This window comes from Muscardinus avellanarius, assembly GCF_963383645.1.
Source record: "Muscardinus avellanarius genome assembly, chromosome: 19".
Taxonomy (NCBI): Eukaryota; Metazoa; Chordata; class Mammalia; order Rodentia; family Gliridae; genus Muscardinus; species Muscardinus avellanarius.
The window spans coordinates 41,336,801-41,625,158 of record NC_137805.1 but is presented as its reverse complement, the minus strand read 5'-3'; the positions used below and the strand labels follow the sequence as shown (position 1 = coordinate 41,625,158).

The 288,358-nt window shown below is 47.7% G+C and overlaps 1 protein-coding gene across 1 annotated transcript; it reads left to right on the top strand.

Annotated features, from left to right (window-relative positions):
- Positions 1 to 81,224: 81,224 nt before the first annotated feature.
- Positions 81,225 to 267,453, top strand: CTNNBL1 (catenin beta like 1; the record flags this gene model as incomplete). Its single annotated transcript, XM_080716304.1, has 16 exons — positions 81,225 to 81,254; positions 122,045 to 122,233; positions 126,414 to 126,520; positions 138,786 to 138,949; positions 152,558 to 152,643; positions 161,055 to 161,148; positions 163,950 to 164,041; positions 178,515 to 178,587; positions 178,817 to 178,875; positions 180,969 to 181,117; positions 204,470 to 204,651; positions 237,910 to 238,007; positions 240,835 to 240,915; positions 257,466 to 257,603; positions 257,820 to 257,892; positions 267,365 to 267,453. 16 exons carry the CDS (start codon positions 81,225 to 81,227, stop codon positions 267,451 to 267,453), a joined length of 1,704 nt encoding a protein of 567 aa, XP_080572430.1.
- Between the last annotated feature and the right edge of the window lie 20,905 nt (positions 267,454 to 288,358).

Below are 288,358 nucleotides of genomic sequence, written 5' to 3'. Positions count from 1 at the left end.
CTTTACTGTTTCCAGTCTTCTTACCACACTGTGCTGTTCATGCCTCTGGGCCTTTGCACCTGCTGTTGCAGCCATTTGCAAGGCCGGCCACTGTATTTCTCTGCTTTGTGAATTTCTGTGTATGGGGTATGTTTGGCCTTAACTAACACTCATTGAGCTCTTACTGTATGCCAGGAACCGTACCGAGTCCTATTTATATATGTGCGTATTCTGGCATAATCTTTCAAGCAACACTGTGAAACAGGTATTATCATCTCTACCTAAAGTATGAATAAAGCCAGGTCAGGTGGCACACACCTATAATCTCAGTATTTGGGAGGCTGAGACAGGAGTATCATAGATTTGAGGCCGGCCTCAGCAACTTAGTGCAGACCCTGGCAATTTAGTGAAGCCCTGTTTCAAAAAAAAAAATAAAAATAGGGTTGAGTGTGTAGCTCAAAGGTGGAATGCCCCTGGATTCCACCTTTGAGAAACACACACACACACACATACACACACACACACACACACATTTATGTATATGAATAAAAAGAGACTTGGAGAAGTAAAAGAACAGATCCAAGGTTATACAGCCAGGATGTGATAAAAACCAGGACACAGGTCCAGGCAGGTGGACTCCCGGCCAGCATGAAATGTATAACACATTCGAACGTAGGTCTCTCTGTTTCCAGAACCCAGCCACCTCTTTGTGCCTCTTCTGTTTGCAAAACCATGTGTACAGGCATGGAACATATTTATTTAACCCACTCGACATCCTGTTGAGTGCCAGGCGCTGTGCCCGGTTCTTGAATAGTCCTCTCCGTGGTCCTCACACCAGCCCTAGGAGGTCACCACTCTTACTGACACCATACTGTAGATAAGGGCCACTGGAAACTCAGAGAGGTGAACTGATTGGCCCACAGTCCTGCAGACAATAGGTGGTGAAGTTGGGACATACACCCAGCTGGTCAGATGTCCAGGCCCAAACCGGACCTCTTGGCCACACCAACCCTCAAATTGCCAGAAGCTTCAAAGTCCGGTTCAGACATCCCGTCCAGCATGGCCGAATCCCCAGGGATCCGTGGCTCAGGCATCCAAGTCCCTGCCCTGGGGGCCTCAGAGCTGACAACCCAGAATAGTCAGGAGTGGGCAGAAGCCAGGAGCTGGAAGACACTGTGCCCGCCCCCTCCAGCTTCCAGCTGCCCCCAACCCGCCCCACTCCTTGGGCCTCAGGCTCTGAATCCAAACAAACACAGAGCCAAATGACTTTTACTCTGTCCCTTCCAACTGAGTGATTTTGGAGGAGAATAAATACTGGAGCCACTGGCATGAATAGAAATTAATATAGAACCGTGCTAACTGCACAGGGATGTTTTTTAAAAGGGAAAAATTCTCAATTTAAAATCTCAACACAAATAGACTCTCATAAGGTCAAATGAAAGATAAATGCCTCGGGAAAGCAAAAATGTCGTCATTTGGACTGCAGCCTCTCTCTCTCTTCTCTCTCTCTCTCTCTCTCTCTCTCTCTCTCTCTCCCTCAGCAGTATTTTTCTCTGCCCCCAGTCTCCATTCTTTTCTTCTATTTGGACCCATCAATCTCTTGCTTTCAATTTAGTGGCAAAATTTCAAACCTCAATCAGTTTGCATGACCTTGGACAAGTCATTTCCCAGCTTTGTGCTTCTGTTTTTTCATCTCCGTGCTAGGAAATACAATTACTCTTTCTAGAGGGATATGACTCTTTGCAATATACTCCTTCATGAAGGAAAAAGATCGTTTGAACCCATGCCGGGCAGCCTCATCTGCTCTCTGGGTTCAGGCCTAGAGCGTGGGCCAAGATTAGGAGTCGCACCTTCGGATCTGGTACCCAGCCATGTCAATGAATGAGCAAGGCCGTGGTCTCTGGCCGTGGCCTCTCAACTATTTGGATGAGTCAAGCCATAGTTGCCCTAATAAGCATTTGAAACAGAGGAGAAGCTGAGGTTTGTAAGGACGGTGTGGAGGAGGCACTTCAAAGGTGGCCCCAAAAGCCATATTGAGGGGAACCAAAGAACAACAAATTCAGATGAAAGCCAGAAGCCGGGCGTGGTGGCGCGTGCCCATGATCCCAGTACTTGGGTGGCCGAGACAGGAGGGTCACAGGTTGGCAGCCCACCTCAGCCGCTTAGTGAGGCCCTCTGCAACTTAGTGAGACCCTGCTTCAAAATTAAAAAATAAATAATGTAGAGCTGGAGGTGTAGCTCAGATAGAAACACCCCTGGGTTCAATACCCAGCACTGCTAAAACAAACAAACAAACAAACAAACAAACAAACAAATGTCACAGGGATCATGACTGGTAGGAAGCAGGGAGCTCTGACCGCCAAAGGGAAACAAAAACCCCAGGAAGAGCCTACTGGAACGGGAGGCACTAGTGCCCTTTGGGGAGGAACCGCACCTTTCTTGGTCACCGTTGTCTCCCCAGGGCACAGCAGGGGTCTGGCTCCATACATATTAGTTCAAAGACTAACTTAGGGAGTGAATGTGTCTTTTCCTGGAGCCCTAAGATGAGGCCAGAGCCCGTTTCCCCAGAGCACAGAGCCGTCCTGCAGCGTGGACTCAGCAGTCACTGGCTGAGTAGGGAGCCTGTTTCCCAGCTGCAGGCATTGCTGCTCCTGCCCAGGCATCTCCTGAAGACCAGGTGGAGGTGGCAGGGGAGGGGCTTCTCCAGAGCTGAGCAAGGGTGCTCTGTACTGAGCAGCCCAGGCTCTCTGCCTGGTCAGCTGGAAGCATTGCTGCCTGGAGGGCTGGACTGAAAAACCACTGAAGCCCAGTGTCACCTTCCAGGAAAAGAAATGGAACAATGGAAAGCCTGGAGCTAATACCTTTTCAGACCAGTAAAGCCCTTGACTAGGAACCAAGAGACTGTTGCCTGCCTGCCACCTTCCTCCCACCCCCATCTTCTCCTTTCCTTTCCTCTCCTCTTCCATCCCCTATCCCCCTCCCCCTCCCCCTCCCCCTTCTTCTTCCCAGAGCTGTCTCATTCATGCTAGGCAAGAGCTCTACCACTGAGCTACATCCCCAGTCACAAGAGTCCTGATTTCTAAAGAACATTAGGAAATAGGCCCAAAGTCTTCTCCCTTCCCTTCCCTGCTTTTCCCTTCCCTCCCCCCTTATCTTTCTCTGTCTCTGTCTCTGTCTCTGTCTCTGTCTCTCTGTTTTATGGTGCTGGGGATTGAACCCAGGGGCATTCTACCTCTGAGCTACACTCCCAATCACTATATTATTTTGAAGTAGGGTCTTGCTCAGTTTCTGAGGCTGGCCTCAAACCTGCGTTTCTTCTATCTCTGCCTCACAAGTACTGGGATTGCAGTCACGTATCACCATGCCCAGCTCAACCCTTAGAGTCTTTTCATCAACAAGAACTATTCCGAGGAGGCAGCCTTGCAGATGGAGACCAGGATGCAGGGTTCTTTTAGGGTGTGCTCTTAGGGTCAACACCTGTGCATGAGAGGGGACGCAAGTGGGGCTTAGCAGATGCAGAAGCAAAGCTGTAACAGCCTCAACAGAAGCTCCAGCCACCCCTCTGGATGGCCCTGAAGCCGGGATGGCATTTCAGAGTTGTCCAGTACTACGGTGGGCTCCACACTGCCCAGTCAATCAGGTATGGGATGCAGGCTGCCCCAGAAGAGGAGTTACCTGGAGTGAAACCTCTCCTAGAGGACGGACAGCCGATGGCTTCCTACCAGGGCCACTCCCAGGAGCGAGGAGAGTGATGAGGGCGATCTGGGGTGCCGCCGGCATCCGCTAAAGCGCATTTCTCCCATTAGCACTAATCCCGACTGCACTCCTACAGACCAGCTGTTATTGTCCAGTTCTGCAAATGAGAAAAACAAATCTGAAAACTGTATCAACTTGCCCCAAGCCACGCGACTAACAAATACTAGCTGTGGAGCTGATTCAAACCCAGGTCTTCCCCGCTCTTACTTCCTTCCTTTAACAAGATCTTGCTGCCTTCAGGTCCTTCCCTGTTCTAGAGGTTTCACCTGTTCACCCTGAGGATTTTGAAAAAGAGCCTCCTCTCCATCAAGCCCAGGCTGTCCATTAAAATAGAAGGTTAAAATATATTCTAGAAGAGTTATAGTTTGGGTCTGGACTGTCCCCAAGGCCCACGTGTTGAAGGTGTGGTCCCAGCTGGTGGTTCTGTCGAGGGGCGTGGAAACTTTAGGAGGTGACCTAGTGGGAGGAGCGGGTCCTTGGGGGCGTGGCCTTGGAGAGGCCTAGTGGGAGGAGCGGGTCCTTGGGGGCGTGGCCTTGGAGAGGCCTAGTGGGAGGAGCGGGTCCTTGGGGCGTGGCCTTGGAGAGGCCTCGTGGGAGGAGCGAGTCCTTGGGGGCGTGGCCTTGGAGAGGCCTAGTGGGAGGAGCGGGTCATGGGGGCGTGGCCTTGGAGAGGCCTCGTGGGAGGAGCGGGTCATTGGGGGCGTGGCCTTGGAGAGACCTAGTGGGAGGAGCGGGTCCTTGGGGGCGTGGCCTTGGAGAGGCCTAGTGGGAGGAGCGGGTCCTTGGGGGCGTGGCCTTGGAGAGGCCTCGTGGGAGGAGCGGGTCATTGGGGGCGTGGCCTTGGAGAGACCTAGTGGGAGGAGCGGGTCCTTGGGGGCGTGGCCTTGGAGAGACCTAGTGGGAGGAGCGGGTCATTGGGGCGTGGCCTTGGAGAGGCCTAGTGGGAGGAGCGGGTCATGGGGGCGTGGCCTTGGAGAGACCTAGTGGGAGGAGCGGGTCATTGGGGCGTGGCCTTGGAGAGGCCTAGTGGGGCGGGTCATTGGTCATTGGGGGCGTGGTCTTGAGAGGATATTGGGACCTTGTCCGCCCTTCCTGCCCTCCACCCTGCCTCTACCACATGCTCCCCACCACAATGTCCTGCCTTACCACAGGCCCAAGGTGACAGGGCCAAGTTGTCATTGCTTGGAAACGCTAATACTATGAGACAAAACAAATATTTCCTTCTGTCTTTATCACAAATATCACAGTGTTGGAAAACTAACACTGGGATTCTTAATCAGGGGCCTGTGAATCCCATGAAATTGTAGGCTAATTATTTTTGTTTGTTTATTTGGTTTCTGGTACTTGGGGATTGAACCTAGGGGCATTCTATCTCTGAGGTATACCCCTAGCCAAATTTTACTTTTTATTTTGAAACAGAGTCTCACTGAGTTACTGAGGCTGGCCTCAAACCTGCACTCATCCTGTCTCAGCCCCCCAAGTACTGATATTGCAGACATGTGCCACCATGCCTGGCTATTTTTTGGTTTTGAAATAGGGTCTTGCTAGGTTGCTGAGAGTCACTCTAAGTTGCTGAGACTAGCTTTGAACCTGTGATCCTTCTGTCTCAGTACCCCAAGTACTAGGATTACAGCATGTACAACTACACCTAGCTAGGGCTAATTATGTATGAACAGTGTGTGTGTGTGTGTGTGTGTGTGTGTGTGTGTGTGTGTGTGTGTTATTGGGAACTGAGCCCATGGGACTCTACCTCTGAGTTACACCCTCAGCCCTATTTTATTTTTATTTTATGGTACTGGAACTTCTACCTCTGGGCTACACTCCTAGACCTATTTTATATTTTTATTTGTTCTTAGCTTATTTTTTTTAAAGGGGTTCTTTTTTTGTCTTTTTTGGAACCAGGGATCGAACCCAGAGCGCCACACCTGCAAAGCAGGCACTTTGCCACTGAGCTACATCCTGGCCCCTATATTTTTATTTGGAAACAGGGTCTCACTAAGTTTCTGAGTGTCTCGATAAGTAGCTGAGGCTGGCTTCGAACCTGCATGATCCTCCTGTCTCAGCCTCCCCAGTACTGGGATTACAAGCGTGCGCCACCACGCCCGGCTTTTATGTTTTTTATTTTGAAACAGGGTCTTGCTAGACTGATGAAATGCTCACGACTTGCCGAGGCAGCCCTTGAACCTGCGATCCTCCTGTCTCAGCTTCTCAAGTACTGGGTTGACACGCGTGCCCCACCACATCTGGCTTGATGTTGGGTTTTTAATATTTTAAAAAATATAAAAATTTGGGTGAACTTTTCTTTTGGTAGTACTGGAGTTCCTGGAAACCCTTTTACCTCCGGGCTACACTCCCAGACCTATTTTTATATTTTTATTTGGAAACAGGGTCTCTTTAGCCAGCGAGGCTGGCTTAGAACCTGCGCGATCCTCCTGTCTCCGCCTCCCAAGCACGGGGATTACAAGCGTGTGCCACCACGCCGGCTTGGGTGGACTTTTTATATTATAAAAGGCATAAGACCTCCTAAAGATACCGAGACACACCAGTCAGGTGGCCCGAGGTCCTCTTCAGCACACACTTGCTGTGATCCTGTACCCCTGAGAGCTAAAAGACCACGCGTAGTGACAAGTCCGTTCAGCACCACGGACAGCGCCATGGCCTGCTGCCTTCAGCGGCAAAGTCCCAAATTTATATTGACCTAAAGAATGGATGATGGAACACCCCTGGCTGCCCAGAATCAGTGGGACAGGAAGTCAGATTCAGCGATAGGTACAGATGGCTTTCCCTCCCTCCTCTTTTTTTTTTTTTTATGAAAGAGTCCCAAATGTTGCAATTGTCCTCACAGTGACATTCCCCCCATCCGGGGGGCCTCCAATCCTTCTCCCCCCAACAGTGACGAAGAGGGTATCGAGCCGGGCAGTGGAGTACCCTGGTGACAGATTAGCACTGCCAGCCACAGACACAAAACCATTTGGTGTGGGGAAATGATAGATGCTAACACTCGTTTTAAACACAGGCAACTGAATTCCTGCAGACAGGCGCCACCGCTGGAATTTAGAGCACAGCTGCTAGGTTCAGATAAGGTGCGGAATCAGCCCGGCATACCGCGATGTTACTTAATAATGAAAATGTGGTGATTGATGCTGCTGTCTCGAGGATATAACCTCCCCATTTGGAGGTTTTCGGCTCCCAAATCATCCATTCCATCGTTTTTTTCTTTCTTTCTTTTTTTAGAAAGGCGATGTGAGGGGGTGTGTGTGGGTAAAGCGTTGTGGAGGGGGGAGGCTGGCAGGAAGAAGCTCATGATCCTAAAGAATTTTTTTTTGGGGGGGAAAAGTCCAAAGAGCTTAGTTTGAAAGAATTCAATTCTACTATACTCACCTGGGACAGTTAAGTTCAATATGAAAAACTGGGATACAGTTACTCCCAGTGTTTTTATGGTCAAGGGTTTCTTTACTCCCCCCTCCATTTCTATGATGTCACAAAGAGCCAATCAAAGTGTTTGATACAGAACTTCAACTCCCACCTCTGAGCTCCAGGAGACAGGACCATTTGTCTACTGTGTCCTTCACAGCGCCCCCTGGAGACGGTCTTGAGTTCAGTCTGTTCAAAACAACCTAGGTTAGAATAAAACAAACCTGCCCTTTTTCCTCACTTTGGCAAATGACTCGAGGCTGACACCTACGATGATCACAGAGGCTTCTCATTTATCACGTCCATCCCAAACCTAGTCTGTGTGTGTGTGTGTGTGTGTGTGTGTGTGTGTGTCTGTGTGTGTTGGTACTAAGGATTGAACCCAGGGGTGTTCTAACTCCAAGCTACACCCCTAGACATTTTTATTTTTTATTTTAAAACAAGGTCTCACTAAGTTGCTGAAGTCCTAAGTTGCTGAGGCCGGCCTCAAACCTACAGTCCTCCTGTCTCAGCCTCTAAAGTACTGGGATCACAGATGTGCACCGCCATGCCTGACTCAACCTGCTGCTTTTTTTTTTTTTATGTCCCACGTTGCTCTCTCTTGAATTTCCTTATTTTTTTCTTTATCCTCACTGCCTTAAGATACAACCTCAAGCCGCGTGTGGTGGCGCACACTTGTAATCCCAGCATTTGGGAGGCTGAGACCAGAGGATCATGGTTCGAGGAAAATCTCAGCTACTTAGGCCCTTTGCAACTCAGTGAGACCTGGTCTCAAAATAAAGAATAAAAAATAGGGCTGGGGGTGTAGTTCAGATGTAGAATGCCCCTGGGTTCCATCCCCAGTACAAAAAATATATATATAATCTTCATTCTTTTCCCCCTAAATAGCCTCCTGGACTCCAATATTTCTCTCCAATACATTTTCCATCCTAGCCACCAGAGTAATATTTCTGAACAGAAATGTACCATATCACTCCTCTACTTAAAACCCAACAATGGCATCCACCTTCCTGTAGTACAAACTCCAGTTTCCTCACCTAAGCCCCCAAGGCCACTTAGGATCTGGTCCCAGGCCATCCCTCAGTGTTGCTCTCATGAGTCTCTGCAACCACTTGAGATGCAAGCTTATCCCCAGCCCTGCCCATGCTTCTGCAGTGTGCTTCCTCTGCCTGCCATGCCCCCACCTGGATCATCTGGAAGCCTTTAACTTTCCAAGACTCAAGACTTCAAGACCCGAATGCCAACCAGGCGTGGTAATGCACACCTGTAATCCAGTACTGGGTAAGCTAAAATAGGAGGATTGCTGGTTTGAGGCCAGCCTCAGGAGCTTAGTGAGGCCCTCAGCAGAGTAGTGGGACCCTGTTTCAAAATTATATATGGCTAGGGGTATAGCTCAGAGATAGAACACCCCTAGAGTCCATCCCCAGTACCATGGAAGAAAGAAAGAAAGGAAGGAAGAAAGAAAGAAAGGAAGAAACAAAGAGAAATAAATAAATAAAGAAAGAAAGAAAGAAAGAAAGAAAGAAAGAAACAAAGAGAAATAAAGAAAGAAAGAAAGAAAGAAAGAAAGAAAGAAACAAAGAGAAATAAATAAAGAAAGAAAGAAACAAAGAGAAATAAAGAAAGAAAGAAAGAAAGAAAGGAAGAAAGAGAAATAAAGAAAGAAAGAAAGAAAGAAAGAAAGAAAGAAAGGAAGAAAGGAAGGAAGGAAGACGTTCCCTCCTTTGAGAGGACCTCCTCACCATCCCTCCCCAGCCCTGATGATGCCAGTTTCTCTTTCTTGTGTCTGATTCCAATGACAGTCACTCTTAATTACTTGACAGGTTGTCAGCACCACCTCCCTCGCCAGTACTGGGTTCAGGTTGCTAGTAGTGGCTCCATCACTAATTGCTGCATGACCTAGAGCAGGTTTCATTTTTCTTCTGAGCCTTGGTTTCTTCTTCTGGATAATCAACGCAAAGCAACTGGGCATTGTGGTGTACGCCTGTAAGCTCAGTACTTGAGAGGCTGAGACAGGAGGATCGCAGGTTCAAGACCAACTTCAGCAACTTAGACTCTCAGCAACCTAGCAGGACCCTGTTTCAATTTTTAAAAAGTGCTGGGGGTGTAACTCAGAGGTAGATGCTCCTGGGTTCAATCCGTACTAGTACTACTACTACTACTACTACTACTACTACTACTACTACACGCACACACACACACACACACACACACGCACACACACACACGCGCACACACACACACAATTTGAAGCATCCAGAATAGGCTCGAGAACACAGTGGGAACTTAACTCCCCAGCAGGGGAAGATCAGAAACCCAGAGTCCACGGAAGACTTGGGAAGTGTCTGTCTTAGATCAGGGTCCTAAAACAGAGCCCAAGAGGATTCTGGGGACATGGATGAATGTTTTTAAGAAAGGCCAGCGAAGGAGAGGGAGCAGGAGACAGAAAGGGAAGGCCACGAGTCAGGATGTTGTCCCTGCTGGAATCTGTTTTCAGCTTGATCCACAGCGGGCTCGGAAGCATCCACCGCACCACAGAATCGTGTCTCCCTTGAGACCAGGATTCTCAAGGGAGGACCGGGATGACCACCTGCCCATCGTCAGCCACCACTTTCTGCCGGCTGCTTCGGGTGGGGAAGGAGGATGTCTTCTCTCAGAGCAGGTGGCCCTGGTGACAGAAATTCTGACAGAGCAGGAGTGACTGCGGAGGGTGTATCTCACCCTCCCACAGCAGGGAATAGGCGCACCTACCTGGGGAAGGGGGCCTGGATATGGTGTCGGTGGGACCCAAGGATGTGGGAGCATCCCTGCTATAAAGGAAGGCTGTTCTGCCCGGAATAATGGCAGCCTCCAGACTTTGTGGCTCACTCGAGTTCCATGCATGTGTTATTCACCCCAAAATGATTTATTGAGCATCTCATATGTTCCAGGAACTTTGTAGGTCCTGGAGATTCACTGAAGAGGTAAAAGTACTTCATAGTATAGGGCGATGACAGGTGTTCACCAAGGTGCTGTCTTCAGAGACAGAGGTCTTGCTGGGCGTGGTGGTGCACACCTGTAATCCCAGGACTTGGCAGGCTGAGACAAGAGGATTGTAGGTTCAAGGCCAACCTCAGCAACTTAGGGAGGCCTTCAGCAACTTAGTGAGATCCTCCCTATTTAAAAAATAAAATATAAAAATGTCTGGGAGTGTAGCTTGGAAGTAGAGTGCTCCTGGGTTCAATTCCCAGTAACACACACTGCGCACGCACACACACACACACACACACACACACACACACACACACACACATTTCTGAAAAATAGGTAGGATTCTTTAGGGTGTATAACCAAGGGCCCCAGGGTAGCTGGGTGGTGAAGGAGGGCTTCCAGGAGGAAGACTTTTGAATACAGTATCTTAAGGATGGTTAGCAGTTGTAGTTAGATAGGAGACGGGGGGTGTGTATGATTCTGTTCCTACTTCTTTCTTGAAGTCTTACTAAAATGGTAGAGAGTTCCACTGCCTTTAAGCTACTGTCAGTCAATTACTGACAGTATGAATGAGATTCTGAGTATGAAGATTTTAATGTTTTTGTGTGTGGTACTGAGGATGTAACCCAGGGGTCTTCTATCTCTAGGCTACACTTCCAGACCTATTTTATATTTTGTTTGGAAACAGGGTCTCACTAAGTTGCTGAGAGCCTCACTAAGTTGCTGAGGCTGGCTTCGAACCTACCCAATCCTCCTGTCTCAGTCCCCCAAGAACTGGGATTACAAGCGCGCGCCACCACTCCTGGCAATTTTAATTATTCTTCTGAGAGTCAAGTTTGTTGAGGGGAAGAAATGGGAAGTTGGGCAGAAATGGAAGGCAAGGGCTTGGCGACAGACCTGCTCACTGTGCACCTGGCAGCTGCGGCCCCCTCCCTCTCACGGCCTTGGGACCTGGCAGGAAGAAGCTCGCCTTGGAACCACCTCTGTCCAGAGTCTGCCTTTCTTAAAGCCAGAGGAGGCAGTGCCCATGCAACACCATATGAACTCGTCCTCTCTGCCCACCCAAGGGCCCGGTCATGGCCTGAATTCCCATCAGTGGCATCTCAGTCTAGGCTGGGAGTCCTAGGAGCACCATTCTCCTCTGACCTCCAGCATTCCCCTTCCCTTCTCTAAACACAAGTTTGGGGAGTAGAGTCACCTCCTCCAAGGCCCTGCAGCCTGAGCTCTTTATGTAGACCTCTGTGGACTTCACTGTCCCCCAGGAACCTGTTCCCCAGGCTCGGCCCCTCCTCAGTCCTGCGCATGGCAGAGGCTAGGGCTTACCAGTCCGGAGGGAGAAGGGCACTGGAAGAGGCCCTCGGCCCCTTGTGCCCCTTAAATACTGCCAGAGTGACTCCTGCTCCCCAGATTGCTGGCTGCTGCTGTCAGACACGCGTCAAGGTCAGGGGTGTGCCTCAGCCCCAGACACAGCAATAATGGCTTCTAATGGACTGTAAACAGGTGAGGCTTGCTGCGGAGACGCTGCTGGAACAATAAAAGCTCCTTCTCCTTAACCCTCTCCTGGATCTTGACTGCCATGACTACACGGTCTCCAAATAGGGCCTGCCAATCACTCCCTCTCCCCAGCTCTCATCTGCCCTTTATTTTTTTCAGTACTAGGGAATAAATCCAGGGGCCACTGATTAAACTACTGAGCTGCACCCCCAGCCCTTTTCAATTTATTTATTTATTTATTTATTTATTTATTTATGGCACTAGGGAATGAACCCAGCAGCATTCTACCTCCAAGCTACACCCTATTTTATTTTTTTTGAAGATTTAAAGAAGTTTATTAAAAGATAGAAATACAGAAAATAGAAATACAGCCCCATACCAGACTGGCATGGATGGGTGACTCGAAATGAATACACCCTATTTTATTTTTATTTTGAAACAGCATTTTGCTAGATTGACGAGAGTCTCACTACTTGCTGAAGCTGTCCTCGAACCTGCGATCCTCCTATCTCAGCCTCCCAAGTACGGGAATTACAGGCTTGCATCTCTACACCCGCCCAGCTACATTTTTTAATTTTATTATTTATTATTTTTTATTTTTTTTGGTGGTACTGAGGATGGAACCCAAGGGCCTTCTACCTCCAGGCTACACTCCCAGACCTATTTTATATTTTATTTGGAAACAGGGTCTCTTAAGCCAGATGAGGCTGGCTTCGAACCTGCGTGATCCTCCTGTCTCTGCCTCCAAAGCGCGGGGATTACAAGCGTGCGCCACCACGCCCGGCTGCATTTTTTATTTTGAGACAGAGTCTTGTTAAGTAGTCCAGGCTGGCCTCAAACTATTGATCTTCCTGCCTCAGCCTCCAGAACAGCTGAGATTACAGGTGCGAGCTACCACACCTGGCTGTTATCCACTTTTTTTTTTTTTTTTTTTTTCTGTACTGAGGATGGAACCATTCTACCTCCAAGCTATACCTCCAGCCTGATTTTTTATTCTATTTTGAAACAGGGTCTCACTGAGTTGCAAAGGGCCTCACTAAGTAGTAACTGAGAACCGCAATCCTCCTGTCTCAGCCTCCCAAATGCTGGGATTACAAGGGTGTGCCACCACGCCTAGCTTATTATCTACTCTTAATGACTTGTCAAGAGGAAAGTTACAGCTGGGCGTGGTGGCGCGCACCTATAATCCCAGTACTTGGGAGGCTGCAACAGAAGGATCTGAGGTTTGAAGCCAGCCTCAGCAACTTATGAGGCCCTGTTTTGAAATAAAAGATAAAATAGGGCTGGGGGTATGGGTAGAATGACCCTGGCTCAATCCCCGGTAACACACACACACACACACACACACACACTGGGATGCTGGATGTGGGAGGTGAGGGAGAAGGAGGGGTCTGGGATAATCACATGTGTCAACCTTGATTGTTACCTGCCAAAGTAAGAAGAGGTGCATAAGATGCCGAGTCTGGCTTCCAGCCTGCACACAGGTACTGGGATTACAGGCTCACGCCGCCACACCCAGCTGCAAATGGGATTTTATGTATGTATGCATATATGTATGTATGTATGTATATATGTATGTATTTTTGTGGGTTTGGGGATGGAACCCAGGGGCATTCTACCTCCGAGCTACTCCCCCTGCCCTATTTTTTAGCCTTTTGGTTTTTTTGGTGGTACTGGGGTTCCTGGCAGCCCTTCTGCCCTTCTACCTCAGGGCTACACTCCCAGACCTATTTTATACTTTTTGAATTTGGAAACAGGGTCTCTTCAGCCAGCGTGGCTGGCTTCAAACCTGCACGATCCTCCTGTCTCTGCCTCCCAAGCGCGGGGATTACAAGCATGCACCACCACGCCTGGCAGGTCTTTATTTTTTTTAAACAGGGTCTCACTAAGTTGCAGAGGGCCTCACTAAGTAGCTGAGGCTGTCCGTGTACTGCGATCCTCTGGTCTCAGCCTCCCAGATGCTGGGATTACAAGCGTGTGCCACCACGCCTGGCTCCAGGAAATAGGATTTTAAAATGGGAGTATGTGGGTTGAAAGAAAATAGGTGAGCCGGGCGTGGTGGTGCATGCTTGTAATCCCAGCATCTGGGAGGCTGAGATCAGGGGATCGCAGTTTGGGACCCATCCCCAGACCCGAAAAAAAAGAAAATAGGCGCATGATATGCTTGGCACAGGTTTCAATAAAGGTCCACCCTGTCTCCCACCCTCTGGGAGGTCCTGGGCTTCTAGGGGAGGTGATCTTAGCACTGGGGCTGCTGGAGGAAAAGCAGGGCTGGGTCCCCAAATCCACGCTCCTCTGGGACCCCTCGGAGACACTGATCTCCAGGTCATCATGTGCCAGCCAGACAAGCAGAAGGCGCCCCTCCCCCAGCCCGGCTGTGGACCGGCCCCATAAATAAAGCCAATGAGGAGCAGCAATTCCGCCTGCAGCGCCGCTGTCTCCGCCACTCGACTGCTTTTAGTGCCACCGGCGGCCTGGCCAAGGCAGGGGGCTGGGGCCATTAGATGCCCGGCAGGAGGCCGAGGGGCAGGGGTGAGCAGGGAGGGGGCTGGGCCCTCCCCCTGCCATGCCCACCCGCCTTCCCTGCCTCCTGCTGCCCTCGCCCAGGAGCACAGGCACTTCTCAGGATGGCCTTCCTCAGGGGAGCACGGACTCTGCGGCGGACCCCAGCCAGCCCTCCCCCCTCCATTTCTCTTTTCACCACCAGACGCTCTGTTGCTTCCTCCGCTTAATTTCTTCTGCTTGTCCTCAGCAGAGTGTCCCCTTACAAGGCGCCGAGGCAGAGATCTAGGCCTGTTGCACTCTCTGCTATATTTTCAGCTCAGGGCCCAGCACATACTAGGTACTTCGTAAAGGGCTGACCGGACTCTGCTGTCTCATACTTAATTCGAAGCACAGCGGAGCTGCGGAAGAGCCTCATCCCACCGCTGAGAACTCTGGGAAGCCTCCAGACGGAGCCTGGACACATGGGACCTCTCTCCTTAGTGCTCAGAGGACATCTGCTCTGTTTCCAACTCTGCTCTAGGCTATCTGGTCAAGAGAGAGAGAGAGAGAGAGAGAGAGAGAGAGAGAGAGAGAGAGAGCGCTATCATACAAAAAAGACTTCATAGCCAGGTGTGGTGGTGCACGCTCGTAATCCCAGCGCTTGGGAGGCTGAGACAGGAGGATCGCACAAGTTCGAAGCCAGCCTCAGCTACTTAGTGAGGCTTTCAGCAACTTAGTGAGATCCTGTTTTCAAATAAAATATAAAATATGGGTCTGGGAGTATAGCCTGGAGGTAGAAAGCCTCTGGGTTCCACCCCCAGTACCACCAAAAAAAAAAAAAAAAAAAGGACTTCATAGTTTATGTAAGGACTGCCCACCTCATCCTCTCACTGACTTCATAGTTTATGTAAGGACTGCCCACCTCATCCTCTCACTGATGCCTGTCCTGGAGAGTGATGAGCCCCACTGTGTACATCAAGAAACTGGGCTGCAGAGAATTAAAGGCTTCCCCTGGGGTCACACAGCATTCAAACCAGGACTATTCACATCCGGGCCCAAAGTGTCCCCCCTCAGCCTCACCGCCTGCCCAGGTCTGTGAGTTTCCCAGGGCAAGCCCATGTTCTGTGAGTCAGCTCTCCACAGCACCCCAAAAGTGTGTGTGAGCAGGCAGAGGGGCCCTCGGGATCCCAGCACCCACCTCAATGCCCACTATGCCACATACCCTATTCCTTCCCTCTGATCTTTAGGACAGATGCTGTGAGCTGGAATTCATTCTCTCCATTTTACAGATGTGGGATGCAGGCTCAAAGATGTGCCAGCTCCAAGGGGCAGAGCTGCTATTCAGGCCCACAGCTGTCTGCTGCTCTGGCCAAGCTCTTCCCGGTGTGGGCTGGCAGCCACGCCAGCTGGGAGGCATGCGAGTGGGGGAACCAGTGCAGGCAGGGACAGGCCGTGCACACAGGCCTCGTGTGGGAAGGTCTCTGGCTGGGGCCTGGCCTGATCGTGTCCTTGAATCGTGGCCCAATAAACTTTCTCATTGGCCTCCCTTTGCTGCTAGGAGCACCGGAGGGGTCTGTGGACAGCCAACAGGTGCCTGCGGTCACACTTCCAGGCCCCGCCGAAGGACTCGGAGTAAGGCTCAGAGGCCAAGTACCATCAGGAGCCAGTCTCTGTCCAGCAGCCGCAGATCCAGCCAGTTTCTCCGAGTCCTGGATCCAACCCAACTATGTTGCTAAATGGGCCCATGACCTCCTCAAAGGGCCAGGGCACAAAACACCCAGTGCCCGGCTCGAGCAGTGAGTTCAAATCCCACCCTCACCACCCGGTTCCCGAGGACTTCGGGAAAAGCTGGTTTACCCCTCTGAGTCCTCATTTCCGGCTCAGCTGTTACATGGAGCTAATCCTCACTAAGGTGGTCTCGGGTCTATGTGAGAGACTGGGATACCGAGGCCTGGCCAGATACTGAGAATTGAAGGGCTAGATCCAGGAAGTCTGGATCTGGTTCTGAGAAGCTCTGTCTCCCGTCCAAAACTAACTACAGAGACAACTGCAGTCAGGGCCTGTGGCTTCATTTCAGCTTCACCATTTGTGAGTTTCGTGGCGCAGGGGAGTCAGCGTCTCCCTCTGAGGCTCAGTTTTCTCACCCACAAATTGTGCATCACTACAAAGCCCCGGGAATCTGAGCGGTTATGAGGAGAATGTGCCCAGTGCCTGGTAGGTGTGCAGAAAAGCAGCCCTGGCAACGGCTTCCTCATCTGCAAGACCTGGAGGCTCTCTTAATGGAGGGGAACAGGCCAGCCTCTGCTCCGAGGGTCTGGTGTCCTTAAGCCACGCTTGGCAGGCTCCCAGCTTCATCCTACCCAGGCCAGCAACCTGCTTGAGGAGTGGTCAGCTTGGGGGGGTCTGCAGAAGGGGACCCACGAGAGGGGTGGTCTGCAGCGAGAGGATGCCAGAGGTGCTGATTGTCAGATACCATGGTGCTGAGCACGGGGCTGGGCTCCAAGCGCAGCCAGCTGAACAGGGCATGGGTGCCTGGTGGGGAGCTCGGCAGCACTCAGGCTCAGAGGAAAGCAATAATCAGCCAGATTAAGTGGAGAATTTGAAGGTCAGTGACTTGAATGTCAATGCAATAGGCTGGATGTTTCCTGTCCCCTTCCCCTCCCCAAACCCATATGTTGAAACTCCAATCCCAACATGATGACATTAGAAGGATTGGCCTTTGGGGGTAATAATGAAGGGGAGCCATGGGATCATGCCCTTATAACAAGAGGCCACAGAGCTAAGTTACTCTCTTCCAGCCACATGAGGACGCAGCAGCTCAGTTGGCAGTCTGCAACCTGGAAGCGGGCCCTTGCTTCCAACCTCCAGACCTACGCAAAATAAACCTTGCTGTCTCTAAGCCATCCAGCCTGTGGTGCGTTCTTATAATGGCTTGAACAAAAGTCAGTACCCTGGTTGTGACCACAGCTTGTACTATAGTTTTGCAAGATACCATTGAGGGAAACTGGGTGAAGGGTACATGTGATCCCAAACCCCAGCACTGCCTCTTTCTCATCTTATGACTTTGGGCACATCACTCTACCCCTTTGACTATTTTCTTATATGTATAGTAATGAGAAAGTGCAAGCCATTCGGAACCAAAAAATAATGAGAGTGTGTCATATCCAAGCTGGTGGCGTGCAGACAAAATAGTAATCAGAGGGAAATTCGTAGTCTTTACTACTTTAATACATTTGCTAAAAAGCAAGGTTGAAGCTGGGTGTGGTGACACACCCCTGTAATTCTAATAACTGGGAGGCTGAGACAAGAGGATCACAAATTAATTCAAGGCCAGCCTTGACACCTTAAGAAAATCCCATTTCAGCCGGGTGTGGTGGCACATGCTTGTAATCCCTGTCGGACCAGCCCGACAGCGGCGGGGTTGGAGAGATGATGAGTACCGAAGGCCCCGAACAACAGCACACGGAGCCAGGAGACATGTCAAGCAGGATCTCATTTATTTTTCTTCAGGCAACCCAATTTAAAGCAAAAAACCCGCAAGGGGGATTTCCAACAGGAAACTATTCTAAACCTATCAAGCTAAAGATCACTCTTACAGCCAATAATTATTCAATGCACAAAGGGTTTATGAGCACGGAATCATTAGTTGAGCCAATAAGGCTCAACATTACCAAATTGTGCTAGCGGGGGCAAGGAGAGTAGTTACGCCCTCTGTATCCGCTCGGTGCTATTTGTTGCAGGTTCATTCATCGGAATTTCCGGGTTGTGCAGACCCGCGCTCGCTACATGTAGCTCATTGATTAGAAGTTCTGTCAGGCGGTTATGCAGACGCCAACACGCTTGGCACTACGTGTCATCAGCGGTTGAGCAGACCCCAACAAATCCAGCATTCGGGAGGCTGAGACTGGAGGATCATGGTTTGCGGACAGCCTCAGGTACTCAGTGAGGCCCTCCGCAACTTAGTGAGACCCTGTTTCAAAATAAAGAATAAAAAATAGGGCAGGGGGTATAGCTTAGAGGTCAAATGCCCCTGAGTTCCATCCCCAGACCTGTAAAAAAAAAAAAAAAAAAAGAAGAAGAAGATCCTGTTTCAAACTAAAGAATAAAATAGGGTTGGGAGTATAGCTCTGGGGTAGCATGTCCCTGGTTTCACTACCCAAGATCACACACACACACACACACACACACACACACACGGCAAGATTAATTACAAATAAATTAAAAGTTTAATTCAAGGTAACAGAAATAAAGCAAAAGAAAATAGAAGGAAGGGCTATTATTATTATTATTATTATTACTATTATTATTATTATTATTATTTTGGTAGTACTGGGGATGGAATCCAGGGGCATTCTACCTCCAAACTATACCCCCAGACCTATTTTATTCTTTTGTGTGTGTGCGTGTGTGTGTGTGTGTGTGTGTGTGTGTGTGTGTGTGTGTGTGGTACTGGGGTTCTTGGAAGCCCTTCTACCTCCGGGCTACACTCCCAGACCTATTTTTACATTTTTATTTGGAAACAGGGTCTCCTAAGCCAGCGCGCGCGGCTGGCTTCGAACCTGCGCAATCCTCCTGTCTCTGCCTCCCAAGCGCAGGGATTACAAGCGTGCGCCACCACGCCCGGCCTCTATTTTATTCTTTTATTTGGGAACAGGAACTCACTAAGTTGCAGAGGTTGGCCGCGAACCTGCAACCCTCCTGCCTCAACCTCTCAAGTACTGGGATTACAAACATGTGCCCCCCCTCCCCGGCTTCAGGAAGGAATTTTAAAACATTTTAAAAGCAGAACGTGATGACCCAGCAGATGCAATGAGCTAATCCCTGCCATGCAAAATTGTGGCAAGAATGAAATTAGATCATCCAAGGTGGGCGTGGTGGCGCATGCTTGTAATCCCAGCACTCGGGAGGCTGAGACAGGAGGATCGTGGTCCATGGACAGCCTCAGCTACTTAGTGAGGTCTTTTGCAACTCAGTGAGACCCTGTTTCAAAACAAAGACTAGAAAATAGGCCTGGAGGTATAGCTCGGAGGTAGAATGCCTGTGGGCTCCATACCCAGTACCCCCCCAAAAAAAACCCCAAAAACGCAACTCTGAGGTGGGAACTACTATCATCTCCTCTTTCTAGCTGAGGGAGCTGAGGCTTAGAGATGGTCATTAACTTGCCCCAGATCCTTCAGCAAGTAAGCAAAGGTGTCCAGATTGAACCAGCTTTCCCGGGACACAAAGGCCAAGGCAGAGCAAACATGCTTTATGGGGAGGCGCACTCTTTGGGCAGCACAGACCGGGAGGAGGTAGAGATGGAGACAAAACAGATACAGAGTGAACGCGCTGTCATCCCAGTGCTTGGGAGGCTGAGATGGGAGGTTCATAGTTTCAAAACTAGTCTCAGCAATTTAGTGAGACCCGGTTTCAAAATACAAAATAAAAAGGCCTGGGGTTGTGGCTTGGAGGTAGAATGCCCCTGGGTTCAATCCTCAATACCAAAACAACAATAACAACAACAACAACAAAACTCCAAAATATATAAAGTGGGCTGCTTCCGAGCTGCCCAGGTGCTGGCTCCCGTGGAGTGGCGCCCGCAAGTTGTGTGGAATCTCCGCGGCTCCTTCCCGTTTCATGACTGTCGGTGTTCCCAGTCTTCTCCAAGGGCTGCTGGTGCGGCCCTGAGGGAGCCCGAGCCATGTCCTACCATGCCCTCTCTTGAATGCAGAGTGGCGCGTGAAGCCCGGCCTCCCCTGCTGGACTGGCCCTGGGGTTAGCAGCTGCAGCTGGTCAGGCTTGCTGGAGGCTGCCCTGAGAGGCTGGTCCTCACCCAGGGGAGACTGAGGCGTTTGGGCTAGAAGACGAGGCAAGATGGGCGGGCGCTTTGCATTGAGCGGGAGGTGGGCCGGGACAAACCCAGGGATCGGGGGCCGGTGCACCAGGTCTCTCAGATTCTGGAACTTGAGCTCAAGAGGAGAGAGTTGAGGTCCAGAGGCCCTAGTGGCAGATGGAGATACGGGGCTTTAACTTCAGGGCAGTAAGGAGCCAGGGGAGGATCTCAGCACCTGGCAGAATGGCCAGCGCTGACAGCGACCCAGGAAAGCTGGGTCCCATGGCAGGAGGGGCCGAGAGGCCTCAGATGAGCAGGAAGCGTGGGTCACTCTACCCCCACCCCGTGTCCAGCGCGGACAGCCAGGGCCCCAGACGGCTGCGGCGCACATCCTTCAGTGTGACATTGGAGCATTGCTGGGGGAGTGGAGGGTGACGGAGCGCCATCCCGGGCGGTAATGGCCCCAGCGCCGGGAGGAAAACGACATAAATAATATCCCATTAGAGGCGCCGAGCTGCTCTGCTGAGCGCCTTGTTTTGCGGGCAACATTATGGGCTTCATAAACAGACTCGTTCATTTTCCAGTCCTTGCTCTGGCAGAGTGGGGGTGGGGGGAAGGTGACCGGGGGCGCCGAGCAGCAAGGGACAGGGACGCGGGACCCCCCCTCCCTGCCCCAGCTGCTGAGGCCCTGCCGGCCCTCGGGTCCCAGATCCGTCCCACGGCCCGATTGTCATCGTAGCGCCTTCTTGTCACCCCGAATGCTCCCCCAGAGCAGCTGTTAGAAACCACGCCGCTCTGTCTGTGGTCTGGAGGCCCCTTTGCTCTGGCTATGTATCCCGGCATTCCTGGTGACAGACAGGTCAGGGTCAAACCCGGCAAGGACAAGCCTGGCGCCCCTGGGTGCCTCCCCGCCTCCCCAGCCTTGGTTCCCGCTTGTGAAGGGCAGGGCTGCTTGCACCGTGACAGATGTCTCGGAAGCGCATCTGGAACAGAGTTATTTCCATAAACAGTTGCTCTTCTTGTCCTCCCTGCTTTGCACATAGACATTCAGGCTCTTCCCCAAGGGGACAGTGGCTTTCTGCCTCCATCCCTCCTGGGGTGCAGGCTCGGGCGTGGTGCGCTGCAGGTGGTGAAGGCGCTTTGAGGAAGGGGGCGCGGAGCTCCGGCTCAGGATGTGGGGCCTCGGGCCTTGCCCCACCTGAACGCTGGTGAGCTGCGTGAGCACGGGCAAGTCCCTTTCCCTCTCTGGGCCTCTCTTCCTCCAAGGGCATAACGAAAGTTTAAGCAAAAGGTTAGATAAAAGGACACGGGGTCCCTGGCAGCTCCCACCTCCAGATCCCGGGCCAGGGCCCATCCCACCATCTGCCAGAAGGTCTCTAGCTCAGGCCAGGATCCCGCTCTGCTGTGTGGCCTTAGGCGAGGACTGCACGTCTCTGTGCAAAGTAGAGGTACTAATGCCTCTCATAGGGCAAGTGTAATGACTTAGTGAAGTTGTTGGGTCCGTGGTGGTTACTGAGCACTCATTATGGGATAGGAGCTATTCACTGCTGGGGATACTCACAGACAGGACGATCCCTCCACTCCCACCACTGAGCTCATGTTTTAGTGGGAGAGAGAGACATCCCTGGTACAGATGCTGTATCATGACCAACTGTGATGTTAAGAAGAAAAAGGAAGACGGACCCGCAGGGATCTGACTCAGTGCTCCCGACAATGGAGGGCTTCCTGGGGGAGGTGGCTTTTGGGATGGAGATCTTGTTCCAGTAAGAAAGGCACCCAGCGGCTGGCAGCTGCAATGAGCGTGTTGCGCGTGGTTCCTGTGGCTCGGGGGTTCGGGAGGGCTCTGCTGAGCGGTTCTGACTTGGAGTGTCTCGAGGTTCGGTTGGATGGTGGCTGAGGCCGGGGTGGCCAGGGCTGCAGGGCTTCTCTCCCCTCTCGCCCTCCCTGCAGAGCAGGGGGTCCTCAGGACATGGTGGCCAGGGCTCCAGCATTCCTGACCTCACCCCAGAAGCGCTCCAGGGTCACTGGCAGGCCTCCTAGGGCCATAGCCCAGGGGAGGGACACACAAGCCCGCCTCTCCCTGGGGGGAGAGTCATGGCCACATATTATAAATAACACATAGAATGAGAGTGTCTTGACCATCTTTGCAAACTGCAACCTGCCATAGATCTGAAGGGTGGTAGGAGTTAACCAGGAGCAGAAAGAGGGAAGAGGGCCAGGCAGAGGGAGAGCTGGTGCCAAGGCCCTGGGGTGGGCGGCGTACCCACCTCAGTACCCAGGAAGCACGCAGGGCCACAGGAGAGACAGACAAGCAAGTAAACAGCCCACTCTTGGGTGCCGTGCCATCGGGCACTGGGGCATTATTTGAAGCTGGCAAGCCCTTCCCAAGGAGGGCAGCCCTGAGCTGAGGTCCATGGTGAGCGAGCCGGCCAGCCGAGCACAGGACTGGGGCGCCAGTCCCACGCGGGAGCCGAGCAGCGGCAGGGCGGCTGGAACCTGGTGAGCGAGCGAGGGTGGGGGACTTGATGGGGTGGCCTTGGCGCGGCTCTGACAGGGCTTCCGTTTGATTTCTAAGTGTGACCAGAAGCCATTGGAGTGTTTAAGCAGAGGAGAGGCAGGACCTGGCTCTGTAGCAGAGGGCCCTCTGGCTGTGGGAGCACTGAATTGTGGGTATGACGCCTGCCCGGCTCTGCTCCTGGGTATCACAGGGGTGCTGAGTGACCCCGGGCTGGCCACTTCACCTGCCTGAGCTGCACACTGTGGGGAATGGAGCAGGGAGGAGCATGCAGGGAGCCCAGGAGGAGGCTGTGGCATCATCTAGGCAAGAGGACGGGCACCTGGACCAGGGTGGTCACAGCAGAGCCGATGCTGAGAAGTGGGTGGGACCACGACAGCCTGGAGACAGGATTGACACGACCGAGGGACTGGTTGCGGAGCATGAGAAGGAGGAGGAAAAAGTTATCCCCACATTTCTGGCAGAGCTGAATCTCATTTTATAGCTCAGAGCAGGTAAACAACTAGCCTGTGGTCACACAGCACATCCACAGTACCACCAGGAACAGAAGCAAGGCATCAAGGCCTGAGTTCAGTAGCACCCTGCGGGCCGACCCTGGGCTGGGAATCCTGCTGACCCTGGGCCTAGGCCTCCCCTGTGCCTTCTGGCCCTCGCCCTCCCTTGCCCCCTCCCCTCTTTCCTCCCAGGGTGCTGGCAGCTCAGGCGAATGCAAGCCCAGCAGGTGCGCTTCGCCAAGCTGTCGGCGTGATGAACAGCTTCCCTTGGCTGAGCAGATAACGGTACACACACAGGTCAGGGGGGGCCCATGTAGCCCATCCATCAGGCCAGGAGCGGGCGGAGGGCTGGCACGCCCTTGTGCCTGTTATCTGCCACGAATGTGTTTTTCCCCCGAAGGTTAACAGGAAGAGTGACGGCCAAGAGCTTGACATGAGCCAGGCCCGTGTTCACTGAAGCCAGCCGGGGCCCTCCCTCCCTCTCTCCCTGGCTCCCTCAGCCTCCAGAGACACCTCCAGAGACATCCCCAGGCGGAGCCCACCGCCCTATGTGAGATGCTTCCAGCTGGACTCACAAGCCCTGAGTGTCAAGCCTTAAAATCCTTAACTCCTTGAGGTAGGACTGCACGTTGGCTCAAGGCGTGGACTCTGGATCTACCAGCTGCTTGGGTTCAAAGCTCAGTTCTGCCACCTTTTCACTGTGTGATCTAAAACAAATAACATCTCTGTGTAATTAATTTGTGCTTCATATGAAGATGGTAGTACTTTCTACTCCGGGAGGTTGTGGGACTGAAAGAGCTAATCTGTTTAAAGTGCTTAGAATGGCACCTGGTAAGCTGGGCGTGGTGGCACACGCTTGCAATCCCAGTACTCGGGAGGCTGAGACAGGAGGATCCAGGTTCGCAGACAGCCTCAGCAGTTTAGTGAGACCCTCTGCAACTTAGTGAGAACCTGTTTCAAAATAAAGAATAAAAAATAGGGCTGGGAGTATAGCTCGGAGATTGAATTCCCTGAGTTCAATCCCCAGCACCACACATACACAAAAAGAATGGTGCCTGGTACCTGGCATGTTGTTCAGATTAGCAGAAATAAAGAGTTCTCGAAGAGCCGGACGTGGTGGCGCACGCTTGTAATCCCAGCATTCGGGAGGCTGAGACGGGAGGATCGCAGTTCGTGGACAGCCTCAGCTACTTAGTGAGGCCCTCTGCAACTCCGTGAGACCCTATTTCAAAATAAAGAAAAAAAAATAGAGCTGGGGTGTAGCTCAGAGGTAGAATGCCCCTGGGTTTCATCTCCAGTACCACAAAATAAATAAATAAATAAAATAAAAGAATAAAAAGAGTTCTTGAAGGCTCTGTAAGTGCATTGTACTCCAAAAGCTTAAAGGCCCAATGGTTCAACAGTCCCGACTCCTAGGCTCTTCTGTTGCTGTTACCTGGGGGGAGGGGGGCGACAGCACCGTGACCTAGTTTGTCTGCCTCAAATCCCTGCTACCCATGTGACCTACAGCAAGTTACTTTACCTCCACAAGACTCAGTTAACTCAGCATAGGGTGGGGATGGCCCCGGGACTACCTCTCAGAGGACGGTTAGTAGGGCTAAACAAGCAGATTCATTTATGATACTTGGCAAGCGTTTACAGGTGGTGCCTGTCCTCAAGGAGGTCTCATTCTAGCAGAACAGAAGCTAATGCATTGATTGGACTGAGGCAGGATAGGAAAAATCAAATATTCAGTAGAAAGGAGACAAAGTGGAAAGGAAAGGGAAAATATAGTTTTAAAATCTAGAAACTTGAACCAGGCATGGTGGCGCACGCTTGTAATTCCAGCGCTTGGGAGGCTGAGACAGGAGGATCGCGCAGGTTCGAAGCCAGCCTCAGCTACTTAGTGAGGCTCTCAGCAACTTAGTGAGACCCTGTTTCCAAATAAAGTATAAAATAGGTCTGGGAGTATAGTCCGGAGGTAGAAAAGCCCCTGGGTTTCACCCCCAGTACCACAAAAATAAGTAAATAAATAAAAATAAAATCTAGAAACTTCATAATCCTTAACTTCACTTTACAGAGTCTGCTCTTCCGTAGGCAAAAGCCTTTAGTAGGCCGCACTTTTCTGGCCTGTCCTTTCCCTGGGTCCTCAATAGGCCTGGCTTACACTTTTAATCATAATGGCCGAGCTTCACACCTGAACTTCCTGGGATGCTTGGCAAATAAAAAGTCCCAGAGGAAGTCTCACCCTTTGTCAAGCCCAGGCATCACCCAGCACCCACCAATGAAATGGTGAGACCCTAATGATTCAAAGAAAGGAGACCAGCCATCTTGTGTCACCCCATCTCTGCCAAGCAGCCCTAGCAGCCCCTCTCAGGTCCTCTATAAAAGAAGGATTGTACAGACCTCACGGGCCTGTCACCCTCTCGAGAGGCCCGTGTTCCCCCACTGTTCCTAAATAAAACCTCCGTCTTTGTCTCTGACTGGCGTGTGCTGAAATTCCTTTCCTTCATGGAAGCCAAGGACCACAAGGTCCTGAAGTCAGTTTCCCTTCCCCAAATCTGAGAACTCCTCAGGACTTTCCGCATGAATTATCTTGTTTTACTGTGACAGGACCATAAACTAATGGAATAGTGAAGGTAATGTGCTTAATACAGTGCCTGGCTTATAATATACACAATTAATGTTACCCTTAAAGGCTCCGAGAAGTCATGCAATAGATATCTCTTAACCCAGGACTTTCCAAACATATTTGGCTAAGAAATCTACCCTTTTCCCTTCCTGTTATCTACCCCCATGCTGCAGCACTCACTGGTCCATCGAAGTGACCTTAGCGATATGCTAGGTTGGTTCATGTGGTCTGTATATATTCACACACACAGGCACACAAAGATGCCAAGGTCAGCTGCTTCTGATGGATAGTAAAATATAAGTAGAAAACCAAGAATACCTCATATCCTATTGCTGAAGACCTTTGAGATGTGGAGAAACACTTGTTACCGCAGCATAACCTTGCTTAAGCTGACAGATACAAACCTTATTTTTTGTACTTTATTGGTGCATTATAGTCTCACATCATAATGTAGTTCATAATGGTAGCGACATGCGTGCACACAGCTCTTGGTGGGTTTTCCTCCGGCTCCCTTCCTCATCCCTCCTTCCTCATACAGAGTATTGAGATGGACATTGGTGTTCTGACCTATGGACAGAAAGTCCTTCACTCACCCTTATTCTTCTTCCCTCCCCTTCCTCTCGACCACCGCCCTGGCTCGCTCCACTGAAGTTTCCCTCCATTATCTGAAGCCCCCCTGGTATTCCATTACTCTCTAGTGTCTGCACGTGACCCTCACTTTCTGTAATTGGCTAATTTCACTAGGCATAATGTTCTCCAGGCCTATACATTTTCCTGCAAATGAGATTATTTTGTTCTTCTTGATTGCTGAGTAGAATTTCATTGTGTGTATACACCATACTTTTGTAATCCCGTCTTCTGTTGATGGATAGATACCTAGTTAGTTCTATAATCTGGCGACTGTGAATTGTCTGCTATAAACATGGACATGCATGATTTACTATGATTTTCTGATTTCAATCCCTTTGGAAAGTTACCCAGCGGTAGTCTCCCTGGATCATATGGTGGAATCTGTTCTCAATCTTCTGAGGAATCTCTGCGCTGATCTCCACGGCGGATGCACTCATTTGCAATCCCACCAACAGTGCAGAAGAGTCGCTATTTCCCTACATCCTCACCGGCGTTTACTGTTGTTTGACTTCTTCATGACTGCCCTTCTAACTGGAGTTAGATGGACTCTCTGTATAGTTTTGATTTGCATCTCTATGATTGCTAACGATGTTGAACATTTTTTCTTAAAATGAAAATGCTTATATGTCTACAAATACACAGACCACCATTTGTGAAAGCCTTGTCCTGGAGGTGGGCACTGGAGCCATGTTGGTGAGTTCTCTCTAGGCTCTACAGGAGTCGTTTGTCCATTTGCTGAGTAAACATTTATGGCAGCTTCTATGCTGCAGGCCTGGTACTGGGGACACATTTTCTCCAGCCTGCCACGGTCATTCTAAAGCAATGTGTAGGCTTAGACATAGCTTGCCTATTGTGGAAGCCCAAGGAGAAGCTGTCTAAGACCATCTGAGAAGGCTTCCAGAAAGAGGGAGTGCCTAAGCTCAGTCTGCAGAGTGAATGGAAGTCAGCCAGGCAAGGGGACTCTGGAGGCACAGGTATTCCAGGAACCAGTCTGGCCTTGGCTCTGACTTCTGGTGGCCAGAACTGACCTTATGCTGAAGAAGAGGGAAGGTGTGAATGAAGATGCTCCGGCCCCCAGGGGTAACTTCTCCACAGGGCTGGGAGTCAGGGAGGCCTGGGAGCCCCCTCACCCACTAAGCAGCTTGTGACCTGGGATAACCCACTGAGCCTTCCCGAGCCTCAGCTTTCTCCCCAGCTTGGTAAGTCAGGCTGATGCCAAGCGCGAGGGAGATGATTTGTAATGGGGGCTCTGTAAACTGGCAAGTGCTGTGTATACTGTAAAGCCCTCTGTATCTGCAACACATTATTAGCTGCATGTCTTAGCTCAGGGCCCAGCTCACAATAGGCGCAGAAAGCATTATAGGCCAAATTAGTCGGCCACCTTTTGAGCTCTGCTCCTTTGGCGCTGGAAAGCACGTGGGTCTTCCTGATGTCCCTTATTAACATGCCAACACCCCAAGAGGTGTTAATCCGTATTAGCTAATACCTTAGTTAGTGCTGGCACTTTCATTAGCAGTTAGCACCTTTAGTTAGCAGCTAACTCCTTAACGGAATCATCTGGCATTCAACTGAGAAAAGAACCTTCAGGAATGGGGCCCCGGGGGTGGGGAAGAGGGGGCTCCTGGTACTCTTCGGGCATGAGAAGGGAGCTCTGAGAGGAGGGAAGAGTGTCCAGGACAGAGCTCTCTGGCAGCTGTTTTGTGGAAGGAAAGTTCCACTGGTTCTCTGCTGGAATGAACCCCTGAATCGTCTCTGCCACCTTCCCTAAGTGAGAAGCAAGCTACATAACCATCACATGCCTCAGTTTCCTCCGTTAAACAGGGCCTTTCAGCCATGCCTTTTGGAATCCAAGGCTAACACCACGATTCTCAAGTGTCTATGCTTTTGTAGGTGGTCCATAAACTTTTATTTTCATTTTAACATTTGTATCTGTCAGCTTAAGTAATGTTGTGGTAACAAATGACCCTGGTAACAAGGCCCTCCAAATGCTCTTCCACAAATCTCAGTGGTATTCAACAATAAGGTTCATGTTTGCTCACGCTACCTGCCAACCACAAGCCCGCTTGGATTCTGCTCTATCATTCCGAGAAGGAAGCCAAAGGCAGAGCCCCTGCCTTGGACACGCCGGTCGCATGGCAACAGAAAATGAGGCTCTAAGCTTCTGTCCAGAATTGGCACCAACAGTGTTGCTTCGCATTTTATCAGCCAGAGCAAGTTACAAGGCCGTGAGCTGGGAAGTACAACTCTGCAGAGACACCTGACATGGAGGGCAAAAATGTGTGTGTGTGTGTGTGTGTGTGTGTGTGTGTGTGTGTGTGTTGTATGTGTGTGTGTTGAACCGAGGGGCATTCTACCTCTGAGCTATACCCTGAGCCCTTTTAAAATTTTTTTGGTCTGTTTGTTTAGAAACAGAGTCTTGCCGAGTGGCTGAGAGTCAGGCTACATCGCTGAGGCTGCTTTTGTACCTGTAATTCTCCTGTATCTGCACTCCTCCTGCAAGAACTGGGATTACAGGCGTGAACCACCACACCTAACTGCAACGAGTATTTCTGAATGGTAATACAATCCAGCACCATGTTTGCTTTAACCTGTTTTAGAAAAACATACAACTACGCATATGTAAGCACATGTAGAGGGAGGGAATCATAAGGAACAAAATGCATACAGTGGGTGGTGGGAAGGGGGCATGCATGTTTTTGCAGTTTTTCTGTGAAGTTTGAAATCATGTTAGTTTTGTGTGTGTGTTACATGTAAGCTTGATGTCATGCATCAGATTGCTTTGAGTGAGGCAAATGTAGAGAGAATACTAAGTGGATACTAGTTGTATCCACTTAGTATTCAAAAACGTGGCCACCCAAAGCCAGGCATGGTGTCACACCTGTAATCCCCGTACTTGGGAGGCTGAGACAGGAGGATCACAGGTTCGAGGACAGCCTCACCAAGTAGTGAGACTCTCATCAACCCAGTGAGACCCTGTTTCTAAATAGAAATAAAATAGGGCTGGGGGTATAGTTTGGAGGTAGAATGCCCCATAACACACACACACACACACACACACACACACACACACACACACTGTGTAGGACATTTGGAAAAGCAGGACTGGATGCTGGTGCCAAGAACACGGTGTGTGACATTGTTCACACTTCATCGTGGGCCCTCTGGGTGGCACCGTCCTTCCCACACATCACACATTCATTCCACACTGGCTATTGAGCACCTACTGTATGCCACACCCCTGCAGGGCACTGAGGACACCCAACAGACTCAGTCTTTTTTTTTTTTTTTTTTTTTTTTTTTGCAGTACTGGAGATGGAACCCAGGGGCATTCTTCCTCCAAGCTACACCCTCAGCCTTATTTTCATTCTTTATTTTTAAACTGGGTCTCACTGAGTTGCAAAGGGCCTCACTAAGTAGCCGAGGCTGTCCTCAAACCGTGATCCTCCGACACCACACACAGACAGTCTCCTAAGCAGCTCACAGACCCGTGGAGGTATCGGAGTAGAAAGTCACACCGTGAGTGACCGGGAGTCCAGCCATCAGCCAGAGTCGGGGTCTGCCTAGGGCGGGACTGGCCGCCTCGTGCGTCTTGCGGGCAGCTGGCGGGGGCCGCCTTGCATCCTGGCCGCTGGGTTTTCTGACCGTCCGCATGTGCTGGGATGACGAGTCTGTGTGTGCGCGTGGGGGCAGGCAGCAGATGGCAAAGCGGCAGAGCCTCCGTGCGCCTCTTCCTGGGAAGCTTATCTGGGCCCAAGATTTGTTGTCATGAGGGTTGGGAAGTCGAGTCCTCTTATATTAAAAACAACCAAAGCCGGGCGTGGTGACGCACGCTTGTAATCCCAGCATTTGGGAGGCTGAGGCCGGAGGATCCAGGTTCACTGCCAGCCTCAGCTACTTAGTGAGGCCCTCTGCAACTCAGTGAGACCCTGTTTCAAAATAAAGGATAAAGCCGGGCATGGTGGCGCACGCTTGTAATCCCCGTGCTTGGGAGGCAGAGACAGGAGGATCGCACAGGTTCGAAGTCACGCGAGTTGGCTTAGGAGACCCTGTTTCCAAATAAAAATGTAAAAATAGGTCTGGGAGTGTAGCCCGGAGATAGAAGGGCTTCCAGGAACCCCAGTACCACAAAAATAAATAAATAAGTAAATAAATAAAGGATAAAAAATTGGGCAGGAGGCGTAGATTGGAGGTCAAATGCCTCTGGGTTCCATCCCCAGACCCACACACACACAAAAAAAAACTAATAAAAATAAATAAAAATAATAAAAAAAAATAAAAACAACCGAAGGATGGGGAAGGAGCACTGAGTACTTTTTAGGATGATAAAAAAAAGTTTATTTGCTTGGTCACAGTAATGATAACAAAATTCATTGAAATGCACACTGAAAATGAGTGCATTTTATCTATGTAAATTACACCTCCATAAAGCCGATTTCCAAAAATAAAGTAAAATATAAACAAAGCAATAGGAAAATTACGTGTTTATTTTGGAGATGCTCAGAGAGGTTGAGTAACATCCTCAAGGTCACACAGGGACAGAGGGAAGAACAGGGAGTGAGACCCAGCACGTCTGACTCAGAATCAGTACCATTAACTAGGACTAATACATGCACCTCAAGCCGGGCATGGTGGCGCACACCTGCAATCTCAGTTCTTGGGAGGCTTTGAGAGGAGGATCACAGGTTCGAGGTCAGCCTCAGCAACTTAGCAAGACCCTCAGCCACTTAGTGAGACCCTGTTTCAAAAATACAAAAATAGCCCGGCGTGGTGGCGCACGCTTGTAATCCCAGTGCTTGAGAGGCTGAGACAAGAGGATCGCACAGGTTTAAAGCCAGCCTCAGCTACTGAGTGAGGCTCTCAGCAACTTAGTGAGACCCTGTTTCCAAATAAAGTATAAAATAGGTCTGGGAGTATAGCCCGGAGGTAGAAAGCCCCTGGGTTCCACCCCCAGTACCATACACAACACACACACAAAAATAATAATATTACAAAAATAGCCGGGCATGGTGGCGCACGCTTGTAATCCCCACGCTTGGGAGGCCTCAGGAGGATCACACAGGTTCGAAGCCAGCCTCAGCTACTTAGTGAGGCTCTCAGCAACTTAGTGACACCCTGTTTCCAAATAAAAAATATAAAATAGGTCTGGGAGTGTAGCTCGGAGGTAGAAAGTCTCTGGGTACCACCAAAAAAAATAAAATAAAATAAAACAGGGTTGGGAGTATAGCTAAGAGGTAGAATGTTTTTAGTCCAATTCCCAGTACACACACACACACACACACACACACACACACAACCTATGCACTTTATCCTTTTTTTTTTTTTTTTTTTTTTGGTGGTCCTGGGGTTCCTGGAAGCCCTTCTACCTCCGGGCTACACTCCCAGACCTATTTTTACATTTTTATTTGGAAACAGGGTCTCCTAAGCCAGCGCGTGAGGCTGGCTTCGAACCTGCGCGATCCTCCTGTTACAAGCGTACGCCACCACGCCCGGCTGCACTTTATCCATTTTGAAAAGTAACGTTATCCATCCACTGAGAATCTATCCCAGATGGAGGTCAGAATGGGAAGGAGCTAAGGGCCGTGGGGCTCTGCCTCCTCCCTGCCCCTCCCCAGCAGCACAGATGCCCCCGTCCTGGCCTCCGTTGGCCTCTGGCCGCTGGAGGTCTCTTGTGCGGTGAAGCCTCCCTTGGCCTGCACCTGTGGTTTCTGGGCTCTGCCCACTTGTTGTACCCCAGGCAACCCTTCTCCTTATTCAACCCCCCGCTGCTTATTTTCTGTCTGTGGGGCCAGGAGGGGGGCCTTTGATCTGAGGGCCCAACTGATTCCCTATCTACGGATGGAGCGGGAGGGCGCAGAGACACAGCCCTGCCGCCCAGGCTCCGCGTGAGCTCCAGCCTGGAGCCCCAGCTCCACCGAATTCCAGACCCGGCCCTTGCCCAGGACGGCAGGGGAGGCCAAGTCTGGGCACAGGGCAGGGGAGGAGGGGGCGGGGAGACCCTTCCAGGCCTGCCCTCACCCTAGCCATCCCAGGCCCCAAGGGGCACAGCTGGTGCCTCTTGTCCAGGGACTGCTGGCCACGTTTTTCTTAATCTAAATTGAAAACTGCTCAAGTAGAAAAATCATTTCACAGCTTCATCTCAGGAAGGAAAAGAAGACGGGGGAGGGCGGAGGCAGGTGTAGCGGAGGGGCAGGCAGGTGGCTTGAGGCCAGTCCCTCCCGTCCCCCAGCCTAGCCCCAGGAGCCGGGCTAGCACCACAGGACCAAGAGCCCAGTGACAGGGACCCACTGCCAGCAGGGCTCCTGTCCTGCAGGGGCTTCTCCTGCCTCCCCCTCCCTCCTCCCTCCCTCCCTCCCTTCTTTCTGTCTTTCCATCTTTCTCTTCTTCTTCTTCTTCTTCTTCTTCTTCTTCTTCTTCTTCTTCTTCTTCTTCTTCTTCTTCTTCTCCTCCTCCTCCTCCTCCTCCTCCTCCTCCTCCTCCTCCTCCTCCTCCTCCGTGTGTGTGTTACTGGGGATTGAACCCCGGGGCATCCTACATCTAAGCTCCACGACCACTCTTTATATTTTTCCTTTTGAAACAGGGTCTCACTAGGTTGCTGAGGCTGTCCTCAAACCTGCGACCCTCCTGTCTCAGCCTCCTGAGTTCTGGGATTGCAGGGAAGCGTCACCATGCCCAGCTCACCTCCTCCTTTCATTCCTTCTTTTCTCTGGCAAATACCTGTGACGCATGGAGGCACTGCTCCAAAGCCGGGGATGTAAGCAGGGTCCTGCCCGCCTGGCAGGCATTTTGCTGGGGGAGGACGGGTCATCAGACAGAGGAGAACAAGCCGATTCGGCCCCTAGCCAACTGTGTGATGGACAAATCAACTCTCCTTTCTGGGCCTCCATTTTCTCATTCGCATCAGAAGGTCATTGTGAGGGTGAAGTGGATTTATTTGCATATATGCTTAGAACAGTGCCTAGCACAGGTGTTTAACTGTATCCATAAACAGAGAGCCAGCATGTGCAGAGGCCCTCAGGTAGAAGCCGCGTGCTGAGGGTGGAGGAAAGCCCACGAGTTTGCTTCCTCAGAGGTTGGCGTGACTGGGCACGGGCTGCCAAGGCCTCCAGCATGCAGCCAGAAGGACGAGCTCCTGGGCCTGCCAGGCAGTCACAGCACAGCTGCGCCAGCTCATGATCTAGTCCCCCAGCGAGTAGATGGGGTTCTCCCCACTTGACAGATGAGCGAACTGAGGCCAGAGAGCTCCAGTGACTCTTCCTGGCTCACACAGCTGGCGCTGAGCCCGGGTTTGCAAAGCCCAGAGCCCAAGGCGGCGCCCTTCCGCCCTGGTTCTGAGACAGGATTGAAGCCGCGTCTAGGTGGGCCCCTCGTGGTGCTCACCCTCCGCGTCGGGCTCTGGGCGACATATGTCACACAGGAAGCAACGTCTAAGGTGCGGTCCAGGTAAGGAAGCAATGTAATATTTTGCCTAAACTGAGACTCTTTGGACGATGAAAGGGGCAGTATTTATATTCACGCCAGAACGGCAGGTATAAGTGGGGCCTAGGGTCACCCAAGCTTGGGGGCAGGTAGACCTGGCTGGCTTGGTGCGCTGAGTCACTTCTTTGGACCTCAGTTTCCCCACACAGGGCAGTAGAATGCCTACCTGGAGCCGTGAGGACTGACTGAGGCAGCGGGGTGGCGGGCACACGGCACGGCGTGGCCCAGAGGCGGCGGCCAGCAGCTGCCCACGTGACTATTGAATAGGCCGTCGTCGGTGAATTCTCTCTCCCTGCCTCTCTCCATCTTCCTCTTTCTCCATCTTCTTGATTCTCAGATTTTCCCTCCATCCCCGTAGCCCTCTCAGGATTCAGGTGTAGTCTGATTTGCCGTGTGTCCGTGGGCAAATCTCTTCCCATCTCTGGGCCTGCTCGCCCATCAGACCAGAATGCACTGCTGAGGCTGCCAGGCCCAGCTCCCCTCCCGCCCTCCCCTGGCTGGCTTCCTGCCCCGCCATCCATCCCCAGACTCATTTTACAGGTCAGTTCCCTTTAATTAGCGGAGATCTGAGCCTTTTCCCTCATAAAATGGAAACTGCGGGTTCATCAAAATCTCATTAACCTCCGTTCTCCCCTGGCCCTGCAGGGGTCAGGCCTGTCAGGGCTGGGGCGGCGCCTCCCAATGGGCCTGGGTCCTGGCCGGTCTGCAGTGGGGCACAGCCACGATGCTGTGGCTGGTTCCAGACGACTGTCTGGCCGCAGCGCCCAGCCCTGCCGGTCCTGATCCCCAGGGTCAGGGGAGAGGAGGCCCTTCAGCACTTTAATTTGAAAACCTGCCGGGGGACCAAGGGACACGGGGAGCAGAGGGGGATGGCTGGCTTCGAATGAATTAATATTTCACGTGTAGCTGGCAGTTTTCTCTGCTTTCATGTGGGCTGGCTCTTTCTTCTTTCATTATTTTCTTACTTGGAGGAGCCGCATGCTCCACCGCCGTCCTCTCTGTCACTGCCCTATTTTCAGCGTGGACCTTGTGGAGTTTCTCCCTTGGCTGCTGGCCCTGCCTAGGACAGCCAGCCCTGGAGCAGCGTGGGAGCGGGCTTCCCCTCGGGCCCTGGGGTCCCCACACAGCACCTCCTAACTGCAGGGCCTTGGGCGGGGTGTTCGGGGTCTCTTAGCCTCGCTGTCTTCAGGTGTTCAGTGTGTGTCTACAACTTTGAAAACCACAGTGATGCTGGCGTGGTGGTGTGTACCTGTAATCCCAGTACTCAGGAGGCTGAGACAGGAGATTGCAGGTTCAAGGCCAGTCTCAGCAACTTAGTGAGACTTTTGACAACTTAGCAAGACCCTGTTTCAAGATTAAAAAATTAAGCCAGGCGTGGTAGCACACGCTTGTAATCCCAGCCTTCCAGAGGCTGAGACTGGAGGATCGCGGTTCACGAACAGCCTCAGCTACTTAGTGACGCCCTTTGCAACTCAGTGAGATCCTGTTTCAAAAATAAAGAATACAAAATAGGGCAGAGGGTGTAGCTCGGAGGTTGAATGCCTCTGGGTTCCATCCCCAGACCTGCAAAAAAAAAAAAAAAAAAAAAAAGCCCCAAACCCGAAACAACTCACACGTCCAGCGATGGGTGAATAGATCACCTGCGTCCACACAGTGGCTCTTACTTCACAACACAAAGAATCAAGCAGCTGATAGCCACAGAGACGTGACTGAAGCTCAGAAGCACCCCGTTGAGTGAAAGAAGCAGACCGCAAGGCTCACACAGGACGACTCCACTTCCTGACAGTCCCGGAAGCAGATCAGTGGCGGGAGCCTGGGCTAGCAGGCGGCACCCTGCGGAGCGTGGGAAGTGTGGTCTATCGCAGTTGTGTGGCCCGGCACACCGGGATCTGTGTGTTTTACAGCTCACCTCGCTGCACACTTTGTAAGAGTGAATGTGATTAGACCCCAATAAGCCCTATTGATTGATTGATTGATGGCCCTGTGGATTAAACCCAGAGGCGTCCTAGCCCTGAGCTAAACTCCCAGCCCGATTTTATTTTTTATTTGGAAACAGGGTCTCACTAAGTTGCAGAGGACCTCGCTAAGTTGTTGAGACTGGCTTCGAACCTTTGATCCTCCTGTCTCAGCCTCCCAGTACTGGGATTACAAACATGTGCCACCATGCCTAGCTTGCTTGCTTATTTATTTATTTATTTATTTATTTATTTATTTATTTATTTATTTTTAGTATTGGGGATTGAGCCCAGGGGTGCTCTACCTCCAGGCGACACCCCTAGCCCTTTTTATTATCTTTTTTTTTTTTTTTAAACAGGCCTCTCTAAGTTGCTGAGGCTAGCCTCAAACCTGTGATCCTCCTGTCTCAGCCTGCCAAGTACTGGGATTACAAGCGTGCACCACCATGCCCGGCTTATTTATTTATTTATTTACTTTTGGTATTGGGGATTGAGCCCAAGGGTGCTCTAGCTCCGAGCTATACCCCTAGATCTTTTTATTATCTTTTTTTTAAAAAAACAAGGCCTCTTTTTTTTTTTTTTTTTTTTGGTGGTACTGGGGTTCCTGGAAGCCCTTCTACCTCCGGGCTACACTCCCAGACCTATTTTTACATTTTTATTTGGAAACAGGGTCTCCTAAGCCAGCGCGCGCTGCTGGCTTCGAACCTGCGCGATCCTCCTGTCTCTGCTCCCAAGCGTGGGGATTACAAGCGTGCACCACCACGCCCGGCTTATTTATTTATTTATTTACTTTTGGTATTGGGGATTGAGCCCAGGGGTGCTCTATCCCCGAGCTATACCCCTAGATCTTTTTATTATCTTTTTTTTTTTTTTTTTTTTTTAAAAACAGGGCCTCTAAATTGCTGAGGCTAGCCTCAAACCTGTGATTCGCCTCCTGTCTCAGCCTGCCAAGTACTGGGATAACAGGCATGCGCTACCACGCCTAACTTCAATAAGCTTTATTTTAAAAAATATTACCAAGCCGGGCGTGGTGGCACACGCTTGTAATCCCCGCGCTTGGGAGGCGGAGACAGGAGAATCGCGCAGGTTCGAAGCCAGCCGTGCTGGCGTAAGAGACCCTGTTTCAAAAATATTAAATAGGTCTGGGAGTGTAGCCCGGAGGAAGGAGGGCTTCCAGGAACCCCAGTACCACCAAAAAAAATAAAAAAATAAAAAAAAAAAAATTACCAAATGAATGTGTTAGCTGATTTTAATTTTGCTACTTTACTGAGGTATGGTATACTGAGTATACAGATCGTGTATCTGCCGTATAGTACACAGCTTTGTGTGCCCCTCTGGGGACACAGCTGGAGATCTCCGCTCCTCTCCGAGACCATAGCCTGCCAGGCTCCCCAGATCCACTGACACTGCTCCCCAGGCTCCCCAGATCCACTGACACCGCTCACCACGCTCCGCAGATCCACTGACACCGCTCTCCACGCTCCGCAAATCCACTGACACCGCTCACCACGCTCCGCAGATCCACTCACATCGCTCACCACGCTCCGCAGATCCACTCACATCGCTCACCACAAGTTGCAGAGATTTTGAGTCTCATGTAAATAATCTTCCTGAGTGTGATTTTTTTCTGGGTTTGGCTGTTTGCTAGTTATCAAAGTCTTCTTTTTTTTTTTTTTTCTTTTTTGTGGTACTGGGGGTGGAACCCAGGGGCTTTCTACCTCCAGGCTATACTCCCAGACCTATTTTATACTTTATTTGGAAACAGGGTCTCACAAAGTTGCTGAGAGCCTCTCACTCAGTAGCTGAAGCTGGCTTTGAACCTGCGCAATCCTCCTGTCTCAGTCTCCCAAACACTGAGATTACAAGTGTGCGCCACCACCCCGGCTTCAAAGTCCTCTTTTAAGAAATCAAGTCTGGAGCTGGGCGTGGTGGCACACGTTTGTAATCCCCGCGCTTGGGAGGCTGAGACAGGAGGATCGCTCAAGTTCGAAGCTAGCCTCAGCTACTTAGTGAGGCTTTCAGCAACTTAGTGAGACTCTGTTTCCAAATAAAATATAAAAATAGGGCTGGGAGTATAGCCTGGAAGTAGAAAGCCCTTGGGTTCCACCCCCAGTACCACAAAAAAAAAAAAAAAAAAAAGAAAAGAAAAGAAAAGAAAGAAAGAAAGAAAAAGAAATAGAGTCTGAATTGGCTGTTTTCTTGACTGGAGCTCCCTGGTGTCTCAACAGGATGCTCCCAGCAGGACCCAAGCTCTCACTTGCCCTCGGGCTGTGGATCTGCCCCTCTGTCCACAGGCCCTCCCAGCCAGCCATCTGCCCACCACCCTCCCTTCCGCCCCTCCAGCGCCCCAGCTCCTTCCAGCTGCTCGCTCTTCCCCCCCTGCAGTGCTCTTCCCTGAGTCCAGCTGCTCCCCGCCCTCGGGTCTCTTTCCCTGCCCACTTCTACTCTTTATCATTTGCAGATCCACGCCACTCTATAGTCTTCATCCTGGTTCCTGATCGCTCAGGTTGGAAAGTGATGGTCTTTCCCGTTTGGCCTGAGAATGTCTGCAGGGGCTGGGACTAACCCGCTGCGGTCCTAGCAGCCCAGGCTAGCGCTCGACACCGTGCACTAAGCTCGGCTGGCCCCCTCAATCCATGACAACAGCTTCCAGAGGAGCCACCCGCTTCCCACGCACCTCCTTCCCTCCTCCTCAGAGGCAGGCGACATCAGCCCTCCCCGGCCAAAGCACGCAGACAAGGTGATCAGGTGCCCGGCTCGCATCCGGCCACGGCAGAGCAGGGACCTGTCGCCTCCTTCTTGCCCCTTTGCCACCCCCACCACAGGGCAGCAGAGACTGCCTTGGCTCTCAGCCATGCATCTACTGTTATTACTAAGTTAGAGGCAACAGAAAGTCTTAAGTGTATAGATGAACTATTTTGGGGGGGAAGCCCAGAGGCATCCTACCTCCAGGCTACACCCCCAGTCCTATTTTTTATTCTTTATTTTTTGAAACAGGGTCTCACTAAAGTCACAGAGGGCCTCACTTAAAGTAGCTGAGGCTGGCTGCGAACCTGCAGTTCTCCTGTCTCAGCCTCCCAGGTGCTGGGATTATGACATGGTGCGCCACCACACCCAGCTTAGATGAACTTTTACTTAGGTGTACCCTCAGAGCACCCTCACCCACAGCAAGGGGGAGATCATTTTCAGCATTTTGAAGGCCCCTCTTTTTGTGTGTGGTCCTAGGGATTGAAGCCAGAGGTGCTCCACCACTGAGATACATCCCCAGACCTATTCATTTTTATTTTTAGACAGGGTCTCCCTAAGTTGTCCAGGCTGACCTCAAACTTGCAATCCTCCTTTCTCAGCCTCTCAAATTGTTGGGCTTCTAGATATGCACCGCAGCGCCTGGCTAGAAGCCCTTCCTAACGGGCCCTCCCAGTCAATACATCCTCTTCCCGGGTAACAATTATCTTTATTTCTAACACCATAGTTTTTTCCTTCCTTCCTTCCTTCCTTCCTTCCTTCCTTCCTTCCTTCCTTCCTTCCTTCCTTTCCTTCCTTCCTTCCTTCCTTCCTTCCTTCCTTCTTTCCTTCCTTCCTTCCTTTCTTCTTTCTTTCTTTCTCTTTCTTTTTGTGGTACTCGGGGGTAGAACCCAGAAGCTTTCTACCTCTGGGCTACACTCCCAGCCTATTTTATATTTTATTTGGAAACAGAGTCTCACTAAGTTGCTGAGAGCCTCACTCAGTAGCTGAGGCTGGCTTCGAACCTGCACGATCCTCCTGTCTCAGCCTCCCAAGCGCAGGGATGACGAGCGTGCGCCACCACGTCCAGCTGTAACACCATAGTTTCTAATCACCTGGTTTTGAACTTCACATAAATGGGCTCGTTCAGCTCGACCTCTGTGTCTGACTTCTCTCACTCCACACACTCTGGAGCACTGTCAGGCCGCGCGTAGCAGTAGCTCCTGGGATCTTTATTGGCACACAGCATTCCCTGGTACAGAGATGTCACATTCTGTTTATACCCACTGTGTGGCTGAGCGTTTGAGTTGTTTCTGCGTCTCAACATTGCGAGTAACACTCCTAAGAATGTCCTTTTGGTAGACACAGACCCAACCTTTCCCTCCCTCTGAGCTATACCCTGAGTCCTTTTTTATTTTGAGATAGGATTTTCCTAAGTTACTGAGGGTCTCACTAAGTTTCTGAGGCTGGCCTTGAGCCTGCAATCCTCCTGCCTAGCTTCCCAAGAACTGGGAAAACAGGCATGAGCCATTAGGCCTGGCTTGCAGGCACTTATTTTTCATGGGCCGACATGGTGAGGTCACCAGGTAGACATGTGGTTAGCTTCCTAAGATACTGCCAAATAATTTTTCAGAATGCTGGTACTTTGAGCTGAGCATGGTGGCACATACTTATAATCCCAGTACTTGGGAGGCTGAGACAGGGGAATTGCAGATTTAAGACCAGCCTCAGCAATCTAGCAAGACTCTCATCTACCTAGCAAGACCCTATTTCAAAATAAATAAAAATATAAATATAAATAAAGGAAGGGCTGGGGTATAGCGCGGGGATAGAATGCCTCTGGGTTCAATCTTCAGTGCCATGCCACACACAAAAAAACTGCTGGTACTTGGTGAGTTTTAGGGACCTGGCAGGCAGAAGGCTCGATGCTAACTCCCTCGCGGCCCCCAACCTTGCTAAGACTGGATAAGCCACTGTGGCCACTTCTTAGACAGGCTCTGGGCCCCGGAACCCCCCTGCTCCATTAGCGATGGCAGCAGGGAGAGGGGCTGAGCCAGCGGTGGCCACGCTGACCTTTTATGGGAAGCCGGGCTGGCTGGCGAGCCCAGCAAAGGTTAGGCCGCCCTGCGTTTTCCCCTCCAGTGAGCTCAGCTCTTAGGGGCAATTAGCCAGCAGCCAGGCAGGGAGTTCAGAATACTAACCAGATCTGGCCTGTCCTGGGAGCAGTGCTCACACTCCACGGGGCTGGTGTTCCTTGCCTTGCAGATGGGCACCTGAGCGGAGGTGCAGGGAAGGGAGCAATCCTTGTCCTGTATCCCCAGATGCTCTCTGATGGGGAAGTGGCAGCAGCACCTGGTGTCACTCTGCAGTTGTTTGCCTCCAGAGACAGGACGCTCACCACCATTCCTTGCTGCTGCTGGCTCCTCCAGGCAGCTCTGCCCTGCGTAGAGTACTTCTTCCTTGTTGGAGGCTAAATCGAAAATAAGCTACAAGGAAGGAAGGGTGATGGTTACGTATTGTTCACTGTGTGAACTATAGAACAGGTGCACTGCTACTGTCGTGCGCTGGAATAAGACTTATTAGCATCGTGCTCCCCGATCTGATACCCTGACGAGGGCACAATTCTCCTGGGCTAGTCTTGCCCAAAATACATAACCTAGATCTTACTATGAGAAGATATCAGACAAATTCAAATTAATGGAAGTCTACAAGATAAGTGAGCAGCACTTTCCAAAAGTGTCAAAGTGAATAAAGGCAGCGCTGAGGAACAACCAGAGGTAGGAGGAGCCTGAGGAGACTTGACCATGAGGTGCGGTGTGGGGTCTGGGTTGGCTCCGAACATTGGCAGAGAAGAAAGCAAAACTCGAGTTAGGTCTAAAGACTACTTAACAATATTGCACCAGTGTGAATCGCCTGGCTTCAGTAATTATTCTATGATCATGTAACATGTTGTTTTTAGGGGAAGCTGGGCGAAGAATATTTGGGAAGTCTCTGGGTTTTTTTTTTTTTTTTTTTTTTTTTTTTTTGTGTGTGTGTGTGTGTGTGTGTGTTTGCTTTTGGTAGCTTTTCTGTAAATTTAAAACGTTTCCAAAATAAAAAGTTTAAAAAAAGATGGTGGTATAGATCAGGGACTCTTAACCTTTGCTGTGCCATACACCCTTTTGGTGAGGCTCATAGAACCTTTCTCAGAAAAATGGTTTTAAACACATTAAAATAAGATTCCTATGAAGATCTGTTATCCTTTTTTTTTTTTTTTTTGTACTAGGGATTAAACCCAGGAGCATTCTAACTCCGAGCTATACCTCCAGCCCTTTTTAATATTTTTATTGTGAAACAAGGTCTTACTAAGTTACCTCCCTAAGCTGGCCACATCCTGCAACCCTCCTATCTTAGCCTCCCAAGCACTAGGGTTACAGATGTGCACCATCATGCCCGGTTTTGATCCATTATCTTAAAATGCACTTATTAAATTATTCTTTTTATTTTTTAATTATTTTTCATTGTAGCACTGGGGATGGAACCCAAGGGGCCTTCTACTTACTTCTATATACCCCCAGGTCTATTTTTTTTTTAAATTTGGAAACAGGTTCTCACTAAGTTGCTGAGGGCCTCACTAAGTAGCTGAGGCTGGCTTGGAACCTGTGATCCTCCTGTCTCAGCCTCCCAAGTACTAGAATTACGAATGTGTGCCACACACCTGGCTCACTTGTCAAAGTATTCTAAGGGCCAGGGGTGTAGCTCAGTGGTAGTGTCTGTTCAGCATGCATGAGGCTCTAGGTTCAATCCCCAGCACACAGACTTTAAAATTTTCTGAGATAGTCGTCTGCTCACTTGTTTATTAGCATATTCACTAACAAAATCTAGCAGCAGGTGCAAGAACCAGTGTAATTTCCAATCAGCAATGAGTGTAAATAGTATTTCAAGAAATTGGTGACAACCGTAATTTGATATGAAAATACCTAGGATCACTAAGGTAGCAGAGTCACAAATACTGTGGATTCCTACTCAGGCTTACTGCCGACATTCCTATCAAAGGAAACGAGACATTTCAGTTAGAGGTTAGTGAAAATAAGAATTTAATTCTTTTCCCATCCAAGTTCATAGACCCCCCTGAATTCTATTTGCAGTCTGGCAGAATCTATTACATCCCTGATATAAATGTGTATTTATTGAACTGGAAAGACGCTCATAATATATTAGTAGTAGGGGGTGAGAAAGCAGGTGATAAAGCAATATGTACTTAGAATCCTATTTTTGTAAATTAAAAATGTCTGTATGTGTCAGTGCTTTATGTATTCACTCAACAAGCATCCCATGATCTTCTACCTTGTGTAGGATTCTGGGAACCAATAATAATAATAAAAAAAAACAGACAGACATGGCGGCTAGGAACATACAAAACTTGCAACAAAATGCTGAGTGATTCTTGGCTTTTTGTTTTTCTTGCTTATCTATAGTGCCTAGTTTTTCTAAGTAAACATGTATTTTGGCTAAATTTTTTTTAAAATTTGGGCCAGGCGTGGTGGCACATGCTTGTAATTTCAGTACTTGGGAGGTTGAGAGGAGGATCGCAGGTTCTCAGCCAGTCTCAGCTACTTAGTAAGATTCTTTTTCAAAATAAAAAATAAAAGAGCCGGGTGTGGTGGCGCACGCTTGTAATTCCAGCATTGGTGAGGCTGAGACAGGAGGATTGCCGTTCGCCAACAGCCTCAGCTACTTAGGCCCTCAGCAATTCAGTGAAAATAAAAATTTAAAGAATAAAAAATAGGCTGGGGGTGTAGCTCCGAGGTAGAATGCCCCTGGGTTCCATCCCCAGTACTGCAAAAAAAAAAAAAATTAAAAATATAAACAAAGGGCGTGGTGGCACACGCTTGTAATCCCCACGCTTGGGAGGCGGAGACAGGAGGATCGCGTTGGTTCGAAGCCAGCTGTGCTGGCTTAGGAGACCCTGTTTCCAAATAAAAAGTATAAAATAGGTCTGGGAGTATAGCCTGGAGGTAGAAGGGCTTCCAGGAACCCCAGTACCACTATATATATATATATATATATATATATATATATATATATATATATATATACACACACACACATATATATACACACACACACACATACACACACACACACACACACACACACACACAAAGAAAAAGACTCATCTTCACACTAAGCTGAATGGTGTCTGCAGGCAACACCCACCTCTCTGTCCTGAGATGGGTTCCTGGTGTCCCATCCCCCGCCCCACTTCAGGACCCATGATGGGCATTGGGAACAGGCAATGCTTCCTGGGGGGGCTTTCTTTGCCCAGGCTGAACGCTCTTCTCCGACATCTTTTGCAAATCTTTTCTCCAGTACAGCAACCTTTCTTTGGACCCTCCTGGTTTTTCCATGTTCCCTGTACAGTGTGTTGTTGAGCGCTCAGCTCCAGAGTCTGCCTTGCTTAGATTGTAAGGAGACTAGCACTCTATCCTTCCGGACACCACAGTAATGCTTCTGCAGCCAAAGGCATCAACTATTTTTAAAAACAGGTCCACTTACATACTACGTGTGTAAATTTTCTACTTCAGCAACAGATATCACAACGTAGTGGCTGAATTATTTTTCCAACTCCACAGATGGAAATGTGACACGGACCTCGCCTGGCTGAGGTCAAGGTGTTGGCAGGGCTGTGTTCCTTTCTGAAGGCGACAGGGAATCCGTTTCCTTGCCTTTTTGAGCTTCTAGAGCCTTCCCTGTCCTCTTTGGCTCAGGGCTCCCTTCCTCTGTCTCCGAAACCAGAAATGCTAGGCCGAGCCTTTCCCAGGATTTGGTTGCTCTGGTTCACTCCTCAGATTCTGTCTTTTACTTTCAAGTCCCTTCCCAATACATTGGGCCCACCCAGATCACCCAGGAAATCCTCCTTGGTGAGAAACCAGCCGACAGTCTTGACCTGGCCACGTGCCCTCGCAAGGAGCCACTGTGAGGGAGTCTCCAGGATCAGCTATGTAAGGCCCTTGAGCTGCTGGGTATCTGTCATTTAGTCCAGGGAGCTCTTGGTGGTGACCTCTCAGACTCCAAGACAGTTAGTGCTTTTGCTGGGCTGGTGGCTTTGGACCTGATTTGTTGGTTTGGGCTTTTGACTTTATTGTTTTGTCAGTACTTTTGTTTGTTTGGGTTTGTTATTTTGCTCTACTTTTGTTTGTTGGTTTGTCATTTGGGGTTTTTTGTTTTGTTTTATTTTATTTTATTTTATTTTTTAATTTTTTGATGGTACTGGGGTTCCTGGAAGCCCTTCTACCTCCGGGCTACACTCCCAGACCTATTTTTACATTTTCATTTTTGGAAACAGGGTCTCCTAAGCCAGCGCGCGCGGCTGGGCTTCGAACCTGCGCGATCCTCCTGTCTCCGCCTCCCAAGCACGGGGATTACAAGCGTGCGCCACCACGCCCAGCTTGTTTTATTTTTTTAGCTAACATTATTAGTTGCTATTGTGGTTTTCAATGGACAGTGCTAGGAGAGAGAGTAGAAAGGTCAGGCCAGGCCTCACCAGCTCTCCCTGTGAGGATAGCCTGATAGACAAGTATGTGGTCCTGAGGGACATTGGCAAGGGTGGTTTTTCCCAGGCCAAATTGGCCTACCATATCCTCACCAGGGCTGAGGTGGCTGTGAAGGTCTCACCTCTGTTTAGGGGCAACCCCTTGGTTTGATCCAAGATTGCTAGCATCTGGATGTTGTCTAGCTGTTTGAGGTCATGGGCACAAGCGACTTCGTCTACCTAGTGATGGAACACATGAGCGGGGACGGCGGGGGGCAGGGAGTGGAGAAGGGGCTGCATACCTGCTGACCCGAGGCCTTGTGAGCCTCGGGGCAGGGTGCACCTTCTGTGCCGAGGTTTGGTGTGTTGTGTCACCTCTGTCCCCAGGAGATCAAGTCCACTTTCCCTCTGCCGCCCAAGAGCCGAGCCAGTGAGCCCAACCTTTGCATCCTGTCTTCCAGTTTGTGTCCTCTAAGGAAGACACAGAGTTGAGGCAGAAGGGCAGGAGAGACAGCCTACCTGCCACTCCCCTGAGCTGCCTGCCAGAGGATCCCTACTCCCAGCACAGCTCCCAGCATGGCCCTGACGCTCCCCAGTCCAGATCCCTGCAACCCCATCGTGAGCCTGCCTCCAGTGCCCCTCATGACAGGAGGGGCTGGAAGTGGGTCACCAGGACTGTTACCCGCATCATCTGCACATGTTGCTGCAGTGTGCCGGCCCCTGGAACTAACAGAGTTGCTCCAGAGACACTAGACAGATGAGGTGGATGAAAGCAATCCCTGGATCCTGTCTTAGGCCAGAGTGCACGCAGGTGCAGGATGATGCGCTCCAGGTGCCAACTGCTGCGGGCTTCACACAGATTCCAGTACAGAGGCCTCTGCCTGGGAGAAACCAGACACTATCTTCCCAAAGAAACTCACTCTCTTTTTCCCCAAGATGATTCTTAATAAATTATGACTATTACAATAAAATAAATTGTAACGATAAAAAGAAAATAAAACCAGCTGATGAACTTGGTGTGGTGATGCATGCTTGTAATCCCAGTACTTGGGAGGCTGAGACGGGAGGATGGCAGGTCTGTGGCCAGTCTCAGCAACTTGTGAGGCCCTCCGCAACTTAGTGAGATTCTGGGGATGTAGCTCGGAGGTAGAGTGCAGTACTGGGTTCGATCCCTACTACCACAAAGCAACGAAAACCCCAGCTGAGTAGCTTAAGTTCATCTGCAAACTTAATTCTTTGCCACAGAACCTAGCACAGTCACGGGTTCTGGGAATTAGGACATAGACATCTTCCAGGAGCCATTAGTCCACCTACCAACCCACACAATTCGTCCAAGGAAAGTGCGCGGTTCAGTGGTTTCCGTATATTCACTCTGTTGTTGGTCATCATCACCACAATCAGCTTTAAGACGTTTCTGTTAATCCCAGAAGATCTTTGTACACATTGGCAACCCCTCCCATTTCCTCCCCGCACCCCCACACACTTCACCCTCTCTTGGCCCTAGGCGACCGCTAGACTACTTTCTACCTTTATGGATTTACCTATCCTAGACATTTCTTAAGAGTGGAATCTTACAATATGCAATTCTTTGTGGCTAGCTTCTTTTGCTTAGCTCACTGCTGTACCATGTATCTGTACTTTCTTTTCATTAGCTGGGCATGGTGGTGCACGCATGTAATCCCTGCGCTTGGGAGGTGGAGACAGGAGGATCGCACAGTTCGAAGCCAGCCTCAGCTACTTAGTGAGGCTCTCAGCAACTTAGTGAGACCCTGTTTCTAATAAAATATAAAATAGGTCTGAGAGTATAGCCTGGAGGTAGAAAGCCTCTGGGTTCCGCCCCCTGTGCCACCAAAAAAAAAAAAAAAAAAAAGACACATGGATTGTTTCTACTTTTTGACTATCATAAATAATAGGGATAAACACGTATACATTTTCTGTGAACATGTTTCCATTTCTAAACTTAGACATATTCTTAGGATTGGAATTGCTTGGTCATATGAAAACTTCAACATTTTGAGGAAACACCACAGTATTCCCCAAAGTGGCCACTCCATTTTGCACTCCCACCAGCAGCGCGTGAGGGTTCCAATTTCTCCGTACCATCATCAAACTTGTTATTTTCTTTCTTTCTTAATAGTATTACTATCCTAGTGAGCACGAAGTAGTATCTTGTGGTTTTAATTTGCATTTTCCCGATAGCTACTGTAGTTGAGCATCTTTTCATGTGCTTTTAGCCATTGTATGTCTTCTCTAGAGAAAAGTTTACTCAGATCTTTTGCCCATGTTACAAATTGAATTTGTTTTTTTTAATTATTATTGAGTTGTAAGAGTTATTTATATAATCCAGATGCAAGACCCTTACCAGATGTATGACTTGCAAATAAGAGAAATTGGAGGATTATGGGTTTGAGGCCAGCCGCAGCAACTTAGTGAGACTGTGTTTCAAAATAAAAAATAAAATAAGGCTAGGGTGTGGCTCAGAAGTAGAATGCCCTTGGTTTCAACTCCCAGTACCACATACACACACAAATGACTTCCTTCTATGATTTCTTATAAAGATTCTATGGTTTTATCTTTACATTTAGGGCTATGATTTATTTTCAGTTAATTTTTTGCAAATGATATGAGGTAGGGTTCCATTTTATTATTTTGGATGTGTGCATCCAATTATTCTAGCACCATGTGTGGAAAAGACAAGTTTTCTTCATTGGAACTTTTACTGAAAATTGACCAACCATAAATGTGCTTATTTCTGAGCTCTTGATTCTGTTCCATAGATCTATCAAGTAATATATCGTCTTGATTACTGTAGCTTTGTAACAAGTTTTGAAGTCAGGAAATATGACTTTTCTAATTTTGTTCTTTTTTAAGGTTGTTTGGCTATTTGGAATACTTTGTGGTCTTTCTTGTATGAACTTTAGAAACAGCTTGTCATTTTTTTTCTTTTTCTTTTTTTTTTTTTTTTGGTGGTACTGGGGTTCCTGGAAGCCCTTCTACCTCCGGGCTACACTCCCAGACCTATTTTATATTTTTATTTGGAAACAGGGTCTCTTAAAGCCAGCGCAGCTGGCTTCGAACCTGCACGATCCTCCTGTCTCCGCCTCCCAAGCACTGGGATTACAAGCGTGCGCCACCACGCCCGGCTGTCATTTCTTATTTAAGTATAAAAATAGGTCTGGGAGCGTAGCCCGAAAGTAGAAGGGCTTCCAGGAACCCCAGTACCACAAAAATAAATAAATAAATAAATAGATAAATAAATAAATAAATAAATAAATAAATAAATATCCAATTGGAGCCGGGCGTGGTGGCGCACGCTTGTAATCCCCGTGCTTAGGAGGCTGAGACAGGAGGATCGCACAGGTTCGAAGCCAGCCTGAGCTACTTAGTGAGGCTCTCAGCAACTTAGTGAGACCCTGTTTCCAAATAAAATATAAAATAGGTCTGGGAGTATAGCCCAGAGGTAGAAAGCCTCTGGGTTCCACCCCCAGTACCACAAAAAAAAAAAAAAAATCCATTTGGACTTTTTATCGGATTTGCAGTGAATCTGTAGATCATTTGGGAAAATAAAAATACTGTCATCTTAAAAATACTGTCTTTTGACCCATTAACACAGAACTAGCTGAGGCTGGCTGCAAACCTGTGATTCTCCTGTCTTAGCCTCCCAAGTACTGGGATTAAAAGTGTGTGCCACCACATCTGGCAAAATGGAATTGTTTTCTTAACTTTAGTTTTGTATTATTCATTGAGGAAATATAGAAATAGTGATCTTGAAGCCTATAACCTTGCTGGACTTACCTATTCCTAAGGGTTTTTTTTTTTACAAAATCATTTACTCTGCAAATAGACATGGTTTTACCTTTTCTTTTCCAATCCAGATGTCCTTTATTTATTTCTCTTGACTAATAGATGTGGCTAAGACCTCTAGTACAATCTTGAATAGAAGTGATGAAAGTGGACATCCTTGTCTTGTTCCTGATTTTAGGAGGAAAATACACCTTGTAAATGACCTTTGTTAGAGAAGGAAATTCCCTTCTAGTCCTAGTTTTTTTTTTTTAATCATGAAATATTGTTGAATTTTGACAAATGCTTTTCCTGCATCTACTGAGGTGATCATGTGGTTTTGTTCTTTATTCTGTTGATATAGTGTATTACATTAATTGATCTTTAGATATCAAACCAACCTTGCATTCCTAGGATGAATCTTACTTGGTCATAGTGAATGCTTTTTATATGTTGCTAGGTTTGTTTGCTAGTGTTTTGTTGAAGATTATTATTCCATCTGTATTCATAAAAGAAATTGGTCTGTATTTTTCTATCCTTGCAATTTTATTAACAATCATTTTTCAAAAAGGCACAACACACTGCTGACAGCAATTTCATTTGTTGCCTGCAATTCCTTCCTGCATCAGCCAACATGGTGGGAGGCCTAGACTGAACCAGAACTAATGTTGACGTGTCACTGGGTACGATCTTGAATTTGTAACTATGATATTGTAAACTCTTCAGAGTCATGGAGTCTTAACGGCTGGAATGAGCACCCAGTCCATGCTTTTTCCCCGGGATGATGTCCGAAAAGATCTTCACTGTCCAACTAGTAAATAAAATAGAATAGTGTTTTTAAAACAGTGTGTATATTAACATGTGTATAAACTACCAGGGCATCTTGTTAAAATGCAGATGTGAACTCAGGAGCTCTAGGAAGGATCCCAAGAGTCTGAATTTCTCACCAACTCTTGGGCACTGCTGCTGATCAATGAACTGCACTTTGAGTAACAAAGAATTAAAATATTGCTTCTCAAGCTTTGGCCAGATAAGAGGCGACCTCACATTTTTTCCCATATTCTTTCATCTGTAAAATTAAAAAGTTTTTTATTTTAATTGACTGGCAATTAAATACCTTTTTGGGGTAAAATTTAGACTCATTCTGGGCAATTATATGCATCAAATAACAAGTTTTATATGGGATATATTTCCTAACATACATTAAACTATCTATTCTGATATTTTAAAGTTTATCAGTATACCACCAGAGAGAATCTCATGTGCCACTGGCCCCTGCATTCCCCTGGGTAAGTGCAGCACTGTGACGTCCCAGGGCCTGAGGATATGGTTCTTGCCCTTTAAACACCTTCCCACTTTAATTGGACACTTTAACTTGAGTCTCATGATTTTGCCTCATTTTTCTCTGCTGCAATTTGGCCAGCGATTCCTGTCTTTCCCTCCATTATCCACTCTGATTAACTCAGCTGCACCTGTCAGCCTTTATTCTTGCGAACGGGTGGAGCGAGGCATACTGAAAAAGTCGTTAAAATGCATGAATTAGGTCATATTTACTCTTTCCTGTCCAGAGTATAGAGGGCTAAGTCCTTGGGCCTCACATCTGGGCTTCTTTCGGCAGGGCTGGGGCTAATGGCCCTGGGTGAGGATGCCCATGAAAACCAGCAGAATCAATCTGCAGCTTTGGGGGGGGGCATCAACAGAAGCACGGCTTGCCAGGGTCTCTAATCACCTGTGCACCTTCTCTGGGGTGCCTGGCACCTTTGAATTCAGGAAGCAGGGGGCAGGTGCTCAGCAAATTTTACCTGTGTTCTTTAGAAGACGTCTTTATGAAGATGGTTTCGAGAACTTTTGATTCCTTGTATTTCTGTTTGTCTATTTCAGGTCCTTGCAGGACACGTCACTCATCTTTCCTCACTTCCTTATATTCCTCTGTAAAATGGGGATAATAAAAACTGCCCCCGTGTGCTGGAAGATGCACTTGTGTGCTAGGAGATGCAGTTGCTGGTGTCCAATGGGCTGGTTTTGTTATTTAATACATGTGTGACCTTGACGTGCCTCAGTTTCCTCCCTGAAAAATAGAGATAACTCCACCACTTTACAGGAACAACCCCAGGGGCTGGCATAGATTCTGCACTCTGGTGGCAATTCTGATCGTCATGGTCCTCGTCATCATTATAGAAAGTATTAGCAAATCTGGAATATTTTGGTGCTTAGCATTGGTTTCCTCTTTCTCCTTCCTATTCTTCCTCCCTCTCTTCCTTCCAATCCTTTCTTTCCTGTCTCCCCATCTTTTATTCTCCTTCTCGCCTTCCTAGATGCATCTGACTGCAGCAGCAAGGAGTGGCAGAAGCCTATGTTGGAAAGCTGGCTTGTGGTCAGCTCCTGGAGGGACTGGAATGCCAGGGAAAGGAGGGCAGGAGTGAGCCATTGAAGGTTATGGAGCAGAAATGAGGCCTGATGAAAGGGGCTTTGGGGGCAAACCTGGCTGCAGAACTTGGAAAGGAGCGGGAAGGACAGAACCTAGAACCGAGAGGCGAGGCACGTGGGGATCCCGGAGGTCGAGTGAGGAGGGCGGGAGTGGAGGCTGTACCTCTGCCCAAAGCTTGTCTGGGAGAAGCAGTTCCCTCTTCAGCTCACAGCCCAGGTGAAGTGCCCCACCTCCCTGTGTGACCTCAGACGACAGCTTAACCTCTCTGGGACGGCAGTAAGACCACCCCGGGCCAGGGTGCCACCTCCCGGCTTCCCCGCAGACTCTGCTGGGTGCTCCAGGCTTCCATCATCTTCCAGGCTGCTCCCTGCTCAGAGATTAATTTGTTTACTCCCTCGCCTGGAGATGAACCGAGAGAACTAATCGTCCATCAGCCTCTGTTCTCCCCACCTCGCGCCGCCCCGCCCTCCATGTCCATTTGCTGGCAAAATATGTCCTTGCCGCCACCAAGGCTGCCTGGAAAATGCTAATTTTATCCTCGAATTAAAATTTGTTCCCTTATCCTCGTTTTAATAAAAGCAAAGCGCCCAGAAATGTTGCCACCGCGCAGAAGAGAAAGATTCAACATAATTTTTTAAACCGCCCTCAATCACGCTGCCTTCAAAACGTTGGGTCTGTCCTCTCACCCTGACCCCCTCCCCATCTCCTGCCCCCCCTGAGACAGCATTTACATTTCTTAATAACCCCTCATTAATATTCATGAGAAGGGGTGGGTAATAATGGCTGAGCACACTGCACTAATTCAATTTCCACCCGCCTCGGCGTGTTTACTTAATCACCAAGGGACTCGGGGTTACTCAGTACAATTATTTATTCGGAATGAGATCTGGAGGCATCTGGATGGGAAACAGGGAAGTGAGAGCAAAGTGGAAATGGAATTCCTTTGTCCTGTCCTCCAGGCCGCTGCCGGACCATCTGCCAAGGCTCCAGGCTCCCGCTGCCTGCAGGGCCAGCTCAGTGCCAGCAGGCTTGCGCTGGCGCCCGGTGTGTTCCAAGTACTCTGGCCCCGGCAGGAATCTCTCGCCAATAATGGCCTTCCAGGTGTCACCAGGTCCAGGAGTGGCAGGTGGGCCCAAGCTGCCAAGAGTATGGCCGGCCAGAGGTGGGACCCCAGAAGGATGCTGGGGTGCCTGGCCTGGCGATGCCTGCTCACCACTGACCCTGAGTTGAACTGTCACTGCTCTGGGTCCCTCATCCCTGAGATCACGTTGGTTGTCCTGTTACCTATTACACCTCCTGGCTTGGTCACACACAGGACCATGCACACTGTAGGTGTCATACAGTCACCCACTATGAGGTTTTCAAGGTGTCTTTCTCCCAGTAGACTGCCAGCTCCAAGGGGGGGCTCACAGGAATGATGGTCCTAGGCATCCCTGTGTCCCCAGCATCTAGCAATGCCCAGCACAGAGGGCTGCTCGAGTATTTGGTGACTTATGGATTAGCTGAGTCTTTTTTTTTTTTTTTTTTTTTTGTAGTACTGAGGATGGAACCCAGGGTCATTCTACCTCTGAGCTACACACCCAGACCTATTTTTTTTTATTCTTTAGTTTGAAACAGGGTCTCACTGAGTTGCAAAGAAAGGGCCTCACTAAGCAGTTGAGGCTGTCCGCGAACCGTGATCCTCCTGTCTCCGCCTCCCAAATGCTGGGATTACAAGTGTGTGTCACTACACCCGGCTCTGGCTGAGTCTTGAACCTCTCAGTTTTCTTATCTGCAAATTAAAGAAACAATACCGGCCTTGCAGGGTTACTGTCAGGGTGCAGTGTTTTCAGGGTGAAGAGAGCGGCCAGCCTTTCCCTGTACAGTGCCAGGTGCGGGGCTCAGCCCCTGACATGTGATAAACACTCAGTTAACACACAATGTTGTTGTTGCTGTTGTTGTTTCTGATTGTGGCAGAATGCAGAAGGGTCAACTATGGCAGACTAGGCAAACCCAGAGGACCTGGGCTGGGGCTTTACTGGATCTACACACCTTGTGAGGCGGAACCTCGATCCTGGATCTACTTCTTCCGTACAAACTGGATGACCTGAGCAAGTTGCTTGGCTTCTCTGAGCCTCAGTTTCCTCCTCTGTAAAATGGGAATAATAATGGTGGTCCCTTATTGTGGTTTTTGGGGAGGTTTGGCGAGGTCCTTTAGGCAAGTGAGCAAAGCTGATTGATTAATTTAATAAGAATGCAATGTGGTGGATACTAGTGCAGGCAGAGGTATGGTATGGATGTATTTATCCATTCACTCATTCTCTCACTCACTCATTCAGCACGTATTTATTAGTGCCTGCCAGGTGCCCAGCCAGCACCAGGCTCACAGAGGAGCAGGGAGGAGGCCAGGCAGCTCTCTCTGCCAGGAGCTCTGGCTGGCAGGGAAGCTGGGGCAGGAAGGTTAGCACCAGCATGTTAGCAAATGCCAAGGGGGCAAGAATTTTTTTAGAATGATGGCTTCCAGCTCTGTGGGTTAATAAAGGGAGACTGGAGGGATGACATTTGCAGCAGGAGGAAAAATTTGGACCAGAGCAAAGGAGAGAAACATCCTAAGCAGAGGAACCAACAGGAATACAGACCTGGCAGAACTGTCTACTACTTACAGCCAAAGCACCCTCCACCCATACACCTTTGTACAGCATAGTCTTCTGTTATCTGTGCCTTTGCTTCCTTGGTTTCAGTGATCTGTGTTCAACCATCTGAAAATATCAAATGGAAAATTCCAGAAACAAACCGTTCATAAATTTTAAATATGCATCATTCTGAGCAGGGTGATGAAATCTCAAGCTATCCCTGTAACGTTGAAATTGAGTTGGGGGTCGCGAAGGAGCCAAACACCAGCCAAGTGATTAAAGACCTCTTTAATCAACTGGCACCTTCGGGTGAGGTCTGCGTGGGGGAAGGGACCGATGACCGACCGCGCAGCAGAGTCACGTGGTCCAGAGTCACCCGGTCAGAGAGAAGTACGGATATTTATAGCGGGGGTCTCGAAGTGGAGCTAGCGCCAGTCCTCTTGTGATGTCTGGAGTCTGCCCCTCATGTCTGGAATCTTGCAATATCTGGGGTCTTGCGATGATATCTGGAGTCTCGCGATGTCTCTGCCTCTGGCTTCCAGGGTTCTGCCTCTGGTCCCCGCTGCCGGGTGGGGGAGAGGAGGGACCCGACCTATCATTCCCATTCTGTCCCACCTGGACAAGAGCCATGCCCATGACCAGCAAATCCATGCTGTATGTACTACCTGCCCATTAGTCATGTAGTAGTGACTTGGTTATAAGATAGATGGTAGCGATACTTTGTGCTTGTATCCAAGTAATCCTATTTTACTTTATAAGCAGTGCAAGCATAGTAGTGCTGGCAGTTTCATTGCAGTAATGTCATAATTATTCTATTTTCTTATTAGTAATTGTTATTAATCTTTTATTGTGCCTAATATACAAATTAAACACTATCATAGGAATACATATCTAGGGAATAAAGGCACACATAAAGTTCACTTCAGTCTGTGGTTTCAGGCATCTCCTGGGGGTGTTGCAACCTTTTCCCTTGTTTTAGGTAGCTTTTTTTTTTCTTTATTGCTGACCAAAATACCTGAAACAAATGACTTAGGGGGACAGGTCTACTTGGGCTCACGGTTTCAGAGATACAGTCCACAGCTGGCCAACTCCAAGGTGAACATCATGGCCTCACAGCATGTGGCACAGGAGAGCAGCTTATCTCATGGCAGCAGGAAGGAGAGAGAGAGAGAGAGAGAGAGAGAGAGAGAGAGAGAGAGAGAGAGAGAGAGAGAGAAAGAGAGAGAGAAAGAGAGAGAGAAAGAGAGAGAGAAAGAGAGAGAGAAAGAGAGAAAGGAAGCAGCCAGGAATAGATATAGTCCCCAAGCCCAGCCCCCATTACCACCTCCTCCTCCAGCCACACCCTACTTGCCTACATTGCCACCAATAAATCCACTCAAATTATTAATCCATTGATGGGTTTGTCCACTGATGAGATAGAACTATAATTCAATGATTTCACCTCTAAACACTTTTGCATTAACAATGCATGAACTTTTCCTGGGGCATTTGTTTTTAAATTTTAACATCTCCCAAGGATAAGGGGGGGGGGACTACTGTATGCTACCTCTGCTATTTGGACTGCCCTTCTCTACCTCCATACTCAGCAAACTCCTATTCACCCTTCAAATCCAAGCTCCAATTGATCTCCCATTTTCTTTTCTTCTTTCTTTCTTTTGTTTTCTCTTTTTCTTTTCTTTTTCTTTTTGTGTGTGTGTGGTACTGGAGATTGAATCCTGGGGTATTCTACTTCCAAGAAACACTCCAGCTCTATTTTATTTTGAAACAGGGTCTCAGTAGGTTGATGAGAGCCTCACTACTTGCTGATACTGTCCTTGAATTTGTGATCCTCCTTTCTCAACCTCCCAAGTACTATAATTATAGGTTTGGGACACCATGCCCAGCTGACCGCCCATTATTTTTGGACTTTTCCCAGCAAAGCCACAACTGTTTGCTGTGTTCTTCACATGATGCTCCTACCCCTTCCTACCACTGCTCCTGCAGGATCACCACCTCAGCCATCTTTCTCTAGTTCTCAACCTTCCACCCCTCTGCTCTGTACAGCAGGGGGCTGGTGGGAGGAACGAAGAAAGCTGGGTGATTGCTCCCTAGCCTTGGGCAGCACCCCCGGCAGTGGCTGTGACCCTTGTGTGTCTCCAGCCTTCCAGTAGCTTCCTGGGATTCCAGGTGTCACCAGATGACCCTCTCCTGGGCTGGCAACGCGGCCTCCTCCCTCTGTGCCTCTGTTCTCGGGTGGCGGCAGCCTTTTGCTGTTCCCAGTCTGGGTGCTTCACCCTCCAGGTGGCCTCTCAGGTCTTCATTCTTCATCCCTTCCGTCCCTGGTGTTCCTCTTCTGTAAACACTCAAGTGCTTTCAGGTTAGACAGGTTTTTGGATATAGAACAGCTTTTATAAAAATTTATTATCTTTCATCTTGCTTAACCAATAGTCTTCCTGACCCAGCTAGGTATGGGCTCGCCTATTATTTCTGGTACAAGCCTTTTGATATGATTTTGAGGATTTACTACCACTCTTCCTGCTTGACCAAAAGACTTCTTTCTGTCCTGGTGCAGGTGTGGGCCTGCCCCTGTCTCCAGTGCAAGACTTTGTTAAGACCAAGATGTGTTACTTGGTTTCCAAAGTCAGGGGCCACATGGTATCTGCCCTCTTTGAGGGAGGCCTGTATCATCCTCCAGTGTCCTTGGGGAATTTTAGCCTATCTGATAGAAGTTACTCAATATGTAAACTGTCTTTAAAATATGAAGGCCCTGGGCTACAACTCTTTTATGTACTTGCTAATCTCTTTTGGTGCAGGAAACTCTGCCTTCCCCTCCCTGCCTGAGTGCCTGCACAGCGCCCAGGCCCTGACTACTTTTTACATTTTGAAATTAATACCAAAGCAATTTTCCAATACCAGCACATTCCCCATCACTAGTAAGACCCTGTTTCCAAATAAGAAATAAAATCAGGCAGGAGGTGTAGCATGGAGGTAGAATGCCTCTGGGTTTAATCCCCAGGACAAAATATATATATATATATATATATATATATATATATATATATATATATATATATATATATTGGGGCCGGGGTGTAGCTCAGTGGTAGAATCCCCCTCAATTCAATCCCAGTACACACACAACCAAAACCAAACAAAACCAAAAACAAACATCAATAATAATATCAATCCAGGTGTTCATGCCTGTGATCTCAGTACTTGGGAGACAGGAGGATTGCAGGTTGAGGACTGACTTAGTAACTCCAAAAAAAAAAAAAAAAGAAAAAAAGTACGAGAGGTAAATTATCAATGCCACTCTCAATGTCATATATGGAAAAGGGGAGGAAGTGTGGAGGGAACCAGGGGAAAGCTCACCAAGTGCTGTGTGCATTAATGACCCCATCACCGTGAACCACATTATGATGTGATACTACAACGTACAAATAAAAGTATATATATTTTTTAAAGTGCTGAGGGTATAGCTCGGAGGTAGAATGCCCTGGTTTCAATCCCCAGTACTACAAAACAGTAATAATATATATCAGTGAGTGATTTGTGAACAGGAAAGGCTTTATCTGTAGTGGCATGTGAAGTTGTTTGCATACTGAAAAGTTTGGCATCCACTCCGGGCCCTTCTGTTTCAGCCCAGCTCGTGTTTCTGCTGAGGCGGCTGCAAGGTGGGGAGACAGAGAAGAAAGAGAAGACAATGGATCGGAGGCAACGTTTCAGCTCCAGAACAAAAGGCGAGGAGGAGCTCTGGAGACAGCAGATGATTTAATCATCGCAGACTCATTTAGAGACGCCCCTTCCTTCCCTTCCTGCCTCCAAAGCACCTGGACCCTCCAGTACCCAGCCAAGTTCTTTCATTAAAATTTCTTGGAACTAGGGCTGGGTTGGAAGAGAGTCAAGACCTGCCAGCTTGTCTGCCAGACGAGGAAGCGCAAGGGTGGCAGGAGAGGGCAGGTGGATCAAGGATTCCCAGGGGCGACAGGGTGAAAGGGAACCGCAGAGATGCTCCATGTAACCTGGGCTACCTTGGGCTGGGCTCCCTCCAAAGCAGAGCCTGAAACAAAGACCTAGGTAGAAGGAATTTACTGGGGAGGCGTTCACAGTAAGCAAGGTGAGAGATCCAGGAAAGCAAGACAGGGTTGGCGCCAGCTGCTGCTGTGGGAATTGGGGCTTAATTCTAGGGGTAGCCTCTGAATAGTACTCAGAATGAATCTCAGTTTGCCCAAAGGATAGGCGGCTGGGGCATCAACCCAGCACTCCTGTTCTCCCCAAGGCTGACCACAGGCGGCGCTGGTGTGGCGCATTAACTCCCTGCACCTCTGGGCTTCCAAGTCAGCTTCAAGGTGGGATGCCACACCGTCCCCCACCCCCGCGCGCAGCGTCTCCCGCAGTAGAGAGAGCCCCGGATATTCTCCAGCTGAGCCCCCAGCTCCGTGGCCATTCCTTCCTTATTTCCTTCACTCCATGAGCATTTCCCAAGCACGTACCAGGTGCTAAGAACAGTTCTGGGTGCTGGGGAGAGTGTGTGAACAAGATGGACCTGACCCCTGTTTACATGCAAATTTAGAAGGCAGATAATGAACAGGCGCACATGCGAATAACACGGCGCTTTCGGAGATGCCAAGGGTTCCAAAAGGAAGAAACAGGGAAAGCTGGGTGTGGTGACACATGCCTGTGGTCCTAGTACTTGGGAGGCTGAGACAGGAGGATTTCAGGTTCAAGATCAGCCTCAGCAATATAAGGAGATCCTGTTTAAAAACCAAAAATAAAAAGGGCTGGGGGTGTAGCTCGGAGGTAGAATGCCCCTGGCATTCATACCCAGTATGAATGAGAAAGAGGGACAGGGGTGGGAGGTGGGAGAGAGAAAGAGAAACAGAGAGGAGAGGGAGAGAGGGAGAGAGGAAGAGAGAAAATAAATGAGAGAGAACAGAGAGGAAGGAGAGAGAGGCTACTTTAGGCAGGCCATCAGGGAGCTCACTCTGAGGCAGACCCCTGTTGGTGAAAGGTCTCCTGTCTCCTACCACCCATGGCTCTGACCTGATGGTTAAAAATTTGAGGTTTAAGTCACTGGTATAATATAAAGCTTTTTTTTTTTTTTTTTGAGAACCACTGTTAGTTCACTGACTCTTTATTTTACCAAATAGAAGCATTAAAAAAAAAATCCAACCAACAAGCCGGGCGTGGTGGCGCACGCCTGTAATCCCCGCGCTTGGGAGGCGGAGACAGGACGACTGAGCAGCTTCGAAGCCAGCCACACTGGTTTAAGAGACCCTGTTTCCAAATTTTTAAAAATATATTAAAATATATATAGGTCTGGAAGTGTAACCCGGAGATAGAAGGGTTTCCAGGAATCCCAGTACCATTAAAAAAAAATCCACCCAGCAATAACGACCACTTACTATGACCATGGTTTCAATAATGAAGGACACTTTGAATTCCTCCAAGTAGGAAGCGCATGATCTACAGTGAGATGAGTGTGACTTTATCAAACTCTCCCTTATTTTCATCATTCTGGCCCTGACTTTTGAGAACTTCTTTCCAACGCCAGGTCTAACTTGGGGCTGGACACACTGCTGGGCCCTCTGTTTTCTTGGCTGGGGCACTTGGGCAGCAGGAAACAGTGTGAATCTTGCATGGACGTGTCCCTGCCCCTTGGTTTTTCCCTGTGTAAAGCTGGGGTGCGCATGCTTGAATTCATCTCTAAGGACTAGGAAGTCGGGGGAACTTAGCAATTCACTCAACAGACATGAAAGCTCATAGAATTCCCTCCCTCCCACTTCCCCCGCCTAATGAACTCTTCTCTCAAAACCCGGTTCAAAGCCCGGAGTGGTGGCGCATGCTTGTAATCCTAGTACTTGGGAGGCTGAGACAGGAGGATCATCACAGGTTTGCGGCCAGCCTCAGCTTCTTAGTGAGGCCCTCCATAACTTAGTGAGATCTGTTTCAAAATAAAGAATAAAATATAGGACTGGGGGAGGGGTATACCTCAGAGTTAGAATGCCCCTGGATTCAATCCCTATTCCCGCAAAAATAAAATAAAATAAATCCATTTCAAATATCCTCATCCTGGGTGTTTCTACAATCAGACAGCTACCCTCTCTGCTTCCACAGTCAGGAGTCCTGGCCTGTGTTGTGCAGACAGCCCCATAGACTGTGATCCGTGGCTCTTTCTGGGTGGGGAGATGGGTCTGGTACCTTTTGGGTCTGGTTACTTTCTGGGTAACCTTTTTATTTTCCCAGAAGCCCTCACCGTGAATATGGACAATGCAGAAATACAAAGAGCAGATTTTTTTTTTTTTTTTTTTTTTTGGTGGTACTGGGCTGGTGGTAGAACCCAGGGGCTTTCTACCTCTGGGCTATACTCCCAGACCTATTTTATATTTTATTTGGAAACAGGGTCTCACTAAGTTGCTGAGAGCCTCGCTAAGTAGCTGAGGTTGGCTTCAAATCTGTGCAATCCTCCTGTCTCAGCCTCCAAAGCACGGGGATTGCAAACATGAGCCACCACACCCAGCAAGAGCAGAGATTTTTGAGCAGAAGAGAAAAGGAGGTGATGGCTAGTGACTGTCTCCAGCGCACCTGTCAGGTGCTTTGTGAGTTATTTCCCCCGAAACCCTAACTTACTTTAATAAAGACGGTCCTTCCTGCAGTAACCAGGGTCCCTGGCCCCATCCCTGTGCACACGCCGCCCTTTCCCTCAGGGACCTGTGCTCATGCAGTGTCTCCCTTCAGAAACACGCTCCCGTAAAGAGACTGGTTTCCTCTTGTGTCTTCATACTGGCGCACCCAAGACCTGGCAGCCTGGGATTTGCCCACTCTGCCCAGATGAAGGTGATCCAGGCACACAGGCTGCCCAGTGGGGCCCCACCCTGGGTTTAGGGAGACAGAGAAGCTCAAGGGGAGAGCTGGCATGGCTCCTTCTGGCCTGAAAACATCAGGATCTTTCAAAACAGAGACTCCCTTGTTCCCAGACTCAAGAGTTGTCTGTAAAGCCAGGCGTGATGGTGCACGTTTGTAATCCCAGCATTTGGGAGGCTGAGACCGGAGGATCGCGGTTCGCAGACAGCCTCAGCTACTTAGTGAGGCCCTCTGCAACTCAGTGAGATCTGGTTTCAAAATAAAGAATAAAGCCGGGCGTGGTGGTGCACGCTTGTAATCCCAGCATTCGGGAGGCTGAGACTGGAGGATCGCGGTTCGTGGACAGCATCAACTACTTAGTGAGGCCCTCTGCAACTTAGTGAGACCCTGTCTCAAAATAAAGAATAAAAAATAGGGCAGGGGGTGTAGCTTGGAGGTTGAATGCCCCTGGGTTCCATCCCCAGACCTGCAAAAAAAAAAAAAAAAAAAAAAGAGTTGTGTGTAGCCAGGCACAGTGGCACACACTTGTCATCCCAGGTGCACAGGAGGCTGAGGCAGGAGGATGGAAAAGTTTGAGGCCAGCCTGGGCAACTCAGAAAGACCTGTCTCAGAATAAAACTAAAAAGACTGGAGGTGCAGCTTAGTGGTAGAGCACTTGGTAGCATGCATGAGGCCCTAGGTTCAATCCCCAAATTCCCAGTGCCAATTTCATTTTATTTATTTGTGTGTGTGTGTGTATGTGTGTGTGTGTGTGTGTGATTGAACCCAGATGCATTCTACCTTTGAGCTATACCCCCAGCCCAATTTTTTATTTCTTATTTTGAAACAGGGTCTCACTAGGTTAATGAGCATCTCACTACTTACTGAGGCTGACCTTGAAACTGCAATCCTCCTGTTTCAGCCTCCCAAGTACTGGGATCACAGGTGTATGCTACAACACCTGGCTCAGTGCACTTTAAATGTGTGTGTGTGTGTGTGTGTGTGTGTGTGTGTGTGTGTATAAAGAGTTGTCTGTAGTTGAGTAACTATGGCTGGCCTTAGAAAGCTGATTCTCCTCTTCCAAGAATCTAGAACCCGGAGCTTCTCCAGACAAGCAAGATGGCTTGTGCTATAGGACTTGAACTATCACCTCTCCGGGGGCCACCTCCCCTGGCCTTGGGACCCCAGCTTGTCCCTGTCTCTAGATCTGCTGCCATGCCTGACGTCTAAGTCATAACTGACCCAGTCCTTGGCAGGCAGGGGCTGCAGGCGCCCCTGGAGAGACCCTCTCCCCTCCCGGGAGGGAGCTGCTCTTGGCAGCCTGCGGCCCCCTTCCCAGCAGCTTCCCTTGCCCACCCCCTCGTTTTCCTTTTCTCATTTTCCTGACTGAGTAGCCAATTTTCATTCAGCAAACTTTTACCCGAGGCCTTCTGCATGCCAGTTGCTGGGCTAGGCATTTGACATCTATCACAGCTTGGTGGCTCATAAGCAGAGTTTGGGTGCTAGGGGTGTGTGTGTGTGTGTGTGTGTGTGTGTGTGTGTGTGTGTGTGTGTGTTTTGCTGAGTATTGCATCCAGGAGCATTCTACCTCCAAGCTATACTCCCAGCCCTTTTTGTTTTTAACAGAGTCTCACTAGGTTGCTGAGAGTCCGGCTACATTACTAAAGCTAGCCTTCAACCCGCGATCCTCTTGTCTCAGTCTCCCAAGTGCCGAGATTACAGGTGTGCACCACCACTCCTAGCAGAGTGCTAGATATTTACGAGGGATGCACACTGGTGAAGGGGAAGAGAAAGCAGGATTGGAGGAGAGAAAAGTCCACGGTGATGCAGGCCCCGCAAAGCCTCAGCTCCCACAGGAACTCAGGCACAGGCACTGCTGGCAGAGTTCTTGTCCATCTGGCTGAACCTGCCAGACCTTTAAACTCTGTTTGCTCAGGTGCCAGATGCTGGCAGCCCTGGGAAGGTTGTGACCTCAGGCCAGGTGGCCCTCCACAGCTGAGGCGAACCTGAAAGGGTGGACAGCTGGAGGCCGTCTGCTGACCGTACTCCACACACCCAGCAGCAAGGCCTTCCTTGAAGGCGTGGTCTGGGAGCCCGGCATGGCACACCTGTGATCCCAGTACTTGGGAGGTGGAGGCAGGGGGGATCACAGGTTTGAGGCCAGCAGCACCCAACAATTTGGCCTGATCCTGTTTTGAAATAAAAAATAAAATAGGGCTGGGGTGTAGCTCAGACATAGAATACCCAAGTTTAATCCCCAGTACCACACACAAAAAAGAGGACTAGGGGTATAGATCAGAGGTAGACTGTCCTTGTAACAGGCCTAGTATTAAAAAAGGAGGGGGCATTCTGGTCAGCCTTTCTCTGTGACTATGATAACCAGGATCGGGTTGAACTCTCAGCACCTCCATAGGCATAGAAATGGACAAGTCTATTTTACAGATGAGTACACAGGTTAAGCAGCCCAAAGCGGTTTCCAGGAAGTAAGTTAGAATTAAAGCCAGAATTTGAACCCAGGAATGTCTGTGGCCAAAGTTTTATGGTCTTTATACCATTCCATAGTGCCCTTCGCTCTGGGAACCAATTTTTGTCCATTTCCTTTCAGTAACTAGATGCAAAGTATTAAGTATACTTTCCCTGATCTTCACTCTCATGATGTGTCCTTAGCATTGTGTCTCCTTTCCACCCTGTCTTCCTTTACGAGTTCCCCCATTTTCAGTTCAAGTAGGGCTCCACTTCCGGCTCCAGGATGAAGCACAGGACCCAGGCTGAGCCAATCAGTGTCTCATATTTCCCTAGGCTGAGCCAATCAGTGTCTCATATTTCCCTAGGCTGAGCCAATCAGTCAGTGTTTCATATTTCCATAGCCCTGCCATTGACTCAGACCTGGCACATGACTCAAAAGCACCCAATCGGAGTGAATTCCAGGTCATTTGTAGGGAACTGCCAGGACAGTCTTGCTCTTCTTGGCTGTGTGCTTGAACCTACAGCTTGAAAGATTAGAAATGTAGCTCTAAGTATGTTTCAGTGATTCATTGCTGCATAACAAACCACCCTGGAACTTAGAGGCTTTAAATTACAATAATTTGTTATTTCTCACAATTCTGTAGCAACAGAATGTGTGTGTTGGGGGGAATATGTTGGGGCAGTGAGTGTGGTCTCCTCTTGGTGTAGGCAGTAGAAGGTACATATTTTGCAGAGAGCTTAAAGATGAGAGCAGTAGCCAAGTGGAATGACCCAGGCCTGTAATCCCAATACTTGAGAGGTGGAGACTGGAGGATTATAGGTTCAAGGCTAGCGCAGCAACTTAGTGGGGCCCTCTCCAACTTTGTGAGACCCTGTTTCAAAATAAAATAAGATGAAATAAAACTGGGAGTGTAGCTCAGAAACAGAATGCCCCTAGGTTTAATCCTTAGTAGCACAAACACACAGAAAAAATGATAGTAATGCAAATAAAAGTCTATCTACTTTTTATCATTAACTGGGTGCTGGCAACTCTAAACTGCACTAGTGATAGAACGCCCTAGCCCACAAGGGCAGGCCGTCGTCAGGGCCTGGAACTCCTGGCGACTGTTAGCCAGGGTGTCTTAGTTCTGCTTTTGCAACTCATCTTCCAGGTCTCCTACCCAAGGTCTTTCTCTTCGGCAAGAGCGTCAGCGTGCATCAGAGCCCAAGGGAAGCACTCCAAGACATCAGCGCAAATACACGCAAGCTCATGAAGCCTCTTCCTGCTTGCACATGCTAGTATCCCAGCGGGCCAAGCAGGTGACCCGGCTGAGCCCGGCGTTCAGTGCAGACAGCAGCTCACAGGGGCATGAAGGCTGGGATGCGGGCCTTAGGGCCACCAACGTAGCCACCTGCCGCGTGCTGCTGGCTTACCAGGAGTGGGAGAGAGGGACCTAGAGCGGGTCCAGTCTTGATGTTCCAGCCACTCTGCCCCCTGAATCTGCCTGCCCCTCGGAATGTGATCTTATGTGGAAATAGGGTCTTTGAAGCTATAATTAAGTGGAGAATCTCGAGGCTAAATCATCCTGAAATTTGGGGTGGGCTCTTAGATCCAATGAGATGTTCTTGTGAGAGAAAGAAAAGGGAGATGAGGCTGAGACCCAGCAAGGAGGCCCGTGGGGATGCCGGCAGCAGGGCGGAGGCGGGAGACATGTGCCTATAGCTGAGGAGTACTGAGCACCAATACTGAGTCGCTGGAGGCCAGGGAGCAGGCATGGACTGTGTTCCTTAGCACCTCCGGGGGGAGCCTACCTGCCGATCCCTCAAGTTTAAACCTTTGATCCCTGGAACTGTAAGAGCACACATTTCTGTTGCTTTAGGTCATTCAGTGTGCAGTAATTTATTACAACACCCCAGGACACACATCCAGAACCTCTGTACATTTGCCTGGTCCTCTTCCCTTCCCAAATCTCTATGCCCTGTGCCCTCCGGGGCTTGCAAGTAGACGCACCTGCAGAGAAGAAAGGAGACCACTGAAGGACCCGTTCTCACGGCCCCTCACCAGGCTCCTCCTTGCCCTGCCGGTCTCAGCTCAAGTGCTACCTCCCCCAAGAGCCCTCCCCACCCCATGTTCCTGCCCTTCCCTGAGCTCCCACGGTCCCCCAAACCTCCTCTGCCAATGGCGCTGGCACTGCCTGCTGACACCGCTTGTTCTGCACTCCCACGTGCACGGGCTCCTCAAGGGCAAGGGCTGTGCGGGGCTCCCCTCTGAGTCTGCAGAGCACCTGCCAGGTTGAGGCACAGCAGGGACATTCACTGATGTTTGCTGAGTGAGTACATGAGCTATTCCCTCTCGGTCGCACAGTGCCTCTGGGCCCCTGCCCCACGGGGGAGAAGCCCTTCGTAGGGCACACGTGGGACAGGGCAGGATCGCCAATGGCGGTGGCGGTGTGGGGGTAACGGGACGCCCACCCTCCAGCCCAGCCTCACCTTAGCACTGCCCCGCTGCCCGCGTCGCCAAGGCCCTGTCAGAGGCGTGACAAACAGCTCGGCTGATGGCTTATAATGTCACGGATGATGGAAACAGGGAGGCGACGGCTGAAAGAATGGGTTGGGGACGCTTGTCATAACTTTATTTGTGGGAGGTGAGTTCCTGTCGGCAAGTGATGGATGGCGGCGGGGCAGCCACAATGCAGACCCTGCCACCGCGTCGCGCCCCTCTCTCGAAGCCAAATGACTTTGGGATGAAAAATGACTTTCTTGGGGGAGCCAGGGAGAAGGGAATGACCGGGGGAGGGGCCTATGCTTGGCACCTTGGAATGACTTCTGCTTTCTTCTTGCTGAGTTGAATTTTGCCCAGTCCAGCTTGCTGATTTCCATTCTACCATCTCCCTCTTGTCCCTTCTCTGCAAGGAGATTATTAGTAATAATCTCAGATACATTATTCCTCCTGATTCTCAAAACTGCCTTAAAATCTGGATATGGTGCCGCACGCCTGTGATCCTGGTGCTTGGGTGGCTAAGACAGGAAGATTGCAGGCTCGAGGTTAGCCTCCACAATTTAGCAAGACCCTCAACAAGAGCCTGTTTCAAAATAATAAATAGATAGATAGATATATATATATATATATATATATATATATATATATATGTCTGGAGATGTAGCTCAGAGGTATAATGCCCCTGGATTGAATCCCCAGTACAAAAAAAAATCAAATTAGATAGGACTGGGGATAGTTCAGAGATAGAATGCCCCTGGGTTTAATCCCCAGTAGTCCCCCTACACACACACACACACACACACACACACACACACACACACATACAAACAAGCAAGTTTCACCAAAGGAGAAGGACATGGCAGGCAGAAGACGCTGTCTACCCCCGGCTTGAGCCTTACCCACCACGAAGACAACAGGCAATAAAGCTGAGCCTTCACCCTCCCTCCCTGCTCTGTTTGACTCCCTGGCTTTCCACCATCATGGCTGGCTGCCCATCCTTTCTCCATCCCTTCCTTTCTCCCCCCCTCCCTCCTCCTCCTCCTCCCTCCTTCTCCTCCCTCCTCCTCCTCCTCCTCCTCCTCCTTCTTCTTCCTCTCTCTCTCTCTCTCTCTCTCTCTCTCTCTCTGCTATACTCTCAACTCTATTTTATTTTATTTTTTATTTTGAAACATGTCTCACTAGGTTGCAGAGTCTGGCTGCATTGCCGAGGCTGTCCTCAGCCCTGCCATACTCCTGCCTCAGCTTCCTGAGTACTGGGCTCACAGTGTGCGGCCTCGTGCCCAGCATGGCTTGCCCTGAGAGGCCTTGGGTCAGCTGAACTCTCTAGGTCTTGCTATCAAGGATGCCCCTGCCGTGTGGGGTCCACTTTTGTCTTGCCATGTCTGCCTCCCTCCCTGCCCACCTTCTGGGGACCACGCCTCCTTCCTCCACCCCTCTGATTGCATGAGGTTCCATCTCTCTGGCCATGGTGGACACCTGCTCAAAGCTAGACTGGTTAGAAATCATTGATTTTTTTTTTTTTTTGGTACTGCAGAGTAAACCCAGGGCATTCTACCTTTGAGCTACACTGCCAGCTGTATGTATGTATGTATGTATGTATGTATGTATGTATGTATTTTTGTGGTACTGGGGATTGAATCCAGGGGCATTTTACTTCTGAGCTACACTCCCAGCCCTAATTTTTTATTCTTTATTTTGAAACAGGGTCTCACTGAGTTGCAAAGGGCCTCACTAAAGCTGCGACACCATGCCCAGCTTTATTTTTTTATTTTTTCCACGGGTCTGGGGATGGAACCCAGAGGCATTTGACCTCCGAGCTACACTCCCTGCCCATTTTTTTATTCTTTATTTTGAAACAGGGTCTCACTGAGTTGCGGAAGGCCTCACTAAGTAGCTGAGGCTGTCCGTGAACCACGATCCTCCCGTCTCAGCCTACCAAATGCTGGGATTATATGCGTGTGCCACCAGGCCTGGCTCCAGCTTTATCTTTATTTGTTGAGGTTGGTAACAAACATGCCATCCTCCTATCTCAGCTCCCAAGTACTGGAATTGAAGTCATGAGCCACTGTGCCCAGCTCGTCATTTGGAGTTTTAAACTTAGGGGCAGAGTCGATGTCTTTAAAGACACAAATGTGAGATGTCCATCTGGCAGCTGGGTAGTTGTGCTGTGCTACGTGGAAGGAGCCAGGGTGCAACTTGAGAGAAGGAGAGAAGTGGAGACAAATGATGGGGCTGGTCCTGCAGCCTCCGGCTGGTGGTGCCTGAGTCCTCGTGGCCACCGGGTACCACTGCCCCACCTCAGAGGGAGCACCCGGTCTTCTCAGATACCAGGAGCCAACAGTCTCCTTTTTGCCTTAATTCAAGTTAACTGGCACTTTCCCACACCCCTGTCTGCCCAGGGTCTGGCTCACCCTCCACAGCTGTGGTCTTTGCTCTGAGGTGGCTTTGGGAAGCCATGCCACCAGGGCCACTTTCATCCTTGGCCAGGTCACTGAGCAAGTCCCTGTGCCTTGGCCTGGCCTCTGAGCTTCCCACTCTGCCCAGTCTCTGAGTAACCTCACTCATGTCCACCGGAGCCTCAACAACCCAAATGCACTGATAACTTCCAAACCCCTAGTTCCGTCAGGGCCCATAGGAGCTTCCACCATTGAAACATGGTGGAGACATGCTGGTGGCCTTAACAGTGGGCATCAGATGGGCATGGTGGTGGCACATGCCTGTAATCCCAGTACTTGGGAGACTGAGGCAGGCAGATCGCGGGTTTGAGACCAGACTCAGCAACTTAGTGAGACTTTCAGCAACCTAGAAAGACCCTGTTTCTAAACAAAAAATTAAAAGGGTGTAGCTCAGAGGTAGAATGCTCCTGAGTTCAATCCCCAGTACAAAAAAACAAAAAACAAAACAAAACAAAAAAACCCCCAAACTTTTGAAAACCACTCTTTGGGTGGAGGGTGGAGGATACCTTGCAAGCCTCCCTGAGATCTCCCTTGGTCACCTTTTCTAAGGGCACTAATTAGGTTCATGAGGGCGGAGCCCTGATGACCTAGTGCCTTCCTGCCACCTGAAGGCAGATCCGCGGAGCCAGGACCAAGGCTCAGAGCTCAGGGCTGGGTTTCTAGTAGCCAGGTCCTTGCTCTGCTCCCTGGTGCTGGCTCAGTCAACTGTGGCAAAGAGTTGACTTTGCTTCCCGCTCCTTTCCCCTCCCTCTCTCCCTCCCTCCCCCCTTTCTCTCCTGGACAGTATTTCCCTGGGGCTCCCGTTACCAATTTGCAGAGCAAAAGCACGCGCAGGCAGTTCAGGGGTGGCGCGAGCTCAGCGGCTCTGGTATTGTTTTTAATTCAATATTTTGTCCCTGTGCGCCAGCCTCCTTTATTGGATGAGAACACTGTTATTGGATCCTGCCCTGCAGGAGAAAATGCAAGCTTCCCTGGGACGACGGCAGCTGGGTTGCTCTAGAGTCTGATGAGTCAAGGCAGGGTGAGCAGATAGCAGCGAGTTCCAGAAAGTCTGGTGGTTACAAGCTGTTCCCTGACATGCACAAAGATATTAACATATGTATTCTTGACCTTTCCCCTTGCCCTCCTTCTAAGGGGGACAGAAGCTCAGGAGGCAGCCTTCACGTCTCCTCTCCCTTCCTCTGCATACCCGCTGCAACACTTGGTCCTGTGATTTTATCTCCACTCCCTGCTTGTGCTACAAAGGTCCAGAGCATCTCCTATTTGGACAGCTGGTCTACCCCGACCTCCTCTGCTACCCTCAAATTAATTGCTCTTACTGTAGATCCCCATGTCGGGGATCTCCTAAAAGCTTGAGCTAAGGATCAGGTGTCTGGAGTTTAGTTGGTGGAAGATCCCAGGAAACCCCTGGAAATAGAGAGTGGGAAGGTGAGGTGGGGAAGGAAAGGGGGGCCGGTGGAGTGATTATGGAGTAGGTTACACTGTTAAACCTGTGGCTGGATCCCACTGGAGACTTCGGGTCAGTGAGCAGCACTGGCTGGGTGTTTATCTACTAAGTGATGTCAGGCTATGGGCCGTTATTGAGTGTGTGTGTTGGAGTGCAAATCCTTTGGCACATCTGACTTGCTCCATAGGCAAGTGAGGTGTGTTCTAGTTGTAAAGAAACTCGGGCAAAGAAAGCCAGTTGCTGGCCATTGGATGTCTGCCAGGTGTATGTTGAAAGGTAGAGCTGAGGGGATCTGGGGGAGGGTCACTGACAGCTCATCTTCTGTCAGACACGTTCTTTGATTTAAAAGCTCTGCTGAGTCTATGTAATCATGTGATTAGACTCAATCCCAGGGCCCAGGACACTGCCTGGTATGTTGCAAGGACTCAATGAACACTTTGTTGAATGAATGAGTGAATGAATAAATGAATGAACGAGGATTTGGGGGGGGCTTTCTTCTGCCATTTGAAATACTGGGTGCAGAGATAAATTCAAGAGAAACCAAGAACCTGAACTGATTCTTTTCAGGAAGGACGCAGGGGAGGGAGTGAACTGGAGTGAAAATCAAGAGGGAGGGGTGAGAGGAGAGAGGTCTGTGTTGGTGGTGCGCAGACTAGACAACAGGACCTGCAGACTGAGGGAGGTCGTTAGGACATTTTTATTCTTGTTATTCATTAATCCACCTTTGCTTTTTTTAACTTTTCAAAGATTATTTATTTATTTATTTATTTTGGTGTGATACTGGGGATTGAACCCAGGGGTGTTCTACCACTAAGCTACATCCCTAGCCCTTTTTTATTTTTTATATTTATTTGTTTATTTGGTACTGGGGATTGACTCCAGAGGCATTCTACCTCTGAGCTACACCCCCCAGCCTATTTTATGTTTTTAGTACTGAGGATTGATCTCAGGAGCATTCTACCTTTGAGCTATACTTCTAGCCCTATTGTTTTTTTTTTTTTTTTTGAAACAGGATCTCACTAAGTTGTGGAGGGCTTGAGGCTGGCTTCAAACTTGAGATCCTCCCAAGTACTGGGATTACAGGTGTGTGCCACTATGCCTGGCTATTTTTTTTTTAATTTTAAAATAGGGTCTTGCTATTTTAAGTAACTTGCTAAGTTACTGTACACTGACTGACCCCCAGCCTGCAATCTTCCTGCCTCAGCCTACCAAGTACTGGGCTGATAGGCGTAGGCCACTGCACCAGGCTTTTCCTCATAGAAAACACTAAGTGAGCTGGTTGAGTTGGAAGGGACAAGTCATTAGTGGACAAGTTTTTGTTTTCATACTTGCCAGTTAGCAGCTTAAAAGCAGCCATGGCCTCCCCAGAGCAAGCCAAGCAGGACTCTGTGTATTAGCTTCCTTTCTATCTCTGTTTTACACCCTTGCCTTGCTCTTCTTCTTTTTTCTCATACATTGTTTAATTTATGCTACTTAGCGATGTTTTATGTATCTTTGTAAGCCACCTGAAATCCTTTCCGGAGTAAGCTTGTGGTATAAATAAAAAATATATAACATAAATCAAAATATAAATATAAAAATGTAATGAGCTCTATAAAAATCCATTCCTAAATGCCAGCAGTGGCTGTTTATCATGGAGAAAAATAGGGTGATTAGGGGGGTGGTGGGGGTGGCGTGTATCCAAAGGGGACAGATGTATGTAATTTTATGAAGCCCAAGGTATGGACATTACAGCTAACTTTAAAAAATGCCATGAAGAGCAGGATGCAGTGGCACACACCTGTAATCCCAGTATTTGGGAGGCTGAAATAGGAGGATCACAGGTTTGAGACCAGCCTCGGCAATTTAGCAAGACTCTCAGCAACTTCTCGAGACCCAGTTTCAATAAAAGAAGCAAAAAGGGCTGGGATTGCAGAATACCTCTGTGTTTAATATCAAATACAAAACAAACAAATAAACAAAAACAAAACCCATGAAGATAAAAAATTATTACTTTTATAGATTTTAAAATATTTTATAAGCCAGCCGTGGGGGGCGCATGCTTGTAATCCCAGCATTCGAGAAGCGGAGACAGGAGGATCGTGGTTTGCGGACAGCCTCAGCTACTTAGTGAGGTCCTTTGCAACTCAGTGAGACCCTGTTTCAAAAAAAAGGGGCTGGGGGTGTAGGAGGTACAATGCCCCTGGGTTCCATCCTCAGTACCAAAAAAAAAAACAACCCCAAAATTACATATTATTTTATTACTTGTATAATAGTGGTTCAGGATAGAAATGGAGAAAGTACAAATAATTAAAAAGAAAATAATGAAAGCCACCTCTCTCTCGTTACTGAGAGAGCATCACCACTAATGCGCAGGTGCAAAACCCTGCATCTTCTCTGGGTGTGGCTGTGGCAGGGGCACGGCTTTCCTTCCAAGTGACTGGGGGCAGCAGGGACCAGGGAAGAGCCAGAGCAGGAGCTCCTGGAGAGGACCAAGCAGGGGCGTAAATGACACACCCACACCCAGAAATGACTCAGTCCTTCCTGCGAGCTGGCTGAGATATGGACACAAGTGGAAGCTCTGGGTCAGAGGCTAACCAGTGTCAGCAAAGCATTTTGTACACTCAGGATGCCAGGCCTGTCCATTCATATGGGTATGGACCTGGACATGGTGGTGATCACCTGTAATCCCAGTACCTGGGAGGTTGAGAAAAGAAGATTGCAGGTTCAAAGCCAACCTCTGCAACTTAGCAAGACCCTGTGTCAAAATAAAAAATAATATAGGGCCGGGGCTGTAGCTCAGAGGTAGAATGCTCCTGGGTTTAATCCCCAGTAACACACACACATACATACACACATACATACACACACACATACACACACACACACGCACACCATCTATACACACATACAGGCACATCCCTGGGCTCATTCCCTAGGAACAACAAATAAATAAATACTTGGGTATGTATATGACTTATTCTCATAAAAAATTGCAATTTCCTGCCAAGTGTGGTGGTATACACTTGTAATCCCAGTACTTGGGAGGCTGAGACAGGAGGATTACAGGTTTGAGGCTGGTCTCAACTACTTAGGCCCTCTGCAAGTGAGGCAGTTTCAAAATAAAGAATAACAAATAGGGCTGGGGTTGTAGTTCAGAGGTAGAATGCCCCTGGGTTCAATCTCCAGTACTACAACAACAACAACAACAACAACAATAATAATAACAACAACAACAATAATAATAATTGCAATTTCCCTGCAAAGGATTTTCTGAGAAGGTTGAAGATTCTCTGAAAATAATTTTCTAAGAATGTGATTCATTTTTCCTGAATTATATTAATAGGTTCACAGGCTGCTATCAGGTGTGAAACCTGAAAAACATCTTTTGTGGGCCAATGGGCTTGGAAAACATGGATAAAACAAAGTCAAGCAGTTCTCTTAAAAGACTGCTCAGTGTTTTCAAAAATATACTCGTGCACATCCCGGTCCTCTCTGAGAAGGTGCAGGTTTAGCAGCTGGTCTTTCTGATCTGGGTGCAGAAGTGTTTTCTGCCTTCGTCGTTGCTGGCGTTAATTTCACTGCTATTTGCTGGGAATGATTCAGAACATCTAATGAGTGTTAATCAGGCACATGGTTCATCAGTTGGTCACGATGGTTACTAAAGGTGGGACGGTCAATCTCAGGTACCTAACCTGCTTGCCTTTTGCATAACTATGGCTACACAACAAGTTACCTAAAAATTTAGGCGGTTAAGACAACGAAAAGTGTGTATTATTTTGCCATCACTGTGGACCAGGAATTCAGCGATGGCTTTGAAGGCTGGTTCTGGCTCCATGTGTCATGAGACTGCAGCCAGCTGAAGGCTTGGCCACTCGGAGGCTCCATTCCCGAGGTGGCACCAGTCAGTCTCACTTTCTGGAGTTCAAGCCCGGTGTAGTCCCCTTCCACAGAGAACAGATCTGGCCTGTGCAATCTATGGAACATTGTGGATGGCGAATTGTAAGACTAGATCACAAAAGACACTGTGGCAAGCTGGCCGTGGTGGTGCGCGCCTGTAATCCCAGTGCTTGGGAGGCTGAGACAGGAGGATGACAGCTTCATGGCCAGCCGCAGCAACTATGCCAGGCCCCCAGCAACTTAGTGAGACTCTGCTTCACCTAAAACAAAATGAATAAATACATAAAGCACGCGTGTAATCCCAGTACTTGGGAGGCTGAGACAGGAGTGTTCGGGTATTGGAAAATTGCTTCGGTATTAATTTCCAAAATGTAAAAAGCAGTCAAAGCCTGGGCGCTGCCCAGGCACTCAGGCAGGGAGGGGCGGCAGCTGCCACACTGCCGAGCTCCCCCCTCTCTCTGTGGTTTGTCCTGATGATGCTTACCCATCGTAAAGCCTTTAGCCCTAAAAATATGTAGAGGTCATTGCAAACCTTAAGATTACAGTGACTCTGCTTGGTGCATTTCAGAGCCGTAAAGATAGCAAAAGCTTTATGCCTTACTCTTAGAAATTACACACAGCTACACTGGCTCAAATTAGTCCCTCTGTTTCCCTCCTCTTCTTTGGGACTCACAAATGTAAACTGTGCAAACTCCACGTGCTGCTTCAAAGCACCCAGGTGATGGGCAACCAACACAGCCCGGTGCTATAGAGGTAAAAGCAAGGTAGATTATCGACCCCTACACTTAGCCAGTGCACTGCCTGGAGACAAAGAGGCACTACCTGCCTAAGAAATAAGTTACTATCCTGTTGCCTTGGTAACGCTGATAAGAACATACCAATACAAAATCTGTATTTAAAGGCCGAAGATGAAGAGCGGGGCAGAGTTCCATTTTCGGGCTCTCCAATGTGGCTGCCAGGCACGCTGGCTTTTCTTCTCTTCCCTTTCTATTTTCTACTGATTTTGTAGGGAAGACTTATTGAAGCTGCAATAAGCTATGAGTTTTAATTTCTCAATTCAACAAATCTTAGTTGAATTGAGGAAAAGAGCCCTCAATGCTTTTACAACTATAATAAGGACGATGGCAACATAAATTGTAATGATAGTTGTAAGTATAGTTATATTTACAACAATTATTATTTACAGCTATAATAAGATTTGAGGAGAGCCTCAGTAAGTAGTGAGATTCTCATCAACCTAGTGGGACCCTGTTTCAAAATAAAAACGGCATGTGGGTGTGGTGATGCACACTTGTAATCCCAGTACTTGGGAGGCTGAGACGGGAGGACCGCAGGTTCACGGCCAGCCTCAGCCACTTAGGAAGGCGCTTTGCAACTTAGTGAGACCCTGTTTCAAAATAAAGAATAAAAAAAACAGGACTGGGAATATACCTTGGAGATAGAATGCCCTTGGGTTCCATCCCCATTTTAGGAAAAAAAAAAAAATGAGGTAGAATGCCCCCTGGGTTCAATCCTCAAACCAAACCAAAGCAAAACAAAAACCAAACAGACAGACAGACAGACATAGTGAGAGAGTATCTTGGAGGTAGAATGCCCCTGGGTTCAAACCCCAGTCCAGCCGGGCGTGGTGGCGCACGCTTATAATCCCCGTGCTTGGGAGGCTGAGACAGGAGGATCACACAGGTTCGAACCCAGCCTCAGCAACTTAGTGAGACCCTTTTTCCAAATAAAGTAGAAAATAGGTCTGGGAGTATAACCCAGAGGTAGAAAAGCCCCTGGATTTCACTCCCAGTACCACAAAACAACAACAACAAAACCCACAAAAAACCCAGTCCAAAACAACAACAATAACAACAACAACAACAACAACAACAAAACACAAAAAGACATCTGTCTTCCCCTCTGCTCTCTGGGGTCACCTGGGGGAAGCCAGTTACACTGCAGAAACCTCAGTCAGCATCACCTTGCAAGACAAGTGACTGAGCCATCTTGGAAATGACTGACATCTTGATTAGGAGCTCACGGGAGGCTCTGAGCCAGAACCACCCTGCTAAGCTGCTTCTAAGTTTTTGATTCACAGAAACTGTGAGAAAATACATGTTTATCATTATTTAAGTCACTAAGCTTCAGGGCAGCTTATGACACTGTAACAGATACCTAATGCATATCTTGGGTGCTAATACTGGCTAATAAATAACTGCTGACGCTCACAGGCTGAGAACCTGCTTACTTCCTGTTTTAGTACTTTTTTGTTGCTGTAACAGAATACTTGAGGCTGGTTAATATACAAAGAAAAAAAATTTGTGAGTAGTCCTGGGGGTTGAGTCCAGGGGCATTCTACCTCTGGGCTACACTCCCAACCTGACTTTTATTTTGTGTTTTTGAAACAGGGTCTTACTAAGTTGCTGATGCTGGCTTCCAACCTGTGATCCTCTTATCTCAGCCTCTCAAGAACTGGAATTACAAGCATGTGCCACCATGTTTGGCTTAAAATAAATCTATTGCTTATAGTTCTGGAGGTTGTGAAGTGCAAGATCAAGGAATCATATCTGGTGAGGGCTTGCTTCCCAACGTGGTTCCAAGTAGCAGACGATGAGGAGGCTGGAAGAAACAGCCTAATTAGCTTTTATAACAGACCCACTCATAAGTGACGACCCCTTTCCCTTGCCTTGGTAACCCATCAATCCCTAGCTGGATTTATCCATTCGTGAGCACAGAGCCTCCTTGATCCGATCATCACCCAAAGGTCCCACCTCCAGACACATTAGCATACCGCTGAGGATTACGTTTCCAGCACTTGAACTCTGGTGGAGAAACTGTAGCACTTCCCACGCCCAAGTGTTATTGACCAGTGTCCTTTCACTGACCCTAAGTGGTGATGGCACAAACAGTTCTCCTGCCCCTCATCACTGGAGAATCTGCAGGGCTTGACTTGGGCGCGTCACTGTTGCAGGGTGAGCTTCTCAGAATGAGGCATTTGTAGCCAGGCGAGGTGGCGCACGCTTGCAATCTCAGCATTCAGGAGGCTGAGACACGAGGATGCGGGTTCACGGCCAGCCTCAGCTATTTAGTGAGGCCCTTTGCAAGTCAGTGAGACCCTGTTTCAAAATAAAGAATAAAAAATAGGGCTGGGGGTATAGCTCAGGTAGAATGTCCCTGGTTCTATCTCGAGTACCACCAAAAAAAAAAAAAAAAAAAAAAGAATGAGGCATTCGTGAAACTTGTTACCTTCTCATGAGTCATTGCCAATGCTGGTTTCATGGACTTTCCAGCCCAACATACTTGACCAATGAAGCCTTTCTGTTCTTTGTGCAATGGGTACCGCTGGTCCCTTACAACCCCCCCTTTCTCTTTCTCTCTCTCTCTCTCTCTCTCTCTCTCTCTCTCTCTCTCTCTCTCTCTCTCTCCCTCCCTCCCTCTCTCTCTCTCTAGTATTAGAGGTTTGAACCAGGGGAATTCTACCTCCAAGCTAAACCCATCCCTATTTTATGTTTTTTATTTTGAGACAAGTTCTCACTAAGTTGCTGAGGGCCTCACTAACTTTCTGAGGCTCATCTAGAATCTGTGATCCTCCTGTTTCAGTCTCCCAAGTACTGGGATTACAAGCATGCACCACCATGCTGGGCTAAATGTTTGTATCTTTAAAGAAACTGGATGTAGTGGCTCTCCCTTGTAATCCCAGTACTTGGGAGGCTAAGAGAGGAAGATTGCAGGTTCGTAGCCAGCCTCAGCTACTTAGTGAGGTCCTCTGCAACTTCATGAGACTCTGTTTCAAAATAAAGAATAAAAAATAGGACTGAGCCAGGCATGGAGGAGCATGCTTGTAATCCCTGCATTTGGGAAGCTGAGACAGGAGGATCATGGTTCATGGACAGCTTCAGCTACTTAGTGAGGCCCTTTGTAACTCAGTGAGACCCTGTTTTAAAATAAAGAATAAGAACTAGGGCTGGAAGTGTAGCTCGGAGGCAGAATGCCCCTGGGTTCCATCCCCAGTACTGCAAAAATAAAAAATAAAAAATAAATAGGCTGAGGGTGTAAAGGTAGAATGCTCCTGGGTTCAATCCCCAGTACTGGAAGAAAAAAATATATAAAGGCTGAGGATCCTTTTAACAACGTAATCACAATTTCATTATCACACTTCAACCCTGCCCCCCATAATTCCTTATTGAGTGTCCATTAATTAGTTCTTACTTGGTTCACAGTATATCGAAGAACATAAATTCTCCTGTGTCTAATACAGTGCCTGCTGGGAGAGACAATTACTCCTTAGTATTCAAGAATGTCCTGCACCTGGGTCATACGTTTTTGTGTTGTTTGAAAGGGCAACTGAGCCCAGATCCCTACTGTGGAATACACAGCCAGGCAAACTTGAGTTGGAGCCTTGCCAGTTGCTAGCTATGACTATGGGCAAGTCACTAAACTATCAATGTCTCAGTCTTTATAACTATTTAAAAATTAATACTGGGGTGGAGAACAATGCATCTTGACAGGCAGCAGGAACTCTCCAGACTCCTCCTCCCGAATCCCAGAAATTGCATTTTGATCCCCAGAAACGATCTCCTCCTTTCCACTGTCCCTCCGCGATGCTCCCTTTACCTAAAGGGAGGAGTCGGGATGCCTTCATCATTGTCATATATCTCAAATCAGTTCAACATTGCAACCTAGGAGCTCAATGTTGGTGTCAAACTTTCCTTGTAAGTGTTTTTCGAGAATATTTCCTCAAAGGCCCTTCTAATAAATAATTTACTGGGGTGGCAAAAGATGGAAGCGACTGTTGATAACATGGACCACCTGATGCTTGAAGTTTAGGGGACACGGGCAGCCCACAGTTGCTTAAAAACTTTCTAGAAAGGACCATTCTTCCACACTGGATTTTTTTTTTAAAGGTACAGCCCAGCGGGTCGGCTGGGTGTGCTCTTATCTCAGCGCCTTCGTGGAGGCCACTCTGAAGTCATCTTCCCAGGGCTTTTTTTGGGGGGGGGTGTCTGGGGGTGGAACCCAGGGGCATTCGACCTCTGAGCTACACCCCCTGGCCTATTTTCTATTCTTTATTTTGAAACCAGGTCTCACTGCATTGCAGAGGTCCTCACTAAGTAGCTGAGGCTGTGCCCGAACCACGATCCTCTGGTCTCCGCGTTCCGAATGCTGGGATCACTAGCGTACGCCATCACGCCCGGCTTCTTCCCATGTTTTTTGATTGGTACATGGTGGGTAGCTCTGAATTTCCATGCTCTTATCTTTAAAGTTGGAATGGTCAGGGAGCAAGATGGCTGCGAGGACCGCGGCCTTCCCAAGAACGCCCGGGCCCACAGCCGGTGCTAGTCATATCCTTCACCATCGCAGGCCTCTCTATTATCTGCCCTCAATCAGCCCCTACACCAATAAGCCATCAAGATCAACGAAGCCACACCCTACAACTACCCGGTGCCTGTCCCAGACATGGGAACATGCCACCGTGCCCAGCCACCCCCAGCACTGCCAGGGCCCCTGTGAACACTTCCATCGACAGGAGGAAGCACCTCCCCCTAATAAAAATGTGAAAATAAAAAAAACTGGAATGGTCACATTGATAGGATTTAGGGTGTGGATTTGAGGGGATGTGACAGTATTAGAGGCAGGAATGAAGAGTCAATCAGTGGATTGACAGGCTCACTTAATAAATCAACACACATTTAGCGAACACCTGCTAAGTGCCTGGTATTGTGTCAGGTTCTCAGGTCATAATGGTGAGCAGTATAGCCAGGCATCTCCAGCTTTCTGGAGTTGAGAATCTTGAAGGGAAAGCAGACTGCAAATGAGTAAAAGGCAAATAAATACAGAGACACAAATCATCTGTGTTTTTGAGAAATGGCAGGGAGTGCTGATGGAGAATCTTGTGTGTAGGGGGTCCTGGGAATCGGACCCAGGGACATCCTACCCCTGAGCCACACCCCCAGCCTTGTTTTAATTAATTAATTAATTAATTAATTTGTGTGTGGTGCTGGCAATTGAATCCAGGGGCATTCTACCTCCGAGCTACACCCATAAACCATTCCATTTCTTCTTTTTTTTTTTTTTCTTTTGAAACCGGGTCTCACAGCTTTTGTTAATATAAAAGCCAGCCTTCTTATCATGGTCCACAAAACCCATTGTGAAATTTTGCCTGCTAGCAGGTATTGCTCTAGGCTTTGGGGATGCAATGGTGAACTTGACAGGTAAAACCCCTGCTCTCAAGAAGCCTGTAATCCACTTAACCAGGTTAATAATAAAGTAGAAGTCAACCATCAAGCACAAGACATAGAGGCAGTGGAGGAGGTGCTGGGAGTAAGCATAATGAGGAGAGCAGTTGCTTATTTGCAGGAGGGGACTTGGCACTTCCAGGAATAAAAGTTGTTTCTGTATGACTGGAGAAAATTGAAATGGGATGGGGTCGGTGATTATAAGTATCAATGTGAAGGGCAGAAGACTTTCAGGGAGAGATTTCACTCCTCTGAAAGATGGAGCTCTATTTCTATCCCAGAAGATCAGATGCACTTTCTGAATCTCTCTCTCTCTCTTTTTTTAAAATTTATTTTTATTTTTTTGGTGGTACTGGGGGTAGAACCCAAGGACCTTATACCTCCAGGCTACACTCCCAGACCTATTTTTTATATATTTGGAAACAGGGTCTCTTAAACGAGCAGAGGCTGGCTTCGAACCTGCGCAATCCTCCTGTCTCAGCCTCCCAAGTGTGGGGATTATAAGCGTGCGCCACCACGCCAGGCTTTCTCTGAATCTCTTTGATTGATGCACGACTTTCTTCCCCAACTTTTGACATCACTTAGGTAGACAAAACCTCATCCAGTTGTTGCTGGGCCTCGCACAGACGACTAGACAGAAGCTCAGAGAGGGAAATAGGATCACCAACAGTTTCTCTGCCAGCAACTCTAGTCCATGGCAGGTGACAAGTCCCTTTCTGAGCCAGTGCCATCCAATGGAAATATAATGGGAAGCGAAAATGACGTCCAGATATGTAACTTAAAATTTCTACCAAGCACATTTAAAAAACAAAAACAAACTGTGTCAATAAAATGTTAAATTTACTCCCAGCCCTATTTTATTATTTATTTGAGAACAGGGTGGCATTCAATTTCCCAGAGCCTTGGCTGAGTGGCTGAGGCTGGCTTCAAACCTGTGATCCTCCCATCTCAGCCTCCAAAGTATTGGGATAACAGGCATGTGTTACCATGCCCTGCACATTTTATATTTCTTTTGATCCAAAATATCAAAATATTTCAACATGTAATCAGTATAAGACTTAGAAATCCAGTGTGCATTTTATTTGCACTTCTGACACATTTCAATTTGGCCTAGCCATGTTTCAAGCGCTCGGTAGTCACCTACAGCTACGGAGTCTCCTACTGCGCAGTGCAGATCTGAACCTCAGTTTCCTCATCCGCGAAATGAGGATAAAATGGCCAAAACCGCTGTGGAAGGGTTTTAAGAGAAGACAAAGCCAGGCATGTTGGCCACGCTTATAAACCCAGTATTTGGGAAGCTGAGACAGGAGGATGGCTGATTCGAGGGTAGGCTCAACAACTTATTGAGGTCCCGTAAATAAATAAAAAACAAAACACAAAAAAAAATAAATAAAATAGGGCTAAGGGTGGAGCTCCGGGTAGAAGGCTCCTGGGTTTGATCTCTATTGTCACACCCACAAAAAGAGCGGAGGTCAAGCTCCCCGAACTCCGCCCTGCCTGTAGGGGGCGCGCAATAAACTCTAGTTCCTTTCGGTCCTTTCTCTCTCACCTCATCTCGTTCCTCCAAGTCTCCGCCCCTTTCAGCCCCAGGCGGAAGCGGCGCGGGTACAAATGCAGCGCGCTTTACGGCAGCGCGGCCTTTTACCTCAGTGTGGCCGGCTCTCCGGTCTCGCGCACTTTCCTCCCATTGGCTCCGAGGCCCCGCTCGCGGCGCTTTACGGCAGTGTGGCCGGAGCTGCTGCTGAGCGCCCCACGGCTCGGGAGTGAGTGGAGGGAACCAGGGAACCAGGTGTTGACGGGCCGGGAACCATGGATGTGGGCGAACTTCTGAGCTACCAGGTAGGTGGGGCCGCGAGGGCCGGGGGTCTGCCCTTCGCCCGGCTAGGGCTGGCAGGGCCGGAGTGCCTTCATCTCACCTCCTCTCGGGCCCCGGCCCCTCATCCTCCCGCCTGCCACCCCGCTTCGCCTCTCATTTCACTTCCGACTCATTCTTTGGCCAGGCTTGAGCCCCTTCCCCTCCTCGCGCCCCCCACCCGGCCTGGTTCCGTCAGCTCCTCCGAAGCCCCGTGCCGCCCCGTGTGCCCCGCCATCAGCTCTGCTCTCTTCTCCGCCCGGCCACTGAGCGTGAGGTCGTTGGCGGCAGAGCGCTGGACTTGGTTGGATTTGAGCCCTGGCTTTTCTGACCGTGTGTGTGACTTTGGACAAGCCATTTCTCTTTCCTTGAGTCTCAGCTTTCTATCTGTAAGGTGGATGCAGTCATGAGTACCTAGCAGGATTGAGGGCTTTACCGACTAAAGGATGCGAAAGCTGATTTTGTTTATGTATTTGGTGATACTGCGGATTGAATCCAGGGGCCTCTACCTCAGAACTACTTTAGGTTTGAAACAAGATCTTGCAAAGTTACTGTGCTCTGGCCTCGACCTGGCAATCCTCTTGTTTCAGCCTCCCAAGTAGTGGGGTTGCAGGTATCTACCATTGAGCCTGGCTGAAGGCTGATTTTATTTTATTATTTTTTATTTTTAAAAATTTTTTATTGGTGCATTATATTCATACATCATATTGGGGTAAAAAACTTGTGTGTACATACATGTACACATCACCGATTTAACCCCTACCCTATTCCCACCCCATTCCCTCCCCATCCCTCCTTCCCTTGCTTGGCTTAGTGGTTGACTTCGATATGTTTTAAGTACATTGTGTGTTTTAGAGAATTTCTGAAGGCTGGTTTTAAAGTGTAAAGTGCTGTGTCGTTGTTAACTTCTGTTGTTAAGAGGTGTTTGGGAAAACAGCGTGGGACGGGTCCCGTGGAATCTTCTTGACCTCAGGGTACTTGTGGGGGGAGAAGTGGTCCCAAGGACAGAAAGGACCTGGCAAAAGTCACTCAATCCTCTAAGAGTTAGGATTCAAGCTCAGGTGCCCTGGCTCCCAACCCAAAGTTGCTGGGGCTGGCTTTGAACCTCTTTGGACTTGCTACAGAGGCTCATTGTAAGAGTCAGTAGAGCTGCATTGGGTGATCTGGTAGTCACACATGGCATTTTAACCTGTGAGTAGTCTGACCAGAAGCACTGTAAACGAAAAATCACGCTGGATTTTAAAGACAGAATGAAAACAATAGAAGTATTTATTTAGGCACTGGGGATTGAACCCAGGGCAATTCTACCTCTTAGTTACACTCCCAGCCCTTTTATTTATCAGAAACAGGGTCTGGCTAAGTTGCTGAGAGGCTTGCTGAATTACTGAGGCTGGCCTTGAACGTGTGGTTCTCCTGTCTCAGCCTCCCAAGTACTGAGGTTACAGGATGTGCCACCACTCCTGGCGGTGGTACTGGGGAGTGAACTCGGGCATTCTACCTCTGAGCTCCAGCCTGATTTTTTATTCTTTATTTTGAAACAGGGTCTCACTAAGTTGCAGAGGGCCTTACAAATTGCTGAGACTGCCCGCAAACTAGCGCTCCTCCTGTCTCAGCCTCCCAAGTACTAGGATTACAAGCATGTGCCACCATGCCTAGCTAAAAAATGTAATTTTTATATTGACTTTATGATCATATTGATTAAATCAGCTATATTGTTGATTAATCCTATTAATTCAGTGATTATATTTTGGGTGAAATAAAATACATTTAAAACCAATTTTGGCTATTTCTGTTGACTGTTTAAAATGTGGCTATTTGCTGGGCACGGTGGTGCACACTTGTAATCCCCGCGCTTGGGAGGCAGAGACAGGAGGATCGCGCAGGTTCGAAGCCAGCCGCACTGGCTTAGGAGACCCTGTTTCCAAATAAAAATATAAAATAGGTCTGGGAGTGTAGCCCAGAGGTAGAAGGGTTTCCAGGAACCCCAATACCACCAAAAAAAAAAAAAAAAAATGTGGCTTCTAAGCTAGGCACAGTAGCATACATTGTAATCCCAGTACTTGGGAGGCTGAGACAGGAGGATCACAGGTTCACAGTCAGTCTCAGCAACCTTTTGAGGCCTTCTATAGCCAGGCCCTGTTTCAAAATATAAAATAAAAAGGAATGGGGGTCTAGCTCTGAGTGTCTGAGTTCAGTTCTCATAAGAAAAAAAATGCATCTTCTAGAAAATTTTTATTTTTATTTTTTTGTGGTACTGGGAATTGGAACAGGAGGCATTCTACCTCTGAGCTATACCCCTAGCCCTCTGTGTGTGTGTGTGTGTGTGTGTGTGTGTGTGTGTGTATATTATTATTATTATTATTATTTTTTTTTTTTTAAACAGAGTCTAAGTTGTGGAGGGCCTCGTGAGGTTGCTGAGGCTGGCTGCTAACCTGTGATCTGTCTCAGCCTCTCAAGTACTGGGATTTACAGGTGTGTGCCATTGTGCCCAGCTTGGCTTCTAGAAACTTTTAAATTAAAAAAAAAATTTTTTGTGTGTGTGGTACTGGGGATGGAACCCAGGGGGCATCCTACCTCTAAGCTACACCCCCAGCCTTATTTTTTTCTTTATTTTGAAATAGGGTCTTACTGAGTTGCAAAGGGCCCCACTAAGTAGCTGAAGCTGTCCTTGGACTGCGATCCTCCTGTCTCAGCCTTCCAGATGCTGGGATTATAAGCGTGTGCCACCACACCTAACTTAGAAATTAAAAAAAAAAATTTTTGTCCTTTTTTTTTTTGAACCGGGGATCAAACCCAGAGCGCTGTACCTGCAAAGCAGGCGCTTTGCCACTGAGCTACATCCCAGCCCTGAAATTTTTAAATTTTAACATAAATTTCATATATAGTTGACTTTATATTTTTAATGGACAGCTTTATAGTCAAGAATAGATTCTTAAGAGCCATGAGTCTGGAGTCGTAGGTTACTTAGAATCTTTGTTTTGCTACTAACTAGCTGCTGTAACATTGAGCAAAACACCATCCCCATGCCTTGGTTCCTTCATCTTTAAATGGGGGCAGAAATGGTACCTACCTTAGAGCTGTTGAAAAGCACAAAGTGGTTAGACCAATGTTTATGAAAGAGCAAACATTGAATAAATACTAGCAGTTATTTTTGTGATACTCCAGTAGCCAATATATAAAAACCTGGCCCTGGAGACTCCAGATTTCTTGGGAAAGAACGTGTGAGCAGTGGGGAGATAGAAGGCCAAGGTGTGTGTGTGTGTGTGTGTGTGTGTGTGTGTGTGTGTGTGTGTGTTATTGAGGATTGAACCCAGGAGCATTTTCCCTCTGAGCTACACCCCAAGCCCTTTTTATTTTTATTTTGAAACAGTGTCTTGCTAAGTTGCCATCCTTCTGTCTTAGTCTCTCAAGTACTGGGGTTACAGGCTTGTACCACCATGCGTGGCTCCCAAGATATTTTTCTTTTTCTTTTTCTTTTCTGGATTGAACCCAGGCATGTTCTACTGCTGAACTGTACCCCCAGCTCTTTTATGTTTTGAGTCAGGGTCATACTTCATTGCGGAGGGTGGCTTTGAACTTGTGATCTTCCTATCTCATCCTCTCAAGTACTGATATTATAGGCACATATCTCCAAGCTTGGCTTGATAGTTTTCTTTTTTAGATAGTGTAACTGATGGCAATACAAGAAAAGAAGTAGGAGGGTTGTTGATGAGTGAGTGTGCGCTTGCTTGGGAGTTGTGGAATGGCTAATGCTAGAAGAGTTCATTCATTCATACACAGGCATTTATTACTGTATGCAAAATATTGTGACCACTGGGTATACAACATCAAATATAACAGGCAAGTGAGCAAACAAGAAATTCAAGTTTCCGTAAGTGCTATGAAGGACACTCAGCAGAGTCTTCCATAAATCTGCTCTTTGGTATGGTGGCCATGAGGCACATGTGACTGTTGAACACAGGAAATGTGGCTAATCTGAATTGAGGTTTTATATATCTGTGAAATAAACATGGATTTCAAAAATGATATATTATGAAAAAATGTCTATTCTTATATTGATTAATGTAACTCTTTAAAAAAAAAACTTTTTTGTTGTGGCGCTGGAGATTGAATCCAGCAGTGCTCTCCCTCTGAGCTACACCCCTAGCCCTGTTTTATTTTTTATTTTGCAACTGTGTCTAAGTTGCTGAGGCTGGCCACGAACCATTGATCCTCCTGTCTCAGCCTCCCAAATGCTGGGATTACAAGTGTGTGCCACCATGCCCAGCTGAGTTTGGATTTGATTTTGAGAGGTGATTCAGATTTCTTCATCAACCCATATGTTTTACATGTAAACACATAGGAAACACATAGAAAGTGAACCACATTCTGGTAAAGAGACTTAGCTGAGGTTGTAGGCGAAGTCCATGGCCCATTTGAAACCAGAACCCTGGTCTCCTTATTCCAGCTCTGTTCATTCCCATATACACTATTCAGGAAGTTTCCTATTTAGTAAGATCCATGTCCACTTTGAATCCTAAAGAATGGGGACATCTGGAATGTAGTCCACAATCAGTCAAATGCACCTATCCCCATGTGTGGAAAGTCAGGAGGACCAGATGAGTTTATGACTTTGAAAAGAATAGCTTTCTGTGGACACGAAATGCAAATTGCTTACCTGTCTCAGCCTTTACCTGCATTGTCTCTAAATCCTAATGAGAACCCTGTGAGGAGGGGACTGTTTTTAATCCCTGTTGTACAGAGGAGGAAACGTGGGTACTAAAACGTGCCTACCTAGAGGTACCTAGTACCTAGCCAGCTGGTGCAAGCCAGGACCCTCCAACTACACTGCACTGCCGGTCTGCTGTGCCAGATGCTGAGTGAAAAGTGCTTTCAGATGAATCCTCACGTGTCATTCTCAGCATGGCCTGGGAGGCAGGTGACACACCTTCTTTGTAGAAGAGGAAACTCAAGCTAGAGAGGACAAGTATCCTGCACAAAGTCAAACAGCCAGTGAGGAGCAGAGCCGGACGCCAGCCAGCTGACCACCCAAGGGAGTTTCCATTTCGCTTTCAGATTTTAACATACTTTAAAAATGGAAGGAGAGGACCCCCGGGCCCCAACCCTGGGCGGGTGGGCAGGCGCTGGCGGGGCGCCCCTAGGCGACCCCCCCCCACCCGGAAGGACCCTGGGCCCCGACCCTAGGTGGGTGAGCAGGCGCCGGCGGGGCGCCCCTAGGCGACCCCCCCTCCACCCGGAAGGACCCCGGGCCCCGACCCTGGGTGGGTGGGCAGGCGCTGGCGGGGGCCCCCTAGGCGACCCCTCTCTCCACCCGGAAGGACCCCGTGGTTCGGGGCCCCCGGCCCCAACCCTGGGCGGGAGGGCAGGCGCTGGCGGGGCGACCCTAGGTGACCCCCCTCTCCACCCGGAAGGACCCTGCAAAAAAGGAAAAGAAAAAGAAAAAAGGAAAATATCGGAGAGGGGTCAAGGAGGTGGTGGATGCCAGGATACTGGAGATGCAGAAAAAAACTTATCCAAATGAACTGGAATTATTGGAAAAATTCCCCGCTAAGGAGGACTGCTTCTTCTCTACATTGTTAAGAATCTTGGACATCACCTGTAAGGAGAGAGACTTTAGTGGAGACCAAGGAGAAAGGCGGTGCTGAAAGCGGTCTCCGCGTTGGCGGTAGAGAATTGTATTCAGGAGAAGCAGAAATCGGAGCCTACCAACCTTATTTATTTATTTATTTATTTATTTTTTGGAGAAATTACACCAAAGGTTGAATGCTACCATTGCGCATGCGTAGGAAGATTGGACAACATTCAGAGTGAAAAGAGAGCTTGGGAAAGATTTGAAATGGTGGAGGCAGTGGCAATGGCAGTGGCCAGTACTCAGGGGAGGCAGAGATCTGATATATTACACCTGGAACTTTTTTTTTTTTTTTTAATTGGTGCACTGTATTCATACATCATAGTGGGATACATACTTTTGTAGACATACATGAACACATCGCCCAGTCAGCCCCCACCCGATCCCCACCCCATTCTCTCCCCATCCCTCCTTCCCATGCTTGGCTTAGTGGTTGACATCTAGTATTATAGCAGTTTATCCAAAATTAAAAATGATAATCTCACATAACAGTTTCATTTGTCTGATACCAAGCTTTTGATGACTTAAAGATAACATTTCAATATTTCTTTTTACTTTTTTTCTTACCAGAGAATATTTTTTTCTATTTTTTTAGGTGAAACTATCATATATTTATGTATTTATTTTTCAGAAAAAAAATCTATCCTAATATGGAATATGGACTCTAGATACCCAAAATGATCTTGAAAAAGAACAAAGCTAGAAGATATATATTTTCTGATTTCAAACCATATAAAGCTACAATAATTGAAACAGTGTAGTACTATTCTAAAGGCAGATATATAAACCATTGGAGTTAAATAAAAGCCTAGAGCTAAATTCTTCCCTATATTGTCAAGTTATTTTTGACAAGGTTTCCACGAACATTTGGTGGTGGAAATAATAATCTTTTAACTAAATATTGTTGAAACATAATAATTACATGGAAAAGAATAAAGTTGGACCCTTACCTAATCCCATATACAAATATTAACTCTAAATAGATAAAAGACCTAAATATAAATCTTAAGACTATAAACTTTTAGGAGAAAATCTGGGTCATAAAACCTCACAACATTGAAATTGGCAGTGATTTCTTGGATATGATTTCAATGGCACAGGCAACAGAAGAGTATACAAACTCCCTAAAAAATAAAAAACATATTGTATATCCAAAGACAATGTAAACAGTTAAAAGTTACTAATAGAATGGGATAAAATATTTCCAATTGCTATATCTGAAGGTATATTAATATTCCAACTAGAAATCCTAAAAATTAACAACAATAAAGGCAAACAATACCATTTAGAGATAGGTAAAGGACTAACATAAATAATGAATCTCCACAGATAACCAATCTTAATTGTCTTTTGGATGGAAACTCTTGTTTCTCTGGTTCTGGTGTGTGTTACCTATTTCTTCTTTGTAGTTAATCTCTTTGAGTATTTTCTCTAGTGCTGGTTTTGAAGACATAAATTCCTTCAGTTTCTGTTTGTCATGGAAGCTTCTTATTTCTCCATCTAATTTGATAGAAAGTTTTGCTGGGTAGGAAATTTTTGGCTGGAAGTTGTTTTCTTTCAGAGTTTGGAATATGTTACTCCAAGCCCTTCTGGCTCTCATGAGTTGGTTTGGGAAGTCTGGAGTGATTCTAATCGGTTTGCCTCTGAATGTCACTTGGCCCTTTGTTTTGTTGCCTTTAAGATTCTCTGCTTGGCTTTCACATTGGTCATTTTGACAATTATGTGGCGTGGGGATCCTCTTCTCCGATCCTGTCTAAAGGGAGTTCTATACGTTTCCTGGACCTGTGTATCGACCTCTTGCTCTATGTTTGGAAAATTTTCTGCTATTACTTCCTTGAAGAGATTGTTGATCCCTTTGGTTTCCCTTTCTTTTCCCTCCTCTATTCCAATTATTCTTAGGTTAGCTCTCTTAAAATGGGCCCATATTTCTTCAATGTCAGATTCCTGCTGTCGGATATTTTTTCCTAGATTAGAAACTATGCGTTCATTTTTGGAATGATCATCTTCTAAGAGCGAGATTGTGTTCTCCATGTGGTCTAATCGGTTGTTTGTGCTTTGAATTGAGGCCTTTACTTCATTAATTGCATCCTTTATCTCTTTTTGGCTCTCTCTGAGTTCTTTTCGAAGCACCTCTATTATTTCTACAGTTATTTTCCTGATTTGATCTTCTAGAAATCTCTGATTTTCTGTTTTATCGGGTTCTGATGTTGTGGGGTTGTGTGCATTCATTGCTCCAGTATTATTCCTCTTTCCCATGATTTCGGATGTTTGTGCCTTCTCTGGGTTCTTCCCTTGGGTTACTATGACTTCGCTTAAGGTGCTCTGGATCTCGAGTCTGTAGTATCTCAGACCCCACTACTCCTTTACTGGGTTGTATCACAGAGTCTCCGACCCAGAGAGTCGATAGAGGCTGCTTTAGACTGTGGGGGGTGCCAGGTTGCACGTTCTCCTATGGTGTGATATCTCTGCCACCACCCCTCCCCCACTGGGTCAAGTCCCAGGGAGTACAGTACTGGGATTTCTCCTCTGTGGCCTGCAATTTGACTCACTGTTCTTGAGTACACAGATGTAGCTGTACTGGATTTGGTGAATTCTCTGCTGCTGCCGCCGGTGGCAATATGGCGCCGCTGCTACGCCCTCGGCCGTGAGGCTGGCGTATTTCTTCTTGGTTTTGATTTCCACTCTGAATCCCTGCAGCTTGTGCTGAGCTCAGCCACTGGGAGCTTTAGATTTTACCTGCGGCGAGAAATCCCGCCTGGCTGTTCCGCAGCGGCTCACCTCGGCTTGCTGTAGCCATCCGGTGAATTTGCCGCTGCCGCCGGCAGTATGGCGCTGCTGCCACGTCCCTGGGCGTGAGGCCGGTTATCTCCTCTGTGGCTCTGAGCTCTGTTCTCAGTCCGCTTTCTCTCTGGAGCCTGGTGATTTTTTTGTTTCTCTGGTGATGGTGTTTTCTGGCTATGAAAGGCGCTGATTTTGTGGTAATGGAGATTGGTTGTTAGCGGGGCTCTTAAGCCCCCCTTTTCTCGGTCGACATCTTTCCTGAAGTCCACCTGGAACTTTTGAAGTAATGACCCCAGAGGCAGAATGCTACCTCCACCACGCACCCTCGAGAACGTGGGACAAATAGTTGGGTGAAGAGGGTGCTCGGATTAGAACCTGCCGAGAGGTGAGGCTGGCGATGGACACAGCAAAGCTGGGATCGGAGCCTGCCATGGGGCAAGGCTGGTGCTGGGGCCTCCGAGGCTAGGGTCAGAGCCTGCCGAGGGGTTAGGCCGGTGCTGGGGCCAGCAAGGCCGGGATCGGAGCCTGCCGTGAGGCAAGGCCTGTGCTGGGGCCTCTGAGGCTGGGGTCGGAGCCTGCCGAGGTGTCAGGCCGGTGCCGGGGCCAGCGTGGCCGGGATTGGAGCCTGCCGAGGGGCTAGGCTGGTGCCGGGGCCAGCGAGGCCGGGATCGGAGCCTGCCGTGAGGCAAGGCCAATGCTGGGGCCTCTGAGGCTGGGATCGGAGCCTGCCGAGGGGTTAGGCCGGTGCTGGGGCCAACGAGGCTGGGATCGGAGCCTGCCGTGAGGCAAGGCCGGTGCTGGGGCCTCTGAGGCTGGGATCGGAGCCTGCCGAGGTGTCAGGCCGGTGCCGGGGCCAGCGTGGCCGGGATTGGAGCCTGCCGTGAGGCAAGGCCGTTATTGAGGCCTCCGAGGCCGGGATTGGAGCCTGCTGAGGGGTTAGGCCGGTGCTGGGGCCAGCGTGGCCAGGATCGGAGCCTGCCGTGAGGAAGGCCAATGCTGGGGCCTCCGAGCCCTGGATCGGAGCCTGCAGAGGGGTTAGGCCTATGCCAGGGCCATCGGCTAACATCGGAGCCTGCCGTGAGGCAAGGCCAGTGCTGGGGCTGGGATCGGAGCCAGCTGAGGGGTTAGGCCAGTGCCGGGGCCATTGGCCAGCATCGGAGCCTTCTGTGAGGCAAGGTCGCTACTGAGGCCTCCGAGGCCTGGATCGGAGCCTGCCGGGCCGATGCCGGGGCCATCGGCTAACATCGGAGCCTGCCGTGAGGCAAGGCCAGTGCTGGGGCCTCCGAGGCTGGGGTTGGAGCCAGCTGAGGGGTTAGGCCAGTGTCGGGGCCAGCGAGGCCAGAACCGGGGCCTCCCATGAGGCAAGGCTGCTGCTTGAGCCAGCGAGGTCCTATCAGTCCACCGGGTAGCCAGGCCACAACTGGGGCCGTCAAGAGTGGGATCGGTATTTGCAACGCGGCATGCACAGAGAAATATCGCAGAAAATAAAAACCAGATGCTTCCTCTAATCAGCAATAACTAGGAGGAAACAGGCAACAGGAAGTGGTTGAGCTATAGAAAGGGCCCTATAGTGAGGCAATTAAGGTGACCAATCAATCAGAGAGTATGGAATAGGGGAGGATGGACCCTCTTTAAAAAGCAGGAGGTACATAAACATATGTATCAAAGTTAATCACCAAATAAGCATGGGATCAAGGGAGGGGGAGGGAATGGGATGGGGGCTGGATGAGAGCTAATTGGATGATGTATGCTTGTATATCCTCTCAAGTCTTATATTCCAATGTGATGTATGATTACAATGCACCAATAAAAATAAATAAAAAAATCATATAGGAACAAGATGAATGTGGACAATATGAAGTCAAACTGTTTTGTATTAGGCCATGCATAATGACATTTATAAAAAATGCAAATAGAGCAAATATTTTGACTTGAAAATATACTTATTTTCCAAAAAAAAAAAAATGGAAGGATAAGCTGGGTGTGGTGGTACACTAGAATCCCAGCACTTGGGAGGCTGAGATGGGAGGACCCGGTTTCGTGGCCAGCCTCAGCTACTTAGTAAGGCCCTCTGCAACTTAGTGAGACCCTGTTTCAACATAAAGAAAAAAAAGGTGGTGGGGAGCTTGAGGTATAGCTCGGAGGTAGACTGCTGCTGGGTTCAATCCCTAGTTCTGCAAGTTCTGCAAAAAAATAAAAATAAAAAAAGTATAGTAACATAATGCCTAAGCTGGGTTTGGTGGTGCACACCTATAATCCCAGTACTTCTGAGGCTGAGATGGGAGGATCGCAGGTTCGAGGACAGTCTCAGAAATTAGTGACATTCTCGTTGACCTAGAGAAACCCTGTTTCAAAAGAAAAATAAAATGGGGTTTGGGGTATAGCTTGGAGGTAGAATGCCCCTGCATTCAATCACAGTACCAAAAAAAAAAAAAAGAGTATAAATCTTAAATGCTGTTGATTGTAGTTATCATTTGCAAAGTAGACACAGTCTGGCTATCAGAGTTCGCTTTTTGGAAACATAAGAGAATGGAATTGTCTGCCTTGAACATCCCTTCCCTTAGAGTTTGACTTAATAAGTCTCCTTGGAACCTTAGATTTTTGCATTTCTAACTAGATCCCAAAAGATGCTAAAAAAAAGTTGCTGATCCAGGGACTATATTTTGAGATCCCCTGGTTTAGAATGATCTCCATTAAAGTTTTCCCCAGCTGATATATCATTTCCCTCTTGTGGGCATCCATCTGCAGAGTTTTAGGTAATACTTTCCCCCTGCCATTCAAGATATTGAGAGCAAATCACTTAATCTTTCTGGGCCTCAGTTTCCTTATGTGCTTAATGAGGAGCTTAAGTAAGATGTTCTCTGAGGTCCCTTCTAGCTGTAAAACTCTGTGGTACTAATTATTTAGGCCAAGGGCTCCAGAGACTTCAAGGGATAGAAAAGCTTGATGTAGTAGGAGGCATTGGGGCTGAAAATCTTGGAGATTTGGGTTTTAATCCCAGCTTTAGCACTGTCTGGGTGACTCAGGGCAAGTCACTTCCCTTCTCTACGTCATTTTTCTTACCGCTTGTAAACCGAGGAGTTTGGGCTCCATGACTGTGCTTCTTTCCATTCCTAAAAATTCAGGGACTAAGGCGAGCAAGGAAAAATATCATATAGTGTCAAATACTTATTAAAACTAGTGTGTGTGTGTGTGTGTGTGTGTGTGTGTGTGTGTTTACTAAATTTCACTTTTGGGGCAACTTGGTGGGAGGATTCCAATTTTCTGCTGAGATTGGCTCTTCTAGTAAGAAGCACCCAGCGCCTCAGTATCTGCCTTCTATCCTTGACATATGTTAACTATTCATTTGAGAAGACAGGAGAATTACAATGTGGACAGGAGGTGGTGGAAAAAGTCTTTAAGAGGAAACTAGTTATGTTCCCAATATGGAAATGTACTTTTTTGATGCCTTCAGGCTCAGACATCTCATCAAGAAGTGTGCCCAGCAGTTGCCTGGCTGAGAAGTTTCTGCTGCCTAGGCGTGTATCTGAACTCCAGGGCACGCTCATTAATACTAATTCCACAGATGTCTGGAAAAAGTTCTTACCTCCAAAGTTTTGCAATAAAGAATTCACATTTAGTGCAGCTTGGCTCCGTGGGAAAGGCTTGCTTCGTGACAGGAGAGGTATTCTCTCGGAGGCAGATTGGGGTCAGGGACCCTCAGTTTTGCGATATTGCAGACACCCACCGCTCTTGTCACCTGTCAGTAATATCATAGCATTTCTGTGGATTGAGCAGGCTTATATGAGTCTCTAATCTTGTTCCTCTTCCCCTCTTATTTCTTTCTTTGGAAATAAAAGTTTTAATGGTAATAAACTGACAGGAATAGTATTAAAATATTGGAGAAGAGGGAAAACACTACCCTAATCCAATAAATATTTTATATTTTCACTGTGTGTGTGTGTGTGTGTGTGTGTGTGTGTGTGTGTGAGACAGACAGAGACAGAGATGGACAGGGGATTGAACCCAAGAGCATTCTTTCTCTGAGCTATACCCCCAGCCCTTTTTCATTTTTTTATTTGGAAACCGGGTCTCATAAAGTTGTTGAGGCTAACTTCAAACCTGCAATCCTCCTGTCTCAGCCTTCCAGGTACTGGGATTATAGGCATGTGCCACCACACCTGGTTTTCCACAATTTTTATGTATTTACATGGATGTAACCATTGTACTGTTTTGTGTTCCGTTTTTAATTTAACATTGTCAGAAATATTTTCTGTGTTTCTATGTAGCTCTACTTTTTAACATTTATGTACTTTTTGCTTGAGTGATAGACCATTTCCCCTTAAATTATTTCTCTGTAATTGGATATTTAGGTGGTTTCCAGGTTGTTGTTCTTGGAGATAATATTGTGGTGACCTTCTTTGTTCATGTGGCATTTTTCCTTCCATCTGTCATGAGTAATTACCCAGTACTAAGCATTGCATGTACTGAAATTATTAAGACATGATCCTCAGCCTTAAAGAATAATTTGAGGAGTGAGACAGGCATTTACACAACTCAGTGTATGAATGAAAGTATTATGGGAGCACGATGGAGGGAATGATTGGCTGTGGCTGGTGAGGGATGTATCCATGGCTTCGATTGGATCATTGTAGAAAGGGGAGATGACACTGGAGTATCCGTCTTGATGAGTGACTAGGAATCCTGGGGATGACAAAGGAGGTTGGGCATCTCTTTCTTGGCCAGGATTAGCAAGAACAGAAGCTGGGTGGTGGTGGGCTTGGGGGCCGGGGGTGACAGGGTCTTCTCCGCCGCTCATGTATTAAGCAATATGTAGTGCTCCTGTGGAATCAATTCTTTATCAGTTTCAGTGCTACCAGCAATGTGTGTTCCAATTTTACTGCAATCTTGATAGTACTGCGATCATAATTTATTTTTTCCCATTAATCTAGCGGGTATGTAAAACGTTAGTTCAAGGTTACTGTAACAGGCATTTTTTCCTTGTATGTGTTTATCATTTGTATTTCTTGTTATCTGCCTTTTCTTTTAAGGTAGTAGTTGTAGTTTGTAATTGAGTTTTCTGTTGTCTTTGCTGTTGTCGCTGTGTGCAGAGGCACATTGCCGAAAGCCTGAACTTGTGTCCTCAAGTGTATCTTGTTCTGGGTGGCCTCATCTTACCTTTTAACCCTAAGAACGTTATTCTACTCATGATGTCATCTATAGCATCGTGAAATAAGCTCTTTGCATGGCAGTTCAGTGCTTGTTGAAGTTACCTTTGTTAATAGTGTGCCTATAAGTAACAGATAAAGAGCCATTCTAATGAGACTTCTATTTCAGGGTGTTTGGAATTTCATCTTTTGAGTGATTTTTTTCTCTTCTGTTAATTTCTTCTTTTTGCAACTGTCTTATCTTTTATCTTCTGGCTAGTTCTCTTCACTCACAGAACACATATGTTTGTGTGCTTCCTTGCACACATTCTGTAAGCCGAGAGGAAGGGACCAACGCCTAGCAGCCTGCTTCATCCATATCTAATAAGTGATCGTCTAATGGCTGAGTGAATGAACCCGTACTCACCTTCAGTTTGCAGGGCTGTCCCCTTCGGGGAAAGCTTTGCCCTCCTACCCTTTTGCTTGCACACACGTATGCTCTTGCTTCATGCAGACTTCAAACATGTTCCTTCAGCTTCCAAATTGTTTTTTTTTTCTTCCCTGTCATATCTTTTTACTCTTGCTACAAATAAAACATTCTTTGATTCTTAAGGCTTTTTATTTTGTATTAATTTCAAACTTAGAGAAAATGTATAAAATGGTAAAATTCTCATTTTCTTCTTCCAACTTCCTTTATTTTTTTTTTCTCTCTCTCTCTCTCTCTCTCTCTCTCTCTCTCTCTCTCTCTCTCTCTCTCTCTGTGTCTCTATCTCTGTCTCTGTCTCTCTCTCTCTTTTTGTTTGTTTTCCAGCTTCCCTTAAAGTCAACATCTTAGTCAGGCGTGGTGGTGCACGCCTGTAATCCCCGCGCTTGGGAGGCTGAGACAGGAGGATTGCACAGGTTCGAAACCAGCCTTAGCTACTGAGTGAGGCTCTCAGCGACTTAGAGAGACTCTGTTTCCAAATAAAATATAAAATAAGTCTAGGAGTATAGCCCGGAGGTAGACGGCCCCTGGGTTCCACCCCCAGTACCACCAAAAAAAAAAAAAAAAAAAGTAAACATCTTATGTAGTCATAGTATAATGATCAAAACCAGGAAACTAACATCTATACAATACCAGGAACCAAACCACAGAGGTCAGTCAGATGTCACCAGCCTGTTCACTGACGTTCCGTGTCCTCCCCCAGTGTCCTCTGTAGGGTCCTGCGTTGCAGTCAGTTGGCGTAGTTCCTTAGTCTTCCCTGGTCTTTTGTTTCTCAGGTATATTGGCAGTTATTTTATAGAATGTGCAAAGCCTGCATTACTGAAGGTGGCCAGTGCCTTCTTTTGCCAAAGATTTCCTTGGGCTTCATTATCCTTGACTCCAACCCTGTTCTTCACCTTTTTGGAGTTCACCCATTCTTTTCCTTTTAGCACTTTATGTAGACAACTCTTAGTCCATCAGCCCTGATTTACATTTCATGGATCTCCTGAACATTCTGGCCAGATGTTCTGATATCACATAGTTCTCTGCTTCCTCTCCTACCCTCCAGGGCCAGCTCTACATTTTAAATCAGGTGTCACTGGTGAGCGGACTGAGGGACGCCTTGGTGCTCTTCCTCAAAGATGAAAGGGCTTAAGGATGAGAGACAGGGTTCTCTTATGGATTGTACAAGCTCATGAGCAGAAGGCCAGGCCCTCTCTCAGGAATGAAGAAGGTATTAGGATGTGAAAATGGTCAACTCACAGTCTGGGTAGGAGGGGATTGTGCCGCAGCTCTTGCCCTCCTTGTGCCATCTAATGGGAGCGTCCTGGGATTTGAAACCCGAGTATGGAACGGCAGTGCTGTTGCACGGGCGGGTGGGTGGGCGGCAGTGGCTGGGCCCCAGAGTACGAGCAGCCCTGCTGGTGGGTGGGAGAGCTTCACAGGGCAGGGCTGTGTCTCCATCTCAGCCGCTCCTGCCTTCGTGTAGACTCTTCGGCTTTGTCAGAAAGGGTAGCCTGTTAGGTGGGCTTGCTTTTCATTATGTGAACGTCATATTGGCGTGTGGGTGTGGCTTATCTCCTCTCTAGGCTAGAGACTTCAGGCTTCCCATTCCATCTTCCTTGGGTCAGGGCTCCTTAAGCACCCTTCCTGGCTTTGGAGGTGAACCTGAGGAAGACAGCCATCTCTTTCTGGGATTGCTCATTAGGTGTCATTGTTTAAAAAAAAAATGGGGAGTTGAATTTATAAAGTTTAACCCAATAGAGAAGGTTTCCTATATAAACACGGCTACTTTGGAGAATGTAGATGGTTCAAAATAGCTTGTCAGCACTGTTGGAGAAAAAATTCAAATCCTATGTCCTCTGGGTACACTGTTAGGTGTTTTTTCATGTTCAGTGTAGCAGATGAACAGGCTCTGGGTCAAAGGGTATGTGTTTGAACCCCAGCCCTGCTGCTTGCTGGCTGTGTGACCTTGGGTCATTTAATTAACCTCTCAAGGCCTGGTTTCATCTTTTTCTTTTTCTTTTCTTTTTTTCCTGCAATACTGGGGATGGAGCCCAGGGGCATTCTATCTCTGAGCTGAGAGCTACATACCCAGCCCTATTTTTTATTCTTTATTTCGAAACAAGGTCTCACTAAGTTGCAGAAGGCCTCACTAAGTAGCTGAGGTTGTCCGCAAACCGTGATCCTCCTGTCTCAGCCTCCCAAGTACTGGGATTACAATCATGCACCAGCATGTTGGGCTCATCATTTTCTTCATTTTCTTTTTTTAGTTGGTACTGGGGCTTGAACCCAGGGATATTCTACCTGTGGGCTACACCCAAGAACTTTTTATTTTTTTATTTATTTTGGTACTTGGGCTTGAGCCCAGGGATACTCTACCTCTGAGCTACACTCCCAGCCCTTTTTACTTTGGAATAGGCTTTGCTAAGTTGCTGGGGATCTCACAAAGTTGTGGAGGCTGGTCTCAAACCTGTCATCCTCCAGTTTCAGCCTTTCAAGTGCCAGGATTACAGGCGTGTTTTAGCTTTAAAATGGAGACTATATGTCCAGCGTAGTGGTGCATGCTTGTAATCCCAGTACTTGGGGGGGCTGGGACAGGAGGATTGTACAGGTTCGAAGCCAGCCTCAGCTACTGAGTGAGGCTCTCAGCAACTTAGTGAGACCCTGTTTCCAAATAAAGTATTAAATAGGTCTGGGAGTATAGCCCGGAGTTAGAAAAGCCCCTGGGTTCCACCCCCAGTACCCCTACACACACACACACACACACACACACACACACACACAAAATGGAGACTATATAATAGTGTCTGTATCTAGTCTATTGTCTTTTAAGGAAATTCCACTTTACCATCTTTTTTTCCTTTTAAGTAGAGGATTAAGTGAGACAGTGTGGGTAAGTATAGTGCCTGACATATAGTAATTGCCCAGTAAGTATTATATTTTAATTTTTATTATTCACATGATTACAAACCAACATGCTACAGAAAAAAAGGTCTTTTAAAAACTATATGTAAATATGTGTAATATATATAATGCTGGCGTATCGTCATTATACATGACAATGAGGTTCAGGATGGTAGACGCTCACACGCACACAGCGTTGGTGCTTTTCCCTCCGGATCCCACTCCTCCTTCCTCCCCCTACATATTATTGAGGTTGGTTTTGATATTTTCTTGTAGATGCGTGGCATTATTTGAACTGTCTCCTTCAACAAGGCTCTTTTCCCTCCCCACCTCCCTTCTCTAATCCCCTTCCATTATCCTACTGGTATCTCTCCTCATTTATCTGAAGTCCCTAAAAAAGGGTTTTTCTTGAATTTCACAGAGCTGCCTGAGTATTCCCAAGGTCTTTGGTCCCTTGGAGATTGAGGTTTAGAATGCAATAAAAGGAAATGAGAACAGTTTGTCACCCACACATGCCACAGTGTAGAAATGTTCTTAATAGGTTAAAGCACAGCTCTTTTCTCCCACAGTTAGCAGTTATTGATATCGAGAATTATGTCATCAACCAAGTCATTTTTCCCCAGGTCTCTTTCATTGTCCTAAGAAAGCTCAGTTTCCCTCTCATGTAGTGCTAGGAATCTCACTTATAAATTACTCCTTTCTTTGCCCCCCATCATTCCCAAGGAAAGGGGTTGGTTTTGAGCTGAGTCTTGCATGCTGCGGAGAAACTGGAATTAGGAAAAGGTGTAGCAGAAATTCTGATACTTCTCCTCCCTTCTCCAAGGCCAGCCATTTAGTTCTTGAGTATTTCAGCCGAATTGTTCAAAACTATAGTGTCAGGAGTGGCTGAGAGCATGCTGGGTAGGATCCCAGCTCCTTTGTGGGTTGGTAGATAGAAACTGGGTTATCTTCATCCTGGAAGCCAGTGAATGATTGCTGCCATTCATTTCCGCCTCTCACCCAGTGCGAGATGATCAGTTCTTATAAGCGCAATGTCTACACTTTGGCTTCTTGGACTTCTCTTCTCCCAAGTACCAATGCCCAGAGTCACTGACTGAACTGAGAAGGGTTATCAACAAGCAGAGTGGAGGGATGCTGCTCCTCCCTGGATATGTCTGGCTTTATTCCGGAAGCAAGTGTGATTGATTACTGACCAGTTTATTTGTCTTATGCATGTGCCCATGCTGTTAATATATAAAATTGAAGGTTGATTACATTTTTATTTGAACTCCTTCCCAGTTAAGAACATCTGAGTTTAGAATTGTTTTGGGGGCGGATTTTGGATAGATTTAAACATTAATGCACATCAGTCCTCTACTGTGTGTTCTGTTGGAATGCCATTTTCTTTGCACCTTTTGGGTTTGTCACATTATTTTTTTTACCAGCTTCTCTGGACATTAATGATGAGGGAAACTTTTGAGTGTTTCAAGGTTGCATAATTGCTCACAGTTAAGAGCATGGAGTGGGGGGTCTGGTGAGGGGAACTCTTGGGCTGGGAAAGGTAGAAATGCCCAAGAGTCGACAGAATGCTGAAGCTCAGCAATAAAAAAGGACAAGAAAAAGACATTACCATTGATTAGTTGGGGGATGCTGCTGAAAGAAGCCCATAATGAGGTTTCTTTTTTAAAAAGGCAAGTAGGTTGTATTGAATTGTGCTTACTCCTCATTTATCTGGTGTCTTTGGAAAATGTAGTGGTCTTCATAAACAGATAGCTGAAGCCTGTGTGCTGGTAAGAGTTCAGGGACAAGAAGGACCCTAACAGTCTGTTCCAGCTCCTCTTTGCAGAGAGGAAGCCCGTCCAGAGAGAGAGAAAGTGAGCCCTCGGGACTCAGTGGTATAATGGGCTCAAAGTAGTACTTTGTTCATGATTTTGCCTCCTGTACAGCATTTTTGATGGGGATATTTCTAAAACTTAGGCATTCTTATCTTTTTGGTAGGCATACTGTGGTCTTGGGAGCATCATGATGGATGCGTGTTAAGTGACCCGATTCTCTCCTGACTTGAAGCGTAGAGAGCCTTGACTTCCACAAGGTGGAGTGTGTTAGGGAGATAGAGCTCTTCTCTCCACCTTTTATAGCTTTCCATTCTTCTCCTTGGTGTCAGCAGTCACTCCTTAGTGTTATATATAAACAGGGAGTTTTTTTTTTTTTTTAAGCTTTCTCTTAAATGGTGTCATGAAAAGTTGAGATTGTTGGATGAATGAGACATTAGCATTCTTGGCAAGGTTCTTCTACTAGGCCCTGGTGTCTGTAAGACACTAGAAATCATAGCATGATCTGTATTTTATTTCACATGGAGCATTTTCTCTACCATCTCTTTGGCCACCACTGCTATCCTGGACACTGGAGCACACCTGAGCAATTTCTGTTACCCCCTAATCAAGAGTAACGAGGACTCACAAATAGGGCTTCGCCTGCCTTCTGTGGATGCCCCTTTATTTCATGGCTGCTTATCTTTCTGGAGGAGCCAGTCACCTGCCTGATGGCCTTGACTCTGTCTTTTAGCCTGCCTCATATCCAAGTTCACACATTCACCAGCTCATAAAATCCAGATAGTAGCAACCATCTGAAACCCTGTGTGCTCATTCTTGACATAGTGTTTATGCATTTATCTGTTCCTTTCTTGTACTTGACTCCTGGCACTTTCCCTGATAGCCTGCCTCTACTTCCTCTGTCCCCTGACACTTGTGTCTTAGTTGTGGTACGTACATGTGCTGTCTGACTTCCAACTGCTGACTCACCATCACTGAGGACTCTGGTGGCTGGGACTGGAGCTCTCTCTTTTTGGTGTATTCTGCCTTACCTGGACTTTCCAAGGCCCAAGTTTTGCCCTAGCTCATCGGTGACCACTGTGTTCAGCTCATCTGACTCTTCTGTGAAAGGACAATATGAGCAAAACCCTACCCGAGAAGCCAGCAGATTTTCTAGTTCTGTTGCTTGGCAGACTGCGTGTTCTCCACCTTGGTTCTGTCTCCCTTTGCCTAGTCATTTACTAGGGGTTGGCAAAGAAAGAGCTTGTTGTTTACTGTTGTTTCTAGGGCATGGTGACATATGCTCACAGTCAGGCTGTGAGCCAATCCAGATTTTCGGGGGGTTAGTAAATTTCATTTGGATTAGTGATCCATATTGAAACTTTCATTCTTTAATCATCCCACACACTTATTAAATGCCTACAAAATGTAAGGTATTATGCCAGACAGTGGGAATAGAGCGATACACAAGACGGTTGCAGTCCTGTCTTTACAGAACGTACATCCAGGGAGGCAGGACAGACAATATACGAGAAGCAGATGCGAGTAAAGTAAGGACACTCAAACAAGCAGACAAGTACCAGACAAGGTAACTTCAGATGCGATACGAAGGAAAGACGCGGCCGAGAGAGCAGAGTGAGGGAGCCATGTTACTTACCTCAGACAGTTCTGGGAGGCCTCTTAGAGGTGGTTGCCTTTGAGCTGAGGACTCAGGGACGAGGTAGATCCAGCTAGACGAAGAGCTGTGGGATGGACCAGCACTGAGGTGCGAGCAAGGCTGTCACGCCCAGGTCAGTGTGGTCATAAGCTGGCGAGAAAGAAGGGTGGAGATGAAGGCAGGTCAGCCCTGGCGGGGAGGAGAACTATAGCTTTTCTGGACTCTCTTCTTAGTATGGTGGGAAGCCATCAGGGCTTGTAAGCCGTGGGGTGACGCGTGTGGTTTATGTTGAAAAGACCCATGTGTCTGTGGCCTGGAGATTGGCGGGCAAGAGCAGCCTGGCCAGCTGGGCTGTGTCGGGCTGTAGAGCTCACCTTTGTGCTGCGAGCAGAGGGCTGCACCTGCAGCCACGTCTCCCCCAGGGTAACTGCCTTCCTGCCTGGGTTGTTCTCAGAATCTCCCACTTATAAACATTTAATCTGTGCTCTGGCTTAAGAAGTAGCTGTGTCCTAGTGCCAGGCTTGGCACAGAAAACATGGGCATAGTGCCCTTGGTTGAGTGCGCTGGCCTGCGGAGAGTGAAGGAAGCAACCCCTGGCGGGCCGAGGACAATGCGGCCGGCCCTCAGCACCTGCTAACTTGTAGGCAGTGTTGGAACCCTGTGAACTTTATGTGCTTGTGCAAAACAGTTGCAGATGGTCTGGACCGATGATTAAATATCACTGCATTTTGCCCAGATCTACCGTGGCTGTCCTCCGAGCCTGGTGCTACATTACAGCAGGGAATGAAGGGGCATGGCCATTTCCGCTTACTTCCAACACATCCTTCTCCGTTGGCTTATGGGGACATTTCAGTTTCTGCCAGTTGTGTGAGTGCAGTGAGCAGTGTCCATGAATGGCAACCTTTTGTTTTAAAAAAAAAAAAAATGAACCTAAAAAGAACTGTCCCTAATGAAAGGGAATAATTGCCTGCCTTTGCTACTTCTGCCAGTTTTCCAGTGGGAGTTCTGCCATCAGACTTGTCAGAGTTGGTTGGCAGGGACTTTTCCTCCTGAGTTAGCACATGGAGATCTGAACGGGCGGAGATAACACAAATTAGCAAGGCTACAAGCATATCTGCACAGGAGCAGATTTCCTTCTGACCAGAGGTGCCATTGGTGGGCGCCACCCAACTCTCTGTGCATCTGCTAGCGCTGATGACAGGCCTGTTCAGTAAATGAAAAGAACTGCCTAAGCACCACCTGAGCTGGGCGTTTTTACAAGACTTCCGAGTTTCAAAGGGCCTCAGGCTGCTTAGCCTGCCAGTGTAAAGTTACTGAATATTATTTCCCTGGCTTCCCACCAGGGATCCGCACACCTCAGTCAGCATAATGAACTAGGGGAGGCAGAGATCCTGGTTCTTCTACCTCTTGTTTTTGCCAAAGACCTCTTCCATCCTTCCAGAACTTGCAAGGACACAGAAGGCTCCAGGGGAAAGGAGAGATGGCATCTGCCTCTGGCCGACATGACTGGTGCCAGTGGTTGCATGGGGATTCTGTAATGAAGATTGCAAATCACTTTCCCTCCTCCAGGAGCCTGCCCCATAATTAGAAGATTAAACATTTTGTTTAAATTAGTAAGTTTCCCCCTCCTTCCTCAGAGTGCTTAAAACCACCCTTTGAGCAGGATGGAGCCTGGTTAACTGTCTAATATTGGACTCTGCATTCTAGTTGTGATTGTCAGCAGGAGGTTGAGGAAGTCTGATTTTAATTAAAAAAGCAATTTTTAGCCCTGCTTCACCTTGCATGTGGCAGAGGCACTTCTGACCATGTGCACTTTGTGATGGCTGAATGTAGTGGGTATAGATTTTCTCAGACGCATGACACCCAGCACGACAGGATAATATCGTGCGGTGGGTGTGCAAGCTGCGCCTGCATTAGCGGCAGGTTTGCCCTTCAGCTGGTAGATTGTGTTATTGGAGAAGGGGTCACTTGTAGGGATGGAGAGTTTCTGAATTGCAGTGGATGACAAGCAGCTCACAGAGGAGCACAGATGCCATCCTGCCAAGATAACAAAATCAAGACCTGGGACTCCAAGGTATTGAAGCCCGCGAGAGCCAGGCTGTGTGCTGTTTGATTTATATCAGCCTGACAGGATCTCAAACTAACAGCAACCCCAGGAAGTCCCCAGGAAGTCAGTATTCATGTTCCCATTTTGGAGGCAACAAAAGGAAGCTCACAGAGGTTTAGTGATTTGTCCAAAGACACTAAGAAGCAGATGGTGGAATCTGCTGCCTAGAGGAGGATTCCAATGGATGAAGGTAGCTTATAAAGAAAAAGAGCCGTGGGAGAAGACTGCAGAGTGGCACGTCACTTGACCTTGTACGAGCGTCTCATCCAATGTGTCTTTCATTCTTTGGTGGGATTGCTTGATCACATGTTTTTCTTTCTTGCCACTGGGGTGTGAGTTCCCTAAGGCAATGACCAGATCACTGTCTGCCTGAGAGTAAATGCTCAATAAACCAATCTCAATCTCTCAATCTCTCTCTCCCTCCGGCCCCATACTGGGGATCAAACCCAAAGACATTCTGCACCCTCCTCTCAGCCCTTTTGCTTTTCATTTTTTTGATTTGCTAGGTTGCTGGAGGTCTCACTAAGTTGCTGAGGCTGGTCTCAAACCTATGCTTCTCCTGTCTCAGCCTCGCAAATACTGGGCTTACAGGCATGCGCCACCACACCCAGCAGTCCATGTCTCTTGGCTAAAGAGAGGTGGACTGAGAGCTGAGTAAATGAAGCGGTGTGTTGGTGATTAAGGACTGAGCCTTTCTGGGTACCTTTATCTGTTGCGGCTTAACACCTCCCTAGTTGCTTTTCTTTGCCTCTTCTTTCTTGATGAGGAATAGACGGAGTGGTGTTTGTGAATGATTGTGGCCGTACTCATAGGAAACTTGCCTAGGTTGGATGAAACTTACCTTAAAACCAGTTTATGACCTTCATAAAGCTGGATTCTCTTCCGTTAGTCATCCAAGAGTTGATTGGCGTTTCTCTTAAAGACTGGGATTGTCTCTGACCCTGAAGCAAGAGATCGATTGCTTCATTTATTTGCCAGAGATTTACTGTAAGTCTACTGTGGGCTGTAATTGCTGTTTTCTCTTTACCTGGCCATACAAGCAAAAATAAGAGATCATATAGCACAAGATTAGTTTTTATTCTGTGTTGGTGGATCTGGCATATCCCATTTCCATTTGACTTTTTATTTTTATTTTTTTTTATTTTTGTGGTGCTGGGGATGGAACCCAGAGGCTTTCTACTTTCAGGCTACACTCCCAGACCTATTTTCTATTTTATTTGAAAACAGGGTCTCACTAAGTTGCTGAGAGCCTCACTCAGTAGCTGAGGCTGGCTTTGAACCTGCGCGATCCTCCTGTCTGAGCCTCCCAAGCGCGGGGATTACAAGCAAATGCCACCACTCCTGGCTTCCATCTGATTTTTAAAAAAGTATTTCTTGAGTATATTTTCTGGGTTTAGGTGCTTCCAAACATTATCGCCCAACACTAGGAAAGTGTTTTTCCAAGAATGAAACTAAGATTGAAACTTGTGATTTGCTCAAGGTCACACACTAACAACAAACTTAGTAATGTGACTTGCAAAGTCCATGTCTTCTCTCTGCACCATGTTGCTCTTTTAATGGGACTAGCTTAGCATTAATTTTATGTGCGCTTTATGTTATGTATGGGCCTAGGGCATATGTGGGCGTCTCCAACAGAAAGTGCTAGCAGTTCCTTCGAGTTAAGGAGCCTCAGGGACCAGATCTGTAGTAAGCACTGCAGCCAGGTCAGACAGGCCGGTTTCCCACTTGTGGTGGTAGCGTGATGCTGTCAGGCACGAACTGCCCAGCACTGATTAAATCCCATCTGTACCATTTCCCCGTTCTTTGACCTTCAGCAATTTGCTAAGCAGGCCTCTTGTACCTCTGCTTCCTTGCTTTGGAAATGAAGAATAGTATTACCTACCTAGAAGGGTTGTGCAAGGATTAAAAGAAAATGAAATGTTAAGTGTCTGCAGAGAGGGGGCCTACAGTTATTGCTAACTGTCTAGTTTGGATGGTCACTTGGCAAAGAAATTGTAGGAGGAATTCTTTATGGGTTCTTTAAACCTGCTATTGGCTGACCTTAGTGTCTCCTGTCCTTTATGAGATTTATGTCTGACTTTGCCTTTTAAGGCCCAGCGTGGCTCACTGATGCTTTGTTTGAAAGAGGTGGCTGAATTCCCTGTGTGCAGGGTGTTTCAGGCAGTGTATCTCTGTTTCTTGGTATGTTTACTGGAATTCTCAAGTTTCTAAGTAATTTCAGTCTGAGACAAGTGAGTAGAATGGATGTCAAGCTGCCTTAACACAGGTGTTATAAACAAGATTAAGAGGTTGTTGAAAAGATATCTGTGGAGCTCTGGGGCTGGCTTTCTGAAGTCATTCTAAATTGACAGCTAGTGGGTAGTTTGCCTTGCTGGCTCTCTCAGTTGGTCTTAACTGACTAGAGATTCACCCGCAGAGGAAACTTGCTTATGAAAATTCACTTTCCTTTATCATGAAGTGAAACTATAGTTAACATCTAATACTTTCTTTGCAACATGCAGGAAACAATAGCCTTTGCATTTTTATATACCTTTGTAAAGGGCAATCAGTTATAGCCTGGCATGGTGGCACACATCTATAATTCAATACTTGGGAGGCTGAGACAGGAGGACCGCAGGTTCAAGGCCTGGTTCAGCAACTTAGCAAGACTATAAAGAAATAAAATAGGGTTGAGAGAGGGGTGTGGTTCAGAGGTAGAATGCCTCTGGGTTCAGTCTCCACTATAAAACAAAACAAAACAAAAAACAGCCAGCTTTAAGTCTGCCCTAAACCTGCAAAGAAAATTTTAGGAGGAGACAGTTAAAAGAGTTGTTTTATTCAGTTATATATTTATTTATGTGTGTCAAGACACTTATTTACTTGCTTGTCTTACCTTTGGTAGCATTTCTTCTTGCTCAGCAAGGGATGCATTTTGCCTGTGTGATCCACTAACTGCTCCTGCTAGGATGTTGAATATCTTAATGTGTTCTCTTTTTTTTGGTACTGGGGGTGGAACCCACGGGTACTCTACCTCCAAGCTACACCCCAGCCCTATTTCTTTTTTCTTTATTTTTGAAACAGGGTCTCACTGAGACCCTGCAAAGGGCCTAAGTAGTAGTAGCTGAGGTTGTCCTCAAACAGCGATCCTCCTGTCTCAGACCCCTAAACGCTACGAGTACAAGTGTGCGCCACCACGCCCGGCCCTTAGTGTGTTGTGAAGAGGTATTAGGTATAATTTTATAGCCTTCCTGAGAGAGAGAGTTGTAATGATGGGGAAAGGGCTTGTGCAGTAAATTTGTAGGTGGCCAAGACTCCCAGAAAATTTCTTAAAATTCCTTTTGATCACTTTCCACATGGCTCATGGTCAGGCTTCTTTTTGTTGTCTTCTAGGTTAAAGAAATGTTTCTGACACTGAATTGTCTTACTTAAGAATAAATAACTCATTCACCGTCGTTGTCTTTATGGGAATGGTGGTGTTTTGTTAACTTTCGTGGTTTGTAAAGCATCTAGAAGTAGTAAAACCTTTGAGTGGAGGAAGATAAAGTGGATCTTAGACAAAAGATGACATGAAACCATCTCTTTCCATTGTCTGTGATGGACTCATCAACAGGCATGTATTAAGGCCATCACACCAGGCACTTCATTCAAGCTGAGAGAGACAGGTAAATCTGCACTCAGGTACTAGAGAGTCTGCTATATAATCATGCTATGTTTTCAGACACTACAGTATCACCCATAGTGTTGAAAAATGGTCTTTCTAAGCAAGATACTCAGGGTTAAGTTCCATCCAAGTTCTATCTTCCTTGAAATAAAGTGTGGCAGCTATTAACAGTTACACAGGTAATGGTAATAGCTAAGGTACTAGGCTTTGGAGACCTAAACCATATAGAAATCTTTAAGCATCTGGGCATGGCGGTGCATGCCTATAGTCCTAGTACTTGGGAGGTTGAGACAGGAAGATCAGGTTCAAGGACAATTTCAGTAATGTAGTGATACTCTCAACAACGAGCAAGACCCTGTTTCAAGATTAAAAAAAAAAAAAAAAGCAAAAAGGGCTGAGAGTGTAGCTCAGAGGTAGAATGCCCCTGGGTTCACTCCTCAGTCAGCCCTCCCCCCTCTCTCTCTCACTCCCTTCCTCCCTCCCTCCCTCGTAATGAACAAGCAAATGTTTATAAGTGAAGAAAGTGGTTAGTTTCTCACTTGTGATCCAGTCTGTACTTTTCTAATCCTGGATCATTCATTCCCCTGTCCCATTTTCTCAAAGCCATCTCCACTCTTTTCCTGTCTATCTTACTGGTACCCTGTTCCCCAACAACTCCTGCTTGGAAGAATGCAGTTGTGGGTCTTGGCAGTGACCTTAGAGACAACTTATAGAAAAAGCAGTTAAAGATTTCCTTGCTCCACTTTGGTCTTAATGAAAGCATGCCTTGCTAGAGGCTGGCTGGGGACTCCGTCAGCCTGATCGCATGTATCGGCTGAGCCGTACCACTTCAGACCACTGTGGTCCTGCTGTGCCCAAATGCATACTCTAGCCCCTCTTAGATTCTTATAAAGTATCCAGCTTTTGTGTTATCCTAAATAGTAAGGTGAAGTTATTAAATAACTTTAGATAGCCTTCCAATATTAATTTGTTATTTAATATGTAAAAGTTCACAGTGAACTTCTATTAATGGGAAGTCACCTGGGTTCAATGTGGGTTCTCCAAAATGATCTGGGGGAGGGAGTTCCTACTGAAATCCCCGTAGAGATAGACAACACTAAGCTCTTCTGGTATCAGAATTCCAACAGGCAAGGAGCAGCTACAGCAAAAGCACACCTGGTCAGGTGTGGTGGCACACCTATATTCCTAGCACTTGGGAGGCCGAGACAGGAGGATCGCAGGTTTGAAGCCAGCCTCAGCAACATAATGAGACCCTCAGAAATTTAGCAAGACCCTGTTTTAAAATGAAAAGTAAAATAGGTTGGGGTATGGCATGGAGTAGAATGTCCCTGGGTTCAATCCCCGAATCACACACATTTAAAACCAACCAACTAGCCGGGCGTGGTGGCGCACACTTGTAATCCCAGCGTTTTGGATTACAAGGAGGATCACACAGGTTTGAAGCCAGCCTCAGCTACTGAGTGAGGCTCTCAGCAACTTAATGAGACCCTATTTCCAAATAAAGTATAAAAAATAGGTCCTGAAGTATAGCCCAGAGGTAGAAAAGCCCCTGGGTTCCACCTTCAGTACCACAATAATTAATTAACTAATTAATTAATTAAAACCTGAAACCCTCACCTAATTAAAAGATGGGCAGAAAAGCCTCAGAAAGATTTTAATGTTGGCTACAGATGATGGCAACGGGCAGAAAGCATGCAAAGTATGCCTTTAAGATGATGTTTCTGTGGTCATGACAAGGAAGGTGGTCTGGAAGCCTTATGTACTGCTTCTGCAGGGGCAAGATTCCAGGCTGTGGCTTCAGGCAGCTGCTTCACCTGTGGATGAGAGAGTTAGGCTAATAGTCTTTGTCTGAATCTGAGTTTTACCAAGCTTACCCTCCGAATATCACTGGGTGCCACCATTAGAAAATTCACTAAGCTGTGATATAAAATAGGAGGGGGGGGCATGTTCTATCTGGCTGTTGTCAAAGAACTGAGGATCTGCATGCATGTTCTAAGGAGAGCTTCGACCCCTGGCTCATTCTTTGGTGCCACTGACCTCTCATTGAATTAGGCAGCATTTCATTGATCCCAGACTGACATGGCTGCCCCTCCCAGGGCCCACTGTTTCCTCTGCCTGCTTCAGCCACAGCACTCACAGACGATTGATTTTCATTCAGATGTCTATGCTGTGTTTCTCACGGGATTGAAAGTGTGTGGAGGACAAGAAATGCCTTTTGTTTCCCTGGTGGTTAAGCCTTGTGCTCCCTGCACAGAGCTGTGGTGTGTTGGAGTGTGCTTGGCGAGGGCCATCAGGCTCACCTGCACTTAACACTCACAGATGTCTATCAAGTGGGATTTGTCTTACTTTTTTAAGTAACCATAGAAAATGTTAGAAAGTATTTCATTGTATTTGAAATAAGATACAATCTATAGACAGATTTTTTTTTTGCTTGCATCCAATCTTTTTACATAGCTGATATTTATATAACTTTAAGATCAATAGGGATGAAATAAATCATTTTTAAACCTAAAAAAATGGTGGTAGAGCCAGGCGTGGTGGCACACGCTTGTAATCCCCGCGCTTGGGAGGCAGAGACAGGAGGATCGTGCAGGTTTGAAGCCAGCCGCGCTCGCTGGCTTAGGAGACCCTGTTTCCAAATAAAAATATAAAATAGGTCTGGGAGTGTAGCCTGGAGGTAGAAGGGCTTCCAGGAACCCCAGTACCACCCCCCCCCAAAATGGTGGTAGATTCTTATTTTGAAAAAGAGTCAGAGAAAAGATAATTCTCATTGAAGTTGAGTTAAGGCTCAGATACTGAGCGTTCGAATCTTCCGGCCAGAGGGGCTGGTCAACAGCAGCATGATGCGTAATGCAGGCTCTTGGAGCCTTGCAGTGAACTTCCAGTGACCGGGAGCCTTTTCTGTTCTTGTTCACCTTAGTGGTATATTTGTGCTGCTGTGTGTGGAGCCGAGTGTCTCTCACTGAGAGCAGCATGGGTTAAGTGCCTCTAGGAGCATGGCACTGTTAGGTACTAAGTGTTTGCCAGCAAGAATCAGATCCCAGGGTTTGTACTCTTGAGGACCTGGCTCATGAGGAGGACATGGAGACTTATTAATGCATGTGTTGTGGACTGATGGGGATGTGATTTGTTGATGGAAACTCAGAAACCTGGCTGGAACCCTTGGAGTACTGTGAGAAGGTGATGTTTGAGTTGAGGCTCCAGACTCGTTAGGTTTCTAGCTGGAATGGAGGGGAAGGAAGGTGATCTGCCATCTTGGTAGCATGGTATTCACTTGCCCTATTCCAAGGAAGCCATTCAGATAACCCAGAAGGTGTCTCTTTGGCCCCACCCTAGATCTCTTCTGGATCCCTTACTGGTTTTTCCTGTAGCAAGTTTTCTAGACCCTGTCCCTATCCCACTCTGGTATTTTCAGATTTGAAATGTGTATGTGTTGATGGTGCACGCTTGTAATCCCAGTACTTGGGAGGCTGAAACAGGAGGATCGCAGGTTCACAATTAGCCTCAGCTAGTTAGTGAGACCTTGCTTCAAAATAAAGAATTAAAAAATAGGGCTGGGGCTGTAGCTCAGAGGTAGATTGCCCTTGGGTTCAATCCCCAGTACCCCCCCCCACACACACACACGAGTGTGTGTGGTATTCCTTTTAAATATATCTTGTGACGGGATCAGGCTGGCTTGGAATTTTCAATCCTCCTGCCTCATCCTCCTGAGTGGCTGGGATTACAAACTTGCAATGCCTCTTTTAAAGTGGCTGCCTTGTATAAAGTGTGCCTTTAACTTAGTAAGACCCTGTTTCCAAATAAAAATAAAACAGAGCTGGGGTGTAGCTTGGAGGTAGAATGCCCTGGGTTTAATCCCCAGCAAAACACACATACACACACACTCTCTCTCTCTCTCTCACACACACACACACCCTGCCCTTAATATGTATTAACTTAAAAAAAATTAAAGCTGGCCATCCTATTGACTCATTCTTTGAATTGAGAATTTACTAAAAACCATCAACTCTTTCCAAATGAACGGTTTCTGAATCATATTTCTCTGGAAGGTACATTACACATTTGTTATTTTGAATGTAAACATGTAACTACATTTGGTTCAACCAGTTATGGATCTACCTATCTATGCTATATGTGCCTGCATTTTTCCCTCTGTCCACTTGAACGCTTTGTGAAAGATCTTGTTGATCTTAAGGTACCAACTGCAAACCCTTAACCTTTTCTAGCCCTAGCCATAGCAAAGGGCCGCAACCTGTTGGGCTTGGCTTATTCTGCGTCATGCCCTGCTAGCTTCTAGTGGTTCCCCTTCTTTTCTCCTTAAGTCTGTGCAGAATTATACTTTTTTTTTGGCCAGATTTACTTCAGATTTTTTAATAGATAAAATATTGTAAGTACCAAAATCTCCTCTGTTCCCGTCCCTAGTCCCATTTCATTGTATTCCATTCCCTAATACATTTTCTCTCTTGATTTGCTCTCCCTCCAGAAGCAGTCTACCTTGAGTTTGGAGATTCTTATTCCCATGCGTTTTTGACTATTACCACTTATGTGTGACCCATGCATGATCAGTGAACTTTTTTTTCCTTTTAACAGATACACTGCAGCGGATATTCTTTATCTCTTTGTGCGTGTGTGTGAGGATTTCTCCAATCTCTGTATATACCTGGGATTAGAATTTCTGGGATAGCAACAGACTCTGTGCCTCTCCAGTTCTCAGGCCTCACCAGTCAGCTGTGCTCAGGCAGACTCATGAGCAAGCTTTAGTAGCTCCTGTTTCTCCACATCCTCACAACACTTGGCCCTGCAGGTTTTTAATTTTTTGTGTTTGTCCACCTGGTGATACAGTCTTCATGAGCATTTCCCCAGTTTCTAATGAGGTTGGGCCTTTTTTATGGGCTGGTGGGCTACTCAGTGTTTCTCTTTCGCATCACCATTGTCTTGGTCTACTCAGGGCAGTCCTGGGTGGTAGCAGAGGAAGAGCAGGCATTTTGATAACACAGCACTGGTTATCTAGGGTCATGTGACCCTTCCGTGACTGACTGGAACTCAGAGTTTCTGATTCTTGGTTGCTGCTCTTGGCATTGTATCTTGTTGCACCTTTTAGATCAGTGCTCTTCTGTTGTTACTGTTGTTGGATTGATGTCTAATATCCCCTCCAGCACCTAATGGAGTGATGCCGATGCTCTATTAGCTCCGTAAATACTTCTGGCGTGAATGAATGGATGATGATGGTTTGGTGCAGTTGACAAAACATATCCATAAGTCTGCTAAAGTGGAGGTAGTTTACCTTGCAGTGGTTTTACAAGTATCTGCATTTGTTAGATTTGATAAATAAAGAAACCAAATCAGCATTCAGCTTTCTGATATAGTTGCTGAATTAATCAGAGAAGATGTCAAAGTAAATCATGGATTAGTTTGTACTTCTAAAAAACAAATCTACACAGTCTTTGGAGGTGTGACAAATAGGTATTCAGGCTTTAGCGAGGAATAAGAATCCAAGAGGGGGATTTGATTAAATTACCCCTAGCTCTTTTTTTAATTTTCTGTTTTGAAACAGGGTCTCTCTCGGAGAGTCTTGCTAAGTTGATTCTGTCTTATATTTTGTAGTGACTTTGCTTTGGGATTTTGAGGAGTTCTTGGTACCTATTTTTTTCCCCTCTAGCAAAAAGACAGTAAATAAATTGTTGCCATGATTTATTGTTGTTTTGTTTTATTTTTAAGTTTTAAGTCTTATAAATTTGCAAAGGCATAATATATAATTATATATGTGGATATCTGAAATTTTCACTCAGATTTTTCCTTAAACATATGATTATGATAATATCTTACTCTGACAACGCACTCTATGGTTTACACAGAAACCCTTTGTAAAGAAACCCTTTGCAACAGCCCTTTGGTGGATGGAATTTTCTGTCTCTGATTACTTTGATCTCTAATTACGAATTTTGGCTGATGTTAGTTGTGGCATTAGAGATTGTGAGCTTTTTCAGTTGTGCCTTGAGCAAATTTGCAAGGGAGCCCTGATGTTAACTTTGGCAGGTTTTGTGCCCGCAAATATTGATTGAGCCAGAAGTCCTAGATGTAAAATGTCACCAGCGAATGTGCAGCCAAGGAAGGGAAGGAAAACTCATTACTGCAGCTCATCTGTAACTTCTGGGTCAGGCCACTCACCACCATCTGGAAAAAACGAGTGTTTGAAAACTCCCTTTTATTATGACAAAAGGTAGTCAGGAGAGGTTAACAGCAGATGATTTCTGAGCATTTCTGATTGGGGAGACCAATCAATCTGTCCATAAGCTTGGTAACATTCCATATGTCTAATTGCCTCAAGAGGTATTAGAAAGTTTTAAAACGATGAACTCCCCAAGCGGTGGTAGGAAGGAATTTAATTATGTGTATACTTCCCTTTCTCCCCAGTGTTGTGCATGCCCCCACTTTTCCACTGAACGTGTTTATTCTGTAAAAGAAAAGGCAATGGGAAAAGAAGAAGAAATAGGCTTGTCTTGACATATCCATTAAAACGAAAGCCAGAGCAAGACTAGACCTGTTCTTTCAGGGGACGAATTAGGGACCAGGGAAGGAAATTGTAAATTGAAAGGTTTCTCCTCCATGTAATGAACTCTGAGGGATTCAAAGCAGGGGGGGCCCAGATCAGGCAGGAGGCGGGTATCTGGTCACCAGAGGTATTGGAAGGTCTCAGCCTGTAAAAGGGATTCAGACTTCAGATAGGAGATTGATTAGGTTAGATCCAAAGTACTTGAAGTCTGGACTGACTCTTCTGCCTTGGAAAAACATGGCAAGAGATCTAGGCGGACACAAGTATTTTCTGTGGAATGAATACACAATTAATCTCCCATATAAATATGGATGTTAGAAACATAAATCAAAGAAAAATATTACCAAATAGATGGTAGTAAATTGTTGTCATGTGTCTTTCCTCAGAATTGGCTAATGAAAAAGTGCAACTGGTGTGGAGTGGAAGTATCTGTTAAATATTGTGACATTTAAAAACCTAACTATTAATGGTCAGAGCCCTTTCTAACTTTGAGTCTCATTAATTTTGAATCAGGTAGGGGAGGGGAGGGAAAGGGAGAGAGGTGCTATCCATGTGTTGTCTTCTATGGGCCAAGTGAGACTGTGCATTAGAAACCTCTCTCTCTCTTCTGTCTGTCTGTCTGTCTGTCTTGTATTAGGAATTGAATCCAGGGGCATTCTACTTCTACTTCAGAGCTATAACTCCCAGCCCTTTTTATTTTGAAACAGAGTATCAGTAAGTTTCTGAGGTTGGTCTTCAACCTGTGATCCTCCTGTCTCAGCCTCCCAAGTACTGGATTACAGTCATGTATCACTGTACCTGGCTAGAAATATCAGTCTTGGATGTGCAGGCATCCATTTATACATAAGTGTCTATGTGAAAAGAGTTACTATTCCCAGTTTGTAGACCGAGGAAACTAATCCTAGGGTTGTTAAGTAGAAGGGCCGGGATTCAGATTTAGGAAAATCAGACTCTAAAATCAGGCTGTCACCATTGCAAACAGGTTAGAAATCACCGTCATGGATTAGAAGTCTTTTCCTGTTGATGGCTTTGAGCCCTAACTCTCCAGCCTAAAATAGGAATGAGTCTACATTCTTCCATTTTAATAGTAACTTTGTTTATGTGTTTCCTGGTGATTTTCCCCCCAACATTCTCTTATTCTCTCCAACCAGCTTTGAGTCATATGGAGAAAGAAAATCATTGTATTGGGAATTAGAAGCCTTGTAATCTTGCCCACCACACACGAGTTGTTTAAACCCACGGGGCTCAGAATTCCCTATTCTGTAGAATGGTAAACTAGATTATCACTTCAAACTCATATTTCTGAGTTCTACCTATTGTTTGATATTTGAGAAACAGCACTTCATGCTCTACTTAGAAGATCCTTTTCTTAAGTTATGTGAGCACTTTAGTGCTGAGTGAGGAATTCCTAGTTCATTATAAGGCTTCTTTTGACATTTTTCTCTTAGTAGGTAGGATTGGGCATTTTTTTTCTCCTGTTACTATAGAAGCATCTTTTATGAATTATCCCTTTCTTGGCTAGGTAACTTGGAATGTCAAGCTATATTTAGACACACACACACACACACACACACACACACACACACACGCTGTTATATCCTTATACAAATGTGCTCTTCACATTAATAATTGCACTGTGTTTTCATAACTTACCATAATGATACCATTATTGCTTATTATAGAAGTTCACGTTCTCCCCCCTCCTCAAGTCTTAATTGAGGTCGAGACAGACCATAAATGTGATAATATAGATTGCACGCTCAGAGGAAATGGAGTTGGTTCCATAGTGGAGTTTTAATTTAGGCTCCGTTCTGGTGATGTAGCCTCTTCCTATGGTACATTACTTTGAGCCCAATATAACTGCATGTTCCCACAGCCCCTCATTATAGCTGCAGCTTCTCACTGCTTTTTAATTAAAAAAAAAAAAAGAGGGGAAAAATGAAACCTAAAGCTTAGGTTGGATATTGTCTGGGAACGCAGGGAGTATCCTAGGCAGATTGCTTATTTTAATTTTTTAACCCTTTCAGTGCTTTCGTGAGATGTCTTGATTTCTTTTCAGAGGGAGCTGGAGATACACATATACAACAGGATTATTGAAAAGTTAAGGTGTCGTGTACAGTATCTTAAAGACTGCAGTAAGCTTTGAGTAAGCGGAGTCCCTTTGTATCCTAGAAAGTCACGTGGTTGGAGGGTGGCCAATGCTTAGTGAGCTTTTATTCCACTTACTGTGTTGGGGAATAAGGTGGGGAACACAGACATTTGTAAAAATCCTTTAAGCTTCATTTTCTGGTACAGCAGAAGTTAAGAGTTAATCTTTTTTTTTCTCTAGTGCTATAGACAACAGAAGTAGAGAAATGACTTTATTAAACATCTGCTTTGTCATTCCTTCAACTTGAGGGATTCCAAATTTTGAGACACCAAAACAAATTACTCTCCAAAGGCTGCTGGCAAGAATGGCTTAAGCCTCTTGGGCCTGGCTGTGCTGGGAGAGCTGGGTCTGCGCGGTTGGCCTCTGCAGGTTGTGAGCCCGAGTCCCGTTTGGCTCAGTAGCCCCTGGGCTCCCCTGGAGTGAAGTCAGCTCAAGGTCTGAACGCTCCCCCCCCCCTTTTTTTTTCTTGTTTTATTTTTTCATAAACAGTTGGGTAAATATAATCAAAAAGTATATTTCTGGAAAAGGCTATGGAGCTAGCTTCCTAATTCATACTAATCCCTATTTCACTCATTGTTGCTGGACTGATGGTTCTAATTTGGCTTTATTAGGGAGCTGGAGAGCCTCTAGATCTCTGCTGCGGAGTCCTATAGCCTTAAGCCCCAGTGGCTGTTGAGCACAGGAAATGGGGTTAGTCTAATTAAGATGGACCTAAACTGTAAATACTACCAGGTTCCAAAAGACTTGATAGGAAAAAAGTAAAATATCGAATTAGCAATTTTTATATTGACTACATGTTGAAGTGAGAATATTTAGATATATTGGGTTATGTTAGATACTAAATCATTTTCTATCTTTTTTCTTTTTTTATGTGTGGCTCTTAAAATATTTCAAATTCTGTCTATTGCTTGCATTAGGCTTCATTTGGACACTGCTGTAAACTCTTAAGCTCTGATAGCCAGGTTCTAATTGTCTTGTATGCCACTTCTGTGCCCAGTACCCAGCACAGGTCCTTAGACATAGTTGCACATAATATTTGTTGAAGAAACATCCTCACCTTTATTACTAAATCTCAGGGATGAGTAGAAACTTTTGTATTTGAAATGTTAGTTTTTGAAAATGAACTAATTGAAGGTCGCGGTGTAAAGAGCAGAAGCTCTGAGTATCACCCTTGGGAGAGGAAGATGCTGAGCTAAAGTGCCTGCGGACCTTTGCATGGCCCATCGCCACGGGGAGGTGTCCTGATGTGCTGCTGTGCTCTGCAGAGCTGAGGGTTTAGCCTGGCGTGGTGGCGCATGCTTGTAATCCCAGCAGTTGGGAGGCTGAGACTGGAGTATTGCACAGGTTCAAAGCCAGCCTCAGTTACTTAGTGAGGCTCTCAGCAACTTAATAGCCCAGAAGTAGAAAAGCCCCTGGGTTCCACCCCCAGTACCAAAAAAAAAAAAAAAAAAAAAAAAAAAAAGAGGAGGGCTGGAATAGCTGAACCTAAAAGTTGCTCTCCTAGGGATGGTGTGCTTAGGCTATTCCTGAAAGTTAGGAAATAACTGGATACAGTGGCCCAAGCCTGTAATCCAGGACTTTTGGAGGCTGAGAGATGATTACAGGTTCAAAGCTAGCCTCGGCAACTTTGTGAGACCCTGTTTCAAAATAATTTTAAAAAAAGGCTGGGAGTATATCCTGAAGGTAAAACAGCCCTATGTTTGATCCCTGGTGCCAAAATTAAAGTTAGAGCCGGGTGTGGTGGCACACGCTTACAATCCCAGCATTCAGGAGGCTTAGACCAGAGGATTGCGGTTCACAGACAGCCTCAGCTACTTAGTGAGGCTCTTTGCAATTCAGTGAGACCCTGCTTCAAAATAAAATAAAAAAATAGGGCTGGGGGTGTAGCTCGGAGCTAGAATGCCCCTGGGTTCCGTCCCCAGTACAGCAAATATTAAATAAATAAATAAGTTAGAGAATCATCTCATCTTGTCTTAACCTACACCAGCCCTGTCTGTTCTTGTGGCCCAATTGCAAACCTGGCTCTTTCTTGGGCCAGCTGATTACTTGATGATGATACTCTATTAAGATATTTGTAGATTTGATGATTTAACCAAGTTCTTGTATGACTTACACTTATGGGTGTATGTAAGTCCCTCAGATATGTGTCAGTTAGGGTCTTGGAATTATGGCAGATGAGCAAATTTCCCAGAGATCAGGTTCAGTTTTAAGAAGGGACCAGGTTGTCCTTGCAAGAGTTTATTAGACCATCTCAGGCATCCTGTCTCCTACTTATAAAACAATACTGCTAACGACTTCTGGCCCCCAGAGACATGGTGGAGATTAAAGTTCTGCAAGGAAAGTGCTATTTCAGTGGAAATTGTTAAAAGTAAAAATAAAACTCCTCCCCTGACCTCTGCAATGCTTGGTTTAAAGAAGTGGCTTGGAAGTGTTTGCAAAGGGACGGAGCCAGTGTTTCTTCAGCTTGCGTTTAGCTGTGGCAGGTGTAGCTCTCTCCCCTTTCCTGTGGTCCACTGCCTTCTCTCTCAGCCCTCAGAGCTAAACGACGGAGGGCTTCTCTCTGTGGAGAACTCTGGAGCTCATGCCTTGACTTGGCTGCTGCAGCAGGCTCTTGCTAATCAAACTCGCAGCGGGGCTTGTTTTATGAGCCTGCAAGAATTCGCGGTTCCCAGGGGGCTGAAGTTCCTTACCTGCTGTGGAGCTACAGATTTTTAATGCGAAGCCTGCCCCCTTTCCAGAGAAACTACCTTCGCTTTCCCTTCTCACTTGACAACTAGCACCTCCTTTTCCTTTCCGACATAGTTACTGACATGATGATTTCTTTTTCCTCTTTTTTTTTAGGGCAGAGCATTAATAATGGTAGTAGATTTTTGCATTTAAGGAAATAGGGTTCATATGAGATTATAGTCTATCCCATGGGGACCAGCAAGAGAAACAACAGCAGGCGGTACCCCACAGGCTAAACCGTCCCCGCTAGTTTCCTGGGCCATGCCATGCTTAGACTTGCTCACACACCTGGTATGCACACCAGCAGGATCCATGAATGCAGCGGGAGTGACTTTCCACCCCCGGCACAGTGCAGTGCAGTGACAGTCACAGGTGAGATGTGTGATGTGCGTGAGAGAAACTTACCTGCTATTACCACACGGCTTAGCAGGCTGCCGGCGAGCCTGCGTTTTCTTCTGTTTGGTAGTAACACACTGCATTACACTGCACAGTGTGGCGGGGCAGTTTTCATGCCAGGTGAAGAACAGCTCACGAAGGAACCAGACACAAATGCTCGGTTGGGGAAGACAGGCTCCCTTGGGTTAGATCTTAGTGATCATTTTATACATTATTTCGAGCTTTCATTTTAAAAGCAGTCTTTCGAAGTCCATAGGAAAAAGGCTTGTAATCTCCATCTGTAGTTCAGAAACCGAGGCTTAGAGAGGTGGACAGGGTGCCACCATCCCTCCAGCGGCAGGTGGAGTTGAGGGCAGCAGCGGGCCCCAGTGTGTCTCCTCAGTCAGTAGCGCTCTGTTTTATTCTAGTTTAATGGGTCCTGGAATCATGGCACATGGGCAGACTTTGCAGAGATCAGGTTCAGCTTTAAGAAGGGACCAGCTTGTCCTTGCCATGTGAGGCGTCCTCTCCCTGCTTCATTTCAGTAGTGCCCATTTCTTCAAGGATTGTGTTGTAAAAGACAAAACGAGGCCCTGTCAGAGCGGCAGAAGGGGCCTCAGAGAAGGGATCAGGATGCCAGTTCTGTCTTCCATGACACTGTTTGTAACCTTGAGTGATACTTGGCTTCTGGGACTTTTAAAACATTTTTAACTAAAAACTTTAATTGACAAGTAATTGCGTATATTTATGGGATGCAGGATGGGTTGTTCCCATCCCATCATCTCTTGTGGAGATCAAACCCAGGGCCTCATGTATGCTACAGCCAAGCTACATCCCCAGCCCTTCTTATTTCAGTTTTAAGACAGGGTACCACTGAGTGGCCCAGGCTGGCCTCAAACTCGCAATCCCCCTGCCTCGGCCTTCTGAGTAGCTGGGTTTATAGTTGTGGACCACCATAAGTCCAGTTCAATGTGATGTTATAATCTGTTTATAATGTGGAATGATTAAATCATGCTAATTAGCAAGTCTATTACATTACATCCCATTTTTTGTGTGTGTGAAGAAAACATTTGAAACTTACTTTTTAGTAAGTAAGAGTGTGAAAGTATGTGCTTAGTCACCGTGCTGTGCAATAGATGGCTGGAGCTCATCTCTTCCAACTGGAACTGCACTTTATGATCAGCCCCTTCCCTTGCCCCCAGCCTTTTATTTCTCTACTTCTGAGTTCAACTCCTTAAAATCCCATACTTACCTGAGATCATGTGGTACTTATCTTCTGTGCCTGGTTTATTTCACTTACTGTGATGTCGCCCTGGTTGACCCATGCTGTTGGAAATGACAGACTTTCCTTCTTTTTATGGCTGAATAGTACTCCTTTGTATATGTACAGATACCACATTTCTTTTTTTTTTTTTTTTTTGGTACTGGAGATGGAACCCAGGGGCATTTTACCTCCGAGCTCTACACCAGCCCTATTTTGTATTCTTTTATTTTGAAACAGGGTCTCACTGAGTTACAAAGGGCCTCGCTAAGTAGAGGAGGCTGTCCTTGAACCACAGCCCTCCTGTCTCAGCCTCCCGATGCTGGCATTACAAGCGTGCGCCACCACACCCGGCTATCCATTCATCTTTTGATGGACAACTAGGTTGCTTCCATATTTTAGCTATTGTGAATTATGCTGCAAAGAACATGAATTGTGCTGCAGCTTTCTCTCTGTTTGGTATAATGATCTCACTTCCTTTGGATGTATATTAACAGTGCATAAAGTCCCCTTTTCTTCACACCCTCAGCAGTTCTAACAGGTGTGAGGTGAGGGCTCACTGTGGCCTTCATTTGCATTTCCCTGATTAGTAAGATCACTGCACACGCGCATGTGTGTGTCGTGCCGGGGATTGACCCAAGGAGCATTCTACCTCAAGGCTACGCTCCCAGGCCTGGTTTTTATTTTTATGTATTTTTTGAAACAGGGTCTCACTAGGTTGTTGAGAATTATGCTACATTGCTGAGGTTGTCCTCAAACCTGTGATCCTCCTGTCTCAGCCTCCCAATATCTGGGATTAGATTACCCGTATGTGCCACCGTACCCAGCTCCATTTTTTCACGTAGGTTGGACATTGGTATATCTTCATTTGAAAAGTGTCTGTTTTAGCCGGGCGTGGTGGCGCACGCTTGTAATCCCCGCGCTTGGGAGGCGGAGACAGGAGGATCGCGCAGGTTCGAAGCCAGCCGCGCACGCTGGCTTAGGAGACCCTGTTTCCAAAAATGAAAATGTAAAAATAGGTCTGGGAGCGTAGCCCGGAGGTAGAAGGGCTTCCAGGAACCCCAGTACCACCAAAAAAAAAAAAAAAAAAGAAAAGTGTCTGTTTTGGTCCTTTGCTTGACCTCTGGCCACTTTTTGCTTTTGCAAAAAATAGGATTTGAAGTGCAGTAGATCTTTGGAAATTGCATATGGTACAGTATTCTCTGAACTACTTCTTAGAGATTATAAAGATTTTGAAATTTTTCATAGGGGGGTCAATTAAAACCTCAGCATGTGCTGCGTGGTGGGGTATCTTGGTGAGTCGTACGTCCTGTTCCCGTCTCAAGGTTGTTTTATTCCTTGTGCTTTCTGGATAAACAAGAACTTTTGTGAAGTTGTAAAACTGCATATTTTTAAAAAATCTGTGAAAAAAGCCACTGTTTATGGTGTATTTATAGAATTATTAAGAGTGTAAAAACATGGCTACGCAGAGCTTTCCTCCGTTCTGTGGGAATGTGTGCTGCGGTGCTTTTCTGTCAAGGAATCTTTGAAAGCTTTTAGGACGTTTGCTGTGTTTGCCTGTCTGCATCTTTTCCAACTGTAACATCCTGTGTTTCTTTTCTCTGTCTCTCAGCCCAACAGGGGCACCAAACGTCCCCGGGATGATGAGGAGGAGGAGCTGAAGACGCGGCGGAAGCAAGCTGGTCCTCGAGAACGCAGCCGCCATCGGGAGGAGGAAGCAGCCGTGGTTGAAGAAGCGGACGATGACAAAAAAAGACTGCTTCAGATTATTGACAGAGAGGGCGAGGAGGAGGAGGAGGAGGTACTGGGGGGGCGGTGGGAGCCCAGGAGGCAGCCCCAGGCACTGTCTGCAGAGGCGCCGTGGACCAGAGACTCCAGTCCTCTTCGCTCCTGCTCCATCTGTGGATGGGGCTGGCAATTCTTACTTCATCCTGTTGATGTGGATGTGAAGTGGGATAATGGAGTTTAGCATTTTGCAAAGTATAAAGAACTTCACAGGTCGAGCCCTTAAACTTTATTCTAAGTCGGGCGTGGTGGCACATGCTTGTAAACTCAGTGCTTGGGAGGCTGAGACAGGAGGATTGCAGGCTTGTGGCCAGCCTCGGCTACTTAGTGAGGCCCTGCTTCAAAATTAAAAAACAAAATAGGGCTGGGTGCAGCTCAGAAGTAGAATGCCCCTTGTTTAATCTATTTGCCACAAAAAAAGAAGAAAAAAATTCTAGGTTACATGCTAAATCAGTCCCTGTGGGAATGGGGGCATGGGGGTGGTTGGTGTTGACTGGAGAGGTTGTCAGACTCCGAGGCTAGACCTTTGGAGGGCAGTAGAAGTGGAGAGGAAGCCATATTGGCAAAACAACGAAGGTGGTGAAATCAAAGGGTGCTGTCAGATTAGGCACTTAGGCGTGGATGGTGGAGTCCTGGCATGGTGGCACACACCTGCAGTCCTGGCACGCAGGAGGAGCACTCAAGCCCAGGAGTTTGAAGCCAGCCTGCGCAGCACAGTAAGACCCTGGCCCAAAGTTTAGGGAGGGACATGCCTTAGGGGCTTTCTGCTTTTGGCTCCTCAGGGTGCAGTTGGGCCTTTGCACTTACTCCTGCCCCAGGACCTTTGCGCCTCCAGCCTCTTTCTTGAGATGCTCTTTCCTTAGCTCCTGCCTAGCTGGTTTCTTCCCATTCAGGTCTCAGAGGGTCAGGTGCTTCCTCCAAGAAGCCTGTCGTGTCTTTGAGGTGCCCTGGAAGCCATTCCTGCGTTCTCTTACCACCTTATTCTGTATGTTGTCTTCACAGCACGTGTCATGATTTGAAATTCTTATTTGTTTATTTTACTCATTTGTGATTCTCGCCTCAGCCTCCCATGAAAACAGGGACTGGCTGTGTTTTGTTCACAGCTGTATCTCCAGCACTCTGAATAATACCCAGCTCTTGGTAGGCCCTTGATAAATATTTATTGAATGAATAAATGAATGAAGCCAAGAAGAATAGAGGTAGAATATCAGTGATTAAAAACAAAACGACCTTCCTTTCGTGTCTTTTTAAATCCTTAAGCGTTAACTTGTATGTTATTTCACTCTGGCATTTTGTCCAATATGAATTATGGAAATAGATTCTTAAGAGCCAGCTGTTTTCTAGTTCTCTCCAAGACGTGATGCTAAGTTTAGATTGTTAAAAAGGAGGGTGGGGTGTGAGTCTGAGAAGAAAAAGAGATCGATTCATATTCCGAGGAGGTCTTTGCTGTGTTATGACAGTAGCTCTCTCCTTATCAGGGTTGGTGCCCATGCTAATTTGGGGGCCTGCCCCTAAAAGATGGTGCCACTTTGGAGATCTGTGGTGGGAGACAGTCCTGCATTCTGAATTTCCCCTCCAAGGGCTGCAGCCTCGCAGGGCTTTCATAGACAAGGGAGCGCGGCGCCCGGTTCCCTCCCGCCCTGCTTGCTGCGTCTGCTCAGCCCATCAGCCCTGCAGCAGCGGTTAACTGGCAGGTGTAACTTCCGCGTGGGCCGGGCTGGTCCTAGAGGATTAGGCCGGTAGCTGTCATGGGGAAGTGGTTTCGAGCCTGGGAGACAGAAATGTAGCGTGGGACCAGCCCTTCTGTTAAGGAGCAGGGAGAAAGAGATCACTTTGTAAAAATGACGCATGGAAGGCTACCAGTCCAGGAGTTATCTGCTCACTGCCACCAACGTCCCATTTGATGAGAAACAAGTGGTGCTTGGCCCTGGAAAGTCACGTGAACTTGTAAAATATTATTGTCCTTTTTTTGTGCTCCACCACCAACATTCATCTTTCTGAAATCTCCCTCTAGTTTCTGACGTTGAGCTATTGGACATACTGCTGTGGCTGATGACTAAGACTGATAATTCAGTTTTCCCCCAATGTTGGAGAGAAATTAAAGGAGTGAAGGCCAAAGCCCGGGGAGGCTGGGACTTTGGCAATCCCACGAGAGTGGCATTAGCACCAGTCTGGATTGTCCACAGGCCAGGCAAGATGCTAGCAGAGGGAGAAGAGCAGCAGCTGTCGAGGCTGCTGAGAAGCGCCTTAAACCTTTCCAAGACATTTTGACTATTTTAGTTAAACCCTGGTGGCATGTTGGGTACAGTGAGCTCATTGCTAGTAACAGTACTAGCTTACATTAATAATAGACTTTACCAAACAATTTTTGTGTATAAAATTTCTTTAGATCATCTCTGTGACCTTGAAAGGTACAGGAAACATTTTCATTCAGCCCGCGCCCTCCCTCCCTTCAACAGATCTTCACCAGGTAATTGCTGTGTACCAGGAACTGGAGGGTCCGTACTGTACAAGTACACATGACCAGCAGCACGGGCATGTGCCATGAGTTGGGGTTGGAGAGATGACCTGGGCCAGATCCTGCTAGAACTTCCTTATACAGATCACGGGGAGGTTTGGGGCTTTGTTCTGTGCCCAGTGGATGACTCCAGGAAGGTCGGATGGGGTAGAACCAGCTGATCGTGGTGCAGGTTTGAGAAAGAATTCAGCAAAGCTATGTTGCCCCCTAACTAGTACGAGGTAAAGTGAGGCTTTGAGCCCTGGCTGACCCACAACACTGACTTCAGTTTGGCTGCGGCAGGAAATGTCTCTTGAAGCTGTAGACCCTGGGGAGAAGCAGGGGGCCAGCGGAGTACCTTTGGGGTCCCAGAGTCATTGATACAATCTCAGAAACGTGTCACATCCATGATGGATGTGTCGGTCTCCCACCTAAAACTCCATATATAAAAATAGAAGCTTGAGAATAGTAAAATAATAGCTAACATTTCCTTTATACTTATCGAATTATGGGATGATTCAGTGCTTTCCCAGAATATCTATTTCTTCTAATAGCAGTTTCTTTTATTGCTTTTAGGATGAGTTGTGGTCAGTAGCGCCAGAGCTTTGGAGCTGGGGTTGGAGAAGGTTAGATAGGCAGGCGCACTGCAGCACTTTCATTTAAGCTGGAAAGTAGACTAAAGACAAAACATTTCTGAAATTTTAGTGGAGATATTTTGGGGAAATGATTCAATTGTCAAACACCCTTTACTTTTGTAGGTTTTATCACAGTGTATGGAGTGGGATTCTATTTGGTCAACCAGCTTTTTTATGCTTCTTTTGGGCAAGGTTACAAAATTGTTGATAACCGTGTTGGGATTCCAAGTTTACTTGTCTGACTTCCTCCTCAACAGCAGCAGTGAAGACCAGACACAGAATATGTGGGAAATGCAGGCAGTGGCTGAAGCTAATTAGCAAGTCATGTTTGCTTATGGGCTGTGCAAAACAGGCAGTGGGATGGATTTGTCTGTGGATGGTAGAACCCTGGTGTGGGGAAAGGATTAAGAGCTGTAGTCACTGACTCAGTTTGCTCTTGAACCTGTCCTTGTAAACTTCTGAGCCTTATCTTACCTGTACAACGAAGGAAAGGGACAGGATAAGTATCGAATAGTAATAGTAATAATAATAATATCTAGCTGGTTGTGGTGGCACACAACTGTAACCCCAGTCCTTGAGAGGCAGGGACAGGAGGAGCGAAGGTTTGAGGCTAGCCTCAGCAACATGGTGATGTCCTCAGCAATTTAGTGAGAGCCTGCTTCAAAAATTAAAAATTAAATAGGGCAGGGGGGCGGTGTAGCTAAGAGGTACAATATCCCTGGGTTCACTCATCAGTACCACACACACATAAAAAGCAAATGATATCTAGTATTATTGCTTACTTTGCCATACAACATACTCAATCACTTTTTGTTGAGGGAGTCTAATGCCTATAACTAGATTCCCAGCATTTCAGATACTGGGTGTTACGTAAGATGCTCAGAGTAATACACAGAAGCATCTGATTAGTCCCAGTCCAGGGAGGAGGAAGAGTGTACACTGAGCATCCTATCCAGGAAGGTCAATGGCAGAGCGAGGTGGCGTGTAGGAGCCATAAGGAAGCAGCGACAGTAAATGCGGGATCCTCGTGTACTGAAGTTGCTGCATTTGTTTTTGTGTACTAGGAGGAACCACTGGACGAAAGCTCAGTGAAGAAAATGATCCTCACATTTGAGAAGAGATCGTATAAAAACCAGGAGCTGCGGATCAAGTTCCCAGACAATCCAGAGAAGTAAGGCTGGTTTGCTTATACCCTTTCGCCTCTGCAGGGTGCTATTGCTAATTTTGTTTTGAGTTTTGTTTGTTTGGTTTGCTTTGGCTTTTGGGATTTGGATCGGAGTCCCAGGATGACGGCTTGTTTGGGACTGGCAGCATTTGAAAGCGTGGTACCCAGGGCTGTGGTTTATTATAGTGGCAGAGTAAACAACAAGGGGAAGAGGCAGCGGCGGGCCTGAAGAGAGAGCCGTGCGCAGGCTTCCCGCCTCCCGCCTCCCGCGGGGAGGGTCAGACAGGCACACGCCTTCCTTCAGCCCTGAACTGTAGCAATATGCATGCAGTGCTTCTATCCAGGAAGCCCATTTGAGACTCCAAGTTCAAGGTTTTTAATTAGGATTGGTCATGTAGGCATTCTCTGGCAGTAACAACTACCAACATTCCAGACTCCCAGAAGGAAAGCAGCTGTTCAGTGCCCCAGGCTGGCAAAACAACCTTACTACTTAGGGAACATCTCAAAAGCCAAGTTCCTAGCTGCTGGCCTGGGGCCAGCCTTGCAAGCAGGCCCTTCTGAAGATCAGGCCTGCGGTGTTAATTCTCTCCTGCATCCTCCTTCTCAGTGCCCAGAGAAACCTGCCCGTGCCTGCCATAGTGAGAGCTTTACTCCTGAGCAAATGTCAGAAGCTTTGGGGTTAGACAGATATGGATGTGACTCCCACTTGACCTAATGTGTCCTGCCCCATCTTAGCCTCAGGTGTCTCGCCTGTATAAGGAAATAATAATGCTGCCTGCACAGGGTTGTTGCGAAGATTAGGGAATATGGCCAGTGTTCAGCTCAGTGCCTGCACGTGGTGGATGCTCATGAAGTGGTAGCTAATATGTTAATACTGTGAAGTTCCATAATGGCAGACCTGGTATCTTTCAGTCTGTCTTGAATGCTAACTAAAAGTTTTTCCATATCATATAGATTTTAATGTTCTTAATCTTTCCCTCTTTGTCTTTCTACCTTTGCAGATATATAGTTTTTTTTTGGGGGGGTTGTATGTTTTGGTACTGGGGATTGAACTCTAAACTATACCCCAGGCCTTTTTATTTTTTCTTTTGAAACAGGATCTCATTAAATTGCCAGGAGTCTCCCTAAGCTGCTGAGGCTGGTCTTGAACCTGCAATCCTCCTGTCTCAACCTCTCAACTATTGGGATTGCAGGCATATGCCACCATGTCAAGCTTGAGACATACCATTTTAATAAATATTAATATGCCCAAAGCCTCTAGGTAAATAAGAGTTGAATGATGCGGTCTTTCACTCAAGTTTGTAGGTCACTACAGAGACTGACTGTACGTGTGAGGTAGAAGGTAATAAACACTTTAAAGCAGATAGAGGTGGAGACCTTGGGAATATAAGGTGGAAAATAGGAAATGCAAAGTTTGGGGATATTGAGAACTTCATGGGAAAGGTGGTGTTTGAACTGGGCCTTCCAGAATGATTTTTTTAGTTTTTTTTTAGAAGCAAACACAAGCCAGGTGCAGTGGACACACCTATAATCTCAGTCCTTGGGAAGCAGAGTCAGGAGGATTGTAAATTCCAGGCCAGTTTATGTGGTAACTTAGCCAGACCCTATTTCAGAATAAAAAATAAAATAGGCCCGCAGATGCGTGGACAAGGCAAAGAACAAGGCATCAGATGTCCAGAGGGCAGAGTCTCCAGGGAAACCTAGGGAGGCTGGCGTGGGCTCCTCTTGTCCCTTCCAGTGGGGGCGTGGATGTGCAGGTACTAACATGAAAACAGTTCCTGTTATTGAACTCCAGATATCTGGGAGAGGGAAAACCCAGTTACTGGACCACGGTTCAGAGCCCTCTTACAGTAGGAGTGGCCAGATCAGAGCTCAGCTTCTCAGCACCAGCACCCTACCAGGTTGTGCGCTGATCTCTACCACATGGTAGCATTGGTCACATTATACTCCATGTGTGTTTAATTGCACAAGCAGTATGCAAAAACATTGTCATTGTAAAAAAATACACCAAGAGTGCTTAAAGTAGAATAAAAACGAAAGTTCTCCTTCACTCTACACACATGCTTCCCTTTCCCTACCTAGAGGTAAACCTGTGAACAGTTCATGAGTATCATTTTATATTTTCTGAATACTTATTTATATATATGTAAATATGCAAATGTTTTTCCGACGTAATTCACACTGTATATATTCTGTACTGAGATATCTGGGGTTACATAACAGGAAATGTTTTCCTGTTAGCACCTGCACATCTACCTTTTGTTTTATAACTTGTGCATAGGATTTCATGGTTGGGAAATACCGTTATTTATTTAATTATCTCCCTATCAGTGGCATTGGATTATATTAATATTGGCTTTTAGGAGCAGTGCTGCAGTGAACCTTCTTCTACATGTGTTTTCTGTAGCATAAAGATACATAAAATTGAATTCCCAGGTTGAAGGGTCTGCACTTCCCTTAGTACAGTCCAGCAGGTCTCTTCCCCAAGGCTCTTACGCACAGTAGATGTGATCAGTCTTCACCATCTCTGCCATTGGCTTTGTTATTTTTCCACTCAGTGTTTCCTACATGAGATTCTTCCTGTATCTTGTTTGTCTCTGTAGTGTCGGTCCGGTCGCCGCCATGCTGCAGGGGGCCTGTAAACATGAGCGTTCTTGTGTAGTCCATGTCATCTTTATTACAGCGCTGTCACTGGGAACCTAAGGATACAGTGTGAAGAAGCTGTGCTGTAGGTTGATATCACTGGAAATGGAAGAAACTCAATTGACTTCTTGGAATACCAGTGCTGTCACTGCCCCCTTGGCAGATAGCCTGCTGGCAATTCAGAATAGCAGTTTCTTCAGGTTATGGTCACCTCCTATCCCTTACATACCACTGATGCTTTGGGGTTTCAGTTCATAAACTGCTCATAAGGAAATGTTTTATTTTAGGTGGGCACAGTGACACACACCTGTAATAACAGTACTTGGGGGGCTGAGATAGGAGGATTGCAGGTTCTAGGCCAGCCTCAGTAGTTTAGCAAAACCCTATTTCAAACAAAACAAAACAAAAACAAAAAGAGCAGGGATGGTGGCGTATAGCTTGGAAGGAGATGTCCCTGAGTTCATTGTCCAGTACCACAAAAAATAAAAAGAATTTTTTGTTGTTGTTGTAGTATTGGGGATTGAACCCAGGGGCATTCTAAGCTACATCCCAACCCCCCCCTCCTTTTTAAAAAATCTTTATCTTGAAACAGAGTCTCATTAAGTTGCAGAGGGCCTCACTAAGTAACCGAGGCTGGCCTTTGAACCTGCGATCCTCCTGTCTCAGCCCTCCCAAGCACTGAAATTACAAGTGTACACCACCACGCTTGTTTTTTTTTTTTTTTTTTTAAGAAATCAACAGGGTTACTCTCTTTCAGGAACTCCTTCCTGCTGTTTGGGGAGGCTTACAAATAAACTTTCATATTTCTGTGCCCTTCAAAGAAATCCAAATGTTTTTCATTCTGACAAAATTTATATACAATTTTAGTATTAAAATCTGAACATGTGAAAATTGAAATTATGCATAAAGAACTTTTTTGTTAGGAAAAAAGCAAGAAGCAGTTAGGAAACTACATTGTGTTTTCACTTTGAGTTCTTGAAGTCTTGCTGGTGCAGTGTCTCATAATTCTTGAGACGAGCGAAGTGCAATTAAGAATAACATTGCCAGAGCACATTTGAGTGAGACTTTCCCATTGAGATGCGCAGCATTCAGATCTACTCTCCCATACACGCAGTTGCCATTTTGAGCGCATACCCCAAAGCGCCTCTCCTCATTTGGCTGCATTTCAGATTCAACTGACAGTTCTCCTCCAGAACCTCCACTTTGCCATCACACTGAGCGGTGTGTGCGTTTCCCTATAAGTCCTTTTATAGTTCTCTCCATTTTTGTGGGGACACAATTACGTAGTGTCGTGGTTCTCAAGCTTTTTGGTCTCCCTGCTTCTTTGTACTTTTCAATTATTGAGGCTGGGTGCAGTGGATTTGGGAGGCTGAGACAGCAGGATTGCAGGTTTGAGGACAGCCTTAGCAACTTAGTGAGACTCTCACAACCTAACAAGACCCTGTTTCAAAAATAAAGCAGTCTGGGGTATAGCTTGAAGGTAGAATGCCCCTGGGTTCAATCCCCAGTACACCCCCACATATATATAAAATAAAACATTGAGTGCCTTGAAGTGCTTTTCTTGGAAAATTCTAGGAAACACAAGAAATACAAGCACATATTCTGCTAGCCAAGCGGAGCAGTGGCATTATCACATGCTGTGTTATCCTCTGGAGTACTCCACCATACATACGCTCCTGAGGGGTCAAGAGTGAAAACTGCAAATAATGTCTCAGAATAATTATGACATAGTCTGAATCTGACAGGCTCCCCAGAGGAACTCCAGCTGCCTCCTGTCTGCGCCCGGGCGTCCCAGGGCCACTCCTGAGAGCTGCTGACTTCGTTGGGTGGCGGGGGCATCCTGTTGCCCAGTGTGATTGCTGGCTGTGTGGCTGCACTGAGGGCTCATCTGTTTCTGTTGCTTTTGTATTTCACTGTTTTTAAGCTTTGCTGGCCACTTCTTAGTATTTGCTTTTGTGGTTTAAGGATAGTATTCTGCTTGTCTGAAGCACGGAGGTGGGCTAGGAGACTGTTCTGGGTCGTGTCAGGTGGAGTGAGTGACCCGGCTCCGCCCGGGTTACTACTTCTCCACATCGCTGTATTGCCATCCTGCTGCCTCTCCTTGAGCCTTGCCCCCGTGATGAGTCATGTGTTGCAGAAGGGATGCTGAATCCCCAAAGACAGCCTACTACAAATAGTCTGTGCTTTCAATGAGTAGGCTGTATTTGCCAGCAAAACAGAAGACATTGTCTTTTTTAGAGCACAGCAAACTTGAGGGTACATAGATTCATTGAACATCCACTGTTTGCCAACAAAAATATTATTAGGCACTTTATACGTGTGTGTGTGTGTGTGTGTGTGTGTGTGTGTGTGTGTGTTGGGGAGGCTTCCGATTGAATCCAGGGGCATTTTATTTTTAATTGGGGATCAAACCCACGGGCATTCTACCTCTGAGCTACACTCCCTGCCCTTTTTATTTTGAAATGGGGTCTGGCTAAATTGCCACAGCTAGCCTGGAACCTGTGATCCTCCTGTCTCAACCTCTCCTGTACTGGGATTACAGGTATGTACCAGAACACCGAGCTACTCAGGGGCATTTGTCTCTGGGCTATACCACTTGCCCTATTTTATTTTTTATTTGGAAACAAGTTCTCACTAAGTTGCTGAGGTTGTCCTTGAACCTGCAATCCTCCCCTCTCAGCCTTCCAAGTATTGGGATTACAGGCATGCACCACCATGCTCAGCTCTACTTTCTAAATATATTATCACTTTTAGTTCTCAATGTAATTCGCTAGGAGAATGAGGGAATGAAAGTGTAGAGACAGCTTTTTACTGTTCTGTCTTCCTTGGAACCCCACCTTCTGTGTTTCAGTGTGTTTCTCCTGGGCAGTACTGGGCATCCATACAGTTAATTGTATGGAACAGATTATTTAGAGTTGTGCTAGGCTGGGGGCGCTATGAAGCCAAAAACTGGGAATATTTTGTTATCTGTTACATTCTTAGTTCCTAAAACAGTGCCTGGCACCCAGGATGTACCTGTTGAGTACTTGTTGACGCGACATCCTGCTCCTGGTCACACAGCCAGTAAACAGCCTGGCTGGGAGAACGACCCAGGTCAGTCTTACCCCCAATTCAGGCATTTCCCACCGTATCTCATTAATCACATGATAGCAGACCCAGTAGTATTTTTGTGTTTCTTTTCATGCAGTTTGATTCTCTGCTGATTTGTTTGGTTCTGATAATTTTCTTTTCTAAACATATGAACACTGGGTTAATACCATATGTTTGAAAGAATCACAGAGTTGAAACTAAGAGGTATAGCCCATTCTATCATTTAAGTCTGGGCGCTTTTTTTTTTTTTTTTCTTTCTGTTTTTTTTGGTGGTACTGGGGATGGAACCTTTCTACCTCCGGGCTATGCTCCCAGACCTATTTTATATTTTATTTGGAAACAGGGTCTCTTAAGCCAGTGAGGCTGGCTTCGAACCTGCGCGATCCTCCTGTCTCTGCCTCCCAAACACGGGGATTATAAGTGTGTGCCACCATGCCTGGAGGCACTTTAGTTTAGTTTTTTTTTTTTTAATATTAACTACCTTCAGTAATGAGGGTCTAACTTTCCAAAGAAACACGTTTCATCATTTGGCAGCTTTGATTTCATCGAAGTAATGATTTCATCGAAGTAAGATTTCATCGAAGAATGAGAAAGAATTTTAACAAATTTTCACACAAGAGGATATCTAGATTTCTTACAATCCCGATTGTTTCCCCAAATCAGTTTCCATATCCCCCAAATGATGATTCCTGTAACAGATGTCACAAGGTCCCCGGCTGTCTGGCACGGGAACTCTGTCGTGTTCTTTTAAGCACCCTGAAGCCGTGGCAGCTGTGTTCCTCTGAGTCCGTGGTGCATCCGGGAGCAAGCCAGCTGCCGGGGGCCAGGGACGAGTAAGGAGAAGTCCCTGCCCTGGCAGAGCCGGCTCCTGGCCCTGGTTCCTCTGCAGTTGACTACAAGCCTCAGGTTCTTCCTGTGCACGTGCTCTCATGAAACAGTGCCTTTCCCACACCACACGTCTGTACTGGACTTTTTAGTACAAGGCAGATTTCCCTATGGATCCCAGGTAATCTTCTCTCTTTAGCTTTGGCACATCAGTATTCCTGTCTTTCTGAGGGAGTTTGAAGTTGATTCCGTCAGCTGCCGTGTTTGCTGTCTCTAAGTTTTGTGCTATGTGACATTTGTTAAATTTGTCTTTTCTCTATCTTCACCCAATTCATTGATCAAAGAATAGGAATAAAAGAAAGTCATTGGTCTAAAGCTTGAAGTCGCACTCCTGAGGGCACCGCGAGAGGCTTCTCTCCCCTCCGACACTCATTCGGTGACTGCAGATCCCCAGATCCCGCCCGGGTCCTGTTTAAGGCTAACTACCTAGTGTCCACTCTCCTTTGCCAGTCCTTCCGAGTGGATTGTAAACATCTTTTGTCAAGTTATTCTCTGGAAATCAGAGTATCTGTAAAGTGCCCATGGGAGACGACGGGTGAGGCCTAGGTTCGCTGAACCCATGGAATATTAGAGGCCGTCTGCACCAGCCCTTTGTTTCTGTGGCACCAACCCGAAGGCTTGTGCAGGCGCTCAACGCTGAGCTACACCCCAGCCCTGCACCAGCCCTTCAAACTCCTCATTCTCATTTGGCTTCCAGATGCCAGGTGATGGGGAACTACGGGTCTAAAAAGGCAATCTGTTTGCAAGCACAGAGGTCCTTCCTCAGAAGGAGTAGAGCTGGGCATGCTGGGCCACACCTGTGACCCCAGTGCTTGGGAGGCTAGGGCTCGAGGATCTCAGGGTTGAAGCTCCTTAGGAAGGCTCTCGGCAACTTAGCGAGACCCTATTTCAAAAAAAAAAAAAAATAGGGCTAGGTGTATAGTAAGTAGAATGTCCCTGAATTTAATGTCTAGCAACACACACACACACACACACACACACACACACACACACACACACGAGTAGTATTGGAGGAGAAATTTACTTTAGAGAATAAGGAGGTGAGAGTAGGCAAGGAAGCACTGAAAAAGAATGTCAAGCAGGGGTTTTGCAATAGCAGATATAAAGCATACTATAAAGCTATGACAAGCTGGGTGTGGCGGCGCACACTTGTAATCCCAGTACTTGGGAGGCTGAGACAGGAGGATCACAGGTTCGAGGCCAGCTTCAGCTACTTAGTGAGGCCATCTGCAATTTAGTGAGATCCTGGTTTTTTTGTTTGTTTTGTTTTGTTTTTTACAGTACTGGGGATGGAACCCAGGGGCATTCTACCTCTGAGCTACACCCCATCCCTATTTTTTATTCTTTATTTTGAAACAGGGTCTTTTTTTTTTAAGATTTAAAGAAGTTTATTAAAAAGATAGAAATATAGAGATAGTTACAGCCCTGTGCCACAGAGGGGCACAGGGGGGTGAAACAGGGTCTTGCTGAGTTGCAAAGGGCCTCACTAAGTAGCTGAGCTGTCCGTGACCCTCAATCTTCCTGTCTTAACCTCCCGAATGCTGGGGTTACAGGCATGAGCCACTATATGTAGCTTGTGAGATCCTGTTTTAAAATAAAAGAATAAAATGGGACTGGGGGTATAGCTTGAAGGTAGAATGCCCCTGTTTCCATCCTGAGTCACACACACACACACACACACACACACACACACACACACGCTACGACAACGTGCAAGTGTGCTCCTGGCTTTTAGAAGTTAGTTGATAAGTTATGGTAGGGAGTAAAAGCCCTAAAACCGATTAAAGTATTCATTAAAATGTAGTGTATGGATGGTGGAAGACATTTCTTCAAAAATGTGGGCAAGGGATAGATTATTGTATTGGGGTGGTTGGCCAAACATTTGCAGAAAATAAAGTTTGACCTTTGTCTTTTGTGTTAGTATTCAGACTAAAGATTTAAGTGTATATAAGCATAAAAGCACCCCATAAAATATACCTGATCGTAGCACAGAAAGTCCTTGCTTGGGATACATGTAAAATAGAGTTCTTAAAGGCAAAGATTTGACTCTGAACTTTTGAAGACTTTTACATCAAATAAATAACATGCTGTTAAAAAGCACAGTGTGCAGTGCCAGGTATGGTGACACTTGCTAATAATCCCGGTATTTGGGAGGTTGAGACAGGAGGATCAAAGGTTTGTGGCCAGCCTCAGCTACTTAGGCCCTCTGCAACATAGCAAAACTCTGTTTCAAAGTAAAGAATAAAAATGAGTGCTGGGGGTGTAGATCAGCTGTAGAATGCCCTGAGTTCAATCCCCAGTACTGGGAAGAAAAAAAAAAGCGCAGTGTACAAATTAAATCGCAAGTGCTTTTTTCTGGATGATGATGATTAATATAATAATTATTATATAGGGGATTGAACCCAGAAGCATTCAACCTCCATGCTATACCCCAGCCCTTTTTAAATTTTATTTATTATTATTATTATTATCATTATTATTATTTGTGTGTGTGTGTGTGTGTGTGTGTGTGTGTGTGTGTGTGTTACTGGGGATGGAACCCAGGGGCCTTCTACCTTCAGACTTATTTTATATTTTATTTGGAAACAGTGTCTCACTAAGTTGCCAAGAGCCTCACTAAGCTGCTGAGGCTGGCTTCGAACCTGCAATCCTTCTGTCTCAGCCTCCCAAGTACTAGAATTACAAACGTGCGCCACCACGCCTGGCTTTTATTTTTATTTTTGAACAGTCTTACTCAGTTGCTGAGGGTCTCACTAAATTGTTGACGATGGCTTCAAAATCTTTGGCCCTCCTTTCTTAGCCTCCCAAGTACTGGGATTACAGGCATGCATCACTGTGCCTGGCTGGTTAATTATTATTGTTTTTGGGATATATGACAGATGAATTCCCTTAAGGCATTTATAAATCAATAAATAAGATGAGCACCCTGATTTTGAAATAGACAAATAATAAATAGAAACAGTGAACATTAGAAAAAATTTAACCATTTCAGTGTTTTAAATGAAATATTTTTAAAGCTTTATTTCTCATCTTGAATTGGAGGCGATTTTTAGGTAGATGATACTATTTGTAAAGAGAGTAAGGGAAAACAGGCCCTGCATTCACGATTGTGACCCTTGTGGTGAATATATCAGAATCTGTTAAGTCATGCGTACTTTTGCCTTGGCGCTTTCCTTCCTGGGAATTTATCCTGACACATTAATTATGAATGCATGTGTCTCAGTGTCATTTGTTATGGGGGGGGGGATCGGAAACCATCTGAATGTCTGACAAAGGGGGATCGGTTAAATAAATTATGGTACACCAACACAGGGGAGTATACGAGGTTGCTGTTTAAAATTTATGATTTAGAGCAGGAATTACATTTCAACTTAGTCTCCCACTCACTCTGATCGACTGGTGGTCTCTTCTCGGAGGGCTGGTTGGGAAGGATTCTGAAGGCAGGTCTGGGCTCTGCAGGGAGAATTGCTGTGGTCAGTGAGGTGTTAGCGCGGGAGGAGGAAAAGAACAGTTGGTGACCGTGTCAGGTGCTGTCCTTCCCTGAGGAAGAAGAAAATTCAACCTACGCTAGCAACAACAGCAAAACTTGAGTATACTGTAATATAGTGAAGTATGTATGTGTGTGTATATATGTAACTTTTTTGGAGAAAAAAGGCTGATTTGAGAAAATGACTTACAGACACCACAGTATTATCAATGGTTATTTCTGGTTTATGAATGATTTCTGTTTACTTTGTTTTCCTTTGGGGGGGTACTATAGATTGCATGCTTTATGCATGCGAGGCAAGTCCTGGACCACTGAGCTATAGCCCCAGCCTTTAAAAATGTTTTATTTTATTTTGAGACACGTCTTGCTAAATTGCTCAAGCTGGCCTTGCATTTGTGCCCCTCCTGCCTTGTCTTTGGGAGTGGCACCACCATGCCCTGCTCCTGTCTACTTTTTGAGGGATTGTCTTTTTCTAGTTTCCTATGAAAAGTAGTATTTTGCCTCGGTGTGGTGGCACGCACCTGTAATCCCAGTGCTTGGGAGGCTTAGACAAGAGGATCATAGACTTCAGACCAGCCTCAGCAACTTAGGGCTACTCGCAGCAACTTAGAGACCCTGTTTTAAAATAAAAAGGCTTCAGGGTGTAGCTCACAGGTAGAATGTCCCTAGCTTCAATTCCAAGTACCACACACATACACAAAAAAGGTAGTATTATGTAATTAGAAAAAAAAATAAATGTTTTAACTACAAGTAATGGAAATCAGTAGTAAGGAGTATTATCTAAAATATGGGTATCTTTGTTTTCAATAATTTTTATTGGTGCACTGTAGTCGTACATCTTAATGGGATAAAAAACTTGTGGAGATGTACATGCAAAAATATGGGTATCTTTTAAAGTACAATAGCTTCTAGGTTCTGTTCCTGTGGGATCCCGCTTTCTAGATTCTGTCTGTTATCTGCTCAGCCCTTAGCGTCTGAAAGTCGATGAGTCCCATGTGACTTTAAGAGTCCGGGCGTGTATTCCTTTTCTTTTTGTCCTCAATTCCATGAAAGTAGGCGTCTGCGCATATATGAGGCAAAAGACAGAGTTCCTGTCTTTAAAAGGCTACATTCTATGGGAGGAAATGGGCATATAACAGTAATAGTACAATGTATATCAATGAGAACTAATACCCAGTGCGTTTTCTATGGTAGACTTTCTTCTAAGTGCTTGTATGTTTTACTCTTTCACACTGCACAGTAGCCCTGTGAGACAGGTAGCTCATTGTTCCCACTTTTAGATGGAGAAACTGAGGCAGAGAGGCCAGGCCAGGCCCATACCCAGGCAGTCTGGCCCCAGACTCTGTTGAACCACCGCTTCCCCTAAGTCCCTCTGTCAGGTGCTGTTTGATTGCTTTACATGGATGAGCTCATTTCCTTCCCAGAACAAACCTTCCTATCTTGTTCATCCGAGGCTTAATGGGCATTTCTTATATGTCAAACACTGGGGGAGGGCATGCAAAGTGAATGCAAAGTAGATCTGTTCTTAGGCAGCTTAGGCAGAGGGCTGCTGAGAGGTCCAGGTGCACAAATGTGAGGGATGTGTCCGGCCGAGAGAAGTGCAGTGTGATGATGGGGTGCAGGAGACCAGGTCAGCCGACCTGGGGCTTGGCACCTGCCTCGGATCGGCTCACTGGAGGGGGTGTGAGGGAGGGGAGGATATTTGGGGAGCTGTAGAATCTCACTGTCTTCCTTTGGGTGAGGGGAATCATTGGCTCTTGTTGTGAAGAGGGACGTAAGAGAAACCCTTTTGGGATTAGTAGGCTATCTAGTTCAGGGCAACAGAGTGAATTGCCACACCAAGGGGTAACGGTAGCTAATCCACAGGCCTGGCGGGCAGATCATTTAATGCTGCAAAATTCTTTGAGAGCCTCTAACAGGCAGCCTGTGACTGCAGGAGTAAGGGGAGCCCTGTAATGAGATCTGAACCCAAGATTGATTTTTGTAATGAGGAAATCGATTTCCCAAGGAAATTGTGTGACAGTATGATGTTTGGATGAGTGTACTTCTTGGTTGGTCTGTCGTAGACACTTTGACAGATGGTCTCTTTGTCTGGATTGTGTTGCCATTTGCTCCTCGGCGCCGATAGAGCCCCTTTCAATGACGCTGTCTTCTTCTCCCTCCTAGGTTCATGGAATCTGAGCTGGACCTAAATGACATCATTCAAGAGATGCACGTGGTGGCCACCATGCCAGACCTGTACCACCTCCTGGTGGAGCTGAATGCTGTGCAGTCGCTTCTCGGGCTGCTGGGACATGATAATACAGATATCCTTTCAGACCCGTCCTCGGGCCGACACGGGTTGGGGTGCAGTTCATGCTCTTCTTCTGTCTGTCTGGCAATGTGTGCGCTCACATCTGGTTATCTTCCATCTCGAAATACACTCTGCTCCTTACTCATCTGAAGACCTAGTTTTTATCTATTAACAAGCCCTGGGCAAATCCTTAATAGTCCTATTTAGCTTCATAGTGATTTGCCTTTTAAATCGTACATTAACAACATTAGATTTTAGGGTCTGAATTTGGAGGCCCGTCATCGAGGCAAGACCAGCCAGATTTGAAGTGTTGATCTAGACATCGTTCTACTAACAGGTGGCCCGGCAGAGCTGACTGGAGCAGGCAGTGGCCCTGGTCGAAAGCACACTGGGATGTCCAGAGGACAAGAAAGCTCATCTGCTGTGTCCACTGCTCTATTCTAGTTTCTCAATGGGTGCTCAATGTAAAGAGCATTTTATATATATTGAATAATCACTACACATGAACAAATAAGCTAGCATTGCGTCCAGCTTCATTTCCTGTGTAAAATGTAGTGCCTCTCCACATCTTGCTATTCTCACCTGCAAAGGTAGAGTTAGTACATTTTACCTTTCAGTGTTATTTATTTGTACTGGAGCTTGAACTCCAGGGCATTCTATCTCCCGGCTATACCCCCTGCTCTTTTTTTATTTTTGTTTAGAAACAGTATCTCACTAGGTTGCTGAGTCTCACTGTGTTGCCGAGGCTGGACGCAAACCTGCCATCTTCCTGTCTCAGCCTCCCAAGTACTGGGGTTACAGGCGTGCATCACCATGCACCACCCCACCCCAGCCTTTTCGGTGTTATTGAGAAGACCAGAGAAGTTGTAGGAGCGTCACACATGGTGTTGACGCATAGTAGACGCGTAGGAAGTGTTCCTTGTAATTGAATTTGACTCATGACTTTAAAACCATCTTAGCCGGGCGTGGTGGCTCACGCTTGTAATCCCTGCACTTGGGAGGCGGAGACAGGAGGATCGCGCAGGTTCGAAGCCAGCCGCGCGCGCTGGCTTAAGAGACCCTGTTTCCAAATAAAAATGTAAAATAGGTCTGGGAGTGTAGCCCGGAGGTAGAAGGGCTTCCAGGAACCCCAGTACCACCAAAAAAAAACAACCCAAACCATCTTATACTTGGTCCCTGCCGTCAGAGATGTAGTGGCTTTAATGTAAAAGACTTTTGATGTGCCCGTGGATGGGGCTGTGTTCATTAAAGCACATCCTCCTCTCATAGTAGTTTGGTTTGAGTCCAGCCTGCGTGAGTGGTATTCGTGGGGTCTGCTGCTGCCTCATGTTATTTCCATCTTGCTGGCAATCTCTCTCCTGAGAGCATGTCTGACTAGGTTCTTTTCTGCCTGATAATTCTTACAGAAATAAATCAGTGAATAATTTTAACGTAGGTTTCTTGAAGGGCAATCTTAAGACATTTCCAGTGCTTCGTGTAATGTTAGACAGTTTCGAGAATGACTCTGCCAGTCCCCAGGCAGAGGCCTGTGTTGGCCAGCGTTGGCTGGGGTGGGGGGGTTACCTTAGAACCCTAGTCATAGTCAGCTGGCTTGCTTCTGGGCGAGCTTGGTAGATGGTCTCCTGAATCCACTCAGTAGAATGCTTTAGTGCATCCTGGGTACTAGGCCCTGTGTCGGGCCCTCATGACCCATAAGAGGTACAAGCAGCCCCAGTCAGTAAACGTATACTGGCTATTTTCTTTGTTTGGGCTGGTTTAACAAAATACCATAAACCAAGAGTCTGATAAATAGTGGAAATACACTACGCGTAGTTCTGGAGTCCAGGCAGTCCCGGCACTGGCAGTTCTGATATCTAGTGAAAGCAGATACCTTCAGATACCAGATTTCCTGGTTCACAGACCACCATTTTCTTTATCCTCCTGTAGCAGAAGGGGTGATGGAGCTTGCTGGGTCTCTTTATTTAAGAACACTAACCTCTGCTGGGCATGGTGGCGCAGGCCTGTGATCCCAGTAATTGGGAGGCTGAAACAGGAGGATCTCAGGTTTGAGGACAGCTTCAGTAACTTAGCGAGGCCCTCAGCAACTTAGTGAGATCCTGTTTCAAAATAAAAATTAAAAATAGAGTGGGGAGCCGGGCATGGTGGCACACGCTTATAATCCCAGCATTCGGGAAGCTGAGACCAGAGGATCATGGTTCGCGGACAGCCTTAGCTACTTAGTGTGGCCCTCCGTAACTTAGTGAGACCCTGTTTCAAAATAAGGAATAAAAAAACAGGGAAGGGGTGTAGCTCAGAGGTTGAATGCCCCTGGGTTCCATCCCCAGGTCCACATAAAAAAAAAAAAAAAATAGGTCGGGGGAGGTATAGATCAGAAGTAGAATGCCTGTAGGTTCAATTCCCAGTAACACACACACACACACACACACACACACACACACACAGCACTAATCTCACCCATGAGGGTGCCACTCGTGACCTGATCAGCTCCCCAAGGTGGCACCTCCAAATGCCATCACATTGGGGATAGGTTTCTGTGTGGATTTGGGGAAGGACGTTCGTTCTGTAGCACAGATCTGCCACCTAACTGACCCTGTTTGAAGGCCTGCGTGGTCTTCCCAGGTGCTGTGACAGAGTATACTAATTGTGTCTTCACTTTCAAGTCACCTATAGAACGGTAGATTTCAGAGTCTGGTCACACCTTCGCAGTGACTCTGCCTCGTGCCTTGTTAGTGTGTGTAGTGGCAAGCCCGAGGCCAGATGCCAGCCCCTGACTGCGCTGGCCAGGCCCCTGGCTCCCAGCCCAGCATGGCCTCTGGGCCACCTGAAGTCTTCCGCAGGGGATTTGCCCCAGCCCTGACCGAGTCCTTAGTCACCATCACCCTGCACGTTACTGTAGAAATGACCTGCTTTGTTTCTGGAAACTGCTCTCATTCTTTTTTTCCTTCCTGCTAACTCAGACTAACAGCAGCAGCTTTCCGAGAGCCTGACGTTCTGCTGGCTCCCCGGCCGGTTCCTGCTGGGGAGAAGACGGGCAGGAGGAGTGCCTTGTGCTGTGTTCCAAGCTAAGTTCTAGTCTTTAAAAAAGGAGGAGAGCCGGGCATGGTGGCGCACGCTTATAATCCCCGCGCTTGGGAGGCTGAGACAGGAGGATCGCACAGGTTCGAGGCCAGCCTCAGCTACTTAGTGAGGCTCTCAGCAACTTAGTGAGACCCTGTTTCCAAATAAAATATAAAATAGGTCCTCGAGTATATCACGGAGGTAGAAAGCCTCTGGGTTCCACTCCCAGTACCACCAAAAAAAATAATAATAATAATAATAATAATAAATAAATAAATAAATAAATAAGAGACCCACGTCCTCCGACAATGTCTTTGACAGACTGCCACTTCCCTCCCGTTGTCTGAGATCTAAACTGTTTCCCCCCTCTTGTATGCCACCCTTCATCCAACTGCTCGCATGATATTTTTAAAAATCTGATTTTTAATTATGCCCTACATCACATTTAAAGTGCATTTGAAATTTTTTAATTACCTTAATTTTAATTAGGTGCAGCAATTACGATAAATGTCATCCTCCTCAAAGTACAGGTTTTCTTGAGAGTGATTCCAGGAAAGGACAGGCCCTCTTGACCTGCAGCTGACGCCCCTCCACCTGCTCTCCCTGCAGCGTTGCCGTCCGGGTCTTGTCTTCTCCGTGATCTATCATGGAAATTTTTCTTCAAGAAACGGTTGTTAACAATTTGCTGTTATACAGCTGTAACTGCCCCAAACACCTGAGCATGAATACACAATTTCACGGCAGTCGCGACTTAAATTTTGCATCTTTTTTAACTCTTCATTTATCAACCAGGACCGCACATGGCTGGTCATGTTCCAGCAAGCTCAGGCCATCTTCGCTGTGTCCTTCTCGGAGAAAACATAAACTGTCGGGTTTTAATTGGTTCTGAGTTTGGTGCGTTGTAACCTTAAGAGGCAGAGGATGGGAGGAAAACCAGCTTGTGCCTGGGCCTCTCAAGCGTGAGGAGCTGCTCCAGAGTGGGTTCTGCGCTGCGCATCGCTGCTGCCGGTGAGGGCCTGTCAGCGCTTCTGTGTGAGCCCCTCGCCCCCAGGGGCCGTGGCTGGCTGCTGGCTGCTGAGGAGCTGAGGGCAGCGCACATCTTCACCGTGCGGAAGGCTTCCTCTGAATGCCTTTGGAGGGAGCAGAGGGGAATCGAGCAGCCGTTGTCTCTTCAAGATACTGCGTTTTAAAACAATTTTCTGTAAAGCAAATCATGTAAACATGTTTAGAGCCCCATTTTTTCAGTGAGGTGTATGGAACGCTCCGGAAAAATAAAACTAAAGGTACATCTGAAGATAATTTTCCAAGGTATTGCTAAAAACCAGTTTTTGTGGCCTGGCTTAAGCCAAGTCTTCTCAGTCTGCTAAAGGAACAAGGAGGACTAAAACAAAGGGAGGCTAGAACCCCAGATGGTGGCTGATGACCCTTCTGTTACCAAAGCAAAACGAAACGGAACGCTGTTCATAAATATCCTGTTTGTCATTTGTCAGATTCTCAGCTCGAATGACAAATCAGTAGAGTCTAAAATCTTTTTGGCAGATCACTAGTGCTTATTGGCTTCTTCTGCATAATGAGCGTGTTGTGTATTACTAGGGAAACAAGAAGTAATAGCCATAGTTGAGAGCAAAACACACAAATTACCACTGTGTGGCATCTGCGGTTGGTGCTCAGGCAAGCCCAGGGGCTCTGAAGAGGCGAGGCCGTCCCTGGGCTGGGCTCAGTCAAGGAGTTGGGGCTTGGAGATGGGAGTTTTTGTCAGATGAGGAGAGGAGAGGGCGTTTCAGGGTTGTTTTCGTGACCCGTACGTGTGTGATGCAAGCTGCCATCCTTCCTGTGCTGGAAGCTGATGTGGTCTTGTTGGCTGCAGTGTCATCACTACAAACTTACTTGGATATCAGGCCCATGGTTTTACTTAAAAAAAAAAATGTTATGACTACTACTCCCTAGGAAGCGCTCTATTCTTTCATTTTAAAAAAATCGAGTAATCTAAACCAAATTTATTCAGTCTGCTTTCTCTCCACCCTTTGTGATTCAGGCAAATGAGGTCCTGTAATGATAACTGAAGTCCTCGTGCAGTTTTGCATCCTGATGTGTGGAGGAGAGGCATTCCTGGTTACTGGGTAGATCCTCAGGCTGCTGGGGCAGGATGCTCCTTTCAGCGAGTTGTGACCGCTGTTTCTAAACTGCTGTTTAGTTTCCCAAGACTCTAAACACCCGAGGGGACTTGCAGCGTCGTCCAGTTGGCTCTTGTGAAGAATTTATTGCGAGAATTCGGAAAAGGAGAAGCACACGAGTTCTTTACTAGAGCAACAGGCTCGGCTGAACTTGAGCAGTTTGGGACTGAGGATGCTCAAGTGGAATGATGCCACATGGTCCCACAGGGCGAGTGCGACAGCCAGGGGGCCGTGCTGCGGCCCAGCGTTAATGAGCGACAATAGGGCTGGGAGGCTTTGAACCTCTGAGGGGCTGTTTTCTAATTGGGCTGTGAGGAAGCTGCGGTCGCTCCAGTGCATTCCTCAAGCACTGTCTAACAAGGCCTGCGTGTCTGGAGCTGGTGTTTTGCTAGGAACTGTTCTCATTTTGAATATTTCCAGAATCAAAGTTACACCTAAAAGAATTTACACTCAAGAGTGGTGGCACACACCTGTAATCCCAGTCCTTGAGAGGCTGAGACAGGAGGTTCGCAGGTTTGAAGACAGCCTCAGCAAGTAGTGAGACGCTCATAAGCCTTGCAAGACCCTGTTTCAAAAATAAAAATAAAATAGGGCTGGGGGGGGGGGTATAGCTTGGAGGTAGAATGTCCCTGGGTTCAAAACCTAGTACCACAAAAAAAAATTTTACTTTTTCTTATCTGTCACCTGACATCCTTGATAATATCTATTGATATGTCACCTCTTTTTTGGAGCCAGTTAAATATGGTCTGAAGGAAGGCACAGTAGGTAAGAGTTCCCACATGGCAGTTTAGGAAATGGATTTCCTAGTGCAAGTTTGGTCTCATTGATGGGTTTTAGGTGAAGTCCGTGCCCTGGAAGGCTAGTATGTTGCGGCCCACCTTGGACATTTCTTCTACATGGTAGTAGTGCCTAGTAGCGCTTAGTAGGTGCTTCATATTGAATGCATGCATCTTTTCCTCCACCTTAGTTTGATCTAGGATTGGTATAAAATTAAGAATCCAGGTTCATTCTGGGTAGCTTTGTGCCAGCTGTTTTAAAAGGAAAAAAAAAAAAAAGACTACTTTGTGTGTGTTTGGAATTCATCTGCATTAATTGAGCTGTATCTAATCACTGTCCTATCTAAGAATAAGAAAAAAATTAAATCCACATTTGTTGCATTAAATCATTTATATCTTCTGAATCTATATTGGTTAATTCTCTTGAAACAGCCTGTTTGAAATGACTATTTTAAAAAAACCATCTGCTTAATGCCTTTTATTCTTCTTCCTGTTTTTATTTTTTAATAACTTTGCTCCTTGTGGACACATCTCATTGGAGATTAGTAAGATTAATACTCAGTTTCTGTACCAAGACAGAGTAGGATCAGGCCAAATAACAATATCTAGGGCCAAAAAACAGAAATAAACACTACTTTCTCCCAAAGCCTTTGCATTACGGGCTGTTTTGCGCCCACCTGGACTTTTCCACTTCAGCGTTACTGTACTGTCTTATTGCCCCAGTAATAGACAGGTTCAGGAATGAGGGGGGTGGCCTTTCTACTCGACAGGACAACACAGACCATCAAAAGCCGTGTTTTAGTAATTCGCAGAGAGACAGGCGCTCTGTTTTCCTATTATACCTGGATGAGAAAGCCTTTTTACCTTTTTTTTTTAATTTTATTTTTTATTGGTGCACTGTATTCATACATCATAGTGGGATACAAACTTTTGTAGACATACATGCACACATCACCCAGTCAGCCCCCACCCGATCCCCACCCCATTCTCTCCCCATCTCTCCCTCCCATGCTTCTCTTAGTGGTTGACATCTAGTATTATAGCAATTTATCCAAAATTAAAAATGATAATCTCACATAACAGTTTCATTTGTCTGAAACCAAGCTTTTGATGACTTAAAGATAACATTTCAATATTTCTTTTTACTTTCTTTCTTACCAGAGAATATTTTTTTTCTATTTTTTTTAGGTGAAGCTATCATATATTTATATATTTATTTTTCAGAAAAAAAAATCTATCCTAATATGGAATATGGACTCTAGATACCCAAGATGATCTTGAAAAAGAACAAAGCTAGAAGATATATATTTTCTGATTTCAAACCATATAAAGCTACAATAATTGAAACAGTGTAGTACTATTCTAAAGGCAGATATATAAACCATTGGAGTTAAATAAAAGCCTAGAGCTAAATTCTTCCCTATATTGCCAAGTTATTTTTGACAAGGTTTCCACAAACATTTGGTGGTGGAAATAATAATCTTTTAACTAAATATTGTTGAAACATAATAATTACATGGAAAAGAATAAAGTTAGACCCTTACCTAATCCCATATACAAATATTAACTCAAAATAGATAAAAGACCTAAATATAAATCTTAAGACTATAAACTTTTAGAAGAAAATCTGGGTCATAAAACCTCACAACATTGAAATTGGCAGTGATTTCTTGGATATGATTTCAATGGCACAGGCAACAGAAGAGTATAAAAACTCCCTAAAAAAAAAAAAATATATATATATATATATATATATATTATATCCAAAGACAATGTAAACAGAGTTAATAGTTACTAATAGAATGGCATAAAATATTTCCAGATGCTATATCTGAAGGTATATTAATATTCCAACTAGAAATCCTAAAAATTAACAACAATAAAGGCAAACAATACCATTTAGAGATAGCTAAAAGACTAACATAAGTAATGAATCTCCACAGATAACCAATCTTAGTTGTCTGTTGGATGGAAACTCTTGTTTCTCTAGTTCTGGTGTGTGTTACCTATTTCTTCTTTGTAGTTAATCTCTTTGAGTATTTTCTCTAGTGCTGGTTTTGAAGACATAAATTCCTTCAGTTTCTGTTTGTCATGGGAGCTTCTTATTTCCCCATTAATTTGATAGAAAGTTTTGCTGGGTAGGAAATTTTTGGCTGGAAGTTGTTTTCTTTCAGAGTTTGGAATATGTGACTCCAAGCCCTTCTGGCTCTCATGACTTGGTTTGGGAAGTCTGGAGTGATTCTAATCGGTTTGCCTCTGAATGTCACTTGGCCCTTTGTTTTTGTTGCCTTTAAGATTCTCTGCTTGGCTTCCACATTGGTCATTTTGACAATTATGTGGCGTGGGGATCCTCTTCTCCGATCCTGTCTAAAGGGAGTTCTATAAGTTTCCTGGACCTGTGTATCAACCTCTTGCTCTATGTTTGGAAAATTTTCTGCTATTACTTCCTTGAAGAGATTGTTGATCCCTTTGGTTTCCCTTTCTTTTCCCTCCTCTATTCCAATTATTCTTAGGTTAGCTCTCTTAAAATGGGCCCATATTTCTTCAATGTCAGATTCCTGCTGTCGGATATTTTTTCCTAGATTAGAAACTATGCGTTCATTTTTGGAATGATCATCTTCTAAGAGCGAGATTGTGTTCTCCATGTGGTCTAATCGGTTGTTTGTGCTTTGAATTGAGGCCTTTACTTCATTAATTGCATCCTTTATCTCTTTTTGGCTCTCTCTGAGTTCTTTTCGAAGCACCTCTATTATTTCTACAGTAATTTTCCTGATTTGATCTTCTAGAAATCTCTGATTTTCAGTTTTATTGGGTTCTGATGTTGTGGGGTTGTGGGCATTCATATTCCAGTATTATTCCTCTTTCCCATGATTTCGGAAGTTTGTGCCTTCTCTGGGTTCTTCCCTTGGGTCACTATGACTTCACTTAAGGTGTTCTGGATCTCGAGTCAGTAGTATCTCAGACCCCACTACTCCTTTACTGGGTTGTATCACAGAGTCTCCGACCCAGAGAGTCGATAGAGGCTGCTTTAGACTGTGGGGGGTGCCAGGTTGCACGTTCTCCTATGGTGTGATATCTCTGCCACCGCCCCTCCCCCACTGGGTCAAGTCCCAGGGAGTACAGTACTGGGATTTCTCCTCTGTGGCCCGCAATTTGACTCACTGTTCTTGAGTACGCAGATGTAGCTGTACTGGATTCGGTGAATTCTCTGCTGCTGCCGCTGGTGGCAATATGGCGCCGCTGCTACGCCCTCGGCCGTGAGGCTGGCGTATTTCTTCTTGGTTTTGATTTCCACTCTGAATCCCTGCAGCTTGTGCTGAGCTCAGCCACTGGGAGCTTTAGATTTTACCTGCGGCGAGAAATCCCGCCTGGCTGTTCCGCAGCGGCTCACCTCGGCTTGCTCTAGCCGTCCGGGGAAGTTGCTGCTGCTGCCGGCAGTATGGCGCTGCTGCCGCGTCCTCGGGCGTGAGGCCGGTGTATCTCCTCTGTGGCTCTGAGTTCTGTTCTCAGTCCACTTTCTCTCTGGAGCCTGGTGATTTTTTTGTTTCTCTGGTGATGGTGTTTTCTGGCTATGAAAGGCGCTGATTTTGTGGTAATGGAGATTGGTTGTTAGCGGGGCTCTTAAGCCCCACTTTTCTCGGTTGCCATCCCCTTTTTACCTTTTGAAATGAAATTGTAACCACAGTGGAAAAGCCCATCACCCATGTCCAGCATCTGCTTGTGCAGAAAAGCGGGGCAGGTGGCAGACCAAGCTGCCTTTTCTCAACAAGATGAAAAGTTTGTCCATCTTTGGTCTGATTCTTGTTCCTCTTTCTGGTCTCAAAATGGCCTTCTGCCCTCTGGTCATGTTATATTACCTAGGCGTTGATGGTCACAACGATGGGCTCGTTACTGCCTTGCTGAAATGATGTTTTGTGAAAATTGGTGATTTATACAAAATTAGTTAATGGTAGGATGGATGAGGTGTTTGTCAGACCTGGTAAAGAGCTGATTTTCTGTTTTGCTTCTTACCTGAGGCAGAAAAGTGGTCGGCAAGGAGAGACTCCACTGGACCATTGTAGGAAAAGACTCTTCTTGGTAAAAGCTAAGACATTTATCCCACTCCTTTATAAAATCACCACGGTTGTCAAGATTTTGTCCTTTCCTTCCTTTTTCTTTCTTTCTTTCTTTCTTTCTTTCTTTCTTTCTTTCTTTCTTTCTTTCTAGGTTTAATGTGACACATTTGTGAGCATAGTTTAAGACTAATCAAAGAAAGAAGTGGTATGTTAGGCCCATAGGACCTCAGAGACTGAACAGGATTTGATTAATCTGAGTATCTGTGGTGTAGCAGAAATACTATCTTAGATCTCCCAACCCATTGCCACCCGGAAAGGTGGACCATGCTGCTGGCAGCTTAAATTTTAGATTCTGGAGGCTCTGGGGAAAATGAAGGCAAATGTGAGGACTTTGGACATTATGTGAAAAGATGACCAACAATCCAGATTAGTGCTTTCAGATTTTTATATTTTAGGGGGCGGTACTGGTGATTGAACTCAGGGGCATTCTGCCTCTGAGATACACCCCCAGCCCTGTTTTATTTTTATTTTGAAACAGGGCCTCACTACGTTGAAGAAGGAGGTCACTAAGTAGCTGAGGCTGGACACAAACCTGTGATCCTCATGTCTCAGCCACCCAAGTACTGGAATTACGAGTGTGCGCCACCACACCCAGCTCTCGTGCTTTCATATTTTGTGAGTATTTTATTTGGCCTTTGACCAGCTCGATGTCTTGTTTCTTTCAGGCATGCAGTGAGGTAGCCTGAGCAAAGACCATCACCCCATTTTATAGATAAGAAAACTAAGTCGCAAGGGTTTCGTGGGTAGTGAGAATGATGGGGATGCTCAGCCCACTAGAGAGGAAGCAAAAGTGACCTGGCCCAGCCCTCGCGCTTGCTCTGGCTCCTCATCCGTTGCCCTTTCAGATGGGCAGAGGCTCCTCCGGCTTACAGTGGAGCCATGTCCCCATCCCGTCGAGTTGAAAATATCATAAGCTGAAATGCAGTAACACACCTAGCCTCCTGCCGTGGCTTAGCAGCTCAGTCCACTGGAGAGTTTCCCGGTGCCACCGCCCAGCGTCGCAGCAGTGTCATAGTGCGTTATCTGTAGTCTGGGAATTCTAACTGGTGTCTGCTGAACGCATATTGTTTTTATGCCATGGTAAGATAAAAAAAAAAAAAATCTAAGCAGAGCTAGGTGTGGTGGCGCATGCCTGTGTTCTGGAGGTTGAGTCAGGAGGGTCGAAGGTTCGAGGACAGCCTTAGCAATGTAGGGAGAGTCTCAGAAACCTAATGAGACCTTTTCCAAAGCAAAAAAGTAAAATCAGGCTGAGAGTATAGCTCAGAGGTAGACTGCCCCTGGGTTCAGTCTCCAGTGTCAATAAATAAATAAATAAATAAATGATAAGTAGAACCATCGTTAAGTTAGGGGATCATCTGTATTCCTCTTGTCTCTTAAAGCTATTTAATTAATAATTATCACATACTAGTTAATAAATATTTAATCATGCATGGTGCTATTTAAGGGATAGAATGATAGTACTTACTAAATGTCTGATTCAGTTCCTTGTCCCACAGATACCTGACTCTGTAGTAAATGGAGGGATAGATAGTTGTGTGTATGTGTGCCTGATGAAATGTTGCCGTGTGTGTGTGTGTGTGTGTGTGTGTGTGTGTGTGTGTTTCTTTAATTTTTATTTATTTTTTGTAGTACTGGGGTTGGGGCCCAGAGGCATTCTACCTCCAAGCCACACACCCCCATCCTATTTTTTATTTTTTATTTTGATACAGGATCTCACTGAGTTTCCAAGAGCCTCACCAAGGAGCTCAGGCCTCCCAAATGCTGGGATATGAGTGTGCCACCATGCCCAGCTGCCACGTGTTTTTAAATAAGAATGGGAGTGGATTTTAAGGATTTTACATTTCATGTGTAAATGTTTTTTCAGGGGAATAAATATGGAAATTTGTTGGATTAGGATGAGGGGGGAAATGTTAACATTTTCGGTTTGGGCTTCCTTTGTTGTTGTTTGATTTTCTAGGCCCACAGCACATGAGTAACTAAGATTTACTGGAATCTAGCCATGTTTAAGCCTGACAGATAGCTCTCGCTCCCCCCCAGCATTAATAATGGTGGCAAGCATGGCTATTGAATCAGATGGACCCACTTTCTCCCTTAAGTTTCTCAGTGACTTAGGTAATTTAGTCACTGTGAGCTTTGGCTTTCTTGTCTGTGAAGTGGTGATCAGCTTGACCTCGTAATGATGTGAAGACTCACAGCTGGCAGCTGACCAGGTGGTGACTTTAAACGGCAGCCATGATGACGGTGCCCAGTTCAGTAGTTCCAGAGGGAGGACCACTAATGCCCGCCCCCAGGAGTAACTAGAGCGGCTAGGGGCTCATTTGGTAGCCTGGAGGATTTATAAAAATGGGTTTGAATGATTTGTGTGTTTTGGTTTACTTTGTATTGATTATGACACATGGTCTTTTGTGTCAACAGCCTTCTGGTTACTTTGTTAATAAAGATTGTAAGGAGAAAGGATTTCTGTTCAAAGACCTGTAAGCTTTTCATACTCTTTGTAAGTGATCTCAGGGCTTGGGTAAATATGGCCTTTAAGAATGAAAGAGTAAGACATGAAACGTGTAATTACTTATTCATCACGGTCAGCTGGTCAGTTAGAGATGCAGAAAGCAAACCTCTGAGTAATTTTTCAGCAAAAGATATCCATAAAATACCAGTACATGAGGCCGGGCGTGGTGGTGCACGCTTGTAATCCCAGCACTTGGGAGGCTGAGACAGGAGGATGGCACAGGTTTGAAGCCAGCCTCAGCTACTCAGCTGTTTCCAAATAAAGTATAAGATAGGTCTAGGAGTATAGGCTGGAGGTAGAAAGCCTCTTGGTTCCACCACCCTCAGTGACACACACACGCACATACACACACACACACACCAAGTAAGTAACTGTGTTTCAGTTTCCAGATGAGGGAAGGGAAGCTTAGTTATAAGTTTAGTTCTGCCTTCCAGTTTCCAAACATAGCTCCTTTTTCTCTCCTGTGTTCCCTTCCCCGTGTCTCTCCTATTTCTACTCAGTGCTTAGTTACCGTGTTCACTTTTTCTTATGTCCAAGGTACTGCGGCCCTTGAGGGAGGGAGCCGGTGGGGCCCAGCACAGTCTCATGTCCATCCCTCCTGCTGTGTCTGCAGCAGAGTTTGTCCTGCTTTGATTTCTGAAGACTTTGGTGAATGGCCCCCACCTCTATGCCTTCGAAGGCGAACTGCACCAAGTAGTAAAAATTACACTCCACTTCCAGAGTTTGAATTCTGAGATAGGGTTAATGATGTTAACCTACTTCTTATTGGAACAGGAAGAGGTTTAGTTTATGAAAATGCAGTGAGTCTGTGGAGTAAGTTGCCAGGAAGGCCCATGGGGAAAGAGGTAGAGGCATTTACTGGACGCCCACTGTGGCAGGAACCTTGTTGAGCAGATGATAATAAAACCAGGGTGCGCTACAGATAAATAGCGACGAAGCCGTTGGTGAGACGGAAGGGGCGTGGGGAGGGCCCTGTGCGCACAAGATGCCCTTAACCCTCCCCACATGTGTCCATAGCTGTGGTTGACTTGCTTCAGGAGCTGACGGACATCGACACCCTCCACGAGAGCGAGGAGGGAGCAGAAGTTCTCATCGATGCTCTGGTAAGTGGCCCCCACCTGGGCTTTGCAGGCTCGTGTAAAGCGTTGGCACCCCACCATTGTGTCTGAGTGGCACCAGTGTAGTTCTCTAGCCAGGCTGATCAAACTGAGGCGAGTAAGAAGAAGGCACACTGCTCATGGGGTCCTTTGAACTGTGGGATGGTGCTGTGGGCGGGGCTGCAGAAGCCCAGCCCTTACGAAATGGCTGCAGTGGCAGCCGCTTCTCAGCTGGCTGCTGTGTAGGCCTCACTGTATTCTCACAGATGGCTGCTGCTGCTGTTATGTCCACATACAGCCTGAAGCTGAGGCGGAGAGAGGCAGGGCCACTTGCTGTGGTCACAGCGCTGGGATTTGAACTGTGCCCTCTGATCCCATGCCCTTCCCCAGGCCCCTGTGGCACTACTAACCTTTTTATAAAGAGCTTTACAGATGTTTATTTTGTCTTCCGGACTTTATAATCCTTGTGCCAGCAAGGATGGGTATTATTATTACTTATTTTACGGATAGGCTATCAGAGAGAGATTGGGGCCTGTTGAGAAAGAGCACAAATTTTAGAGCCTATCCGGCTGGAACTGCGTCTTCTGCCTGTGGCTGATCAGGCCATGGGATTTCCGTGAAGCCCAGGCAAGGCCTGTGGCTCTCCTCAGCCACTGTTCCAGGAGCAGGCAGTCCAGAGGAGTTGGGATGTGAGGTGAGCCTGTTGGCCAGGTTCCTTGTAGTGTAATCACTTGACACGTGAGGCATGAAGCCTGCCACTGGGTCCCTCAGCCAGTCCCTCCATCACTAAGTTAACAGCCTGCGTGTCCTCATCCCCACCACACTAGACTCCCTGTCCAGCTGTGATCAGATGGCTCCACAGCTGGCCAGGGGCAGACGCTCTGTCCACCCACCACGCTCTCTCCCTCGTCAGCGCTCGAGAGCCTCCCTTCTCTTCTGTTGTCTTTGTCTTGTGCTTTTCCCCTCTGGTAAGGATGTAAGCGCAGACCGCAGTGCAGTTTGCAGAGTTCATCAAGGATGGCACAGCTCCTTGTGGTGGAAGCACCAGGTACTTGTGAGGCTGCTCTCTGGCTCCACCCACGACCCACTGCGTCGGAACTGCCCGCCCGGGCCGCGTGACCTGCCCTCCTCACCCTTTCTCTGAAGGTCCTGACCCCAGGAACTTTCCCTGTGTCGTGGTGGCTGCTGACACTTGGTGGGAACCGAGGGCTGTGGGCCCTGGGTGTGAAGGACGGTCTCAGAGCGAGGCTGGAGTCCAGCAGGGCCGTGTGCGACTGTGATGGGGATTTCTATGGCCATTTTGTATTTCTATGGCCATTTTTCTTACAAGCTCCTTCCTAGAGCAAACTGTTACGTTCGTAGGATTCGGGGCCTTCCTTTTTCCCTGGAAGCACTGTGCCGAGAGAAAAGGGTGCTGCCGGGGTGTTCTTTTGTTTTGAGGAGCATCTGCAGGAAGGCTGTGGCACTTGCTCTGGCACCGTGTCCCCAGTGCCGTTTGCGCAGTTGTGCCTTCCAGAGGTTAATTGCAGTGGCCCTGAGTGAGCCGTCCAGCCTGGTCCCTGGGCTGATTTTAATTACCATCCTTTGCCTGTGTGAATGGAGAAGACAAGAGAGGAACAGGCAGCCTGGCTGCTGCATGTAAAACCTCCCAGAAGCGACAGTTCACACAAAGGCCCCCTTTGTGTTCTCCGTGTTGCCAAGCCCACCAACAAAGGCTGGATCTTGTAGATTTTATTGTCTGTTTGGAAAGAAACAGTTCTTTTCAGTCTGGGGAGCCATTAGGTAGCTGCTGTGCAGGGTTTTCGGTTTGTTTAGTTTTCTTATGATTGCATTATTTTAAGATTTTGATTCTTATGACTTTCTCCTGGTGGGGCTGGTGTGAATCACAAACATTGAACATTCTGGACTCCGATATATTATTTGCTCGTCTGCAGAAGTCAGAAGGCATCAGTAAATATCAGAGAGCGGAGCCGGCAAGTGGTCTTCCATTTATTTTTCCCTCCCCTTGTGCCACATCGAGGGAGAAGTTTGATAAGTATTCTCATATTACAAGGGTTGAGTTGTCTTCATAGTTTTAATTTGGGGCCAATATCGAAGGCCTGGAACTGCTCGAGCAGAGGCTAGAGGGCACGTGGCAGGATTTATTGTGGTGTGCAGTTTGCAGTTATTGCCTTGGTCTTTTTCCCAGTTGTAAGTCCCAAGCAATAGAATAGCACATTTGCAGGGAAAGACTGCTGTCCTGGCATTCTTGGGGATCTTTGGGGTTTTAAATTTTGGTTCACACCCACTGCTGACCCTCATGCAGACGGTAAATATTTGTGTTTTAGAACAAGTGGATTTGGTAGCCTGGCACATGGACTCTTTTCTGGAGAGTCGTGGTGCCTATTGCACAGCACCAAAGTGAGGGGTAAGTGAGATATCAAATGAATCTCTACAACAGTCTGGCACTGAGTAAACACCGGCAAGTGCTGGTCATTACTGTTGTAAAGGTATCATGCTTGGCAGATATTAAGCACTTAGGAAATGTCAAGTTAAAAGTTTCATCTGCTACACAGTGAGATGTGAACATTCGTTGAACCATTCTTTTTTTTTTTTTGGTGGTACTGGGGTTCCTGGAAGCCCCTCTGGGCTACACTCCCAGACCTATTTTTACATTTTTATTTGGAAACAGGGTCTCCTAAGCCAGCGTGCGCATCTGGCTTCGAACTCAGGACCATTCTATCTTTGAGCTTCACTCCCAGCCCTATTTTATTTTTATTTTGAAACAGGGTTTCGCTAGAGGGATGAGAGTCTGACTACTTGCTGCGTCTGTCCTTGAACTTGACATCTTCTTGTCTCAGCCTCGCACGTACTTGGATTACAAGCTTGTGATACCATGCCCGGCTTTGAAAACCATTTTTAATAAATCTTTTTTAAAAATTGGATGGTGTGGGACTACCTAAGACAGGCAAAGATAGAGGTTTAAGGCCCCCACCCATATAATGATATTATAAGACAGTGTTGAGAAGGCATCGAGCAGCACAGGCTTCTGTGGAAGAAGTGCGGAGGAGGGAGTGGCCCGTCTGATGGGAAGGTCAGGATGGACTGCAGAGCTGCGGATGTTGGCCATGCTTGAAGGGAAGCTACAAGAGGTGTGGAGGTGTCACAACCAGGGCAGGTGGCAGATGGCGAGGCCACAGAGCCGGCTCAGAGCTTCTGCTTGCTGTAGAGTTTCACAGAAGTGGCTTTGATGTGAAGATCCAGGAGATGCCCTCCGTGCCCATCCTCGCCCTGCCTAAGTGTTAAACTTCCAGTCCCAGGTTGGCATGCCGGGCCTGAGCTGCATTGCCTTTGTGCTGCAGGTGAGGCCGAGCTGGGCAGGTTTCACGTGGCTGCAGGAGAGCTCACTGTGTCAGTTCTGCATGCTCTCCCTTCCCGTTTTCATTAATGTTCTCACCCTCATCTGTGTTTGTTCCTTAGCAAAATTCACTCCCTTATTCCTTCATTAAATGTTTGCCGAGTGCTTGACATGTTCCTGATCCTAGAAACTGGGTAGCTGAAGCTGTGAGACTGAAAGAGTCTCTGCTTTGGTGGAGAGAAAGTGAGTTAGTGAACAAGGAAACCACTCGCTCGGGGCTGGCTGTCACACAGGAGATTACAATCAAGTGATGTTATATTGAGCGGTCAGGAAATCAGGTTGGATTTGGTTGTCAGGTCCAGCCTGGGTTCCGGGTGCCAAGAAGAAACAATCCATTCAGAACACTCTAGAGCCAGGTGGGATGGGGCAAAGACTAAGATAGGAGTAAATCTGACATAGGGAAGGAACAGAGGGAGGGTCTTCCTGGTAGAGCGCTGCCAGGCCATGGGCAGGGTCGGAGCCAGTCCACACTTGGCCCCGCGGTCCTCGCAGAGAGGCCTGAGTGGGGTTGCTGGTGTGGACCAGGTTGTAAGCAAGGGACTGGTGATGCAGCCTGACCTAACATTTTGTTTGTTTTTGTTTGTGGCACTGAGAGTTGAACCCAGAGGCATTCTACCTCTGTGCTATACCCACAGCCCTATTTTTTTTTTAAAGAAAAAAAAAAAAACAGGGTCTCACTAAGTTGTGGAGAGCTTTGTGCAGCTGGTTGTGAGCCTGTGGTCCTCCTGTCTCAGCCTTCCAAGTACTGACCAAACTTTTTTTTTTTTTTTGTGGTACTGTGAATGGAACCCAAGGGCTTTCCACCTCCAGGCTATATTCCCAGACCTTTTTTATATTTTATTTGGAAACAGGGTCTCACTAAGTTGCTGAGAGCCTCACTAAGTAGCGGAGGCTGGCTTCGAACTTGCGCAATCCTCCTGTGTCAGCCTTCCAAGTACTGGGATTACAAGTGTGCACCACCATGCCCGGCTCTGACCACACATTTTTAAAAGGCCCCTCGGGTGGCCATGTGGCTAGTGGGTTGGAGGGACAAGAATGGAAGCTAAACTATTAGCTGGTTACTACAAGTCTGAGCTTTGCCCCCTGACCATTTTGCCATGTGTATCCTCAAGACTTGTTTGATCAGGATTCAGTGGGTGTGGGGCCTTATTTTTATTTTTTTTATTTTTGGTGGTACTGGGCTTCCTGGAAACCCTTCTACCTCTGGGCTACACTCCCAGACCTATTTTGTATATTTTTATTTGGAAACAAGGTCTCTTAAACAAATGAGGCTGGCTTCGAACTGGGCGATCCTGTCTCCGCCTCTCAAGCGCAGGGATTACAAGCGTGCGCCACCACGCCTGGCCTTTATTTTTATTTTTTAAATATGAAATTTGTAGCCGGGCGTGGTGGTGCACGCTTGTAATCCCAGCACTTGGGAGGCTGAGACAGGAGGATTGCACAGGTTCAAAGCCAGCCTCAGCCAGGTGTGGTGGCACACACTTGTAATCCCAGCATTTGGGAGGCTGAAACTGGAGGATTGTGGTTCGCGGATAGCCTCGGCTATTTACTGAGGCCCTTTGCAACTCAGTGAGACCCTGTTTCTCTTCTTTTCTTTTCTTTTCTTTTCTTTTCTTTTCTTTTCTTTTCTTTTCTTTTGGTGGGTCTGGGAGTGGAACCCAGGAGAATTTGACCTCCGAGCTATACCCCTTGCCCTATTTTTATTCTTTATTTTGAAACTGGGTCTTACTGAGTTGCAGAGGGCCTCACTATGTAGCTGAGGCTATCTGCGAACTGCAATCCTCCAGTCTCAGCCTCACGAATTCTGGGATTACAAACGTGTGCCACCACGCCCGGCTGAGACCCTGTTTCAAAATAAAGAATAAAAATAGGGCAGGAGGTGTAGCTCAGAGGTTGAGGTTGAATGCCCCTGGATTTCATCCTTAGACCCGCCAAAAAAAAAAAAAAAAAAAGGTAGCCTCAACTACTTAGTGAAGCTCTCAGCAAGTAAGTGAGACCTTGTTTCCAAATAAAATATAAAATAGGTCTGGAGGTAGAAAACCTCTGGGTTTCATCCCCAGTACCACAATAAATAAATAGATAAATAAACAAATATATATTTGAAATTTGTAAAACAACTAGTGGGTGGAAAAACTTCAATGTTTGCTGGCAGATTGTACCAGATAGAAAAAGAAGCCTCCTTCCAGTGCTCTCATCTGTCTGTCTTTATTTCCTCTTCTCTCCAGCCTCTTTGGTCGAGTGGAAAACCTGATCATGCCCTTGAACTTTGGTTCATTGAGACCTGCTAGGATATTATTTGGAAGACCTGCTAACAAGCAGAAATAACCAGTGACTTATCAGGAAATGGCAGGCCTGAGATGGTCCTGAGGTTGCTCTGCCTGAGGCTTTAATCCCTGAGTAGGATTTGTTTTTAGTTTCAGATTTCGTCACAGGTCTAGAAAATTGAAGGTAGACCCAGGGGGTTAGAGGGAGTAGGACAGAATGCTAATTTGTACTTCTTACAAGACACTATCCAGAGCTTTGCAGAATATAAATACTTTTCCGAGGGCTTTCTGAGCTAAATGTATTTTGACTGCTTTTGGCCCTCCTGCAATCAGATAAAATTGCATTTAACCCAGCTAAACATAAAGTTTCACACTTTGCAAGCTTAAAAAGGCTGCCTGTTAGAAGTTAGATTTCCGTAACAAGAAAAAAGATTTTCTTGCGGCCAGACACGCGTTATCCATAACTATTCAGCTCCAGGATTGAGCCGCGTTGCTCACTGCCACCGTCCCCGCCACTTCCCAGACAGCAGAGATGGGAAGCATAACTAAGAACCAAGGGAGAGGGAGGAATAACGCAGATAGAGCAGCAGTGAGCAAGTGAAGCCGCTGGAGCCGAGTGCAGAGCTGACGAGCTGCGTGATACACAGCGGAGTTGCGGTGGCTGCTGCTTGAGGATTGCGAGAGATTATAAGTCAATCAGGGTGATTTAGGGAAAAACAGACTGTGACATGGTTCAGACTCTTCCCCCAGATGTTTTTCTGTTTTCTCTCACATACCCAAATTGTCCAATTAATTAAGGAAAACATTGCAGTGGGTTTCTTGGGTGAAGCTTTTGCTGGCTGTGAGATTTTGAGAGCAAGATTGTACATCTCTTGCTATGAGGGGGAAACAGCTCTTGTGTACACAGGCTCTCTGTGCTGGGCGGCGGCATCAGCATCCCCCCCACTAGGAGCCCTCATTGTTGCTCCCACAAAGGAGATCTGAGAAGAGCTCTTTGCTTGTGATTCGGGTGTCGAGGATTGGTCAATAATTTCATCTTTTCCCCTTGAGTCTCACCCAGAAAGAGCAAAGAGGCCTCATTTCAAGGTCTGTTCCTCCTGCCATGGCTTCCCCCTGCAGGACCATGTTGAATCAGGTCTGTAGAGCGCCTGCCTTCCACACAAGTGCTCAGGAGTCAGCTGAGAGGGCCCATCCCTTTCCTCTCCTTTCTTTTCTCTGCTCTCTCTTTCCTCACCAGCATACTGGAGTATAGTGGGGTGGGGAGGGTAGAGCTTTCAGAGTTGGTCATTTCTGCCACCAGCTTTGTGACTTTGGCCAGCTAATTAGCCTCTCCGAGTCTTTGTTTTCTTGCCCATAAAAGCTGTGACGTGAGGATTTCACAAGGGTAAAAGGAGCAATAGCTATGAACCGGTTAAGAGTGCACAAAGTTAGTGTTCTCTCAGTTTCTTTGGACTTAAAGCTTACTGAGCGCCTGCTATGTGGAGCATTGTACCAGATGTAGAAGGGTCTACCAGAAGATGAGGTGAGGTGCCTGCATCCCAGGACCTGGCATTTTCTTAGCTGGAGGGAATATCAGCAATGAATGACTAGTTATTAAGAGGGGTAAAAGGCTAGATTCAAATTCTCTACTTGATTTTTCTGAGCTGCTTCCTTGATGCAAACTCGCGGTATGGCCTATCACATTTTCAATTAATCTTTGGAACCTATCCCTATTTCCTAAGCGAGGAAGGAAACCGAGGTTCTGAGGAGGAGGATAGCCCACAAGTGTGCAGTACCTCATATCTTTTTGGCTGCCCGCTTACACGATGCTAATCACCGCTTGATGATAGGAAATCAGAGGTTTCCTTGGTTACGCTCCCTGGTATGCCTGGGGGTTACCCAAGGGCAGTCTGCCCAGAACACAGATTGTACACAGAGGGTCATGTGAAGTAGGAAACACATTATTTATCCTAAGAAGAAGGAAACCTGCCTCCTGCCTTTGCTGCCACGGCTCAGTGGCACTCGTGGTCTTGGTGAAGTCATCAACCACTCGCGTGTCAGCTTATGATGTGGCTACTGCAGGTTTACTATGTGTCTCCACATGTGTGTACCAAGTTAAATAAGGGAAACAGTAGCTATTTCATGCGTTATATGTGACCCATATACAAGGCATTTTGTCACATTAATATTCTTTCTAAGAAGGAACTAGAAATTCTTCAGAAGTAATGGTTTCATAAAATCTTGGTGTGGAAAATTAAGATGTTTTGAGTTTGACTCTAAATAGTCAGTTATTGGGAGGGGGTACAGGGCTAGATTCAAACGAGGTCAGTACAAAGTGTGAAAAACCTTCCCCCTTAAGCATCTCTGGTGGTATGGTCTGGAGTGTTGTGACTTGAGTGAACTGTTGACCAGGCTTTGGCTGGAGTCTTGGGGGAGGTGTGGAAGTACCAGTGCGGTGGGGAAAGGGCCCGCGCTTGGTTCCTGAAGGTCCAGGTTCAGGCACCAGGGCAGTTACTCAGTAGCTTTGTAACCTTGAATTTTACTTTGTCTCCTCAGCGTCAGCTTTGTTGGTCCTCAGGGGTAATGATGCGGCCCCTGCCTTGCCTCAGGGTCACTCCAGGGCTCACGAGAGACCACGGCGCCGGGAGCACTGTGAGCCGCAGGTTGCTGACCACGCACTGGCGCTCATTCAGAGAGTGGAGGCTTATGAGAATGGCAGTGCATGGAGACTGGTTTGCGATGCTTACCCTTCTGCCTTTGCTTCCCTGTACCTGCAGGTGGACGGGCAGGTGGTAGCGCTGTTGGTGCAGAATCTGGAGCGCCTGGATGAGTCTGTGAGGGAGGAGGCGGACGGCGTCCATAACACTCTGGGTGAGCGGAAGGGCGCCTGTCTTGGGGGTTGGTGCTGGTTTCTCTTCCTCGTTCATAATCGAGTCAACATGGGGATGTTTTCTTTCCCGCTGCACCCAGACCACCTTTGCAGAAATGAAGACCTGTGTGTACATTTCATATAACTGCAGTTTGGGTTTGGCTTGCAGGTAATAAAAACAGAAATCCACTAAGTAGATAAACTTCCAAGACAAAGAACGTTGGCTCTTTATAGCAGGCCTTTGCTTTCAAAAGTTAGGGCGAAATCTGTTCAAGGGCGGTGGGGGGAGAACACATATATATTTAATTGGCACTGGGGTTTGAACTCAGGCATTCTACCTTTGAGCTATACCCCAGCCCTTTTTGATTTTTTATTTTGAAACATGGTCTCACAAAGTTGAGGGCCTTGCTAAGTTGCTGAGGCTGGCCTTGAACCAGCAATCCTCATGTCTCAACCTCCCATGTACTGGGATTATATATGTGTACCACCATACTCGGCTTATATTTAAATTTTTTAAATCATTTTTGTGTTGGTTTTTCTTATCATTTTTCTTCAGTGGAAGGAGAGCTACAAACTTTTGGCCAACTGTGTATATTCAGAGGAATGACATTTTCCTTGAAAGAAAGTTAGTGAGGTTTTTTTCTCTCCTATGTGTAGATTGCTACATAAACTCAGAGTTGAAATATAGCCACTAACTTGGCTGCCCCCATGTCTTATGTACATTTAAGTGGATTCCTCTGCAGTATTTCTACTCTTTCTTCTCCTCCTCAAGTCTCCTCAGTCCTTCCTTTTGCAAAGTTGCCAAACCAATAGCCTATTTAAAATGGTGCTTGTGGGTAGTCCTCTTTATCACTAGTCCCTGTCCTATAAAACCAGAGGTGACATTTCTATAAGCAGAGCTCGAGAAATGAATGAGGCCCAGTGGAAGCAGAAATTTTGATGATTAGATTTTCTCCCTGCTCTTTGTGTTTACCACAGATTTCTCTTGTAGTTCTAGACTCTCTTCAACGAGGATTATCATAAAGTAGGAAGAAGATGGGCACCCAGGGAGCAAGAGCAGAACAAAACAGTCTGTGATTTGGGGATTGGCTGGAGTCTGGAGCCAGAACTTGGCATTGCCATCTGTTAGCCTAATGCTGGGTTTTGCAGAATCTAAGGCTTATCAGAAATCTTAGCTGACTTAATAAAAAGGATCTGGGCTGATGGAAAAATCACCAGTGTGGCAGTCTACAGAAACCTGTCTGTTTTCATCCTGGTCATCCGCCAGCTGTTCAGGAGATTCATCACCATCTCCATATTGAGTGCCTGATGTTTGTCAGGCACTGTGCTGGGTCCTGGGGTCGGTGGTGATGAAGTGGGCATGGCTCTGTTCCTTAAGGGCAGACTGGGAAAGTCTGGATAGAAAGGAAAGATTACACTGGGTGGTATAATAGCAATCAGTGAAAGGCCCTATTGGAGTGACAAGAATGGGTCTGCAGACTGCCAGAGAGGAGCTGGTACTGACTGGGGCCGAATAGGAAGGCAGATGCTTTTCCAAAGAAGGGTCTAAGTAGGGCTGTGACATTTCAACATCACGAATGGCCATGGGCTTTGGGAAAGAGCAGAGATGTACTGTGGCAGCGGGAGGTGTGAGCGGTGGGAGATGGGATTGGAGTAGATTTGTCCAGATTTTGGAAGACTTTGTAAACCACGACAAGAAGTTTGACTTTTTCCCCAGTGAGCAAGAGGAAGCCATCTTAAGTTAAGCAGAAGAGCCTGATAGAGTCATAGGAGATTAGAATGAATGAGTTGATTATCTTAAAAGTGTGAGAAGGGGATGGAGGAGAGTGCAGTGATCTCAAGTCTCGGGCTCCCCTGGCTTCTGCTCTGTGCCCGCAGTTCAGTGTCTCCCAGGGAGCCTGCCTTTCTTCACCTGTGGTTGGCGAGGCCAGTGTGGGCAGAGGAGTGAGAAAGGCTGGGGTGTGGGGCTTTCTTTACCCTTTCTCCTTCAAATTCACACCCAGAGTGCTCTGGGCATCGTGCTTGGGGAATGCAGAGCTGTGTCTGCTTGTGATAGTAATAGTGGAAGGTGTAAAGCAAAAGGGGCCCTGAAGGAAACAAAAGATTTGGTACATTAAGGACTGTAGAGATTTTTTTACTCCCTTTTTCATATATCACAGCTATACAGTACCTTTTTTGCCTCCTAATTTTTAATTTTTCTATTAACCAACACTTTGGCTATTGTAGATGATAGCAGGGCCCATTATTTGCTTCCCTGTACCTGGCAGCTACCTCTGCCAGCGTGGCCTTTCCCCTCTGTGAACATCATTTTGTTCAATTAAGAAGATTTTGCTTGCCTCCCCGGCAATGTTCTTGTTTCCACACGATGTGAAAAAAGAGGACTGAAATGAATTGGGGAAGAGAGGCTGCATTCCCCACCCCCTGAATTTTTCCTGAGGTTCCTGCCTAGCCGCATCTGTCTTTAGTTAGGTCTCTGGGCCTGAGTGGGCCTTCCTAGGCAGACATTCACCCTTCTGTGTCCTCTGCTCTTGTGTTGGTCCTATTAGCACAGGAAAACTATCACTTATCCCTTTTGTGAATTCCATCATTTTATCATTTTCAGCTGTGACTTTTACTTGTAACATAACTTGATGGAAAAAGCTACTGCTTCCCCCTGGTTAATCTGGAAATGACTGCGGCACCTGGCTGGAAGGAAGAATGCGGGGATGAGGGAAGGGAAAGAGATGCCTGTCATGGGAACACAGCTGGTTGCAGGCGGGAGCAGAGCTGCCCTTGCCAATGCCTGGTGTCTGTCTCCCTGTAGCTATCGTGGAAAACATGGCTGAGTTCCGGCCAGAGATGTGCACGGAGGCCGCCCAGCAGGGGCTCTTGCAGTGGCTGCTGAAGAGGCTAAAGGTGAGTGGGCTTTGGGATGCTGCCTCTCGAACCCTCCATGCTCTGGGTGCTTGATGCTGGGTTATTGATAGAAGAGGTTTTTTTCTCTGAACCTAGGGGAAAATCTAGTTTGGGAAGACTCTGGTACCACTTGCCTCTTTGCTTATCTTTATTTTTAAGATTCCTTTTTACTTCCCAGAGGCAACCTCTGTTAATAGTATCACATCTATTTGTCTAGAAATTTCCCGTACATGTATAGGCAAGAGTGATGTATGTGTATTTTACAAACAGAATTAGATAATGTTTTCTTATGACAGTTGTTTCTTCACTGAACTAATGGTTGTCTAGCATTCTGTTATATAGATGCACTCACTTTAGCCATTGCCCTCTTTACAAGCTTTTGCCTGTGCCACAGTGAAAATCTTCATGTATATACACACTCTTTTTTGTCACATTTGCCTCAGCTTTTCTGAGGGATAAATTTTTAAAAGTGAATTGATAGTGTAAGCACATTACCGTTTTTGGTGGTGTTACAAAATTATTCCCTCTAAAGGTTGTCCGTTCTAAATATCTGAATCTTAGAAACGGGCAGCCTTTATAGGGGACAAGTTCAGAATTCTGGTTTCAGAATGTGTTTCCAGTGACCCCTAACAATACTGCATACTGTCAAGCCAAAGGTTTTGTTAATTTGATAAGTGAAATTTGAATTGTTATTTTGATTTGGGATTTTAAAATCAAGTAAAGTATTGGCTTCGTGTAATCTTTATTAGACAGTTGTATCCATCTTTTAGCTTCGTGTTCATATCCTTTGTCTGTATTTCTGTTGGGTTGTCATCCTTTCATCTCCACAGCATAGTCTTGATCATCTCTTTCACCATTAATACTGCCCTGTACAGCAAATAAGGAGAAAGAAGGTCACAGGCACTCTTCCAGAGTCTCTTGGAGGCAGTTTTGAACAGCTTGCTTAACCGTTGGGTCCCGCTGATTCTGAAGTATACACTTGTGTAACGTGTGCCTTGACTGTGGGTGCAGGCATATCTGCCTGGCAGAGCTCTGAGTCCCTGTAGACCCACCCATTTCCTTCCAGTCTCTCACTCAACGGGTGGCTAATTCATGCGTGGATATCTTTTTATTTTCTTTCATTTTGGTGGTGGTACTGGGGATTGAACCCAGGGGCATTCTACTTCTGAGCTATATCCTCGCCATCCATCTATCTATCTATCTATCTATCTATCTATCTATATATATATATATATATTTCTTTGTTTTTTGTTTATTTGTTTGTTTACTTTGAAACAGGATCTCAATAATTTGCAGAGGGCCCCGCTAAGTTGCTGAGGTTGAGGCTGGCAAGACACCTGCTATCCTCCTGTTTTAGCCTCCCAAGTATTTGGGATTATGAGCATGGCCCCTACGCCCAGCATACTCAGGCATCTTTGAGCTTCCTGTTGACGTCCTCTCCAGGTCTGGACTCCTTTGGTTTCAGAACTGTTTGTTTCCTCCTGTGATTTTCTTCACATCTCCTCACAACTCAGTTTCTTCTTTTCTCAGCATTTAACATATTTTTGTTCTCCAAAGCCTTGAGGCATTTTGGGAGTGAGGAGTGGAAGTAGAAACCAAGTTAAATAGATACAGTGAGCAGGGACCTGCCTTGTTTTTGTCTCTGCGAGGTCAGTACAAATTGTTCTTAGATATTGAACCTTGCCAGTCTCTTATTTTTTGAGGGGGGAGAAATTGGTTACATAGGAATAGAAATTGAGGCCTTTGGTGTTTTGCTTGGATTCCTTTACCCTTACCAGAGTAATAAAGAGACCCATTTGATACTTAGCAAGCTATTGACTCAGGTCTTCTAGGCACAGTGCTTGTGTAATCCTTGGGACACAAATAGCCACACTGCTGCCACATTGATTTTCAAGGTTTCAGGGTATTTAAACATTAAGATGCTATTTGGTTATGTTACTAGTAAGAACATTCCCTTAGAACAGTCCTGTGTTGCCCAGAATGTTAATGAAAGTCCAGCTTCAGGGCGAGGCCAGCAAGAGGCCTGTCTCCAAAAGCAGTGTCTTGCTCTTACTCCTCAGTTCTGGGGAAGCTTGCTGTGGTCTTCAGCTGCATCTGCATCCTGGGAGGCAGCGTGGCTGCTGCACCCAGGCCCCTGCTCCCTGGTGAGCTGTGTGACTTGGACATTGGTTCCTTCACTTGTCCGGCCTGTTTTCTCCTTTGAAAAATAGGGATCATATTCCCTGCCCTTCCCATCTCACGGGCTGTTGTGAGGACCAAACGTGCTAATGCTGTTGGATTATAAAGATCTCTACAGCCATGGGTTTCAGCGGGGGCTTGTGTTAAAATCACTAGTAGAATTTTTTTAAATTTATAATTTGTTTGTTTGTGTACTGGGGATTGAACTCAGGGGCTTTCTACCTCTGATCTACACGCCCAGCCCTATATCATTTTTTTGAAACAAGGTCTTGCTAGGTTGATGAGTCTCTCTACTTGCTGAGGCTATCCTTGAACCTGCAATCATCCTCTCTCTACCTCCCAAATACTGGGATTATAGCAGTGCACCACCACACCCAGTTTGGTGGAACTTCAAAATACTGCAGATTCCTGCAGTCCAACCTCAGTCTACTGCCTCAGTCTGTACTGTGGGTGTAGTTCCTGCATGTGATCATATCTATGGCCTCACTGAGAGTCACTGGTCTCGTCACTGATAACACTCCATTTTTAGTTGCCATTCGTGTAGAAGAACCCACCTGTGGTTATGCTGTTGCCCCTCCCTCAGAACTCACTTTCTCTGCCTGCTTGTAAGGCCCCTAACCTGGCCTAGTCTAACCTCTTCATTTCTCAGTTTTGCAACATTGGCCTTTGTTATTTATTAGATAACTCATACCTATCCCTCACTCTGCAAATATCAAACTTTTTTATGGCATAACTCCTTTCTTCCTTCTCTATTTCTAAATTATATACAGTCTTAGTGAGACAGCTTAAATCCCTACTCCTCCACATGGCCCTCTTCGTTTTCAGAACTGAAAAGAATTTTTTTTTTATTGGTGCACTATACTCATACATCTTAATGGGATAAAAAAAAAAAAAAACTTTTGTAGACATACATGCACACATCGCCCAGTTAGCCCCTACACAATCCCCACCCTGTTCCCTCCCCATCCCTCCTTCCCATGCTTGGCTTAGTGGTTGACATCTAGTATTATAGCAGTTTATCCAAAATTAACAATGATAATCCACATAACAGCTTCATTTGTCTGATACCAAGCTTTTGATGACTTAAAGATAACATTTCAATATTTCTTTTTGCTTTCTTTCTTACCAGAGGATATTTTTTTCTTTTTATTTTAAGGTGAAACTATCATACATTTATTTATTTATTTACTTATTTATTTGTTTGTTTATTTATTTATTTTTCAGAAAAATCTATCCTAATATGAAATATGGACTCTAGATACCCAAAACAATCTAGAAAAAGAACAAAGCTAGAAGATATATATTTTCTGATTTCAACCTTACAAAGCTACAATAATTGAAACTGTACTACTGTTATAAAGGCAGATATATAAACTATTGGAGTTCAATAAAAGCCTAGAGATAAATTCTTCCATATATTGTCAAGTTATTTTTGAAAGGTTTCCATGAACATTTGGTGGTAGAAATAATAAACTTTTCACTAAATATTGTTGAAAATAATAATTACGTGAAAAAGAATAAAATTGGACCCTTACCTAATCCCATATACAAATATTAACTCAAAATAGATAAAAGACCTAAATATAAATCTTAAGACTATAAACTTTTAGAAGAAAATCTGGGTCATAAAACCTCACAACATTGAAATTGGCAGTGATTTCTTGGATATGATTTCAATGGCACAGGCAACAGAAGGGTATAAAAACTCCCTAAAAAATAAAAAAAAATATTGTATATCCAAAGAAAACGTAAACAGAGTTAACAGTTACTAAGAGAATGGGATAAAATATTTCCAATTGCTATATCTGAAGGTATATTAATATTCCAACTAGAAATCCTAAAAATTAACAACAATAAAGGCAAACAATACCATTTAGAGATAGGTAAAAGACTAACATAAGTAATGAATCTCCACAGATAACCAGTCTTAGTTGTCTGTTGGATAGAAAATCTTGTTTCTCTAGTTCTGTTGTGTGTTACCTATTTCTTCTTTGTAGTTAATCTCTTTGAGTATTTTCTCTAGCGCTGGTTTTGAAGACATAAATTCCTTCAGTTTCTGTTTGTCATGGAAGCTTCTTATTTCTCCATCTAATTTGATAGAAAGTTTTGCTGGGTAGGAAATTTTTGGCTGGAAGTTGTTTTCTTTCAGAGTTTGGAATATGTTACTCCAAGCCCTTCTGGCTCTCATGACTTGGTTTGGGAAGTCTGGAGTGATTCTAATCGGTTTGCCTCTGAATGTCACTTGGCCCTTTGTTTTTGTTGCCTTTAAGATTCTCTGCTTGGCTTCCACAGTGGTCATTTTGACAATTATGTGGCGTGGGGATCCTCATCTCCGATCCTGTCTAAAGGGAGTTCTATAAGTTTCCTGGACCTGTGTATCGACCTCTTGCTCTATGTTTGGAAAATTTTCTGCTATTACTTCCTTGAAGTGATTGTTGATCCCTTTGGTTTCACCATTTTTCCCTCCTCTATTCCAGTATTCTTAGGTTAGCTCTCTTAAAATGGGCCCATATTTCTTCAATGTCAGATTCCTGCTGTCGGATTTTTTTTCTAATTTAGAAACAATGCGTTCATTTTTGGAGTGCTCATCTAGGAGAGAGATTCTATTCTCCATGTGGTCTAATCGGTTGTTTATATTTGCATTGAGGCCTTTTCTTCATTAATTGCATCCTTTATCACTTTTTGGCTCTCTCTGAATTCTTTTCGAAACTCCTCTATTATTTCTACAGTTATTTTCCTGATTTGATCTTCTAGAAACCTCTGAATTTCTGTTTTATCAGGTTCTGATGTTGTGGGGTTGTGGGCATTCATTGCTCCATTGTTTTTCCTCTTTCCCATGATTTTGGAAGTTTGTGCCTTCTCTGGGTTCTTCCCTGGGTCACTATGACTTCACTTAAGGTGCTCTGGATCTCGAGTCTGTGGTATCTCAGTCACCACTACTCCTTTACTGGGTTGTATCGCAAAGTCTCAGACCCAGGGAGTCAATCGAGACTGCTTTAGACCATGAGGGTGTCAAGTTGGGCGTTCTCCTACAGGGATTTGTGACTATGGTGTGATATCTCTGCCACTGCCACTCCCCCACTGGGTCACGTCCCTGGGAGTGCAGTACTGGGATTTCTCCTCTAGAGGCCACAATTTGACTCACTGTTGTTGAGTGCACTGATGGAGCTGTAGTGGACTCGGTGAATTTGCTGCTGCTGCCGCCGTGACAATATGACACCACTGCCACGCCCTCGGCCGTGAGGCTGGCGTATTTCTTCTCTGGTTTTGAGCTCCGCTCTGAGTCCCTGCAGGGTGTGCTGAGTCCAGCCCCTGGGAGCTTCAGATGCTCCCTGCGCCGAAAAATCTGCCGAGTTCCGCCCGTCTGTTCCGCAGCCACTCACCTCGGCTTGCTGTCCGCCGCTCCTTTCTGGAGCCTGGTGCGCTGTTGAGTGTGTTGGTCTGGAGCCGTCCGGTGAGCTTGCTGCTGCTGCCAGCAGTATGGTGCTGCTGCCGCATCCTCAGCTGTGAGGCCAGCGTATCTCCTCTCTGGTTCTGAGCTCCGTTCTGAGTCCCCTCCTCTCTGGGCCCTGGTGCTGCAAGGGAAGATGGCGCCCGCGCCACGGCTCTGGCCGCAGAACTTTGGTCTGGTTTCTTTCTGGTGTCTTGTTTTTCCAGCACTCTTTTTCTTTGTCCCTTGTATTTACATTTTTTGTTTCTCTGCTGATGGTGTTTTCTGGCTATTAAGGGCGCTGATTTTGTGGTAATAGAGATTGGTTGTTAGTGGGGCTCGTAAGCGCCACTTTTCTCCGTCGCCATCTTCTGAAAGGAAATTTGTACATTCCATTGTGGACAGAAGTTGAGACCTGCAGATACCCATGCCTTGCCCACACCCATGCGCTGTGTCTGCACCTTTCCCTAGCACTGCTTTGCTCTCAGCCTCTAATGCCCTCTTTCTTTTCAGAAAATCAGCCCCTTTGTTTTCCTAATGGTTTCTTTGTGGGACTTAGTAAATCTGCATTTTCTTTCTTTCTTTCTTTCTTTCTTTCTTTCTTTCTTTCCTTCCTTATTTCTTCCTTTCTTTTTTTGTGGGTCTGGGGGTGGAACCCAGGGGCATTCGACCTCCGAGCTACACCCCCTGCCCTATTTTTTATTCTTTCTTTTGAAACCTGGTCTCACTGAGTTGCAGAGGGCCTCACTGAGTAGCTGAGGCTGTCCATGAACCGCGATCCTCCAGTCTCAGCCTCCCAAATGCTGGGATTACAAGCGTTTGCCACCACACCCGGCAGATCTGTGTTCTAGTGTGTACTCTTAACAGTGTGGCCCCCTCATGAAGCACCTTTTCTTTATAAAGTGGAGGTAACTTCATCACCTGATAGGCTTAATTGTTACGTGTTTTTTCTTTCGACCAAATACCTATAAATGTCATAAGAAAGAGTAAGTCCTCAAAATGTGGTTTCCAGCCATTAGCCTCAGCCTCACCTGACAACTTTGTTAGAAAGTGTTGAGCCCCCAGAGCCACTGAGCCTTCTGAGCATACTGAAACCCAGCAACCTGTTCTGTTTTTGTGGTATTGCATTCTGCTTCCTATCTACACCCACAGCCCTATTTTATTATTTTGAAACAGGAGCTTGCTAAAGTTGCTGACAGCCTCGTTAAGTTGTGATGCTGGCCTTGAACTCTCAATCTTCCTGTCTCAGCCTCCCAAGTACTGGGATTACAGGCATGTACCACTAAGCCCAGCTACAACCTGAGTTTTTACAAGCCCTACTGTGATTCTGCTGGGAGCCAAAGTCTGGGAACCAAGGTTCCAGAGTGGTCGTGTTTAGATTGCTGGATAAAACCTTACTGTGATTGATTATCCCCTACTTGTTCAGTAATCCTGAGTAATTCTTAAGTAAGTGGTATTCTGATGACAGGCCCTGTCATTTTGGATTTCTCCCTTTTGAACTGGTAGCCTGGCTGTACCCAGTATAGCCTCTCTATGCCCAGTATATAGAGAGATTCATGGAGTTTTCATCCACCAGATGAAACCTCACTAATTTGTTCTAATGAGGATAAAACCTATTGCAGATGACTGCATTAAACGGATTAGCAGGTAAGCAGATAACCAGTGGGAGAGCCACTGCATCACAGGTCATTTTTTGAAGTGGGGAATGCAAATTAATTAGGATATTATGCACTATTGAAAGCGACACCAAGACCAGAAGTTTTATTTTTCTTTTTTAAAGAAACAAAATTAGGGATTCCGCTTGTTTCCCAGTTAAACAGTTGCTGCATTCAGCCTGTATGAATGAATTGAGAATCGGTTAAGTCATACGCCATGTACGACGGGCTGAAGCAAATGTCCCTGGCCCCTGGTGGCCAGAGGTCGTGATTCTGCAGGGCCCAGTCTGTCCTGACAGTTACACAGGGCGGTAGATGTGTCTGGACCTGCCCCATGTGTTCCAGGTACCGGAGGTGAGCTGCAGACATCATCTATAGCTTCTGGCTGCAGGTGGTAGCATAATTGTTTTGTACTTTCCAAAAAAGCAGCAGCTCCCACAAAGGTGAAGTTTAATTCTCTCAAGGCTGGTGCATGCTGGGTACAAACCCGTGTTTGGCTCTATAATTGCTCTGACAGCTGAGAGATTTAGGATCACCAGGCTCCTGGATGGAGAAGAGCCCTCCCAGCTCCAAGTCCCGCCGGTTAACTCTGCAAAAACCAAGAGACTCTCCCTGCTAATGGAATTCTCTTTTCTCCCAATTCTGATAAAATGTCTATAATTTGGCAGTTTGGTGTTGTGTAATCCATGACTAAGGTTTAAACAGAAATAAAATGTCCTTTGTAAGTTTTGTCTTTGGCTAGACATGAAAGATAACTCTCTTTCCTCTCCACCTGGCCTACTTCCTTTTATTCTTTTCTACCAGATATTGGTTGTTATCACCAATAGACCTCTCCCCCATTTAATAGTGTTTCACGTTTTCACTGCCCACTACATGGGAGATGTTTTTCTAGGTTTTTACATACATATTTGTAACCCTCATGAACAACTCTGCTTAGAGCATGCAGCATGCCCTAGACTACAGATGAAGAAGTAATCACAGGGAAATGCCTCACCCCACCCTGTAGAAGCAGGTGGACAGGCTGGTGGAGTGAAACCTGGCTTCCCCTACTGGCCCGGGCTCCAGGCTCCTGCCTGCTGTGTAGGCTCAGGTTCTGAAGCGTTGTAAGGCTCTGTGTCGGGAATTTCCCGATTGGATTTTCAGTCAAAATTTTTCTTAAGAAAAAAGTGATGAAAATATTACTTTGGTTTTTAAGGTTTTACTTTGAGCAAGTTGGCAGCTCCTTATTGTATCAGACACCAGAAGCTGTAGGTGACAAGTCTGGGGGACTTGGACTCCTCAGTGGAGAAGAACTCCTCTGTTAAGTGGAGTTCTAGTATTTAATGCAGCCACCTCATGAAGAAGATACTATAACAAGAGAAAGTGGATTCGAGGGCAAGAGTAATTTGGTGATGATCACATCATTGGTAATCATTAAAGCTGAGATTCTGACTCTGATATTTCTGACTCTAGTCATCAGGAAAACTACTGTATGTTAGGTCTTTGATATTCTTGTTTAATTCTTTTTTTTTTTACTTTTCTATTCTTTATTAAAATCACCCTCACTTGGTTCACTTAGCAGCTTCTATAAATTTTTTTTAATTTTATTTTTTATTGTTGCACTGTATTCATACATCATAGTGGGATACAAACTTTTGTAGACATACATGCACACATCGCCCAGTCAGCCCCCACCTGATCCCCACCCCATTCTCTCCCCATCCGTCCCTCCCATGCTTGACTTAGTGGTTGACATCTAGTATTATAGCAATTTATCCAAAATTAAAAATGATAATCTCACATAACAGTTTCATTTGTCTGATACCAAGCTTTTGATGACTTAAAGATAACATTTCAATATTTCTTTTTACTTTCTTTCTTACCAGAGAATATTTTTTTCTATTTTTTTTAGGTGAAACTATCATATATTTATATATTTATTTTTCAGAAAAAAAATCTATCCTAATATGGAATATGGACTCTAGATACCCAAGATGATCTTGAAAAAGAACAAAGCTAGAAGATATATATTTTCTGATTTCAAACCATATAAAGCTACAATAATTGAAACAGTGTAGTACTATTCTAAAGGCAGATATATAAACCATTGGAGTTAAATAAAAGCCTAGAGCTAAATTCTTCCCTATATTGTCAAGTTATTTTTGACAAGGTTTCCACGAACATTTGGTGGTAGAAATAATAATCTTTTAACTAAATATTGTTGAAAAATAATAATTACATGGAAAAGAATAAAGTTGGACCCTTACCTAATCCCATATACAAATATTAACTCAAAATAGATAAAAGACCTAAATATAAATCTTAAGACTATAAACTTTTAGAAGAAAATCTGGGTTATAAAACCTCACAACATTGAAATTGGCAGTGATTTCTTGGATATGATTTCAATGGCACAGGCAACAGAAGAGTATAAAAACTCCCTAAAAAATAAAAAAAATATTGTATATCCAAAGACAATGTAAACAGAGTTAACAGTTACTAATAGAATGGGATAAAATATTTCCAAATGCTATATCTGAAGGTATATTAATATTCCAACTAGAAATCCTAAAAATTAACAACAATAAAGGCAAACAATACCATTTAGAGATAGGTAAAAGACTAACATAAGTAATGAATCTCCACAGATAACCAATCTTAGTTGTCTGTTGGATGGAAACTCTTGTTTCTCTTGTTCTGTTGTGTGTTACCTATTTCTTCTTTGTAGTTAATCTCTTTGAGTATTTTCTCTAGCGCTGGTTTTGAAGACATAAATTCCTTCAGTTTCTGTTTGTCATGGAAGCTTCTTATTTCTCCATCTAATTTGATAGAAAGTTTTGCTGGGTAGGAAATTTTTGGCTGGAAGTTGTTTTCTTTCAGAGTTTGGAATATGTTACTCCAAGCCCTTCTGGCTCTCATGACTTGGTTTGGGAAGTCTGGAGTGATTCTAATCGGTTTGCCTCTGAATGTCACTTGGCCCTTTGTTTTTGTTGCCTTTAAGATTCTCTGCTTGGCTTCCACAGTGGTCATTTTGACAATTATGTGGCGTGGGGATCCTCTTCTCCGATCCTGTCTAAAGGGAGTTCTATAAGTTTCCTGGACCTGTGTATCGACCTCTTGCTCTATGTTTGGAAAATTTTCTGCTATTACTTCCTTGAAGAGATTGTTGATCCCTTTGGTTTCCCTTTCTTTTCCTTCCTCTATTCCAATTATTCTTAGGTTAGCTCTCTTAAAATGGGCCCATATTTCTTCAATATCAGATTCCTGCTGTCGGATATTTTTTCCTAGAATAGAAACTATGCATTCATTTTTGGAATGATCATCTTCTAAGAGCGAGATTCTGTTCTCCATGTTGTCTAATCGGTTGTTTGTACTTTGAATTGAGGCCTTTACTTCATTAATTGCATCCTTTATCTCTTTTTGGCTCTCTCTGAGTTCTTTTCGAAGCACCTCTATTATTTCTACAGTTATTTTCCTGATTTGATCTTCTAGAAACCTCTGAATTTCTGTTTTATCGGGTTCTGATGTTGTGGGGTTGTGGGCATTCATTGCTCCAGTATTATTCCTCTTTCCCATGATTTCGGAAGTTTGTGCCTTCTCTGGGTTCTTCCCTTGGGTCACTATGACTTCACTTAAGGTGTTCTGGATCTCGAGTCAGTAGTATCTCAGACCCCACTACTCCTTTACTGGGTTGTATCACAGAGTCTCCGACCCAGAGAGTCGATAGAGGCTGCTTTAGACTGTGGGGGGTGCCAGGTTGCACGTTCTACTATGGTGTGATATCTCTGCCACCGCCCCTCCCCCACTGGGTCAAGTCCCAGGGAGTACAGTACTGGGATTTCTCCTCTGTGGCCCGCAATTTGACTCACTGTTCTTGAGTACGCAGATGTAGCTGTACTGGATTCGGTGAATTCTCTGCTGCTGCCGCCGGTGGCAATATGGCGCCGCTGCTATGCCCTTGGCCGTGAGGCTGGCGTATTTCTTCTTGGTTTTGATTTTCACTCTGAATCCCTGCAGCTTGTGCTGAGCTCAGCCACTGGGAGCTTTAGATTTTACCTGCGGCGAGAAATCCCGCCTGGCTGTCCCGCAGCGGCTCACCTCGGCTTGCTGTAGCCGTCCGGGGAAGTTGCTGCTGCTGCCGGCAGTATGGCGCTGCTGCCGCGTCCTCGGGCGTGAGGCCGGTGTATCTCCTCTGTGGCTCTGAGTTCTGTTCTCAGTCCACTTTCTCTCTGGAGCCTGGTGATTTTTTTGTTTCTCTGGTGATGGTGTTTTCTGGCTATGAACGGCACTGATTTTGTGGTAATGGAGATTGGTTGTTAGCGGGGCTCTTAAGCCCCGCTTTTCTCGGTCGCCATCTTCCCGGAAGTCCCTTGTTTAATTCTGATAGTGACTCTCTTAAAGAATACTCTTTTTAAATTTCCATTTTATAGATGAGGAAAATGCCAAAAATGTTACTTGGGTCCTAGACTCCTACTCGCAATGCTTTTAGTGTCTCAGTAATTTTTTTTCCCAGTGCCTCCGTGCCAAAAAGTGCCTACCAATCTCCTCTATGTAGTTACATCCAAAAGATCCTAACAATTTAGTAGCTATTTGAAAAGACAGATTGAAAGAAAAATATTTTTATTTCTCTCTCTATATATATATATGTGTGTGTGTGTGTGTGTGTGTGTGTGTGTGTGTGTGTGTGTATGGTGCTGGGGATTGAGTACAGGGGCATTCTATCTTCACACTATACCTCTAGCCCTTTTATTTTATTTTATTTTTTATTTATTTATATTGGTGCTACTGGGGATGGAACCCTTCTCCGGGTTACACTCCCAGACCTATTTTTATATTTTTTATTTGGAAACAGGGTCTCTTAAGCCAGCGCAGCTGGCTTCAAACCTGCGCGATCCTCCTGTCTCCTCTGCCTCCCGAGCGCAGGGATTACAAGCGTGCGCCACCACACCCGGCTGTACTTCATTCTTAAATGCCAGTTCTTAGTGGGATGAGGACACACCTTTTGGGTACCACACAACCCCCAAATCTTGGCATCAGATTCAACACCACTACTTTCATTCCTGTCCACATTGATTTTCACATAGCATTTTTTTTACCACTCAACCACCAAAACCTACCTCCGTCAAGACATGTTGTCCCAAGAAAAGTACCGTAAGCTAGTAGTTAGTGCCGTGCCCAGTAGCTGTCAAGTGTCACAATGCTTTTCTTGATCTTGTGGCGGATTCAAAATGGTACCCCTTTTATCTCAGCATGCAGTTTGGGAGCTGTAGACTTGGTGGCATGTAGGTCAAATGTACATGCACCTCACACCCCTATCCCTCTTTAAAAAAACAAAACAAAAACAAAATATGACTGTACTACTTAATAAAAAGAATTTGAATTCATTTTGATTTTTTTTTTTTTTTTTTTTTTTTTTTAGTGTACTGGGGTTCCTGGAAGCCCTTCTACCTCTGGGCTACACTCCCAGACCTATTTTATATTTTTATTTGGAAAGGGGTATCTTAAGCCAGCGTAGCTGGCTTTGAACTTGCGCGATCTTCCTGTCTCCACCTCCCATCATTTTGATATTTTTAAATACCCTAATAGTGGGCAGGGTTCAGGTCTAATTTGCCTGTTTAATGTTATGCTTAGTTCTGTGTCTTGCATTTAATAGGTACCAATAAATATTTTATTGAAAGGAAAAGGAAAACTTCTTTCTAATTTGGAGATAAGAATTTATAAAATCAAATAAAGGGTAAGAGGCCTTGGCACCACAAAAGGCTATTGTTCTAGTGGCCTGATACCTTTTTTAGGTGTGTCCTCTTTCAAAGAGAACCCTAGCCCTTGACAGGCTGCATATAAGTTAGTGTGGCCACAATAATTTTAAACATTAGCAATACTGGAGACTTAAATCACTTGAGTAATTTTATTAGCAAGTCTTTGATTCTGATAGATTCTCACCCCTTGTCTTTACACCTTTGTGTTTTGATTTTTGTAAAAACCATTTTTCTTAATGTGAAACACACCATGGACTACATTTAAGCCTCTGCTGCTAAAACAGTTTTCTTGAAAGACAGCCTGGAGCTTGCCCAGGGAGCATACTGTGCATCAGCACGTGGAAGGCCGTGCACTGATAGATCTTTTAACCTAAGATAGGTCAGACCTGGCCAGCTTCCTGCAATCCTGCGGTGTTCACTTAGGCTTGACGAGGAAGACCAGCATAGAAAACTGAAATGGCCCCGAATGTTACTTGATGAGACGCCACCTTTCCTCCTTAAGTACAAAATCAATGTCCAAACACAACTGTAAATGGTGCAAAGGTGATGGAAGTGTTAGCTACAAGATAAACATTTCCCCTGTCCTTGGCAGGTACAGGAATTCTCTGTCATTTTAAGAAACTAGATACATAGCAAAGACTGCTGCTGATGAACGGTCACTGTCTATGTTCCTGCGTTTTAAGGATCATAGGCACTATAAATAAACACGTATCAATGAGGCTTGCGCCTCTCTGTACGCTTTTATCCGAGGGGCATTGTTAACGGCGAGCTATTTAAGTCACACTACCACTGAAGCAACAGTGTGGATGGCCATGAAAGATGGTGATTGCAGTAGACGTGTCCTTCTGAATCTAAGTAGCAGAACACGCAGCAGGGAAAGAATTGTGGGTAGTAATTTGGATGTTAAAATATTAACACGTTTTTGCATATTTAATGTGGTTTCCTTTTTAAATAGTAGGCAGATTATGACATACAAGCAGATAGGTTTATGATTTCAAATTAAATTTTAAGCATTAAAAAAAATCCAAAAGGAACTACTTTGCTATAAATACATTCAGCTAATCTAAATAAGACTGCTTTCTTTTCAACTTCTCCAGTAACAAATCTGCAAATTTACAGCTGAGTTTTATGGTTCAAACTTGTGAATGAAGCTTCGTGGGTGTTAGTTTTAGAAGTTCAACATTTTCTTTCATTTATCTTGGACATATATAGTCTCTAGGTCAAAATGAGGAGTCTGGCTTCACAGAGCTGGTGACATTCATACCTGTGCATCGGGAGTGGGAGGTCCATTCGTTGATCTGCCATTTGCTATGCAGTACTTGGGTCTGGTCCCTTGAGAGAAGAGGCATATATCCTTCCCCCTCCCTTAACCTGCCTTTTCCCGAACTTGTACTTCCTCTAACTTGTGAAGAATTTGTCCTAGGAAGGGAAGCAAGACCCTTAATGGTTTTCTCATTCCTCCTATTTCCCCACAGGCAAAGATGCCTTTCGATGCCAACAAACTGTATTGCAGTGAGGTGCTGGCCATACTGCTCCAGGACAACGATGGTGAGCCCCCCCAGCATCGATGCTCTGTTGGGAGGGAGCCAGCTCGCTCCAGATCACGACCGCGCGCTCTTGCCTTTGGCATCCCCTTGCTCCCACTCTCGCGCTCTCTGCAGCTTTTGTACTCTGTCAGGCTGTATTGATTTTGTTTGCTGATGTATCAGTGTTAGACGGCTGTAAAATCTGACAGTTAGCTTCATTTTTTTCTTCCTCTATTTTTTCCCCCTTTTAGAAAACAGGGAATTGCTTGGGGAGCTGGATGGAATCGATGTGCTTCTTCAGCAGTTATCCGTGAGTAATTCTTATGCTTCCTGTCTGCCATGAAGATACATAGCTGGCTTTAAATGTGAGGTGGAGCTGGAAATTGTGGGAAGGAATAAGTCACATGGCGCAAGCCACAGGGAGCCTGGTGGCAGGTTGGAGGCACGAGGTTTGCCCCCCGAGTCATCAGCTCTTTCTGACCAGATACAACTGAGAACCTGGCATGGCCTTTCTGTATCTTCTGATATGAGATTGTCAGCCCGAAGGAGAAGTGCTTCCTGCTTACATGTGTGTTCTTGGGTCAAGAACACATTTTTTTCTTTTTCTTTTTTTATCTTCTTTCTTTTTTTGGGGGGGGGGTATTGCAGATTAAGCCCAGGGGCATTCTACTTCTGAGCTACACCCCCATTACTATTTTATTTTTTTATATTGAAACAGGGTTGCAAAGGGCCTCACTAAGTAGCTGCATCTGGCTGGGAGCCTGCCACCCTCCTGACTCAGCTTCCCAAGTACTGGGGCCACAGGCATGCGCCCCTGCGCCTGGTTTCCAGATTGCTTTTGTTTGACCCACTCCCGTGCATGTTGCCCTGCTTTCCTTTAGTGCCCCAAGTGGGGTCCGTGGGATAGAGGCCACAGAGGACAGGAGGGAAGGATGTGGCACTGGAGGCTGGAATGGGATATTGGAAGTGCCGTTTGCTCACTGGAAGAAATGGAACCCAATTGAAATGTTACTCTGCTGGCATTCTGAAAATGCTGTTAAGATTTCTCCTAACAGATCTCATCTGTGTTATTCCAAAAACAGGACTGAAAATAGATCATTTGGATAAAATCTCGAGAGTGTTGGGAGCATCTGAGATGTCAGTTTGCATACAACTCCCATCTTGGCGCCAGCGTCTGAGTGCTTGGCCTCCACCCCAAAGCAGAGCTTCCCAGAACTGTTTCCAGTCTGGGAAGGCACTTGGTCCTTTGCCTGTGAGAGAATTGATCATATCATAGTAGACTGTATGATTATATCATTAAAAGACTTTCCTCTTAACATTTCATCCATTTCCTGCAAAGACAGAACTGCTTTAAGCCCCTCCCATGACGTAGAGCCCCAACTATTGCATGAAGCAGTTGGGTAGCCCTGTTAGGAAACTCTTCCTTATATTAAGCCAAGACTTCTTGCCACCCTGGATTGTGGTTACTTTTACAGAGGGAGGAAAGTTGATATGGTTGGGTCATGCAAGGGGGGGGGGGGTGTTGGGACTACCTGGCAAAGTTGTTTCTTGGCCAGAATAGTGGTTTCAGGGGTGTTCACTCTATTCATTTAACCATTTATATCCTTCATGGAGTTTTCTGTATCTGTTATATTTCACAATAAATGAATTTTTTTGTGGGTTTTCCCCCATTTTTCCCCCTGTGTATGTGTTTATGCTAATAGGGATGTAACCCATGGAGAATTCTACCTCTAAGCTATACCTCCAACCATTTTTATTTTTTGTTTTGAAACAGGGTCTTGCTAAGTTGTTGAGACTAGCCTTGAATCTGCAATCCTCCTGTCTCAGCCTCCCAAGTACTGGGATTATAGGCACACACCACCATGCCTGGATTTTTTAAAAAAGATCTGTGGGGCCAGGTGTGGTGGTACACGCTTGTAATCCCCATGCTTGGGAGGCGGAGACAGGAGGATCGTGCAGGTTCGAAGCCAGCCTTGCTGGCTTAAGAGACCCTGTTTCCAAATAAAAATATAAAATAGGTCTGGGGGTGTAGCCCGGAGGTAGAAGGGTTTCCAGGAACCCCAGTACCACCACTAATAAATGATGATGATGATGATGATGATGATGATGATGATGATGATTCTGTGGGCGACAATTCTGCCCCCCCATAGAGCTGTCACTCATGGACCCAGGGTTCAGGTGAATGCTTTGTGGTTTTGTATGGACTGATATCCACTTGTTTACTACCAGTAAATCAGAAAGGTCAGCTTTTCCAAAATAGAAACTGGTGAAGATTTTGTTTGGTGAACTTGCATTGCCTCAGTTGTGGGGTTATCGAGACAGACAGGCTTTAGAGGTTGTTGGGGTGGTTGATGAAAGACATTCTCTTAGGGCGCTGTGCTTTCTGCTCTCTTTGCTTGACAGGTGTTTAAAAGGCACAATCCCAGCACAGCCGAGGAGCAGGAGATGATGGAGAATCTGTTTGATTCACTCTGTTCCTGCCTGATGCTCAGTTCCAATCGGGAACGCTTCCTGAAGGGCGAGGGCCTTCAGCTGATGAATCTCATGCTCAGGTATATTTCTCATCTCCCCATCTTGCCAACCCCTCGCTGTTAGCCTGGATTAGAAACATGTAGCTATGATCTTTTATTGCCTTGAGTCTCCCATGCGTGTAGAAGTCTTCTGGTGTGGGTGTTTGGGCACGTATGTACATGTAGTCTTTTGTAAAGTTAGAGCGGATGCATAATTGTGGATTTTGGTCTGCATGCAGCCTGTTGTGTCAGCACAGCATTGAACGGTGCTTTTGGTCCTTCTCTTAATTTATCTATCCTTTGTTCTTCTCTAAATTTAGCCTCATTTTCTTATATACCACATAGACCTATCTATGCCACATTCATCTATATTTTTCTTATTGACGTTCATTGATGAGTTGTGCATGTGCTGTGTGGCAAAGCATAGGAAATACAGAAATGGCAGGATACTTCTAGAGCTTCTGTTTGTAAGACTTTCCTTGTTTATCTAATTATTTTATGCTCTAATGCCTTGAAGTGGACATCATGCTAACTTCTCAGTTATTTCACAGAATCCTAAAGGGAAAAACAAAAAAGGAAGATAGCCTGTGTTGAAAACTCTTTTTGAGAAATCTGCTGAGGAAAGAGAATAGAGAATTAAATGGCTAGGGGGGTGGTGACAGCAGAATGTGGGTCAGGGTCAAGGATAGTTTGTTGTTGTTTTTTTAATTTGAGAGGCACTGAAGTATGTCTGCATGATTGGAATACTCAGATCTTTATGTAATTATTTTTTTGTGTGTGAAATTGAGCCAGAGTCTGCCATCTTGAAACTTCTATTGATGTGTAGTGAAAACTACTGAACTGAGCTATTTCTTTGAAAATCTTTTTTATAAGTTAGATATATATTTATTAGATATATCTTAAACTATAGACATGCAAGATTGATGTTAAAACATTAACAAGCTACTATATAAAGTGTCAGGCTAATACAGAAATAACGTAGGAGTCCTGAGAATATTCTGCTACCCAAAACAGACTGTCTTTGAGTGTGTATTTTCTTGTACTCTTTCTAGGATTATTTTCTTGTTTTTAGCCTATCACACATACTATTTTATACTACTTCTTTTTTAACTTAACATGTTGTTCCCTATATTATAATCTTCATGAGTGTTCAATAACTACTTACAGACTCGGAGGGACTTAGTATTCTGTTGATGACATTGACTTTATTTCCATTGTTTTTCTATCATAGCAAACTCTACAATGATCTTTTTGTTTTTAATAATGATTTTGAATTATCAAGATATGTATTTCTAAAGTTTCTTCCCTTGTAAAAGACTTGTGAAGTGTTGGGGGGACTTCTTTTGTCCAGTGCATACCAGACCTTGGATTGATAGAAAATCTTCCTCTGAGATTTTGCTTTTAAAAACAAATTATTTTGTAAGTGTGGAGAGGAGTATGGGAAGTCAAGCAGAGGCCTTTACTGACTTACTGATTCTTTCTAGCTTGATTCTCTTGAGTCTTTTGTCTTCTTTACCCTTCTAACTGCCTGTACTTTGTTGAAGTGACCTACCTTCTCACAAGCAAATAGCACACAAAGAAGATGCACTTGGCTTTTGGTTCTTCTAACCTTAAAACTATACTCTGCAGGGACTTGCCCTAAGCTTCTTAAAGGTCTGAACTGCCAGTGTCTTTGGATGGTTGAGTGCAAATATGAAGTGATGTATTCCTCTAGCATATGGCTTGGTAATGTGTAGCAGTGGGGAACTGAATAAGTACCAGAAATATGGATTATTCAAATAGGAATGCTGAGACTCCAGGAGGCTAATTAAAGAAGAGCTCCTAAAGGCTTAGAAACTGTACCTCTCTCGGATCTCCTCACTTTTCATTTTTGAATGCTGAAGTTGTGGTTAGATCCTTCTTTGCATTAATTAGCTGTATTAGCAGATTCAGCATTTCCTTTTGTCTCTTTCCCATGCTCTTTGTTCTGAGTTGTTTTTCTACTTCAGACTCCCACATGGAAAGTGTAATTGGGAGGGAATTTTTTTCCTAGTATATTCACCCTTTCTCATCCAGTCCGAGCAGCTGAGTTGCTCTCTGTCTAAAGAGAGCCCATTTAGGACCATGTAGCTGTAACACCAGAAGATCAAAAAACCTTTGGTGGTTCTGTTACCCCTAAATCCAACTTTTTACTTTGATTCAGTCATTCATCAGACAGTTACAAAAATGACCACTTGGAGAGGTGGCAGTGTGGTACAGAGTGGAAGAATGCACTTTGGAGTTGAGGTAAATGTGGGCTGAGAACATAGATCTTTCGCTTATTAGTTCTGGACATTTGGCGAGTTACCCCTCTGATTTTCTGCCCTTCACTTTTTTTTATCTGAAAAATTGAGACATAGTGTTAATTTTGCAGGGATTTTGAGAGAATTTGGTGATAAAAACTAGAATACTAATCTGGGAGTGGTGGCGCATGCTTGTAATCCCAGTACTTGGAAGGCTGAGACAGGAGGATCACAGGTTTGCAGCCAGCCTCAGCTACTTAGTGAGGCCCTCTGCTACATATTGAGACTCTGTTTCAAAATAAAGAATAAAAAATAGGTCTGGAGGTACAGTTCAGAGGTAGAATGCCCCTGGGTTCAATCCCTAGTTCTACAACAACAACAAAAAAGAATAGTTCTGCAGCTGTTAAAACATTGAAGATACTACATTCACTTTCTGTATTTGGCTTAAACAAAGATGAACAGAAAGGTCAAAGGATAGTGAAAGTGGTAGGTATTAAATGACTGTGATATAATTTAATGTGGTTTTTATCAAAGGAACAGTTAATTTTATGTATATACCCAGTATATTTTTTATTTCTGATTTTTAACAAGAAAAGGTCTCAAACATGATAGTTATGTTTATCACATGCGCACACAAAAGCCTACACATATACACTATATTTTATCAACTTAATTGAGGCATTTATATACAACAAAATGTACCCATTTTAAGTTTACAGTTTCAAATATATTTACTTTTTTTTTCTAGTACATTTTTAACTTTAACAGATGTATACATCTTTGTTTCCACACCATAATGGAAAACAGAATAGCTGTGTGCAGTAGAAATGTGATGTGAATAAGAAATGTGATTTATTTATTTATTTTGCATTTGTTAATATCTTAATTTTTATTTTTTTAATTCTTTATTCTTTATTTTTATTTTTTAATTTATTTTTATTGGTGCATTGTAATCATATATCACATTGGAATACAAGACTTGAGAGGATATACAAGCACACATCATCCTAGCCCTCATCCAGCCCCCATCTCATTCCCTCCCCCTCCCTCGATCCCATGCTTGTTTGGTGATTAACTTTGATACATTTGTTTATGTACCTCCTGTGTTTTAAAGAGGCTTCATCCTCCCCTATTCCATACCCTCTGATTGGTCACCTTAATTGCTTCACTATAGGGCCCTTTCTATAGCTCGACCTCTTCCTGTTGCCCCTTTCCTCCTAGTTATTGCTGATTAGGGGAAGCATCTGGTTTTTATTTTCTGCGATATTTCTCTGTGCATGCCATGTTCCAAGTACCGATCCCACTCTTGACGGCCCCAGTAGTGGCCTGGCTACCCCGAGGACTGATCCAAACCTGGCTGGCTCAAGCAGTGGTCTTGCCTCATGGGATGCCTCGATTCTGGTCTCGCTGGCCCTGACACCGGCCTAACCCCTCAGCTGGCTCCGATCCCGGCCTCTGTAGCCCCAGCACCAGCCTAGCCTCAAGACAGGCTCTGATCCCGGCCTCGGAGGCCCCAGCACCGGCCTTGCCTCACGGCTGGCTCCGATGGTGGTCGTTGGCCCCGGCACCGGTCTAACCCCTCGGCAGGCTTCCATCCCAGCCTTGGAGGCCCCAGCACCAGCCTTGCCTCACGGCAGGCTCCAATCCCGGCCTTGCTGGCCCCAGCCTAATCCCTTGGCAGGCTCCGATCCCGGCCTCATTGGCCCCAGCACCAGCCTTGCCTCATGGCAGGCTCCGATCCCGGCCTCATTGGCCCCAGCACTGGCCTAACCCCTCGGCAGGCTCCGATCCCGGCCTTGGGGGCCCTAGTAGCAGCCTTGCCTCACGGCAGGCTCCGATGCCAGCTGTTAGCCCCAGCACCGGCCTAACCCCTCCGCAGGCTCCTATCCCAGCCTCGGGGGCCCCAGCGCAGGCTTGCCTCACAGCAGGCTCCGATCCTGGCCTTGCTGGCCCCGGCCTCAGCACCGGCCTAACCCCTCGGCAGGCTCAGATCCTGGCCTGTAAGGCCTCAGCACTGGCCTTGCCTCTAGGCAGGCTCCAATACCGGCCTCACTGGCCCCAGCACCGGCCTAACCCCTCGGCAGGCTCTGATCCCGGCCTCGGAGGCTCCAGCACCGGCCTTGCCTCATGGCAGGCTCCAATCCCAGCTTTGCTGTGTCCGTCGCCAGCCTTATCCCTTGTCAGGCTCCAATCCAAGCACCCTCTTCGCCCAGCCATTTGTCCCACATTCTCGAGGGTGTGTGGTGGTAGCATTCTGCCTCTGGGTTATTACTTCAAAGGTTCCTTCCAGGTGTAATGCATCAGATCTCTGCCTCCCCTGAGTACTGGCCACTGCCATTGCCACTGCCTCAACCATTTCAAATCCTTCCCAAGCTCTTTTTCCACTCTGGATGTTGTCCAGTGTTCCTAAGCATGCACGATAGTAGCATTCGACATTTGGTGTAATTTCTTCAAAAAAATAAGGTTGGTAGGATCCGATTTCTGCTTCTCCTGAATACAAGTCTCCACCGCCATCGCGGAGACCGCTTTCAACACCGCCTTTCTCCTAGGTCTCCGCTAAACTCTCTCCTTACAGGTGATGTCCAAGATTCTTAACAATGTAGAGAAGAAGCAGTCCTCCTTTGCGGGGAATTTTTCCAAAAGTTCCAGTGCATTTGGATTTTTGTCTGCATCTCCAGTATCCTGGCATCCACCACGGCCTTCTTGACCCCTCTTCGATTTTTCTTTTTTCTTTTTTTCTTCATCTTTTTTTTTTTTTTTTTAAATAAGAGAAGACAGTATGTGTGGTTTGAGGAGGTTGTGGGATCAGGCACTCAGTAGCACTGTGACCAGAGCCCGGTTTCCCCAGGGGTCCAGCGTGCTCCACTCGCCTCCACCTGGGGCCCAGAGTCCCGCGACCTGGGCCCCAGCTCTTCCAGGGGTCCGGAGTGCCCCACCTGACCCACACCCAGGGCCCAGGGCCTTGCGACCGGGCCCGGTGTCTCCAGGGGTCTGGCGTGCTCAGCGTGATCCCGCCCGGGGCCCAGAGTCCTGCGACCCCGGCCCTGGTTCTTCTGGGGTCCAACGTGCCCCTCCTGACCCCACCCGGGACCCAGGGTCTTACAACCGGCCCAGTTTCTTCAGGGGTCTGGCGTGCTCTGCACGGTCCGGCCTGGGGCCCAGAGTCCTGCGACCCGGGCCCCGGCTCTTCCGGTGTCTAGTGTGCCCCACCCGACCCCCGCCCGAGACCCAGGGTCTTACCACCAGGCCTGGTTTCTCCAGGGGTCTGGCGTGCTCCACGTGGTCCAGCCCGGGGCCCAGAGTCCTGCTTCCCCGGACCCCGGCTCTTCCGGGATCCGGCATGCCCCGCCTGACCCTGCCCGGGACCCCAGAAATGTGATTTATATTTTGTAGCAGCCATGTTAAAATGGTTAAAAGAAAGTTAATTTTAATGTGTTTTATTTAACTCAGTATAACAAAAATTATTATTTCAATATGTAATCAATATAAAATTCTTAGGGGGCTATTTTACATTCTTTTTTTCCCCTTGTAAAATCTTTGAAATCTAGTGTATATATTACATTTACTTCCAAATTCAGATGCTAGATTTTTATCAAAGTATGTAATTTATACTTACATTTCGTGAAATTTACAGTTGATAAAGTAGATTGCCATACCCAGGATCCTCCATACTTAAATACTTTCCTATATCTTCATCAAGTATTAGCAAAAAAGAAGAAAAGTATTAGCTTTGAAAATTAAATTTAGTTTAAAATTTAGTTCTTTATTGTATTGGCTGCATTCCAGATGCCCAGTAACCACATGTGGCTAGTGGCTAAGATATTGGATGGTATATATAGAGATCATTCTTATCACCCCAAAAGTTCCCTAGATCCCTTTTCCACTCACTTTCCACCCATCCAGCTCAGCTCCAGGCAACCACTGTCAGTCTAGAATTTCATGTAAGTGGAATATAGTGATTTTTTTCTCTAGCTTATTTTACTTATTTATGGACATTCATTCACTTTGGATTATCCATTGAATGTGTCCTTCTCATACTTAGTAACAGTCTATTCATCTTTACTTTCCCGTATATCAGTATATTACCTTTTTGGGTTGTTTGCAGTATTTTGACTTAGTGAATAAAGCTGCTAAAAGTCTTGGGCAAGTATAAACTTTTATTTTTCTGGGGTGAATACCTAGGAGTCATTGTAAACTTATGTTTACTATTGGAAACTACCACTCTGTTTTCCAAAGTGATTATAACATTTTATATTTTCACCAACAAAGTAGATCTCCCATTGCTTCACATCCTGACCAGCAGTATTGTCAGACTTTAATTTTAGCTGCTAACATGGGTATGCATTGTGGTTTTCATTTGCATTTCCCATGACTAATGGTGTTGAGCATCTTTTCATGTACATAATGACCTTTCTTACATCTTTTGTTAGAAATCTCTGTTCAACTCTTTTGCCCAGTTTTTTAAATCTGGGCCATCTTGTTACTGAATTTTAAGTGTTCTTTACTGTAGATATGTCTTTGTCAGCTATGTGTTTTGAAAACTCTTTCCTCCCAGTCTGTGGCTTGCCTGTTCATTTCTTAGTAGTGTGCTTTAAAGAGCAAACTTGTTACTTTGAAGTCAAAGTAATGTATTTTTTGCAAGTAGCTTTTATTATCTTATGTAAATTATGTTTACCTAATGCAAAATCTAAAATAATTTCTTTTATATTTTCTTTCAGAAGTTTTTAACTTCAGGTTCTACATTTATAGACCTATGATGCACTTGAAGTTTTAAATTTTGCATATGGTGTGAGGCATGAAATGAGTTTCTTGAGTTTTAGTTATTTAATTACTTTTGCATATAGATGTCCAGTTCTGGCACCATTTGTTGCCAATACTATCTATGTTCTGTTAAATTGTCTTTACACAGCCAAGTGTAGTGGTGCACACCTGTAATTCCAGTACTTGAGAGGCTATGAGACAAGAGAATCACAGGTTCAAGGCCAGCCTCAGCAACATAGTGAGACACTCCATAGCCTAGTCAAATCCTGTATCAAAAAATAGAACGTCCCTGGATTTCAATCCCCAGTACTACAAAAAAGGTCTGTTTTCAATGTATTTTATTCTTTTGGTTTCCTTGATGGTTTTATTTTGCTTTATCTTGTCCTTTTTATTATTTTTCCCCCCTGTGGAGATTCTTCTAGTTTCTTTTCTATTAATTATCCTTACTTTTTTTTTTTTAAGGAGTTTCTTTATGTCTTGGCCTATGAAGATTTGAAATGGTACCATGTCCCTTTGCTAATCCTCCTACCGGCATCTCTTCTCATTCTCTCTTTTTTTTAATTTTTTATTTATTTATTTATTTTTTTTTGAGAGGGGGCAGTATTAGGGATTGAACTCTGGGGACTATGAGCTTCATCTCCAGTCCTTTATATTTCTTATTTTGAGTCAGAGTCTCACTAAGTTTTTCCAGGCTGGCCTTGAACTGTGATCCTTGTGATCCTCTTCCTCAGCCTCGATGTGTTTGGGATTACAGGTGAGCCATGGTGCCCAGCTATGATTTCCTCTTTAAACTGACCTCCAGTCTCTTAGCACATTTCATTGTTTTCTCTGGGTGACTCGTCTGATGTTTAGGCTTGTACTCTCTAAGCGCCTTCTGCCCTGTTGCTTCCCCGAGCCTGTCCTCGGCTGTCCCAAACACGAGGCATTGAATTCTAGCGCCGTTGGCTTACCTTCGTCTGAGTACTTACCATCCTGTATGGTCAGCATCTGTTGGTCGAGATCGTCATCTTCACCACTAAGATTTCTGAGAGCAGAGATCAGGTCTTCCTCTTTGTATCTTCAGTACCTACCAACAGATACACGTTTGACTTTCAGTAAATCTTTTCAAAACATTTTGGTTATTTAGAATCATTACTCTTTTCTCCCATATGTGGAAGCTAGGGAGTAATTGGAATATAAAGCGGGCTTTAGATATTGGAAGTGAAACTCCAGTGGAGTGAGGGAGATAGTTTTGGGGAAGTGATGGGGGCGGACTAATGAAGGAAACACTTCTACTGACATTGGGTACACACGTGAGAATACCAGTGCCAACCTCAATATCTTTTTTTTTTTTTTTTTTTTGGTGGTACTGGGGGTGGAACCCAGAGGCTTTCTACCTCCGGGCTATACTCCCAGGCCTTTTTAAATATTTTATTTGGAAACAGGGTCTCACTAAGTTGCTGAAAGCCTCACTAAGTAGCTGGGGCTGGCTTCCAACCCGTGCCATCCTCCTGTCTCAGCCTCCCAAGCGCAGGGATTACAAGCGTGCGCCACCACACCCGGCTCCAACCTCAATATCTTGTATAGGGAAGAGAGGAGTGAGAGGGTACCAGGGGAAAGCTCACCACGTGCTGTGTGCTTGAATACCGCTGTTGCGATGAGCACAACGATGTGAGACTATCCTGCACCAATAAAAGTATAAAAGAAAGAAGCATTGACTCATAGAATTTCTGGCAAATTCCATAGACAGACTCAGAGAAAGAGAAACAACTTATTCAAGATCATGTAGGTGAGAACTCAATTTCTTGCCTGAAAATATTTAATCTTGTTTTTCTTACCGTATTTTTAGCCCATAAAAGCAGAAAACAAGACCATAGGGTGATTGTGATCTTGGTCTTGAGGGCTTGGGGGAGGCTTAGTGGGGAGCAGCTCTGGTTCTGGGCTCATGGCCCTGTTAGCCTGCACCTACCCTGGGCTTCAGAAGCCAGCACATGTGTCCTCACGTGAGGTTAGTCCTTTGGGCATGTGAACCTCTCAGCATTCTTCTGTCACCATCACACATATTGCAGGGTTGCATTCAGGTGTGAAGTTCTTATTACCTTTCTACTCAAGCTTCAAAGAAAACCATCAGCCAGGTGTGGAGGTGCACATCTGTAATCCCAGTACTTGGGAGGCTAAGACAGGAGGATCTTAGGTTTGAGGACAGCCTCAGCAACCTAGAAAGACCCTGTTTCAATACAAAAAAATAGAGCTGGGGGTGTAGGTTGGAGGAAGAATGCCCATAGGTTAAATCTCCAGTACAGAAGAAGAGGAGGAGGTGGAGGAAAGGGCAGGGGAGAAGGAAAGGGAAATGAATGAAGAGGAAGGGGGAAGGGGAAGAGTAGGAGGAAGAGGAAGAGGAAGAAGACCTTCATGCAGATTTGTCATCTCTCTGCCCTCTCTCTGCCCTCACCTCCAGGCCTTTCTCCTCTCCTCCATCCTGCCACCTGGGGTGAGTTGACTTGTCAGGTGACTTTTTCCTCACTCTTGTGTTCAGTGTCCGCATTTCCCAGTGCTTGACAAAATCAATAAGAAAAAGACTGTTTTTGTTGTTTGTTTTGTTTTGCTCTCTGCAAAGAATTAATGAAGACATCCTGCAAAAGAAAGATTATTGAAGTGAAATTGAGAAGTGAAACTCATATCATGAAAAAAGCAGCAGGTAGCCATTCTGGAGTATAGGAACCACAGCAGAAAGACAAGAAAACAGTATTTTTCATTTGGTCACCTTTGCATTTTATAAAGAAAGGCAAGATAGAAGGTGCAGGGTAGAACTGAGGCTAAGAGGAAGAGAGAACCAGCCCCTGTGTAGGAATCACCAGTCATTTGTGTGGCAGCCCGCTCGGCCTCTTTCTTCCAGTTTGGTGGTTAAGAGTTAGGAGAAGGAGTGAGAGTTTGAATGGTCTTCAGCGAGCAGCAGAAGTTTAGGTATAAACATGAACCAGGTGGTATTTTTATAGTCAGGGATGGTTGAGAGGAAAATAAAATTCAGGGAAGTCATAATTTATTGTGCAGTTTAACAGAGTTATCAGATTTAGAGTCCAATCTGCAGGATAAGACTAAATTATACTTACTGAGGCAGACATTGTAGAATTTGGCAGGAAACGAGGATGGTGCTATTACAATGCCTGGATGGAGACTGGTTTCCTGGTTCCATGTTCTTGGTTACAGATGTCTCTCTTTAGTAAAAATGCTTGCTGCAAATAGAAGATTTCAGTATATCGGGTTTAATTTTAGTCCCACTCCAAATCATCTGCTTTCTGCCACCACAGAACACTTTTAACAGTATGCCCTGTATCAAAAAGCTCAGTGCTCTTTACGAAGCAACAAAGCCAGTAGGAGACAGCAGAATTACATTGTCAGTTTCCTTCGAAATGTTGACATGAAGCTTATTACTTTTGTTGTAAAACCCTGTTTCAGTTAGAAATAGAAGAGACCACCGCAGTCCCAAGGGATGTGTACAAATGCAACCTTGGCTTGTGTAGCAGAAATACAGTGAACCCATCTTGGTTATTAACTGTAAAGGCAAAAAGAGCATATACAGTCACATCCATCCCATGAGCCACCACCATTTTCTTTTTTTCCTTTCTGAGGTTTTTCCTTAATTGAAAGAAAAGTTTCTCTGCTAAAAAATGAGGATGGTAGACTATCTGCAAAGTAAGCCTTTGGGGGCCCAAGTCTGCCTTGTGAGCTCATGGCAAAGCAGACAGGTAGATAGGCCAGCCGGGGGACTTTGTTTTTATTTCCATGTTTTTTAACCTGCTTCTAAATTGATGTGTCCCTAATGAAAATCTGAAGGCCCAAGCTATGTTGCACCTTCATTCTTGTGACCCTTTACTTTTTTTCAAGAGCAACAGTCTTTAATTCCAACTTCCAGTCTGTCCCAGGATGCAAATGCAAAAGCAAAGTAGGGTGCATGGCTCTGAGAAGCCAGCCATGCTTCCAGGCTGCACACAGACAGTTCTTGCTTGTGTTTTTTTTTTGTCCGACAACAAACGTTCTTTACCCTCAAGCTGAATATTGCAGTTCTCTCTTAGACAGATAATAGTAGTTTGCACCTGTTCTCTAGGAACTAGAAAAAGCTTCAAAGCCACACAGTAATCCTTCCAGTAGCACTCCAGGCTGACGTTGCCACTTCATAAATGGAAAAGTGCTGTGGCGCAGAAGGCAGATTACCTGAATCAAGATTACTTGGCAGGCAAGGGTGTAGGATCTCTCTGAGCCCTTCTATCAGGCGTGATAGCTATTCATCATTCCATGTCACTAAACTGCTCATACCAAAGGTGTACAGTTTGAGTATTGTAATATGTATAGTCCAATCATACCCTCATCACCAGCATAACAGTGAGTATACTTATCACACCTAAAATGTTCCCCTGTTCCCATAGCTTCTCTCCCCCTACCTCATTGTCTCTAGTTAATCAGTTTGCTTTTTGTTTACTACAGTTTGCATTTTCTAGAATTTTATTTCAGTGAAATCATATAGCTAGGTATAGTGGCACACGCCATTTTTACATAGTTCAAAATACTCTGTGTTCATTTCACAAATTAGAAGTGTATTGTTTAGTTTCCAAATATTTGGAGATTTTCCAAGTATATTTCTGTTATTCATTTGTACTTTAATACCTTTGTGATCAGAGAACATAATCTGATTTGAACCCTTCTAAATTGATGAAGGCTTGTTGGGAACTAGAATACAGTAAAGTTGCTAAATACTTTATGTGAACTTGAATGTGTGTTCTGCTATTGTTGGACAGAAGGTCTTGTAAAAGGCAAGTAGGTTGAGTTGGTGATCATGTTGTTTAAGTCTTCTGTTTTATAGATTTTCTATCTCTATCTCTTCTGTCAATTATTGACTGAAAGGTATTGAAATCTCTGTAATTGTGAATAGGTCTGCTTCTTTCAATTCTATCAACTTTGTTTCATGTGTTTTGAGATTGTTTTCAGATTTTGGATTCTATGTCTGCTTGATCCTTTTGTCATTATGAAATGACATTCTTCATCCTTGGTATTGTCTTGGTCAGTATGCTCACCGCTATAATCCAAGAAGACTGACCATGCAACTTAGATGAAGGAAGATTGATTTGCTCATATTTTTCTTGGAAATTTTGGGTTCAGTCTATGTGAGGCCAGACTCTCTGGAGCTTAGGATGTGGTGGTGGGAAGCAGAGAGAGAGCAGGGAGAAAGGAACCTCATTCATTCCCCAAGGCCACAGCCCCAGGGACCCCTCCTTAGCAACCAAGCCTTGCTTCCTACGTTTCTGCCTTGCTTCTGTGAGAGCTAGGGGGACATTCCAAATCCAAGCCATTATAGTAATGCGCTTTGATCTGAAATCTACTGCATTACATATTTGCGTAACCACCATAGCCTTCTCTTGGTTAGTGTTGGCAATATATATCTTTTACCATTTGTTATGGTCTAAGTTGTGTGCCATCCCCCGCCTACCCTCCCTCTTCCCTACCAAATGCATATATGTTGAAGCCTTAGCGCCACCCCCAACCCAGGTAACTACACTAGAGATAGGCCTTTAAGGAGATCATTCAGGTTAAATGAAGCCATAGGGGTGGGGCTCTAATCCCATAGGACTGTGTCTTAACAGAAGATAAAGAGATGCCAGGAATGCATGCACATGCCTAGTGGTGAACCTTACAAGAATAGACTTTCATTTCTCCCTTCTGGTTCTTGTGCAGTCGTCATGCATTTTATGTCAACATATGCTACACATCCCATTACATATTGTCCTTTGGTTTGAAATAGGTTTCATTAAGTAGCTGAGAGCCTTGCTAAGTTGCTAAGGCTGGCCTCGAACCTGCAATCCTCTTGTCTTATTCTCTCAAGTACTGGGGTTACAGACATGCAGCACCACACCCAGCTGATGAGTTATGTTTGAGAGTTTTTTTTTTTTTTTAATAAAAATGTCTTTCAGCAGCCGGCTGTGGTGGTGCATGCTTGTAATCCCCACGCTTAGGAGGCGGAGACTGGAGGATCGTGCAGGTTCGAAGTCAGCTGCGCTGGCTTAAGAGACCCTGTTTCCAAAAATAATAAAAAGCATAAAATAGGTCTGGGAGTGTAGCCCAGAGGTAGAAGGGCTTCCAGAAACCCCAGTACCACCAAAAAAAAAAAAAAAAAAAAAAAAAAAAAAAAATGTGTTTCAGCTGAGCATGGTAGTGCAGGCTTATTAGTTCTCAAGGCAGCTGGAAGCAGGGTGATGCTGAAAGGGGCCAGGGCAAGATACCCCAGGGCACACCCCCAGTGACCTACTTCCTTCAACTAGGTCCTACTTCCTATAGTTTCTACCACATCCCACTAATGCCATAAAATGATTAGTCCACCAATGATTGAACCCCTAACAAAGTCAGAGTCCTCATGGTCCAGTCACTCTGCAAGCCCCACCTCCAAGCCTTACTGCAGTAGGAAGCAAGCCTTTAACACCTGAGCCCTTGGAGGACATTTCGGACCCAAGCCAGGACAGTACACACCTTCTGGCCCTCTGGGCCCGGCGTTCTCCCTCCCCATGTCAGGCAGTGCCCTCTTCGGTGCCTGACTCCACACCCTGAGAGCTGAGGCCAGGAGGCCCGCACACTGCAGAGCTCTGCTCTGCGCCCCTGCCCCGCGCGCCCCGCACTCCCAGCTCCGCCCACAGCCCAGAGACTGTCGGCCCATTCCTTGTGTTGCCCTGTCCTGTGCTGCCAGATGTTAGGAGTCTGAAAACCGTTGTTTTGTGCATTTTCTCCAGTCTTTTTCTTTCAGGAGTGGGAGGGATGTAAATTCAGTCCCTGTTGCTCCATTTTAACCTAGAGTGGAACTCCAGCTGTATATTATACTTTTAAAGCTACATTTTCTTATTTTTTATGGCTTTTGGATAGAGATGCAATTAACTTTTAAGTATTGTTCTTCACTAAGTGACTTTGCCATACTGTGTCTCAGTCATCACTCAGGCTTTGTTGCAGTAACAAGCCCCAAATCTCAAGGACTTTCAATGACAAATGTTTATTTTTCACTCACGATACATCCATCACTGGCCATCAGAAGCTCTGCTTTACACCTTATTTATTTCAGGTGTTGGGCTGGAGGAGCAGTGCTTAATGGGACGTGCCTCTCTTAAGAAAGAGGGAAAAGACTGAACGACGTAATAAATCTTGCAGTGTTTCCTGAGGATGCATATGTTGCACTTACATTTAGTTGGCTGTGGAAAGTCACATGGCCTTACCTGGGTCTGGTGGCAGGAGGCGTGTTGTGGGCAGTGATGTGGGAGAACTGTGTGAGTTGAAATTGGCTATGGTCATGGCTTTGGTTTGGATGAGTGTCTCCCAAAGGTCCATATGTTAAGGGCTTGCTTCTCAGGGTGGTACTACTTGGAGGCGATGGGGCCTAATGGAAGATCCTTAGGTCACTGGGGTCTGCCCTCGAAGAGATTTTGGAACCCTGGCCTCTTCCTTTTCCTCTTGCTTCCTAGCTTGTGGAGGTAAGCAGTTGTGTTCTGTAGTGTGCTCTACACTGTTGCCATCCAGCACCCAGAGGCCCAAAACAGTGGGGCCACTTGATCATGGACTGGAACCTCCAAAACCATGAGGTACATAAACTTTTTCTCTGGTAAGTTAATTGCCTCAGGTATTTCGTTAGAAGGACAGAAAGCTGACCAATAGAGTCATATTGATTTCACTGTCTAACTCATAGTAATCTTGGATGCTGTAAAGTAATCTTATTTTGGGAGCTCTAAAGGAATTGAACTTCATCATTCGTATTATAAAGCAAACAAAAATGATCTCATATGCAATTATTCAGATTTCTTGCCAAGATTACTTTATGATTCACAGTATCCTTTAAGGAATACCTGTCACTTTAATTTTTTTTTTTAATTCTTCAATCTCCTTTGGCCCCAGAGGGAAAGGACTTTACCTCTTTCCCTTTTCTGAGAAGTATTCGTGGAAGCTCAGTTCAGGCCTCGTCTCCTCTGGGAGGCCTCCCCGGGGCAGACAGCCATCCGTCTTGTGTCTCATACTCGGCTCTCTATAGACCTTCATCCACTGTAGGTCTGGGCTTTTCTCAGCTGGCTCGTTGTCTGTGTGTCCCGGTGTCCTGTGGACCAGCCTCCTCAGAAGCAATGAGCTGAGCCTCGTCTGCATCCTTGACTTTGTATCTGGTGTTGGATGTCTCATAAATACTTGATGAAAGAACAAACGAGCAAAGAAAATGTACTCAGAATCCATGTTCACTGCAAATGTGTTTTTGCGTGATAAAGAATAAGCTAATTAAAACTACAGCAGGGGCTGGGCATGGTGGCGCACGCTTGTAATCCCCGCGCTTGAGAGGCGGAGACAGGAGGATTGCGCAGGTTCGAAGCCAGCCACGCTGGCTTAAGAGACCCTGTTTCCAAATAAGAGTATATTAAAAAAATTAGGTCTGGGGGTGTAGCCCGGAGGTAGAAGGGCTTCCAGGAACCCCAGTACTACCACCACCACCACCACCAACAACAACAACAGGAAACATTTTCCCCACATCGCAGGGCTCACCTGAGCGGGTAGGGAGCAGCTGCCTCCCCTCAGCTGTTTCCACAGGCACCCAGTTTCATGGAAACTGGCACACACAACGGTCCTGGCGTGATCGACAACCCGATGAACCCAGACAAGACTAAGATAAACTACATGTCCTCTAGTAGAATAAATATTTCAAATAAAGCCAACCCAAGAAAGTCAGGCCAAACAGCTATTGATTGCTAAAAGCCTGAACTTAAGCCCGATGAATATTCCACAGTTCACCTCCATGCAGCTTGCCTAAATGGAGATCAATACGCAATTACTGCCCCCTTAAACATGCCTTACCTACCTACCTGGAGAGGGCTTTACTTCTAAAATCTTTTCTTTCTTAAATTTATCTAGGCAAGAAAAGAAAAGCGAGACTTGGCTAAACCAGAGTCCTTGGCCTTAGTATAGCAAACCTCAAACAATTCGTGCTATGTGAGATGGTAACAGAGGTGCCTGTGCTGTGAGTGTCATTCATTCCGTGAGGCTTTTCCCTGAGTGACTAAACAACAGTTTCCTAATTTCTTTTCACACAATTACCTGCCCAAGCCATCACCTTTGTAAATTCAGACTTGTAAAGTAGGGCTTCACTGAAGTCCAGCTACAGTGAAAACAAATGCATTATTTGTCTGGTTTCCTGTTAGAATTTCATCTTGATACAGGAAATTCTTCCTTCTAAATTTAGAACCATGCTTACCCTATTCCTGATATTTAAGATACTATATTTCTCCCAAATTTGCCTTTTTCATACTGCTGTGACAGCCGGAACCTCTTGCCATTCCTGCTCTGTTGCCATAGTCCCCCACTGCCCTCCCTGCCCCCAGCTCTGTTGCTTCAGTCCCTTCATCTCCCTGCTGCCAGGTGCAGTCTTCTAAAGGATGTCCATCTGGGACCTTCCTTTGCTTAACCCACTTGTACCTTCCCAAAATCCATGGGTGGAGCAGGTTCCCTGACAGCACTCCAGCACTTGGTGCCGCCTGTCCTTAGGCATCCTCCACCACGCCATTCCTCAGAACCACTAGTTTCCCGTCTGGCCTGCATGCACAGGCCTCCTCAACCTTTGAATGTGCTGTGTATCCACCACTGTTACAGCAGCACCACTCTGCCCTCTCTGTCTGGCAAATATTCCTTCTTTAGTTGCAGTGCAAATGTCAGTCCCCTGCTGTTATGGTTTGAATATAGGCTGTCCCCCAGAAAAGCTTGTGTGTTGGTAATGCAGAAAATGTTCAGAGGTGAAATAGCCTCTCATCAGCAGGTAAATTCATTGATGGATTAATCATCTGAATGAGGCAGGATGCGGCTGGAGAAAGCCGGACACTGGGGATGTGGCCTTAACTCTATCTGCCCTGGTCCCTTCTCCCCGCTCTGCTTCCCTGCAGTCCTGAGCAGTTTCTTCTGCCACACCCTGCCATCACGACATCTCTGCCTTGGAGCAGTGCACTGTGGGCTGAGCGTCTGAAAACGTGAGCCAAGTAAACTTCCTCCTCTAAGCTGTTCTCAGGCATTTTGGTCCCAGCCACAAAAGAAAGCAGGCCGTTTGACACCTGCACCAACTCTGTCAGATAAAGTTAATTATATCCACTTCTCACCTTTTCTTAGGCTTAACTTCAATTGTTTCGGGTTCTCAAAATTATTTTTACTTGCCTGTACTTAAATTACTTATAGACATATAATTCCTAACAATAGACTAGTGCCAGCAGAAAGGCATGTGCTCAGCAGTAGCCTTTTTCTTTTTCTAAAACTCAGTAGTTGGATTGAAGGTCATCTGTGCATAACTATGGATTGTTTTGATTAATCGATAGCATGGAGAATAAAGGTTGGACTATTCATAATATACCGTATTAGATTTCCTTGACACTGACCACTAACAATTACCTTAATTTCTCCTTGTCACCTGCATGTAATGTAGAATGTAAGCTGTGTGAGATTTCTCATCTTTCACAAGAGAGGTATCTAGTAAATATTTGTAGACTAAATATGTGGGTAAATTATATGGTGAGTTATACTCTTCCCTGACTATTTAATAGTTATTTGGTCTCCCCAAATAGATTTAAAATTTCTGGGAGCAAAAGCCATGTCTTACTGTTTGTTTTCTCCTATATTTACCACAGTGCTGAGTAAGTACTCAGTAAACATGGTGTATTACCTTGATTACTTGATTAACTTTTCATACCAAGATAAGAAATGACTCTACCTCATAAAGTAGCGTAACATTATAGGAAGTTATGCTTTTGTTGTGTTTTATTTAGATCTTTTTTTCTTTTTTTGGTACTAGAGATTTAACTTGGGCAATCTACCTCTGATCTATATCCCCAGCCCCCCTTTTTTAATTTTGAAATTAAAATAACTTCTCACTAAGTTGTTGAGGATGACCAGCCTGCACTCACCCTGTGTCAGCTTCCCAGGTACTAGGATTATAAGCATGCGCCCCATGCCAGTCCATGCTTTCCATCTTATGTCCCCCAAGGTTCATAGTTGGTCATCAGCCTGTGGTGCTATTGGGAGAGGGTTGGACTTTTAAGAAGTGTGCCTAGCTGTTCATGATAGTGTATATCTGTAATCCCAGCTACTTGGGAGGCTGAGGCAGGAGGATTAAAAATTCAAAGACAGCCTGGACAATTTAGCAAAACCCTATCTCAAATTATTTCTTTAAAAGTACTAGGGTATAGCTCAATGGTGGAGTACTTACCTAGCATATGCAAGGCCATGGGTTCAGTCCCCAGTGCAGGCAGGCAGGCAGACAGGGAAAATGGGGCCTAAAGGAAGGAAGTAGTCACCGGGTAGCATACCCTTGAAGAAGAGCTATGGGGACCCAGCCTGTTCCGTTCTCTCTTTGCTTGCCGGCTGCCATGATGTACTGGGCTGCCATGGATCAAAACGGTAGGTCCAAGTGACCATGGGCTAAAACTTATGAAACCTCAAGCCAAAATAAACGTTTCCTCCTTATAAGTTGCTTTTATTGGGTCTTTTGTCACAGCCATGGAAAGCTGACCACCCACAACTCTCCAGAGAACTCTCTGCAGGAGCCAGTGTTGTAAAAAGTACACATATTCATTGTGGAAGAATTAAAGACACTGAAAAGTAGAAAAAGGAACAAGAAGATGCAGATAAGGCATTTGACAAAATCCATACCCTTTCATGACAAAAATACTCTTAAGGAATAAAGGGGATCTTTTTCAACAATTGAAGAATATATAACAAAACAAAACAAACAAACAAAAAACACCCACAGCCAACATCAAACCTAATGATGAAAGAGTGAATGTTTTCCTCTAAAATTACCAACAAGAAAAAAGTACCCCACTTGGCATTGTACTGAAGTTTCTAGGCAAAGTAGTTAGGGAGTAAAATGAAATTAAAGGCATCTAGATTGGAAAGGAAGACATAAAACTACTTCTCTATGCAGGTACAACTATCAGAAGATCCCAAGGAACCCACTAAATAACTACTAGAACTAATAAGCAAGTTTAGCAAGGTTGCAGGATGTAATGTTAATAAATAAGAACCAACTTTTACTAGCAATGAGCAGTCCAAAATGAAATTAAACAATTCTATTTATAACAGCATAAAAAATAAGATACCTAAAGCTGGGTGTGGTGGCACATGCTTGTAATCCCAGTACTTGGGAGGCTGAGACAGGAGAATCATAGGTTCATGGCCAGCAGCAGCTACTTAATGAGGCCCTCTGCAACTTTGTGAAACCGTGTTTCAAAATAAGACTAAAGAGCCTGGCAGGTGCTTGTAATCCCCACACTTGGGAGGCTGAGACAGGAGGATTGCACAGGTTCAAAACCAGCCTCAACTGGCTTAAAAGACCCTGTTTCCAAATAAAATATAAAATAGGTCTGGGAGTGTAGCCTGGAGGTAGAAGGCCCCTGGGTTCCATCCCCAGTACTACCAAAAAAAAAAAAAAAAAAAAAAAGACTAAAAGAGCCGGGCGTGGTGGCGTACACTTATAATCCCATCACTTGAGAGGCTGAGACAGGAGGATCACACAGGTTCGAAGCCAGCTTCAGCTACTTAGTGAGGCTCTCAGCAATTTAGTAAGACCCTGTTTTCAAATAAAGTATAAAATAGGTCTGGTAGTATAGCCCAGAGGTAGAAGAGCCCCTGGGTTCTATCCCCGGTACCACAAAAAATAAAAAATAAATAATAGGCTGTGTGGAACTCAGAGGTAGAATGCTTCTAGGTAATACTCAGTACTGGGGGAAAAAAAGAAGAAGAAAAAGGTACCTAAGAATGAATGTGACAAAAGAAATATGAAATTTTATACTGTGTAATTTTATACATGTAATGTTTCTGAAATAAATTAAAGATCTACAGGGAAATGGATGGACTTGGAGAACATCATGCTAAGTGAGATTAGTCAGTTACAAAAAGTAAGAAATCAAATGTTCTCCCTAATGCTAGAGAGAAAATGGGTCATAGGAGGAACTCTAGATGAAGAAGGAAATACTATAGACAAGTAAATAAGGTGACTTACTGAGGGGGATAGGAAGGGGGAGAGAAATTTCCTAATATCTATGATGTACATTCACAATCACATCAAAGTCAGTCACTAAGCCAAACATGAGAAGGAGGGAGGGGGAGAGAATGGGGTGGGATTGGGTAAGCGCTAATTAGGTGATGCGTGCATGTACGCCTCTACCATCTTGTGTCCCATTAAGATGTATGACTACAGTGCACAGATAAAAAATTTAAAATGATCTAAATAAGTGGGAAAACTTCCCATGTGTGTGGGCCAGATATTCTGTAATCTTAACAGTGTGAAGATGGCTGTGCTTCTCAGAGTGAGCCATAGATTCCGCACAGTGCTTATAGAATCCCCAGCAACTTCATTTCAGAAATCGACAAGCTGGTCCTGAAATGCATATGAAACTGTAATAGAATGAAATATAATAGATAAATTGGATACCATCAAAATTAAAAACTTTTTGCTTCAAAGCATACTAGAGTTAGCCAGGCGTGGTGGCGCACGCTTGTAATCCCAGCATTTGGGAGGCTGAGACGGGAGGATCGCGGCCAGAATAGCCAAACAATATTTAAAAGAAACAGAGTAGAAGGACTTCGAATGCTGCAAAGCAATAGCGATCAAGACAGTGTGGTACTGGCATCAAGATAATGATATAAGCCAAATATCATTGAGAATCCAGAAATTAAAAAAAGTACCTGTGGACAAGAGTACGAAGATCATCAAATGAGCAAAGAGTAGTGTCTTCAACAAATAATGCTGGGACAGATAGATATCCATATGCCAAAGAATGAAGTTGAGCCCCTACCTCATACAAAAATTAACTCAAAATAGATCAAAGGCCTAAATATAAGAACTAAAGCTATTAAACTCTTAGAAGAAAAATGTAAGAACTAGAACTATTAAACTCTTAGGAGAAATGACCTTGGGCTTAGTAATGGCTTCTTTGGTAATGGCAGCAAAAGAAAGAAATAGATAAATTGGATACCATCAAAATTAAAAACTTTTTGCTTCAAAGCATACTAGAGTTAGCCAGGCGTGGTGGCGCACGCTTGTAATCCCAGCATTTGGGAGGCTGAGACGGGAGGATCGCGGTTTGAGGACAGCCTCAGCTACTTAGTGAGGCCCTTCGCAACTCAGTGAGACCCTGTTTCAAAATAAGGAATAAAAAATAGGGCAGGGGGTGTAGCGTTAAGTGAGAAGACAATTCCCAGAATAAAGAAAAAAGAACTTCTATCCACAATATATGAAAACCTCATAACTCAATAGTGAAGATAATTAACCCCATTTTAAAATAAGGAAGGCATCTGATTGAGCATTTCTCCAAAGAAGATATGCGAGTGGCTAATAAGCCCAAGTAAAGTTGCTTGATATTACTTATCAGGGAAATGCAAGTCAGAACCACAGCAAGACACCAACCATTTCACACACACTAGGATGACTAGAACCAGAAATGCAGATAAGTGTCGGCAGAGTGGAGAATCAGAATCCTTATACTGCTGATGGCAATGGCAATGGAAAATGGTACCTCACTTTAGGAGACAGCCCGGTGATTCCTCAGGTTAGCATCGAGTTACCATGCGCCCTAGCATTCTGCTCTTAGGTGTACACATACCCGAGAAGTGAAAACATATGTCCCTGTAAAGTCTTTTACCCGAATGTTTATAGCAGCTTTATTCATAATAGCAAAAAGGCGGCAGTAACTTAAATGTCCACCAGCAGATGAACAGGTAGACAGACTATGGCTTCTCCATGCCAGTCAGCCATAGAAAGGAATGGAGTCCTAACACATATACAGCACGGGTGAGCCTCGAAAATGTGCTGCCAGTGAAAGAAGCCAGCTATGAGAGGCCAGATCACTGCGGTGTCCAGGCAGGCAGATGTGTGCGTGCAGAACATAGGTCAGTGGCTGCTGAAGCGAGGGGAATGCTGAGTGCAGGGGCCTGATAGCTAAAGGGCACATGAGTTTTTTCCTCAGGAAAAAGTTCGATAATCAGCTGTGATGATGCTTACATATATCTGTAAGTATACTGAAAGCCATAAGTTGTACTTTTTGTTATTTTTATTGGCAGGGGGGAGGGTACTAGGGATTGAACCCAGGGACATTCTACTGCCAAGCTATACCCTCAGTCCTATATTTTCATTTTTATTTTGAAACAGAAGGTTTCACTAGGTTGATGAGAGTCTCACTACTTGCTGAGGCTATCTTCCAACCAGCAATCCTCCTGCCTCAGCCGTCCGAGTCCTGGGATTACAGGTGTGTGCCACTGCGCCTGGAGAGTTGTGCATTTTAAATAGGCAAATTACCTGCTATGTGAATTATATGTGATAAAGCTATTAGAAAGAAAAGGAATAATAAGTAACCTATAATCCTGCTGCCCTGAAATATCTCTCCTAGCATTTTGGTCTGTTTCTTTCTTGTCTTTTAAAATGTATTTATTTACATAATTGTGGGAACCCTTCATATGGAAGTTTGTTCTAACCATAAGATTTAAAAATTATCCCTTCACAGAATCTTCTAATTGTTAGCAAATGTATAATATTCCATTTAGATATATTGTGCTGTTGCAGTGGCACATGACTGCAATCTTAGTACTTGGGAGACCAAGACTGGAGGATTGCTGGTATAAGGCCTGCCTCAGCAACTTAGTGAGACTTTTCTTTTCTTTTTTTTTTTTTTTTTTTTTTTTTTTTTTTTTTTTTTTTTTTTTTGCTACTGGGGGTGGAACCCAGGGGCTTTTCTATCTCCAGGCTATACTCCCAGACCTATTTTATATTTTGTTTGGAAACAGGGTCTCACTAAGCAGCTGAGAGCCTCACTAAGTTGCTGAGACTGGCTTCAAACCTGTGCAATCCTCCTGTCTCAGCCTCCCAGGTACTGGGATTACAAGCTTGCGCCACCATGCCCAGCTTAGTGAGACATATTTCAAAATAAAAAATAAGTTGGTAGGTATGGTGGCACATGCCTAAATCCCAATACTGAGAGGCTGAAACAGGAGGGTTACTGGTTCCAGGGCAGCATCAACAAGTAGTGAGACTCTCATCAACCTTCACTCCAAAGTAAAAATAAAATAGGGCTTGGGGTGTGGCTCAGAGGTAGAATGCCCTGGGGTTCAATTCCCAGTAACACACAAATAAATAAATGAACAAATAAATATAAATAAAATAGACAGAAATCCCCTGGGCTCAATCCCTAGACATACATAAAAATATATATCATAATGTAACTATTTTCTCACTTGTGCATCTAAGTTGTTTTGTCTTTTCTTTTTTCTCATTATAATGTATAGTAAATACACTTTTCTTTTTAAGTACTAGGCCTTTCTTGCAAAATGCTTCATATGAAACCTCTTTTGTTCACAGGGAAAAGAAGATCTCACGGAGCAGCGCCCTGAAAGTGCTGGACCATGCCATGATTGGACCCGAGGGCACAGACAATTGCCATAAGTTTGTTGACATTCTTGGTTTGCGAACCATCTTTCCCCTCTTCATGAAATCTCCAAGGAAGATCAAGAAAGTAGGAACCACTGAGAAGGAACATGAAGGTAGGGATCCTTGGCGGGGTGAGCCCATCTTGGGTGCACAGGGGAAGCGGGAAAGGAGTGCTTCTTTGAAAAGTGCTGATGTGTGCCTGGGGTAGACTCTTGATAGGAAGAGCTTATCTTTCTTTCCTATCTTCAGACCTTTCCGTGTGTGGCATAGCAAGCCTGGGCCCCAGGTCACTGCTGTTCTTGGCCGCCCCGTCCTCTGCGTGTTTGGATCCTGGTGGTTCCACTTCCTCCTGGCCCGCTAATCAGTCTGTGTGTGAAGGTTTTTGTTTCCTCACTATAATTTGTGGCAAGGTGTCTCTCTGATGGAAGACCCTTTTGAAAAGAGTAATGAGGTGGCGACACATGTCACCTCCGGAGTGGTGCTTCCGTGTATTTCTGTATTAAAGTATGATTCAGCCAACACCAGGAATTGCTGAAATAAACTATTTACAGCCCAGGTTCCCCTTTTTATGTTTCTCCTCCTGATGGTGCGCACTCCAGCAAAGCGCTGCCATGAATTGCGACGCAGTAACCGGGGTAGTTACCGCTCGGCCAGCCTCATCCTGCTATTGTTTAGTGGCCTGCAGCATCCCTCCCCCAATAAAAAGCTGCAGTGCAATCTGGAAGGCCGGATTTATGAGCACTGACAGCTCCGCTGGAGGCTAGCAGACACTGGCACCGGGGAATTTACATGGTCGGATGGTTATTTTAACATGTGGGGAGACGAGCGGGGTGAGGAGGTAACGCGTGTGGGAAAGGAGAACCCACACTGCCTGGCGAACTCGCTCGGTCACCTTGTCAGAAGCAACACTTATCCCACAGTTTGGGTGGTCTGTTTTCCAGTGGTTGGTGGAGTTGGCATAGATACATGCAGCATCTCTAGCACTCCTCACCCTCCTAGATAAAAGTTTGAGAGCTCCTAGCCAGCTGTGGAGGCTCACGCCTACCATCCCAGTACTTGGGAGACCTAGACAGGTGTATTGCAGGTTTGAGACTGGTCTCAACAACTTGAAACCCTGTTTCAAAATAAAAAATAAAATAGGACTGGGAGTCTAGCTCAGAGATAGATTGCTCCTGTCTTTGTCTTCTCACATCACCGTGGCTTTGTCTCCCCAACCTGCAGTGGCCAAAGGGAAGCTGGTGTGACCTTTCTTCAGCGGTCACCTCCAGTGGAGCCTCTGGTCAGATTAGCTCCCAGACACAACAGAAGGTCCGGAGGGGCAGAGAGGAGCTGGCAGTGCCAAAACTGGCCTAGAGGTCTGAGTCGAGTGGATACTTCTGTTTAACGCAGATCAGATATCGACCAAACCTTAGCTGCAAACATGTTAACCCCACCGCCGCCCTTTTCTTTCCCCAGTGTGAATTCAGCAACACGAGGATGTGGGAGAGGGAATAGGGGCTTAGGGTCTAGAAAATGATTTTGCCGTCTCATTCATTGCACACCTGCCATGTTCTGGCCCTGCTGAATCATTGCCATTTACTGTGGACCTCACCATCTCTGGAGCGAATGGTGTTGTCCTCATTCTTCAGATGAGGAAGGAACCAGACTGGTTCTGCACCTAACCAACTGTGTGTACTGAGACCCTTCGCTCAACTTCTCCGGGCTGTAAAGTGGCGGAACAAGACTAGCAAACCAGCTCTCACGTCTGGACCTTCAGGCTGCGGCCCAGGCAACGGTGCCAGGGTTGCTCCATGATCCAGGGGTCTCAGGCGCATGCTGCAGCGACCTGCGGGCTTCTGCTAGGAGACCCGAGCTGCCTTTCCTGCATGCTTGAAGGGAGTAAGGAAATGAACACCGGTCCCTGCTCGTGCTCGTGGTACTGAGGAGGAAAAGAAGTGACAGATTCAGTGAGCAGCTGTTTTCCTTCTGAAAAATGTGCCCGGTGGCGTGCTGGTAACAGTACATTTGCTTTAGAGTACCCGCATTAGGAATTTGATAACATTATATTAGTGAGGGCAATGGCTTGGTAAGACAGCCCCTAGAAGGCATGTTTGGACTGTAATGGCTGCTGAGGATGAGCTCTGCATCCTGAATACACCAACACCCAGGAACAAGGGGCCCCAAGGGGAAAGCACAGCCCTGCATCTCCTGCCCCCGCCAGCTGCTCCTGCTCACGGCAAGCTGGCCCCAGGGAGAGTGTTGGCCAAGCAGGACAGGGTGCACTCTGCACGGGCTTTGTTCTGTCTCATCCTCTGGGCTAAGTCCTGTGCTTGGTCACTCCCCACATGCGCACCCTGCTGACCTGGGTGCACCAGGTTTGCGTGCTGAGCCAGAGTGCAGTAGCCTCTAACCACCAGGAGGGCCTTTGACCGTGCCCGGCTCATTCCTGCCCCAGGCTTCACCTGCTATTTCCTCACCTAGCGATTTTCTCTGCCCTGTCTAACTGGCTTCCTTTCAGTCATCCTCAGGCCCTTTGTGTTGACATCACTTTCTCTGGGATGCATATCATGCCCCCCAAAATGAGGCCATAGAACTCAAATGAGTGGACTGTTGTCCTAGGACTTTATCTCATAGCACTTGAGATTATGGGACCAGCAAATGGCCTTGTTTGGTGCCCGGCATCTCATAGGTGTATAATTAAACAGCCACCTCCCTGAAAGACTGTTTAGCGAGGACAGACGTGGGTTTAGGGCTCTTCCCAGAGCCATTCAGGTCAATGCAGTCGACTCCCGTCCACACAGAGTTCTCAGTCGCATACCTGGGTGCAGTATTTCACCCAGTTCATTCAGAAGCAAAGCGTTCTAGCCATGATTGACTGTTGTCACATTGGCTTGGTGATTATGACCAGACCTCCCTTTGCACCCTGGGGAATCCAACACCTAATTAAGCACCAAGACCCAGGAGTTGGTTTGCCAGTCCAGAAGCTCTGGAGGCCTGCCCTGGACTCGCCGCTTTCTTTCTCTTAGGACCATGCACTTGTCACTCGTTGGCCTTCACAGTCCACTCAGGTCCAGCATTAGCCCGTGACGCTCTGAGGACCATCCCAGACTCCTGCAGTAGCCCAGTGTGGTACAGAGGAGTCCATTGCTCGTTACCTGTGTGCTCTTGGCCAAGTTCCTAAAGTCTCTGAGCCTCAGTGGCCCCATCTTTATAGTGAGGCTAGCCAGGCATGGGGGCACATGCCTGTAATCCTGATACTTGGTGGAGGCCGAGATAGGAGAATCACAGCTTCCAGGCCAGCTCAACAACTTAGTGAAACCCTGTTTCTAAATAAAAAAAAAGACTAGGGGTTATAGCTTGGAGGTAGAATGGCCCTGGGTTCAATCCCCAATACCGCCAAAAATAAAACATAGTGAGGGTAAAATTGAACACGCATAGTAGTTGTATGGATCAGGTGAAATGGTAAATACCACTGGCCCATGGTATCTGTGAGTCCTATACCCATGGATTCCACCAACGGTGGATTGAAAATACTTGGAAAAAAATATTGTATCTCTACTAAACATGAGCAGGCTCCTTTCCTTGTCCTTATTCTCTGAGCAATACAGAATAACGCCTATTTACATAGCGTTATACATTGTATTAAGTATAAATAAGTAGAGATGCGTTAGGTATATGGGAGGATGTTCATAGGTTATATGCAAATACTGTGCCATATTTATATAATTGTCTTGGGCATATGAACATTTTGGTGTTGGTGGAGACTCCTGGAATCGACCCCTGATGATACTGAGGGCTGACTATATGCTTAGCGTAGACCCCAGAATAAAGCAGGCACCCTAAGAAGTGTTTGTTCTTTCTCTAGCGGAAGTGTCTCTAGTTCTGCCTACCCTGGCTTTAGTCGTACATCCCGATGCTTTTGCAGGGTCATGGGAAGGCTTGACTGTCCTGCTGGAAGAGGGGCTCATTGCTCCTCATAACTACGCGAATGAGCCAACTCCTTCTCCATGGGAGTTGCTTTTCTTTTTCTTTCTTCTGGTTGTTTGTTTTTTGGTTTTTGTTTTTGTTTTTGTTTTAAATGTGTGTGTGGTGCTAGGGATTGAACTCAGGGGCGTTCTACCTCCGTGGAGAGCCTTACTAAGTAGCTGAGGCTGGCTGCAAACCTGCAATCCCCCATCTCAGTCTTCAATGTACTAGGATTACAGGCATGCATTACCATGCCAGGTTCCATGGGAGTTTCAGGAGGGCTGGGAGAGGGGCTCCTTGCTCTGTGATAGCTGTGTGAAATGGCTAGCTCCCTCCTTCTTCATGGGAGTTCCAGAAGTCATGCTATGCCAAATAACAAGGTGGCATAATACGGCTCTGTTTTCAAAGCCAGCAACGGGCTTGAGAGAGAACAGAACTTCTAGATTCAGGGGACTCTGGAGGAGGAGGCAGCAAAACTGCTGGTATAGCTAGAATTGCTGGTAATTTAGTTCCTCTTTTGTGAGTTGGGGTGGAGAAGGAGAAGAATTATTGTAATTGAAATCCATTCAGGTTTGCATAATAAAACCTTCAGAAATAGATCTGGGAGGCACTGAGCTTGGGGGATGGGTTGAAGAGAAATAATTTGCCCTTGGGTGCAGTGGCATGACTGGCTGCCTCCTTGGTTTTATAAAGAATAGCACAGTGTGTATTGCTTCCCTTAGTCTTAACGGCTTCAGAATAGGAGGGAAGAAGAAAAGAGCTGGGATCCAGAAATGGCATCTGACCTTTACTTCTCATCTCTTTTAAAAATTCTTATTAAAATAGGTCCAATTTTCCTTGTATTGCCTCATTAGGTAGGTGAGTTATTGAGTTTGTAGCAGTTCTAGTTAATTGCGCTGTTTTAACATGGTTCCCCTGGAGGCTGTGAAGAGCTCTGAGGGGGTGAGTTGCCGGCCGTGTGTAGGTGTGCGCCGTGCACACTGGGGTATGCACACATCTCCACCTTATCAGCAGTGACAGCGGTTGATAGCGGGCCAGTGCAGAGAACTCCAAGTGTTTCTGGTGTGCTGCGCATGTCTGGGAGCTCATGGTTGACTTGTGCTCTTTTGCTTCTGACAAGCAGAGGGTGCAGTCCAGGGCTCCCAACCACCCACCAGAGTTAGAAGAGGGCAGTGGCAAAACATTCTTGAACAGAAGGGCTAGCCAACATAGATCAAGAAGAGGAAAGAAAGAATTTAAAGATCTCTGTGGTGGGTTGTGGTAATGGCACGGCATTGTTTGGGACCAACCTTTAGCGGGCTTCTGCTATGTTCAAAATAGAATATGATGGGTCCCGTGCAGACAGTGAATAGATCGGAGGCTGCTGCTCCTAGGGCTCCCTCTCCAGTCCCCCTTCCTCTACCTGCCCACGGGCCTTCGTTCTCACATGAACGGGCAGTGTCCGTCCCCACCCCCTGGCGTGGCTGATCTCATCTCTCCGTGCAGCAATAAACCTCCATCTCTGCCCTTGACTCCCAGACCTTCAGCTTCATTTTCTCTCCCAGGCTCTAGTCAGCATTGCTAGTAACCATTAGATGACTCCTCAACACCTTTCCATACCTCACTGCCCCAGCCTCTTCTGCTTTTCCTGCCCTGGTAAGTGGCACCACCCTTGACCCACCACCCACAGCAGAGATCAACACGCCACATGTAATCGATCTTAAGACCTGAGAACGCTGCCCTGTAAAAATCACCACAATCAGTCTCCTCCATTACCACTGTCCATCTCTGGCCTTGTCACCTCTCAGAACCTCACTGTAGCCTTAATAAGTCTGTCTGCTGAGCCAGCTGTCAGGCTTCCAAAGCCACCCCAGGAAAGAAACTCACTCAGGAGGAGAGTAGACATGGTGGGGAAATTGCGAGTCTCAGCGAAATCACGACTTCATTTCATATGGGGGCAAGTCCGTGAGCAGGGACCAGACTCCCTCAGCTTCGGATCCAAACCTCATGCTCATTTCACAGAACCTTCTCAGTCTGGAATTTGTCCTCGTGGGTCCACAACGCCATGCTCTTCTCTGGGTTGCTCATGCAGTGTACTCAAAAGTTTGGGGGTTTCTCATTGTTGTTTTGCAGTACCCAGGATTGAACCCAGGAGTGCTCTGCTTCCTAGCTACACTCCTAACCCTTTCTACTTTCTGTTTTAAGACAGGATCTTTTCAAGTTGCCCAGGCTGGCCTCAAACTTGATATCCTCCTGCCTCAGCCCCCCAAGTGGCTGGGATTATCTTGAAAGATAATCTTGAAAGACTTTTTGATTCAAAGTCCTTGGTTTCATCTAACTTGGCACTTTTGCAAGTGATAGAGACTCTTAGCCTTTCAAATTATAGTTTTTTTAGGAGCAGATGGCAGTGACATGGTAAAGTTGTTGCTCTGTTCCACTCCCCACTAGTGCTATCAAAGGGCACCGTGCACAGTAGATGCTCAGTAAATATTAGATGGATTAGTAAATGGGTTTCTAATACCTACATACCACGTACTGGCTACAGTCAAGATCCATCCACATGCTGATTGTTAAGAGCATCGTGGAATTCACTGTACTCACACCATGAGATCTAGTTTGTGGTTCTATCATATGACTGCCATTTGTCATCTGTCCATGGTAGCATTTAATACTTTTTTTTTTTTTTGCGGGTCTGGGGATGGAACCCAGGGGCATTTGACCTCCAAGCTACACCCCCTTCCCTATTTTTTATTCTTTATTTTAAAACAGGGTCTCACGTAGTTGCAGAGGGCCTCACTAAGTAGTAGCTGAGGCTGTCCTCAAACCGCGATCCTCTGGTGTTTCTCTATAAGAGTGGTGGCAGAGGGACCTGTTGGCTAGTTGTTATGATGTGGGTGATCAAGAACATGGGCTTTGGAGTCAGGTGAGACTTGGGTTGGTGTTCTGGTCCTAACATTTACCAGCTCGGTGACTTGGAGAAAGTTGCTTAACCTCTCTGAGTCTCTATTTTCCTCAGTTGTAAATTTGGGATAATATTAGGATCCGTCTCAAGGGTGATAAGACAATCGAGATAATACAGATCAAGTGTTTAATATTGTACTGTTTTGTTAGTATTGGTGGCTGGAATGAAGATGGGGTTCCCATTTATATTCCCTTTTCTTCTAATATGTTGGTAATTTAAGAACTGCATGCCTGAAAAAAATGCTTTTTCTCCCTGGATCTACCAGTTCTGAAGGTGGACTGTAAATGTACTGGTTCTATATGGAGATAAAGGATGAAAACTTTCCTGGAGGTAGGATATATCCGGGAGCCCAGGGTCCCCACTTCTGTGTATAACCCATAACAGATTTCAAATATTTTTTTCCTTATTTTTATCTTCCCCATGCTTGAAAATCACAAGAGCTTGTCTTAGTAGTCAGAACAATGAGCAGATGAAGAGTGAGCAGTGTTTAATTTTAAGAATGGCATTAAGCCATGTACTAACGGGCACTTTATGTTAAACAAGAGCGAAAATGTCTTGCTGTTGTTTTTTGTCGCTATTTGGAAACCTTGTAATTGAACAGTTTCTGGATCAGTTCCTTTTCCTTCCCTGCAGCTGCTTGTCTCAGCCTGACCTCAGACGGCAGAACAGAGGGCTGCTGAACAAGCACTGCGTTTGGCTTTGGGGTTCCTGTCCTCAGGCTGGAGGGGGCTTTGAGGGTTGCACATCTGGCATGCTAACTGGTTCAAGTCATCAAGGATTTACCCACGGGTCTTTCCCAAGTGGAGCTGGTGTGTTAGTGTGCCATTGAGGAAGACAGTGAGATAGGATGCAGTTTCCATCCTGGAAAGCGAGGCTTCTTGAGAGGAGGAAAGGCAAGGAGCTAATGGCCAGCACACATTTGTTGAGCATCTACTAAAATCCTCAGAGCTTTACAGGTGTCCACACTTTATGGATTAGGCATTTCTGTCTTCTTATAAGTGAGTTTCAGTTTGTTGATTACCAAGTAAGTGACAGAAGCAGAATCGGGGCTTGGTCGGCCTCCAGAGCTTTTTCCAGGAGCCAGGCGGCCCCAGTGGTCTTCTGGCTGGCGATCCAAGGGCAGCACAGGGTCATGGGAGAAAGACTGTGTGTAGGCAGACAGAGCGTCCCAGCTCTACCTGCAAACTAGCCAGCGTCCTTGGGCAAGTTATTCTTCTCTTTGGATCTTGAATTCCTCTTCAACCAGAGAGTCCTGATAAAACCTTCTCGGGATGCTATTCAAAAAATAATGTGCAAGAGTATTCTATATCGTCTCTAGCATGTGGAAATTCAGTAAGAGAGAATATAGTTACTATTAGCTTCCTTTCAAAAGTAGTTCTTTCTTCCCTACCTCTTTCTGTTCACACGTAGGAAGGATATAAACTCTTGCTTTTGTGAGTGTGAAGCCCCGCTGTGAGCCAGGACTCTATGTGTGGACAGGCTGGGTCATAACAGGAGCTGCCAGAGAGATGGGAAGGACACTGTGTATCACGACAGCCTGCTAGCCTGGACCTCAGTTATGATACTGGCTCTTGTAGCCCTGAGAGAATTCATCACTGCTTGAATGAGGTACCACTGCTCCTGTTTCAGCTGCAAGCTCCCATTCCAGGCTGCTTTTGCAGAGGGTCAGCTTCCATGGACAGGTGCCCAAAAGGTAGGTCAGCGAAGCCTCATTCGTTCTCTTGTTAGACACACCAGGAGTCCGTGCCTAGTGCCAGGCCTGGTGTTCTAGGTGGCAGGTGAATAAGCTCACAGCTCAGCTAAGCAAAGAAACATGCTTTTAAGCCGGACATGGTGGCATACACTTGTAATTCCAGTACTTGGGAGGCTGAGACAGAGTGTCACAGGTTTGCAGCCAGCCTCAGCTACTCAGTGAGGCCTTATTTCAAAATAAAGAACTAAAAAACAGGTCTGGGGTATAGCTCAGAGATGGAATGCCCCTGGGTTCTATCCTTGTCACACACACACACACACACACACACACACACACACACACACACACACCATGCATTTATGTTACAAGATAAACTGGAAGGTGACTGAGCTCACAGCCCAGCTAGGAGCTAGACGTAGGCACCTGCCATTTACAGTGGGAGGTGGGAGGTGGGGGAGAGCACAGAGGAGGGCTTCTCCAGCCAGGTGTGAGAGGACCGTGGAGATTAGAAACAGCCTCACCTTGGAAACGCAGCCTCCCAAGCCAAAACTGGTGGAAGTTAGCCAGTGAAGGGTACCAAGTGGAAGAAGCAGCAGGTACCACAGAGGTCAGGAGGGCCGACCTTCGGGGAGCCTGGTGCCCGTCAGCACCACGGAGTCTTGTTGGAATTGTTGTCTTTGGGACTTGTGTTCCGGCTTCCTAATTCCAAGTCTTCATAAAGCCAGTGCATCTGTTCTTTTGCTTGGCTCCCAGGAGTAACCTCTGAGGCCAGCCTGGCACTGGCCCGAAGTGGCCAGAGTGTGCAGTGACCAGGTACTTCAGAAGCCAGGCCTGACGGCTCCCGGCTGGCCTTGTGAGGACAGGCGAGCTGCTCTGTGGACAGGGCTCAGGGCAGTGCACGTGTCAGCACTTGTAGGTGTGAGCAGCCATTGCTGTTAAGGTAGTTACTCAGTTATTTTATACTAAATAGCGTTAATTTCAGATATTTTTACAGTTTCAGCTAATTTAGCACAAATTCAATTTTGTGTGTGTGTGTGTGTGTGTGGTACTGGGGTTCCTGGAAACCTTTTTACCTCCGGGCTACACTCCCAGACACCTATTTTTTATATTTTTATTTGGAAACAGTCTCTTAAGCCAGCGCGACTGGCTTCGAACCTGTGTGATCCTCCTGTCTCCGCCTCCCAAGCGCGGGGATTACAAGCGTGCGCCACCATGCCCGGCACAAATTCAATTTTGATATCGAGGACCTGGGGTGGGAGGGTGGATGAGAAGCATTTACTACTCTTGTTTTTCTTTGGCAATTTTTAGTGTGCCAGGTAGAAACCTAGTTCTTCGGTGTCAGCATTAGCAGAATTCTTATTTTGGAGATCGAATTTTTCTGTCAATGTGTTTGTTATTTTGTCAATATGACTGTTAGTTTTCATTTATAATCTTGATTAAATTTTATAAAATGGTTTAGTGTGTAATCGCCTCCTTTATAGAAATAAAATACCAGCAATATAGAAGGAACAGTAGAGGAGTAGCCAGGCCATTTTAGGTTATTTTTCTAGCATTTTTAGGTAGTGCCAAAATAGGGAAGTAACTTAGGAACTAGGCAGCTGTTAACTGTAAACTGAAGTTTATTAAAATTCAACACGTAATCTCTACTGGGCTGAGCTTCCTAATGTTACCATTCAGGGGCTGGTTTTGTTCTATTTGAATAGACTTTTCCATGTTATCTCGTTTCACTTAATCCTCATAGTAACCCCGAGCTATGGATTATGACTTAACACTTGACAGGTGAGAACTTGTCATTTCTGAAGGTTATCAGATATGCATGGCCCTACCAGGAACTGAACTTAAAATTTTTCTGTGGTTTTCAAAAACTTTATCACAGAGCCAGGCGTGGTGGCTCACACTTGTAATCCCAGGATTTGGGAGGCTGAGACAAGAAGATCACTGTTCTCAGACAGCCTCAGCTACTTAGTGAAGCCCTTTGCAACTCAGTGAGACCTTGTTTCAAAAATAAAAAATAAAATATAGGGCTGGGGGTGTAGCTGGGAGGCAGAATGCTCCTGGGGTTCCATCCCCAGTACTGCAAACACACACACACACACACACACACACTTTTATCACAGACAAGTTTCTTCTATTTCTTCTTCTGTTTTTTAAATCATAAATGAAGGTTTCTACCTGTAGTGGACCTAATTTAACCTGCTCGATGTCTTTTCCGATTCGCTTTCTGTCAGGAGTCCTGCCCCGGTGCTGCATGGAGAGCTCCATCTCCCAGTCCCAGCGTTTCTGCCTCGCCTCGCGTCCTTGCTGCAGACTTTGGGCTGGCTCTGCCCACCGTCTCCTCTCCCCCAGGGCCCTGGCCATCACTGCTCAGCAGGGCTCACGCGTGGGTTCTCTCCTAGCATGTCCTGTCTGCACCTTGCCTGCCTTTAGGAAAATGCTTTCCTCGGTGCTCTGGCCAGGGACGCCTTTCTGTTGACCCCCTCTTGAGGAGACATCCATCCATGGCTTTCCACCCTGGCTAATCACTCAGTTGAAGAGCTTTGACAAAATGCCCATGCCTGGGCCCCACCTGGAAATGCAGAGGTGTGAGCATCCGTTTTTAAAAAAGCTCCAGGCCCTGTTGCTCAGCCCTGTTGAGGACCCTGGCCAGGACACCAGCCTCAGCTTCCTGCTCACTTCGCCCTCTACCAAGAGACGTGTGGCATGTGGATTTTTGAGGGAGGCTCGCTAAAAACTGTTTTATTGCTTTTGCTGAATAGAAGTAAAATAATCTAGAAAATTCAAAATTTGTGGGAAAGGGTGGGAAGGGTATAAAAATCATCCCTAACTAATTACTGAAACATGATGGCAACCCATTCAGTCAAACATCCGTGTTGGGAGTGGTAGTTATGTGTATAATTTGTATAAATGGAATTCTGATGTGTATGTAATTCATTTGTAACTACTGTTTTTACTCACTGTGCTTTGGGCAATCTTGGCAGGAGTGGGCCTTTTAATATAATTAGTGTGTGCGTGCGTGTGTGTGTGTGTAGACTTGGGCCATCATGCCCTGCTCTATTTTTAGAAGGCAAGATAAATTTTAGGTTAAGTGATTGGCTTGTGGAGGTACTAGCGATTTGGAGAGATGATTTGTGCCTAGATGATAATGGTGACTCTCCAGTATTGAGAATAAGCTGGGACTTGATGGTGAGGAAATGAGTCGTGGACAAAGGCAAACGCGTCACGTTCATTTAGTTACACATAAGAAGAGAAAGTGAAGATGCCTTTCAAGTGGTATTTTTAAAAAGTGTGTGAATATTTGAATGTGTTCAATATGTTAGCATCTAACAAAAGATATAGTGTGGAAAGGAAAAACAGGATAAACTTGTATACATTTCACTGCTCATAAAGAATACAATTATATGTGTGAGGTGTTTGTTAGTGTCCTCCTTCCTGGACTCTTGTAATATTGGATGTGATTTTTATATGCAGCAACCTGCAGGTTGCTGGGGAAATGCTCCGTGTATTTAATCATGTTGCAGTCTTGTTTGTTTTTTTTATAGTAGGAAAGTGTCTTTGGCTTGCTCCTGTAGCCAGATTGATTTTGCTTGTGGGTGTCCAGATGCTGATGAGCTGTAATTAGCATAAGAAGGAGGCTGGAAAGATGCTCAACATTCTTTCCAGGTAGCCAGACACACGATCCCTAAACGGAGATTATTCTCTGGTACCAGATTTAGAGAAGCGGCCCTTTGCTCTTTCAGGTGTGTTCTGTTAAAGGATGTATGTATTTTGAGCTAGTTGGGGTTGAAGAACCTTCCTGTGAACTGGTATGGAGTGATAAATCCCTTGAATACCCCATAAAAGAGGAGCCCTGAAGCTGGCTTTAAAAGACTGGGTTGTGTTTATGCCCTAATTCCTGTGCTTAGGCCCTGCTACTTGGGCAAGTCACTTGCTCAGAACGACAGTTTCCTCGCCTTTAAGATGGAGACAGTAGAGCCAGGAACAGTGGTACATGCCTGTAATCCCAGTATTTAGGGGGCTGAGACAGGAGAGTTGAAGGTTCGAGGCCAGCCCCAGCAATTTAGCAAGACTCTCAGCAACTGACCAAGACCCTGTTTCAAGATACAATAGGACTAGGAGTGCAGTTCAGAGGTGGAATACTGCTGAGATCGATACCCACCCCCCAAAAAACAGTGAAGGCAGTATTTTACAGCGTGAGACTTGGGTAAGATGACATATGGGGAAAGTGCTTTGTATAGTATAGTTACACACATGTTCCTAAATGAAGGCAGTGTGTATTATATTCAGTATTTCCCCTTGTTTCTGCTACATTCCTTATGCTTTTTTTTTTTTTTTTTTTTGTGGTGGTAGTGGTACTGGGGTTCCTGGAAGCCCTTCTACCTCCGGGTTACACTCCCAGACCTAATTTATATTTAAGCCAGCGAGGCTGGCTCTGAACCAGCGTGATCCTCCTGTCTCCGCCTCCCAAGAACGGGGATTACAGGCATGCGCCACCACGCCCGGCTCCTTATGCTTTTTCTTTGCAACACTTTTTTTTCCTCCTCCCCAGCTCCAAAGTAGAAAGAAAATGATTGTGACTCCGTTCCCTATTTGCCGCAGGGTTACCATAAAATAAACTAAGCGTATCATTTTGATAATCACTGAAAAATATGCCTACAACGTTCTTAAATATATTGATTACTAATAAACCATGTCTGTGTTAAGTATGCCTGCTGGCTGGCAAACTTGTGGCCTAACAAAGTTTGCTAGGCTGGTAAACATGCTGGGATTCCTGGTGACAGGGTCAGTAGGTCAGTAGGTCGGAGGTTACTAGCGATGGTGACACATACATACGGCCTCGTTCCATTGGCACATGATATCATTATCCCTAACGGCGGCTCTGTGTGGGGTATCATTAGCTTGCTTTATTACTGAGGATACAGCCCCAAAGAAGTTAAGTACTGTCTCAAATGCTACACGCAGTTTAAATTAATGTCTATGAGAACCTAAAGCCTGAGTTCTTGATACCATTCTTCAGTCTCTCAAGGAGACATGGAAACCAGAAAGTTAAATGACTTTTAATCACCAAGGCAACAATCCAGTAACTAGCTATTTCTAGAAATAGCAGAGGAAAATTTATGACACTGGCATGGCCTGGCATAGCAGGCAGAGGAGCTCCGTTCCTGAGTTTCTGGTATTGCATAATGTGGGATGTGAAGTTCTTTTTATAACTTCATTCTTAATTTTTTGGAATAATGAACCATGCTCTAATGAAGTTTTTTCTATATATTCATACTAAGTTAGATGTACTTTTCTTTTTCTTTTTTTTTCTTTTTTTTTTTTTTTGGTTATACTGGGGGTAGAACCCAGGAACATTCTACCTCTGGGCTATACTCCCAGACCCATTTTCTATTTTATTTGGAAACAGGGTCTCACTAAGTTACTGAGAGCCTAAGTAGTTGAGGCTGGCTTCGAACCTGTGCCATCCTCCTATGTGCGCCACCACGCCCAGCTAGATGTACATTTCTAAGCTACAAGTTTAGGAAGGGGTCTCAGCTTTATAGAACAGACAGACTTGAGTTCAGATCCCCACTCACAACGGCTGTGTAACCCTGGGTGCGTGTTAACTTTAGCTTCATCCAGCCAGATTCCTCGTCTATAACAAGGCTTCTCAAAGTTTATTTGCACATTAACTACCTGGAATCTTGCTAAAATGCACGTTCTACTTCAGTATGGGTTAAGCTGGAAATTGTGTATTTCTTTTCTTTCCTTTTTTTGGATGGTGTTTACCCAAGCTGCAAGCTGGGCTGAAACTCCAGATCCTCCAGCTTCAGCTTCGCAAGTAGCTGGGACTTCAAGCATGTACTCCTGTGCCTAGCAAAATTGTATGTTTCTAATCAGTCCCCAGGTGATGTCTGACACTGCTGGTCTGACCACACTCTTTGAGCTGGAAATGGGATGCTGGTATCTACTTCACAGAATTACTGTGGTGTGTAGTAAGTGCTTAACAAATGTTAGTCCTCTCCCCCTCTCTTCCTAACATACCTGAGAATCTTGGGGGAGGCCTTGATTTAAAAGGTAGATCTGGAAATATCGATTCCCAGCATGTCTTATCACTGTCAAAATTCCCAGGCAAGCCAGGAGTGGTGGTGTGTACACCTGTAATCCCAGTACTTGGGAGGCTGAGACAGGAGAATCACAGGATCACCCAGCCTCAACAACTTAGGCCTTCTGCAACCTAGTGAGACCTTGTTTCAAATTTAAAAATAAAAGCCGGGCGTGGTGGCGCACACTTGTAATCCCCACGCTTGGGAGGTGGAGACAGGAGGATCGCGCAGGTTCGAAGCCAACCTCGCTGGCTTAAGAGACCCTGTTTCCAAATAAAAAATATATAAAAATAGGTCTGGTAGTGTAGCCCAGAGGTAGAAGGGTTTCATCCCTAGTACCACCAAAAAAATGAAAAATAAATAAAATAGGGCTGGAGGTATAGCTCAAAGGTAGAATCCCCCTGAGTTAAATCCCCAGTACCACTACCCACACACACACACACACACACACACACACACACACACACACACACAGCGCCCAGGATTACACTTTGGGATGAAAGATGCTCACACCCAAGAAACCTGAGAACACCTCTTAACTTAGGGAGCTCGTCCTAGGGCGTAAGCCAGAAGGAGAAGGCTCTGAGGATGTGTCTGTGGAGACCTTGGTCTGTAAGCTGACTCAAAGGAACCTCTTCCATGGGCTCATGCACATCCTGCTTCTCCAGCCAGTATTGATCGGACCCCTCAGTTGTGCCAGGCAAGGTGTTAGACCCCAGAGGACATATCTGAACCATTTCAAATAAGGATCATGACCACAGTAGGTTAGAGGTCCTAAAGAAGGCAGGCACCAGTTGAAATGAAAATATCAAAGGAAGAAACAGACACCTGATCCACTTGAGGAGAACCCTAGAAATCGTTCCCAGGCAATTCAGAGTGAGTAGGAGTTTCCCAGATGGACAAGAAACGAGCTTCCAGGCAGTAGGATTAGCAAATGCAAATGCACAGAGAAGATGACGGGACCTGGAGAGGTGAGCGCTCTGGTGCTGGGATCCCGGTTCAAGCCACAGTAGCCACGTGCTGACTGTCCTTGTCGGGACTTAGCAGGGGTGGCCAGGAGGGGAGAGGACCTGGACCACCTGAGCAGATACCAGCCAAGACGTTACAGCTCTTGTGTGTGCCTGACACTTGCAAAACTGGAGAGCCAGGAGGGAGCCATAGCCACAGATGTTCCCCTGCTTGGCTGTCATCTGCAGTATGGACAAATTCATTCTAGCTTTTAAGATCTTTTGTAGATTCTGATGTGCTGGCTCCAGTTTTGGTCTTCCTAAAGGCAGGCCCCTCATTTTCTGACTTCTTTGGAGGTCATTGGATGACATCAGTTATGAATAACAATATTGCATGGATATCTTCTGAACTCGGTCTCCATGTTGTTCCTGCTGTCCCTGTCCCTCCGCCACCCCCACCCCATTCCTCCTGCTTCTTCCTTGGATAATTGCAACCTTCTCCTCTCACTGGCTCCTGTTGGAATTCTTGCCTCTCTCCAGGCCATCCTTGGCTCATTCCAAAGTCCCAAAGACACGGATGGACTGCCTTGGTTCCTCTCAAGTGGAAATCTGGTCACGAGCCTGCTGTTTATTTCCTTTAAAGCCTGCTTAATATGGGTCTAGAATAAAATCTCAGCTCTTTCCCATGACAAGGGAGACCCGTGTGTCCAGCCCTATCTGGTTGCTTGTTACCCTCTCGGGGCATCCCTCTTGCAGCTAGCCAGAGTTATCGGAGCTCCTCCCAGGCGCCTCCCTTCTCACCTCCGCTCCTTGCGCTCCTTGCCGTGTGGGGCTTTCCTTGACCCTTATCTGTGGGACCCATTCCTTACTCTGAAATTTCCCCTTGCCTGCTCCCCCATGACACCTGCCCTGATTCTCCTCTCCTCTTCCTAAACTGCCCCCTGCTCCCAGGAGCAGCTGTGTGCAGTGGTTGCCAACTGGCTCCTTTATACTCAGCTGTGAGCTCTGCCAGGCAGGGACATGTCTTATGTTTGGGGTGACAGTGGGTAGAAATCCTTTTTATTTTTATATCCCTTTAAGTCAATTTGCTCAAAAGGACAAAGTATATTTTATCATGAAAATTGCCCCCAAAAAAGCCGGGCATGGTGGTGCCCACCTCTCGTAATCCCAGCATTCAGGAGGCTGAGACCGGAGGATCACAGTTCGCAGACAGCCTCAGCTACTTAGTGAGACTCTCTGCAACTCAGTGAGACCCTGTTTCAAAATAAAGAATAAAAAATAGGGCTGGGGGTGCAGCTCAGAGATACAAGGCCCCTGGGTTCCATCCCCAGTACCGCAAAAAAAAAAAAAAGCCAAAAATATAGACAAAAACATTCCATATTGAGCCTTTATGTTTCCGTCACCCAGATTTAGGAGTTGACATTTTGCCCATCTTATTTCATCCCCACCCTCCTTTTTGTCTTAGAATACTATAAGGTGTCCCTAGACATCATGTAATTGTACCTTATATCGAATTTTTAATTTATAAAATTAATAACTGAAATGAATGGTACCCTTGAATTTAGGCACTTTTTTCTAGCCGGAATATATCTGCTAACATGACGACCTATTGGAGCTGTGCATGGTGGTGCACACTTGTAGTCCCAGTAGCTGAGACAGGAAGATAACAGATCTGGGTACAACCTCAGGGACTTAGCAAGGCAAAAACAAAAAATAACAAGGGCTGGGAATAAAGCTCAGAGGTAGAATACCCCTGGATTCAATCCCCAGTGCCAAAAAGAAAACAACAACAACAACAACACCTATTGATAGCTCGGCCCCATGCCATGCGATGTCAGAAATAGCTTTAGATCTGGGTTTGTCAGCCTTGGCTCTGTGGACGCTTTGGCCAGATAGCTCTGTTGTGAGGGCCGCCCTGTGTGTTGTAGGGTGTTCGGCAGCATCTCTGGTGTTCTCCCCTTAGAGGCCATTGGTAACCCCAGTTAGGAAAAACACATGAAAATACAGAATGTCTCAGGCAGTGGAAGTCTCCCCCTTGCCCTTTCATCAAGAACCACTGATGTAAAGAGGGGAAGAATGGTATAGTTGTTGAGATCGGGAGGTCTATTCAGTAGACAGTTGAGGAAACCAAGTCCCAGAGAGAAAGGTGCCTTCTGATTATGACTGTGCTCTGGCATCATGCCAGAGAGTAAGGTCTGTGTTCTCTGCTGTCTGTGCCCGCGTGTGCCGCACTCTACCACATGGGGCTACCAGGTTGAAGTTGGAGGCTTCCTAGGAGCAGGAGGAAGGTTGTGCAGCCAGGCTACAGAAAGTTCCCATCCTTGCTACCAACAAGGATGAGAGCTGCTGATTTGCAGCTGTGCTCAGCATCTGCCAAGGCTATTCATCATCCCCCTTTCCGAGTATTTATGATGAAGCTGGCTGGAGAATTCTTCTTGGGACACATCTTGGATTCCATAATGGTAGACAAGGAGGATTTGTTTCACAGAAATTACTTTAAAGTCAGTTTTTGCCAGAAAACATCTTTTTTGTATAAAACAAAGGGACCTTGGAGTTTCTGTCCATAGCTTTGTTCAAAATGAACGTTCTGCTTATTTCTTATGACACAGTTTCTCAGCAGTGCCCTGGCAGGTTGGCTGCTAAGACCAGCAGATGTGGGTAGTAGGGAGAGCTCTAGCCTTTGAAGTCAGATCCATCAGTCCAAGGTGCTGACTAGCTCTGCACACGGGTAAAACACACAACCCCTTGGACCTTGTCTTTTCCATCTGTGAATAGGGAGGTGATTCACTGCAAGGGTGGACACAGATGCTAAGACAGAGGGAGGCAGGGGTGCAGCTCAGTGCTATAGCACTTGGCCCGGGATTATTCCCAGCACCCCCCCCCAAAAAAAAAGAATAAAAAGGGAGAAAGTGTACATGAAGTCGAAACACTAGTGTTTTTCCCTTCCTCCTAAAGGTCTATTGAAAAAGGCATGTAGATCTCACAGGCCCTTCCTTTTTACTTATATACCTAAAAGCAGTTGCTCTAAGTATATGGAAAGATTAGCCTGTAAGAAAATGACGATGACAGAGTCCTTACTATATTGCCAATAAATATTGTTGATTATATACCCTTTAGTAAGGCAGCATGGAATCATCCTTCTCAAATGTGTGTGTGTGGGGGGGGGGGTACTGGGGATTGAGCCCAGGGACACTCTACCTCTGAACTATACCCCAAATCCTTTTTTGATTGAACCAGGGTCTCACCAAGTTGCTGAGGCCAGCCTTGAACCTGCAGTCCTCCTGTCTGCGCTCCAAGCCTGGCTGCAGTAGGTTTTAGGCTTAACCAGGTTCTTTGACGCCCTTTCTGTGAGATTGGATTCCTGTTAGAATGTGCTTCCAGAGCATCTTCATGGCAGAGATGGCCGTGTGTTTCGCAGTAGTTCTGGAGTGTGCGGTTTTAATGGTTCTGTTTGTTCATCACTACCCCAGCGTTGGTGCAGCCCTGCTGCTCCTCTTCCTTCCATCCTGCCGCATGCCTGGCGGAAGGAAGAAGGGTCAGAAAGTCAAACTTAACTGAAATGAACAGAAGGCCACAGGGAAGAGGAGGGGGCTGCAGGCAGGTTTCTCTGGTTTCTGGGGTGATCACTGGTTCCTTGGAGCCTGGAGGAAACATTTGTGGGGCTCAACCACAAATGTTTGGCCTCAGCAACTTGGTGAGACCCTGGTTCAGTCAAAAAAGGATTTGGGGTATAGTTCAGTTGGTGAGACTGCAGCGACTTAAAGAGGACTTTGCTGCTTCATGTAGGAGACCAGGAGGAGGGGTGGGCTGTGTGAGGCGTGCCAAGGCAGGAGTGCCGAGAGGCTGTAGTGAAGAGGTGGGTTCCCACATTCCCAGCTTCCCTCCTGCAGCCCAGCTTCTGCCAGAGCAGGCATCCAGGGAAGGCCGGGAGTGTGAGATCTCCTCCCTTCCTTCGGGGCTGTTGTGATGAGCTCCTCTGAGCAGGAGCTGTGGACTGGGAGAGTCGAGGCCACCCTGGGAAGGGGAGTGTGGCACAGTCTGGCATTCCTCTGGCCTCCGGGTGTGACCCAGGCCGAGCGTGTCATGCTCTGGAGGGGCTGTGCTCTGCTTTCCCAGCCATCTAGGCCATGTGACAGTTCACTGAGCTGGCCACTGAAAAATGTCTACAAAAGAACAAAGTCACCATGCAAATAATCTGGCTTTTTGTCTCGTTTTAGGACCTAAAGGTTTTCTGTGTGTTTCATTAGAAAGGAAAAGAGTGGTGACTATGGAATATACTTTTCAAACCCGGGAAGAGCTTCTAGGCCGTGGAGTCGGCTTAATTTAGATGAAATGCTCCTAAAGGGACAGGCTGTAGGGGTGAAGGGAGCCAGCCACACCGACAGTCTTCATCAGAGGGCTTGCCAGAGCTCAGAGTGCAGAGTGCAGAACTGGCCCATTCGCTTCCCCAGGCAGCATTTGTGGGAACACAGAGATAAAACAAAGGAGCAAAACTCCAAACGTTCACTCTGCCATTTCAGGGTTAAGGGTACATTTTAAAATGCTGTATCTGACCTTCCCGCCAGGCTCTCCAGAGTCGGCGTGTGATGTGGAAAGGTGCTCTGAGGAGGCCTTGGAGAGCGTGGGGCACAGAAGGGAAGGTGTTTTCTCGCCAACAGTAGCCCCTGGTCCTGGAGCTCCCCGGGGACGTGTGGATGCGTGTGAAAAGGAGTGAGGCGGGACATTCATCTCTGCTTGGTCAGCACCTGGACTCCGGGCCCTTCTTTGGACTTCGTGGAAAGAACTTAGGGATTAGTGTCCCACTAGGAATTGCAGTTGAATAGCAGTGGTTTCAACAAAATGGCATACATGGAGGAGAATTTCCCTCGCAGGCGTAAAGCCCAGGGTCAGCAGAGCTGGGCCGGCAGCCGCAGCGCGTCCAGCACCCACTCCCTTCTGGCTTCTCTTTCTGTCCTTCCCACAGGGCCAGGGATGTTTGTTGGCTTTTTAATGTGCCCAAGCACCTACAAATGTGCCTGGCTTCCATTTTCAAGATTGCCTATGGTTGTAGGTGGCTCCCAGAGCTCCAGCTGTTGTGTCTCTGTTCCAAACCGCAGGACACCAGAAGGACAGGGGGGAGGGCAGCGGGGACACGTTCCCTCCTGGGCACCCCAAATGCCAGTTCAGCCGAGATCCCGACCTTAATTAGCTGCGCATCCTGTCATATATAAGAGAAGTGGTAGCTTTTCTGGTTTTGTTTTTTTTTTTTTTTATGCTAGTCATATTACCCCTCCAAATAAAATTACACTGGGTCCAGCACTAGAGATCAGAGGAGAGCCAGTAACGGTGACACTCAGCCTCGGCCAGGGCCTCCCTCGGGCAGAGTCTGGCCGGGCCTGTGCTGAGGCCCGCAGGCTTCCACTGGAGAGATGCAGTCAGCACACACTGTGTGTCCGTCGGTCCTCCAGAGGTCGGGTGTGCCCAGGAGGCAGGCACCTTCGCAGAGTCCTCCTTGAACTGCCCGAGGCATGGCCCTCTGCTGTGGGAGCGCTTGGCCCGGGCAGCTCCGCGCGCTCACACACGCTCGGGAAGGTCAGACGCCAGGCATCCTGGCCTTTCCCCTGGCCTCCGGAGAAAAGCGCAGGGCACAGAGAAGCGTTTCCTGCGCATATTCATCCGCTTCTTGCTGCAACGCACATTTTCCCAGTTACAGCACTGTGAATTTGTTAAGGTAGCACTTAAACACTTTCTAAACTCCACATGCTGCTGAAGCACCTGAAAAGAGAGAAAGGACTCCCACGGGAGCGGCGAAATGGGTGAGCCGACCCAGCAGCACCCGCCGCCGCGCCGCACCCAGCAGGCTCCCACTCAGCCTCTGCGGAGCCTCCTCACAACCGAAAAGTGAGGCCAGCAGCTTGATCTGGGCTGTATTTCAGGTAAAACTGGTTTCAGTGGGCCTATTCCAAAGGAAAAGACATTCTGAATGTTAAGCGACGGAGATATAAAAGCCGCTTTTTGAAAAACATCACCTTTGGATAACTTGCCATATATGCCAGGTTCACATCTTGACTTCTTTCTTGCCTCCTCTTCTCCCTCCCTCCCTCCCTCCCTCCCTCCCTCCCTTCCCATCTAACCCAGGGCCTCACTCACCCTAGGAAGGCGCTCTACCACTGACCTACATCCCCAGACTGTCAACATTTTTGTAAGAAAAATTTCAAACATACAGAAAAATATAAAGAATTTTATAGTGAGCCAGGCTTAGTGGTACACGCCTGTAATCCTAGCACTTGAGAGACTGAGATAGGAGGATCACAGGTTCAAGGCCAGCCTCAGCAACTTAACATAAGACCCTATTTCATAAATAAATAAATAAATGGATATATCTCAGAGGTAGAATGCCCCTGAGTTCAATTCCTAGTACAAAAAAAAGAACAAATATTTATGTACCCAACTAGATTATCCAATTAACATTTTGCTGTCTTTGCTCTACCACAAATCTGTCCAACTCTCATCCACCCATTTTATTTTTTGATGCAGACAGTAAGTTGCAGACAGCAATACACTTCACCCATCCGCATTTTGGCATGAAAACCATTAACCTGGAGCTATATATTATTTAGATACAGTTGCGAAGTGAAATGCCACATCTGGGGTGCATCACCTAATGGGTGTTGGCAAATACACAAGATGTCAAAATGTGGAAGATCGTACTCCCCCCAGGGAGTCCCCCACCCGCCCTAATCAGATCCCTCCCTTCTCCTAAGGTAACAGTGTTCTGCATCCTCCCCAGAGCTAAGCCTGGTCTAGAGCCAAGGAGCGTCTCAGCGGACTCTCTTTGGATCAGGCTTTCACTCAGCACGCTGTTTCTGAAGCGCCTCCGTAGTTGTAGTAGGCATTAGTAGTTTGTTCCTTTTTATTGCTGAGCAGCATTCCATCATAAAGATGTATTTTTCCATTCTTCCTGTTAATAGGCCACTTCAGGGTTTGAGCCATTAGGAATAGAACTTTTTTTTTTTTTTTTTTTGCGGGTCTGGGGATGGAACACAGGGGCATCCTACCTCCGAGCTACACCCCCTGCCCTAGTTTTTATTCTTGAATTTGAAACAGGGTCTCACTAAGTTGTGGAGGACCTCGCTTAAGTAGCTGAGACTGTCCGCGAACCACGATGCTCCAGTCTCAGCATCCTGAAGGAATAGAACATTCTTGTACAAGTCTGTCTTCATGTTTTCTTGAGTAAATAACTAGGAGTGGCATTGCTGGGTCATTCAATAGTTGTTTATATTCTTCCGATAACTACAGTCTTTTTTTTTTTTTTTTTTTTTTTGCGATACTGGGGATGGAACCCAGGGGCATTCTATCTTTGAGCTACACCCCTAGCCCTGTTTTGTAGTTTTATTTTGAAACAGGGTCTCACTGAGTTGCAAAGGACCTCACTGAGTAGCTGAGGCTGTCCTCAAACCGCAACCCTCCTGTCTCCCGAATGCTGGGATCACAAGCCAGTCTTATCATTTAAGTGAGGAACGACCTTAAAAACTTGTGGGGTCCTCCTCATCCTACAGACAGGGGTGTTGAGACCCGGAGAGTAGGGGAAGAGACCTCTTTAATCTCACAGAAAGTTATTCTTGAAATGTGGACCAGAAATCTCTTCAGCTAGCTGCTCTGATGTCCTTTACAGGATGCTTACCTCCCTCTCCTGAGAAAGGAGGAGAGGCACTGGGAGCCTTTCTTAGAATTCACTAACTGTTTGGGTTTTGCTGAGGGTCAGTTAACTGTCACTATACTTGCATGTGATGTATTGTGTTTGTGGCTTCTGTTTCTCTCAGATCTGACTCTGAAGGCTGGAATATAGCTCGGTGGTAGAGCACTTGCCTCACATGCTCAAGGCCCTGCATCCAACCCCCGTAGTCATTCAGTAGTTGTTTATATTCTGAAAACTGTATCCGTAAGATCCGAGTCTTTTCCTGCTTCACCAGGGTGCATCCCTGTTGCCTTTCTGGAACACAAACCTGACTGTGCTCCTGCCTCTCCATCATCTCTCCCACTGGTCCTTCGGGCCAGTCCAGCCTCGGGGCCTCGGTCACTTTGCCTCACCTTCGTTCCACCACCGACCCTGCAACCCACCTTCTGTTCTTGCTTATTGTCCCCCTGGCACTCACCTTCTTCCCCTTTGTCTCTCTGATGAATTCCTCCTCATTCTGCAGGATTTGACTCCTCCAGACCCTCTCCAAGGGTCAGCCTTTCCTTTTTGTTCCCTTTCCTTGGGGAATTGGTTACTCCCTTTCTGTGCCTGTGTGCCTCTTAAAGCTGACTCCCCGTGTCTCTTGTTACGATGCCAGATTCAGCATTGGTTGAACTCCAGGTGCAGGGCTAGGGACAGAGGCGGCGGAGATGGGCCTGGCCGTCGAGGAGCCTCCATCTCCTGGAGATCTGCCCCATAGCAGCAGTTTCCATGTAGCCTGACAGGCGCTCATACGGCCAGCAGAGCGTAAGCGCTCACCTCCCCACATCCTTCTGGGCAGCAAATAGTTGAAAGGATTCAGCTAGTGGAACTGTCTCCTGACTTTATTTGCATTACTACTGAGGTTGAATGCCCCCCACCACATATTCCTATTGGGTATTCTTTTTACTCTTGAGGAAAATGATCAAGTTTTATTACAGTAGCGCCAACTAGGTCACTCCCTAGCTGTGAGACCCTGAAAGCCAGTTTCTTTTCCTGACTGACTTTCTAGTTTCATAGGTGTAAAATGGGGAGACTGACTGAATGTGTTCCGTAGAAGTGTTGAGGATTACATGCTTAGCGCACGTAGGCACATAGTGGGTTTGCAGAAGCGTTGCCTCTTCTGGTTCCCAGGCTGTAGCCCAGTGCCTGCCACGTAATGAATATTCAGGAAATATTTGTGAAGAACAGGAATACAAGTATTTTGTGTATGTGTTAAAAGAGGCTAAATATAGATGCTCACACAGTTCCATCTGTCTGGAGGAGAACGTTTGATCTGACTTGCATCAATATTCCGCTGGAGTGGCTGAGCACACATGCGTGACTCTTCTTGGGTTGCCACATCCCCTGCTAAGCAGATGTCCATTATCATGAAATGTAAAAAGAGAAAAAAATAATAATAAAGGCAGAGGAGTGTAATGTTATGGCTTGATTTGACAGGGCCTCCTGCTACGTCAGCTGCCAGGGCCGAGCATGGGGCAGATTAATCTGTATTCTAGCACACCACTGCTGAAGTCAAGATCGATCTAATTAGGGTATTTTAAACATCCTGTTTGCATCTCGAGTCTTACCAGAAACCAGAATATCTGTCCATCTGGGGGAGTTGGAAGGATGTGGGCAGTGAGATTCAGCAATAAAACAGAGATGGTTGGGATTTTATAAGTACGAGAAGAATACTGCTGTATGATTTCCTAAAAACAAAAGAGCTAATGGCCTTGGATGTTCAGTGGAAACAAAGGCAGCTCTGCAGTATGGACTTGAATTTTAAATGGCGCTGCAAGATCTGCCAAGATACGGGCCTGATGGTGAAGTGCAGGGACCATTTCCAGCCTAAGAATAGAACTCTGGCTGGCTGACCCGTGCCTGTCTTTCATAGCCATTTGGGCTGCTGCAAGGCAGGTGCAGGTCTGAGGCCGGGGGCAGAACAGGCAGCCAGGCTAGGCCGGTGTGTGAGTGCCAGGCCTTCCCATGGTGGTTGGGTCTACTCTTCATAGTCCAGCACTCACATTAGCCATGATCTGCACCCCGACTTTCCAGCCTCATCACCTTTCATCCTTTCTCCCTCCCCCCACACTGACTTTCCCCAGCTCTCTGTCCACACCCTGTGATCTCCAGTTTAATAGTTTTGCTTCACCTTGGTCTGTCCGTCTGGAACCCTCTGGCCACTACTGCCCCTCTGCCCTGCACCTGTCCAGCAAGGTGCAGCTCGAGTCTACCTTTCCTACCATTCTTCCCGGTTCCTGGGCCCAAGAACAAGGGTATTGGTTCCTTCTTTGGTTTCTGCCTCTTTCCCATTTACTCCCCCACCCAACCCCTATTTGGTACTGGGGATTGAGCCCAGGGCCATTCTACCTCCAAGCTACACCCCTATCCCTGTTTAATTTTGTTGTTGTTGTTTGGTTTGGGGGGGGGTGGGTTGGTGGTACTGGGGCTCCTGGAAGCCCTTCTACCTCTGGGCTATACTCCCAGACCTATTTTATATTTTTATTTGGAAACAGGGTCTCTTAAGCCAGGGCGGCGGCTTCCATAATTTTGTTTCTTGAAACAGGGTCTTACTAAGTTGCAGAGGGCCTTGCTACATTGCTGAGGATGGCTGCAAACTTGTGATACTCCTGTCTCAGCCTCCCAGGGATTACAAGCCTGGGCCACCATACCTGGTGTCACTTTCTATAACGTAATTTTACCTTTTATTTTTAACAGCTTTATTAAAATATCCTTGACAGAGAACAATTTTATATATTTAAGGTGTAGTTTGATCCTTCAGTATATGTATACCTTGTAAATGGTCACCATATCAAGCTAATTAACATACCCAGCACCTGACACAGTTACCATTTAGTCATATAATTTATACGTAATAGATCACACAAGCACCTGGAAGGCAGGATCAATGTCTGATTATCTCTGTCCCCAAACACTGTATTTTGTACACGACAGGAGTTCTGTGCCTGTGTTGGGAATAATTGAATGGCTCCTGTGCCAAGGTCCTAGGCCTGCCTGTGATCGCCTCCTTTTGCTCCCATGTGGAGGCGGGCTTCGGCGCCTCTGGGTACAGGAGGATGAGGAAGTCAAGCCCATGAGTTGTTACTGTGCATCCTGTCACCGTCTTCCTCCCACCCCCACTCTCCATCTGGAGAGAGCCTTGTTAATATAAGTAGTATTCCACTCATTCCTGACTTTGAGAACATAATCCAGATCTATACTGCAAGACTCAAATGTGCCCATGGGACTCCAAATCCTGGCTTCTGTCTATGAACTTTACCCCTGAAAGCAAGAAGCTGTGAGCTCACGGCCACTCGCTTGCCAGCGCAACACATCCAGCTCTGGATCTCTCCTTTAGTCTCGGTTAGTTCTGGTCTTCTAATCTCCAACCCATAAAGCAACCCCTGCCCATCCCTTCTTGACTCCACAAGTTGAATCAGGGGTCCTTCGTGTATGTGCTGTGTCGCCTGCCACGCAGTAGGTACTCCCGGGTTGGAGTAAAGGAATGGCTGGTGAACATGCCACTCCTTGCCCTGCAGTGGTTCAGAGGTTATACACCTCAAGAAGCAGCAGCAGCAGCTATTTTTAATTTCCTCTTCAGATCACGTGCTGTGTTTCCAGCTCTTGCAGCATGGCCAAAAGGCAAATGATCATGATGGCCAAACACATTTATTTTTATAAAAGGTAGGACCATCTCTGCTTAGATGTGCTGTGTCCTTCAGCTCAGGAGTAAATGGCCACTGCCTACCTTGCCTGCCCATCTCCCAGAGTCTTGTATTTGGCTTTATAGGCAGCCAAACTCCAGCACTATATTTTCATTTACTATAGGATTAAAGAGTCTGAGTGATATTGGCCTGGCTCCATTTTAGGGTTAGAACACATCTTGAATTATAGAAAATAGCCCTACTCATCTGAGAAAGCCAGGCGATTTGGTTCCTTTTTCTGTCGGCAGGGTGAGTTAGGACAACCCAGGCAGCCCGAAATGGGCTCGGTGAGGGCTGTGTGGTCCGGGTGTGTGCAGAGGGAAGTGGCTGCGGGCTCTGGCGGGTGCAAAGGTGAAAGGGCTTTTTGAAATGCCATTTTTGGCGGCAGCAGATCTCACACTACTGTCTGACAGCTGGCCCCTGTGCACATGTCTCACTTGCTGTGGTAGGTTTCATAGCTGGGTAGCACAGCCCCATTTTACAAGAAGGCAGATTCAGGGACTAAGAAGCACCGTGCCCAGGGTTCAACCAGCTAGGAAGGGTCGGAGACATGACTTGAGCCGCATCCGCCAGTCCTGTAGCTCCACATGAGGTCATCGTGTCTGAAGCTCTCGGGGTGAGGTCTCTCAGGACCTGAGTCTTTTTCATCAGGGGACCTGGTAGGCCTCCTTGTGTGGGGGCCTGTCCTAGGGACAAATGGCTTTCCTCACAGAAGAGAGATACTGTTAAACAAACACCTCTGGGATTTGGACCATACTTAACCTGTAAGAGTAAGAATGAAAAGCACCAATCCATTCTCCTCTTTATAAAAATGATACACACTAGCCAGGCATGGGGGTGCACCCCTGTGATGCCAGTACTTGGGAGACTGAGACAGGAGGATCACAGGTTCAAGACCAGCCTCTGCAACTTAGCAAGACACTCAGCAACCTAGTGAGACCCTATTCAAAACAAAACATTAAAAGGGCTGAGGGTGTATCTTAGATGTAGAATGTCCCTTGTTTCAATCTCCAGTACCACACACACTGAATCCTGGTTGATGTGACTGCTACCGTCAGGTTAAGGTATTCTGGAGAGAATTGGGTAGGTGTAGTAGGTCACAGATTCCTGACTACGGAGCCATTACTAAGATGAGGACACTCAGATCAGAAAATCCATGGAAGCCGGGTGTGGTGGCGCACGCTTGTAATCCCAGCATTTGAAAGGCTGAGACAGGAGGATCGCTGTTTATGGTCAGCCTCAGCTACTCACTGAGGCCCTTTGCAACTCAGTGAGACCCTGTTTCAAAATAAAGAATAAAAAATAGGGCTGGGGTGTAGCTCAGAGGTAGAAGGCCCCTGGGTTCCCTGTCCAGTACCACACACACACACACACACACACAAATGGAAAACATGTTTGTATGTGTGTTTGGGGAGGATAGCACACCTAAATGTTCATGCGATCTCTCAAAATTGTCTGTCATGATTAGGGGAGAAATTGCAGATTTTAGATTCCAGCGGTCCCACAAAGCTGCTTTGACCTGAGGCACATCACATGCCTTCCCTGGCCGTGTTACTATGCTCAGAAGCCCCGAGGAGGTCAGCCAAAGATTTATAACACCTTCCAGCTCTGAAAATTAGAGAACTTTGAACTGCCCCTAGAAAATCAACGTTTAGGCCCTTGCATAGACATAGGCCTCGCCCATTGCTAGTCACCCTTGAGAGGCCCTGAGGAGGCAGAGCCGGGGGTGGACCAGAGCCACCCTCCAGGCAGTTTCAGTAATTGGTGTCTGATCAGCCAGCTGTCTAACTGTCGAGCAGGGCGCCTAGCAGGCAGAGACTCCAGGGGTGTAATTTCAATACCTCTCTCTAACACTCCTTCAAGATGCTCAGCTCCCTAGCTGACGAGTTGGAAATAGAGATTTGATTGGCCTTCGCTCCGTGGCGCCTCGTGGCGCCCAGGTGTGTGCGCATGCCTCTGGTGTGTGTGCTTTCTCCTCTTGGGCCCTGTCTGAGAGCTTGCTCTGTGCGATGGCACTACCACACCCCCCTCCACACTGACAGCTCCATGGCCATCCTTCACCTCCATTTTATCCCGTCGAAATGACAGAGCAGCTGAGCGGTGTTGGCCAGCAGATAAACCTGTTATCTCCTCCGCGCTCGATGCCAGCAGCTCTCCCCATCTCCTTGGTGCATGAAAAATGGACACCACCCCGGGCTGAAATCTGTTCTTAGGGAAGCTACATTTATTAGTAGCTAATGAAACTCTGTGAGCGGATATACGTGTAAAACTTGGGATGGCTGAAGTGTTTTCCTCTCTGGCAGGCACCAGTGAGCTAGGCAGGCCACAACACCCCAAAAGAGAGGTAGAAGGAACATAGGCAACTGCAGGTCTCTTTTACTTAAAACCCCAAAGAGAACACTGCCCTTCCTTCTTAGAAACCACTGCAGTTGATCAAGGATCTCTTGCCCTCGGCGGGCTAAGCTGTGGAGATGCATGCTAACAGGGCCTGGCTACAAAGTGCAGATTCTTTTTTTTTTTTTTTTAAGGGATACTGGAGATTGAACCCCAGTGACATTCTTCCAATCAGGTACACCCACCTCCAGCCCCATTCATTTTGTATTTTGAGACAGGGCATTGCTAAGTTGCTGAGGATTTCACTGAGTTGCTGATGCTGGCCTGGGACCTGTGATCCTCTCGCCTCATCCTCCAAGTACTGGTATTGCAGGCATGCACCACCACCTGGGAATGACTCTGGTGTACTACATTTTCTTCTTTGAAAAGTCCCCTAGTACCCTTCTCTCTGTGCCATCAGCACCTACCCCTTGTTGAGGGTTATAAAGAACATTCTCCTGGAACTTCCTCATCCTTCTTAATCAGCAGGGTTAAAGGGAAAATTATCATGGAGTTCTGGCCTAGTATTTGTGGAACTGCCTAAAACCCAAAGTCTCTTCTTTATTTAGACTCTGGAAGAAACCGCTTCAGGAAAAACTAATTGAGTAAAACTGAGAAGAGTCGTTATTCACACCTGTTCCATGTGGCCTTTTGCTCTGTTTTATTCTCATTAGAACTGGAGGCTTTTCTAGTCCACAGTCACAGAGTGCCCGTCTCCCAGGCACAGCGAGCCATGCAAGGCATGTCCTCGGGCTTGGCAGCTTTATTTCTTGTCTCTTTATCTTCCTTCTTTAACAGTGTTGACGATTGCCTTTAAAAAGAAAAAAAAAAAAAAACAGTGCTGGGGATTGAACCCAGGGGCATTCTACTTCAAGCTACACCCTCAGCCCTTCTTAGTTATTATTTTGATATAGGGTCTCACTGAGTTGTTGAGGCTGGCCTCCAACCTTTGGTTCTCCTATGTCGACCTCCCAAGTACTAGGATTACAGGCATGTGCCACCAAGCCCTGCTGGTGAGAGCCTTTTATAAGCGGGAAACATAACACGGCAGGAAAGGCTTAGGGTTTGGAAACAAACAGCTTGGATTCAAATCTCTGCTTCCACTACTTACTCCCAGCTTTCCTGGGCCTTCCTCAGCCTGCAGATGGCAGATCATAGGAATTCTCAGTCTCCAAAGTCACCTGAGCCCATCCCGCGCCGTAGATCTCTCTAGAGTTATATACCCTAACTGTTCTCTGTGTCTGGAGGTGACTAATACACATAGGGAAGGATGCTTTAACCTTTCCATAACAAGAAGAAAAACACGCTCATCACAAGACCCCATTTTTCACCCACAGGTTGTCATAATTTCTGTGAGATACTCTGCAGTCTGCGGCTGTGGAAACAGATACTTGCCTGTGTACTGAGAGTGCAAGTGTAATTGCTACTATTTTTTGAAAGACAATTTGTCAGTGAGTGTTAACATTTTTATGTTACAGTTTGGAGACTCACTAATTGCACAAATAGGAATATACTATGAGAGTAAACATGTAAAAGTATGCTAGAATATGTGAGTAACATTATTTCTAATAGACACACACACACACACACACACACACACACACACACACACACACACACTGGAAACTGCCTGAAGTATACAGCAACAAGACACTAGTTAAATTATGGTAATGCGTTCAGTGGAATTCTAGACAGCTTTTTTTTTTCTTGTGGTACCAGGGGCATTCTACCTACAAGCTACACCCCCAGCCCTATTTTTTATTCTTTATTTTGAAGCAGGGTTTCACTGAGTTGCAAAGGGCCTCACTAATTTGTAGCTAAGGCTGTCCACTACTTGGGAGGCAGAAGGATTTCAGGTTCAAGGCCAACCTCAGCAATTTAGTGAAGACTGTGTTTCAAAATAAAAAATTAAAATATCTTGGGGGGTGGAGCTGAGGGGTAGAATGTTCCTGGATTGAATCCACAGTGCCATAAACACAAGAGAAGGGACTTGAGAATAGACAGTGTAATTGCATTTTATTTTATTTTATTTTATTTTGTGGTACTGAGGATGGAACCCAGGGACATTGTACCTCCGAGCTACACCCCCAGGCCTATTTTTCAGTCTTTATTTTTGAAACAGGGTCTCACTGAGTTGCGAAGGGACTCGCTAAGTAGCTGAGGCTTTCCACGAACCACAATCCTCCAGTCTCAGCCTCCCAAATGCTGGGATTACAAGTGTGTGCCACCACACCCATCTACATTTTTAAATAAAGTGGTTCAGGGAAAGCCTTATAAAGAATGAGTTGTGCGGGTAACAGTGAGAGAAACCAATAGGTGCAGAGGCCCCACGCAGCCTGGCCTCAGAAGCAGCACTCAGTCTGAACCAGGAGCCATGGAGGGTTTTTGGCAGATCTGACTTTAGATTCCAGCCTGAGGAACCATTCTGGTGGCTCTGTGGAGATTTGAGCCAGGGCCTGCAGGTGGGAGCAGGGACTCCCTAGCCGGATGAGTGTTCCCAGGGGACACGAGTAGCAGCGGGGCGGGGGGGTGGGGGGTGGCGAGTGAGGGCTGGGGTTGGGGTTCTGGATATAACTCGCCCAGGCTTCTATAGCAAGGACATTGCTGGGAGCTGGAGAAACGGGAGAACTCTTGCCATTTCTAGATGGCCACATGTGTGTATGTACCAGACATTGGGGAGCGGATCTGGGGAGGAAGGACAGGAGCTTGCTGGGGGCTGTGAAGTGAAAGGCCCCTCTAGACACCAAGTAGAGGGAGCAGGCAGGCGGTGGCATGCACGAGTTGGTGAGTAGAGGCCAGGACTGACCTACTGGTTCAAGTTTCAGTCTCCACCGGACACACAGCTATAATCCCAATACTTTTTGAGGTTGAGAGGATAGCAGGTTCAAGACTAGCCGCAACAATTTAGCAAGAAAGTAAAATAGGGCTGGAGGTATAGCTGGGAAGTAGAATGCCTCTGGGTTCAACCTTCAGTACAAAAGAAATTGTTTTGCGTCTGAGCATGTAGTGGTCTCAAAGCCATGGAACACGCTGATATCACCCGGGGAGGGCACACGGCGGAAGATAGACACCCAAGGACTGAAAAAGCCCTGTGCTCACAGGCCGGGGTGTCGACGAGGTGGGAGGGCTTCGAGGTCATTGAAGAAGCCACGTTTGTACAAAATGCTGTCTGTGCTGCAGCCAGAGCAGCACGAACGAACGATCCGCTTGGCCCACTTAGTGGCCAGTGACCTCTGAGGACTCGCCGTAGCTTTGGCAGAGGACGATGCTCTTCAGTTCTCAAACAGAATCTTTGTTGTCCACACTGTGAGCACTTTCCTTCAAGATAAACTTTGCTGTCTCTCTTTGATTAGATTCCTTTTCAAGGTCATTAGAAAGGATCTCTTGCTAACTGAAGCCTGCGGTAGATCCTTCAGTGGCCCTTTTCCTAGGGCAGAATCGCGGTTCACCACAGAAACCTCCAGGAGGAGGGAGCGGGGTAGTGTGTCGCTGGGCTGGCGCACTCATGGTCCAGCGACCTCAGACACAGCTGCCCAGAATGCAATGCCAGTGTGGGGACCCCGCCATGTTTCTTACTTAACTCAGGGCATTTACTCAGGAAAGTTAGAAGTTAACTCGAGAAGTCGATGGAGCTTCTCATTTGCTTGTCATAGCTGGTATTCACATTCTGTTCCCAGGTTATTTCTGTAAACGGGGGGCTCATTTGCGGCTCTGTCATGGACAATAAAAATCAGTTGGTTCCGGGCCAGATAGAAACTCTCCTAGTTTTGATTCACTCGCTTAAGTTGTCCTTGAGAACATCAGCCCCTTTGATGGCGTGTCTCGAGCAGTGTGCGTCGCGCGGTTCTGTTTTTCTACGAACAATGGAGGTGCTTGTCTTATTAATCAATAGCTGCAGTCAGAGAGGGCCTGCGTATCCTCCCTCAGAAGCACCAGGCCAGGCGTGTAGAGCGGTAATAATCACTGCTCTGATCTCAGCATGTTCTCTTTTCTCCTTCCCAACCCAGAGCATGTCTGTTCGATCCTGGCCTCCCTCCTGCGCAACCTGAGAGGGCAGCAGCGAACCCGGCTTCTGAATAAATTCACTGAAAACGACAGTGAGAAGGTGAGTAACGGGAACCGGAGGAAGGGGCCGGGGCTGCGGCGGTGGAGGGCTCCTGCCCGGTGCAGTCTGCCCTAAATACCTTCTCCAGCGTCTGGGCCTGTTGCTTTGGTCTCACAGCTCCCACTGCTCTTGTTTCTCCTGTCCAAATACACTCCCGTGGGAGGAGGAATGACGTGACCCCTGGGGCTGGTAGCCATGGGGGATGTTCTGGCCCCTTAGATTATGATAGGATTTGGGGTGGGCTGGGTGGGGTGTACAGCATAGCAGAGTGACTGAGAGAGTAGGTTTGGGATTCAGACATCTGGATCTGAGCCTGCTGTGTGACTTTCACAATGCGTGCCCCTCGGAGCCTCCCTTCCCTGGCTTTAAAAGGGAGACATTAGTGCCCGTCTTGTAGAGTCAGTGGGAGGGGAATTAGATGGGTCTTACTAGACGGCGGCGATGGAAATGGGGCAATGATAGGAAATGGTAGCGCCTGCCCTGGGTGGGCTGCGGGAGCTGCAGTGATCGCGGAACAAGAAGAGATGGGGTGAGTATTAGCAGTAATAAGCTGCCGTCTACCGAGCGACTGCTGTGGAGTGGTAATGGAGCAGCTGCCTTTCATTCTTGCGCATAATCTCATAACACTGTGGTTGATCTTTCTTGTGTAGGCATTATTTAATTTTTCAGATAAGGAAACTGAAATTTGGAGACACAATACTACTTGCCCAAGATCACACTACTAATGATAGCAGAGCTGGGATTTGAACCCAGGCTGAGTTTGTTTCATTCTTGTTTTGTTTCTTGTTCTGTTTTTTTTATTTTTTCCAGTAGCACTGGGGTGAACCCCGAGACATTCTACTTCTGAGCTGCAATCCAAGCCCTATTCATTTTTTTATTTTAAAATAAGGTCTTGCTGGGCGTGGTGGCACATGCTTGTAATCCCCACTTGGGAGACAGAGACAGGAGGATCGCGCAGGTTCGAAGCCAGCCTCGCTGACTTAAGAGACCCTGTTTCAAAAGAAAAAAATTAGATAGATAGATAGATAGATAGATAGATAGATAGATAGATCTGGGAGTATAACCTGGAGGTAGAAGCGTTTCTAGGAACCCCAGTACCACCATAAATTAATTAATTAGTTAATTAATTGAATAAATGAATGAATGAATGTCTTAGCTGGGCATGGTGGCGCAGGCTTGTAATCCCAGCATTCGGGAGGCTGAGACCAGAAGATCCTGGTTTTCGGACAGCCTCAGCTACTTAGTGAGGCCCTCCGCAACTTAGTGAGACCCTGTTTCAAAATAAAAATAGGGCAGGGGGTGTAGCTTGGAGGTCAAATGCCCCTGGATACCATCCCCAGACACACACACACACACACACACACACACACACACACACACACACACGGACTTGAGGGGGAGGAAATGGGGGGAATTTGGGAAGGGCTAAATGAGTGATGTGTGCATATATGCCTCTACCATATTGTACTCCACTAAGATATATGACTATAATACACCAATAAAAATAAATGAATAAATAAATAAGGTCTCACTAAGTTTGCAGAGGGCCTTGCTAAGGTGCTGAGGCTGGCCACAAACTTGCAGTCCCCCTTGTCTTAGCTTCCCATTATGCCTGGCCACACACCCAGGCTGCTGAGTGCAAAAGACCTGTGTGTTTTATCACACTGTACCTAGCAGGCAATTCCAAATGAGTAAAAGAAGGCTCAGAGCCTCTCTAACCTCAGCAGTTGTGTTCCTGCTTGTGTCCACTGTAGAGCTGAGGCCTTTCCCTGCCTTGGAGAGGTCTAGGGCTGTCTCTTTGAGCCCACCTCTGACCGTCTTGCTACCCACTAGCAGTATAGCATGGCGAAGAGCCATCAGGTTAGAACTCATAACATCATGGCAGTCCTGCGCATGGTGACATTGAACACCTATGCTCTGGTTTTCTCACCTCTAAAATGAAGGTTGCTATCTGAGCTTCTCTGGTACCTTATCAGGGTTTTTTACAGTTTAAGGACTAATGGCCATGAAAATACATTATAAACAAAAATACATAAAGTCTTCAGGTTGTTATTGGCGATCAACATCTCTAATTGAATGATATTAGCTCCTGGACAAATAAATACCAGGATTGCCAGGAGCCATGCTGGCACCAGTGTGATGGAAGATGGTCAACATCTGGGCTGCTTTGCAGTGTTCCTTCAACCCCTTGGAAGGCTTAGGGGGAAATGGAGCTTCTCCAAACCCAGGGAGCGTCCCTCAGGTCATGTTGGAAGCATGACTTTGCTAAGCCTAAAACAGATTCTTAAGTGACTGCTGTACAGAAGTCAGGGCCATTTTTCAAGTTGCTGGAGAAGCCTCTTTTTTCCCCCCACTCTCTTCTGATTCAAAAGCAACTAAGATTTTACTCAGGCATTTTTTAAAAAAAGATCAGCTCTGGGGCAGAATCTGAACATGAAAGGTTTTAGTTCGAAAAAAGAAAATTCTGTAAAGTTCTAAGTGAATATCAAGTATGTAACTTCAAGCGCCTTCTCTTTGCAAGAAGGGACTTGAATTTTTACTTATTTATTTGTTGTTAGCAAATTGAATTCCCGGGAGTCCTGGGAAGACTGTGAGCACACAGTCCATCTGGGGAGCGGTCTGTGTTCAGGCCCCTTCCACCCGAAGTGTTTGCTCTCTTCGCCCTGGCTCTTTGCTCCATTCTTGCCCTGTCCCTATGCAAAGCTCATCCCCCATGTCAAAGAGGCAGCCTGAGTGCCCCTTGGCAAACTGCACCAGAGAAAGGGGGCTCCTGCTGTCTTCTCGCTGGGGTCTGCTCTTCTCACTGTCTGCAAAATCTCTCTTTCAGGTTGACAGACTAATGGAGTTGCATTTTAAGTATCTGAGTGCAATGCAGGTGGCTGACAAGAAGATTGAAGGAGAAAAGCACGTATGTACCCGTCCTGCCTTTTGCCCGCTGTTGACTAGCACCCTTTGGTCCCTTGTGGACCTCCTCCTCACAGGACAGGCACAGGCATAGGTGCATCTGCTGGTGGGCATCGCTGCTCTGCCCATGGAGGACAAGGGTTGGGGAGGGAGGGTGTTGGACTGCGCCAGGTCTGCCCTGGGGCCTGGGCGGATCACACATACCCCAGGCCAGAGCTTCTCTCAAAGTCTGGCCCAGTGCAGTCTGGCTCAGTGCCGCCTGGGCACGGTGTCTTGGTACCCAGTCTTGCTCGCTGCTGTAGTCCTGCGGGAGCATTCTAAGAAGGGTGGTCCAGGCTAGAAGAGCAGGAAGGACTCTGAAAAGCCAGTGAATCCAGTTCCCCATGTACAGATGGAAATTGGAGACTTAGAGAAGGCAAGCCCGGATGCATCGCGGCCGAGCCAAACCAGGTCAGCGTGACTGGCCCGTTTCTTGTGCTGATTTCACCGAGGGACGCGAGCTCGCTGTGGGGTTCCTGGCTCTGGCTTCCCACCTGCTTCCAAGTGTCTCCTCCACCTCTGGCTTGTGTAGCTTATTCACCGTAACCTTTAGTTGCAGTGCGCTTTCATGTCCACTCTTGAATGCCCTTCTCTATTCTGTCCCCTCGCAAGTTTTACCCCTCAGCCTGTGGTCACGTGACGTAATGATTCCTTTCTTGCTTTTTCAGTCTGGTCATCTTCATTTGCCGGCTCACTCCATTCTCTTTGTGTTCTTGCCTTAAAGACATACCTGAGGCTTTTGAGCCTCAGTAGGAGAGAGCCTTTCAGAGCCACCACCCTCAGCTGTGGCAGCGCCCTGCTGGTGGGCCCCGTGTTCGCCCCCCTCTCCAGCTCGCGCAGCCTGGTGCAGAAGAGAGCCGGGAGGACGGTGACCCTGTTGCCTGTGTCCTCTTTCTCTTCCCCACTTCCCATCCGGTCCTCCCCTTTCACAAAACACACCTCCACTGACAAAGACCAATGGATGGTAACTGTTTTCATTCTTGCAATTTCCCTGTGATCTCTAAACCCAGTAAGTGCTCAGATGTTTGCTGATTGATTGAATTGATCGACTGGGACTTTCTTCTTTTATTTAGTGATACCACTGCAAGATAAAAGGCAGTCTCTAAAGTCTGAGCTGGGCTCCAGAAACGGGCATGTTCCACGCGCGGCTCTTTCCATCCACAGACCCCACCCGTTTTGCTTTGTTCTCTGATTATACTTTTCCACCCTGTCTTTCCTGTGTGGTAGCTTGAACATGAGTGGCACTAAGTGACCATTAAAGTGCCAGAGGAAGTTATCCTTTCTCTCCATCTGAATGATAATTAGAAACAAATGGACAGTCCCCTAGACTTGTAAGGAAGCAGCCATGAGACGCATAGGGACCTCACCTGGACGAGCCCCTGGTGGAATCCACCAGAGCAGAGTTTGAGCGCTGGGAATGCCCAGGAGGCAGGAGGTGCCACGTCAGAGTCACAGCCTGTGGCCAGGCTGCGAGCAGCCTCAGTTTCTTAGCTTTGAGTGGAGCTAGCCAGGGCTCTTCGGTCCCTCAAGCCTGACGCTTTCTCTCGGGTTCAGCTGAGTAGCCTTGGCTAGCTCTGCCATTTTTTGACAGCAGAATGGATTCAAAGCACAGTGAAGCCAGGCGTGGTGGTCCAGACCTGTAATCCCAGTACTTAGGAGGCTGAGACAGGCAGATCACAAGTTCAAAGCCTCAGCAACTTAGTGAGGCCCTCAACAACTTAGCAAGACCCTGTTTCCAAATAAAAAATAAAACAGGGCTGGGGTGTAGCTCAGAGGTAGAATGCCCCTGAGTCCAACCCCCAATATCACTCCCCCCACACACACACACACAAAGTACAGTGAGGGGGTGACCGGTGACTGGGCCATGGACCCATTAGGAGGCACATGGGTCGGGGCCCAGGCTTCAGCACTGGCTATGCCACTTCCTGGCTCAGAACTCTCCAAGCTTTGGTTTTTCCATTTGAAAATTGGGAATAAGACTTCCCTTTCTCTTACCATGAAGGCCAAGCATAAAGTATATAAAGTGCCTGGCTCACGAGGTAGGAGCTGTTGCTGCCGATGGGCTTTCCGGTTCCGACTAGAAGTCTTGTGTAGCTCTAAGCAGGCTGGGCTATCCTTTCCCTGGGCGCCTCCACCTGGCCAACACCCCAGAAGCAGCGCCCAGCAGAGCTGACTGTTGGCACCGCCAGGCACTCCGTTTGAGGTGAAGCACCAACGTTTTGAGGGACGACAGTAAGCAGTTGGCATCGGGGAGCCCCTTGCATGTAGCTGTCGGGAAACTTGGCCTGCTTCCCGTAGGATTATCTATTATCAACATTGAAGAGGGCATGAAATTGATTAGCGCCGACAGCGAGGGGTGGCCACGCCGCTCCCCCAGCACTCAGGACTGCCGTGCGCCGCGGCGCCAGGCCCCTGCATTCCCTGACAAACATCTGTCTCCTGGATGCCAAGGCCGTTTTGCTGGGCACTGGCAAACATTCCAAGGCCATCAGTGCTCGACAGCACGGTGCTGCATGAGAGCCAGGCGGGCGGGAGGAACGCGCCCGAAAGCTGCGCTTCCTGCCAGCGCGCAGGCTCCGTCCTGGCCAATGACACCATCTCACAGGCGTGAGTGACAAGACAGCGTGACCTCCTTTTCGCCTCTTCCTCGTGCAGTCTTCTCTCCTAGGTCATAAACGGATTGTCTCCTTGCCCCTGTTAAATTCACACGTCCTGCACCATTTGGGAGCTCAGCAAATAGCTGCTGACTTGATTGAGTGCCTATTTCTCAGGCATTTTGATGACATTGACCGTCAGATTAGTAGTGGATAAATATCCTCTATACTTCACCAAGTCTGCAGGAAAAAAAAAAAAAAAAAAAAACTTTAGATTACAGGTCAGGTAGCGTCTCAGAGCCACCCTTCTCTGCAAAGCTCCATTTCTCTGGGCACAGTGCAAGTGTCCATGATTTGCAGTTGACCAAGATTCACTGGAGAGAATCCAGTCGTTGGCAAATGTTGATCAGGCACCCGCTCTGCGCAAGGCACGGGGCCAGGCTGAAGTGCCAGTAGAAGAATGGGCCCCAGAACGGTGCCGCTGCCTGGGGCTGGGAGATCCAGGCTGCAGCTGGAGTCCCGAGTGGTTTTGTGGATAAGTCAACATTCACACTGAACCTTGATTGATAGAGACCGATGGGGCATTTCCAGGCTGGGGAGAAACAGCAGAGGACAGGCGGAGGCGAGCCAAGGGCACCGGGTTACAGTCCAGGAGTGGAGGGGTGAGGGAGCGGGTGGCAGAGCCAGACCTTTCCCTGGTTCTCTGGCTTAACTGCCCCAACCTGTCTTAGCCGGGTACTTCCAAAAATTGCATAGTGATACAGTAACCATAAATACGGAACCCAGAAGCTACCTGCCCAGGGGCTGGGATGCAGGAGATGGTCAGAGAGCCTTTTGTTTTCTTTACAAGGACTAGGTATGCACGCAAGCGCGTGTGTACGTGCGTCTTAACTCCTCAGTACTGCAAGGTTTGCATGACCTCACTTTTCCCTGCCTCTGGCCTCCTCCTGCCTCCAGCCTCGCCTTTGCTGCTGCCATCTACCTCAGGTCTTCTCTGCTGGTGCCTCCTCCACTGTCAGGTCTCAGTGTAAGTGTCACCTCCCTGGAGAGGTGTTCATTGATCACCGTGCCTCCCTGCCGCCACCACATAACTGATAATGACTGTATTTACGTATTTGCTTGTTCTCTGCCTCTGGGACTGTCATGGATGTCTCTTATTCATCATAGGACTTGTACCCTGAGATCAGGCCTGATGAAGCGAAGGACCATTGCCCGTTAGGCGAAATTAATATCTGTCCTTGAGTTCTAAGGAAGATATAAGGTCACCTTGAGCCTTCCACAATTTTTCTTAACTTCAATTTTAACCCTATTTTTTTCTGTGATTAGCCCCATTATTGAAAATATTTAAGTGCAAGTATATAGATTCTGTGACATTAATGCAATGATATTCTAGTGGGGTTTTGTTTGTTTGTGGTGCTGGGTATTGTACCGAGGGCCTTGCACATGCTAGGCAAGCACTCTACCACTGAGTACACCCCAGCCCTGCAAAAGTATGTAATAAGGAAAAGCATTCCTACTGGAAGAGTCTACAGGACCAAGCGATAGAGAATTTTCTCCACGTTCGGTCCCACTGCATCACTGCAACAGTCTGTGGCAGACCTGCACGCCCTGGCTGCGGCCGGCTGCTTCCATACGCGGTGTCCGTTTGATTCCAGGGCCACCGTGTACCTGGGCATCCCCTGGGGTTCCTGGTGAACAGGATTTGACCTGAACTTTTAAAGGCCATGTAATTCTTCAGACTCTTGTAGTGAGCAACAGTCCACCTGATCTGTAAATATCCAAAGTGCTTGTCTCAACAGATTTCTACAGGTTCCCCAAACAAGGGGAAGCCCAGAAAATTCCCATCTTTCCGGTGCTGACTTCTCAGTGGTTCCTTCTAGCCTCTCTGGGTTAAATATGCGGAGCCTGCCCAGCTTCTGACCATCAGAAGTAAGATGTAATTAGATAGGCACTGGCCGCAATTTCTAAAAGAGGGAGGAGAGCCTTGGAGAGAGGTTTTTCTTTCTTAGTTCCTGGGAAAATTATACTCGGCAGGTTTATTCAATAAAGTGTTCTCACCACACACTTTGCACCATAATGACTTACAAATTGCATGCTAATTTTTGCCACAGTTAAATCATTCCCAGCTTTTCCCTGGAAAGAAAAAGATGGACTATGTAATGAAACAGTATCCACAGGACTTGGTGTCTTAAGCAGACTGACCATTTCCTCAGCATTTGGAAATGAGAATTGCATAAAGGTGAGACGCAGGGTTGCCTGTGTGGGGTACGCGGTCCTGAGGGTGCAGACAGCGCAGCGTGGGGCTGCCATTGATGCTTCTGTTAATGGTGCTGCCAGCTACTAGGGCGAGCTGGGGGGAAAAAAGACTCCTGCTGAGAGTTCCTCTCAGCTCTTCTTTAAACCCGTGCTCCTCGACTTACTGAGCCGGTGGATTTGCCAGGATGCAGCTCACTGCAGCAGACGCCAGTGTCTGTGTGTGTATGGGGCGAGGGGAGATGGTGCCTTCTCTCTCCCACTTCCCTCTCCTGGACACCTGCCATTCCAGCCTGTGCCTTCGCCCTCTCTCACCTCCCATCCCTCCTTCCCAGTCAGTCATTCTTTCTACTACTTAGAAGAGAAGCCAGTTGACTGAGTTCCAGTCCTGCACCTCTGTCACCTGTCTTAGTGTGAGGCCTTAAGCACTCTGTCTGGCATCTCTGGCCCTCTCTGTCATCCAGAGGGGCTAACAGCTCCCACCTCCACCGACCTTCCAGGCTGTGGTTGGGTTTGCTAAGATGGGAGTGCTGGGCCAGGACCTCCCACGTGTCTGCAGGAACACCCTGCCTGGACACCGCTCGTGGCCCCAAGCCTAGATAACCACCTCTCCTCCCCACACCAGGGCCAGTTTGACCAGCTCAGAAACCCGATGTCATCCGCTTACTCCTGCCCCGCCACAGCCACCTGGCAAACCCCGCGGCCTCGCCTGCCCTCTCCTCGCTGCTGGCACTTTACTCCCCCCCCCCCCGGCAACATTTTATCGCACCAGTGCAGCACCCCCCTCACTAATCTCCCTCACTCTAGATGGGGTCCTCCACTGCATTTCCGGCACAGTAACCGGAAGTGGTCTGCAGTGAAAGTCAGTTGGTGCAGTGGTGCCTGCCAGTATTCCTAGAGTTGGGAGGCTGAGACAGGAGGATCGCAGGTTGGTGGTCAACCTCAGCAGCCTAGCAAGGCCCTCTTCTACTTAGCAAGACCCTGTACCAAAATGAAAAATAGAGATTGTAGCTCAGAGGCAGAGTTCCCCTGGGTTCAATCCTCAGTACCATAAAATAATAGTAATAATAATGTGAAAATTCCCTTCAGCCACTTCCCTACCCAAACACAGAAGCACAGGCGCTGCGTGTCCTTCCGCAGGTGCTCAGCACTCGCCCACCTCCTTAGCCCTCGCCGTGCGCAGAAGCCTTTCTGCAGCACTTGTGCTTTCTCAGACCCAGGCCCCGGCCTTTGCCTTGTCTCTGCGTACAGTACTCCTGTGCCGTTTCATCCTTCGTCTCTTTCCTGGGGTTGGCTCCTTCCTCTGTACCCTTCAGGGATTGAGCATACAGATTAGTCAGTAAATACGCATTGAGTGCCTGCCACACACCAAGCTGCTGCTGAGAGCTTCACAGGCACTTCCTGCAGAGCGCTTCCCATGGACTCGCGGGCTGCGTGGAGCCCCTCTTGGTGCCCTGGGCCTGGAGAGGGGCTCAGCTGGACCGCAGAGTCGCCGCCCTGACCCTGCCTCCACCAGATCACCAGCAAGCCTCCCAAGCTCTCTGCTTCAGAGAAGGATGAGAATAATAGTGCTCATCCTATCGGGTTGTGGGGAGAATTCAATAAACTGACATACTTGAATCACATAGGTAGTTCCTGGCACCGGCAAGATGCCACGGTTGGTAGCTGTGATCCAGAGTAGAGTTGAAAGCAAGAGGGCCTGCGCTCTTCTGTCTCTCCCTGTGCTCTGACTACAAGTCCTCTCAACAGGGGCCGCTCTTAGCGCTTTCTCTGTTTCTGCATCAGCACCGGTGTCTGACCTCGTGCCATCTCTGCCCCGATGGAAGCTCTTCTCTCGAGGCTGGTGTACAGTCTGGGCTTTTTTCTTAGGGCAAGCATGTTAGGTAAGTGGAGAAACACCTGTGCTGGAGGCACCCTGGTACCTGAAGGCACAGGAGCCTTGGGGTCACAAGCCAGTGCTAACACCAGCCTACACACCAGCTCTGTGTGTCAGTTCTCGTGGGAGCTTTATTATGGTGTCAGACTGAGGATTAATGAGATTGTTTGTAAAAACTAGCACTGGCTCTTGTTTGTGCTCAGGTGGCCTGACACCCTCAAAGTCCTACTCAAGCTGCCATCAGTTTACGAGACCGTCCCTAAAAACTTCCCAGCCTCAGTTCCCCCAGCTGACAAGACTTGTGGTCTCTAGGAGCCTTCTCTAACCATCTGCCTCTGTGTGTGTGTGTGTGTGTGTGTGTGTGTGTGTGTGTGTGTGTGTGTGTGTGTGTGTACATGCACGCATGTGTGTATGCTGAACCCAGGAGCATTCTACCTCCAAGCTACAGCCCCAGCCTTTTTATTTTTGTTTTTGTTTTTTTTAAACAGAATCTCATTAGGTTACCGAGAGTCTCCCTGTGTTGCTGAGGCTGTCCTTCAATCTGTGATCCTCCTGTCTCCGCCTCCCAAGTACTAGGATTACAGTATATTCTTGGCTTCAAGTCCGCCCTACTTAGAAGCTTTTGGCGGAAGGTTTGGTTTCGCTGGCATTTATGCCTCCTCTGACCCCCTTTACTTCTCTCTTCCATGGTATAAGTTTCTCCCCTTTGGAATTTAAAAAGGAACTGGCATTTTCCAAACAGCAGGACAATTCTTGCTCACAAATACAGACAGTAGCCGCCTCTTCTCTTGGGGCTTCCTGTCCAGCTCTGAGCTGGGTCTTCTCGTATTGAAGCAAGAGGGCTGGGTATCGGCTTCACAGCAGCCTCCTCTGTGACTGTCCCCTTCTATCAGCCCCGGGTAGTTCACTGTCTGTCAGGGGCAGATTAGAAATGGCATCCGCGTGCTTGCTTGGAGGGCTCGCGTCTGACTGCTGGGAGAGATAGCGGCATGTGGGAAGCCGGTGATTTGGTAGTGCTCCCAAAGACAGATTAACATTTAAAGTGAAGATGTGGCTGGGAGGGGAAGCACGGGAACCGAGGAAATGGCACCTTGACGCTGCGCACACCACCTCCTTGTGTATCTTTGGAGATGAATCTGTTTATTTTAGCAGCCCCCAAACAGGCTTACGCTGCTGTGAATTGCAATCTGTTCTTCTTAATGCGCCATTCACTGAATTACCATCTAAGTTTTTGTTCTAGCCCTCTCTATGGAATGAACAAAACAAAACCTATCAAGAGTGGTTGTTTTGTTTTGTCTTTTAACTCTCTCAAATTGCATGTGGAATATCCTAGTGTAGCTGTAGTGAGGTTTTTTCACCCTTTCATTTTAAATTTCTTCAATGTATCGGGAAAAGATAGGCCAACTAGCTAAGTGACCTTACATTTATGCTACCAGTTTGCATTAGTTCCCAAATATTGCATAGAGAAAAAAGATCCCATCTAACTGCTCATATGCTAATTCTGGAAAAGGTGCATAAAATGAAAATTTCTTCCTCTTTTGAACTATGAAAGCAAACAGGCTTGGGCCAGAGCCGCACGTCTTTCTGTCCTGGCTCTACCACTTACTCTACCATGAGCTTTGGGCCTTCAGAGAGAGTGCGCTCCGAGCCGCAGTGTCCTGCTGCAAAGCAGGAATGTGAGGGAGCCAGCACCTTTGTAAAGTTGCAGGAAATGTCACTGTTGTTGCTTCAGCTTTGCTGTTCGTCTTTTTTTTTTTTTTTTTTTTTTTTACAGTATTGAAAATTGAACCCAGGGGCAATTCTATCTCCGAGCTATACCCCACAGCCCTATTTTATTTTACGTCTTATTTTGAAACAAAGTCTTACAGGCGTGGTAGCACACACCTGTAATCCCAGTACTTAGGAGGCTGAGACAGGAGGATCACAGGTTCCATGACAGCCTCAGCAACCTAGTGAGACCCTGTTTCAAAACAAAAATTAAAAAAGGCTGGAGGTGTAGCTTGGAGATAGAACACTCCTGGGTTTAATCCCTAGTACCAGGAAAGAAGGAAGGGAGGAAGGAAGGATAGGAGGGAAGAAAGGAACAAAGAAAAAAATAAAGAGGGTCTCAGTAAGTTGCTGAGGGTTTGAATTGCTGAGGCTGGCCTCCAACCTACAATCCTCCCATCTCAGCTTCCCAAGTACTGAGACTCCAGGCATATAGCACCACACCCACTTTACTGGCCACCTCTTGCCAGACTGAAAGGACTAATACAAAAGCCCTTAGATTAGGGAGGCATTTTCCACTTAAGTCTCTAACCAAAAAGCCGTGGCAAGACAGATATGATGGTTCATGCCTGTAATCCCAGTACTTTGGAGGCTGTGACAGGATCACAGGTTTGAGGTCAGCCTCAACACGTAATGAGATGTTCATCAACCTAATGAGACCCTGTTTCAAAACAAAAACATAAAAAAGAGCTGGGGTATAGCTCAGAGGTTAAAAAAAAAAAAAGTACCTGAGTTTAATCCCCAGTACCAAAAAGAAGCTCTCAGTGGCAGCTATGTGACATGTGTCTGAGTTTTTCGTCTGTGAAATCTGGACGTGCTTGTCCGTGCCTGCTCACCATGGGCGGCTCCGCCAGTGAGGCTCATGCAGGGGCCTCACCTTGCGGAGCGAGCGTGCTGCGTAGACGCTGTGTTTGTCTCCACTCCACAGCGAAGGCAGTCACCTTCGCTGTCCTCAGAGCTGGATTAATTAATTTGTGGAAGACTGCTCTTAAATCCAGGTCCTGTGTCTTGTCAAGTGGAATCCAGTACGTAGATTTTCACACTGAGGTTTTGTTACGGGAGATATAATTACAACATGTAAGGAGGTTACTGGATTCTTGGGATTGCTCTAATAATCGTATTCCCATTTGGAGAGCACTTGATGTATTTGGCTGTGTCGTCGTTAGCCTGTCCAGTGGAACAGCAGAACCAGGGGCTTTGTCAGAGGGAGTTCGGTTTCCTGGCGAGAGGACAAGCTAATTGCCGGCCTTGACCATCACGTCCTCTGAGGTGGTGGCGTGGCTCAGCTTGAGGAGTTCCTGGCAGTGGCTGTCCTGACTGCCATCAGCCATCAGCTTAAATCTTACACAGATTTTAGGAATCCATCGCCTGGGGTGGTGAAGGTGCTTCACCCCCGGCATTGCCACTGATTAGCAAAGCCAAAGGAACCTCCAAGGTGAGGCACTCGGCCACTCCCCCTTCCCCACAGCCATGCAGCTCCGCCTCCCAGCCCTCTTCCACATGGTGCTCTGCAGAGGGCTGGAGTGGTCACTCAGGATGAACCCTGTGTACCTTCTCTGGGCCAGTGTAGGCTTCCCGTTCCCCAGCAAAGAAGCTGAGGCCAGAAAGTTAATTGACTTGCCTGAGGACTCCAAGAAGTTAGGGTTAGAGCTGGGATCTGGTCCCATTTGCTTGGTCTTCTGTCCATGCTGGCAGAGGAACTGGCCTGTGGAATTTATACATCATAGTTCCAAGAAGTCCCACTGTCTAACCGAGGTGCTCCTGGTACTACTGTCAGAGCGTCTTTTGAGGGGGAGAAGGCAAGGGGAGGTTGGGAATCCCCTTAGAAAGGGGTGTTCGTGAGTTGTTAGCTTCGTGTCTATGTACTGAGGAGTTTGTGCTACAAGCATGATCTCTCATGAGCCAAATGGCCGTGCTCTATGGCCACTTAGACCCTCCCTGGTTGGTGAGTGGACAGTGTGTTCCTCCTTGCCAGTAAGAAGGAAGTCCATTGGTGTATTGACAGGGCATAACCATCAGAGTCCTTCTTATTACACGTATTCAGTTTTGGAGCCTTTAACAAGGAAAGGAATAGGGTGGGGTAGCTTGTGGTGAATTTCTTCTTAATTTCCACAGTTTATATTACTGAGTTGTAGGCAGTGCATGAGTAGAGTTATCCAACAACACCCTTAGAAGTTCTTCCTGCTATCTAGCTCAACCTCATTCCACAAAGATACCCAAGGAACAGTTGCAAGTCCTATCTCAAGATCACTTTTATCTGTCTTGGAAACCCAGAAAAGAAGTCAGAAAGTCATTAATCCATTCATAAAGCTGACCATGTCCATAGGTAGGAAGACAGGGGTGGGGAATACAAGTAACATCTCACTTCATTTTAAAACAGCCCTGAACCTAAGAAGATGTACCTGAAAGACCTGCCCAAACTTTCTCACTTCCATATTCCATATCAGAATGATACATAATCTTCCTGCTCCTTTTATTTCCCTTTAAACAGCAAGTACACGTTTGCGCTCAGCTTCCTTGAATCCATTCAGCAGTAAATATTCCATGCCTCCGAGTCGTAACGGGCTAGATAAGGTGCTATCCTGACAGCAGTCAGCTTCACTGTGTGCCGGTTTCTGTGACGCTTCTGCACCTGCCGGGGCAGAAGCTTCATCTTCAGAAGCCAATCTGTGTTTCATCTTTGTGTGTGTTCACCGCAGCAGTGTGGTGCCTTTCTTGGAGATGAGCTATCGTCGTATCTCAGATCTACATTTGAAAATTTCACTTTCAAATCATAAGGCCGTATGTCTCAAGTAGAATGTCGAAGTGAACAGTGGCAGAGAAGTCCTGAGGACAGAGGAAGAGGGGGCGTGGAGCTGGGCGTTCCTTTTGTGGCACCTGAGTCTGCCCTTTTTTTTTTTTTTTCATTCTTTTTGCAGTACTGGGAATGGAACCCGGGGACATTTTACCTCGGAGCTACACCCCAAGCCCTATTTTTTATTCTTTAATTTGAAACAGGGTCTCAGTGAGTTGCAAAGGGCCTTACTAGGTAGCTGAGGCTGTCCACAAACGACGATCCTCCTGTCTCGGCCTCCCAAATGCTGGGATTCCAAGTGTGCACCACCACGCCCGGCCTTGGTTCTGTCCTTTCTAGAGGACAGCAGTGAGAAGCCAGAGGACTCAGGCTCTTGCCAGGTTAAAAGATGAGGTTGTGTGGAGAAATGTGTAAACGGGAGGATCAACGGGCACTTCTGACCAAAGGAGAGAGACTGCACTTTGCCCGGCTCCGTTCCTCAGCCTGTCTGTCACTCTCCTTTAACATCTTCCTTTGTTCTCTGGACAGGTCTGCGATCAATACTCCACAGACTGCTAATGTGGAAGGAGCTCAGGCGTGGGTTTGAATCCCAGCGCTGCCCCCCAGCTTGCCTGAGCCCCGGCTCCTCTAACGGGCAGGGGCGGGGCTGCCTCCCGGGCGATCCCGAGAAGTACTGTAGTGAGTGTGGGTGATGGCGGCAGTGCTTATTATTCACCCTGCCTCCCGCAGTGCCTGCCCTGTAGTAATCAATCAAAACTAACACAATCTGCCGATAGCAGGGCTCTAATAAGCAAGACAATACTCCCGACTCCCAGCTGACACTTCTGTTAGTGAGAAGGTGTGCCGCCCTTCTCTCCCAAGCTGTCTCCCCATGCCCTTACTTCCTGTGCTCGGAGTGGCCTCAGCCCTGTCACACTCAGGTGGCTCAAACTCCAGGTCAAAAGTTGCATTCCGCCGGGCATGGTGGCGCACGCTTGTAATCCCCGCGCTTGGGAGGCAGAGACAGGAGGATCGCGCAGGTTCGAAGCCAGCCGCGTGCGCTGGCTTAGGAGACCCTGTTTCCAATAAAAATATAAAAATAGGTCTGGGAGTGTAGCCCGGAGATAGAAGGGCTTCCAGGAACCCCAGTACCACCAAAAAAAAAAAAAAAGTTGCATTCCCTAGGACTCTCCAGACTGCCCAGACCAGCCCAGTCCGTGCTTCTTCCTGTGTTCCACAGCACTCAGTACAGTTGAGAAGTCCTCCTGCATAATTGCTGTTATTCTTTTTTTTTTTTTTTTTTTTTTTTTTTACAGTACTGGGGATAGAACCCGGGGCATTCTATCTCCAAGCTACATCAGCAGCCCTATGTTTTAGTCTTTATTTTGAAACAGGGTCAAAATAAAGGTGAGTTGCAAAGGGCCTCACTAAATAGTAGCTGAGGCTAGCTGTGAACCACAATCCTTCCTGTCTCAGCCGCCCAAATGCTGGGATTACAAGTGTGTGCCACCACCTCCTTTTTTAAGAAGTAATTTCTTGTCAGGTGCTTTTAATCCCAGTACTTGGGAGGCTGAGATGGGAGGATGGCAGGTTTGAGGACAGTCCCAGCAAGTAGTGAGACTCTCGTCAACCTAGCCAGACCCTGTTTCTAAATAAAAATAAAATAGGTCTCAGGGTATAGCTAGGAGGTGGACTGTACCTGGGTTCAAACCCCAGCACCACAAAAAAAGGGAAGTAATTTCTTCCTAGCCAGGCATGGTCCCACATGCCTGTAATCCCAGTACTTGGGAGGCTGAGACAGAAAGATTGCAAGTTTCAGGCCAGTTTCAGCAATTTAGAGAGACCCTGTTTCAAAAAAATAATAATAATAAAATAGGGCTGGGGGTCTAGCTTAGAGGTAGAATGCCCCTGGGTTCCATCAGAAAGGAAGGAAGGGAGAGAGGGAGAAGAAATTCTCTTTTTTATTAACATCTTCAGACCAGTAAACACGTGGATTGTGAGGACTGTTGTAACTCCGCTGTCCTAGCATATCACATGCTACCTGGCCGTTAGGTGTTCAGCAGATCTTCCCTGGTTGATGAATCAAAGGCTTCCTCTCCAGCTCCCTTGTTTGTAGCTCCAGTGGTCTCTCCCTTCTCTCTGCGTCCCTCCCTCCCCTCTCCTTGTGTGGCTGCTGCTGTGGCCTCCTCTGTGGGCTCTGCCTGTGTCCCGGGTGCTTTAGGCCCATGTGTCCCTCCCGTGGCCGTTCACATATCTTTGTCCATGATGTGTTTCTGCACAGTGCTGACTAACAGTCACTGCATGTGACGCTCTTTGAGGAACGTCACATTTTAGACTTTTGGTATATATAGAGTAGGCGGTGGGGTGACCAACACAAGCAGGAAAGGTGAGGAGGTCAGAAAAGTGAGGGCAGAGCCGGGCCTGGTGGTGCACGCCTATAATCCCAGTGCGTGGGAGCCTGAGACGGGAAGGTTGCAGGTTTGAAGCCAGCCTCAGCAACTGGTGAAGCTCTCAAAAACCTGTGAAAACCTGTTTCAAAATAAATTTTCCAAATGGGCTGGGGATGTAGCTCAGAGGTAGAACACCCCTGAGTTCAATGTCCAGCACCACAGGAGAAAGAAAAACTAGGGAGGGCAGGCCCGCCTGTGCTGTGTCGAGGCACTAGAGAGCGGAGGGATGGGTGGCAGGAGGCATTTCCCCAAGGCTAGGACAGTGGGGAGACCAAGCAGTGAGGTGTTTGTTCTCCCATCTCTGCCATCCTGACCCTTGAGACTTTACCCAAAAGTACTTCTTCTGGGACACCCTAACATTTCAGCCAGCCCTGATCAGCACCTGCCACTTGTAATTATAACTTTGGAGTACACTTAGACTGATTATCTGCTCCTGGGTGACAAAGTCCTTCTCCTTATCTCCGTTTTCTTTTTCTTTTTTCTCCCTGCCTTAACTCAGTACTCAGGATGGCATTTTGCCCTCAGGGTCTCAGTAGGCCAAGGTCCAAATTCCCTGCTCCGCATTACCATTTCCACAGCAGATGGGTCAGGCCAGATCCCAGGGAGTCCATATTCTGGTAACTGGTGATTATGTAATTACGAGCAGTCTCACCTCCGTGTGCCTTGGTTTCTAATTCATATGGTGGGATTAATAATCCCTTCCCTGTCCTCCTTAAGTTTGCTAGGAAGGGCATGTATATGTAATAACCCTTTAAAACTCTATATAGCATTATGGAAACATGAAGTGTTAGCACTAAATGCTTTTTGTGTTGTGTGAAAGTCAGTCAGGAGTGATTTTCCTTCCTTTGCCCCAACTGCTGATCCATGGGAGTTTGGGAGCAGGAAGTTAGGATGGACTCAGAGTAAATGAGAAATGGAAGAGGCCCTTTTCTCCTTAGACTCCTCTAACATCAGACCAGTGCTCCCCAACCACCTCATGAGCCATTAACATGATCACCGGGTTACTCAGGAATCTGCCACTAAATGAAGCTGAGAATTGGTGGCTGTGCGGGGCAGGCCCTGGCAGTCTGCAGCCCTCTGCCTCAGAGACAGACCGCTGGGGGTGAGATAAAAAGTAGCTTGTGTTGCTCCGGCTGGCCCCCTGGGCAAATAAAGAAGTGCATTATCTGTGTCTGAGTAGTCTCTGAAGGGTTCTTGTTGGAGATTGACGACCGCAGAGCTAAGTCCTTCCTGATCGGAGAGTGGAGAGCAGCGTCCCCAGGGCTCCGTCAGTGACAGGAGCCTCAGTTGTCAGAAGGAACCATGGCCATAAAAATACTGGCGGAATTAAGAAGCGGCTGTTGCCACGCCGAGCACCTGCCAACCTGGGCATCCACTGGTCGTGTGGACAGAGCTATATCCCAGTTCTCGCTCCGAAGACCTCAGTACCAGACAGAGAAGCCATTTTCCACTCGTTCCCTGCATGAAAGTTTACTGAGCTGGGGGCAAACCAAATTTAGGCCCCGTGGGCTTCCCCAGGCTCTGGCCGCCCTCATGCAGTGAAGGCTGGTACCGGGGTGCTGAAGGTGACAGAGAGGCCGTAGGGAGTGAAGCACTCCACAGAATCTGGGAAGGAGCAGTGTTGCCCTTAGATAATCAGAAAGGGCTTCATGGGAAGGACAGTCTAAAGGCCGTGTGTGCTTGAGAGATACTGGGTCCACGATGGGAAGGCAGCCAGGGCCCTGGCTGGGGAGAAGAGCTCTGGGGCAGGATGAGGAGACATCCCTGGACTGACTCTAGGGATGGCTTGCACAGCACTGAGCACACTGAAAGCTGTTAAGCTGCACTCTGTTTTATTTGGGGCCTGGGATTGAACCCAGGAGCATTCCAACTCCAAGCAATACCCCCAGCCCTATTTTCTTCTTTTCATTTGAAACAGGGTCTTACTAAGTTGCTGAGGGTGGTTTTGAAGCTGGATCCTCCTCTCAGCATCCTAAGTACTGGGATTGCAGGTGTGCACCACCATACCCAGCTGAAATTGCACATTTTAAATAGATTAATTGTATGATATGTGAATTATATCTCTGTGAAATTGCTTTTTTAGGGAAAAAAAAAGCTACTAGAGAAGAAGAAGGAGGGACAAGTCTACTAGGTCTGGAGTTTCACAGGGTTGGGAAGGAGACACCCATCACTGATTAGGACTTTGGCACAGACGGTGTCGGGCCTGGGGGCAGGTCGCAGAGCGTGAGCAAAGGGGCATGTGCACTCAGGTCCTGTGCTAGCGGTCGCCTGGCACCCAGACAGGGTCGTGGAGAAAGGGCACCTCTCCACTGTGTCGACTTGACTTGGGAAGGAAGGGGCTATGTATATCTTATGGAGAGGTTATCAGTAGAGCGCCACACCAAAGCACAGAGCGAGCGGGCTGAAGAAGTTCATCTCCTATAAGGAGAGAGGAGAGTGGTCATTTGCAGGGAGGAAGGTGGGGGAAGGATGGAAGGAATAGTGGGACCAAAAAAGAGTGAGTGGAAGCCAATACATAGCTTAGATTCATGTGCCCTCAGCTTATTTTTTGAGGTAGAATGTGTAGATGAGGTCATTCTGGCCCTGACGCATCAGCTAGAAAACAAATAGGCATTCGGCCTGCCTCCCCATGCCTCTGAGGTCCATTGAGAGTGACTTGGAGCCCTGGAAAAGCAGGTCAGGGCGGGCCGTCCTCTTCTGGCATTCTAGGTGCTGTTCTTTGTATGTTGTGGCAGCCTAGCAGCCCGCTCTCTGCTCACCCTTTCCTGGCCAGCATTAACCCCAGTGCTGGTTCCTTTCTAGGACATAGTCCGGCGCGGAGAAATCATAGACAACGACCTGGAAGACGAGTTCTACCTCCGGCGCTTGGACGCGGGGCTCTTTGTTCTCCAGCACATCTGCTACATCATGGCTGAGATCTGCAATGCCAATGTCCCCCAGGTAGGAGAGCCCCGGCTGGGCCTGCCCTCCCTGCCTCCTTCCTGGCATCCTGTGACGGGGGGACTCGAGCAAAGAGGTGGCCCCTGCTCTGGTGGGATTCCCTCACTCTGCATGGGCCTCCTTTTCAGGGGTGGGTGAGGGGACGAGATTGTCTCTTCTGGTGTCAGCCAGGAGAGCTGATCTTTTGCCTTCTCGCCCCATTCTTTCCACCATTAGATTCGCCAGAGGGTTCACCAGATCCTAAACATGCGAGGAAGCTCCATCAAGATCGTCAGGCACATCATCAAGGGTGAGTCGGAAGCACTGGAGTCTGGACTCCGGGGTTACGTGGTGCTCCCCGCCAGGTCCCGCACCGTCCCTGGCGTCTGATGTGCCAGTGTTCTGCATGAGAGGGCACCACTGTCACCCGCTCACTGTGCGCCCAGGTCATCTCTGTCACACACTGAAGACTAACCTAATTGCCCTCTGCCTCTGACCCTCCAGTTCCAGAATGCAAACACACACCATTCAGAACCTCTGGGGTTATGAATATGTTATGAATATGTCTCAAAATATGTTAGAATTTTTTTTAAGGCAGAACAAAATATCTAGTTCCTAAGTGCAATTAGCGGAAGGAAAGAAAACAAGGATGTGACCAAAAATAGCTGGAAATAGGCAAGCTAGAAAGCAGTGTCATAGAAAGAGCAGCCTGCACTCTGCTGCTGGCCTGCCTCCCCCACTGTACGAGCAGAGGAGCCTGCAGAGGTTCCTGAGGTGCTGCCTGGCACACAGCGCCCACCCGCCCCCAGGTCCCGCAGATGCTGTCAAGGTCCTGGGCTGAACCCCAGCTGGCGTGGCCTTGGAGCGGCCACAAAGCAGGCTCTGTGGACTCGGGCTCCCTCTTCTTTATCTCAGAAGACAAACCGAGGTCCCAAGGCCTCATGCGCTCCCTTGCAAAATGGGAACAGTGGGCCAGCTGAGCACCGACTGGGGAGTGTAGGCTAACGCCCGCATGGGGGACCCGCGGCAGGCGGCTCGGGACTGATAGCACGGGGCTTCTGAGCCCCAGTGGGCCTGTGACCACACAGGGTTTCCAGCTCTGGCTTGTGTGCTCCCGATTCTCAGATGAGGTTTAGACTAGACTACACTGCGGGTAGCCCATGGCAGGCACAGGGGAAAGGAGAAGAGCCACAAGCGTGACAGTGGAGAGGCTCGGGCCAGGCTCCCGCCCTGCCGCGCACCCTCACCTCAGGGGCCCAGCCGCTTTGTGCCACGCAGAACGGGCCGGAGGATGGCGTGAGAGATCGAGATGGAGTGGGGACCTCCATCCTTAGTGAGGGCTCAGTGAGTGCTGGGAGCCTCAGTATTATGGAACGTCACCGTAGGTATCCTCATCGTTACTATGAGTGACGCACAGCTAAGGTCCTGTGGGAAGGCTCGTGAGCAAAGGACACTGCAGAATGGAGGAGCAGTGGGAGTGCCGCCATAGGAGTGGGAGTCAGCTCCACCGCCCCTCCGCACAGGGGACACTAAACCATCGCCCCCATTTTGCAAGTGGAGAGGATGAGGCCTGGGATCTCGCGTTTTCTCCTGAAGGAAGGCGGGCACAAGAGGGACCCAGGGGGACCCCGGTCAGTGTCTTGCCTTCTGTTGGGGACCCTGGTGCTCTCTGTCCTCGGTCTCGGTGTCAGATATGCACAGATTCTACTGGTGTCTTGCCACCTCTTCCCTAAGGTGTAGCTGTGGTGGTTTGCAACTGCAGCCTTTAAATGGCATTTACTTTTAACACCCACGTGTTCAATTACAACTTTTTATTACTCTCGGCGCTACTGTCTTGCATCCCTGTGCTTCCGGCCCTGGAATCAAAACAGATCTCCAGAAGGAAGAGGTGTCTTCAGCAGGCATGTAGTAGGTGTTTTTCTTCCTCAAGCCCTACTGCGCATACCTAAGACTATTCAGAGCTTTCTCGTGCTGGGAGCCAGCCTCTGTCTCCCGCTCATTCTGGCTCATCCCCCAGTGCCTGGCACAGTGCTGGCATAGTCTTGATACTGGGTGCGGGTCTCCACTGGAGGTCTGGGGACAGGAGCAGCTGCACCCCGCGGCCGCCCCTCCCGCCGCTCTGCCCTCCACTGGGCTCCCTAACCTCCGTGCGCCCAGACCCTCTCGCGCCCCTTCCAGGCCCAGGCCAGTGCTCTCGGTCACCCCTAGCCGCCCCTGCAGTAAGTCCAGCCGGCTCTGCCGCCACACTCAGAAGCCACGTGCTCCGCTCCCTCCCCACCTCCCCATCCTAGCACCCTGTTTATTTCCTTCAGAGCCCTCATCATGGCCTATAATTGTTTCTTTTTTGTGTTTATTTACCCGTTTGGTTTGTCTCACACATGAAAATGCTAGGTCCACAGTGTAGGGCCTGTGTCTTCCACATTCACCACGTGTCCTCAGCTCCCAGAGCAGTCAAGATCAGAATGGGAATACAACACCGACTCTAGCGCTGTTGCGTTTAAACTCTCCGCTTACATAAATTTGGCAGATATTTTCTGAGACTGCTCAGGGCTGGCTGGGCACAGAGCTAGGTCCTCAGTTTCGCCCAGCACCTGCCCTATGAAGCTTAGTCTGCCGGCAGGCATAGATGAACCTGTGACCAACCATAATTCGAGCAAAGTGAAGTGCACGCTCCTGTCCCCATTCAGCTGGCCTTGCTCCGCGCCAGGCTCTGCAGCCAGGACCGGAGATGCTGGGATCCTGTGCTCCCGGCCCTCTCAGGCTGGTAATTATAAGGTGATAAGTGCTTCATTAGAGCTGTGAACAGTGCCGAGGAGCCAGGTGGGCGGGAGAGGGAGCGGCTGCACCTCGCAGGACTGGGAGTGCTGCCCCTCAAGAGGGCCGAGTGGGGGAAAGCACACCCCAGGCAGAGAGGCCCAGAGGCCGGAGGGGATTCTGCTGGTAGAGCAAGAATTTGGCTAGAGTGCTGGGTAGGAGTGGCTGTGGCCAGGCAGGGCTGGTGAGTTCTGCTAGGTGCACAGTGAACTTTGGGGTACGGGCAGTGTCTGCACTCCGCTGTCGGCCAGCAGACATTCTCATTAGAGCTCAGGAGGGCCGCTGGTCTGGGCATTTGAAGTCATAAGTGCAGAGGTGATATTTAAGGCCCAGGAGTTGGACACCATTGCTCAGCCTGAAGAGGCCCCCAACATGATGCTGACGACCACTAAAAAAGCGTGCTCCAAAGATAGGGGGTGATAGCACAGGGGTCTCAGCCTCCGCAGCATGACCCCACCTGACTCACCTGGAGGTGGTGTCGTGTACAGTGCAGCTGCCTCTGAGCAACCCCTGGACACGGTGTAGCAAGGCCGCCCAGGACGGACACTGGGCTGTGGGGAGGTGTGGAGGCTGCGGGCTGAGAGCCGGCGCTGCTCAGGCCCTGCTCTCAAAGGCCCATCTGCTGCTCCTCTCCACTCCCCCTCCCCCTCCTTATCAAAAACAAAGCCTCATAAGGAAAACCAGCTCATCAGTCTGCCCTCTTTGATTTTAATTTTGTTTTTCAGTTTGGGTTGCTTCCTTTTTTTTAACATACTAATTAGATGCAAGCTTTTTCCTTTGATTTTATGGCCTACATATTTCCTAAGTTTTGCTGGCAGGATGACAGCTGATGTATCCCTTGAGGTCTCGGGAAAACGCTGATGAGGCAGGCCCAGCAGGAGACTTTTCCCATGATTTTTCAGTCCCCTTTCCTGAGTTGCCTCCCTCCTTTTCTGTTGGGGGTGCCAAGGGAGCTGGGGGTAATGGATGGCTCAGTAAAGTCCTTCTTTCTGAAGACTGCTTACTCAACTCCCATAGTCCAGCCCAGGACTGGCCTCTCACGGGAACCCGGGCTGAGGACTGAGGTGCACAGAAGTAGGGAGGTCAGTCTGTGGGCTCCACAAGGCCAGCGCAGGCCTCTGCCTATACCTTCCGGTGCCTGGCTCAGAGCAGGCCTCTGCCTGCCGAGCTGGCGCTTCAGCCCTCCCTCTGCCCATCAGAGATACTGGACCCCAGCAGGCAGAGTGATCCTGCACTGAGCAGCTGCGCTGCGCCAGGCCTTCGTGTCCACTATCTCTGGTTCTCTGACAACCCTGGAGAGCAGGGTGATCTCCATTTTGGAGATAAGGAAATTAAAACTCCCTAAGGTTAAGTGATGTCCCCCGGATCACTAGTAATATTGGAAACTAAGCACAAGTGTGGACCACAAAACAAAGCAAAACGCGGTGGTACTTTGATCCTGCGGAAAGGAAAGGCCCACTGTGTCCACTGGCTCATACATGTGCAGGCTCGTAAGGAAAAGCACGTACTTGACATCGCAGGGTCTGCGTGACCTTCTGAGTAAATGAGACACGTCTAAGAGGCCCTGTCCCCAAGGGGCTATGGTCCCCTCGCGTGGTCACAAAGCAGAACGAAGCCAGAGCTGTGTGCAGAGAAGTGGTGGGGACAAAGATGGCGCGGTTACTCCTGCTGCAGAGCAGAAGGAGCCTCAAGGCCCCAGGGGCCAGACTGGAGGGGCTGCTGCTTTAGCTTTTTTCATTGTAGTGCCGTATCTGTTACAAACACTCATTCCCGTTTCCCCTCCGTGTAGTCCCTGGCAACCTTCATTCTACTCGCTGTGTCTGTGTCATAGGCAGGTGTGAGCGTGGTACTGGTGTGGAGCGGAGTACAAGTAGTCTCCTTGGGCGCGGCTTAGGATGGGGGGGTGCTTCTTGGTATAAATACTTGGTGGAAGCCCCAGCCAGGTGCGTGGTGTTTGCGTTCATTGGTGGATGTTGAAGAAGCCACGCGGATTTCAGGGAGCAGCAGAGGCTGCTTGTAGAAGAAAGCGGAGAGGACTCCCCATCAGAACCTCCCACTAGTAGCTGAAAGAATGAGCCAAAGACTTCATGGTGCTTCCAAAAACTGGCCCATGACCCTTTGATTTGCTTACGGTTTTTTGTGGCTTAACATCTCATTGAAGCCCAGAGAAGTGTGTTTCCATATTGCATTGGAGCTCTTGGTAACCGCAGCTTTGCTGTGATTTTTTTTTTTTTTTCAGTACTGTGGATGGCACCCAGGGTCATTCTACCTTTGAGCTACACCCCCAGCCCTAGTTTTTAGTCATTTTATTTTTGAAACAGAGTCTCACTGATTTGCAAAGGGCCTCACTAAGTTGCCAAGGCTGTCTGTGAACCATGATCCTCTGGTCTCTGCCTCCCAAATGCTGGGATTACAAGCATGCGCCACCACGCCCGGCTCTTGCTGTGATTTTAAAGCTATAGGAGCTGGTAAAATCGCTCTTAATGACTTGAGGGGTGTATGTGGCTGCTCCCAGACATTGCTGCTGTGGCCACGGGGTCTTTGGAGGCAGGAAAGGAGCCTGCGTTTTACCCCGTCACCAGCCGCCTCGATGGGGCTGAGAGGCATCTCAGAGACAGCTCTGGATGTCTTCAGCCAGGATAGGAGATTTGCCTCAGGATTGCTGCCCCTGAGCCCTACACCCAGCTAACCCAGGGGGCTGCCAGGGCGCACTGCCCCAACAGCACGGCGTGTGGAGGAGGAGGGAAAGAGCCACCCTCTGGCACGGTCCCCAAGCCCTGCTGCTTCCTGGCTGGCTGACCTTGGGCATTCTTGCCCTCTGTAAGATGGGGACCTGCCACAAAGGGCCACATGAGAACTAGATGAGCTGTATGTAAAGTGCTTGCATGTCGGCTGCTCCCAGTAAGTGCAGCCTTGCTGCTGACCTCAGTGTCCAAGGCAAGCCAGGAAGAGGAGGTAGAACGGGTACACAGGCCAGCAGCAGCTCTGGATCTCTGTAACTTTGGGCAGGTTAATACATAGCACATTTGAGTCTTGGTTTCCTCAGTACAAAAACAAACCTAAAGTAAATACTGCCCTCTTGGAAGGGCTCATGGACTGAGTCCATGCTCAGTAAGTGGAGGGTCCTTCCTCCTGTGGCCTGGAGCTGGCGGACGGCACCTGGGCTCAGGTGTCAGCGCCCAGGCTGGCCCTCGGGCCTTGTGGGGTGGTGGCCGTTGGCAGTGCTTTAGCAGCCAGCGAGGCTGCCGGCAGGACTGTGGGGCATGACCCTGTGAGCAGGAGCAAAGGTTCCTTCTCCTTCACGTGTGTTTGCTTTGAAGGGCATCCCTGACAGAATGAGACCCGGGGGACCCAAAGTGTCTTCTCCTCGGAAAGCATAACCTTTAAACCTTCCACATTCATTGCTGTCATTGAGGAATCTTTTATCCCCTAAGGAGCTTCCCTCCCAGTTCTATTTTGTGGTTATTTGGACGTATGTCTTCAAGGGTCTTTATTGTGAACATATTAGCATTCCCCTCCCTTCCTCCCTCTCCCTGCATCTTGTAAGGGTGAGCAGGTGAGGCCTTGGGTCCAGGGCTATGACCCAGGCTGTGAGCAGCCGCTCCAGGTCCCTGCCCTGGAAGACAGTTCTCCCCATTGCCAGCTCGTGTCCCTCCCTCTCCCTCTTAACATAAACAGAACAGCTTGTATTCCGTGTCTGAATAGTAAACCTGCTGTCTAAAGTTTGCTTTAATATTTATGCGTTCAGCACTACTGCCTGTTTTTGAGCTCCATCAAAGCCTTTATTATAAGAGCCTTTGAACACACGGAGGAAGTAGAGACGGGAGTTGAAGCAAGTGCCCTCTTCCTCCTCCGACCACTCGCCCTTTTCAGCTCCCTCTGCCTCACCCCTCGCTCCTCCCCACCACCCGTGGTTCTTCCTCATCCCGCATCTCTCCTTTCCCACACACACACAGCAGAGAACTCTTCCCCAAGACCTCTGGGAGGGATCTGTTCAATATTTATAAACCGCTGCAGCAGCTCTAATAACCAGAGGTAGCAGGCACCACCAAGATTTGCTCTCAATAGGACTCCTCTGGAAACAAAGCGTGAGGGGCGAGGTGCAGGCTTCACTCGGCCCAGCCCGCGTACCCTCAGCACCCAGCCCGCGTACCCTCAGCGCCCAGCCCGCGTACCCTCAGCACCCAGCCCGAGTCCCCTCAGCCACCCAGCCCGCGTCCCCTCAGCGCCCAGCTCGCGTCCCCTCAGTGCCCAGCCCGAGTCCCCTCAGCCGCCCAGCTCGCGTCCCCTCAGCCGCCCAGCCCGAGTCCCCTCAGCACCCAGCCCGTGTCCCCTCAGGTAGCAGTGAGTTTCTTAGAGCCCTGCCAGCTCCCATATTCAATACCCGATGACTTGGCTAAGAAAGTGTGGCCCCACCAGCGCTCACCACCTCTGCCTTGACCGCTTTGGAGCACTTACGGAGCAGGACTTCTTCCCAGGGGCTGGGAGTAGACGGGGTGTGAGGGGTAGGATATCCTTGGGGAGCAGCCCGCCCCAGCTGTTTGGCCTTTCTTGCCTGCTCACAGGCTCTGGGGTTTGCATAACAGCTGCTCTCCCAGCCTAGACATGGGCAGGTTGCCTGGTTTCTCGCTGGCCTCAGTTTCCTTTGAGCGGGTTGCTGTTCTCCACCTCATTAGTTGCCACAGAGATGAAGGGGGTCGGATCTGCCTGGCTCCCGGTCAGTGCTCACTCGCACCGTTCCTACCCCCTGCCCACACGGAACCCACACCCCCGGCATTGAAGGCGGCCGGCCTTGTCTCCTCCCCATGTCTCAGTGGCCTGAGTCTTGGCCCAAGGGCGGCACCCTGTGAGCGGCGGGCGGCAGAGGCGCTTCAGCCAGGGGATTGGCACAGACTATGGTCCCTCCTGCTTCAGATCTCTGAAATCAGGTCCCTTCAGGGAAGCTGGCTTTGCTGTTGGAAAATCAGAGCGCCAAAGGATCCGACTCTCAGTCGGCGCCCTCCCTCCTGGGTCTGAGAGGACACTGGGAGAGGGTAGTGTTAGTTCAGTCTACTAGGACCCCTGCGTCTACTCGCCTCGGGCCGAGTGCTCTGATGGTCACCTCCATCTCCTGGGGCGGCGGTGATTCCATGTGTGAGTAGGAGGTACCATTTCTGTACCCCCAGAGCCTTCCCGCAGCTGCGCTCTTGCTCTCCGGCACCCCAGCCTCTCCTTGGGGGGGCTGGAATGAGGGCATCACAGTCACTTGAAGTTGGGAGTGATGGATGGGCCAGCAGGAGGATGATTTCAGGGGGACACGCCAGCTGGCACATGTCTGAATCCCAAGCCCCATTTTCCAGCACATGTCCAAAGCAATAAAGAGGAAGAAGAAAAATAAAGAACAGGAGGAAAATGGCTTCCCCCCGTGGGGGTGGCGAGTGAGTGCGTGCACCCTCCTTTCTCCCCATCTTCATCTCCCCTGGGTTAGCGGGCATTACGCAGAAGAGTTCTCCCTGTTCTGAGCAGCAGTGAGGCCAGCACTGCCCAGGCCTGAGCTCCCAGGGTGCAGGACGGGGCAGCCTGAGCCCAGGAGCGGGGCAGTGACCATGCAGCCTGCAGACGTGTCTCTTGGATGGCCTTGAAGGGCGTGTGGGATCTCCCAAATGACGCCACCGGCCTGAGCAGGGGAGCTTCATGGAGGAAACCAAGGTTTCTTGAACATCTGTTACCTGCCAGGAACTTGACACTCATTTTCAGGAGAGCCAGCCATTTTCAGCACTGCCTGGGACCCTGAGCTGTCTCCTGTATGAGGGCAGTGGGGAGCTGGGTCCCCACCCAGGTCTTGTCTAGGATGCCCCTCCCATCTCTGAAAGCCAGGGTGCTGCATGGTTTGGGGTCACGTGGCATATCACCAATGTGCTGGGACAACAGCAAACCGCAGCTTGGCCGGCCACATAACCCTGTCTGTCGGTCTTCTCCCATAGGCCTCTTGTCCCTCCCACAGCAGGCCCTCCTGTGAGCACCCGAGATGGGGAAGGGGCTCCCGTGCCCTGAGGCACCTCGACGCTGCGCTCTCCCTCCCTTCTAAACATACCAGGCAGTTAGCTCCCCTGGTGGCCTGGGCCACCCACAGCCCGTCCCCTCAGCCTTGAGCCTGACTGAGGGGACTGTCACCGGCCCACTACTCCTGCCGTGTGTCTTGGTGATTTCCACGACCACGTCTTTCTCTCACACCCTGTTTCCAGTGCCCCCGTAACACCTGTTGCTCCTCCTTCAGCACATATCAGGAGTCTGAGGCTTCTCCCCACCACCCCAGGTCACCTCACCTCTGACGCCTTCCGCTCGGGCCCCTGCACAGCAGGGAAGGGTGAGTCCTGTCTCTGCTCTGCTCAGAGCCCTAACAGAGTGCCATCAGGTTCTGCACGAGCAGAGATCATTGCATTATAGGAGACAGTGGTTCTCGAGCCCTAGCCCGGTCAGCAGCACTGGGAGGGCAGGTAGAGCCCAGGCTGCTGGCCCTGCCCTCGGGCTTCCTGTTAGAGGGGCCAGGGTGGCCAGGGATTTGCATTCCTGTGGACTCCCACAGGGTGCTGCCCTCCAGGTCCACATGCTAAGATAGAGCAGGGCTGCCCAGCCAGCACTCTCAGCCCATTCACACTGCTGTAGCCATACCCGGGACTGCAGACTTACAAAGGCAGGAGCTCTTTTCCTACAGCTCTGAAGGCTGGGGAGTCCAGAACCAGAGTGCTGGCCTTTGGCGTCTGGAGAGGGGCAGAGCAGAAGGGCGGAGGCCTCGCTAGTTCGTGACAGTGGAGTCCTGTCCGTGAGGGGCTCCTCGTGCTGCTGCTGAGGGGATTGGGCTTCCGTGTGCATGTGGGAAGGGACACCGCATAGCCGCTGGGTCTGTGTGGAGGGACCGAGGTGTGGAGCGGTGCACCTCGGAGCACCACATGCCTCAGTTGCAGCCTGACCTGTCCTTGTCTCCACAGAGTACGCGGAGAACATCGGAGACGGCCGGAGCCCAGAGTTCCGGGAGAGCGAGCAGAAGCGCATCCTGGGCTTGCTGGAGAACTTCTAGAGCCCGCAGCACACACCGCAGACTCTCCCAGGCGCCGTCCCTACACGGCTGTGGGACTGGGCAAATTAAAGCTAGTTTTGGAATCCCTGGCTGGCGTCCTTGGTAGTGGAGCCGTCCCCCACACTGTCCTGCACCTCTGTGGAGGTGCGGCTGCCGCCAGGAAGCAGCTTGCAGCACGCGGTGGCCACGGGGGCAGGAGGGAGGCGGGAAGCGCCGGGGCTCAGGCCAGCGTCCTGGCCTGCTACCGTTTGCTTTGAGCCAGGCAGGTCCCAGGCCCACCGCTGTGCCCGGCACAGGGCCAGCCTGGCGTGTCATCTGGTGAGCAGTGGCCTAGCGCTGCGCCATGGTGTCTGTGCTGCCCGTCTCTTCACGTAGGCGTTGGGGCCATGTGTCACAAGAAGGGTGGCCTGGTACAGTAAGAGAGAAGCCAGCCGTGTAACCTTTATAGTCGTGTATTGTATTATTAATTTTATTATTACTGTGGCTAATATCTTTACACATGAGTCTTCGTCGTAGGAACATAGAGACGTTGCTATAGGAAAAAACATAGTGTACCCTGTGGTCAGTACTGTCCACGCTGTCAGGAGTCCCCCAGAGGTCTTGAGTGTAGCCCCTCAGAGAAGGGGCTCAGTGTGGCCCTGGCACTGCTGCTGTCTTAAGCCCCCAGGATTTCTGAGCACTCCAAGGTGAGAGCTGCTGTAGAGGCCTGGGGCACGATCCCCACTGTGCTGGGCGCGTGGCTGGCCCTGTGTCTCTCTCCAGGGCTGGGCTTGTGGAGACAGTGCCAGCTAGGCGGGCACCTTGGGCACGGGCTTCCTCCTGTCAGCGTGGTCCAGCCAGGCACAGTCCTCAGGAGGCCGTGAACGGGCTGGGCCAGGGTAAGCCAGGAGGTTACAAGGTAGGCCGCACCCTTGCGCTGCCCTGTGGCCAGCACACCGCCCAGCAGCAGCCCTCGCCACTCACTGAAGCCCGGGGATCAGGCACCACACAGCCCCTGCATGAGGCCAGAGCCGACGTCCTGGTGAAGCCATCCCAGCGGCCCCCGTAAGAGAGCACCTGTGTGTTGCCCGGCACTGAGCTGCTGATGGGGGCGAGGCCCCCCTGCCCACTGCTCCTGCGCAGCTGTGGGGAAGCAGTGCGCCTGTCCTGACCACGGGAGTGTCCGGCAGAGGGGAAGGAGCCAGACTGCTGTGCAGGCACATCTGCACTCAACACTTTTTTTTTCTTTTTTTTTTTTCTTTTTTTTTTGGTACTGGGAGGATTGAACCCAGGGGCTACCTCTGAGCTCTGAGCTACACCCCCCAGCCCTTTTTTTTTTATTCTTTATTTTGAAACAGGGTCTCACTAAGTTGCTGAAGGCCTCGCTAAGTGGCTGAGGCTGTCCTCAAACCTGCAGTCTTCTTGTCTCAGCCTCCCAAGTGCTGGGATTACAGGCACGTGCCCCCAAACCCAGCCTGGACTCAAGTTTGTACTTCATTTCTGTGGCTGTACCAGCTGCACACAGTGAGCTCCTGCCCCATGTTCCTCACTTTCCACCATCCTTCCAGCCACACAGCAGCCCTGCTGGCACAGCACCCACCCCCACTGCAGGAAGCCGAGACTGAGACCTCAGAGGGTAACTAGCACCCAAGGTCCTGCAGCTCATAAACCGCAGAATCTTCATTCAAAGCAAGTCTGAGGCTGCACGACCCACACCCTCCCCTCCCGAGCCGCCTCTTATCAGGAAGACAATCGCAGATCACTGGCCAGCGTGCTTCGATCCGTCCCTCTGTCAATACAAGGTTTAATGAATTCACGGGACAGCGTGTCCACACGTAACCTATAGAATCATGAACTTTTTCAGCTAAAGTTGACGCTTTTAGAGATCATTACTCCTTTGCCTGTATTTTAACATTTTATTGGCTTTTAACTAGGAACTGCTTGTACATGATACAGAAGTTCAAAATTTAATGAAAAGGGTATGTCGTGAGGGTTCTCCCATCCCGCAGGACCAGGCTCCCCCTCAGCTGGCGTTACCACACGTGGCCTGCGTGCTCCCTGCGTGAGGTGCCTCCCGAGTTCCTGACTGACCAAAAAAAGTCTCTGCTGAAAGCTCCTTTGAACTCATTTTTACAAATGAAGAAAGATCCCCTTCCCCTTGGCTCTGAGGGCAGGGAGAATGTAAGGTATAATCCTAGATCCAGAGGAGCGCTGAGTTCCAGGGGTGGAGACCAAGGAAATGCAACCGTCTCTGCTCGCTCTGACGTTAACAACCCACCACATAAAGCCAAGATCTTTTAGATACAAGGCAGAGCCGGGCATGGCGGCACACTCCTGTAATCCCACTACTTGGGAGGCTGAGACAGGAGGATCACAGGGTCAAGCAACTTAGTGAGACTGTCAGCAATAGTAAGACTGTTTCTAAACAGAAGTAAAATGAGGTTGGGCTGTAGCTTGGAGGTAGAATACCTCTGGGTTTTATCCCTACTACCACAATAAGTAAATACAGACATAAAAGGAAGAGCTGAGTGTTGTACAAATTCAACTTGGCAATTCCCTCCGCAACCTAGCAAGACTCTGTTTCAAAATAAAAAGGGCTGGGGTATAGCTTGGAGGTAGAATGCCCTGGTCAACCCCCAGTAACACCCCAAGGCAGAGGTCCTCATGGCTAACTCCTGACCCTGGGCTGGGTCCGGTTCCTGAGTCTAGTGGCCAGCTGAGCTGCCCTCCCTGTAGGGGGCGCCTGTGCCCTGTGGCTTTGGGCTCCACTGCGTGCCTTCCCACTCAGGGGTCACAGGTTGTCCCCTCCATGTCCATCCTGCGTCCGCAGCTGGGCGGTCTGGAGCACGGCACCCCGGCGAGGCAGAATCGCCTCTCCTGCCCAAGCCTGGCAACAACATAGCCTTTAAGCAACATAAGGCAGCATTGCCTTGCAAGGAAAAGGAGGGTTTCTTTTCCTCCCCGGCTTTCTGCTCCATGGTCGACACAACTGAATTTAGCCCTAGCAAGATGGGCCGTCTAATTGAGAGCTATTGGCATGCAGGCTGCATTCCTTATCTGGGGGACGCGTTGTCAGAAAGGCTGGAAGGCATCGTTCAACGGCCTCCACACAAGCACCGTGCCCAGGTGGCACCTTCTGCCATTACCAAAAGCATCAACTCACTTTCCTCAAGGCAAGACTCCTTGATGAGATTTTCTTACCTGGCAACAGAGGTACAGGCAGAGCCACGTTTCTCAATCTGTCTCGTTCCTTAGTGCATACGCAAAGGGGCTGGTATCACAGCGGTGGGCCTTCGTCATCTGTGCCGGAAAAAAATGGCAAGTGTTCCTCCAGTCACCTTTTCCTTGACTAGGTAACACGTGCCCTTGGTATCAACTTCTGAAGGCTCGTAAGGATGTACAACACGCAAGTCTCCCTGCCGGATGCATCTCCCGCCCCTGCCCCCAGCACCGAAGAAGCAGCCGCTGCTAATTAGCCGAAGCATCCTTTCAGAGGTGGTCTTGGGTGTTTTTAAGTGAATAAAAATATATTTAACACAAAGTGTGTTCTCAGTCTTGCTTTATACTTCACATCAGCCACGTTCAGACACACACACACACACACACACACACACACACACACGAGTGGGATGACAGGAGTGTGCCGCCATGCCCGGCTCTGCCTTGTGTCTAAAAGATCTTGGCTTTATGTGGTGGGTTGTTAACATCAGAGCGAGCAGAGACTGTTACATTTCCTTGGTCTCCATCCCTGGAACTCAGCGCCCCTCTGGATCTAGGATTATACCTTACATTCTCCCTGCCCTCAGAGCCAAGGGGAAGGGGATCATTCTTCATTTGTAAAAATGAGTTCAACACACACACACACACAGTTGCCCCACTCCTTTAATAGCTGAGACTCATTGCAAAGCCATACTATAATTTAGTTAATCGCTTTAATGGACATTTTGGTTGTTTCTGATCTTTGGCTATTACATTGCTGCAGTGAACAGCCCTATAGAACGTCATTTCACACATGTGTGAGCTTAAATTCCCAGGTAGAATTGCTAAGTCAAAGAGAAGGTGCCTTTTTTGCTGTGATAAGTATGGCCACGGTGCCCTCTGCATCTCCCCACTCGTCCCTGGCACAGGGCAGCCCTGTCTCTGTACCTGCAGAGGTGAGCGGTGGGTTTTGTGTGCCGTTTTAACCTGCATGTGTCTCAGGAGTGGGGCTGTTTCGTGTTTTAGAAGAGTGGATTTGTAGGTTGCATGCCAGATTACCTAGAAGTCACTCGGCTCTTTCCCTGAGCCAAGTGCTTCCCGGGAGAGCTCCTCCAACCTCGTTCCTGAAGCCTACACTCTGCCATCAGCCCCATTTCATAGATGAGGATGCCAGACTGAGCGCGCCCATGGTTTACAAAGAGGCAGAAGCTGGGCACAGTGGTGCACACCTGTAAGAAGCAGGTCAAGCACCTGCTTCTTGCCAGGCCGGCCTGGGCACGGGGATGCAGCCAGAGAGCCAGGCAGTTAGCGCTCTCCAGTCAAGGCTCACAGTACTGTGATAACCCGCTGGGCAGGAATAGGGACACAGGCCCCCCGCCCTGGCCAAATCTTGAGGGCCTTTCACCGAGGCCTTGTGATGGCCACTAGTCTTGAGAATAAGAGGGAGAAGGTCACTGGGGCAGGGGTGGCCACACGGGCAAAGGGATGGGATTAGGAAAGTGTGGTGACTTCGCTGGACACTCCCACTTCTTTGAGGTGGCCTGGCAGGGAGTATGTGAGACCCAGACAGGCTTGGCTGGACCAGGGACCTTGTCCGGCATCACAGAGCTTGTTCCAGGCCAAATCTCCATCTCCAGCTCCCCCACGCCCTGCTGGTCCCCAAAGGTGTCAGATTCCACTGCAGAATAATGAAGCTACAAATCTGCCCCAGCCCCTTGGGCCTCCAGGAAGTGCCCAGGCCCCAGCCACCAGCCTTGGTGAGCAGCAGGGCTGGTGTGAGCCCTGTGTCCGCAGCCTGTGGGAGGAAGCTGTGCTCTCAGGCCCTGGGCAGCAGCTGGGGAGAAACCACCAGGGATGGATTCTGCAGAAGCCAGGTCCGCGGGCTGGCCACAGCTGCCGGCCTCAGCCAGAAACCCCGGGAGCTTAGGGGCAGGGGACGGGGCCCTCGGCCCGCGGGCCTCTGAGCCGTGAGATGCACCCCAAACTCTCAGAATCTTACCTCTGCAGTCGGGGAACTGGAAGTGAGGGTCTCTGAGGGGCCAGCCTGGAGAATCCCATGCAGACCGGGCCCGGTGGCAGCTCGTGGTGCCCGGGCATCATCGCCACCCAGAGCACTCACTGAACACCACGGGCTGCGTGGGGACCAGGCAGGCATTATCCCCGCCCTCAGGAGCTGGCACCTCGTGGGACAGACCGGAAGACAGCTAACATGCAAACAAACGTGTGGGCGATGGCTCAGGAGCAGACGGGGCTACAGTAATGGGGTGACCTCAGGTCAGGCGGTCCTAGGAGTGGGGGGGTGCTGGGGAACTACACCCCTAGTCCTTTTTAATTTTTATTTTGAAATAAGGTCTCGAGAGGTGGTTAGAGTCTGTGTTGCTGAGGCTGTTTTAAACCTGCAATCCCCGCGCTTGTAATCCCCGCGCTTGGGAGGCAGAGACAGGAGGATCACCACGCTGGCTTAAGAGACCCTGTTTCCAAATAAAAATATAAAAAAAAATAGGTGTCTGGGAGTGTAGCCCCAAGGTAGAAGGGTTTCCAGGAACCCCAGTACCACCACCAAAAACAAAACAAAACAAAACAAAAACACCTGCAATCTCCCTGTCTCAGTCTCCTGAGCACTGGGGTTACCGGTGTGCCCCACCGTGCTCTGCTCCAAGGAATCCTTTCTGATGAGGTGCCTTTGGGGCTGGGCTGTTTTCTGCATGGTGTCAAAGAGCCAGGCAGCCAAAGATGGGGAGCAGAGGGTTCTAAGCACAGGTACAAAGGTCCCAGGGTAGAGCCAGAGAGAGCCCATCATTCCTGGAAGAGAGCCCAAAAAGGCCACGAAGGCTGGACCCAAGGGTGAGGCCAGGGAGGGCGCAGAGGCCAGAGGAGCTCTGTGCACCCGAGGGTGGGTCACACTTACTTTGAAAGGATGCATTTGACTAAAAGCCCAGTGTGCTGGCAGGGAGAGCCACGGCTGTGCTCTGATGCAGGGAGGGGGCCGGGCGGGGCCCTGAGTTGGAGACAGGACTGGGAGACGTGGAGGGGAAGCAGCCATACAGGGAGCTGCTCTGTGCAGAGGTCTGGGAGCAACTTCCCGGCCCAGCAGGAGTTGGGCGGGGCCCTGGAGAGCTTCTCAGTATATAAATATCTTTAATGAATAAATAGAAGTGCTTTTAGGCCTGGCGGAGTCGTATCATTTCCACCTGCCGTAAAATTTCATTAGAAGCAGGCGCTGCAGGGGAGAGGAGCAGCCACAGTAAATCAGCCCGCCCAACCCAGCCCTGCCTCCCAGAGCCGCCCAGCCTTGGCTCTGCTGGCCACTGTACCAGTGCTCCCTACGCCTTCCTCGACCCAGGAGACCGGCCTCCCCACCCTGCCTGCACACTCCCAGGCAGCAGTGGGCGGACCTGAAAACCAGGGCCCTGGCCTCGGCCCGCCCCTGGCACCATGCTTCCCACTCCATCCTCACCCACCTGCAGGAGGAGAGTTCCAGGGGCAGCAGCGCCCAGTGCTGGGGATTCCTGGAACCACAGCTGGCCGACGGGGCAGGCACACCTGCCCTGCGGCATCACAAGTGAAAACACAGAGGCCTCAAGAGAGAGACCATCCTCAGATCACACGGTCCAGCAGGCCGGGTCCTCAGGAGCGGCAGCGTGACGGCGGCCAAGAACTTAACACCGAGTCCCAGGGTCACCAGCCCATCACGCAGATGAGAACGCTGAGGCCCAGCTTGAACTGGAACCTAGTCCACCCTGTCAGTAGTGACAGCCAGACGGACACCCTAGTCTCTACTACCAACCACAGCAGCCGTTTCTGGGTGTGTTTTTTTTCCAAGTGTGGTAGGGCTGGGATTATGTTTTCTGTAAGTTATCAAACTCTTTGAGTCTGTCAAAGGACTTGGATAGAGAATTCCCTGAGTGACAGCCCTGCTGAAGTCTGAGCTGAAGGCCCTGCAGCATCTTCCGAGGTTGTCACGCCCCCTTCCAATTTACCACCAAGAAAAGCACAGAGAAATCAATGCATTTGCCCAAGGCCACACAGCTAGCTGCCAGCCAGACGCCAGGTGATCTGCCAGCCCCTCCCTAGGCCCCACGGCCACCCTCCCCGGCTGGTGGGTGTCGGCCTGGAAGCCTGGCAAAGCACAGGCGCTGTGGCAGCCCGCCTGGGCCCAGGTCCATCGGTTAGCTCACCGAGTGGCCAAAGGACACGGCCCAGGCCGGCTGCCCTCCCTCCCTGCCTCACTCCTGCCCAAGCTCCTGCTTGGAGCAGCTGCAAGCGGAGCATCTCTGTAAGGGAAGAGTGAAGGATGCAGCAGGCTTGGCCAGGCTGGCCCTGGGAGCTCGCCCGCCACCAGGCCTCCGCCATCGGGACAGGCGGTGAGCACGGGCACAGGAGCCGGGGTCAGGCTGCCTGGTTCACATCCCAGCCCTCTCTCCCTGGCTGTGTGGCCCGGGGTGAGACCCGTCACCTCTCTGGGCCTCAGTCTCCTCATCCCTGGTGTGGAGGAACTCCAACACTGCTCAGAGCCTTGACCTGCCAGAAGCCGAGGCACGGCAGGGGCCGCCCAACTCTGGAGCCTACGCAGGGGTCCTGTCATGGTCCCCACACCTCACTGAGTTCCTCTTTCTTTCTTTCTTTCTTTCTTTCTTTCTTTCTTTCTTTCTTTCTTTCTTTCTTTCTTTCTTTCTTTGTACTGGAGCTGGAACCCAGGGACATTCTACCTCCGAGCTACACTCCCAGCCCTATTTTATTTGTTCTTTCTTTCTTTCTTTTTTTTTTTTTTTTTTTTTTGTGGGTCTGGGGATGGAACCCAGGGGCATTCGACCTCCAAGCTACACCCCCGGCCCTATTTTTTATTCTTCATTTTTGAAACAGGGTCTCACTAAGTTGCAGAGGGCTTCACTAAGTAGCTGAGGCTGTCCTCGAACTACAATCCTCCTGTGTCAGCCTCCCGAATGCTGGGATTACGTACACCACCACGCCCGGTTTTGTTATTTCGAAACCGGGTCTCATGAAGTTGCCGAGGGCCTCACAAAGTTGCTGAGGCTGGCCTGCAACCTGCGCTCCTCCTGTCTCAGCCTCCGGAGCACTGGGATGACAAGCTCAGGCCGCCCTCCCCCAGCTTTGCGGTTTTCTCGTTCACTTCCTCACTAGCCTGTGAGCTGGCTTGGTTTTATTTATACCTTCCACAGCGACTGATCGAGTCCAGGAGGGTGTCAGTTGCCCATCAGCAAACACCGCGGGCCCTGCAGAGTGGAGACAGAGTGAGCAGGACGTGCAGACTGCATGCCCTGGAGGGATGAGCCCAGGGAACCACCCGGTGGGGCCCACAGCCCAAGGCTCCTGCCTCCGCCCGCGGCCTCTGCCCATGGCCTCCGCCCACACCCTGCCTCCGTTTCTCCCTTGGGGGTTCCATTTGTTGTTCTAGACTAGGTGCTGCCCTCCCTGCGAAGCTGAGCACAGGAGCCAGAGGCTGACACACCATGAAGGGCCTGAGCCCCAGGGACTGAGGGAGGTCTGGGGAGGGGCCCAGGGACCTGGCTGGAGTGCGGTCCGCCCCTGCATCGTGGGCCGGGGCAGGTCAGGAAGCTGGGAGGGCACGATGGCGCTGGTACTGCCGACCCTCCTGGGCAGGCTGCCGTGGCTCCTGGTCACCTTGGCCCCTGCCTTGGCCAGAGACGGAAGCCATTCCAGAACCCGCTCACCCATCTCCCCCACCATCCGCCCATCCGCCCTTCACCATTACCTGTCCACGGTCCTTCCTCCTACCAGCACCCGCGAGTCCCCTCCCTGGGCCAATCCCTCACTGTTCCGGAGGCACAAGGACAAGACTGGTCCCTGGCTCTCTGGAGCAGCTCCTGTCTAATATGGGAGACAGACCATCGTGACAAGAGATCACAAGCCACGTGGCCAGCCCCGCTGACCCGGGACAGTCAGGAAGTCGAGGGAGATGTGGGGGGAGGGGGACCCAGCCGGGGACAGCGGGGCTGCAACGTAGTCTCAAGCCAAGGACAGTACGTTATTAGTGTTATTAATTATCATTAGTCTAATTAAATGGCAATTACAATTAAGAACACAGAGATAAAAATGCCACCTTGGATTTCAACACCTCCCCGCCTCCAGAGCGGGAGTGAACTCCAGGTGCGGTCCCCCGCGGCACTGCGCACAGAAAACACAAGGTCCAGCCCCACCCCTGCTTCACAGACAGGCAACTGAGGCCCGAGCAAGGGAAATGACCAGGACCAGATCACGGGCAGCTGCGCAGGAGACAGAGCTAGCCAGGAAGCCGGTTCCCGGCCACCTGCCCGCTCTCGTCCCTAACGGGTTTCCTTTTCTTTTTCTTTTTCTTTTTTTTTTCCCTGAGAAAAAGCAGCTGTCAGAGGCAGCCATGCTGTTACCGATTAAACAAGGCAAATTCTATCGGAGCAGAATCGGAGGCACCCGGACACCTAATTACACAGTCTTGAGTGAGAAACACAGGCAGGGGAACGAAATATGAACAAACAGTGCGGCGGAGGCGGAGGCGCCCTCCCGGCCTCCTGGCCTGTAAGGCCCGGCCCCCTGCTCACACGCAGACCTCCCCTCCACCCCGCAACAGCCAGGGCTCCGCAGGTCAACGGGGCCCTGCGGGGCCCCTGAGCTGCTGTCCTCAGAGCCCTCCAGGAGCCTCATGGAAAACAGGAGTTCCTGTAGGCTGGCACCGGCAGTCAGGGCCAGCAGGCCTGGGCAGAGCTGGCTTGCACCTCACCCGCCGGGCCCAGGTGCCTGGGCTGTCGGGGGCGCCCGCCTCCTGTGCCACTCGTCTGGCCAGCCCTCCTGCCGCCTGGCGCCAGGGGCTTTGTCCCACTCAGGAGTGTCTTGGGCGGTGGGCTGGCTCTGCCCCGTACGACATGTTAGGCAGGCGGTGAGCGTGGAGGGCGGAGCCCATCTGCTTCCACCTCCACCTGCCCAGCATCAGCCGCCAGGGCAGACAAACTGCAAGGTGACCTCGAGCTCCAGTCTGCCCCACACATCTGCGGAGCATGTCCCTGCGCCGGGCACCCTGCTGGGCTCTGGGAGACAGATGTGGACGTAACAGTGAGCCCTGCTCGCTGGGTGCTCACCAGGGGAGAAAGACACTAACAACCCATCAGGCCAACCAAGAAGAAAGCATGAAATGATACAATTTCTGATTAAAAAAAAAAAAGGTGATTGGGCAGGGGTGGGGGCCCATGCCTGCAATCCCAGTCCTTGGGAGGCTGAGGCAAGAGGATGGCAGGTTTGCAGCCAGCTTCAGCTACTTAGGCCCTCGCAACTTAGTGAGACCTTGTTTCAAAATAAAGGATAAAAAATGGGGCTGGGGATGTAGCTTGGAGGTAGAATGGCCCTGAGTTCCAGCCTCAGTACAGGGGGTGGGGGTGGGGGGGTGGGGGGGGTGTTGGACATCACAATGTCCAAGGATGCTGGCTAAGATCATGCTGGGCAACTATTCTGTAAGTTTGAAAAAGGCTGGCGTGGTAATGCACGCTTGTAATCCCAGCATTTGGGAGGCTGAGACAGGAGGATCACAGGTTTGCTGCCAGCCTCAGCTACTTAGTGAGGCTCTTTGCAACTCAGTGAAACCCTGTTTCAAAATAAAGAATAAAAAAAACAGGGCTGGGGGTGTCGATCGGAAGTAGAATGCCCTGGGTTCCATCCCCAGTACCACATAAAAAGGAGGAGGAGGAGGAGGAGGAGGAGGAGGAGGAGGAGGAGGAGGAGGAGGTGGAGGAGGAGGAGAAGGAGAAGGAGAAGGAGAAGGAGAAGAAGACCACACTGGGTTCTGTTCGTCTCCAGGTGCTGCTGGACCGGGCCAGGCTGCTGGCGGGGCCAGGGGTGTACCTCGGGCCCTGCAAGGTGCAGGTGTTGGGTTACCCCTCACTGTACACAGAGTAACAAGCTCAGCATTATCCAGCCATTTTCTGAGGCCACGCCACCAGTGAGGGCAGAAAGCCCGCCCTGAGGAGCCCCCCGGAAAGGGGCAGGAGCTGAAGAGGGTGGGAGGGCAGGGCCAGGGAGCGGAGGCTGCTGGGGGTGGGCGAGATGCGGGTGCCCGCCACCAGACAAGGGCTCGACCCGCGCCCCTGCCCTGCCCACCCCAGCCCTCCCGGGGGAGAGAGGGGCGCCACGGCCTCCAGCCCGGGCGGGGGCTCATTGATCCTCCATGGTCCCCGGAGCCGGTCCCCCATCCGTACCTTAGGCTGCTGCGAGTTTTCTTGTCTCTGATTGTAAACAGATTTGACTAAAGAGGTAAATTAGAAGTTAATTAGAGAGAACATGATTGATGAGGCCGTTCGCCGTGACTGGGAGGCGTGGAAAGGACGGGGCTCCCTGCGTGGAGGGCGAGGGGAACGCGCGGGCCTGCGGACTGGGGCCTGTGTGGCGAGGGGCCGGCCCCAGGCCACCCTTCCTCCAGGGCTCCAGGGGAGGCGAAGCCCCTGGGCGGGAGGTCCCAGGTGGAGCCGGCTCCCGAGGCCTCCTCACCGGGGCCCTGATGGGCGCAGATGCAGCAGCCCACCCGTCCCCACGGCACTGGGTAGGGAAGACGCCAGTGCTCTGCAGGTGTTTCCGCTGCCCCACCTCGTGTGCATTTTCTCCAAACCCCGCAAGGCTGGCGTTGCATCTCCTTTTCCCAGCTTAGGCGATCAAGGCTTGGAGCTGAGCCCACCTTCCACAGCCACCCAGGCCACCAAGGACAGAGCTGAGGTCGGCCTCCCTCTCGAGCCTCCTTCCCGAGCCTGGTGCTTGGCCATGAGGTCAGGCTGGAGGAGTCCTCCCTGCAGCCCCACTTGCATAGCTCCAGGACACTGGGCTCGCTTCTTTAAAGGAGGCAGGATAATGCTGACCATGGGACCTTTGTCCTTGTTCTTATCCTTAATCTAATTCCCTCCAGCCCTACCTCCAGGGGAAGCTTGGCCATTCGCCTGTCTCCTCCATATTACAGAACAGAGATGCCCAGGGTGAGGAGGAAGCTTAGGCGTCCCCTACCCAACACCCTCGTTCACCTGGGAGGGATGTGGGATGCAGGTTGGAGCCATGACCCGGGCAGCTGCCGGAGCTGAGGCACAGGGGTCTGACCCACTGTGCCCAACACCCGCGCCTCCAGGTGAAGTTACGGCTCTTCATTTGCTGACCCAGAGGTTTCTTCCCTCGCCCTTTGTGCAGGGCTCTGAGACCACAGGAGAGTGGGCCGACCCAGTGGTGCTCACAGCCCAGGGAGATGGTGCTCACAGCCCAGTGAGATGGTGCTCACAGCCAGGGAGATGGTACTCACAGCCCAGGGAGATGGTACTCACAGCCCAGGGAGATGGTGCTCACAGCCAGCGAGATGGTGCTCACAGCCAGCGAGATGGTGCTCACAGCCAGGGAGATGGTGCTCACAGCCCAGTGACATGGTGCTCACAGCCAGGGAGATGGTGCTCACAGCCAGGGAGATGGTGCTCACAGCCCAGTGACATGGTGCTCACAGCCAGGGAGATGGTGCTCACAGCCGGCAAGAGCAGCAGGCGTGGTTCTTACCACGAGGGCCAAAGGGGAGGGTGGGCCTTGCCAGTGAAAGGCGGAGCTCCACGGACTGACGCGGAGCCACCTTGTATTTCTAGGCAATGCCAATCTCGCTGGGAAGGAGTGTGAGACATTCTAGAAGCTTCCAAAAGGCCACGTGGCTAGAGGAGAGTGTGGGGGGAGCTGGCGGCTGAGGTCATGTGAGGAAGCCCAGGTCCCGTCAAGAGAAGAGGCTGCTTAGCTTTTATTCTAAGCGGTGGAGTTATTTAGTTAGAAACTGAGAAGGACGGTGGGTTTGCCTCTATAGAAGAGCACTGGGTGGGGTTGGGGCCAGACAGGGGCCAGGCCGGGGTCCACTCAGCCCGTGAGATGGGGTTGCTGGCTGGGAATACAGAGAGGCGGGAGAAATTCCAGGGTTCCAGGTTGATTAGATCTGTCCTTGAGGCAGCGCCCTGGGTCAGGGAGCCGGTGGACAGCACAGCAGAGTGGAATGCCCTTCTCGGATCCTGGGCTGTGTGTCCCGTCAGTAGCTACCAGCGGCCACATGTGCCGGGCAGTGGAGCCGAGGCCCCCTGAAGGCCGGGCCCAGCCTCACTGCTCAGACTCCTCCAGGCTTCTGCATTCAGCCCACCCGTCACCCATCAAGTCAGGTCCTGCTCCTCCTTGGGGGTGGCGAGTGGCAAGGGGCGCCTCCCTGCTCCTGTTTACGGAGCCAGCGCTGCTGCCCACCGGGACCAGAGTAAGCGGTGTGCTAACTTGTACAAGGACCTTCCGCAAAAAGTGCGTTCCCGCTCTACAGATGAAGACATGCGAGCTCCAAGAGGATGGGGCCCAGGTCACACCGTGAGAAGAGCCGGGGTCCAGACCCAGCCCAGACCATGGGATGCGCTTGGGCAGCCCCCTGGCTGTGTTGATGTTGCTGCTGTTGGTGTCGTTGTTGTTGCTGTCCATGTTGCTGCAGTACTGGGGCCGGAACCCAGGGCCCATGCCAGGCGAGCACTGTGCCGCGGGGCCCCAGCCCCGGCCCCACCCGGCCTTGGGTGCCTGGGCCCTTCCCACCTCACTGGCCTCTGGGTGGGGTAGGTGGGAGACAGTGCCTGCACAGGCGGCTCATGGGGACCTGTCTCCACCTTCTCACACATACCTCATCTGGGGGACAGGAGCCCGGGAGAAAGGAGCGGTGACTCCCAGAGGCTGCCCGCAGGGATACTCAGGGCAGGGGCAGAACTGGGGCTCGCACGTGCTCCCTGGACCATAGGACAGAGGTGGCCTCTCGGGGACAGAGCTCCCAGCCTCTTCCCTGGCCAGTTCTGAGCCTCCAGCTCCTTCCATTGCTAGTGGCCAGTGGGGGCACAGGACGGAGGGTTGTGATGGGGGTCCCCAAGATCCAGGCCGCCTCCACCTGTCCAGGTAATGTGTGGCCTCCGGAGTGTCTGCCCTTTCCTGGGACTCAGTTTCCCCACCTGTCCGATGAGATAGAGCAATCGATGATGTCCAGAGTCCCTGACACTGATTATCCTAGAGAGGGCAAAGACGAACTAATGAACAGCCAGCGCTTCTCGCCTTCTGCTGTGTGACACGTACTGAGTATGTTTTTCTTGTGTGTATCTCATTTAAGCAGTAAGATGGGTGTCATCATCTCTGCTTTAGAGATGAGGAAGCGGAGGCACAGAGAGGTAAGCTCTGGTCACACTGCTGGGATGGAGCAAGGCTGGCGTCAAGTCCACCTCTACCCGGCACACATGTGACGGTGCACGCGTCAGAGCCCTGCCCCGCGAAGTCAGGCAAGGGGGCAGAGCTCTGGGGGAGTGTGGGAGGGACCGTACAGTGGCTATGGTGGAAGAAGTGAGAATAAGCAAACGTGCAACACGCCAGGCCTCTTGACCGCCCAGGCTCAGGTCATCAGTGAAGCAGGGATGGTCCCAGCCCCCACCCCAGGGCAGCTGAAACGAGTGACGTCTGATGTCTTGGGCACAGCGCCTGGTCCTTGAGTGGCTGCTTACATCCTGTTCTATCTGCTCTTTAAAACAGCCCTGGGGGTTGGGAGAAGGGCAGAGTACTCATCTCAGAGACAGGACACTTGCCTAAGGCCACCCAGGGGCGGCCCTGGAGTCCGTGTGTGAGCTCACCCACACTCGGGCGCAGAGCAGAGGTCCAGCGGACGGTCATCGTTGGACCGACGGATGGACAGAAACATGAGCATGTGCGCTCAGTCCTCGGAGCTGGTCTCTCCATGGCTGCCTGGGGTCCTCGGCTGCTCCCGCGGGAGCGCTGCAGCCCTGGGGCGCGGGCGCCGCTCACCACTGGGCTCCCGTGGGCGGGAGGCAACCTGGAGGCTGTGCCGCATTCGGGATCACACTGGAGACTTACTGGACTAGGGGGATTTATCCCCTCCTCGAGCTGCCCTGGCAGAATGTACAGGCTTCGGCAGTTCCTCGAAAGACCGGAGCGGTTCCCACCACCCAAATAGAATCACTGGCACCTCCGTCCAGATTCTGCCAGCAGATCATTAACACTAGGGACCCACGGCACCCCACAGTGCCTCCATCCTGACAAGGACCCCTAAAGGACAGCTCTGCCCCACCCAGGCCAGCAGCCTGATCAGATGGGTCCAGCCTCGGACCACCCCACTCTTCCCTGAAGCTTCGCCATCATTTCTTTGGCTCCAGCTCTGGTTATTTGTTTGTTTGTTTTGGTGCTGGGGATTGAACCCAGGGGCATTCTGCCTCCAAGCTACACCCCCAGCCCAGTTTTATTTCTTATTTGGAAACAAGGTCTCACTAGGTTGCTGAGAGCCTCACTAAGTTGCCGAGGCCGACTTTGAACCTGAGATCCTCCTGTCTCAGCCTCCCAAGTACTGAGATTACAAGCGTGCGCCACCATGCCCAGCTCCCAGCTCTGGCTTTAAGGGGCTTTTTAAGACCGGGTCCCTGAAGGTCCACATAAAACCTTGGGGATTTTAGTCAAGTCCTTGCACCTCGGGGCTGGAAGGATCTTCAGCAGGTCAGGCCCTGCCCTTGGTTTAAGAGCTGGGGAGGTGAGGTACCAGATGGGGCCTGGGATGTGACGGGAGGGCTCACAGGTCTGCGTGACAGGGAGGGGACTGGACCTGACATCACAAGGGGCTGTCCAGCCTGCCCTCTCCCTGCCACCCCGCTGAGGTCTTGGCCCCAGACAGCACTCTTGCTTGCTTTGGTTAGGAGTTCAGGCCCCACAGACATGGTGGCCACTAGCTATGTCACTTATGTACCCCGAGACTCAGGGGTTTAGTGGTGCAGCCTCACAGGGTCCCCATGAGGACAATTAACCAAGTGTTCAGCGCAGCGTTCAGTGTGCGGCCGGTGCAGTAAATGTTTGCTATTTGGAATCAGGAAGATCCCACATGGATCCTAGATCTGCCTCTTCCCAGCTGCCAGGCCTTGGTGCCTCTCTGGGTCTCAGTTTCCTCATCTGTGAAATGGGGTTCCAATATCTCACCTTTCAGTTTTGTGAAAACTGAATGAAGAAATGTAGAAAGAAAGAGAGAAAGGAAGGAAGGATATTACCACTTGATACATGCTAGATTCTCAGCAAACAATGGATTCTCAGCAAGTGCGGGCCTGCAGCTGTCCTTTCTCATGGATGGACCGTGCTCTTCTGGAACAGAAGGAGCTGCCTCGAGGTGCCTCAACTCCCTTGAGTAGACAAGTCCCAGAAGTGGCAAAGCTAGACCTGGAGAATGCGGCCAGCTGACAGGAGCTGCGTCTGGCCGCAGGGCATAGTGGGGAGCAAGAGGGGGCATCGTTTTTATCCTTTAAGAGTTTGAGAGCCGGGGATGGTGGCGCACGCTTGTAACCCCAGCATTTGGGAGGCTGAGACAGGAGGATCGCACTTTGCAGACAGCCTCAGCTACTTAGTGAAGCCCTTTGCAACTCAGTGAGACCCTGTTTCAAAATAAAGAAATAAAGAATAAAAAAAAAATAGGGCTGAGGGTGTAGCTCAGAGATAGAATGCCCCTGGGTTCCATTCCCAGTACTGCCAAAGAGAGAGAGAGAGAGAGAGAGAGAGAGAGAGAGAGAGAGAGAGAGAGAGAGAGAGAGCGCTTTAGGTCTGGTAGGGGGCTGGGCACTCAAAACTAATTTTAACAACTAAAATTAAATGGTGGTAAGGGAGGGGGCCCTCACTCCCGAGGTGACTGCCAGCCTGGCTGGGACCCTGCTGCCTGTCCAGAGCAAGTGAGGAAACTAGAACAGATTAGCTCTGCTCTGAAGCAGGAAATCACAGAGGCACTGACCCAGGGGAGAGAGCTAGCACAGGCAGAGGCCCCGTCTCCTGCAGCCTCCACCCGAGGGCTCGGCACCACCAGAGCCTGGCCCGCGGGCCTCGGTTCCCAGCTGCTGTGTGACCTCAGCAGAGTCACTTCAGCTACTGGGCCTCGGTGGCCGAGGCTGTGCGATGGGGTAAACAGCCTCATCTCTGTGGTCAGGATTTAAGGTGATAAGTCCTCACGCCTGGCACACAGCTCGTGGCCAATAGATGCTCTTGCTCGTCCCCTGGGTGGGGCCCACAGAGGCCGCCAGCCCGGGCCTTCCTTTAGGTGGTCTAGCTTCCACCATCCCCTAGGATGGCCAGGGGCCACGCATGGCTACTGAGTGCTGGAAATGGAGTTAGGTGAAGTTGAGATGTAACATAAGTTGGAAAATACACACTAGATTTCCATGGCGGTGTGTAAAGAGGGATGTGAACTATCCCTTCAATGACACTTATATAATCATATGTTGAAATGACAATATTTTTGATATATTGGGTTACCCAAGAAAAGTTAGCCTAGCTTGGTGGGGTGGCGCACGCCTGTAATTCCAGTACTTGGGAGGCTGAGACAGGAGGATCACAGGTGTGAAGCCAGTCTCAGCAACTTATAGCGAGGCCCTCAGCAACTCAGACCCTCTTTCAAAATAAAATAGGTCTGGGCTTGTAGCTCAGAGGCAGAACGGCCTGGGTTCCGTCCCTAGTAACACAAACGCAGTCAACCTTACATGTTTCTCTTTATTTTTATTAATATGGTGACCAGAAAACGTAAAATTACGCATGCAGAGCACACTTTCTTTCTGTTGGCCAGCGTTGGTCTGGCTCCTACCACCTCGGAACAGTCCGCTATTAAGCAGACCACTGAAATTCGGTTCAGGATTTTGAAGACACTCCCACCAGCAGGGCCTTGTAATAGGCAGAGGCCCCGCTGTCCTGAGGTGTTTAACAAGCACCTGGACGTAGGCAAAGGTCTCTTAGGAGCCCGTGCCTGACGCAGTTAATTGCCTTTGGTGGAGATTTCATTAGAATCATCGCTGGGACAACATGCCACCTGTACTCCCAGCCTTAGTAGACTGAGTTCAAATCTGAGGTCAAGACCTGCGTGTGGAATGTTTTGCCCCCCTCCCCCCAGTCCATGTGTGGGAGCCTGACTCCCGGTGCTTGTATTTGGAGTAAGGAAATGATTAAGGTTCAATGAGGTCGTAAGAGTGAGGCCCAGCCTGATGGGATTAGTATCCTTGTAAGAAGAGACACTGGAGAATTTTTTTTTCTTTCCCTCTCTCTTTTTCTGGTGCTAGAGATTGAATCCAAGGCCCATCTACCTTCAAGCTACATCCCCAGCCCTATTTTATTTGGAAAGAGGTCAGAATAAGTTGCTGAGGCCCTCACTAAGTTGTTGAGGCTGGCCTCAAACCTTTGATCCTTCTGTCTCAGCTGCCCAAGTACTGGGATTACAGGTGTGCACTCCTGTGCCCAGCGCCTTCTCTCTCTCCCCCTCCCCCTCCCCCTCCCCCTCCCCCCCCCTCTCTCTCTCTTTCTCTCCTCCCCCCTCTCTCTTTTCAGCCCCTTCCCTCTTCCTTTCTCTGCATCTCTTTCCCGTCCCTTCCTACATGCACAAAAGGTCATGTGAGCACAGGGTGAGAGGTTGGCCACCTCCCAGCCAAGAGAAGAGGTCTCAAAACCAAACCTCCCTTGCTGGTACCATGTTTGGGCATGAGAAGTAAACCCAGCCGTGAGAACTGGATTTCTGTTGTGAGGCCCACTATGTTATTTGCCCCTCTGGGAAGGCTTCTGGGGGCCATAGAGCAGTGGCCCTTCTGGAAGCCTGGAGCTAAGTGTCTCTGGAGGTGCTGCTGAGCTACGGGGGTGGCCGCAGATCCTGTCCCTCCACCCCCTCAGACAACGATGCGTGGAGGAAGGAGCATGGCCTGGGGGCAGGAGGCCTGGGTTCTCAGCCTGGCCCTGGGTTTCCTCTCTGAGACCCTCGGCTGTCTTACTCCTCGCCAGGCTCAGTTTCCCCATCAATGGGGAAAATCTTGGCTGATCTGATGGGCTTCCTCTGTTTAAAAGAAAAGGAGATTCTTTAAATTTTAGGTTGTAGATGATGTTTTCCCTCTGTGTGGTCCACCCAGACTGGAATTCAGAAGCAAAGCCTCAGGAGCCCCCTCTCCATCATCACGGAATTACAGGAGCCAGACTGGATGTCCTCCCGGCCCTCACACAGGCATGGCGCTCAGCCTGGACCGGGCCTTCCTGGGAGGCCCCCGAGCGAGGCAGAGTGCAGATGGAGGCTCGGAACCAGTCCAGACGGAAGGACTGGGTGGGTGCCAATGGCGGCCACATGGGCAAAAAGCTCGGAACCTGCAGGCTCATATGACAGGTGTGTGGCCTGTCTGCAGAGGCCGCTCAGGGCTCCTGCCTAGATCCCGGGGGACAGACAGGAAACCAGTGGAGAAGGACCATTCATCTCAGGTCGCCACACGGCCCCCCAGAGGAAAGCCGGGGGCAGGAGGCTCCCCATCCCAGGAGGCTGGCTGGGCTCAGTTCAAGGGACAGGAAGGGAGGGCCTGTTGTGCCCCAGCCCTGTTGGCATCCTCCTGGTGGCCCACTGGGTCACCCATGAGACACACTAGATTGGTTCCCAGAGTGCTCCCTGGACACACAGAAGGCTGAAAGAGCCTCCAGGATTGGGGCTTGGGCCTCTGCAGGCACAACCAGCCCACCCAGGGGTTATAAAGCCCAGGGACGTCTCAAAACTCTGTGGCTAGGCCGGGGGTGTCCAACCTTGGCTGTATACTAGGATCACCTGGGAATTTTTTTTTTTAACCTGATACTCAGACCTCACCCTGGACCAGTAGTGCCAGAGACTCTGAGGTCCAGCCTAGGCGTTAATAGCTCTTGTAAAGCTCCCCAGGTCATCCTGCTCTGCATCCCAGGGCTTCCCCAGCCCCAGATGGATTCTCAGAGCCTTAAGATGCATGTTTGAGGAAGAGACAGAGTTGGGGGGCTCAGATGGGGCAAGAACCTTGCCCAAGTTCAGGCAAGGGGTGATAACAACACCAGCCCTGGAGCCTGATGCTGGGCCAATTTCCCTCCGGAGGCCACATTTCCTTTTTACAAACCAGAGCCCAGGCAGGCACGACCCGCAGTATTTCACTTTAATAATCTTGGAACCCGTGCGGCCGGGGCCACCCCAGCAAGGGGCCGGGAGCCTCGGTGGCGATTAGTGGGGCCGTAAGTCTTTCGCTTTATCCAAATCTTGGGCAGTAATTTAGGAAATTTAATTAAAGGGGGAGAAATGGGGACACCCCGAGCTCCCTGCCTCCTGTTATAATGAGTGAAATACACCGGGCCGTAAAAGGAAATGCTGTCTGAGACGCAGTTCTGATGTTTTATTGCCAAGTTTTATTCGCTGATGTAAACGTAATCGCTAGAAACCGGAGCTCTATTAATGCACATATTTTCACACATCCGGGGCCCCGCCTGTCCCCCCATTCCCTCCGAGCCTGTTCATCCTCCTCCTAGGGTCAGCTCTGGTGCTTTCTGGGCATGCCTGTGCCAAGTCTGGATTTCCCTGCCGGTTTCATACCCTCCTGTGGCAGATAAGGCTTTAATAGAATTCCATTGCTCCTCAGAGCTCAGTAATGCATTCTGGAAATTAGGCGGCTATGCACTGAAGCCATTGTTCCCCCTTACAAATGGGCTCCCTTGAAGCCAGTGACCGTGGGGTCCTCGATAAGCTCGCGCGAAGCCTCGCTCCGCGTGTTGCTGGTGTGTTAAAAGGTGCGACTCGGGGCTTCCATTGCTCATTGTTAGGGGCTGATACATTTAAGTCGTTTCTCCATGAATCAGGAAGCTTAGGTATTTCCCCCCTCTTGGCATTGATAGATGAGCGAAAGGAAGCCATTTAGACGGTGCTCTATAGGGCCCC